Genomic DNA, 288,358 nt, shown 5'->3' on the forward strand with positions numbered 1-288,358 from the left:
TTGAGGAGCCACATGATGAGCCATATGCTAGTGTTGGTGAGATTTGTAATGATGTCAAGTTCGAGCCTATGTCAGAACATTATATGTCAGATCCTCGAGCACAATTAGAGAGAGTAAATACAGAGCCAGAGAGTACAATGACTGACGAGCCATTGCTAGAGTATGGAGAGATGTAGCATTCCATTGAGGATGCCTATTCCACGTTAGGACGTCAGCACAATGCAATTGTTGACTTCGTAGTAGATGTTCAGATTGAGAGGATTGTTGAGATTGAGAGCATAGTACCAACGGATGGCTTTATTATTTATGACTTTATAGAGGATGGTCGTGGATTGGTGCTGCCACAAGCTATCCTGCCAGTCTAAGAGGAATCCTTTGCTATCTTCGGAAATCTGCCGGTTCACAAATCCGGCAAAGGGGCGGAAAAATCTGGCATTCCTCACTTGCATTGCAGCTAAGAAAATGACAGATTCATGGGCAGTTTTAGGTGGCTTCGTTATGTCTGTGGAAAGGTGCAAGGGCCTTGGAGTTAGTGGGTTGTTGGGTTTGAAGTTAAGGAGAAGGGACGTCTAACAAGAGAAGGGAATTGGATCTAGGGTTACATCGTAATTCAGAAGGAAAAGAGGGGCTGTGTTAGGATCAATTTGGACGTTCGATGGCCAGAGGTATCTGGTCGCGAGGTTGCTGCTGCTATCTGGGTAGGGATCTATGGTCTTCGTTGCAGCCTTGGATCCTTCACTTTGATACAAATTTGATGCAGGCCAGGAAGAGAAAAGGAAGAAAGAAGATAAAAGAGAAGAGAAAATAAGTAGAAGAAGAAGAGAGAAGAAGAGGGAAGCAAGAAAATTAGGGTAGCAATATTATACCAGCAAAACTAAATGGAAATAAAATCCCAAAATGCCCCTACCGGGCCCACTGGTACAACCCTGCCTAGAGTAGGTCTGAAGCGGGTGCTTATAATCGTCATGCTGACCAAATCAAGACTATAATCGCTTATGAGATCGTTTCTTCATACCAGGGTGGATTTCAGTGCTATCTTGTCAAGTGGTGTCGACGAAGATTCATACGCTACTTGTCTTACAAAGGAGGAGCTTAGTCATTTGAACCCTGACTTCCTGGAGCATTATCACACTTCTCACTCTCCGGAAGAGAGTTCTTTTCAATCGGGAGGAGATGATTGGGATCATAGGCGCCTGCTTCATACCTACTCTAGGCAGGGTTGTACCAGTGGGCCCGGTAGGGGCATATTGGGCATTTTGTGTTTTCTTTTATGGTATTTGTGTTTTCTTTCAGTTGCCTATATAGGATAATGTATGGGACTTTTAGGGCAAGTTTGGCTACCATGATTTATTTTTTCTTGATAAACTAGTGTCTCGAGAGGGATAGGGCGGGTAAGTGGCTAACAATCAAGAAACAAAAATCAATAAACTAATGTCTCCAATTTGAGAAGTGGCTAAAAGTCAGGAACCAAAAAACTCTACTAAAAATAGGGAGATATTATATGATGAAGGGCCCTGGGAACACGTAAAGGTGGTATGATAAAGGTACCACCCTTGATATTTGATCCAACGGCAGCTCCTCAAAAAGTGAGCTGTTGTTGGATCAAATATGAAGGATGGAATGATTAGTACGTGTTCAGAAGGCCCTCATCATATAAATTCTCCAAAATAGGATCAACTTTTTCGTGATTTTTAGCCACTTCTCAATCGTGCCCCCTCAAATCTCTCTCCTCCTCCCACCTGCCCCACCCTCTCTCACCACTTGGAGACACTAATTTATCATGAAAATAACAAAATCCTGGCTGCCAGACATGACCTTTGTTAGTACTAGTGGAATAATATTGCTAGAGATTTCTCTTGCCTAATTTTCTTGCGTCCCTCTTCTTTCCTCTTCTTCTCCTTCTCTCTTATTCTTCTCCTCTTCTTCCCTTTTCTCTTCTTCTTTTTCTCTTCGTAGCCCGCATCAATAGGTAGAGTATTGTTAGCGGGCATCATTTAACTTGCATAGAAGTAAAACACCTTGGAAAAGCCCTTCCTGTCTAGGATGAACTGCCAGAACTGTATCACTTCCATGGAAGAAAAACCCTTCGAGAAACCATTGATCACATGTTGTGATATTCCGCATCAGTTCTGCGCATCCAAAAAGGATCGTGAGGTCAGCATTAACTAAAAATCCTCGGCTCCTGGGATGCACAGAAAGAAAATGATGCAATGCATTAATATGGCCGTTGGCAAGACAGTGGCAACCATGGAAAGGATTTGAATGATAGATATGCCTGAAAGAGACACAGGATATTACTCTCTCTACCTTTTCTTGTTATGTTTAATGTGTACATAAGCAATCACCATTAGCATATAGAAATTGATATCATTATAAAGAACAATGTGCAATTACAATTTAGGGTATTTAGAGAATTATTAGGAAAGGTTCTCAGAATGGGTATTAGTGCCTTTTAAGAATCACATTCAAATAAGAATTTTTTTTTTGATATTTTAAGTAGACAGTCTGCACTCTGCAGTTATCACAGCTTTACAAGATCAAGATGTGCAACCTTGATTCATCCGACAGTAAAATGGCTAGAAATGTCTAAAAAATGGAAACCACAATCAAGAACGAAGAAAAATACAGATATTAGCATTTATTCTCTGATAAGGACTAAGATGACTGTTAAGAAATATCAATGTTGGTATCGATCAGCAAACCATATAAGTGATGGTAAAGAGAATAGAGGACTTATCAAAATAAATCCTCCCTAAAGATAATATGCACTGCAAAAAACAGAACGCAGGTTAATTTCTTATTCAGTCATGTAAGAATTAAAAAATTGAAAGAGATACAAATAACTTTTAACATACACCAAGTTGGTAGGAAGAGCTCTGGTGACTCATCTGTTTCGTTTCAGTTCACATTAATTGTACCACTGCCATCCTTATTTATAGCTTTCCAACACTGTCTCATGAACACCTAAGTAATTAGAGTTTCAGGAGTTCATTCCCTCCCTGAGTTACCTTCCATACCAGTAGCGCCTTATGGTTAATAGCAAAACTTGTTACGCAGTTTTCTGACAGTATTATACTCGAAGATACAATTTGTACCTATGTTGACCATTTGAAAAAAATAAGTCCTACAGTTATGAAAACCCTGAAGTATATCTTCTTTATTGTGGCACAATATTTATCCATACCCATATGTCACACTCCTGTCGACACAGTATATGTCAGCCTCCGATCAGAACTTCCAAGTCAACAGTGATAATCCTGAAACAAAATTTCCCAGTTCTCTTGAAGCCCTCTGTCGGAGCCTCTCTTTCGTAGTGAACTGTATAAATATTTTAAACCTTTGTTTGATGCCGCAAGAATATCTAATGCTACCATGTCTAAAACCAATAAATCCTTTCATCACCAATAATCCTTGCAGGAGCATTGCCCACTTTCAAAATGATGGAACCGGTTTGAGTCTCTCAAGACTATATGCCGATCAGTGACATTAGAGACAAACTTCATGAACAAATGGCAGTCGCCACAGACACGTATGTTCTTTACAATCCTTATGGGCATTCCTTTAGGCTTGTTAATCAACCCAAATGCGAGAGCAAGCTTCTCACTGTGGTAACAGATAGACTCAACCTTCTCATTCTCCCCAACATCATGCAAAACAAAATTTGTGTCCGGAATAAAGCCCTCTTCTCTAAGCTTCACCATCAATCTACTCAATTCACCATAGATCTTAACGGTTTGTGGATGAGATCTATCATCAGAAACGAACTTGTAGACCTTGTTGTTTATTTCAATCGAACTATAAGCAGCGAATTTTCGTACCTTCCTATCCTTCATAAGGGATCTAATTGACGCCACATCCTCCCACCTTCTAGAAGCGGCATACATGTTAGACAACATGATGTAAGGTCCTGCATCAAGTGGGTCCAATTCGAAAAGATGCCTCGCGGCCAGCTCTCCATGTTCTATGTCATTATTCATTCTACAAACAGATAAAAGTGTTGACCAAACTAGGCCATTGGATACATCAGGCATGTATTTAACCAAATTTACGGCCTCATCCATATTCCCTGAACGACCAAGGAGATTGATCAAACATGAATAATGATCCCAAGTGGGTGTCATTCGATGCACTACGCTTATCGAATTAAAATATCTCTTCCCATCTTCAACCAAGCCAGCATGGCTACAAGCAGAAAGGACACCCACAAAGGTAATATTATCTGGTTGCAAGTTTTCCTTCAACATTCTTTTGTAAAGCTCTAGAGCATCTCTATCCAGTCCATTTTGTGCATAACCCATGATCATGGCATTCCATGAGACCACATTCCTAGCCTCCATTTTACTGAAAACATCCCAAGCATCCATAATTTCCCCACATTTAGAGTACATGTCAACAAGGGAACTCGAAACGAGCAAATCACCCTCAATTCCAATAACAATTGCTATCCCATGAACTGCTTTTCCGTGATCCAAAGATGCCAATCCGGCACACACACTAACCACACTTGACATAGTAAAACTATCCGGTCTGACACTCTCCGACAACATCTGACCAAACAACGCCAAAGCATCATTTTCTCTTCCATTCTGCGCATAACCCACAATCATTGTTGTCCAACTAATTCCATCTCTTTCTTTCATCTCTATGAAAATCCTTTGTGCTTCTTCCATCAATCCACTTTGAAAATAGGCACCAATCATACTAGACAACGTAACCAAATCCGACTCGAGACCCATTAACCTCATTTCATGAAACAAATCCAAACATTTTTCTGGCTGCCCATTTCTCAAATAACCCGCTATCATCGAATTCCAGGTAACCACATTTCTATTAAGCATTTGATCAAACAATTGTCGTGCTCGTTCAATCTCACCGCATTTTGCGTACATATCAATCAAAGCATTCCAAACAAACACATTTAATTTCAAATTACTAACAACAAGTTGTCCATGAATCTGCTCACCATGCCTCAAATCTAATAGTTGTGAACAAACATTCAAAATACTCACATGGGTGTACTCGGTCGGCTCAAATCCATCGACCCTCATTTGAACAAAAAACCCAAAAGCATTGTCAAAACAACCATTGGAGGCAAAGCAATCAATTATAGTATTATAAGAAACAGAATCTCTAACTGGCATTTGATTAAAGAGTGTTCTTGATTCCTCGACCAAACCCGATTTCGCATAGGCGGAGAGCATGGCATTCCATGAGAAAACATCTCGTTGGGGCATTTTGTCGAACAGTTGGCGGGCGTTAGAGGGATTTCTGCACTTGGCATAGAGATGTAAGAGGCGATTGTTGAGGAATGTGGTGTTGGGTTTGAAGGAGTGATGATCCATGTGGGATTGTAACCTCTTTCCTTGTTCGAAATCGTTGGTTCGGATGCATTCTGAGAGGAGATGAGAGTAGCCATTTGTGGTTGCAGAGCCTCGGGCATAGAGCAAATCAACGGCCTCTCGAAGCTTTTGCTTTGCTTTCATCTGATATCAGACTCTCTCTCTCTCCCTTTTACATTCATGCATACATTGCATGGTCCAATGACTAACTAAAAATACTGAAAATCTAAATGAGGGACATTTTGATAAATACTGGACTAAACGAGCTTACACCATATAAAAAGTTTAAAAACTCTTCAAGGGATATAACGAGTGATGAGAAATGAGATTTCGTAAGCCCATATAGTCCAGTATTTTGTCAACAAGTGTGGTATGACCCACACTCTGAGATGACCCAAATCCATTTGATGGGGACAGAGTAAATAGGTTGTGGCAGAAAAATCATTTCCATAGGATGATCCCAACCCTCCGATCTATAGAGGTTTCCATGATGTGCAGTACCTCTATAGATTGGAGGGCTACGATCATCTTATGGAAATGAATTTTTTTGGCACAACCTATTTATGTTGTGGCCCATCAAATCGACGGTTTGGATCAGCCTATGGTATAGGCCATATAATACTTTTAAAAAATATTGGACTCTACGGGCTTACACCATACAAAGTCTCTTCCTCGTGAGTTTTTATATGGCGTAACCCCGTATAGTTCAGTATTTTTCAAAAAGTAATGTACGACCTACACTCTAAGGTGATCGTAGCCCTCCGATCTATAGAGGTTTACATAATGTGTCTGTAGATCTATAGAGGTTTTTATACTGTGCCCTCCATTATATGGTGGCCGGCCGTGCATGCACGTGCAGTCCAAAGAACCAGTGGGACCCACAGTTTCTGCATGACCCAAACCGTTCATTTGTTGGGCCCTGATGTAGATAGGGAGCACCCAGAAAATCTTCTCCATAGGATGTTCCTAACCCTTCGATTTGTGGAAGTTTAAAATGGACGACGCAGTTTAAAAGCCACCATGGATGGTAGGGTTAGGATCACCCTACGGAGATGATTTTCTGGGCACACCCTATCTGCATATGCATCGGGGCCCAACAAGTGAACGGTTTAGACCACTCAAAAAATGTGGGCCCCACTGTTACCAGATTTTATAAGGCCACACACCATATAAAATCTCCATAAATATTTTTATAATGTTTTAAATAGTAGAGGCATGCATATGACACCCCCCACGTTCTCTTTCCCACAAGTTGTGGCTGGCTTCAATCTTCATCATAAATGTTAACATTCACTGAAAAGCAGCCAAGGTGATGTACTGTATGCCTTTGAATTCCTTGTGGAGCCTGAGTTGAAGAATTCGTAGATTCTTTTCATCGGAACTTCTAGCATGATTATGACTTAACCTATGATTAAGCATGTAGAAAGCATTTCTAACGTTTCTACAACATACAGTATCTCAGTGCACAAGTCTAACAAAGACTCAACCAAGGCACCAAGATTTACAACAAGTTGTAGCTCAATTCGATCACAATTAAACATTCCTCCTATCAATCTTCTCTTTTAGATGTTAACAGAAAGCAAGTGTTTCGAAATTTATGTTGTTGAATGATCGAGATTGAGATCTAATTTTCTTGCAATGCATTCCCAAATAACCAGGGTCCTTAATGCATTCGTCTTTTGTAGCTTCACATTCGAACAGCTCTTAATAAACCACCAACACCACCTTCAAAATCTTCATTTCCTTGCCTCTTCGGAGGAATCCCTTATAACTTGAATAGCCTCTTCCCATTCTCTGCAACCGCAGAGAAGTGCTCTTCTTTGAAGCTGGCTTAGAAAGGAAGTGGGGTTCTGGAAGGATTATAGGTTAATTAAATGCCCAATAAAAAAGGATAAATGATGATTTGTTAAAAATGAAAACAAATCTAGTATAAATTGCCCTATTAAGCGAAAAAAAGTGGTAATCTCGGTTACAAAAGATGAGGTTGACCAATAGGTGCACCCTGGAGCTGGTTTTTGTAACAGCGCCCTTCAGTTCCTTGACATTTGATCCCAAAGCAGCATCTTAGAAACTTTGCCGCTGTCAGATCAAATATCAAGGCTGGTCGTTCATCATAGAAATTCTCCCTCATTAAATGCCTTATAAATATAATTTCCCAATAGCTATTATATATATGGGAAATGATTTCAGCACTCCAATGTTTTGATAACGATGCGCTCCACATGTATGTCGTGTAGTATTTAAAGGGTTTTAAGATCTTTTTTAGAACGGTAATATTCCTCTAACAGCTCTTTTTTTTTAAAGATGGCATATTTTATTATAAAAGCATTGGGGACCATCAATAAAACTGGACCGGGCATACCCGACACCAGGGAAGGGAAACCTAACAAAACAAATTCAACTACGGTAACATTTTCCTTTTTTCCTTAACCATGCCATTGGCAGACTTTGCCTCGGGGCCCCATAAGCATCTCTCTATATCAGCAGTCCTTTTTACAAGCCAAAGTCCATTAATCTTGTTAGCATCCCTCTGACAGCTCTTTAAATACTAAACGACAAAAAATGGAGCGCAGAAATCATTTCCCTATATTTATCTTATAAATGTAAATTTCTCACAGGCTCACATTTTAGCAGATTTTGTCTTGTTCATTTAATTCATCTAAGGTGGCTGTTTTCCCCTGCAAAAGGGAGCCGCGAAATGGTTTTTCCATGAACTCGTGACTTAATACACAAAAACAGTGAAATTATATGACGAAATATAAAGGGCAGCACCCTGATTACGTACAGCTATGCCCCGGGCACCATATAAAAACTTAGTAACACCGAAATATCACTAACCATTTGTCATAAATCCCAAAACAAAGATATCCCAATCGTTCATTTGGAGTTCAAGTTACACACGCAGTACCATATTTTAATTTTCTTATTACTAACAAACCTCTTCGAATTTGCAACAACATGAGAGTTTTATTTGAAAATTTAGAAACGCATCAGTAATACAGTAAATTTTGGGCAATAAACCCATGAATCAAAGATATTAGGAAGATTTTATTTAGATTTTGTTTAGCTTAATATGAAAATATGAAGAGGAGAGTTTCCTGCATTTTGATTGGATAATTTGAGGATCAAACAGATCTTCAAGTAGTAGCTTCTATCAACAAAAATTATATTGATCTGATTCACATCTTCGTATCATTTTCTTCTCTATAAACGTTCAAAGGTTCCTAAAAATGGCTCTTCCCTAAATAATGTGGCATCAGAATAACTAAAGAGATACAAGATAGAAGGACGGCACTACAAAATCTTTAATCGAACACTCATGTTTCTAATAGGCGAAATGTTCAATTTCGCCAATGCAGTTCCTCTCAGAGGGTGAATGCAAATATACGAAACAACAATAACTGACCTGAGAAATTTGCATATGCGCAGATATTCTACTGCCATGGGTTATTCCTTCGCTTCCCACCCTTTTTTATACTGGTTGCCGAGCTTGCTTTTGAACTCTGATAAAAAGATAGTAGTTAGCATCAGATAATTCTCACAGTAAAGTGCATATTATGATAAAAGGATTAGGCCTTGTTTGTTTTGGATTTTGAGAACAGATTTTGAATCCAAAACTGATTACTGGACTCAACATTAAATGTAAATTTCAGTGTCGTAATCAGTTTTGGACTCACAATCGGTTCTCACAGTCAAAAACAAACTGGGGCTTACTAATCTGACATACCGATTTTGATTTTTTTGTCTTTCCTCTAACCCTGTTCTTTGAAGGTTTCAATTTATAAATACGCATCATCCAATGATGTGTTGTAAACACCTGAATAAATCACAAGATCGTAAAACAAAACGAAAAACAGAATGGCACGGTGAAATAATTCAGAAAAAACAAGTCTGCAACTTCTACAAGTAGCAGATAACTAAATTCCCAAAATATTAAAGACTTCCTATAAAAGTTGTTAAATTTCTAATGACCTAACCTCTTCAAAATGGGTTAGCTTGAAATGTTTCTTGCCTATCTCTGTCCTTCTTACTCTATCAAAGCCCTTGCCATCAGTCTCTACAAACCTAGAAGAAGAGAAAAAGGAAAATGTGAATCAAATTTAGTGAGGAGCTATGATGTAAATTTAAGAAATAAGTTCCAAGGAGATTTATTGGCAGACCTGTAATATGAGAGTTTGTACATGAGGCTATTCAGCATTGTTGGTGTGGCCTGAGAATCTATCCGGTATTGACCATCCCTCTGTTACCCAGCATTATGGTGAAGATAACAAAGATATGGTTAACTGCTAATTTCATATTCAGTATATAAAAAGTAAAATCGCAGCAAAGATAGAAGAGAGTAAAAAACATTTTCTTAGCTGGAAATAGAGTAGTTGGAACAGGAGATTGATTAACTCAGTGCTCAGAATATTAGAACTTAGCCAAGGTAAAACCAAGTCTAATTCGGGCAAGTCAATGATCGATGCAGCCATTTTTTCATTAACGTGGTTAAGTCAATAGAGTTTTTAATTGACTCGGTGCCAAACTCGGACTCGGATGATAACTCGGCCAAGGTGAAACTAGTATGACTCAAACGAGTGGATGATTAACCCGGCGTTTTTAACAATGGATTAATTGGTAAGGCAAAACCATACAAACAAACCACCAAGGTAAATGTACAAATATATGCATGCATGTAAACTACACACACAGCATCCACATGTAGGTTAAATGCCTGTTTATTACACAGTATGTTACCCATGTCATGGTCTGGCACATGGATATAATTAGTATAGTTGGTACCCTTAAAAGTAAAAGCCGTTAGACATCGGTAAGGTGTCCATTCTGGACCGTGTCTGTAGCAAGAACACATACACATACATAACATAGGTGACAGGCCAATGTGTATATGTATCAATGTAAGTGGGCATTGATGCTGTAAGATTGTAGATATGACTATATGAGTATATCCATGCAACATACGGGCACCATTGTCAATCAGATTTTGTTTTGAAATGGCAAAAAATTAGTTATCAGTCTCATGCTTAAATGTAATTGTAGAAGCATTTCTACAATTTCTAGAGGGAGATTATATAAAATGGCAGCTTTCTCTTTATTTTACACTTTTCTCATTGACTGCAAAAAATTCCCACCAAGCTATCAGCGGCCAATTGTAGAAGTTCAAAATAAAGGTTGTCAATATCAAAAGAATGGAGTGTAGATATCATTTCCCTCTTGAGAAAACAGTCAATTGGAATCAACAACTAAGCTGTGATTTTATTTTATTTTTAGAAATGATACAATTATGCTGTGATTATATCTAAAGTAATCATCAAACAATCTAGTCATTAAGATGAATCACAATTTTAATTATAATGACACTCCTTTATCACAACTTACGAGGTAATCGGGTTCCTTGATGTGAGGAAATACACCCCCTCCAATGCGAACCATCCACAAGAACTTATTGATATCATCACTTGGGTAGCCAACAAGGCCTGCACATCATAGAAATTTTGAATAACCATGAGTTCCTCTAACAGACATTTACAGTGACATGCTCACATGAAATACAAGGACATAAAAAAAAAAAAAAAAACCCACCCCCAAAGACTACAAGAACATATTTTACATCCAAGGAGTTGAAAATTTCCCATGCTGGTTTCTCAGGAGAAGACATGGCTGTACCAACGGTCGCAATGTGTGTGTTATTCCATGTATTATTATCAACTATGACGGTACGGTTAGCCATAGCTGTTGTTTGGTAACCATAATCCCACCAAGATGCAACCTGTAAAAATATTTGATTAGTTCGAAGTTCACTCTGGTAAAAGCTACATTAGCTAATCAGAAAACAGACAAATATAGTCTACAAGCTAAAATTCAGAGCTTCATTTTATAGGGTACAGACAAATAACACTGTAACCTATAAAGTTAATACCAAAATCTGCTCTAATTGACACAATCAGAAATCAAGATAAAATTGTGAAGATCAATGAACATGAATAAGAAAAGCTGAAAAGGACTGTCTTTTTTTTATCATTGGAGGTGGAAAAAATAAGAAAAACACTGAAAGTAAATTCCCCCAACAAGTACAAAAAGCATTGGTATCTCCCAAGCACTTTGGCACGGCTGGGTACATTGGGTGCAAGCTAAGGATAGTCAGGACAGTCTCTTTTATCATATGTGGTGGGGAAAATAAGAACAGCTCTGAAATTAAATTCTTCCAATCATCACAAAATGTATTTGGAATCTCCAAGCACTTTGGCACGGTTAGGGAATGTTGAGAGTTGGGACATTTGCATGTCTTTTGTAGAGTAATGAAAAGTATCAGAATATTCTTGCGAACATGCTAAGATCAAGTTTTGGGTACGTCTGTGCAAGGCACGATGAATTCTTAATTGAAGGCACATCAATTACAAAAACATAGTTGGTATCTAAAAGCACTTTGGCACTGCTAGGTAATGTTGGGAGTTGGGACATCTTGCATGTCTTTTGTAGAGTAATGTAAAGTATCTGAATATTTTTGCGAACATCTAAGATCAAGTTTTGGGTACATCAGTGCTAGGCACGATGAATTCTTAATTGAAGGCACATCAATATCATGGCAAACTTATTAGCTTTGCCAGGTACTTATAGAAAGGTTATGATGAAACAACGGAAGGTTATGATGAAATAAATGCAATAAACATTAAAATCTTCAAAAACTGGATGAGGTGGATCTCTTTGATTTAAGAAGTGGACACAAGAGTGCATCAAAATTGGCCATAGGGAGATCTTGTATTCGATGTACATGCAGGATTTAAGTTTTACCGGATTCAAGATAGTGAAATGGGAAACCAAGATCCTCAAGTTGAATTGTATCAGATTTCACGGCAGTTTGTTTGGGCACAACTTTTACACATCCATATTTTAAAATTTTGACACGAAGAAAAATGGAACTTATTCCGTAACAAAGCACAAAATTTTCTACGCCGAGGTTTTCTAAGGAAATAAGCTGGTGTCTTCTTTCATAGAGAAAAAAAAAACTTTTCCTTGCACCAAATTGAATTCCTGTTGTGATGCATTTAAGGATTAAGATGAAGAAATAGCAGAGATCATTCAGCTGGCAACTTGTATATGTGTTCCTTCCCTTGAGAATAAGAAACACACCATATACAAATGATAATAAAATAACAACACAGCTACACTACTAACCCCTGGTTTTAGGCAGAAATTGATCCATAAACAATCAAATTTGTGGAACAGAAACAAGAAATGGGTAAGGATAAAAAAATAAATTATAATCGATGCATTTCCAAATAAGAGCAAAAAAAAATAGAGGATGACTCACCTTATCATCCACCTCTGTATTATGTCGTAACCATGCATAAGCTTCTCGGAAATCATCAAAAACATGCAAGCCATCATGTGAATAAGATGTTAGAACGATAGAAGGGGCCGAATAAGCTTCTGCTGCTGCCCATACACAATGAACCTGAAAATAGAAATCACATTATTCAAAGACAATTTAAAAGCAATAAGTGAAAATGGGAAAATTAAATTGCAACATGATCCAAATTCCAAACAAACACGGAAATTAATATTAAACATGATTATCTATGACCTATGAGTACCAAGTTCATCACCATGTTACAAAAAGCACTTCTTCAACATGCTATTTGTTTTCTTTCGGAAAGAAGGCAAATTTTTTATAAAATAGAAAAGAGGGGAGGACTGGAGGAGTCCCAAGCATAACAGAAAATAAAAAGAACAAAACACGAACAGATCTAACTTAGGGAATCAGATAAATTTTCGATACAATCATATTCTCCCAAACCGCTCCACTTTTTGCAAAGTCATCAGCTGCACTATTATCTGATCTAGGGATATGGATAATACTAACCTCCATTCTTGAAAGAACATAACTGATTTGCAGAATCCGGTTCGCAAATCTACAAGGGCAGTTACTTTTTTCCAAGAGCCCATGAGATTACATTTGCAGAATCTCGGTCGATGAAATATGGGCACTCATGATATCCAAAATGATCTTTAATCCTTACTGTAATATCCCTTACTTAGTTTCCGTTAGAAAGAGTAGTTCCAACTAGACTGGAATATGTGATAAGAATGTCCCCAAATTCATTTCTTAGGATGCCCTACGATTCCAGCCAAACCTTGATAAGCTCTCAAACTTCCATCAAAGTTAAGCTTCACCGAATTGGAGGGAGGGGGATCCATCTGACTATCTTTTTTTTTTGAGTGACCAGATTTGTCCCAAGCCACTTAATATCATTTTCTAGGAGTATCTTAATCTGTAAAACAAAAAATAGGATCATGAGCTTTTACCCACCGATAGTTGATATAGTTTATTTTCCCATAAATTACTCTTGTATTGTGGTCCTTCCAAATTCCCCAAAAATCCCCATCCCCCGCCCCCCCCCCCCCCCCACACACACACACACACACAAAAAAAGGAAAAAAAACATAGGAGAATGGCCAACCAAATAGCTTGGGCAGTTCCACAGAGTATAAATAAATGCACAGAAGAATATGAATCCTTCCAGAAAATCACACATCTGCCCTTCATTCTGATTCTGAGTTTTTTACATTGCAGGATATCACAGGTATTAATGTTACATCACGTGCACTAAAGAAAAAAGCTGCAACAACGAGGGAGAATAGAAACTTTCCAAACCATGGACCTTGATCTGTGAGTAATGATGGACTGCTATAATAACTTAGAAAAAGGATTTAGCTGAATAGGTACGGTTAGATTCAAATAACAAGAATATTCTATTCTGTTTCAGTTGGTTCTGCAAGACAAACAACTGGTTCACTTATTCTACTAAGGTGAAGAATGAAGCTTCTTCCTCCTTCAAGTACCTGTGTTCCTCCTTCATGAATTGTCTGCAGAAATTCCAGACATTTTGATCCTATCCCGGTTCCATCTGACCATGTAACTAATCTTAGCATCTTTGTTAGAGGCCACCGCATAAAGATCAGCAGCAGAAATCTCCAGACAATCACTTCCCATTTACTCAGTCCAGAATGGGATCCCCTTCCCATATCCAACACTCTACCTAATCCCCTCATTAAACTTCTCCTGATCAAGGCCAAGCAGTATAACCTCGTCCGCTGCAAGGAGTGAGGGTATTCCATTGATTGTCATGTTCACCATAAGATGGATATCGTAGACATCCGTTGCGGGGCTGCACTCAGGGGGCCCGTAGGGATGTTTTTATTGTTCGTGGGGATATTTGGGGGATTATTTGCCATTATTAGGGTTATTTTAGTCTTTATCACTTCTTGCGGTTTATTGATTGTTAGGTGCCTATTAAGAGGCCAATTTACAGACTTTTTGTTACTTTTGATGATTATTGATTAATTTACAGCTTGATTGAGATTTCTCTTCTTCCGCTTCTAGTTATCCTCCTCCTCCTCCTCCTCCTCCTCTTCCTCTTCTTATTCTTCTTATTTTCTCTTCCAAGCCTACATCAACATAGCTAGCATATATGACTTTCCTCCAAAAGGCAGTTCTTTCCGGTGTTTAGAAACTCATTGACTCGACTCAGAACTCGCCCGAGTCAACTCCCTTTTACCTTGGCTGCGTTCCGCATTGCACAGCATCCGCATTCACATTTTGCCCTCCAGAGTCAATAAAAACTCCATTGACTCTCCCGAGTTATGACCGCGTCAACTGCGTCCTTGGCCGCGTCCGCACCAAGTCGACAAGGGTTTTTCTTGGCCGCGTTCCGCGTCACATCCGTGTTTTGAAACACTGGTTCTTTCTTCCCCATATCTCCAATGCCACTTTCCCAAAAGTCCCAATTTCTATCATATCAGATTGCCTAAGCCCATGCCACCTAAATTTTTAGGAAGGCTGACTTATTCCCAATTGATTAAGGGAAATGTTATCAGCACAACTGTATTTTGATGAGGGCACTCCTCGTTTTATTAAAAGTACGGTATGGGCCGCATCATAGGATGATCCAAACCGTTCATTAGATGAATCACAGCCTAAATAGGTTATGCCTCATAAATCATTTCCATAGGTTGATCCTAACCCTCCGATCTGAATGTTAGAGAGTTGATCCTAACCCTCTATAGATCGAAGGGTTAAGGATCAACCTATGGAAATAATTTTTGGGGCACAACCTATTTAGCCTGTGGCCCATCTAGTGGACGGTTTAGATCATCCTATGGTGCGGGCCATACCGTACTTTTAATAAAGTGAGGAGTGCCCTCATCAAAACACAGTAGTGCTGATAACATTTCCCTTGATTAAATGCTTGAATTTCTTGGGATCTACCTCGTGATCCCAAACGAAGTCTCTGAAAATTTTCAAATCTCTTGCAGTAGCAAATATGAATCTTAAAAATTGACATGAAATACATCCGAAAATTAGTCATGGCCGTCTTAATCAAAGTTATTCTACCTCCAAAAGAAATGAACCCTGTTCTTCCATGTGGCTCGTCTTCAATATTCGTAATCTTACCAGAAGCATTCAAAATGTGATACATTTTGAAATTTGAAATTCATCAGTCAGGAAAATTATTCAAATGGAAAACACTAAGGGGCTGTTTGGATACACGGATTTTAGAATCCAGGTTTTAGTTTGAAAACAGTGTAAAAGAGGGTTAATGATCTAGCTGTTGTATGCTGTGAGAACAGCATTTCTTGGATTTTAAGAATTCCAGGTTTTAGAAGTCTCTCCCCCATCCTGAGATTTCTAAAAACTGGAAATATGCGACGATCGCCTGTTCTCTTGCTGTCGGAAAGAAGGGCAAGAAATCAGAAAATGACGGCTTTCTTCTCTTGTCTCCCATCTACAATATCCAAACGGCCCCTAACTGTTCAATGTATGCGCTCACTAGCAACCAGCAAGTAAATTAAACAGAATGCATAGAGCACGAACATTTAACAACATATTTTCCACAGAAGGTCGAATTGAAGAAAACAACAAAATTGGTCAATGCTCTGCACCACAAGTAATAGAGGGCCTGCATCCGCATGGAACTCATGATCACTCAAATTGACTTTATTTGTCTACAACAGGGGCAGCGGAACCAATCCCTGTTTGCATCAACAATAGGGTCCGGTTGTGAATCACTCATTTTAGGAACACGCTGATTTGTTTTATTTTCATAGTTAGCTTGACTGCATATCTCTACAAGTAATGTTTCCACATAAGGGTTTTGTTTTAATAGACAAAATGCATAAATATTTACACAGGACTTGGACCAAGGTATCTACGACTATGTCATCTGCTAGAACCTTTGAATAAAAACTAGTGTAAAGGCCAGCACATCTAGGGTTTTGGTCAATGTCTTGTGGGCCCCCTACAACTACCCTCAGGGTTGGAGTTTGCATGAGATTTACCGTGTGTCCGAGGAATTCACCAAACTCATCAGCTACGCATGAAAGTGGGTAATAGGGTGACAATCTTGTGGGATGTTTGGTGGGTTGAATGGCCAGTGAAGGTTGTATTTCCTCGCCTCTATAATATAAACAAGGATAGGGGGGCACATGTATTGGATTTCTACATGGTTTAGGGTCGTGGTCACTTCTGCCACCTTTTTTTTATTGGGAGATGGAGGATGTGCACTGATTGTACAGGTTATTGGTAGCAACATACATTCTCTAGCAGGTTTGGATACGTGGGTATGAAAGGGGCCTTGATTGGGGCGCTCTCGTTAAACTCCTACTACTGCCTCTTTGGGAGTGGTGGTCCCTTGATGCCTTTTGCTATACAATGGAATTTCCATGCTGCCTGCCCGCAGCGGCGAGTGTGCTTACTTTTTGTTGGATTGTGTATCGTGATAAGATGTTACTTTTTGCCAGTGGGAAGCGAGTGGGAGAAGCGAAGCAGGAAACGAGGGGTTTAGAAAAGAGAAAATGCAGAAAGCAAGAAGCTCTAAAGAAAGTAAAGAGAAAATGAGTGCAAAGTGTCATTGAAAGTCAAAATGAGGCTTGTAAGAAGCTTCATTAGAACCGAACAAGAAATACATAGAAAGACTAGGATTGTAGTAAGTTAGGGAGGAATGGTTAACATCAGTAAGGATTGCAAGTAGAAAAGAAGACTCCGTGACTAGTTAAAATTACAAGTTTTAAGAATTTACAATTTCACATGTTTTATTCATATATATTGAATGTTAAAGTGCTTGGAAAAAGATCCGCATAATTTCCATTTGAAACTTTAAGTCAGTTTTCAAGTTGTAAATGCATTTTATTTTTTAAAATATGCTTCTTCAACATTATCAAAAGGAAGAAATATTCGTTTAGGAAGAAATATTCACCAAAATAAGAAGCATACTCTTAATTAAGAGGAAATGTGTGGGAAGCATGCTTCCCCTAAGTTTGGGAAGCAAGAAGAACCTAGCTTCCGAAGTGAGTTTTCCGGGGAAGCGAGCTTCCCATCCTACTAGGAAGTTCCAGTAACTATGGTTTGATCCAAGTGGCAGAGGTGGAGTCGGTGGATCATATCTTTGTTCCATTGCAGGTTTGCAACTCGGGCCTAACGTTTTATGCTTAGCCCACTTTAAGTCCCTAACTCTTCCATAGTTTCCTACAGAATCAGTGGCATCCTGGTCCATTTTCCTGGGGCATTCTAGGGGAAAGGTGTTGTGGGGTCTCTATCTTCCTACCACCGATTGAGTTATTTGGAAAGAAAAAGGAGGAACAAGAGGATGTCTTCGGGTTGTGGAGGTCGAGTAAGGGGACCTGAATGACTCATCCATTGGGCCTCTTTCTTGAGGTCTTGAGGTCCTTCTCGGGTATATTGCGTTCTGCTTTGACTTGTGTCATGCTTGGGATACCTATCGAGATACCTCTTATACCGTGGACACCCCAACCTCCGGGTTTCCCCCTCTTTCTCTTTCTCTGCCTGGATCCTTGAAGCTTAACTTCGACGAATCCAGTATTGGGAACCCCATCCCGGCTGGAGCTGGAGGCATCTTTGGTGTCCACAACAACATGGCTAGAGCAGTTTTTTCAGGCCATGATGGGATTATCTGATTCGAAAAAGGCAAAAGTTTTAGCTCTTTGAATTGGTGTTTGTGTCTTGTTTATGCTCCTTGTGCCCCTCATCATTGAAAGCGATTCTTTTAACAACATTACATGGTTGGAGGACCCCCGGAAAGCCCCTTGGCGATTCTTTGACATTATTGATGAGTTATTGGATAGATGAATCGATAAGTTAGTGTCTTTTCATCATGTGACACTCAGCGAATGACTTCGTTGATGAGATTGACACAGAGGGAGATTTCTCACCCTACTTTGGTTGTTTTGTACCTTTTTACTCCTTTCCATTGCCTTGATGTTCTCAGGTTCTTTTCGTTTGCTATATTTGTGATGAGTTTTTGGCGACACCTTGGACAACGATGTGGCAGATGTCCTGGACATAAGATAGGCTTAAGGAGAGCTCAAGCACCGCTCCCTTGCTTACATATCTGGCCATAACACAAACAGAAGCCCTCCATTTCCTTGTGGCCCAACACCTAAGGTTTCTAGAGGTTGTTCTTCATCGAACAACTCTGCAAGCATGAACCACTTAACTGTATTGTTACTCTTGCTCTCATCGGGATAAATCTGACCCCTTCCCCTGTTCCCACCTATGTATATAGGATATTTTAAGAAGTTAACGTCGTTCTTAGTAGCAGGGTCCAGAGAAAGAATGGGAAAGACGATTTCACTATATTTCTGACCAGGAACAGGACCTATCACAAGAATATTTTTTTTAGTGGGGCGATAACTCTGGAAAGACAGATTGCCTATCTTTTCTTTCATCTCAAAGATTTATTCTTCTCATCAAAGCCCCGCTAAGAGATCAATATATTAGGCTTGACACCATTAAAAGCCATCCAAACTCACCGGGTTGGGTCTACTTACTCATAGAACCTCCTGAAGGACATGTCCCCATTTCACCAGTCCAAGAACACCCCCCGCCCCCCCATCTTCACCCTTTTGGAGAGCATATGAAACTCGATCCCCCGGCCATCTCTGAGGCTCTAAAGGAAACCAACTGATGGAGCCCCGAGTTTACCCAAGTTTCTGACTTCTCTGCACAGCACTTCCTGCACATTCTCCACTGCAGCCTGCAACCAAAGTTCATAAACACAAACTGAGACCAAATCTAGTACCACAGCCGGTGTATCATCAGCTCTGTCAAGGCATCACTTTCAAACTTCGATTTCATTTGTACGAGCATTCTTCGCCTAGTCCTCTGTGCTGCTTCCTTGGCCCCACCAATGCCATTCAACCTCGTAAAAGTTCTTAATTAGCTCTAGAATTCTAATTTCCTCAATCCCATACCATTTCAAGTATCCAAACTACTCTGAGGGAAGTGAATTTTTGAGTTATCATGGAGATTTCTGAAAATCTTGTAAACATAACTGTTTCAAATGAATTTCTACAACTCGTCTATAAAATTATTGAATCATTGATTTAGGAACTGCATTGAGCAGTAAGAGAAAGATGCATATGAACAGCTTCCCATTGGGGACCGATAATGCTCAACATCAACAGAAACGGTATTGTATTATCTAGTAAAGGAGAAAAGATTAATTGGGTTTGTTTTGATGGCGTATTTTAAGATCATAGAGATTTTAGGGTATAGTAAAACCCGTCAGTAGAAGAAAAGAAAATATATACCAATAATGATAGTGTCACCAGGCCCATGTTGATTTATGCAAATAAAAGAAGAGAAATTTGACATACCACGTATAAGCCACCCAAGATGATTAGTAGAAGAATAGAAAGGACAGATGCCTCCAAAGGCAAAACCAGAAGCCTCTTCTCACGTTTTGACTTGATAGGAACCTTTTCTATATTTTCCTTTTCCTTCTTCCTGATCTTTTTCGAGGGTCGTTCCTTTGCACTGTGTACAGTTTTATCACCAGCAGAAGGTTTATCAGCCTTTGCGACATCATTTTGAAGTGTGGCGTTTCCAGAAGTGGTATCCCCTGCCTTAAAGGTCAAAACCATAACTAGAATGTTAATTTGGAAGCTAGGTAACAACTCATCGAATAATTGGAAGAGTTTGCACAAGTAATAAGAAAATAATCAAACAATCACTTACAGCAGAAAGAGGATTATCTAACATTCCAGACAGTTGAAATTTGACCGAACGTGTAAAAACATTGAATGCTTCGGAAAGTGCAATTCCAGACATAATGCATGCAGCCGGTGCTAATACAAGCATAAGGCGTACCTACAAAATTATCCAAGTACTATAAGGATAACAAGAGAGGACCATTCAAAAAAAAATGGATAACAAGAGAGGAGGTAGCAGGAGACAGAAAAATGAAGTTGGATTCCACAAATGTCCTTACCATGACTCCAGAAAAATATACCGATGTTACTATGTACAGTACCACAAAGGAACTCGCGTCAGAAAGGGGTAAAAAGCATGCCTGTCCAACAAGAATGTGCTGTTAATATATAAAAGGAAATATGTGACACTGCACAACTTTCAATGTTAAGAGGTTGTAGTCAATCGTTATAAAATTGACGAGTATCCAACCATCAGCATTTCACTCTAGTAAAAGAACTTAACTCTCTTATACAGCTGGAAGGTTAAATAGAAGTATGGTTCAATTGGGAAGGGAAAAAAAGTTCGATTAGGAACAAGTGATTGCTACTTACAATAATGCCAGCAGGAACCAAGAATGCCAAAACATTGATGTCCATAAAATAAGATGGCCAAGTAGGTGGTTGATGTTCACTAACGCTAGCAATTATGGGTATGTACTTGCTGGCATAAGTTCTGTCACAATTTCACAGGGTAGAAGGATCAAAACAGTATGGACCAAGTACAAGGTTAAAAAGACTGAATATTAATTTAACATTATCACTACATAGGTTTCACAAACCGATAAAGAAAATGAAAAGTTTAAGGGTAAGGGTAAGGGTAAGGAGCACAATATCTTCTACTTCTCTGCTAGTGGTTCAATTATTCATAGTCAACAATCCATTTGACAAGATAAATTGAATATGTAATGCATCTGCACAATTAAAAATTTTGGTGTCTAACATCTAAAATATAATAAACAAAAGCCTCAACAAAGGGCCTCTGATGTGAGAAACCTAGAGATACATGATAAGTATAAAAGTTTCGCAAAACAAAACCATGTATTATGCTACGGCATGGTCACCAATGAAGTGTAAGTATGTTGAGGGTTCCAAGCAATAAAGGAAAAAAAATCAAAAGAAGCGATATGTAAGTTACGTGTTTTACTAAATATTTAATATCTGGAATTGAGCTTCTAGCTCAATGGTCAAGGCTTTGGTCTTCGACCTAGAGGTCGGAAGTTCGATCCCAGCTTACCTACCAAAAAATATTCCATATCTACTGATTAATGAAATTGTTGCTGTTCAAAAAACAATTAATATTATCATTCAAAAAAAATTAATATTTATTGATAAAAAAAATATCAAATGATTCTGTTACCCCTCCTTTGTTTATAGAGTAAAATGTCGATATCATGAATAAAATACTGAGAGTACTAGAATCTCAAAAGGAAACGACATAACCATAGCTCCTAAATCTTAAAGATTCCTACACTCTAACATTTCAAAAAACAAAAGGTGAGCTAAATAATTACCAGAACTTACTATTTGGATGGGAAGCTAGCTTCCCCCGAACTCGCTTCAAAAGCTAAGTTGTTCTCACTACCCAAATTTAGGGGAAGCGCGCTTCCGATACACTTCCCACGTGTTTCCTCCTAATTGATTATTTCTTCCTAATAGAATATTTACTCCTTTTAATAATGCTGAGGATCTTATTTAAAATGAAAGTGTAATTAAATTTTGAAAACTCATCTTAAGATTCAAATGGAAATTGTGTGGAACTTTTTCCAAAAACTTAACATTAGATAAATATGAATAAAACACGTGAAACTGTAAATTCTTAAAACTAGTAATTCTGCTCAGTCATGAAGTCTTATTTTCTACTCGTAATCCTTACCTATATTAACCCGTCCCCCCTAACCTACTACAATTCTACTATTTTTTGTCATTGTTTGCTTCCAATGAGACTTATTATATGCTTCATGCTGACTTTCAATGACGCTTCCAACACACTCTGTCTTTATTTTATTTATTTTTTAAACATTTTGCTTCCCACTTTTTCTCTTTAGTAAACCCCTCGCTTCCCGCATCTCTTCTCGTACTTGCTTCCCACTCTGGCAACTATGGAGCTAACTCCCAGCATCATCAAACATCATCAAACCAGGATTCGTAAGTTCGTAACATCAAAATTCACAAGCTGATCAGCATAAGGGACGCCTCCTCTATGAATATGATTAAATCTGCAACCCACCATACTCAACACGTCAAAAATTTCTCTGAACAATTGTCTAAAAATCGAAAGATGAGCTACATAGGGGTGCAACTTGGGTCGGGCTCAACCCGAACCCGATGGGTTCAACCTGATTTTTTAGCAGGTTGGGTTGGGGAATGGTCGGGTCGGAAAATCGTAACTAGATAAAAAATCGGGTCGGACTAGGGTTGAGCTGCGCCCAACCCGACCCAGCGTGTAACCAGACATTCCTTTTTTTTCCAATTTTTAGTAATTTAATATTTATTTAAAATAAGGTTTCAATAGAAAACCTTAGAAACAAGAGCTTTCTTTACGCTTTACCATAGCCATTAAATGTATAGTCTATTCTCATTTATTAATGACAGCAGTGTTGTCTCTTCTCTCCTATTAATAATGACAGCACTCTATTTCCCACTTCCCATGCGTTGTCTTGTCTCTTCTCTCTATACTCATTAATGGCAATACCCTATTCCCCATGCTCTCTCTCTCACATTCAAAGTTTTCTCCGAATCTTCTTCCTTGCTTATCTATTTTCCATGGGCATTAGAAAACTAGAGTTCTTTGTTAGGTGCCTAGATGGGTCCCACTTAGGGTGGAATAAATTAATTAGATATTTTAGTGAATAATATCAGATGTTACCAGATCTAGTTATGTTAGATTAGGATAATCTTTATTTGGCTATTTCTATTCTTATCATAAGATCTTTCTAGATCTTTCTATGTTTATCATTTTCTATTTTGATCTGTAAGTGCTTTATATAAGCACATGCTATTGTTAATGAAATGAATGAAGAAATTATCTTAGAAATTGTCTCTTTGCACAAAGGAGGACTGATCCTTCCCTCGAAGTGAATCAAGAGGTCGATCTTCCCTCTAAGAAGATCAATCGCGTTACGAACCAATCCGGGTTCGTAACAATTGGTATCAGAGCGGTCGATCTTGCGCCATGGCTACGTCTTCGAAGTGTTGTGAATCCATGCGTGGAGATCTTCAGAAGATCAAAGCACTCGTTTGGGAAATGATGAAATGGCAACGACAATTTGTGGAAGGCTTGAACAAGATCGACATGCTGATCGAGAAGTCTTGCCCTATGAAAAAAAAAAAGATGAAAAAGGAAAAGAGGAGAAAAGAACGGAGAAAGAAAGGAGATAGAAAAAAAAACCAAAGAAACCACAAAAGAAAGTAGTCGTTGATTTTCAGCGCCGTCGAGCTCGTCGCCGAAAAGTCCGTCAATCATCTCGCCCCATCCGACGCCAGGGTAAAGATCCTCGCCCACAACCATTTGTGCATCACCATCTAAACCATTCCAAAAAGCGCAACGAAAGAGCTTTGACAAAAGGCCCGATGATAACAGTTTTAAAATGGAGCGTCATAAACTCTTGATGACGACATTCATAATGATGACTAATTACAAGACGAAGAGAGGAAGAAAGGGACACATGATTTCATTTTTCACCATCCAATTCATAATCTCCAACCTTGAGGACAAGGTTGATTTCAAGAGGAGTGCAACGATTGATCTTCCCTTTAAGAAGATCAATCGCGTTACGAACCGATCCAGGTTCGTAACAATTGGAATCAGAGCGGTCGATCTTGCGCCATGGCTACGTCTTCAGAGTGTTGCGAATCCATACGTGGAGATCTTCAGAAGATCAAAGCACTCGTTTGGGAAATGATGGAATGGCAACGACAATTTGTAGAAGGCTTGAACAAGATCGACATAGTGATCGAGAAGTCTTGCCCGATGAAAAAGAAAAGACGAAAAAGGAAAAGAGGAGAAAAGAACGGAGAAAGAAAAGAGATAGAAGAAACCACAAAATAAAGTCGTTGATTTTCAGCGTCGTCGAGTTCGTCGCCGAAAAATCCGTCAATCATCTCGGCCCGTCCGACGCCAAAGTAAAGATCCTCGCCCACAACCATCCGTGCATCACTATCTAAACCATTCCAAAAAAACGCAACGAAAGAGCTTTGATAAAAGGCCCGATGATAACAGTTTTAAAATGGAGCGTCATAAACTCTTGATGACGACATTCGTAATGATGACTAATTACAAGATGAAGAGAGGAAGAAAGGGACACATGATTTCATTTTTCACCATCCAATTCGTAATCTCCGACCTTGAGGACAAGGTTGATTTCAAGAGGGGTGGAATGATACATGCCTAGATGGGTTCCATTTAGAATGGAATAAATTACTTTTTATTTTAGAGAATAAGATCAGATTTTACTAGATCTGATATATTTAGTAGCTTGATAGATTAGGATACTAATTTAGATTAGTATAATTTTTATTTTGTAATTTTTATATTTATCATAAGATCTTTCTAGATCTTTCTATGTTTATCATTTTCTATTTTTATCTGTAAGTGCTTTATATAAGCACATGCTACTGCTAATGAAAGAATGAGAAATCTTATTAGAAATTGTGTCTTTTTGCACAAAAGAGGATTGATCATTCCCTCGAAGTGGCTCAAGAGGTTGATCTTCGCTCTAAGAAGATCAATTACGTTACGAACCGATTCGGGTTCGTAACATTCTTCTTCCTAGTTTACCAACTGGGTTGGAATGGTTTTGTAGATAAAGTTGGCCTTCTTCTATTTTCACTCCAAAACATCCAATAGCTGAAAGTTTCGAGTCTAGCTTATAGGTAAGGGTGCAAAACTTAAGGATGAAGATGATATGTGCAAATATGAAGGGATTCATTGGGAGAGTCCATCCAGATGCAATAGCAGAAACAAATGGCGATAAATGTAATGGTGCTCGGTGTTATTTTTTTCATTTTCTTAGTTTTTTCTGTTTTGATTTTTCTTTCTTTCACCATTTGCTTTTTACTATTGCAACTCAAGTCGGGTTCGGGTTGAGCAAAACTGATGCGGGTTGGGTTCGGGTTGGAGAAATGGACTCTCGAGTTGGGTTCGGGTTGGCCTCAACCCGACCCAAGTTGCACCCCTAGAGCTACATCCCCCTAAACCAAAGAATAGTATTAAGAGAGTTGCCTTCAATCAATAATTTAGAAACACTGATCAAAGGGATCAACCTGATTCGACTTCAAAGTGCATGGACCTCAACCTCCACTGCATAACAGTTCTCGGTTTACTGCAAGGGCTTGAAAAGGAAAAGAAACGAATAGAGAGCTTACTACTACCATCAAAATTCAACTTCAATAATCCAACATCTGGAGGAGCCTGTTCCAAGTAGGCTTAGGAGTGTTAGAATTGAGTTTGGAGGGTTAAGGAACCCTTATATAGAGCAAACCCAAAACTAGCCGTTATAGGCTTTCCAACGGTCATCTCGGATGACCTTCAGAAGACGTTCGGGAGCCCTAAGAAGGTGTTCGGGCACCCTAACAGTTTCCTTCGGGCACCCTAACAAACAGGACAAATAAAAACTGGTTTTTCGAGTATTTTTGCCGGCTCGTAAAATTCATATCTCATTCGTTTCTTATCAGATTTTGACGTTCTTGTACTCTTATGGAATTGTATGGAATTGGAAAGAATGAGATCTATCTAATAAAATGTTTTCAAAAATATATGAAAATCACTTGGACCAATTTTCAGAAGATTATGGTTAGTGGTCAACTAAGTATGCGACAATTTGATGCTTGTCTTTTTCCTATACTTAAGGGCTTTGTTCTGAGAGGTTTTCGTTATACTTTGTATTATTTGATATGTTATTAATGCTTCCAAGAAAGAAAAAAAACATCAGGTGACTAAGTGGGAGAAAGAACTTTGCACTAATATGAATCCAGTTAAATATAATATCTTGAGCATTTTTTAATGGAAATATCTTGAGCATTTTACTGAATAGCAATATCCAATCAACCATAATATCTTGAGCATTCACATTCGCACCATTTCTCCTTAGCAGCAGGCACAGAAACCTCAACAATAATCTAGCTAACAACTTTACCAATCGAGCTAATTTTACCATTAAATATCCTGATAATTTATAACCTTCCACATTATTAAGAAACCTGATGGAAGCAAGATTACCCATAAAAATTCAAGCCTATTATTGCCACGCTTTTTACACCATCATTTCGCTAGGGACAGGACCAACAAACAATTAGACTCATCCGAATTCACATTAAAAATGAAGATATTTCCATTACAAAATGCTCAAGATATTATATTTAACTGCTTTGGGGAAATAGATGACTAGATGAGTAGTAGTTTCTATAGATAAACCACGGGAGACAAAAACACTCTTGGAAAACTAATCCCCTTGATGTGTGAAGAAAAAGCTCCATACCCTAACCGCTTTGGGGAAATAGATGACTAGATGAGTAGTAGTTTCTATAGATAAACCACAGGAGACAAAAACACTCTTGGAAAACTAATCCCCTTGACGTGAGAACTTTGCCATTGAGGACAAAGTATAAGAAGGTCATCACTCTAGAGGACGCATGAGATATCCAAATGTTGAGGAAACATAAAAAGACTTCACAGCTAAGAATCCATTTTTTCTCTGGAATCCAAATTAACTCATCCTTGCAATTAGCTGGATAGAAAAAATGGTTGCTAATCCTCGTCGAGAGCCCCAAGAACTCATCTGCAATTCTAAGGGAGGCACCTTCCCGCAGGAACGGGTTACCATCCCTCAGAGTCAGTTTGGTTGTAGGTAGCTACCTCGTAGAGTAGTGGTGAATTAAAACTTAAGTATTCAACAGGGAGGAGACAAGCCAAGTAGTCTCCTTGTAACTACCTCATAGAGCAGTGGAAGTAGTATTGGGTTGTCAACTTCATAGAGTAATGGTAGGGGGTGTGTGTGTGTGTATATATATATATATATATATATATATATATATAGGGATTTGCTAGCGTCCATCACAGAAGGCATTTCGCGGATGGTCTGTTGCATCTGACAGCAGCCACCTCATGAATGGAGACAATCTGCTGAAAAATGTGCCTGTGTGGCTGCTGTCAGATGCAACAGACCATCCGCAAAATGCATTCTGCGATGGACACTAGCAAATCCCATTATATAGTGAAAAGTTTTTCTAGTCTGCCAACTAGAAACACTCTTCTAGTCCATCGGCCAAAAAAACAGCAGGGACCCACCTAGTTTGGGTGATAAAAACCATTCATTTGATGGGCCCTGACATAGACAGGGTGTGCCCCAAAAATCAGCTCCATAGGATCATCCCAACCCTACGATTTGTGGAGCTCACAATGGACAGCTCTAAACCTGCGCAAATCTGTCCATTTTTCAGCTCCACAAATCGAAGGGTTAGGATGATCCTATGGAGCTGATTTTTTGGGTACGCCCTATTTATGTCCGGGCATCTCAAATGAATGCTTTGGATCATCCAAACAATGTGGGCCCCATGTGTTTTCAGCCGACGGACTAGAAAGTGTTTCTAGTTGGCCGACTAGATAAGTTTATCTAGTCCGCCGCCTAGAAATAAGGTGGGCCCACGCTGTTTGGGTGATGTAAACCATTCATTTGATGGGCCCCGACATAGATACGGTGTTCCCAAAAAATCATCTCCATAGGATCATCCTAACCGTTCGATTTGTGGAGGTTAAAATGGACGAGTATAAACCTCCACAAATCTGTCCATTTTTCACCTCCACAAATCAAAGGGTTAGGATGATGATCCTATGGAGCTGATTTCTTGGGCACACCCTGACTATGTCAAGGCATATCAAATGAATGCTTCGGATCATCCAAACAATGTGGGCCCATTGTGTTTCTGGCCGGCCGACTAGAAACACCTCTCTCTCTCTCTCTCTCTCTCTCTCTCTCTCTCTCTCTCTCTCTCTCTATATATATATATATATATATATATATATATATATATATATTTATATATATATAGAGAGAGAGAGAGAGAGCATCAATCCCAACACTACTAGTAAAAAACCACCTTTTTTGCTTGGATTTTGCTAGTCGTTTGCTGGTATGTCCACATAGGAAAGACAAGAAGGAGACAAACCAAGTAGTCTCGATGTAGTTTGGAACTCTACATGCAACCAACGAGTATTTTCTAACATGGCAGACAAAAATGACACAAAACCCCTACAAAACACGGGATATTGAGCAACCAAACAGACCCTCCATGAACCAACTCCATCCACATAATCTGCAATTAAAGCTCTAGGATTGACCGCTCGACCGAAGAGGTATGGGAAGGATTTGGCGAACGAATCTCCACACCAATTATCCAGACATAAGAAAGCATAAGACAGGTTACAACACTTCATGAGAGGCGGGAAGAAAAAGTTTAGAAGACCATCTTCCAATTTCCCTTCAATGGAGACTCATCCTCCACCCATTCCCCAAGCCCAAATTTTAAGCATAGACCAGCTTTTTAATATTTTGAGTAGACAGTGCACCCTAGCCTAAAGCTCTTCATTATTGTTTCGAATTCTCTACCACTTAGCCAAAGGAGCATCATTTTGGGCTCTAATGATCTTGAGACCAAGACCACTCACACTCGTCTCCCAGTTAATCAAATGACCTTTCTTGACAAGGGAATCATTATCGCACAGAAAGTTACAAAATATCTTTCTTTTGTGTTGTTTTTAAAGGAAGCCGAATAGCAGGAAGTTGGCTTAGGGAGGGCGTAACAAGGTAGACGTAGGGGGGAACCTGTGGCTGGATTGAATCCTTCACGATTGAAATGTCCTATGGAAGAGGGCATGGTGTACTTGGACTTCTGTTACATATCGAGGGGGAGCTTTCGACACCCAGAGCCCCTCCCTCCATTTCGGGCTCTACTGTTCTAACACCAAGACCACCCACACCCGTCTCGCAGTGAATCAGATGAACTTTCTTGACAGAGAATCATCATTCAGAAAGTTGAAAAATATCATTTCGATTCTATTTGCTACAAGGGGAGGAATTCTTATCGTAATCCGGCTGCGAGTTGGGCGGGAACAGGCGGTCATTAAGACAAGTCAATCAAGGGCAAAGAAGTGGTCAACCTCTTCCTCATTTTTTGTTCAACTTCCTTGAATATAGCTCCTGTTGCTCTTCTCTGGCTAGGATGTCGCTTATATGGCCATCTATTCTTATGGTCAAGTTGGTGGTCCTTATCAGGTATCATCGTCCCGTGTGTCCGAGAGATCGCTAAGAGGCTCATGGATAGTTTGAAAAAGAACAACGCCTGTCTTCGCGGGTCATTCTCGAATGGTTAACCTTATCAACTTCGAAAGAAATGATCTGGGAGGAGAGGGAATAGACCTTGGACCTAAGGAAAGAGCCCTACCCTAGGCCTTACTCCTTCTCCATAAGGGAATCTTCCTTTCATCGGTGGTCGAATCTCAACAAGCAAGCCGGCTGCTCCCCCTCGTTGAGCAATGGGGTGAGGCGATGTAATCCCTGACCAACAGGAGTCGGGATAAGGTCAATCGGCGAGATAAGGCTATGCTTAACGTGGTCCCATAGAAACCATCACTTGAAACTAGTAGCTGCTGCTATTGATAAACCAACCCCTTAAATAGAGTAGCGCTCTATCTAATTGATCTTCTTGTTCGGCGACCCCTCCTCAATAATAGAAGGAAAGAAACACTCTGAAAATATAAGATAGAAACACCTAAAGTAAGGTAATATTCCCGGGCAAAGATAGGTACCTACATTCCCAAGAGTCGACTATTCTCTCCACAACTAGGTCCCAATCATGTTGGCTGAGATATTTGTCTCTAAGGGGAAGACCAAGGTATTTTATAGGGACAGAAGACGCATTGAATCCACATTAAAAATAGGATATTATATTTTATCAAGTGACCTATCTACCAGCTTTCCATTTTCAAGTGCCCTTTAAGTATAGTGAAGCGCATTGAGAAAATACAAAGAAAGTTCTTGTGGGGAGGCTCAGGAGACAAACGGGGTAGCCCATTCGATGTTTGCAAACCTTTGAAAGGAGGTGGTCTGGCAATCAGGAGAATCAAGGAAGTGAACTACTCTCTTTTGGGTAAATGGTTGTAGAGGTTTGGAGAAGAGCCATTACAACTGTGGGCAAAGTTGATAGAAAGCAAATATAGGGCGGAAATGGGTCATTAAGAGTCTAAAGATATATTCAGGAGACCGGGGGTATCTGTTTGGCGTGACATATTGCTCTTGAAACATCAATTTAATCAAGGTATCCGATTTAGAGTCTACACTGGACACAGAATTAGTTTTTAGAACGATATTTGGTGCTCTTACTCTTCCTTAAAGAATTTGTTTCCATGTTTGTATATTGTTGCTTCTCAAAAGGATGCTATGGTACAAGATCGTTTCAAAAGGAGTGAATACAAGGTGATCTGGGACTCTGGGTCCCTTCTTTTAGAAGGAACTTTTTTTACAAGGAGATTCCTGAGGTGCCGAGATTTTTTAAGTTGCTAGAGAGTTGTTATATCAGCCATGCAAGAGGGTATAAGAGGGTATGGATCTGGGATTCTTCTGGGTTATCTAGAAGGTCGGCCGTTGGTTCCCTGGAGACATAAAGGGAAGATTCTTTGTAATGTGTGTTTGTTAGCCACTTTGTGGGTCCTCTGGAGAGAAAGGAATGCAAGAGTTTTCGCTGGTGTTTCCAAATCTCTGCCTTCTCTTTTTATTAAAGTCATAGCCTTGACTATTGATTGGGCACAATGTCTTCTTTTCGTTTTATCTCTTCATACGCTCTTTGGAAGGGGTGGAAGGAAGTTTGTCTTAGTTTTGAAAGGCGGGAGATTTGGCATCCCCCTGGACAGGGAATGCTAAAATTAAACTTTGATGGCTCTAGTTTGGGAAATCCAAGCCCAGAGGGTATAGGGGGAGTCCTTAGAGATTCTGGAGGAGGGTTGTGTGGGCGTTTTCAGGGCCCATAGGGACTGCGGATGCAAGTGAAGCTGAAGTACTAGCTGCTCATCAGCAATAATAAGTTTGGCGAAGGAGGATCTAAATACGGTAATGGTTGAGGGCGACTCTCTTAATACCATACGGTGGCTAAGAGGCTCTCTTGTCCCGCCGTGGAGATTTGCACATTTATTTGATGAGATCATGGATAAAATGGGAGGTTCTTTGATCATTTTTCTCACATGTTAGAAGATTAGTAAATAGTGTGGCCGGTCCGTTGGCTAGGGAAAGAGTCGTCAAGCAAAGCTTGGAGTGGTTAGATTATTTACCCCCGTGATGTCTTTCCTTCTTTTTTTTCAGTCCATCTTTGTATATTCCTGTTCGCATGTACCTTCGGGGATGACTTTCTTGGTCATCTCTTTTTGAAATGAAATTTGCTACCATTCAAAAAAAATTATAGAAGTATAACACAAGAAAATAATTATTTAACAAAATGAATATAATATGAATGGAAAAATATATGTTTATTAAATTTTTTATAGTAATATAAAATAGTGATTATAAGATAATAGGCATCATGTTGACATTAGCAAGGCATCCACCCATGGTCGTCCAACTGCCAGGCTTCCTTGCCATTTTGAATTTAGAAATTTGTGGGGATTTTTGTTCAATTTTAAAGGATGTTTTAAAAGTTTTCTGCAAGAGATAAACTTGTGGGAGTTTTATTCCAAGAATTTAGTGTGTGTGTGTGTGTGTGTGTGTGTGGATGAAAATATAGAAGGACAGACGCATTTTCTTCTTTCTTGTTTTAGCTCTGAATTCAATGTTTCCCATCTTGTACGAACAGTAACAGGCAGTGTTTGAATGTTTTATTCTATTTCTCTGTGGATTTCTGCTTGAGTTAATATTTCATGTACAAACAGTAATAGGCACCATCCAAATATTTTCTTCTGTTCTCTGTGTTGATTTCTGCTGGAATTTTGTTTCCTCAATGCAACTACATCATGTCTTCCATTGTACTCAGTTCTGCATGACAACATCACTACTAGATGGTCATGAAAGAGAAGTTTTTCTCTTAAGAATGCCATGATTACGGTTATAAAGTCCTCTTATTTTTTGCTTTGAGATTCAACTTTTACAGGGACTGTCCACTATTTAAGAACAAATAAAATGCAGCTTTCCCTTTGGCAAGCAAAGCAAAAGTACATCAAATGTAGTAGTAGCTACTTACGGGTCAAGAAGACTCAAACTGCGACCACTCCATCCCTTCGTTGGGCTGGAAGCAACCAAAGCTATAAGTACAGCTACCACTGCACAACAGACTGCCCTGAAAAATGAAGCCACAAACATTACATTCAACATGAAAGGTTATATGACAAAAAGAGAATAATCTACAATCAAATATAATATATACGGCAAGGAAAACATTCTGGATTCTTCATTTATATTTTTTTTTTTTAAATAGTAGATCCTTTAGTTTTATTTACAGGACATTGGTAATTGGGATTTGCTAGGGTCCATCGCAAAAGGCATTTCGCAGAACATCTGTTGCATGTGAAAGCAGCCACGTAGGCTCACTTTTCAACAGATTTGTCATATTATTCATGAGGGGGCTGCTCTCTCATGCAACAGACGTTCTGGGAAATGCTTTTTGCGATGGCCCCTAGCAAATCCCTTGGTAATTTGGTACAATATCACTCCCTAATCTATTTTAGAACAACCTAATTCTTACCATCAAATTCTCAAGAATGGCAGTATCATAACAACTAGAATTTGCTGAAATCATTAACAGCATACAAGGCCAGCAGAAGGTGAGGAAAACATTTGATGGATCCTTTGTGTATTTTAATACTGGTCTTTAATTTTAGTTACAGGATATTGGTAATTTCAAATTTGGTATTTGGTACAATAGAACTCCCTAATCTCTTTTAGAACAACCTAATTCTTACCACCAAATTCTCAAGAACAACCAAATAATAAAAACTACAATTTACTTCTAGAGATGCCTTGCTGCTTACTGAAATCATCAACAGCATAGAAGGCCAGTAGAGCTTACATGCCAAGGGACACAACAAGTGTCATAGCCACTTTAAACATTTGTGGAGAAAGAATCCCTTTGATGTAATACACAAGAGCCACCACATGGATAATAATGAAAACCTGCAAATACATCAAATTAGTCATAGGAAAAAAAATGGTACAGACCAATATAAACCAAACGCATCTGGTGAAGAAAGTCCCTGAAAAGAATATTTTGTTTGCAAATTAGGCAAGACCAAGACTTAGTGTAAAGGTGTCAGCAATGTTACCAAATACTAATAGCATAACACCAAAGCCACTCTCGTGCATCCTCAAAGTGACACAAAAACACATAAAATATGCAAATAAAGGCACATAAGGCGATACATATCATGTACAGATAGATGCACGTAAGCGCAATAGGTACATGAAAATTTTCCTCTTAGCATTACCCTAAGGTGGCAGTTTGGGTCCAGCTAATACAGAGCATGTAACCCACCATACAACTGAAAGATTGCTTCTATATAAACCTGCTAAGGAGTATTTCATTCATATCATTTGAAAAGAAAAAGCTGACACTAACACACCCACCAATAATTGTCTGCTTAGGTTTGGACACAGGGACGGATCCAGGAAATTGCATCCGGGGGGGGGGCAAACAAAGATTGTTATATAATAATTAATAAATCTTTATAAAGTATTAAAAAGTAAAAGATAACACAAACAATAAATTTAACTGATTTCAATTAAAAAAATCAATTACAACTATTTTTTCAAGCCTAAGGAAAGTTTGCTCAACTCTCCTCAGCGAGTTTTCATGTTTTGAGAACTTTAAATCCAATAAACCAATTCATTACTAAAAAATCAGAGAGAGAGAGAGAGAGAATTTTAAAGTTATTCACACTTTGATAGTTAAAAAAAGATTGAAATGAGGGATGGAAAGGTTGAGAGATAAAGAGAGAAAGATTGAGAAAGAGGAGGATATAAACATACCTCGGCAGCTGAATGAAATCTCAGACTCAATCCGAACATGGAAGAAACAATAACCCCAAAAACCGTCTCGAGATTGAAGAAGATGGGAGAATGAAACCCTAATCGAAGTTCTTTCTCGAAATTAAGGGTTTTGCGCAAATAAAAAGGGGAGAATTCGTTTTTAAGTAAAACACGTTTTCAGTTTTGCAAAAAAAAAAAGGCAAGTGATAAATTAGAATTCGTTTTTAAGTAAAACACGTTTTCAGTTTTGCACAAAAAAAGGCAAGTGATAAATTAGCCCCCTGTTTTTACTTAGAACAGCCCTCTCTAGTGAATTTATGACTACTCTTTTACACTGCATGGGGCTGTCCCGTGTAAAAAAGGAGTGGATGTATCACACGCCAACAAAAAAGGCATGAATCGGTTTTTGTAAAAAGCAAAGATACGATTTAGCAAAAAAGTTGAAAGGGGCAACTTCCCCATTCAGTGCAAAATCAAGAAATTAAGATTTTTAGGAATTTAAACTAATATGAGAAAAAAAAATCAGATTTTTCGCTTGCCACACACCCCCCCCCCCCCCCCCCCCCCCCCCCCCCCCCCGAATCCGTCCATGTTTGGACATATCATATCAAATAAGAAAGAATCACTTGTGGAGCTCCATTGAGCTACTTGTGTAAGAAACATCGAGCACTTTAATTTTTATCAAGTCTAACAAGAGTTTTGAGCAAACTATGTTACTAAATAAACCATTTATCTTTCATCCATGATTTGAACCAACAATTCATTGGAAAAAACAGGAGAACGTGACCAGTTGAGCCACCGCCGGAATAATAGTTAACTCATACACCATAATGTATTAATGTCTATAAAAAATACAAAATGAAAAAAGAAAATTTTAAACTATTGATTTATTTATCCTTTTACTTGGACATAAATGTTGTAATAGTTTCTTTTTTGAATGATAAGCGCTTTATTAAGAAAGCAAAACACAGAGACGAGCCTCAATCGAGATGATCAAAGGCAGGATACAAGAGAAAACAAAAGCAAAGTTACATGCGGGAAAATGATCAAAAACAGATAACGAGCCTCTATCCACCAGCTACAAGCGATAGAATCCGCCTCATTTGTCGGACAGAGGATTCGGTTAAACGAAACCAAATGCCCTCCACAATATCCAAAATCTCCCTGTGAGGACCCAGAAATCTCCAAGAGTAGCCAAAGCCATCTGTAACCCACCTATTGATGTTACAGATCAACCAATGAACCAGTTCCAGATAGCAAGAACCATCAGAATCGACCACCACAATAATATACAGTCAAGGTTTTAAATTTCCACCGAAACCGACAAGAAATGACTGAAATGTTTTCGTTTCATCCCACCGAAACTGTAACTTGAATAATTGAAATGCATAAACCAAAATCATAAGTGTAATAGTGGTATACCATATCAGTATGTATTACATAATTATATTAATATGAATTGCAAGCTAAATATGGTGCATGTATTATATATAAATATTTTTATAAATTACATGTGAAATTTGGTACATATTAAATTATCAGACATGCACCACAATGCATGTCATTAGGTGTTCGATGTTTTAAAACCATTATGAATGGTTGTCTTGCTTATATTATGGTTTTTAAGTGTGTATTTGTGCTTGTTATAGCATTTCTTAAAGTTTCATCTTTAAATTCTATCATTTACATATGTTTCCATGATTGTACATGATTTCCTACCAAAACCAAGATGTTTTCATTTGCGTGGCGTCCGAAACTGAAACAGAAACCCAAATTTAAAATCAAGGATACAGTTAAACATGCATGACGAGACTAGTTCAATATTGCTCGTTTGCTTCTATATTTATTCACCATTTTTTGTACGATTTTATAGATTGAACTTTGAAATTAAAACTACGACAAAAAATGTAAATTTTTTAGTGGAAACATCTCTATATCTTAGGTGACCCATATCTACAAAAGCATATCCTTTTTGTACCAATATTCTAAACTTTGGGATTTAGAGAATCCTCATACCTGATCCCTAATCATATACCTGGGTGACATACCATATATTGTCAACTAAGTTAATGAACTTTTCATTATCTAATGACACCCAAACTCCAAACCACCTAATTTCTTCATAGACTCGAGCTTTAATGCAATTAAAATTTCCCATTTATCCATGGAAAGAAGTTATTACTCCTTGAAAATGATAAAAGACAGTGGTGGTTAGGCTCCTTCCTAATAGACACTTCTCAAGCCCCACTTGTGCCATGTTGCAGTGCTAGGATCCATTGATCGGACTAGAAACCCCAATTCCACCCAAATGTTGTTGTTGAGAAACACCTTGATCGGATGATCCTAGGCCCTTGATCCATCAAGAATTGTTTGGGGTCCCACCAAGACAAGCTAACTGTTGATTTTTGTAGTAATTTATCCTACACATTTGAAGTCTGTTCAGCATAGGACGAACACCATGTGGGTCATCTTATGATGTTCTACAAGATCAATAGTTTCGATTGGAGATACATGTCCCTGGGCGGGAACCAGAAATTATCGATAGCATTGATCCCAGCAGTGCATGTCGACCTAGTTGTTCTCATTACTTTTTATAGAGAATGGAGCTTTACAGTAAATATTCAGATTTCTACTCAAAAATGTGCTTTTTTTTTTTACAAAGATATAATACGAGCATTAATGATGACACCACAAAAGCAAAAAAGAAGAAAATAGCATTCCAATCTCCATGACATTAAATGCTTGCACAAGAGAGCTAAGTTTCAGAGATAATCTTATTTAATTATTTTGCTAACATGAAATTGAAAAAAAAATCCAAACAGACAAAAAACTGCAAATAATAAAAATTTCTTGAGTTAAAGATAGTAGTGGTGGAAGCATAGTAGCAACAGTGGTGGTAGAGGCAACACACAGAGGTCATAATGAGGCTAGGTAAAAGATTGCGATTCCGGAGAAAGAAACACATCTTGTATTATACAAACAATGGCCGAGATTGGTCATCTCAAATTATCTAACAGGAGAATAGTAAGAAGAAGGGAAGATAACAAAGGGTAAAAATGAAATATAAAATGACAAATGATATACTATATAACTGTAACATAATGTCCAGTTTGGATTAACCAACTCAGGCATTATTTGGGGTTAGTATGTGGCTTCCAAAAACTTAATTAAAAATATCTCATGCATCATCAATCCAAGGCCGATATCAATTGGAGAGAGATTATTTGAGAAATATACCAGTGAAAAAAGAAATAGTGAGAAGAAGCTCACGAAGATTCAGAAGATCTTGACCAATGGATTGTATTTTATGTTAAGAAGCTAAGTCCATGCCAAAAGGAAAAAAGAGGGGCGGCACAAGAATAAGTTTGAACTAGGGTGGAGTTCATGTAATACCCAGTAAAAATAACAGTTATTATGCATAAAAACTATTCACATGTTACTATTCCCCTCAGTTTTTCCTATAAATAGAGCAGCCAGGAAAAGAAAATGAAGAAAGAGAAATAAAAGGGAGGAGGAGAGGGAGAAGAAAAGGCTAGGATAATCACTTCTCCCTGATCGTTGTCATCTTCAAGGTCAAGCATCTTCAAATTCCCACTTTTTAGGTTTAATAAGGCAGGTGATAGCTAGACTCGACTGATATCTTTTCTCAATGAAAGTGACAAGGATATGCTTATATGTTCTTTTATTCAGATATTTCTTATCTGTTTTACTTCAAATATTCATTGTTTACATTTGGGAACTATCAAATCATATTTATTTCAAAATGATGAAATGTGTTTCATTCTGGAAAATGAAATGAAATGTTGGATTTCATATGCACGAAAAGTTTGAATGAAAATGAGAAATGAAAGAAATGGAAGAGGTAAATGTGCGATAGTCTCTCTCGTATGACGTGTTTGTACCTCTGAGCGGTCGGCTCACCCAGAAGCGGAAGCGGGCCAAGTCCAAAGCGGACAATACGAGGGTGAGGCGGATCGTTACAGGAAACTTCAAAAATAGAGATAGTTGGAAACTATTGGGCTTTAAATGGTTTGTTTTACTATCTGGTTATATTGTTTCTATAAAAAAAAATCCTACTAATATTAGTTTTAAATTCACATTATGTTCTATACAAAATACGGCATATTTTTATAAAACTGTCTCTTATTATTGATTTCAACTATGTGTTGAAGCTTCTATATACCTGCTCTCCTAGCCCACTTTTTCCCACCAGGATTTGAAAATTTGGATGCGGGAGTATTTGTCAATGAGGAACCTTAGTTATGAGAAGTGTGAAAGCAACTTGGGGAAATACGGAAATGATGAACCTAGTCAATCTCCTCAGATGTAAAAAGGTTTTAAATATGTCATACTTGGGATTTTTTGTAAATTTAGGATCTACTTTAACCTTCTGCTGTGTAATTATAGGAATAAATATGTTTTGTTGCCCATAGCGATCCGTGCAGTAAAAATCCGGGTCGTTACAGTTGGTATCAGAGCTGTATCTCCTCTAGTAGGGTGTGTTGGTCCCACACCGGAAGCGGAGAGAAAAAGTTCTTGGATTATTTGTGTAGATCCCCACCTTCCCTGTGTAGAGGCGTCTTCTATGGAAAAACAAAACCAGGATGGCTGCAGTCTAGAACCAGACAATATCAGAGCCACCAGATTTAGTCTGTGAGGAACCTAGTTGCACGAGTCTTGGGTATGTCTTAGGAAAGGGATTAGATAGATGAAACATTGACAATAGATCGAGCTTGAAAGATATCTAATCCTCCATGTGTTCGTCTTACAGATACAGAATGTAACCATTGCTTGTTGTTACGATTAGGGTAGAACCATTTTCTCCTGAGAGTAAAGAGAGGAATTTCGGGGACGAAATTCTTTTAAGGGAGGTAGAATGTAATACTCGGTAAAAATAACAATTATTATGCATAAAAACTATTCACATGTTACTATTCCTGTCAGTTTTTCCTATAAATAGAGCAGCCATGAAGAGAAAAGGAAGAAAGAGAAAGAAAAGGGAGGAGGAGAGGGAGAAGAAGGAAAAAGCTAGGAGAATCACTTCTCCCTGATCGTTGTCATCTTCAAGGTCAAGCATCTTCAAATTCCCACTTCTCAGGTTTGATAAGGTAGGTGATAGCTAGACTCGACTGGTAGCGATCCGTGCAGTAAAAATCCGGGTCATTACAGTTCATAAGTTAGGCAAAAGGTAATGAGTATTTATTTCTTTTCTTTTGAGAAAGATACCTTTATTATGAAACCGAGAAACAAAGGGAACATAGGGCCAAGGTAGCCCCTTTACAACAAAAAAATTAGAAACCGAGACGCAAAAGGAACAGTGGGCCAAGCTAGCCCCTTTATGAAAAAAAAACAACAATACAGAAGCTACTGAGTAATGCAGCACCGTGAAGAAAAATTGAAGAAAGGGGAGAAGAATAAACGAAAGGGGATAGAATTAGAAGAATAGGGGAAGAATAGACGAAAATAACCTGAAGAAGAGACGAAATTAGGGAGAAATAGAAGACGAATAGGAGAAGAGGAGAGAGGGAAGAATAGAAATCTGGGGGAGAAGCTCTTAATCAATTGTATTAATCCTCAAAGTTACAAAATAAACTGTAAAGAGTTGTATAGGCAAATAAACAACCTAAAAAATAGAAACCTAATAAAATAAGAATTCCTAAAAATAACATGGAAAATAAAATACTAGAAACTAATAACATAGAAATAAAAATATTAGAAACTAAATAATGCGGAAATAAATCCTAATATCTGCATCATTCTCCCCCGGTTGAAAAAGAACTCGCCCTCGAGTTCAAGTCCACCTGGGTCAAAGATGTAAACAATCCACTGAAGTAATAGAACGCGTAATCTGGTGGAAGCAATCATCGAAGAAGAGGAAATAAAGGGGCCATGTAGACTCATGCGAACAGAATCTGCGCTGGAGAAGTAAACTAGCTGGGAAGATCGTAGCGTACTCCTCCTGGATCCGTGGGATCGGCATAACAGCGATGGGCAGTACCAATCCATAACTAGCATCAACAAGGTCATCATCTACTGGTATCACATCGGGCGTAATGGAATCAACAACAAAGGCATCTGCTAGAATCGTATCCGGCATAGTGATATCAGACGGGCAATCCTCCTGATCAATCTGCGTAACAAACGCCTCTGTGTCAGCACAAATCTCGACAATCTGCTCAACCGGCTCAAAAATAGCGCAATCCTCAACAATATGCTCTCGAACATCCATTTCAAGTAATGGCTCAACAGTCAGGTCACTCGGCTCGGACTCGGGCAATGGATCAGCCTCAAGTGGATCTGCCACAATATCTGCCTCAGAAGAATGAAGCTGGCTCGCTGGATGCTCGGCAATCGGTGCAGCAGAAATCCCGGAATCGTCATGCCCAATGATGTCGACCTCAGAAAGCAACGGAGTCTCAGACTCTGGATCATCCATCTCAGATTCTAAATCTGAATCTGATGGAATCGAAGGCTCAACATCGATGATCTCATCAATACTAGCATCGGGCTCCGTAAGAATGTCATCAACAAGTGGTACAGGGGAAGTAATAAAGTGGCTCGACAAATCTGACGCTCGCATGCGACGCTCCAAATATTTGTGTCCTGCTTCAATTTCGGCTTCTCGTCCAGGACGGGCGGCGGCTTTTCGCTCACGGCAAGCTACCTCCTCGCGTTCTATCCTCTGCTCGTACTGATAAAGAGCTACTTTCGCATAGGCGTAAAGAAACTCCTCACGAACCTCCTCCCATCGACGGAATGGGGGTTCGCCTAAGCGACGACGCTTCGCCTCCAAGTGTTTCAAATAACCTTGAGCTTGTCCTCTCACAGTTTTTCTGAGGCGGTAGATGGGCGCTCTTCGGCCCTGACATTGGCGAGGTGAGGGATGTAGACTATGGACACGTCTAACCTTGGGCAGATATGGCCCAAGATAGAGCGTTCATCGAGTCTCCTTCCACCCAAATGTGTCTATCCGTGAAGTTGAGCAAATTTAATGCCATCTAAAAGGACTGCAACTTTCACTTAGTTGGAATCAACAACAGTAGGACCGGAGAATGAGAATATGAGAGTCCACATCATCTCTTGACACTCCTCTGATTCCAGCAGCCCATACAATCTGTCTCTACTTAATGAGTGTATCATACACAGAGTAAACCCACTGAGAGAAACAAGCCAAGCCCCAAAGGATGAAGGAGGTCTTGATGTCCAGTACCACTGATCCAAGATGAGACTCTTTGTGACTAAATACTCTACCAATACATCTTTCTAGATGTCCCAAATGATTGTGAGCAGAACAATGCGCTAAATATTATGTCCTTCCATCTCAAACTGACTAATATACCAGCTGCTAATAAGCTCATCCATCGAGTTAGGGAAGACCCAAGCCACCCCCAAAAATCTTCGGATAGCAAACTAGATCGTGTGGGCAAGGTTCAAATGGATAATTTTGGATCCTTCTGCTTCCCTACACAGAACACATCAATTTATCAACCTATTTTTTTTCTTTTTGAACATATCGCATGTGTTGATACTCTGTAAAATTGTTGTCTAGCAGAAAGTCGAAAATAGAGGAGGCGTTGGAGCCTTCAAGGCCCATGCACAAGGGAAGGGAGGGCACTTGTTGCCAGATAGATATCAAAGCAAGCAAGTCAAGAAGGCAACATTGGATCCCCAAACCCAGCACCCCCCATCTGCTTGGGAAGGAAACATAAAACTCTGCTAGATCCTCTCAAATAAATTCAAGAAGATTATCCATCATCTTTGAAAAATCTGTGTAAAGCTCAAGACCATTCCATTGCAGGATTAACCTACTTGATTCCATATACAACCAGCGAGGATTTCTTGGTTGCAATTTTGTGTAGGATTCGGTAAAGCAATGACAAATCAACGGAATTTCATCTATCCAGATGTCTTCCCAAAACCTGATTGTGGTTCCATTTTCAACGCTGAATCTGATGCCATCTAGAAATTTGTGCATAACCATGCAATGGATCACCAAGCCCCTGATCCCTTGCTGCTTCTCAACCAGCTAGAGCACAAATTATTGTTATGAATTTCACACTTGAAGCTAATGACCAACCTCCCTAACGCATTTGTTTCTTCACCATATCTCCATTGTCACTTACCAAGAAGATCTTGGTTCCTCCATTTGATGTTTCCAACATTGAACATACAAACCGCTTTCCAATTGATAAGATGCTTGATCTTCTTCAGTTCCTCCTTTCCATCCCATAGGAAGTCCTCTTCAACTTTTCTATTCTTTTGGCAATAGAGATAAAAACTTTAAAGCACTATTTAAAACTCCCCGAGTCAACATTGACTCGCCTGAGTTGACTCTATTTTACCTTGGTCGAGATGCTCATACAAGTCAGATTTTTTGCCTACCAGGTCAATAAAAACTCCTTTGACTTGCCCAAGTCAATGAGAAATTGACTTGGCAAGCATCGACTTGTCCGAGTTGAGTCTCTTTTAACTGGGTCGAGTTTCTCATCCAAGTCGGATTTTTTACCAGGCCAATAAAAACACCTTTGACTTGCCCAGGTCGATGAGAAATTGATCGGTGTCAATCATTGACTCACCCGAGTCGACTCCTTTCTACCTTTGGTCGAGTTTTCATCTCCAAGTTTTGAAACATTGCTTTAAAGATGAACATGTGGTAAATCGGTAATTTAGAAAATGCAGATGCTTCCACTAAAAGATATATACCTCACTTCCAAGAGGCTAGCTTCTTTTCGACTCTCTCAACCACCACAGTACAAAGTTTTTTGATGGCATATCAAACACAAGTGGAAGGCCAAGGTAAAGAACTGGTAGGGAATCCACAGTGCAGCCAAAGGTGCCAGCCAATTCTGAACATCTCCCAGCCTCTATTAATGCCAACCAAAGAAATTTTTTATGTTAATTAAGAGGCAAGACACTGCTTCAAGATTGTCCATATTTTTAGGAGATGCTCCATATTATTTCTAGGAAAGATAATCGAGTCATCATCATATTGGAGATGAGAGAGAGATGACACATGAGAGCTCATAACAACACCTTTGAACAGCTTGCAATCCTCCGTGCTACTCAGAAATTGGCTCAAAGTTTATAAAATAACCATAAAAAGAAGGCAGAGAGGGGATGAACTTAGAATTAAAAAAGATTAACAAAAACATCATTTTTTGGGCGACCATTTCCAAGGATTTCACAGCATATGAGGAACGTATATTCCTGTTGTAAACAATTGAAGTAGCAAAGTCATCAAGGGTGGTTTTGAAATAGAAACCACCACCCAAATGGATGCTTATAAATTAAAGTTGATTCCCCGGGTTAGGCAAGACGATAAAGGATTGAAGGAATCATTAGGGACCAAGTAGGAGAGTTTACTTTTAGTTCAATTTTTCAGTGTCATTGGGTATCATTAATTCCATTGAAGCAAAGGTTCTTTGAGCTATGATAAAATCTTTTGGCACTTCCTATTCCGTGATGTAATGATTGTCTTTTTTTTCGAATGGCTGATGTAATGATTGTCTTTATCATTTTTTCCAATTTTGTATGAGTAATGCTCTTGTTTTCATTAATAAAATTATTTGTTACTACTCAAGAGAAAAATAAATAAATGTGGATTCCTTACGGACATTTGATTGTAGTTCTGATTAATTCTAAAAACTTTCAGCAAAAGCGATCATTATTATGGTGTTTCCTTCTAATGATGTTTTTGAAGAATTGAATCCCTTGATTATCATAGTATATGTTCCTCTATAGTATGGACGGACTCTTTGATTCATCATTTGTAATCCATGAAACCCAAGAAACTTTGTCGAGCTCTTAGAAAGAAAAGTTGTATTGTTCTGAAAATTCTATAAACTTTGAAACATAGTTTCTATAAAAAAAAACATTTTTTTAAATGGCGTCGTGTTTCTATAAAAAAAAACTTTCATTGTGTTCACATTAATTACTTTTTTCAACTTAATGCAAGCATTTTATTTGTTAGTGTGCCATGGAGTATTACTTAGCATATAATGTTCTCACACCAAATGTAAAAATGATATTAATAATTAAAAGCGAAGATACCTTACTAAAAGCATGATTTTGTTGAGTATCTATTACATAACTTGAAATGTTGGACAGGCAACGGTTGTGACTTGTGAATATTGACTACAGATAATTGCAGTAAAATAGCATCAAAAAACTAATAGATAGACTATAGATAATCCCATGCATACTTTTAAATTTCCACAGAAACTAACATGAAACGGCTGAAATGTCTCTGTTTCTATCCCCACCGAAACGCATAAACTCAACTCAACTAAGCCTTTTTCCTAAGGGTGCAACTCAGGTCGGGTTTTCCAAAACCCTACCCTACCCGAGAATTATCCCGGTCGGGTCGGGTCTAATTTTTTACAGGAAAACCCGAGATTCCTAAACCCGACCCTACCCAAGATAGTTTCTCGGGTCGGGTCGAGTCGGGTTTTCATTTTTTTAGCGATAGTGACTAATTTTAAAGATTGTAGAAAAAAAAATCTTCACACCAAAAATTTCTAAATTTGTGTCATCAAGTGTATAACTTTAAGAAGAACACTATATTTTCACATAACAGACATGATCACCTCAATCAAAACAATTGTATCAATATATTGGAAAATAATTTTCTATGTTATTCAAGAGATATTTAAGATAGTCACAGTGCACCCATATGAGTCGGGTCGGGTTTCGGGTTTTTTTTCTTCTATTCAAGATTGAGTCAGGTTTTCCAATTTAAAACCAGACCCTAGCCAAGACCCATGATTTCTAAACCGACCCATGTTATTTTCAGGTCGGGTCGATGCGGGTCGGGTAAAACCTGACCCAAGTTGCAACCCTACTTTTTCCTAACGAAACGCATACCAAACCAAAATCATAAATGTATTACTGGTATATTATAAGTATACCAATATGTGTAACATAATTTTATTTATATAAATTGAATGTGAAACGTGGCGTATGTATAGACTATAGAGTATAAATATCCTCTGTCGCCGGGGAGCTCTTGGCGAGGAGACCGTAGGATAAGTTGCTAAAACAAACGAGAGGGGAGGATCGACCCGTTCAGTAGTTTTCCGAAGAAAGACTGTTGGCAGCAGGTCAGGTGGAGACATTTCTTTGGCCCCCTTCAAAAGAAATGCGGGTAGGGTAGAGCTCGGTAGAGGGTTCAAGAATAGGGTAGGTACTGAACTATCGGACATGCACAACAACACGTCATGATTTCGATGGGTGGGTTTTTTATGGTTTTATCTTTTATGAGTGTTTTTTTGCCTATTCTAACACTTCCCAAAGTTTCATCTTAAACTTCCACCATTTGCAAATGTTTCCATACGTTTCAGGTAATATTGGTAATCTGACCATCGGAGCATTGTTCGAGATGGGGGGTGGGGAGGGGATTGGGGGTTTGAAGAAAAACAAACACGAAGCTTCATTCCAAGTGTTCACTTCTTTTTCGCCAGCACTTCCCAAAGTTTCATCTTAAATTTCCTCCATTTGCAAATGTTTCCAAACGTTTCGGGTAATATTACATGAGACCCACCAGAATTTCCATCTGAAATTGACATGCTTCCATTTCCATCACAACCGAAACCAAACCTGAAACCTTGATTTTATGCAAGTCACACTACAAAAGTAATAGATAAATCCAGTTGACTACCTATTCAACTGGATTTATAGACAGATAAAATTTTCAGAAAAAAAAAAAAGGATAAAATTTTATGCATCAATGTTCGTTGATTTTTTCCATCAACTTTTGTCTTCTGCAATAAACTTCATAGTACCCTTTTGAAGTTTTCAGCATAACTATTCAAAAACTGGTAAAAAGACTCCAACCCAACAGAATTTCAAAGTCCATGCAAAGGCATAACTAGTGGAATCATGGACATATCTTCACTGATTTTTTTAGAACTTCTTTCTCAACTATCTACCCATTAACCTTTATATTTTGTTGTCAGGGCCAGACGGAATGCGAACCTTACATGATGCTCAAGAACAAGGTTTGAAAACTTACCGAGTTGACTAGTGACTATGCCTAATCAACTTGCAATGGCCATATGCCGAGTCAGCCCAATACAATGACTAGGTTTGTACATAGCTCGACTCTAACTAGGTTAACTTACCCAGGTCATGTCATTCATCCATAAATGTCATGCACTTTTTTTTGTTACATGAGATGAGTGGGTGTTTTAGCAATTTTTTCTTGCTACTCCTTAAAACCTCACCGATGTAACTCTAAACCGAATAATCACGAGGCAACTTTTGAATAAAATAAAAATATGACTATTTTCTCAAAGGAAATGATAATAAGGCATTTTTACATAAAGATGAAGCTAAAAACTTAACGACTCTAGAATCTAATGTAAATACTCAAAACTTAGAAGGATCTCCAAGTGTACATGCCTATATTATCTCAAAACTTAAATGCTTAATCTACATTTTATTATATTGCCATCGTACATAATATAGGCATTGTACATAATTTGGCATGTTGTAGGTTTTAAAATTATTTTATTTGATGGTAATTTTCTCAGTTTTATTTTCTATATTTCTTGTATTTGTATTTTATATTTCTGGTAATTTCATTTTTTTTTTAGTTTTAATTTGTGTAAAAGAAGAAACAATATGACCCATCCAAGTTGCCATGCCAAGCGCCCTGAGTAAAAAATGAACCATAAATGAGTCAATCTAAACTCATAAGTTTTTCAACCTTCCTCAAGAGATAGATATTTCTGTGTTTGATGTACCTTCCTAGAATAAGAAAAATGGGTGGTTCAAAGACCCATTACAGGGATCACTGATTCCATTGTGGAAGTATAAGGTTCTCCTTCATTTTGCATATTCTCAGAATTTGAACTTGCCTGTTAACCAATAATGTCACACTTAATGAAAGCCTGAGATCAGGTGTAGTGTGACAATTATTGTTGAATGTCTTAAGCCCCGCCCAGAATCTAAATGTGGTAACCTAGCTCATTACCACAATATGCACCTCCTAGAAATTAAGACTGTGAATCAAAAGTCATTAAGAAATGGGATATGCTCTTCACAATGAACGCATCAAAAAAAGATGCAAAAATGCAAAATGCATATTGTAATGATGCAAAATGCTCTGAGGTCATCACTGCATATCGTGATGACCTCAACACGATGCAAAATGCAAAATGCAAGATGATATTGGGAAATAAATGTTCTTTCCCAATATCAACAATGCATATCATAACCCTCATCCAGTTCTAGTATGGAATCTGAAATCAAGAAAGTTGTCTTTGACACTATATCAAGAATACATCCGTAAACATTGGCTTCGTACCCTAAAACGAATCCAGCAAGAGAGAAATATATTAAACCGTGAAATAGTAGAATATCAGGAATGTTCAATGGAGGTGACTGACCAAAAATGATGCAAAATGCTCTGAGGTCATCACTGCATTAAAACCCACGACAGGCACCAAGGCAGCCAACAAAGTTCCCAGGACAACCTGCGCTGACAAGGATAGATATTGAAGCAAACTCCTATGAAAAGAAATAGGACATTGCATATATTAACCCAGCAACATAAGATGTAGGGAATATAATGAAGCATATTGAAGCCACAATGTCTGGAATTATGCAACAAATTTTATAAGCTTCTCAAATGGTACAGATACTTACAAGAGGAGCATATGCAATGTACAGTCGAGAAGAATAACGACCAGTTACAATGCATAGAAGAACATGCATGGGAATAAGGTTAATGATGAAGGTATAGCCTCCCCAGGAGCAAACCTGAAAAGAAACACATCAACGACAAAAATAAGTATGAAAGGAACAAGGGAGAAATGGGAATCTCAGTGCCATCAAACTTACCATGTAAAAGTATGCCAGAGCATTTAAAGTAGCATAGAAGAGGGATCCTGTGTTTAGTGTCTGCACATAGTTCCAAATCATTACCAGATAATCAAATGAAAATAACACCATGCCACGTTAATTCATTTCCAGTACACCATAGTTCATGAGGAAAGATTTGAAAATAAAAAGGAAACAGTATACTAAAAAGCCTAGGGTTAGTATTCAAAAACAAAACAGAAAGAATAGAAGGCACTAGACTTTACACATCAGCCTCACTTTTATATAAAGATAGAATGTGAAGATCAAAGCAAATATTGCTACAGCTTCATTGTCATAGCTTCCTGCCACAGATCGTGATATATAGGATGGTACCTACACACAAACATAAGAAAGAGAGCGCATCAAATTTTAAATTGCGGTTATACTAAGGTGTTACGTAGAGAAATGTCAGGGGTGTCCGAAAGATAACTAAACACAGAATCACAGCATCAAAGAAACAAAGTAAATCAGCGTAGCACATGCAGGTAGAAATAATGCAACGAAAAATTACCAGTTCCTAATTGGCAGAACCCATCATATGGAGCCATGCAGAAGTGTTAGATCTGTTGAGAATACTCCTAGTTATGTTTTTTTATTTTTTATTTTAACTTTAATTTTTGAAGAAAGTTATGCATCTTTATGTTTTCATGTATGTAAGTTAAAATAATGTAGATAAATATAGGGAAAAGAACCAAAATACACAAACATGCATTTTTACTTTTCTTCATTCCTTTTGCTGTGTAAAGTCTGCCATTCTTAAAACTTGAACTTGTCCACGTGCAACGTATCCATAAAGTATTGTAACTGGGCATCCAAGACAATCAGGATAGGTGGGCCTCTAGGATGTCCAGAAAAGCCACGGGCCTTGTGTTTTAGGTCTTCAAAAGAGGATATGAGAGTTGGGTTGTAACATTACACGTTTACAGTTTGGTGGTTAGGCAAGGCAAGCAATCAATAGCAGTTGCATAAGAAAAGTGCATGACAAGAATACTGTGGGAATTATGAATACACTGAGACCAGGAATAACCAAATAGTTATACTTCTCACTATATCAACATTATAAGTGCTTGAAAAACAATGGTGGAATATAGATAAATTTACAAACCAAAGCTATATATATATATATATATATATATATAAGGATTTGCTAGGCAATTTCGCAAAAAGCCATTACGCAGCTCACTTTTTCAGGAGAGAACAGTCGCCCCAGACGAATTAATGAATAAGACAAAATCTGCTACTAGGCGGCTCACTTTTTCAGGAGAGAAAATCTGCTGCTAGGTGGCTTTTCTCTCCTGAAAAAGTGAGCCGCAAAACAGCTTTTTGCAAAATTGCCTATCAAACCCCATATTATATGTGTGTCTTTATGTATGTATGTATGTATGTATGTGTATATATGAGGAAATATCAGTCCAGGTCTGGATCACGAAAAGCTCCAAAAGATATACTCCATGGGTAAAGGATGCTGTTGCTGATTCCAATTATTTGTATATTTTTTATGGATAAATATGTGTGTGTGTGTGTGTGCGCGCGCGCGCGAGGGCGTGTGTGTGTATGCGCGCGCGCGCACGCACATGCACATGCATATATATATATATAAAGAGAGAGAGAGAGAGAGAGAGAGAGAGAGAGAGTAAACAATTCCTGAGGTAGAGCTACCTTATATGAGGTGGCGCTCACAAAACATAGGGGGCCCACTTTGTTTGGATGATCCAAAGCATTCATTTGATAGGCCCTCACATAGATAGGGTGCCCACAAAAAATCAGGTCCATAGGATCATCCTAACCCTTCCATTTATGGAGGTTTAGATTAATGGAGGTTTATACCCATCCATTTTAACCTCCACAAATGGAAGGGTTAGGATGATCCTACGAAGTTGATTTTTTGTGGGCACCCTATCTATGTGAGGGCCTATCAAATGAATGCTTTGGATCATCCAAACAAAGTGGGCCCCCTATGTTTTGTGAGGGCCACCTCAAGAACCCTTTTCTCATATATATATATATATATATATATATATATATATACATATTTTCCATCAAGAACCCCCACCCACAAATACAAAAGTGAGAATATAAAATTACCATTCCTAAGAGAGCTGCTGCAGTCAATCCAGCTCCTACACCCTTGACTTCCTGCAAGAAAAAACAATAGAAATATCACTGAAGATCATGCAAAATATGTAGGAGGTAAAATAATAACTGCAGCTCATTACATAGAATATAGAACACGTATACATTGGAGAGAAAATAAACCTTTGTCAAAAGGTATGTGGCCCAAGCAGCATAAGCTGAGAAAATTGGAGCCGTAAATACACAAACTGTTTCCACAGATAGTGGAATGTTAAGAGAGTTCAGTATCCTGCAAACAGTAAGTGCTCCAAAAGTTTAACTTTCACGAAGACTGACTGGAAAATGCAACAATGGAAATTTTACCAATCTATGAGCAGTAACGTAAAACTGTATGGGATTCAGGTAGCATAGACTGTGAAGAAAAAGAAAAAAAATACCATTCAAAAAAAAAAACCATGGAGAAAATCACCCATGAAATCTCCGAAAAAATCTACATGAATCTCAAATACCTACCGCCAAATGGAACCTGCTGTCAAGGTCAATCCAGGATAAACGGTTCCACCAATCACACGACCTAGAGGATACCTTGAGACATAAAGGTGAGCATATATTCAAATTTGTTTTCAAATTCATGCGTTACTATATAGATCAAGAAAAGAATTATATCTTTGTTTATGGTAAGCAAAAGAATAGGTAAAGAAGTTTTCAAGCCCACTTATAATAAACATTACCAGGTCCGGTCATCAAACCAATTCCAGAAGTCATATATTCCATTCTTGGTCAGATACTGAAACCAGTAAAACATTTAAGTCAGCAGCTATATAACATAAAGAAAAATCCAATCATGCAAAACCAAATGAAAAACAGATATCCAGAACTGCAGAACCATCATCATATACAGTTACTAAGCAAATGAATTACACAAACAAAGCTGTTGTGAAAAATGACACTGAAAAACTGCTATATGTTCTCAAAAGCAAAAGGCATGGTATACTAACGAAAGTTGGCAGTAAAAATAGTGCATGTGGCACGTTTATCTTTATCGAACATATAAACTCATAAAAAATATAGATGATTATGAATGCAAATATGCTGCTGGATATTTTACTATTTACACGCATTAGAGTGCTCCACCGAGGATACCTTTTTCAGGATAAAATCATGACGACCTTTAGATGGTACCCACAGTATTTCCATGACAGAGAGGTTGAGGATCTTGAGTTACGGCAATCCAAAAATGGGTTGCGCAATGGAGAGAGAAAATCGAGGGAAAAGGAAAAGAAAGAGAAAGGGTTGTGCGCACTGATGGGGTGGGACCGAGGGATGGAGAGGGGGGGATCGCTCACGAGGGAGTGAGAGATTTTAGTGATAAGGATTTACAGTATTGCTGGGAGAGATTATTTTAGGACTATAAGTCGCACATGGGACAAAGAGAGAGGTGTGTGGATGGCGTTGGAAGAGATGGAGGATATGCGTACGAGAGAGATGGGGAGGCAAGAACTCTTCTTCTTTCCTTCTTTCTTCTTTCCTTTTCAGGATCTTTGCTCTGGTACCACGTTAGATTGTGAGATAAGAGAAGAGAGGAAGAAGAAGAAGAGAGAGGGAGAAGAGAGGAAGAAGAAGAAGAGAGAGGGAGAAGATGAGGAGTCTCCACTTAGGAGTCCTCCCATGTAAATGATGTATATATAGGCCCAAATTAGGGCAACCTTGTACAAAGACTACAATACCCTCCACACATACACATAATACCTAAACTAACCTTACATACTCTTCGCCAATTATTATTATTATTATTTGGAGAGGCAAAAATACATCAAATTGCTTATTAGAATTTGTTTTAACTCACTACTCAACTCAACTACGCCTTGGTCCCAAACTAGTTGGGGGTCTTAACTCTCTATCCCTCAAAAAAAGAGAGAGTTTGTGACTTTGCAAATAGTGCATGTGGGACGTTTGCCTTTAGCGAACATATAAAATCATAAAATATATAGATGATTGCCAATCTGCAAACATGCTACTCGCAAGATTTTAAATTTCCATCGAAACCGACACAAAAGGGCCAAAATATTTCTGTTTCCAACCCCATCCGACGCGAAAGGGCCAAATATTGTTGTTTCCAACCCCATCCAAACGAAAACGACTGAAATACTTAAACCAAAATCGGAAATGCAATAGTGGTATACTATATTTGTATTTATTATATAATTTTATTTGTATGAATCTTATGCAAAATGCGATGCAAGTATTATGTATAAATGTTGATATGAATTACATGCGAAATTTGGTAGGTAGTAAATTATCAGACATGTACGACAGTCAAGGAAGCACGGGTACTCTCCTGGGGTCCCGTACCCCATACGTATCGGGTGCGGGTACGTTCGGGTACGCCCCAGGTGCGCACCCCTCATTTTTTTTAAAAAAAAAAACAATTTTTTTTGTTTTGGGTACGTCGTGGGTGCGCACCCACGCATGCCCGACACGTTAAGGTGGGTTTTAATTAAGAAGGGGGGTGTTTCAGCGACTTAAGGGGTGGCTTTATAACATATTGGGGGGGGGGGTGTTTAGAAAACAAATAAAAGGGGAAAAAACCCTCGATTCTCTCTTACCCAAATCGATTCTCTCTCCCTCTCTCAAAACCCTACTTTCCTAAACCTAAACCATCTTCTCCGGTGAGATCCCTCCACTCCAACGAGGTCTCTCCACTCCGGCGACATCCCTCCCCTCCGACGGCCATTAAAGATAACCCTCTCTCTCTCTCTCTCTGTGCCTCTATCTCTCTCTCGGCCTCTCTCTCTGGGTTTCTCTCTCTGTATCTCTTTCTCTCTCTGTTTTTTTTTTGGGATTTTGTCAATCGATTTTGAGTCCAAAACAGATTATTGGGCCCTGTTTGTTTTGGATTTTGAGAACAGATTGTGAATCCAAAGCAGATTTTTGGACTCACAATCTGTTGAATCTAATTTTGAGTCCAAGAATCAGCTTCGGACTCACAATCTATTCTCAAAATCCAAATCTGATTTTTGGGTGCAATACATGTTGGCTGTTGAGAGTCCAAAACTGATTTTTGGGTGCAATACATGTTGGCTGTTGAGAGTCCAAAACTGATTTTTGGGTGCAATACCTATTGGCTGTTGAGAGTCCAAAACTGATTTTTGGGTGAAATACCTGTTGGGCTGTTGAGAGTCCAAAACTGATTTTTGGGTGCAATACCTGTTGTCTGTTACTCTGTTGAGAGTCCAAAACTGATTTTTGGGTGCAATACCTATTGAGACTTGAGAGTCTAAAATTGCTTCATTATAAATTTATAATTGCATTGCATTGCATTGGATTGCCATTTGCCATTTGCCACTTGCCTTTTGAATTTACATGGGTATGTTTGGTTGTGTATACAATTGTTTAATTTACATGGGTATGTTTGGTTGTGTATACAAATTTACAATTGGTGTTGCCTTGTAACCTTGTTTGTTTCAATTTGTGTAATTGAGAATTAGAGTCCCTTGTTTTGTTGGGTTGCAACGTTGCGTACTAAAATTGTTTTTGTTGTTTAATAGATTTTAGAATGTCTTCATCCGGTGCTAGTGCCGCCCAAGCCGCACATACGTCTTCTACTGATGAAGATTTGTCGAAGCCTTTATGGAAGCATGTCTCTAGATATGATAAAGATCCTAATGGTGGAGGGAATATGAGGTGGCAATGCAATTTTGTAGTAAGAGCTTCAGTAGCTCCTACACAAGGGTTATGGCACACTTGTTGAAGATGGCGGGACAAGGAATCGGATCATGTCTTAAAGTGAAAGCAAGTGATCTACTTGCAATGCAAAGGTTTGAGGAAGAATGCAAAAAGCGTATGAAGCAAAATGCTCTCAATAGAATGCCATTGCCGCCATCATCGAGTCATGGATCATTGGGTTGCACTAGTATGTTTGTCTCTCCAAGTTTTGATTTAAAGAGGAGGAAGACAAGTGGTCCAAGTGGGAGTGAGAGTGCTATTGGAAAGGCATTCAATATGACGGCTCGCGATCAACTACATGCCGAGATTACTCGAATGCTTTACTCCGGTGGCTTGCCCTTTCACCTAGCAAGGAACCCATACTATGCTAGTTCCTACACTTTTGCCGCCAACAATGCACTTTCGGGTTATTTGCCTCCGGGGTACAACTTGCTTAGGAACTCTACTTCAAACAGAGAGGGCTAATATTGATAAGCTGTTGCAACCTATTAGAGACACGTGGAGGGAGAAAGGCGTGAGCATTGTTAGTAATGGATGGAGCGACTCACAGAGGAGGCCTCTCATTAACTTTATGGCGGTATCGGAAGGTAGACCTATGTTTCTTAAGGCGATAGATTGTTCGGGGAAGACAAAGGACAAGTATTTCATTGCTAACTTATTGAAGGAAGTCATTAATGAGGTTGGACATGATAAGGTTGTCCAGGTAGTTACCGATAATACTCCAAATTGCAAGGCAGCCAGACAACTTGTTGAAGCTCAATTTCCTTCCATATTTTGGACCCCGTGTGTGGTGCACACACTCAATCTTGCTTTGAAGAACATTTGTGCAGCAAAGAATGTGGAAGTAAATCAAATTGCCTATGGAGAATGTAGTTGGATCTCGGATATTGCGGGAGATGTCATGCTAGTGAAGAATTTCATCATGAATCATTCGATGAGATTGGCCATATTCAACGATTTTAATAGTTTGAAGTTGTTTTCCGTTGCCGATACTCGCTTTGCGAGTGTTATTGTGATGCTTAAGAGATTTAAACTCTTAAAGCAAGGTCTACAATCGATGGTGACTAGTGACAAATGGAATTGCTATCGAGAGGATGATGTAGGAAAAGCAAAGTTTGTGAAAGAGAAGGTGTTAGATGACATTTGGTGGGATTCTATCGATTACATACTCTCTTTTACATCTCATATGTATAACATGCTAAGAGAGTGTGACACAGATAAGCCTTGTCTTCATTTGGTTTATGATATGTGGGACACGATGATTGAGAAAGTGAAGACGGCAGTCTATAGGAAGGAAGGAAAGAGGAAAGAAGAAGAGTAGCTTTTATGAAGTGGTGCAAGAAATTCTTTTTTATCGTTGGAACAAGAGCAACACTTCGCTTCATTGCTTGGCTCATTCATTGAATCCAAGGTTAGGTGACTTCAAATTTTATTTAGATTAATAGTTATGTTCATTGTGAACTTTATTTCATACTTTTAATATGAAACTAAATTATTTTTTCTATTCTTGAAGGTATTAAGCGAAGAGTGGCTTAGTGCCAGTTCAAATCGTGTTCTTACACATAAGGATACAGAGATTTATGCAGAGAGGGTAAAGTGCCTCAAAAGGTACTTTTCCAATTCAGCAGATCACACGAAGGCTAATGTGGAGTTTGCCCACTTCTTTATGAAGTCTGGATTATTCAATGACGTTGATTCCATCAATGACCGAGCTACTTTAGAGCCGAATGATTGGTGGGCTGTTCACGGTACATGTGCTCCTATGCTTCAAAGCTTAGCTTTGAAGCTTCTTATGCAGCCTTCGTCTTCATCTTGTGACGAGAGGAATTGGAGCACTTACTCCTTTGTGCATTCTTTGAGAAGGAACAAGATAACTCCACAACGGGCTCAGGACTTGATTTTTGTTCATAGTAATCTTCGTCTTCTATCAAGACGATCTCCACAGTATGTACAGGGAGAGACGAAGATGTGGGACATAGGTGAAGATTCATTTGATTCTTTTGAGGATGTTGGGGTGCTTGAAGTTGCTAGCCTTTCACTCGATGAGCCGGATTTGGAGGCCGTTGTTTTTACCGATGATGTAGATGATGATATAGGAGATAAGGCGACGGACAATGTATCTAATGAATGATGCGATCGTAACATCTTGTACTTGAAGTTGGAACTTATGAAATATGGAGTAATATTAGATTTTGCTATTTTGGTGATGTTAATTGTAATTTGATTGTTCTTTAAAAAAAATTAATTTTTATAAATATATAATAAAATAATAAAAAATATTATTATATTCAGCGTACCCGAACGTACCCGCACCCGAGTTTTTTGGAAAATCACGTACCCGCGTACCCGTGTCATGCCGTACCCGCACTCCTTACCTGTACCGTGCTTCTTAGACGACAGTGCACGTCACTAGGTATTCAATGTTTTTAAACTATTATTGAGGGTTGTCTTGTTTATGTGATGGTTTCTAAGAGTGTTTTTTGCTTAATTCCAACCAAAATCTCTAAGTGAGTATTTATGCTTCAATTCTATCATTTGCATATGTTTACTTGATTTTGCAGGGTGTCCACCTAAATTGAAACGTTTCTGTTTCCATGGCAACAGAAACCGAAATTTAAAACCTTATTTAAAGGCATTTGAGTGCTTAATAGAACTTATTAGAGCTTACATCTCTGTCATGAATAGTATAGTAGCTTAATGGGCATGGATTTAGGCTTTTGTTACCTAGTTTAAATCTATCACTCTCTTTCTTTGCTTCTTATATCAAAGGTTAGAAAATTGCACCCACCTTCCTAGATTTCAGCTAAAAGCAACTCTAAGCAACATGTAAATGACCTTTACCCACTCTGGCAAAAGTGGCTTTAAGTTTAACAAAGACAAATAACATCTGAATCCTAGATCCCAAAAAACACCAATTAGAAATATAAAAAATTGAACTTTCAATAGGACTACATCGCTTTGATCATCAGGATGATCCAAAATCCATCAGTCGCGCAAAAGTAAAAAAGGTTTTTTTTTTTTTTTTTTTTTTTTGTGTGGCTGACAGGGGCGACGGCACTTGTAAGGGAAGGGGGGCAATTGCCCCCCTTAATTTTTTGGGAAAGAACAAATATACCTTTATTGGTGAATGTCACCGAATGCAGAAAACAGATGAAAAGGCGCCCCATTGGTGAATGTCACCGAATCCATTTATTGTTCTTTGACTTATACAAGTTATAAATGCACATTGGTCCCGTTCCACCAGTGGGGTTTGCAAGAGAATTTAACATTCCACTTTTTGACGAATGATAGGCTGAAGGGCGCCCTTGCAAAAACCAGCTCCAAGGGCGCCCCCATTGGTCCAATCTTAAGAAAGTGATCCACTTTCTCACTTTCTTAAGATTGGAGATCACTTTCTTAAGATTGAACCAATGGGGGCGCCCTTGTAGCTGGTTTTTGTATGCCGCACTTCATTCTATCATTCCTCACTTGAATATGTTTTGTTCTCCGGAACAAGATTGAAATATATAGCCAAGGGCATTTTAGCCAAAGTGATGTTTACGCCACTGGTGATGGAATATATAGAGGGTTTTTTTTGGAAACTATAATATTACTTTCATTTGTTTGGAGAAAAAAAATTACTATAATTTTTGCCCCCCTTGTGCAAAATTTCTGGCATCGCCCCTGGTGGCTGACATGAGCCTCATTTGGTTTTTTTCATTATTAATTTCATTCTTTCAAGTAAACTGAATCGCCGATTATCAGAAATCTAATAAATCAAACCCTAACTAGATGAAAGAATACTCATTGATTCACAACACATAAGTACATAACCGTTTTAATAGAAATGAAAGCTTAAGTCAATAGCAAAAGAATTAAAAACTGATCGAACAAAATAAAACCTGAGTGACTCTGTAATTGAAGTAAGGATCGAACTCGTGAATCACGCTTTCATACTTTATGACCTGAAAATCGATTTGTCATACAGTTAACTTGCAATCAAGACGAAATAACATACAAAACCAGCAATTTTCACAGAAGATCGTGAAGCGAGAATTATAAGAAGAGATCTAGGGTTTAGAAGAAGCAGAGAAAATCAAAAGACTTACAGAGAAAAGACGGATCGAGAAGGCGAGGACGCCGATGAGGAGGAGGATGAAGACGGAGAGAACGTTCCCCCATGCGTTTCTGAGAATCGATCCTTTGGTTTCTTCAGAATCCGCCATTGATGGCGAGAATGGAGCTCTGAGAAAGGAACAGAGAGAAAGACAGTGAAGAGGGCGGTCTTCGTCTAGGTCTTACGAAGACAACAATGAAGGAGACTTTCGTTTGTAGTGGATTTAGAAGTTAGGATCAAAGGTGAAATTCCTAAAAGCTCCCTGCTCTCTACAGAAGGGATCTGAATATCTGATTAAGGGAAGGGATATTCACACGACTATTTTACGTAACGGGACGATCTTAGTTGTCGCTTTGTGGCACTCCCACAAGATACGTACCGACCAGTTGGTTTTGAGTGGGGCCCACTATTTTAGCCTCATGCTTTGGAGATGGTAGCTGTTGTCTTCGTTCAAGCCACGAAATGCCTTTTGCTATTGACGCTAGCAATTTCCTTATTATTATTATTACTAGTTAGAGACCAAAAATTCCGCAATTAAAGAATAATCCGAACTCTAAATAGTACATCATGGCGTAAAACAGATCAAATTATTAGTAAATAAATAAAAATATCCATCACTATCTTGAATATAAACAACAAAACTCAGAGAGTTCACATGAAGTACATAAAAATAATAAAAAATAGTGAAACATAGAACATGAGATGAAATAAAAATCAAAATAAAAAGAAAATGCCCATTCATCTAGTAAAAAAAATCTAATGAACCTAATAAATAGAAAAGGAATGTTGACAAAAAAATTGCAATTAAAGAATAATCCTAACCCTAAATAGTACATCATGGCATAAAACAGATCAAACTATTAGTAAATAAATAAAAAAATCCACCAATATCTTGAATATAAACATCAAAACTAAGAGAGCTCACATGAAGTACATAAAAACAAGTAAAAAAATAGGAAACATAGAACAGGACATGAATTAAAAATCATTACCAATAGAAACAAAAAAAACTTGATAGAGTTCACACGAAGCACATAAAAACCAATCACAAACAATAGAAGCCCGTCTATCCTTATATCTCAATCATCAACCAAACCTTAAAAAGAAAAAACCAAAAGAAAACAAAGAACAAACCACCATAAAAAAAGGGGAGACATGGAATAGAAGAAGAAGTAGACCCACAAAAGATAAAACACATAGAGGATGTGGAGTAGATGAATGAATAGAGATCATTACCTTGCAAGGCAAAAGCTGTTGGCGTAGGAGAAAGTACCACTATTTAGAGAGGGAATTTAGGGCAGTCGAATAGAAGGTAGCGGGTAATAGAAGACGACCTTAAAATTTTATATGGTATGGAAGCAGGGAATGAAATGTTGTTGGAGTAATTAGTGAAAATGGGGAAGGGGAAGAGACGGAAGGATATGGATGCACGGGGCCAAAAAATAAATAATTTCCCAAAATTTTGCCAATATATGTAGGATATTGAGAGATAGAAACAATGTTGCTAAAATCATGGGATATATATTTTGCCCATTTACGTAGGCTATTGAGAGATAGAAACAATTTTGCTAAAACCATGGGATATGGGGAGATTTTATTTTGCTAAAATTATGGGACATAGTGAAGATTTTTTTCTCCAACAAATAGAAACAATTTTGCTGATATACGTAGGTGCTAAAAAATGGGATATGATGAGATTTTTTCTACAATCCAAATATAACAATTTTTTGTATATGGAATTATTGAGAGAGTTTTACGTTGTGGAGGAGGGGTGCCACGTGGCGCGACCACGTTTTCCAGGATTCCGTTTTACTATTATATTGTATGATTACAGCGCAGCCTGAGCAAGCTACTATAAACACACCATCTCTATATAGTTTGACTCATCCTACCCATTCATTCTATAGCAGCTCACACAGATAGGGTGTTCCTAACAAACCATTTCCATACCATAATCCAAACCATTCGATCTATAGGAGCCTAATTTCTAACCATCCATTTTAAACCTCCACAAATCATAACCATAACCATAACCATAACCATGATCATAGTCCTACCTATAACCTACAGAATGAATGGGTTGGATGAGTCAAACAACTATGGGAGATGGTGTATTTAGAGGGCAGCTCGAGTTGCGTGATACCAAACCTTTTCCCTTATTTATTATTATTATTATTATTATTATTAGAATAGTGTTCCTGCGCAGCTGCTCAGATTGCTTCAAAAACTCATGTGGCCCACATTTTTGGGGCGATCCAAAGCATTCATTTGAAAGGCGAAAGGCCCTTCCATGGATAGGGTGTGTACCAAAAATCAGCTCTATATGATCATCCTAACCCAATCAAAGGTGGAGGAGGAAATGGACAGACATTGTTTTCAACCATTTTTTCCCTCCACAAATGTCAGGGTTAGGATGATCCTAAAGGGCTCATTTTTTGTAAACACCCCCTTCCAAATGAATGCTTTGGATCACCCCCAAAATGTGGGGCCACATGAGTTTTTGAAGCAGCTGCTCAGATAAGCTAGTAGCTGCGCAGGAACACTTTTCTCTATTATTACTATTGTACTTTATAACTCATAAAAACTTATAAATATGCATCCCCTAATTTGTAAAATACATCTTCCCATGAGTTCTAAAATATTTCTTATGTTAACATATACCAAAATTGGTCCTTATTTACAAATAAGATTTTTTTTTAATAATAATGAAAATGGTTTATTAAGACCTCTTTGGAAGCCATTACATCATTTCTAGCACTATAACAACAATTATCTATGAATATTCATATTTAACTTCAAAACCATTTACATTTAGGATTATATGCAAATAATTTGAGAGGACCAAACCTTTTGTCTGAAAAAATGTGAGTCATCTCGAGATCACGATCAACCGATTTTTTAACCAACATGCAATTGTGCATATTTAAGAACTAATAAAAACTTAGCGAAAATCAATATTCTAGAATTCTTAAGGCCCTATTTGGATTGCAAGAAAATAATCTCTGATGGGAATTTTTTCCTATGAAAAAGTTTCCTTTCCACGATTTAGAAGAAAATGTCATGGTTATGGTTTATTTATAGAAATATCATCATAAATAGAAAGTCCTCTAGATAAAACATGAGCTGCTCTAGTTCAAGTTAGGGGTGGACATAGTTGGGTTATGGGGTATACTCAGAACTGAACCAATCCCTATATATTCCTAGAATTGGGAATCAGAACCGAACCACTGACCATTGGAACCAAACAGAGCCAGAACCGAACTTGATCGGTTCAGTTCGGTTCTGGGTTTCCCCAACCTTTTTTTTTTATTATTTCCATTTTTTGGATGAATTAATGGAATGCATGAGCTCAGTTATTTGTTAAGTTTAAAAGGCAAAGAAAAACTTTAAGTTTAAACGGCAAAGAAAAACGTTAAAGGGGGTGAATTTACCCTCAAGTAGTGAACGATTCTCACAGAAACCGTTGTGTGTATATGGGGGGTGTTGGGGGGGGGGGGGGGGGAGGGGGGGGGGGTATATCATCCCGTTCGGTTCGGTTCTCCAGGATCCCAAACCCAGAACCGAACCGAATTCCCACGGTTCCCAAACATAAGCTCTAGAAATCACAATTGTCACTTTTTATAGACTTACTGGTGGCTTTTCATGCCTAATCATTCTTCACCAGTGTGGGCTAAAATGAGGCTGTTAAATCGTGACCATTGGCTAGATTAAGACATCGATCCATCCCATACATTTAGTATGCCCAGTGGATAGCAATTGGTTGCCAATATGTGGTCCAGATTATTCCCAATTGTTGACCAGCTATCTAGATGATACCTGTTCATGATCTGCCTCTGTCAATCACAGTCTGATTGCATCAATGTGTGCAAAGTGCAAAAGTAAAATGCCACATGCGCCTCTATCGCCCTGCAACCCACTGTCCTACTCTATATTTCACCCAAGCTTCATTCTAGTCATGGATAGATACACTATGACTCGCGGTCTCATTCTTGTGTAGATGGTATGTTGCACCATCCTATGGCGCATCACACCTAATTGGCTTTTAATCGAGTTAAGAGCTAGGAGTGAGATGCTTTTATAAACTCCTGTCCTTCCAACACAACTTCATTGCGGGACTAAACATGAATTCTCTACCACTCTTTAACAAAATTAGTTTTTAAAACCCATTTTAAAGCAAGAGAAAAAGGGTTCCTGCTAACGTTAGCAGGTAAGCTAGCAGGTAAGCTTACCTGCTAACGTTAGTGTAAAACAAGGTGGGCCCACATTGTTGGGGGCATCCAAAGCATTCATTTGGAAGGCCCTTTCATGGATAGTGTGTCCATAAAAAGTCAGCTCCATTGGATCATCTTAGGGTGTCCATTTGTAGGGTGAAAAAATGGGCAGATTAGTGGAAAACAGTATCTGTCCATTTTCACCCCCACAAATGGACATCCTATGATGATCCAATGAAGCTGATTTTTGGTACACACCCCATCCATGATGGGGCCTTTCAAATGAATACTTAGGATCAACCCAACAATGTGGCCCACCCTTGTTTTATGCTAATGTTAGCAGCTAGGAACCCTTTCCTCTTAAAGCAAACCCTTTTTTTATTTAATTTGAAAAATATTTACCAACATAATCAAACTGAAATGTAGGAAATTCCCAAAAAATTCAAACTTTTCCTAAAATTAATGGGATCCAAATGGGGCATTTGCATCAAGTGTAGTAGAAGCGCACATTAAGATAGATAAAAATATGTGCTTCCACATGGAGGGAACTAGCCCCGTTAAATAAAAAATTAAATATTTGTCTAAATATATATATAATTTTTTATCCAAAGTCTTCTCACTTTGATAAATTATTATGAGATTCAATTGCCAAGCCTCAAAGTCATTTACCCTGGCTTGCATGTGTGCATTCGTGCATTATCGTGGACACAATGAACTCACACGTTCATGAACATTTCTAGCACTCCACCCTCTTTCAAGCAAAAGGAGATGGAAATGCAATCAACTTTAGGAAAAGACAAGAGGTGGAAATATCATGAAATGTAATAATGTAATTTCAGAGAATTAACATACCAAAAACCAAATAAAAGCAAATCCATCATTCTAATCTCGCCGGGATTCCGGCCACCGGAATCTGACACACTAAGTACATATTTATTTTAGGCAGAGAGAACATGGAGAGCCTAATAACAAGATTTCAAGCGTAGTGAAAGCCATTAAGAGAGTAAAAAGAGCAGAAATGGAGGGTGACATTGCAGAGCTTGGGAGGGGAGATGGCGAAGGAGCGTCCCAAGGGCGAGGAGGCGAATGCTGAGTCAGCACGTCGACGATCAATCTCTGGCCTTTCTTGCAGTGATTGGGGGCCCCACTTATGAAGTAGAATGGGCCAGGCCTATCAAGCTTGAAAATAGTTTTCCCATCATTGAAGGTTGTGATAGGATTGCTTGTATTGCAATGGTAGTAGCCACTTTTATCCACCACAAGAACAGTATCATTCTCCTTGTACTCGAAATCTGTAGAATTAAACAGAGATAGATGTATAGAAGACCCATATGTTAGAAATTTGCAAGAAAAGATATAAGGTCTAAGGTGGACTGAAAATTGATCCCAACTAAATATCCGACAAATTGATAGGCTTTTTAATCTTGGTTTTTTTGAATTGGAAGGGAGATGATCATGGTTTTAAATTTCGGGTCGGAACAGAAACCGAAATTTTCCTAAATTTGGAATTTCGCAAAATACCAAATTTCGGTAATTTTGGTCCGAAATTTCGATTTAATGTAATTTAAAAAAAAAAAAAAACTGTTACAAAATTTCGGCCGGAATTTTGGAATTTCGGTCAGAAATTTCAAAATTAATTAAATAATAAATTTTAATTATTACCGAAATTTCAGATTTCGGTGGGGTCCGAAATGCGTACCGAAACCAAAATTTAAAACCTTGGACATGATAAATGCAACCCCTTTTTTACTATCGTAAAACCACTGTGTAAGGGAATGTTTTGTAAAATAATGGGGCACAATTATCTTCACTATTAATGAATTATCTAGATAAGTAAGAAACCCATAAATTTTACATGTTAACAACAATCATCCAGCCCTAAACAACAAATTCAACAATGCCCAGAAGAAAAAGAAAATAAATATATAAAAGCAGAACATAATGATTCATCAAAATTTAAAATTTGTAAAAGTAAAATGATATTTCCATCCCTTTTTCACCATTTCCACCCCTCTTGTTTGTGTTTTCTTAAAATGGTTCCGTTTCCACCGGCTTATTTTTTGTCCTTTCCTGAAAATGAGATCACTGTGCAAGTGGGTGGAAATATCATTCCCTTTGTAAAAAATACTACTTTTTTTTTTTCAGAAATAATTTTTCTGGTGAGTTTTTATATGGTGGCCGACCGTCCAACAACAAGGCGGCCAGAGAGAGAAAAAACTCCCCCTCTTAATTTTTGATCCAGGTCAAACTCTCTTTTTTAACTTTTACCTTCAGAAAAAAGCAACAACCCATATTGCTAATAACTATTAAAAAAGAAGTGGAAGACTACAAAAATTAAAAGAAAATAAAATAAATCCATAAAAATGGGAAGTAAAGAACTGATCTCCTCTACTTACAAACTGAATCACCAACTTCAAATCTGATTTTGGCAGCCCATTCATTGTAAATTTCTGTATGGTTCTCAATGGGTTCTTTCCAACCTTCTGAATTCCCAACTTTGAATTCATTCGAAGCTCCAACGGCCATGTTCATGGAGGCAAGAAGAACGACCAAGATGCCCAAGAAAGGTACCATTTTCTTCATTTTTCTATCAGAAGGTTTGAGCAGAGGGTTTGAGAATGTTTGGATGATAAATGGCCCCAACCTTCTGATATATATCTTTTGTTTTGATATCAGAGGGGTTGAAGAATGAGAACCCATGCTGTTTTAAATGGGTAGTAAAAGGCGGTTTTAGTTAGTTAAGGTAGTTACCGGGTGAGCAATATGGAGAACGTGGGTAATTTTCAGTTGTGTGTGTTAGAGCCATTTGAAATTTGAAATTCTAAAGATTGAAAGTTAAAAAGAGAATGCAGGGGCTATAAATAACCCGTGGATTGTGTTGTGTCTTGTAGATTATCATATGATCTACGGCTAGGGTAGAAGATAATGCTTCATTAGGGTTACAATGAGGCGGGCCCACTTTCGCATAGTGGGTCCTACCTTAAGTTGATCTGAGCCGTCCATCTCAAAGAATTTGGTTTGGATTATCTATGGCGCAAAAATCAAACCATCCAATCGAATATTAGTGTCTAATAATGTGTAATTTTGTCATTGGAAGGTAAAAAAAACTAGACATGAGCAACGGTTCACATTCAAGGCAATAAGAACACATTATTGGATTATATGATTGCATGATTTTCATGGATTTTGGACAATATGGAATCCAAACCAAGGCCTATAAATGGGTGGTTCAGATCAATCTAAGGTGGGGTACACTAGTATCCCTCTATCTTGCAAATAGGTCCCACCACCCATGTTTTTGAGGTATCTTTAAGCCATTGATTCTTTGGACACTTCAATCTTGCCAATGAGATCTGCGGCCAAGACCGTGCTTCAAATTCTTGATAATGTAGCTCTTGACTTTGTTAAAACACTTGTGATGAGAAGGTGGTAAATCTTTTGGAGCTATACCACCCATTAACTACTAATTAGATGAGTGGGATTTGCTAGCGCCCATCGCATAGCGTCCATCGCAGATGGTCTGTCGCATGTCAGATGAGCCACCTCATGAATGAAGACAAAAACTGCTGTAAAGTGAGCCTGTGTGGCTGGTCTGACATGCAACAGACCATCTGTGATGGACGCTAGCAAATCCCTAGATAAGTATAAAGTGAAGAGAGGAATCTCATGATCAAATATGAGAGTGAACATATCCATTCTCTATATGGAAACACTTGCCCGGATTCAGAAGCGAAATCATATTCCGATTCCTATTTCGACTCTCCCTAAAAAAGAAAGGAGAAAAATAATTAAAATTAACATTTTAATTTAAAAATCTAATAAAAATTCCATTCAGTCTGGGTTAGAATCAGAATACTACCTCTTGGAGTGGGAAACAAAATTTGGCATTCCCCCTATTCCGTCCTAGTGTCGATTTCACCACTTGATTCTGTTCGTTTTTTTAACCAACCGCTAGAATTGTTGGAAATTGAATTAGATTCTGATTCCAGCAATCCAAACACACTCTAGCTGAGGCAGGAGGGGAAGAGAAAAGAGGGAAGGAACAGAGACAGAACGAGAAATCCCTAAGAATAATGAAAAAACACACTACTTCAAATTTGGGTTTTTATCCGTACAATATTTATTCATGGTTTCCAAAAATTCCACGGGGGCTCGTTTGGATGTGCGTAATATAAAGGTAGAAGGAAAGGAAAGCATATATTCCCTTTTCTTTACTTTCCCTTTTCTCTGGCTTTGAGAGGAAATTAAAACATTAAAAAATGACTTGAATTTGGAAAATTTATAGCCGGCAAGGATTGACATGTGAATAGTAAATGACAACCAAATAATGCTATGAAAAGGAAAAATATGTCATTTTGGTTTATTTTTTACAAATTTGGTGAACCAAACGGACCTGGGACTACATTTGATTTGCTAGAATAAAAATGGTGGACTCAGCATCATATTTCGGTTCTAGTGTTTGGTTCACATGTGGAGAAAATTGAAACCAAGGCGGAATTGATGAGGGAAAATGCCGGAATCTATTTTCTGCCCAAGAGAAGTTAGGGTTCACATGGTCGCCCCCCTTTTAACATGATTTGACGTCAAAAGGAATTAAAGTTGCCCATTGTTCACGTTATAAATGGGGCGAATGCATACTCCAGAGGGGGTGAAAATATCATCTCCCTTAAATTTTTAGTGGGATTTTTTTGTTGAAATAAGATGATTTCTTGTGGTCTCATTACATACATTTCATCAAGCTATCCCTAAGCTTCTAAATAAAAAACATTGAGGTCATGGGAAAATAACCCGGTAAAAACTAGATTTAACACTAATGTTGGATGAAATACAATTAACCCTAATGAGCGTTTATATAGAACACTCGATGAGATAAACATAGAAAGAGAACAGCATAATAAAAAAGAGTGATTAGCATAATTATATGGAGTGATAAAGATAGAAATCCTAATCTAAACCTATCTACCAAACCAAATATGGTTGCCTAAACTACAACCTAATATTGCCGTGGATATATAAATCACATTTTTTTTTTATGATCTGGATATATAAATCAAATATCTCTGAAGAATGCTGCCTGGCGTATTGTTCATCCAGTTCTCACATTGTAAATCAATTTGGTATCTATACCGATGGGTACTCTGTTCCTCACTGTACTATTTAGTGGTATGCAGTTCTTATACTTGACATGAACTTGGCGTTTGTATGGGTACTTTGTTTTGAAATGAACTTGGTGTGTATAAATATGGCTACTTTGTTCTTCACTGTACTACTGGTTAATGCTTCCAGTTTTTACATTTGAGATGAACTATGGGTACTTTATGTTTCTATGCGAAAAAGATGGCACTTTTCTGATTAATGAATGGATGGTCCTTTAGATGTTTTGTTTTTGGACTGGAGAATCTCTCTTGGTTAATTTTATATGATATAGTAGTAGCTGAACAAGGTCTTTGATTTTTTTAGTGTTTATTGCACCCTCTGATCATGTTTGTTTTTGTTATACACATATTGATAGCTTGCATCCAAGAAAGCTCAAATTTTCATGAGTCTGTTTTTCTGGTGCTGTGTTTGAGATTTTTTCTTTCTCTGGCCATATCTCTGTGTTTATGGCCATAGGAGCTGTGACTGGGAATTATTTGGAAGTATGGTTTTGATTCTCTCTTTACTGGTCTGAGATTGGTATTTTGCAACTATGGTAATCGGTGAATAAAGGATTTCTGCGAAACATGAACTACATTTCTTATCATTTGCCATCTCCAAGACACCTGGGGCCTCGTTGGATGCCATGAAAAATGATCTTTATTTGCAAATCTGATTGTTTTAATTTAGTATTTTCTCCAAATGGGGACATTAAGGGCTTTTTTTGGATGCAGTGACTTCCTTCTGCTGAAAATTCCAAATTCACTGATTCAAAAACCCTAGATTATAAAATATGCTTTTTGGCTGACGCCCTGTAATATCCAAGAATGTAGTTTTACGCTGATGAAACCTCGGATTTGAAAAACAGTAATTTTGTTTTAGTGTTATTTTACTTGTAATTTCAGTGACAAGTCAGTTAACCAAATGAGTTGGCAATTCCAATGACTGCTCTCAGTGTGTTTCATTACTACTCAATGCTCGAAGATGATTTTACCTTGAATTTTGATTAATTGCCCCCGTTAATTTCACCATTTCAATGATTACTAGATATATATTACATTCTTTAATCCATTAATGGAGTCATTTATGCATCTCAAACAGCTTTCTATTGATGAATTAGAAAAATGTTCTATTCCACCATTATTTGGATTGCAAGACATGGAAAGAGCATCAGGAAAGTTCATATACTTTTTTTGGGAGTTAATTGAGGAATGAAATAGGTCCATGTCCTAATTCATGCTTTTCCATTTCTCACATGCATTTCCTTCCAAATCTACTTGAGCTACAAAGAACATAGCCTAAAGTATTGGGCAGTGGAACAGGCAGAACAACCAAAAGTGGTGATGTCTATTTCCCATGTGGAGATAACATGCAAGTTCAGAAATTCCTAGCTCGAATAGATATTAGAGGTTGTGAAACAGTTCCATATGTTAAGAAAGAGTGGCTGGGATTTCCTTCAATCATACAATTAGAAGAGGGATTAAGTTACTCCACACACAAAACTCTAGATTCAATAAGGTGGATTCACACCATCTCAAGTAAATTATAAATTGGCATTCTATGAACCCAGAGACATATTCAACATGAAATGATAGAATTTCAAAAGCTTCCTCCAAATCAATGGAGCAAAAGGCAACCAGTTCAGTCTCAGAAATGAAACAATCAAAACAGAGCATGAGAACCTCAACTATCAATAAAAAAAACAAATGAAAAACCAAATTCAGTAATAGAACTAAAAAAAAATGAAATTGATGTAGGGGAAAGTCTGAGTTGAGTAAAAGAATGCCAATTCAAAATTAGATTGTATACGATGTAGGAGGTCTATCTCCAAGCTGAGTTATTATCAAGTTAAAATTAGAATTTCTAAGATGCCAGTTAGCAGGAGTTCGTTTAGAAGTTGTCATAGTTAAATTAGGATTCCTAAATTTGAAGCAAGTTAGAAGTTGTCTTTTTAATAAGGGCTGTATTTTCTTAAAAGTAGGAGATTGAGTTGGTTTCAAGAAGAGGAGCCTGGAGCTCTATAAATAATACATGTGTAGTCTGTGTATAGCATCTATCTTCCATTGAATAAATTTTCAGTCTTAAGTTTTCTCTTTTAATTTCCTTTTGGATTCAAGGTCTTTTTTTGTCCATCAAAGGGAGATGATGATCTCTCATCTTCTTCCCTACACATATATATTGTACAGGTTCAATTAATGGTGCAGGAATAGCAATATTTGTTTGTAGGATGAAAATGTGCTTTGGAACTTTTCTATCATATATTGTAAATGAACTTCAGTAATGATAAAGATATGCAGTTTTCTGGCCATTGGATTTTAGTGTGCTCTCCTATGTTGGTTTTCTGATGTTTTGGCAGGGTAGCCTGAGTTCTAGAACTAAGCATGTTATCTTTTGCTCAATTCCCTGACATTCCCACAGAAAAAACTGCTTTTGATCTTTTACAATGAACTCAGCTATGGAGGAAAGGATGAGTCAACGTATCCTAGAGTACAGTTTCAATGCTAAGGGCATGTTTGGCAATCATGAAAAAAATATTCCATGGAATATTAGTGGGGCTAGTTACGAGATATAGGCGGAAAGGGAGAGAATTGAGAGTGGGGGTGCAACTAGGGCTGGGTTGGATCGGGTTAAGGGCAACTCTAACCCAACCCAAGATAGCATAGAGTCGGGCTCACCATGGGCCAAACAGAAAAATACAATAACCCAACGAAAATAAGATAAATTAGAGGATGGAGGTCGGGTTGGGTTGCCAAGGCCTCAACCCTAACCCAACCCGAAATTAAATCAAGTCGGTTTTCCCAACCCTAACCCAACCTAACCTGAGGAAATGCCAACCCAACCCGAGCCAAAATCGGGTTGAACCCATCATGTTCCGGTTGTGCCCGATCCAAGTTGCACCCCTAATTGAGAGGGTAGGAGTGAGGGAAGCATGAAAAGACCCTGAAATACAGGAAAGAAAAAACCAATTTGAAATAGAGTAATTTTATCACTGATTTTGGGGATTTGTCATGCTCTCTCCATCTCAAGTCTCTCCCCCTCCCTCCTCAACTCCTCTTTCACAACTGACTGCACAAATATTCCCTGGAATAACATTTCATGTTTGCCAAACGCCCAAACATACCCATACATTTCATGGACCCGTTAGTGCCCTATTTCTGCTACATCTTAGTGCAAAATTTTTGCTACATAAGCAGGTAGGAAAAATATAGAAAAAGACAATGGAATGGCGTTTGAATCCCATGGAATCAAGACATGGGAGGTCTTTTTTATGTAACAATAAAGTGGAACAGATGCAGTTAGGATCTGAAAAAAAAAAAGAAATTAAAAAAAATATGAGAAAAATATTTGAAGTAGTTCAAATTCTCAACTCAAATTAAGCCTCTACTTCTCAAAAAAGAAAAAGAAAAAAAGAAGAGAAATATCATCCCCCATTTGAAGATATACTTGAACGAACTACAATTTTCTATTCCATCATCAGTTTCCAAAGTAAGTTGGCTCTGAAAATTTCAAAAGAGTTTCATGTTAATCTCTTGATGTTATAAAAACCCTAGAACTCAATTTTCTAATCTTTCCTAATACAAATACAAGAAGTGAGCCCACTTTCCTTTTCACAGTATTTCGGGCTAACTTTTTACTCTTGAGCCCACTTTCTATTTTTTATTTAATCTTTTATTAAAGAGGAAGTCTAAACTGAAGGCAGCCCTTGCAAAAAAGAGGTGAAAGGGCTCTCCTACTGGCTACACATCACCATCATGTTTGACTTTTCAGCCGTTATTAATGCATGATGGTGATGTGTAGCCAATAGGAGAGCCCTTTCACCTCTTCTTTGCAAGGGCTCCCTTCAGTCTAGAATTCCTCTTTATCAAATTTTTGTAGCATAAAAATGTAAAAAACACCCAAAAAGTGATTTTTTTCCTTAAAGCCCATAAGACTTTCCTCCCTAAATAAAATAAAGTTGAAAGTATACTATTAGGAAACCCAAACCGTTATCATCCTAACGTATACTATTAGGAAACATTGATTTTTTGTAAAAACCCATAACTTTCCTAAATAAAATCAAACGTGAAAGCCTGAAAAGAGACCCAAATAATACCAATTTAGTTTTTGAGAAGCCACTGTTGTTTCTAATTAGGAAACATACAGAGTCACCATTACTCTATTTATAGACCCAACTAGAACCAACAACATCAAATGAAAAAAAATGGAGAAAACTAAAACCAAGGAAGAGCTAGAAAGCATGGGAAAAGAGGTGAATTTCTTTAAGGAGATTCGATATCAGTTAGATAGGTAATTGAAAAACCTTTCTAATAATACCAAAAACACGCCAAACGGATGAAATTTGATGCCTAAAAAGTAGGCTACAAATAAAACGACGAAAATATAAAGTAAATAATAAAAAACAACTAAAAGAAGACGTCAACATAGAGTGGACGCCATGTGGCATGTGGCACGGCACATGTGATAAATGTAGCATGTGTGAATGTCCATCTCTCATGCAAAAATCAGTCATTCTCCTTCCCACGATTTTTTCTTTGCTTGTAAACTTTGAATCTCCTTTTACTTAATGGAGTAGAGTTCTTCCAAGCTGAGGATAAATTATGGGACTTATATTAAGCCTTTGAAGACCTATCAAGGAATGCCATGAGTACTTAATTCCAAGAATCCAATCCTAGTTTGGCATCATTATAACGATGTTGTTAACTTACCAACTTCTCCAAAAGCTTAAGCTGTTGGAGAAAGGCGTTATTTATCTTTTATACTTTAACACTCCCCCGCATGTGTGGCCCACTTGGCAAACACGTGGCACATGTGGTCCCACTTTGGGCCGACCATCGCATGTGGATTTTTGCTATCCGGGAGGTTTGAACTCGAGACCTTTGGCTCCGATACCATGTTAACTTACCAACTTCTCCAAAAGCTTAAGCTGTTGGAGAAAGGCGTTATTTATCTTTTATACTTTAACAGATGTGGGCCCAACTTGGGATGATGAATTATTGTTCTAAGAGTCTTAGTGGCAATAATTTGTCTAAATTAGTATTGCTGCTGGACTTAGCTCCTTTGAGTTTTCTTTCATTCTTTCTGTCAGGGGCATTTTTATAATTTCAATCAAAGTGATGTAAATAGTGGCATAAACAATAAAACCACATATAAGCTTATGCTTGGTTTAGTTTATTATAACTAAATAAAGATTTATGAAGCCATTGCTTATGCTAAGGTATCTAATTGCATCCCTAGGTGAGAATACATAATCCCAAGTGTGATTGGTAAGGTTTCTCTCTTCCTCATTTATTATTTTCTATACATAATTTTCTCTGTGCAAATATCATTTAAAAGCAACCATACACCCTCCTTATCCTCTTCTTATCTTTCCTTAAACCCTATTCAACACCCCCACTTACACCCATTCAGCCACGCTATTTTTCTCACATCCAAAAGTCGGTTAGCCTAAAAGACCCATCAAATAGTAAAAATGGATATTAACTTAAGTAGCTGCCCCTTCCCTTCGATGTTTCATACAACCCATGGGTGTCCCTTGTTCATACTTCATCTAGAAAACCAAACCCTAATTAAATCCTAATTGACAAACCTATTTTCTAGAAAAACTTCCAAACCAGAATTTCAAGTCCCCTTTTAAACCATTAATTCCTAACCAATGTTCTACAATTTCAGGTACTAGAAACCTTCCTTTATCAAACCCTAAACTTGCATTGGTTGCTTGTTTCTACTTGGTGGAGAAAATACTCGACTATAAGTGATAAACCTAAAGATCGTACATCACTAATGTTCAACGCTTAGAAACTTGACATTGAAAGCAGACTTCGCATTTGAGTGAGAGCACAGAACTCGGTCGAGTACTCAACCTAATTTTAAATGTGTTCTTGGTAGGTAAGCTGGGTTTTCCAGGATCCCTACCAGTTTATTAATAAATAAAAGAAAATAAACCAAATTTTACATGTTTAAAAAGCTGTGATTGAATTTTAGAGTTCCTAGTTCTACAAACACTCGTTCTATTTTTTTATTTTTTTTTCAGGTTATAAAGAAATACGAGTTATTCCAAAATTAGAGCCGACTTGGCAAGTTTCCAGGCATTCACCAAGTGTTAACGTTGAAAAGATTCATGTCCTTCATGTTGATATGACATGTCTCTCTGTATTGTATGCATTGGACATGGAACAGTTAGCACTTTAGATAATGAGTTTTGTCCAAATGGGTTCTCCCAGCTTTTACTGGCATTATGTATCAACTTTGTATCATCAATCACCGCAAGTAGAAAACCTTGGCCCCACTCACTATCAGATTTGAACTGGGATTGAATGAAACAGATTCTGATGGAATAAACGAAATTCAACTAACCTGTAAAAACATGTAGTCTTATTGGGAAGACGGTGCATTCTCCATGTTCACTGGGCTTCCTGTAGATAAAGAATGGAGGCACTCCTTGACAATCTCCTCTATCCTTCTCTTCATCAGTTTGTCCTTCACTCCTGCAAGCATGTTTTGGTAGAAAGCTTCAATTCGAGTGAGCTTCCCACGATCTGCCGACTCTATCATGTTTTCCCATTCCTTCTCAATATTAAATGTACCCCAATTCAGAAGAACCGCTGGCAAATCTCTCTCAGTAAAAGATTTTCCAAAAATCGAACCATGGAGTATGCTAGCATATCGTTCCATAAGAGCTAGCTTTGTTCGGAGAACCTCCATCTCCTCTAGGGCTAGAGATAACTTTTTCTCCATCATTTTTCCAAATTCATTATCTTTGACCTTCCCTTCCTTTCCAATTGTCACCTCATCAAAGTTATCGGCAAGAGGTGGCCACATTGCTATACAAGGCACAAAGCTGTCAGTTGTGCTACCTCCCCCGAGAACCCCGCTCCGTCCCCTACCCCAAGCCCAAAGCTTATATCCATCATTCGCAACAAGAACAGTATGTGCGGCCCCACACGCAACTTGTACTGGGTCTTCAAACTTAGGCCCATGAAGTTCGTTGCATAGAATCCTCAAAGGAGATAGGGCATCCCCAGAGTCTGTCCCACTAAAACTGGCATCTGGACATAACCCAAGACCCTTTTCCATCCCCCATGCCCACACATCCCCTGCTGCCGAAACAACACATGTGTGAAATAAGCCACAGTCGACTGAAATTAAGAATGCGTCTTGCGGCAATTCATTTACGGGTCCCGGAAGACATGTGCTCGTGGTAGTTCCATTTCCAAGCTGTCCATTATCCCCAAGACCAAATGTCCAGCACATAAATCCTTTCATCTCAGATTCTTTCATAGAGACATTAGATGAGCCTGTTTCACTGCCCATCTTCCTAGAAGTAAGGACTGCCGTATGAAAGGCCCCACATGCAATCTCATAAACTGCCCAAGGACATTCCTGGTTGAAGGTCTCCACGATTGAAGGGTAGAGTCTGCTTTCCTTGTCCCCGAGACCCAACTGGCCGTGGTTGTTATTACCCCATGAGTAGCATACAAGATTGTTTCCTGTAAGTGTCTCACCAGGACTAACTAGAGCCACTACATGCTCGTTTCCACATGCGACCTTTATGACGGTCTGACCATGGAACTCCCGAACAGGTAATGGAACAGAACTGCTAACAAGAGAGAATTCTCCGTCATTGGTGCTGCTCTGAGGAGGGCAGTTTCCCCACATCCAGAGGCCACCAAGGCTATCGATTGCGAGGGACATCATTCCTCCTGCTTTGACAGAAGAAACCTGCAATCAAAGTTCAAATCAGCTATTGCATCACTAATTAACTAAACAAGCATAAACATATAAAGAAAAAAGAACTCAAACATCTGAGTAACTGTGATTGCCATAGAATCCATGAAATGAACCTCATGACAAGTGGCAAGGTATTCTATGACATTTTAATTTCATCCAATATATACACGCAAACACATATAATGATATTTCCACCCTTATTTAGACATTCCACCACATGTAGTCTCTTTTTCTGTGATTTTTAGGAAATAACAAAAACATCCTTTACCTTTCACCTTGTTTCCTTCCTCTTCCTTGGCATAGCATATATAGAGAGAGAAAGAGAGGGATCATAGAGACGAAAGAGTTAGGCGGCTGTGTGGCCAACACTTTGTTGTTGGAAATGGCAAGACCACCACAGATCGGAGCGGCGATCGCATGTCAAGGCGACTTTTGTGACCGCACCGAAATTTGAAACAAGAAGGGGCGGAGGTGACGAGAATGGAGCGGGCATCGAGGGAGAGATGGTATACTCCACGTGAGCTGGTCACTTAAGCCTCTCAACATAGTAATATGATGTTGACAGCCAAAGGATATGCAACTTTGATGCCTCTGGAGGGAGGGTAAGTTGAAACTCATTAGAGGGCATATGAAGAATTTCAAACGGAATAGATTAAAAATGATGGTAGTATTCCGATGGAAATACGGATTGCAAAATCATAAAACCAGAGTTTCTCCAGTCCATGGAAAGGTTTCTGACCACACTTGATGGGTAAGGTAGAATTATACCTCAACAATTATCAGCAATAAAGTGAAATTGCCATGAGAATGACAGAAAGAGGAAGAATTTTGCTGAAAACTACAGGGAGGAATGTGGGAATGTATGCTTTCAAAGTTAAAATTGGGTATCTACCCATAACTAGGTAGGCCTGTTTCCGGCCAGGCATGTGAATGAAGAATGAAGAAAAAGGAAATACCTCGGGTTGTGACAGTTCTCGCACACTGGAAGTGTTGAATATTGTTGTGAAGACAGTTGAGCTCATGAATGATTCAACAGAATCCCAAGTTCTCAATTCCTATATTGGCCCGTGTCTCAAAAAGCAAATGTGGGCCTAAACACGGCCAAAGCAAATACTAGTTGACTCGGCATGATGCAGGGAGTAATCAAGTGATGTGTCAAAGTACTCAATTGACGCGGTCATATTCAGGAGTGTCAAAGGAGTTTGATTGATTTGGTAGGGCAAAACACGGACTTGGATAAGAACTTGGCCAAGGTAAAAGGAAGTCAATTTGATTGAGTTTAACAATTGACATGGGGAGTTTTGAAACAGTGATATTGGCATGTTCCAGTCATTTAAGAACCAAGCTTGCAAGTTTTAGTAAGGGGCCGTTTGGATACGTGGATTTTAGAATAATGGATTTCGTAAAATTGTAGATGGGAGACAAGAGAAGAAGGAGACCAGCCGTCATTTTCTGATTCCTCGCCCTTCTTTCCGGAAGCAAGAGAGCAGCAGATCATCCAATGTTTCCAGGTTTTAGAAATCTCAAGATGCGGGAGAGATTTCTAAAACTTGGATTTCTTACTTAAAATCCAAGAAATATCGTCACGGCAGAATGCGGCAGCTTGATCATGAACCCTCTTTTACACTGTTTTCAACCTAAAACCCGGTTTCTAAAATCCGCGTGTCCAAACGGCTGCTGCATGCTGCGCTGACGGCGTTTCTTGGATTTTAAGTGAGAAAACCAGGTTTTAGAAATCTCTCCCGCGTCCTGCGATTTCTAAGACCTGGAAAAATGGGATGATATGCTACTCTCACGCTGACGGAAAGAAGGGTAAGAAATCAGAAAACGACAGCTAGTCTCTTTCTACTCTCGTCTCCCATGTACAATTTTGAGGAAATCCAGGTTTCTAAAATCCGCGTATCCAAACGGCCCCTAAGTATTTTTGAAATTAAGTCTTGCGAAGAAGAACAATAATAAAATTGATCTGCAAGTACTGCGGGCTAACAGGGTTTTCAAAATTTGTCCTGTTTGGAGGAAGAGCTTCCAGCAAATGTTGGGCATCTACCTCCACAGACTAGCCAGACGAAACATCATGAGAGTAATAATTTTGGTTTTCCAGGTTATCTACTACATCTAAGACTTGTCGGTCATGCCGACTCTGCCCCTCCACATTGAGAAGGAAACAACGGCGGATGGCAGAGCAGTGGTTGCGATCCAAGAGATCAACAATTATAAAATGCAAGCAAGGCATCTGTCTCGAATATTCGAGATATAGTCCTGATCGCCTCTACCATCACCATTGTTGTCTTAGTCTCAGTAATCTTCTTCAATCCACATCGCAGAGATAATCACAGTTGTTGGTACCATAGCTCTCTCTCTCTCTCTCTCTCTCTCTCTCTCTCTCTCTCTCTCTCTCTGTATAATGATAAATGCTCCCCTTTTCATCACTTAAGACACCCAGCAGCAGCGTATCAATGACTGCAGAGGGGCTGATGTACTTCACGTCAGAAGGATTCAACGGATTTGACTGCCACGTACACTGCAGTTGGGTGTCCCAAGTGACAAAAAGGGGCGCATTTATCATTTCCCTACACACACACACACACACACGCACACGCACGCGCACGCGCGCACACACACACACACACGTGCTTGCAAGGAGCAAAGAACTGCTGTGAGAATGGCATTTCTGTCATTATTAATAAATCACGAGAAATAAGAAGAAAAGGGGTGGAACAACTACAAAAAGAGAGCGGAAATATCACTTCCCACACACACACACACACACACACTCACGCATACATATACTTATACGAGTGTGTGTGTCTTTGTGTATTGCAAGTTTTTATTGATTTCTCACTGTCTACAAATAATTGTCAAACAAATGGATACTAGCCGTTACTTTTTACACAAAACAACATGCTTACCTTCAATGGTGTTTTATTGATGGGATTAGACTCTTCCACAGAATCAGGAGACCCCAACTGAAGCAACTGCTCTATGAAACAAGGAACTGAAGAATTCCCTTCACTAAAACCAAGCTGCCCATCTGTATAACAGTTTTAAGGAAATAACTAGTATAACTAGATCAGCAGAACATTAATTTCCAATCTCAAGAGAAACCAATAATAAGTTTCTGATAGGATGGAGACGTATCAATAAATCCATAAAAGATAAGTTCATGTTGTAAAGGATACAGACATTGTAGCCCCATGACCAAACTGATCCATCATCTGCCATAGGTGAAGGGATAAAAATTAAAGGCAAGGAATAATTAGAAAATTCTTGAAAAAATCCTGAATAATTAAACAATTCTTGAAAAAAAGTCTTATAGCAATAACAAAAATTAAAAGAAGATTAGAAAAAAAAGAAAGATAAAAAGATGTGAACCCTAACCTTCCAATGCGAGGCTGTGGTAAGCACCGGCAGCAATCCCTACAAACTTAGGGTTTGTTCTTTCACAAATCTCTTCAGATAAACCCACTTTTTTCGACAAATCGAACCCGATTCGGACCGGAAAAAGTTCGTCGGACTCTTTTCCGGTACCGAGCCGACCGAAAGTCCCCCTTCCCCATGAATAAATCGAACCTTCTCCTGCAATTCAATGTTCAAACACCTCAAAATCTCAAACCCTAAAACAAAATTGAAAACCGATTTGTTTTTATTTTTATTTTTTATATTTCGTACCAGTTAGAGCAAGAGTATGAGCTTCTCCGGTGACGATTCTGATGATTTTTTGTGACAAGGTGCCGGAATCTGGGAGTTTTACGGCCAACATTTCGCCGGCGGGAGAATGGCGCCAGTAGGTTTTGGAAGAGAGAGTGAGGTGTCAGAAATTAGTTGTGTCTGAAATTGGGAGTTTTTTTAGTATATAGTTGAAGACAAAACGGGACTGATCTTCGCATGTACACTGATTAATATTGTATATACGAGATACATAAACCATGAGTTTTTTTAAGAAAGCGTTATTAGCACGACCATGTTTTGATATTTGTACTAACACATATTAGGGCAGTGATAAATCGACCCCCTATGTGTCTATCTCTCTCCTCTTCGGTCGATTTATCGTATTTTGATGTGGCCCATCTAATGGACAGTTTGGATCTTCCTATGGTGCTGGCCATACCGTACTTTTAGTAAAGTGAGAGGTGCCCTCATCAAAGTACAATAGTGCTGTTAACATTTCCCAATAATCTTTGGTTACTGATATTGACACTACCATAGTTTGATAAATGCACTAACTCACCTTGCCTTTTAACCAGCTGTCAAATGTTAGGGAAGTGATAATATTATTCCCCCTTTTGATTTAGGCGTGCAACTTGGGTCGGGTTGGTTCAGGTTGAGGCCAGCCCGACCCAACCCGAGGAACCTATTTTTCCAACCCAACCAACCCAACCCAACCCAAGTTCCATTCCGGCGGAGTTCAACCCGAGCTGGAAAAATTTCCTCAACCCAATCCGACCCTATTTCCAAATTGAATCGTGTTTAGACCATCAGAATATGTTGGCTCCACTTGTACTTCTGCTGCAGGTATTTTTCCTCAAAAAATGTGCACGGATGTCATATGATTCATCTAATTAAGACACTAATTAATCTAATATAGAAAGTCAGAAATTAGGTGCATAAATATAGATTAAACACTACCGAGAGTGCAAGTGGCATTCCCCAAAAGTCTTAACTATTAAAAGTCTAAAAGTAAAAGATTAAAAGTCTAAAACCGTAAATATTACTAAAATTTGAAGGAAAAAAAAAACTTAGCAGAAAGTGGTCGGGTTACAATTCGGGTTAGGTTCCCGACCCGATTTTCTATCAGGCTATAGATTTCCAATCCACAACCCAACCCATTCTGTAAAAATTCAACGCAACCCGTCCAAAAATCAGGTTGAGCCTGTTGGGTTTGGCTTGAACCCGACCCGAGTTGCCCCCTTGTTTTGATTACTTGGGACACCAACATCAAAGTGCGTGGCAATTAGCCCCATTGAATCCTTCTGACGTGAAGTACATGAGACCCTATGTAGTCAATGAAACACTACTGCTGGGTGTCCCAAGTAATCAAAAGGGGCGGATGTATCACTTCCAAAATGTTATTAGAATTAAAAAAAAAAAGCTCTCATAAGCAAATTAAGAAAGAAAAGACAAGTAAGCTTGTGAAATTATCAAAATAGAGTAGTGCCAATATTAGTATACTCATCTTTTCTTATTTAAAGAGCTATATGAGGTTATTACTGTTCCCAAAAAGCTACAAGGCAATTAAAAAAGAAAAGACAAGTGGCATTTGTGCAATTATTAAAACATGGTTGTGCTAATTGTTCGTGCAATTATTTAAACAGGATATCATTCTCCTTTTTATATGGTGTAAGCCCTATAGTCCATTATTATTCAAAACGTACTGTAGGGCTTACACCATAGGATGATCCAAACCTTCCATTTGATGGGGCCCAAAAATCATTTCCATAGGATGATCCCAACCCTCCGATCTATAGAGGTTACCATATTATGTAGTTCCATATTGACACAACTTATTTACACTGTGGCCCATCAAATGAACGGTTTGGATCATCCTATGATGTAAGCTGTACAGTACTTTTTAAAAAATACTGAACCATAAGGGCATACACCATATAAAGTTTTCAGAAACCACACTTCATAGTGGGCTCTGCAGCCTGCATTCCATCAAGTGTTGGATTTCTAGACGGAAAAAGTTCCGTGTAAGGATTTCCTAATCACCGTTGGATCTGATTGCACATTGGCAAAGACGTGGGTAGGCCCACATTGATCTCATCATCTAGATCAGATGGGCCCGCTTGATCAAGTGTTGTTAAAAAATCTCCCACGTACAGTTGTATGATAGTTATTGGCCACTATCATAGTGGGCCCTAACTAGATAGAGCGTAAATGCTTTTAAGACCATAATTATTTTGGAAATTGATATTTACACATTATTGGACTCTAAAATTGTGGGATTAACGAGAATTTAGGCCCATGGGAGATCCAAAGCTAGGCCTGTCAGATGGACGGTTTAGATTACTCAAAGGTGGGACCTGTTATGACATAGTAGGACCCACTAAAACCTATTTTGTTTGAGAAGTGTGTAATTTAAGTAGCTCACTGTAAACAAATGAGGCAGACCTAGCACTGACATTGGGCCTCACCTTTAGTTTATATGGATGCCCACAATCAAACAAACCAAAAATCCAAACAATTTGGTAATCAAATGTGGCCAGTTGCCTGTAATTCTGTAAATAGTGTTTGATCCCCAACATTAAACTACAAAAAACATAGTTTATTATATGTTAGGATTTTCGAGATCTAATGAGAGTTATACCAGATAGATGGTCTGGATCAAACATGGTAAACCCACTGAGTAAAAATGGGAGCGTTCTCAGAACGAAAAAACATAGCTAACAGGGAATGTAGTAATGCCTGCAAGAGCCCGAACATAACTTAGTAGAAAGCTATTGTAGCACATATTAAACCTGTGGCTTGGTATATATAATAAGATCAGAAAGAAAAGAAGCATCATTTCAAGCAAGTTTGACCTCGATTGTCTTGGGGGATTTGTTGGCTTCCAACTTATCAATTGTCACGGTGACCACCCCGTCCTTATAAGTAGCAGAGATCTCATCTGTATTCATATCTTCTGAAATGACGAATTTTCGAGACAAGTTGCCAATCCTCTCAGTGCTCACATACTCAACTCCTTTCTCCTCCTCCACCTTTTCTTGGTCGCCACTGACGAGCAATGCCTTGTGGTTGTCCACTAACTGGACCTTAATGTCGCTAAGTTTTAGACCAGGCATTTCAACGAAGAAAGCGTACGCGGTGGGGTATTCCTTCACATCTGTGCGGATAGACATGAGGGATGCTACTTGGTTCTTTGGAACAGCCGGAGGGGCTGTAAATTCAACTTCCACTACACATGTATCATTCACAATGTATCCTCTAACTGGGTCGTGAAGTTCAGCGAGAGTCATGAAGTCAGATAAGCCCCCATACCACACCTTAGCATCAAATTTGTGTTTGAAGCCTACATAAACCAGAAAGTAGTTGGAATAATCATAACCGATTCATAACTGTTCACAATATTCAAATATTAAAAAAAACCAACCTAAATCCCTAAATCGAGATTGAAATTTTCAATCAAAGGACATGTTTCGGTGTGCAATCTAGTGGATTGTGTGTGCTATTTGCTACCATGATCTAATTAGATTGCACATGGACACACACACACACAGGGTTAGAGTTTTGTGGAGAGAGAGCTAAGGTTAGGGTTTTGTCGAAAGAGAGAGCTCTGCGAGGAGTGGGAAAGAGCTCGTTCCGGCGAAATGGGGTAAATCTAATGTTGTCATTTCGAAAAAACATGAGGGTATTATTGAACCAATGTCAGAAATGCAGAAATGTTCGTCATCAAAAGCAGACAATCAGTTTTAATCAGTAGATAATCACCAATTTTGGTGATTATACCTGCAATGGTTTTTAGTTGCATTTGAATAATCACTTTTTAAAAAACAATCGCTTATTAATTGATTGTGAAATCGGATATAATTGACAATCGCTTGTCAATATTCCGAAACGAACACGGCCTTAATCTTTTATAATTAAACACACACACACACGCACAGAGAGAGAGACTACTTTTTACGGTAGACATGTTGTTGAGTTGATCGATCACAGAGAGGCTATATTTCAAATCTCGACTCCACCCATTGGGCAACCTCTCCTTATCAGCAACAACTAAGTACAAGGACAGTTGGTCTGGGGCGTTGTTTCCCTTAGGATAAATCTGCACTTTCCTATCCCAAAAGATGCAAGGATTAAAGATTAAACAAATCTAGAAAATCAGCCCTAAGTTCTCAAAAGATAAAAAAAACAGCAGTTATATTCCTCAGACTGCTTGGGAAATTAGTAAAAGTAGGAATAAGAGAGGATGGATCTATGTACCATTTACAGTCGCTGACAATAGAAATGTCTGAACTGTGACCACTGTTCAACTTAGAGAAGTTCTTGATCGTACACAAGACTTTCCCACTTAAAGCTTCTATCTGTGTCACTACAGAAAATAAAACGAGAAGTTCAATGATAATATTAAGAAAAATACTTTCTTCAACCCAAAGAAGTCCAGTATAATACCTGCCATCGATTCCCTCCAAATAAGCACCTTTGCAAAGCTCAGAATCAAAATCTCAAAACCTGAACAAGGCAAAATATATTCTAAAGAGGCTTTAAATAGAAAAAAATAACCTACACAGACCTTACGAAGAAAAAGTAAGAGTCTCTTGGTAGTATTGCCCCTACATTGGAACCCTCAAACATTTCTGATATCGGGGCATAATTCTCCCCACGGATGAAAACAAATTGTGACACTACAAAATCCAACCAAAGCTAATAAACCCTGCCAACTTGGGAACCAAAATTCCATAATAATTCTCCACAGAGTTCAAAACAATGTTACCTTTCAAATTCCAACAAAAGCTTGTACACCCTTCCAGCTTCCGTACCCAAATCACACTGTTCGCCACAGGTAAAAAAAAAAATACCCATTCAGTATTTAAGGAAAGAGTCGTACTCCAGCAAGACCTCAGATCAAAACCTTCATGAAGAGGGACCCTGTTTATAGTTACAATAATTCCACTATTGGTGGACTCCGCAATATGTAATAGTTGCATACCAGCAATTGGCGGACCACAGCTCATTAAGTGGACTCAGCCATCTGTGCCATGTTAGAACAAAATATTTATGCTAGATGCCACTAGAAATATGGTGAAATCATCTTTGCCATTCTTTCTAGGGACCCTGTTCGTACTAGAATAAAACTTGGCTCCAGACCGGTCTTGAGGAACTTTCCTCCAGACCCCTTGCTTATAGCATAATAGTGGGGGGTGTGGAAATATCAATTCGTTCTAAAAATAAAAAGTAGGCGTGGATTTGATATTTCCACCACCCCTGCTATTAGAGCGTCTGGAGGAACTTCCACCAGACTGGTCTGGAGCCAAATTTTGTTCGTTCGTACTACTTAGAAATCATCAATCGGCACACTCCATAGGATGATCCAAACCGTCCATTAGTAGGGCCACAATGGAAATGCATTTTGCCCCAAAAGTCATATTCATACGATGATCCTAACCCTCCAATCTATATAACTTTCCATAATGTGCTATAGATTGGAGGGTTAGGATCATCCAATGGAAATGATTTTGGGGGCACATCCTATTTACGTTGTGGCCCAACAAATGTGACGGTTTGGATCATCCTGTGGAGGGGGCCGTGCAGTACTTTTTGAAAAATACTGAACTACTTTAGTGCCATTCTAAAACACTAGTAAAAAGGCACGTGCACCGCACATGCGGCATCTTAATGAACTATTATGACTGCATATGAATTTAATAATAATTTTTAAGCAAAAAAGACAAGTTTATGGAGCTCACACAATTTTTCAAATGTATGATATAGAAAAAGCATAAGATATGAGGAGCCACAAAAGTGCAGTTGCAATCTCAAAAATACATGTATCAAAAGTGTGTATCACCTGTGTTCTAATAGAAACTATTGTTGAAACTACATATGTTGATGAAAAAAATGAAGTTTATATATGCTTAAGCTCATTACATAGACACCGTTTGACAATACATCATGCTGAATCCTTTGTTGAACATTGATTTCAGCAATTCCTCTCATTGGACTGAAAATTGGCCTCAACTTTGCATCACATGCATTTGCTATTTGAAGATTTGAAGGGGAGTTTTAAAGGACAAAGGGGGGTGATCCGATGTCATCTCTTGGGCATTTTGTCATAACCTGCCCTAGTTATTGGCTCACACAGTGGACAGAATTTTAGATGCATGTTTAATCTCAACTCTGTTCAGTCGATATAAAAACACGCACCGACCAAATTCAATAAGTAATAGAACCATCCAGCATAGACAGTAAATACCATAGAGTAGTTAAACCATTTCGTCCAAACAAATAAAGCACAGATCAAAGCTCCCTTGGGAGGGAAATAATTAAAATTCATAATCATATTGTCAACAAAACAGAATACAAGGCAAAAAAAGATATACATAGAAGAGATAAACACACAAAAGCAAGAAAAGTAAATATTAAAGTACTTATATTGGAACTACCATGTTTTGATAACTGCACAAATTCATCTTGTCTTTTTATTTAAACAGATGTCAAATGTTATTGCTCTTAAAAGCCAATTGAAAAGGAAATACAAGCTAATTTTGTGTAATTATTAAACACGGTGGTGCAAATATCACTACACAAAGATTATTGTTCTTTTATTCTATCAAAGGAATAAAATATTATAACAGAATTATAATAATATATAAAATATTTTTTATTATGTAATTAAGTACTTGAAAAGTAAAAAAATAAGTTGTTAATTTAAGAAGAAAACAATATTCTAGAATAATGAAAGGAAAAGCAACACCATTAAAAAAAATGAAATGAAAATCAAAATAATAAATATTTTGAAGAAATAAAAAAATTAATTGTTCTTTAAACATTCAATCCAGCATCACATAAAGGATTTTTAGCCCTACGTCGACTTGGCACTACAAGTCCAACAACCTCCTCATCAATCACGACATCATAAATTCTATCATCTACAAAGCAAGATGGCCACCAATTTAAATTCAGCATATGAAGAAAGGGAAGACAACCCCACCTCAAAGAAAAAAATAGCCTAACAATACCATTTTTATTCATCAAGGAAAAGGAAATTAAATCACCATTCTATCAAGATTTGATAGTTATTAATAAATTTGCATCTCATCTCACATGGAGCTTGAATCCTGAACATAAAGGTAATTTTTGACTCGGATGGAGATTTCTTAGCTAATAATAGGACTTTCTCCATAATCGAAAATATCGGCCCATTTGCAATAGGTTCAATTGATATTCGGATTAGGAGTACATTATGGCTTGCATCAATAAGATGAGTGAAACTACTATAATTATCTCTATTACTTGTGACCTTTCTCTCTAATTCTATCTTTCGTGATTGAGTCAAGCGAATAGTTAGATGCGTACTCTAATTGGATAGATATGCTTCTCGCGGTGAAACGACTTTCGCATTGCCAAAAGTCCATCTTTGCAGTCCATTATCTATTTTAGTTTCATACGTTTCTAGAAGCACACGAAGCGGATGTAGTCCAAGCCACAGGATGCCAAGATAAAACACTTTCTAAATGAATTTGGTCAAAGACTGCTAAGTTTGCTTATGGTGGAAATAACATCTAATACAGGAGTGGTTTTGAAAGAAATCACCAATTTTTTAAATATTCCCCATTATTAGCACCTGAAAACTACAAATTCCATTGGTCGCATTGGGTGCTTGTAATCACCAAATAACATATTGAAACAAATTACCATCTTTCATATTTGTCTTTCAATAATTTGGTGATGAGAAATATTTTAACAGTTTCATGCATACAATTATATTTTTCTCAATGTTTGTCACAGTAAAGAATCGTTTTCTTTGTCATCTTTTGTTGTTCATTATCAGCTTAGAACTTAATTATAGCTCCAGCACCAAAATTGATGGACACTTAATACATCAATTACTAAAATCAATGGATATGCACCAGCTTACTCTTTAATTTAGATTATTGCTCCTCTATTAAATCAATACTCTTATGACGAAAGATTTCATTCGACTACTTCAAATTCATATATTCTTAAAAGCCCCTCGAAATTATGGAATAGAGCAGCAACTAAGAACAATTAAAAAAACTTATAAAATCAAATAGTTTCTAAGAAAAATCATAGCCATGCCCTTTTTCATACCAGAATTGAAGTAATTCTCCACTGAGATATATATGTTACTGAAAATAAAATGTGGTCTGAATTCAAATTGAACACCCAGAATTTCATCAAAAAACATTGCATAGAAATTGGATTTTTTTTGCATATAAATGAAAGAACTCAACATAAGGAAGTAATTGGAACTCCTAGGAAAAATGAAGGACCTCGTGACAAACATGAGAAACCCACTAAGTCTTTTTATATAACGGAGGAAGGATAGCTGGAAAATCAGGACTTGCAGAACAAAGCTTCAACATAAGGAAGCTAATCAAAACTCCTTGCAAAATTCAAGGAACTCATAACAAACCCATTAAGCTACTTTATATATCAAATGAAGGATGATAGTTAAACGAACGATGTTTCTAGAAATTGAAGCCTCTAAAGTGTGAAGTCTGAACCAAGGCTACTGGTTGCAATGTTGTTCAGAGCTTCAAAGGGTTCATTGTATTGAGTTCCTGGAGGAAAAAATAGTAATATGAAATGCCATCTTACATTCATAATGTTCATTTCAATAGCTGCAGGCCTAAGTCTATACCAATTCATTTTCAAAATTGAGATACACTTTTGCAACAAAAGAAAGGAAGAAAGGTGATGATTTGCTTTTTCAGTGGCACTAAAAACTGCCATTTAAAAAAAAGTGGCAATAAAATCTGCATTGCTCATAACCATTTACAGAGTACAGTGCTCAATTCCTAAAAAGCTCTCACAAGTCAATTTAAAAAAAAAAAAATGACATGCTAGGTCTGTGCAATTATTAAATATGAGAAAAGCACCTCTACAGTATTGTCAATAAACCCATAAAAATAAGCTTCTTTTTGAAGAGATTCTCATCTCCAATCAAAACTCCAAATGGGGTTTCTCTCAATCTTATGCCACTAAAGCAAAGGATCCCTACACATATCCTTAACCCATGAACCCAACAGTGCCCTAGTAAAAAAGAAGGAAAAATTAAAATGAAATTCAATGTTTAACACAGAGGAACATCCTATGGGGCACAACCTATTTACGTTGTGGCCCAACAAATTAATGGTTTAGATTAGCTTATGAAGTTGCCACAACAAATGAACGGTTTTGATTAGCTTATGAAGTGAACAGTAGAGTACTTTTTGAAAAATATTGTACTATGTATGTGGCCACACACTTTTTTCTAGTTAGACGAGGGTATTTCGGTTATTTTTCATGATAGCTCATTTTAAGGTTTTTTTTTTATTTTATTTCATGAGATAAGGATATTTTGGGTATTTTCCAGTAGCAGGAGGAGGAGGAGAAGCTGAAGCTGGCGACTGAATAAGATGTTACTCTAGTAGTATGATTAGCAACCAAACTTCATCCTTACAAGATACAAACACTTAAAGAACTATCTGCCCTAATCAGTTATTTTCAACAGTTCAAAAAAACAGAACAAAATTAAAAAGATAATAAAAACAATTAGATGTTACTCTAGTACTTCAGATTGCTTGAAAATAGAAAGAACCTATATCCAAAACCTAAATAGAGAGAGAGAGAGAGAGGTACCCAGGTTCTTGATTCGTCCCCAACTCTTTCGCAAACTATCCCTCTGAGATGGCATCTTTATACTGGAGATGAAGAAACGCGATAACTTGAGAAATTGGAAATGAGAAGGGACACATTTATTAAAAAAAGGCAACCACCTTAAAACCTAAGCCAAAGCTTTGCTTAAGCAGAGAAGAGAAGCTCTTGCTTTTATGTGAAGCAAGAATGAGGGATTTTTTTAGCATGTGAAGCTCTTGCTTTTAACCTTTTGCTGAAAGGTGTACTGTTTTAGCGATCGGATGGAAGTTGAAGAAACATACATTTTAGGGGCCGTATGGATACGCGGATTTTAGAATCCCGGATTTCTTCAAAATTGTAGCTAAGAGAAAAGAGAAGAAGCGGACCAGCGGTCGTTTTTATTGACCTGGCACAAGCGACCCGTGCCCGCAGGTCGACCCGACCTACCCGCAAATTTGCGGGCACAGGTCTGAGTTTTAGTGACCCGTCAAAACTAACCCGCAGGTGACCCAACCCGCAAAAACACGGGTCGGGTCGGGTCAACCCGCGGCTCACTTGGCTTTTTTAAGGGTGGTGATTTTGTTATGCTAATCTAGTTAGATAGCTTTTTTTTCTAATGCAAAGGATGATGATTTTGTCATGCTAATTTATTTTTTAAGGATCTGATGCCTGAATAGGTTATGGCTAGCACCATAGGTTGATCCCAACCCTCCGATTTGAATGTTAGAGGGTTGATCACTTGATCCTAACCCTCTATAGATCGGAGGGTTAGGATCAACCTATTGAAATGATTTTTGGGGCAACATCTATTTAGCATGTGGGCCATCTAATGGACGGTTTGGATCATCCCACGGTGCTGGCCATACCGCCCTCATCAAAATCCAGTGATAACATTTCCCAAAATAAACAACTGTTTGAATTTGCGGGACCCGCGGGCCGCGCGGGTCACCTAAATTCTGACCCGCAAAAATGCGGGTCATTTCCTGACCCGACCCGTGTGACCCGCATCACGCACGGGTTGACCCGGCCCGACCCAAGTCTAGTTTTTTTACTTCTGGCCCTTCTCCCTGTCAGTCTTGCCCCTTCTCCCTGTCAGTCAGCAAGAGAGTAGCAGTTTTTTTACTTCTCGCCTTTCTCCCTGTCAGTCAGCAAGAGAGTAGCAGATCCTCCCATATTTCCTGGTTTTAGAAATCTAATGATGCAGGAGAGATTTTTAAAACATGATCCAAGAAACGTTGTCAGATCATGAACCCTCTTTTACACTGTTTTCAAACTACTTGGTTATGAACCCTCTTTTACACTGTTTTCAAACTAAAAACTTGGATTCTAAAATCGGCGTATCCAAACGGCCCCTTAAAAAGGAAATACCTAATATCATAGTCTTATTAAATAGGATAGGCAGAATACATATGGTATATAGATGGAATTTTTGGCAAAGGGTGAAAGAAAATAACTCAAGATTTTGCCTTTATATACAACAGTTACAAGTTAGATTGGGGCCATTTGTCGGCCCACTTTATTAGAGATTTTTCACAACTTACAGTCTGTCCTTATGTAGATCATCCTATGGAAATGATATCTGGGGCTCAACTTAAATTGTGGCTCGACGAATGAATGGTTTGAATCATCTTATGAAGTGGGCCACACAGTACTTTTTAAAATATACTGGACTGCACGTCCAGATCGATCTTGAGGGAACTCAGCCGTCTTTAAAAAGCTCAAATATTTTGTTGGCAAGCCACTATCATTTTACCCAACAAGAGCAATCGGAATCATGCATAAGGCCACGGATAGTGTGGGTCTCATCTTCACCAAGCAAGGGACAAATGCCCCACCTTTGGTTGATCAGAACCGTCTACTTAATATGCACTGATATGGACCTCCTATTGCCCAAAAAGTTAGTCTAAAGCTACACATCATCGGATGACCAAAAGCAAGGCTTATCAGATGAACAGTACTTGTAACACCACATAGTATCTTCAGGCCCTGTCCATTTTTGGATTTTGAGAATCGATTTTGAGTCCAAAACTGATTATAGGACTCAAAATTGCGTTTACTTTTGAGTCCAGTAACCACTTTTGAACTCAAAATCCAAAATGAACAGGTCCTTCGAATTTTAAGAATCAATTTTGAATCCAAAAACTGATTATTGGACTGAAATCGATTCACTCAAATTGTAGCCTGTATATGTTTGAAGAAGGAACGGAGAAAAACACAAGGCTAAAATCTCCATAAATCGGGGGCCAGTTCTCATGCCTTGACCCTGAAATTTCATGGAATCCTTCTTTAAGTTTTGATATTCAAGAAAAGCAGCAGCACACAATATAAAACGAACAATCCAACAACCTTTTAAAATGGGAAAATTTTGAATACTCACTCACCTTTACCATTCTGATTGGTAAGAGATATGAAAGTTGGAAACACATTTTCCCTTGCAAAGGGAAAGAAGAGGATTTCATTCATCAGCAGTTGTTGTATCATATCCCAAACATCAAATCCATGACTTTAGACACAACAGATTTGGCTGGGGATGCTATGGCCCCGGCCGAACGCCTGTTACTGTCACTGGTCTGCAGATAATGTGGGCGTGGAGAGGCATTAAGTGGGCCCGCTGCCATGCTCCCCCCGGATTGTTGAAGAGGCAGCGCCATGAATCCCTGATTGGTGCTGAGCTTTTCGTTCAGAAACTGGCGCTGAACTGGGTCTACAGGCTTCACGCCGACAATAAGAACCCCATTTATTTGCATTCCGTTCTTGCTAAGAGCTTTCTGTGCATCGAATCGGTGCTGCATAAAATAAAAATAACAATAATAAAATAACAACAAACATGCAGGAAATTTCATCTAAACTAGAGATGATATCTGTGTTTTTAAGCTAATTATCGAAGTGCTCGACCTAGTAATTTCTTATTTTATGATTACTTACCAGGTCATAGGCAGTGTCAGAATCAACAACATAAGATATATATATATATATATATATAGACACACACACACACACATGAGAAAACGGTTTCTACACACTACCTTTTTTTTTTTGAATGGTAGATAGTATTAATAATGGCAAAAGGAGACCGAGATGGTCAATACAGATAATACAAGATCGAAAAAGAAAACAAAAGAAATATCAAGGGGGGAGATAATCAAAACACTCAAAACTTTCTCTGGATACCCCATCTTTACCTAACTTATCCGCTACCCCATTTGCACTTCGCTTGACATGATAAGCAACTATTTGATATCCTCCAATATTATCCTGAATTTCATCAAAAAGAGCCGCCGATCTCTAAGGAAATGAATGAGTTCCATTAAACCACCTAATCACATTCTTTGAGTCTCCTTCTATATCCACCTTTTCCGATTCAACATTGCTTAGAAGTTTAATTCCATGGTGTATGGCCCGCACTTCCGCCTCATTTGCATCTGAGATACCTATTGGGCCCGAATATGGTTCCTTGGTCATCTCTTAATACACCCCCAAATATCTACACACTACCTTAAAATACAGTGGAGGCCCACATTGTTTGGGTGATCCAAACCATTCATTTGATTGGCCCACACTTAGCTAGGGTGTCGACAAAAAATCAGCTCCATAGGATCATCCTAACCCTTCCAACCGTGGAGGCAAAAAATGGACAGATTTGTGAAGGTTTATACACGTCCATTTTACCTCCACAAATCGTAGGGTTTGGATGATCCTATGGAGCTGATTTTTTGTGGACACCCTATCTATGTGAGGGCCAATCAAATGAATGGTTTGGATCACCCAAACAATATGCCCTCCACTGTATTTTAAGCTAGTGTGTAGAAGACTTATCTACACTTGTGTGTAGAAACCTCTCTCTCTCTCTCTCTCTCTCTCTCTCTCTCTCTCTCTCTCTATATATATATATATATATATATATACACACACACACACACATAGAGAGAGAGAGAGAGGAGGAGGAGGAGGGGCAGTGAGACTACTTTTGGGTTGTTAATACGGCACTCTAAACATGATTATGATTATTAAGCATATCTTGAGTTTTTTGCAATAATTACCACACTTTTTACAAATTTTGTTTAAATAAACTTAAGAAACTCAAAGTATGTGGGGATACTTTCCATTTATCAGGTAAAAAACCTAACCTAGGCCTTTCCAGGCCGATCAGCTATTAAAAAAATTCCAAGTAGCATGTTCAATAATCATTTTGAGTAAACCTTAAGGGCAAAGATAATCCATTTGCCTAAGTATGGGAATATCTAAAAGATTAGTTGATGCAGCACTGTGAAGAAAAATTGAGGAAAGGGGAGAGAAATGGACGAAAGGGGATAGAATTAGACGAGTAAGAGAAGAAGAGACGAAATTAGGGAGAAGAAGAAAAAGAATAGAGAAGAAAGACGAGATGAAGCATTGGGGGAGAAGAGAGGAAATTAGAGGGGAGAATCTCAATTCATTCAATTAATCAACAAAGTTACAAAATAAACTGTAAAGAGGCCTATATATAGGCAAATAAATAAACAACCTAAAAGATAGAAACCTACTAAAATAAGAATTCCTAAAAAAACATGGAAAATAAAATCCTAGAAACTAATAACATGGAAATAAAAATACTAGAAACTAAATAATGCGGAAATAAATCCTAATATCTGCATCATTCTCCCCCGCTTGAAAAGAACTCGCCCTCGAGTTCTAATTCGCATGGATCAAATACGTAGACGACACACTCAAGCAGCATGAGTCGCAATCTTTCGAGAACACTCCTGATGTGTAATGCTCGTAACTGTGAAAAGTGTCTGAAATGCCGACGGAGTGAGAGGGAAGAAATCGCCCATGTAGAACCATAAATGCGCAAACCTCTCCTAACAAGTAATGTAGCGGGGAAAATAGCAATGTACTCCTCCTTGATCGTTGGGATTGGCATAACAGCAATGGGCAGTACCAATCCATAACTAGCCTCCATAAGGTCATCATCTGCTGATATCGCATCTGGCGCAATGGAACCAACAATAAAGTCATCTGCTAGAATCATATCTGGCAGAGTAATATCAAGCGGATTCTCCTGATCAATCTGCGTAACATAACTATGCTCGGTCAACTCTGTCAAAGGAACAACCTCACATGGCTCTAACACAATATCTGCCGCTACTGTGGAAGTGTCAAGATCTCTCTCTAGATGCTCGGCAATCGGCCTCAGTAATCACTGGACTCTTTGGCTCTATATCGGACATCTCTGATTCATCTGCCATCATGGACTCAGTATCTGACATAATCATGGGCTCAACCTCTATAATGATCTCATCCACAATATCATCTGTTTGACCAATAGCATCATCTATGCCTGGCAGGTCAATCGTGTTAGCAAATTTCTTCGTTGCTTCAATTTCAGCTACTCGTGCATGGCGGGCTGCGATGTTTCGTTCAAAGCGAGCAAAGACTTCGGCTTCTTGTTCGTGGCGGGTTGCAGCTTCATGTTCGCGTACCAATTTCCTCTTATGCAAGTCACGCGCTATCCTTTCCAAGGTTGCCTGAAAGTCAGCTTCATGTGCAAGTAGAGCAACTTCTTCTCATCGAGTGGCTTCTTCACGCATCAATCTTTGTTTATATGCTGCTCGCTCGCGTTTCAATCTCTGTACATACTGATATGCATAATTTCTCATAAACTCAGAATGGATCTCCTCCCAGCGACTCAATGGAGGTGCCCTACAATTCGACGCGCCCTCACAATCTCTAGCCAGAAAAACTGGGCTTGTCGTAGTACAGTATCTCTGGCTCGAGAGATAATCTTGCGGTGATCATAGCAACATGACTCATGAGTCATGATATGCATCTAGAGCATAGATCCACTATAGACAAGCATCCTCATATTAGCGGTAGTGATGGTGTTCCAAATATCGATCGTCGTACCCATAAAAATGTGGAACATATGGCGAAGCCATTGAGATCGGTGTCAAAACTGAAATCAACCGTCCGATCTGTCTATCATGTCAAAAGGAACACAACGCCTGTCTCGAATCGCAAATCGGATGAGTTAAAGCTAATGATCGGAAGAAGGGGCGCGATCAACGGCTGAGATGGCTTCTGAAATTGTGCTGAAGACTGTTGGATGCGCTCTAAAAGTTGTCGCGAACAACTTTTGTGTTGAGGTCGAGGGCCAATTTTGAGCAGAAATGGCTCGAGTCAGGAGAAAGAAAATGAGATGGAGCAAGGAGAGAGAGAAACTCCCTTTTTCTGTTTTTTTTTCAATTTTTTTCTCTAATATTTGTTGGGGGTGCCTAAAGAAAAAAGAGGGGTTAAATCTAGTATCACTAATATGAGAGGGGGGGGGGGGGGGGGGGGGTGCCCAAAGGAAGAAGTGGACGGGGTAACTTAACAAATATGCTTTTTGTTTTCTTTTGCCACAGACGCACGTGACAGAAGCGTCACGTGAATAACTAATATGAAAAAAACAAGAGGGGGTGGCTAAGGGAGAAAGAGGGGTGCCAAAATTATTAGATAACTTACTTTATTCCCTTTTTTAATGCTAACTTCTTAGACAAGTCACCTCAAAATTAGTCTCATTAGATGCTCCTTTTGACCAAGAAGAAAATAGTAGCTGCTGCCCAGTTGCTTCCTCGAGGAGGAACTTTCCTTATCCCTTTGTATCCCAATAAGCTAACGTTTCAAGTAAGTTTAAAGGAGACTTACAGGCTAAGGAAACTTGCCTATGAAACCGGCTATGCCTTCTTTGGAAACCTGCTATGCAGGTTAGTAACTTGATATGCAGGTCATCTAAAGGATAAGGCAACTTCAAGCAAAGAAACTCTGAATTTCCTTGTTTCTCACAAAAACATGTGCCCGAGAGGAGAAAAACTCCGGTGAACACGGTGAAGGTCTCGGACCAGCTGGTGGAGGTCTCGGATCAGCAGGAAAGGGCTGGGCTGGTGGAGGTGAATGTCTGGGTATTTGGTGGTATTATTAGAGGCTGAAGCTACAGGGATTGTTTTGCATGCAAGGGAAGAAACAAGGGCTGGATGAAGGTGGGTTTGGGGGAAGAAACAGGGCTGTCTTTGCAAATACAGTGAAGGGTTTTGGGGACGGTGGGTTGTTTGGGCTGATGAGTTAGGAAGCTCTTGGGTGGGTTATGGAAGGTGTGTAACTGGCTGCAAAAAAGGGTTGGTTGGGGGCAAATTTCTGGGCAATTAGGGACTGTTAGGGACTGGTTTTGGTGAGGGTTTTAAGAACTGAATTTTGGGTGATATAGAGGTTGTCCTGTGATGAAGATGGGGTGACTAACAAGCTGAGTTATGCTGATGGGAGTGGGGACTGTTAATGGTGTCGGTTGGATAGGTGGAGGTGAAAGGACACCAAATTTAAGGGTTTTGTAGAAATTAGGAAGCAGAAGTGGGAGTCGCCTGGGGCAACAACAAAATTCTGATGATTTTTTTTTTTATAAGCAAAGGACAGCAATAAGGCCGAGAATGGAAATAGATGGATTTGGGAACTGATTCGTGGGTTGTGGCTGCGAGAAGAATTTGGGCCGTGATTTTCGCAGAAACAATTCTTGGAAGACTTGGATCTTTGGCTTTGATCGTCGGAAGAGATCTTGGATTTTTAGCTCTGATACCAAATTGATGCAGCACCGTGAAGAAAAATTGAGGAAAGGGGAGAGAAATAGACGAAAGGGGATAGAATTAGACGAGTAGGGGAAGAAGAGACGAAAATAACCTGAAGAAGAGACGAAATTAGGAAGAAGAAGAAGAAGAATAGAGGAGAAAGACGAGATGAAGACTTGGGGGAAAAGAAGAGAGGAAATTAGAGGGGAGAATCTCAATTCATTCAATTAATCATCAAAGTTACAAAATAAACTGTAAAGAGGCCTATATATAGGCAAATAAACAACCTAAAAGATAGAAACCTACTAAAATAAGAATTCCTAAAAATAACATAGAAAATAAAATCCTAGAAACTAATAACATGGAAATAAAAATACTAGAAACTAAATAATGCGGAAATAAATCCTAATATCTGCATCACTAGTGGAAAATAACATAACGGTCATAAAGATATTTGAATGTATAGTAACAGAATAGAATGGAACCTGATATAGAATATTAATCCAGTTACCATCTCTTGGACCTGGAACATGCTTCACCATTATGCCGCATTTTTCAAACTCGCGCAATACTAAGTTTGTATCTCCAGGGGAAAATCTGAAAGGAAAATGAACAATGATATTAATTTTAGAACAGAAACTGACCATATAAAACAAAAATCACACCCTTAGTTTGAGAAAATAGTTCAGTATGGCAGCAACATGTTCACAGTTTTAATATAACCAAATCATGCATCTGACGAAGCAATTTTGGTAAATAAAAAAAAAGAACTACATGCCCACATGATTCTACGGATTATTTGGCCTCAGTCCATTAATCGGCTGCACTTTAACAAATTTCCAGCCATGAATTTGCAATTTCAGATAACAAGCAGTGCCAGCCCCTAAAGTAACATTTCGTGCAGTGTTTTCAAAGGCATCTAAGATGTAAGTCTTGAGAGGAGGCATAGCTTTAATACCTCGAAACACGTGCCCTGATGCATAGTCCTATGAGGCATATGCCTAAAACCCCCGAGATGCATGAGGTTTATGCATCACAAGACCAACTAAAAGGGGAATTGTAACTTTGAAAAGCAATTTTTTCCTTTCTTTTTCTTGTTTCAACTTTAACCTTCTAGTTAGGTCATGTGTGTCTTTCTTTTTCTTGTTTCAACTTTAACCTTCTAGTTAGGTTGTGTGTGATGTAAGTCCTGAGAGGAGGCATAGCCTTAATGCCTCGAAAGTCGAAACACATGCCCTGATTCATAGTCCTATGAGGCATATGCCTAAAACCCCCGAGATGCATGTGGTTTATGCATCACAAGACCAACTAAAAGGGGAATTGTAACTTTGAAAAGCAATTTTTTCCTTTCTTTTTCTTGTTTCAACTTTAACCTTCTAGTTAGGTTGTGTGTGCCTTTCTTTTTCTTGTTTCAGCTTTAACCTTCTAGTTAGGTTGTTTCTTGTTTCAGCTTTAACCTTCTAGTTAGGTTGTGTGTGTGTGTGTGTGTGTGTCCTATGAGGCATATGCCTAAAACCCCCGAGATGCATGAGGTTTATGCATCACAAGACCAACTAAAAGGGGAACTGAAACTTTGAAAAGCAATTTTTTCCTTTCTTTTTCTTGTTTCAACTTTAACCTTCTAGTTAGGTTGTGTGTGTCTTTCTTTTTCTTGTTTCGGCTTTAACCTTCTAGTTAGGTTGTTAGGTTGTGTGTGTCTTTCTTTTTCTTGTTTCAGCTTTAACCTTCTAGTTAGGGTTTAGGATGACCGAGCTAGTTATCAGAGGAAGGGGGAAACAACTACATAGAGCCACACAAAAATGCAGCAGTGGACAAGATTTTTTTTTGAATGGCAAATGGAAAACCAAAAATTTAACTACTTTCCACATTGGAAAACTGGTTCTCATGGCTAAAGGTACCCTGCTAACACCTGCTCTAGCAAAGGAGTCCATGATGCATGGCATAGTAAACAAAAAGGAAAATCGAGAACAAACCAGTTGTAATTATGGCAGAACTTCTCAGAACTCTGAAATTTTCAGAGATTGCAACACATCATATGACTAAAGAGGAAAGCAGGCAGCAGAAAACAAAGGAGTTGTGGAATTCAAGCTATGAAAAAAGGATTTTATTGAAAAGTTTCATGTCTGCCTGGGCTCCCTAGCAGTCCATATTAATAAACAAGATCTGGGCTACTCATTGCCATTTCAACAAAAAAAAATCTGGGCTACTCATACCACTAGTCAAACTCAAATCTTACTCAAGCTTTTTTTTTTTATTGGTGAACTGGGATCGAACATGAGACCTCAAGATTGAGAAACAAATCCCCAACCATTGAGCTACAGTCCCAACCCCAAATCTTACTCAATCTGTGATTTAATATATACTAGGACTGAGATTTGGGGCACGTTTGGCTACCATGAATTATTTTTCATGACAAATCGATGTCTCCAAGTGGCGAGGGTGGTGACTGAAAATCAGGAAACTAGTGTCTCCAGGTGATGAGAAGTGGTTAAAAAAATCAGGAAACAAAAAACTCTACTCGAAAGAGGATCGACTTTTTCCTGATTTTTAGCCACTTCTCACGCTCATCTCAATCGTGCCCTCTCAAATCTCTCTCCTCCCACTGCCCTACACCTCTCTCACCACTTGAAGATGCCGATTTATCATCAAAAAAAAATTCCCTTTACGGTTCCTAATATAACAAAAAAACTAAAATCAAGGTTTCTGATTTTGTTTGTTTGTTTTAAACGATAATCAGGGTTTCTGAGTTCAAACTCAGAAAATACAGTGTTTTATACTTCAGAATGAATCATGGATTACTTCATACTTCATGAATCATAGACTGACCCAACTCTTAATATAACTTATGCCTTAATTCCACTTTGATTGCTTCTTTAATAATTTGTTCCAGCTCCAATAGTTCTTGAGTGTCCTTAGAATTTCAGCTCACATTGGTTATAATCTACTTTCTGGTTTGTGAAGGTTATAAGGCCAAACTAAATAGGGGCTCCACAAAACCACCTTAAATGTTTCAGAAAATTCAAGAAAAATCACTCCATAACAGTTATCTAGGAAAAAATTGGCAAGGTTTGGAATTTCTTGTGGGATCTAATCAGGTGGGGTCAAACCCGATAAGGTTACAGGTTTCAGTGATGTTGTGCTGGCATGAATGCACCCTTGGGAAAAAAAACCCTCCTGTCACACATAGGCCCTGAGAGTGTCATGGGTGTAGAATCATTTACACCTTGAATTAGCTTTCCAGCCAATATAGAAGTATAAACCTTTATACGGAGAACACGTCAATGATCTCCCTAATTGGATCTGCAAGCCTCCTGGAATACTAGTGACGTAACTTCATCCACCTATTGGCGTTTGCTGAATCTCCCTCCACAAAAACATGACTGTGGGGGGTAAAAGACAACAACAGCAATCCCTGTCTAAGGGCGAAAATTTAAGACTCAGTGTAATTCTTTAACTCAACAGGTCCAAGAAAAACCAAACAGACCAGCCCCTCATAAAGGCTGATGGTCGGTCAATTTATAACAAATAGATTTTGTTGGATAATATTCTTGACATGTTAGGACACCATCACGTGAAGATGCAACCAGACACTTACATACATTTGTCTCGTGGCACATTTTAGTGAATGAATAGGAATAGTTTTTACAAAAGAGAAGGCTGAATTTTGATATGAAAACAACTCATAATGCTAAGAATCTTTGTGAAACACACTTTCTATGTTTGCAATATTGTAGCATTGATAGGAAAATATCCACCATTAATGTGGAAAAGTTGACTACTATGATTGTATGTGATAAAAATCAAAATAAAAGCGCTCTGACACTTCTATTGCATGGTAAATTTTTCATGTTTGTTGTCGTCCGCATTTTCTTAATGTCCAAAGTGGTTTGTAATTCACAAATGATGTCATCTGAAATATCCATGAGTTTCAAATGTGTAAGGGCATCACACCACACCAACAAATATTTCAAGAGTTAAGCAAGCAACAAAAGTACATAGTAGGGAGAGTGTATACCTTCATGTTACAATGAGATGGAACTTCAAATATCTTGAGTGGTATGCCTGGAGGTTACAACGAGATGGAATTTCAAAAATCTTATGATAGAAGTTTTCTGAAGTGTGGGGATGCATTTCTTCTTCTAGTACTACATTATCCAAATTCCAAAGTAGGACCATCAAAATAAGTTTGACAGTGTCGAAATCATTACCATGTCAAAAAAAAAAAAAAAAGTGTCGAAGTCATTTGTAAATTTCTAAAAGCGTTTTATGATGTTACAATACTCTACAAGGCAAGCATCCTACTTGCAATATTTTTTTGCTAAAATTTTATTGATTTAATCTTCATTGCATTAGGCGGAAAAGTTTGAAAATTCTTTCAAGATATCCATTGTTGAAAATATGAGGATAAATTCAATAGACAATGGGTCAAAGCAACTTGCACTTGGAGATATTGGCACACTATTTTATTGGTTTTGGGTCTGAGGTTCAAAATGAAGATGATGGAGCACTATTTCCCCAAGATATGTGATGTTAAGGATGTTGAAATAGAACTAGGGAAAGTCCGTGAAGCTACTGGAAAGATTTACAAAGACATGAGAATTTCGTAGGTTGACTTCACATTCCAAGCAATCCACAATTATTATTGGTGTGAATGGATCTGTTTCTCCTTATAGCACTAGCCTAATTTGCAAAACAAAGTTCAAGTAACACAAAAAAAAACAGATTTGGAAACATTGTATAGGCAAGCCCATCTTCCCTATAAGTAAAGAATTTGAAATCTTGGAGCGGTGGATAATTAATGTGCCAAAGTATCCACACTTTCTATGATGAGTTGATGACCGATGATATATGTATGTACGTGTGTGTGTGAGTGTGAGTAATAGTAACATGCATCTTTGATTCAGGAAAAAAAGAACAAAATCCCATGATATATTGTGGATTTCAATTTTAATAGTAGCTTCAAAGTTGACACTTAGTATTGTGGGTAGTGTAGTGTATCGATATTGCATTTCCTTAGCTCCAGGCTCAAATTTGTGGGCAATATAGTTTGTAGAAGAGAATATAATATAAGGGCCTGTTTGGAAACCTCATATTTTGCATTTGGATTTGGAATTGAGTTTTGAAATTTGAATACAAAATGAATAGATCCGGCAGCTCATGTTGAGAGAGAGAGAGAGAAGGGGTACTTCCTATTGGAGGGAGAGAGGTTGAGGAGCAAAGAGGGTGAAGGAAACTGCCATATCTGTGGATTTCTAAATACTCATTTCCACAGCATATTTGGAAATCTGATTTTTTTCACTATCGGTCGCTGATTTGGAAATCAAAGAATTTGATCCGGATCCAAATCACAACACAAAAAGGGCTGCAAATGTGAGAAATCCAAATCAAAATCTCCTCAGCATCCAAACGGGCCCTAAATGAATTTGCAATTTTAAGTAGCTGATTTTGTTGTTCTAATTTATTGCATTTAAATTAACTTTTACCATTTATATGTGTATTAATCTTGACAGGTTGCATCGGTTCTGCAAACATTGGCAAAGATTAGATTTCCCACTCCCAATGCCAAATTTCCCCAAGATAGGTAAAGAACTAAAGATAAATGTTTCTTGACTTGTTAGTCTGTTTTGTATTTTTTTTTCATTTTAATCTAAATTTATAGAACCTTATTTCGTTTGGGTTATTTTATGATGGGGTAAAGCAGATCGATGATTGGTGCCTGCATTGTTGGTGCTGGACTGACTAGGCTTTCTGTTTATGGTTCGAATTTGTGTAATGGCCGATTGTTGTTAATTTGGGGAGTTCATCCATAGACTTAATAATGTTTGTGTTACGGTGTTAGTGGACACCGTGGAAGTCTTTGTTTGTCTTACTATTGTATGTATGTTGGACTTGGACCACTTGGTGGTAGTTCCTACGTCTGGAGTCTAGAATTAATGCGGTTTGCGTATTGGACTCATACAACTGGATGATGGTTTCTACTTCTAGACTTTTTTAATGGCTACTTCTAGACTTATTACTATTTGTGTGTGCGTTGTTTATTGTGGTATGATAAATTCATGTGATCGTGGCTTTTATATCAAATCTTAAAATTTAGTCTGCATAAGAGCAAATGCATAATGCTTTTTTTTATTGCATAGTGATTTACCCAGTTAATTATCTAGGTTTATGTAATAGAAGACTTTTTTATGAAAAGGAGAAAAGTTCAACAGATTATTGTTGGGGATTGATTGCCCAGGCAAAAGCGAAGGACTCTACGCTCTTACTCCACAGCAGACATTCTTCGTAACTGAAGGTCACCACCACCACAAAAAAAAAGAGTGGTTGAAACTCCACTTCGATTGCAGCGCCAAAGGAAAACCAGGCCCTGCAGGGATTGGAGGTTAGATTTGTGACTCTAATGGTTGCTCTTTGATGTCCTTCTTCGGGTCAATAGGGATTTGTTACTCTAACGAGGCAGAAGCTAGAGATCTTTTGTGGGGTCTAAGATGGTATGCAGAAGTCAGAACATCTTTCACTCCCCTTGATAGTGGAGGGAGACTCCTCCAACGTACTAGCATGGCCAGGCAACTCAGCTCCTTGTTCATGGAAGCTGTCCAGATTAATTGCAGAGAATATAGATTGTTGCAGGACGATTAATCAACATTTCTCTCACAAACTCCGTTCGGCAAATAAGGAGCAGACAATCTTGCCAAAGGTGGTCTGGACAAAATGGAAATGGAGGTGTCTGGTGTGTCAGGACTGCATATTTTGGGAACCTCAGATTGTAATCTCCCTCCAGCTTGGATGCAGATCTGTTTTGGCTCCGTTTCGGGTCCAACCCAAACTCAGATCCACTTCAGTCAGATCTTGGACAGCCCGAACCCGACTCAGATTGGGTACGGGCATGTTGGATGCTCTCTCTCTCTCTCTCTCTCTCTCTCTCTCTCTCTCTCTCTCTCTCTCTCTCTCTCTCTCTCTCTCTCTCTCTCTCTCTCTCTCTCTCACACACACACACACACAAAACACTATCGAAATGAGCACGGCCATCGCTGGATCCAACCCGAGCCTAGCCCGTTGCCACCCCTAACTTGTCAACTAAATAAATATCACAATGGTAACCCATGCATAGAAGCATAAACAAAATACACAAAACAGGTACCAACAAGGTAAACTAAAGAAAATCATTATTTGAATTAAAGGGGACAGGATCAGAGTAATGTATCTTAGAGCATACCCATAAACAGTAACCCACTCTTCCTCATCAAGATTATCCACAGGCAAGCTATTCCTCTCCAAATCTGGCCTCGCCACTTCCCTCGGGGGTGGAAGCATAATCAAAGCACCGGGTTGAACCACACCATCAACCGGTGAAGCACTCCCCCTCTCCGCAACCTTCGCAGGTGTCCCACTCTTCGCAGGCGTCCACAAGCTTGAAGGGCTCTGTTGCATTGGCACAGCATCAATTACAGGGTAAGACGTACTCGCCTCACCTCTGCTTTTCAAAGGCGAGAGAGAGTCCCTGCCTGGAGTTCTCATCTTCGACATGAATCCCGGTGATGTTGGATAGTCTCCGAGTCCGGATTCCGGCGAGAATTCCGCGCGGTCTTCCAAGGTGAAGATTGGGGGCGGCGGAGGATCCGTTCCCCCGATATTCTCCCGCCATAGAGCGGATACCGCCGCAGCCTGACCAGGGCTTATGAATTTTCCTCTATGAGTAGACACAGGAGTTGCTAGATCACGGAAAAATAATGACTGCCTTCCGGATTTGGGCGTTCTGTGTAATGTAGAACTCATTTTTTTCCTTCTATTTTTCAATAAAAATTGCACAGATCAGAGAACCGAAAAAAAACTAAGATATAAACCCTAGCAGGAAAAAAAAATGCAGAATTCAAGATTTTGTGGTGGAGATTGCTCGAATTCCAGTTATATATATATAGCGATTGCCTTCCGAATTTGGCAGTTCTGCTTTAGGTAAAACTTTTTTTTTCCCCTTCTATTTTCCAATTAAAAGTGTGCAAATCAGATAACAGAAGCAACAGAAAAAATAAAATATAAACCCTAGCAGGAAAAATATATAGAATTCGAGATCTGCTGATGGAGATTGCCCGAATTTCTGTAAACCAACTAAAAAGATAAACCCTAAATTTTTCAATAAAAAACGTACAAAACAGAAAACAGAAGCAACCAAAAAAAAAAAAAAAAAAAACATAAACCCTAGCAGGAAAAAGTTAAGAATTCAAGATCTGGCGATAAAGATTGCTCGAATTCCAGTAAACTAACTAACAAGATAAAACCCTAAAACAAAAAAGGATAAAAATAAAAAAAAAATACAAACTAGAGATAAAAAAATAGAGTTCAGGGAGATGAAGATTGCTTGAAAACCCTAGAACGATCGATTATAATATAACATGGTGAAATGAAGGTAAAAAATGATAGAATGAAAAAACCCTAACGATTTGCAGAGGGATGAAGATCAAAAGATATGTCTTCAAAATTACCTGGTCTTGCTATCCGAGCTCTCAACGATCTGCTCTAGGTCTAACAAAAAAAAGGTTATCAGAGATCTAACCCCTTTGATCTACCCAACAAAAAATATATATACGATCAGTTATAGGGTTTTGAATTTGAGGGTTTTTTTTTTCAAGTTCCCCCCCAAAACTATGGAAAATCTTTTTAAGGCGAAGGAAGGTCTACAAAACCCTAATTTCGGGCTTCGAATTTCAGCTCCAAACAAATTAGATCAAATTACCTATTTGCCCTCTGGTGGCAAGGGCTTTTGAATCCCCGGTGGTCCTTGTGGACTGTGGGTCATTTGACTCATTTGGGAAATGTCTAGGAATAGGGAGCTAGACATTACACCCGTATTGTGGACCAAACTAGTTAGACATTACACTCATATTGGGGGCCAAACTATGGCAGGGAGTTATTATTTTTCTTCTTTTTTTCTAATTTTTCTTATTTTCTAATTTTTTCCTCTAGATGAGGTGTTTTTTTATATTTTCCATTAGATAAGGGTACTTTGATAATTTCCTTTAGATAGGTGTATTTTAGGAGGAATGCTAAACTCACGGGAGCCCTCGGAGAAACCAGACACAAGGGCTTCTCTATTGTATCCACGTCACCTGCTTTTATGTTATCAATGCCGTTATAAATGAACTAAGGGTGACATGGATCATCCAATGGAGAAGCCCTTGTGTCCTATTTCTCCAAGAGCTCCTGTGAGCATGGTTTTAAATTTCGGTTCCAGCTAAAATTTGGGACTTATCCGAAATCAGTTGAAATATCGAAATTTGGTATTTGCTCTCGAAACGCCTGTTTTTTGGGACAAAATTTCGATCGATATTATTAAAATTTCGCCCTAAATTTCCGTAATTTTGTTTGAAATTCTTTAATGGAATAAAATATACCCTCGGGAGTAACTAGTGCTCGGTCTAGATTGGTGGCATTTGGGATGTCATTACCCGCTTGTTGTTGGTCACGGTACTGTTTGACGTGAGAGCACCACCCCTTGCAAGTCACCCTTGTGGTGGCGTTAAAACGAAACTCTTTTGGGCTTTCCGCCGCACCACGGCCTCTTGGTAAGGGTTGTTCACACATTTCGGCAATGGGAACCTTCAAGCCTTCATCACAAGGGTGGTTCACGCCGCACCACGGCCCTTGTGGTGGCGTTAAAACGAAACTCTGTTGGGCTTCCCGCCACACCACGGCCTCCTGGTAAGGGTTGTTCACACATTTCGACAATGGGAACCTCCAAGCCTTCATCACACTGCATAAGCCCAGCATATTCACGTAGTTGTACATCATGCCAATGTTCTTATCCAATCTTTCTCAAAAATAATCTTCAAAGGTCGCGATTTCTTCTTGAAATCTTGAGCTCTCATTTATTCCTCATTTTTTGACTGGCATTATGATCAAAACATGTATGAGTCATGCTCAATAAATCATCCTATTCTTTCCAATAGGGTTAGATTCATTATCTAAACCCTAATTATTTTTCACTAAATGCGACTCTATTTTCTTTCCAGGGGTATTTCCCTGTATTCATCAAAGTTTCGGATCATAGGGGCAGACCTAGTTCTCAACCCCTCATCGGTCCAAATTTGTAAAAATTATTGAAAATCATAAAAATCCAAATCTTTTATCGTGTTTCGATTCCCTGTCTCGTGTGTACGTGAATCATGGACCAGGGTATACTAGCCAAGTGGATCTAACATTTCTACTCTCCCGAGAACCGTGAGATGCTCGAGTGGCTTATCAATCCTAATGAGAACTTCTTCCCTTTATTGCCTTTCATCCAAGTAGATTGGAATCTGCTCATGGCATCTGCTAAGTTATAGGATCCAAGTATCATGTCTTTCGTTTCGGTATAGAGGAGATGTGTCATACTTTTGATGAGTTATGTACATTGTTGAGAATGTCACCTAACGGGCCTATGGTTACACCCGCACTCAGAGGAGGTTACCTAACACCCGTCAAGCCGTTATTTGTAGAGACTTCCATGACTCCATCACCTTTGTAATCTCATATGGTATCTTAATTGATCCCAGAGTGAGATCTCTATATTCTAACAGATCCTGATGGGGTTTTCATTTTAATTGAGTCTGGGAGTGGGATGGAATCAGCATCAATTTAGATACACATCCTTGCTTAGCTTAAGTGAGATCCTTCCGCAGTTCATCTCAATTTGATGCGAAGATGCCTTGATAGACATGTTTTTTGTTGATTCTCCCTTGATCAAACTCGTTTGCTCTAGATTCTCTCATCCAGTCTCTAACTTATATTGATTGGAGTCTTCTAGCCCTTGATTGTACTTTGCAGCTAGCATCGGCCCTTGGTCTCCCTTGATTGCCGCCTTCCCCTGGTCCTTGATTGTACTTGGCTCTTGGCATCGAACCCTTGTTGTCCCTTAATCACCTCCTTTGGGTAGGCCCTATGATAGATTAGATTGCTACTATTCAATCGTAGAGACTCCTAATTTTGTTTAAATGCACAGTTTAATGATAGATGCATTTGATATTTATGGACAATTTTGCCTGATTGTGTCATTTACTCATTTTTAAAGCATGTGACCCACTGTAGTACCATACCAAAACCCTTTTTTTATCTGGGTGGGTAAGCTAGGGTTTGGCGGGTCCCCTACCTGTCTATTAGATAGAGAGAAAGATGTTACATTCATGCGTGTATGAGAAATCTCCATGATGGGACCCATAGATGAACGGTTAGATCATGTTAGACCTTGTCTCTCACTTAGCTTTTTAAGAGAGAGAGCGAGGGAGCACTCACACACTGCAACAAAATGCTTGATTCATGGAAAAATCATCGTGGACGAGATAAGAACGTACTTCCAAATTCCTCTTTTAAGCTTTCTTTTCCTTCTTTATATTTTTTTTTCTCTATTTCGTTCCATCAAACTGAAAAGAAATTTGCTCTCCTTTTGGTTCTTGCTTTTTAATAAATCACCAGCAGGAGAGACAAGAACCATGGCTTGCACTCAGTTTAAGGCCAGAGAATTTCATACCAGGTCTTATAGTGGGTTTCCTTCTTGGGTTATTTATAGATTTATCTAGACCCCCTAAAAACAATATAAAGGGTAAGCCCATATCAAATTCGGGAAGGGAGCAACGGCTAGTTTCACATACCACTGATGAAGAACTTAAAATGGTATGTCAGTCTTTCTTTTTTTTTTTTTCTAATTCTTTACTCCAATTTTTAAAATTTTAGTACATACCCATGTGTCATGTCTGTCTGCATATGTATGTGGATGTTGTAGTGGAAGGATGAGTTTGATTTTTTTTATGTGAAGGAATGCGAACGGTGAAGGGTAAAATTCTGTTGCTATTTTCTGTTTTTTATTTATGGGTTTTTTAAGAATATGATTTTTTTTATGCCAAACAAAAAAATTGTACTTTTTGGCTGGATGTTTCTCAGGATTTGTTGTTGCAGTGTAGGTTTATACTTGGTTTTTGGTGGGGAGATATGGGTACACTAGTCAATTTTTTTCTAAAGTATATGATATTTTTCATGCCAAAAATTGTAATTCTTGGATCCATTTCAAAAAAAAAAATTGTAATTCTTGGATGGATGTTTCTAAGGGTTTGTTGTTACCATGTAGGGTTATACTTGGTTTTTGGTGGGGAGAAATGGGTAATTTGAAGGGGAAATTTTACAATGCAGGGTTATATTTGATTTTTTGTGGGGAGAAATGGGTAAATTTGAAGGGGAAATTCTTTCAGCAGTTATATATTTTTTTTCTTAAGTATATGATATTTTTTAGGCCATACAAAAAAATTGTACTCCTTGGCTGGATGTTTCTAAGGACTTTTTGCTGCAACGTAAGGTTATATTTGATTTTCGGTGGGGAGAATGGGTAGTTTAATGTCGAAATTTTTTCACTAGTTATATTGTTTTACTTTTTATTTTTATTTTATGAGGTCGTTGGATTGACAAGAACTGAAGTCAGATGCAACTTTTGCTGGTTCAATTTTGATTATCGTGTATTGAATATTTGTCTCATTGCCGAATCATGAACTGCCAATTGCAGGTTTTAGTTGTTAGACAAGATCTGAAGATGGGAGCAGGAAAAATCGCCTCTCAATGTGCTCGTAAGTTGGTTCATTTTTTCACATGGATGGGTGCATTTTACTCACATCATATATCCTGTTATCTCTTCCTTTTCTTCTACCTTGTTGGTGGCTTTTGGATTCTATTGAATTGTCTACCTCAGATACTCATTAGCTAGTCCTTCATTGAGACTACAGAGATTGATGCTCTTTATTAAAAAGTTTGTGGAACTTATAACTTGCTATTACCTTTGGTCGTTGAAGATTTTCAGGTCCAGACATGGAATTTTATATTAGTATTTGGACCCAAGTTGAGTCTTAGGAATTAATTTCATTATTCTCATTTTATGTTACTCTTCTGAAATTGCAGATGCGGCCACAGGCATCTATGCAGAAATGATGCAAAGGTAATCTTTGCTAATTGGCTAATGCAGTTCTCTAATTCATATTTTGGCATTTGTTTTGTTTGAAATGCATTTCGTGACTATATTCAAATGTGTAATTTTGTGACTGACTGGCTGTTAAGACTTATTGTTCTTAATTCCTAGTGAAACTCAGAGCATGCTGTATTCCATATGTACATCAATTCTTTTTACTGACTATGAATTATTGGGTTTTAGTTTGTAATTCAGACTAGTCGGTACGATTTCTATCTTCTTATGATGTCCTTTCAATACATTAAAATCCTCCTAAGTCCTACCAAATGATAAATGTAATAATCCACGGCACAGAGTTGTCAATGCTAGAGTTTCACTTGTTTTTGATATTGAAATTCAGACTAGTCGTTGAGAGCCTTAGCGCTACGGTAAGGTTGCTCCATTGTGACCTGGTGGTCACGGGTTCAAGTCACGGAAACAGCCTCTCTACAAAGCAGGGTTAAGGCTGCATACATCTAGCCCTCCCCAAACCCCGCAATGGTGGGAGCCTCGTGCACTGGGCCGCCTTTTTTTTTTTAATTCCAATAATATTGAGTGGATTTTTTGCTTGGAAGAATTTGAAGGTCTAAATCTAGTGGTTGGTTGATATTTTTGCATAAAGAAATGTCTATCACTTCCCCCAATCACTGAAACTGCTAGAAATAGGTTAAGATCCTTTTTAAAAGGAAGGATTTGCAACTCGGGTCGGGTTGGGTCGGGTTGAGGCCAACCCGACCCAACCCGAGGAACCCATTTTTCCAACCCAACCCGACCCAACCCGATTTCCAACCTGCCTGGGCTCAACCCGACCCAACCCGATTTGCAATTTATTCAACCCGACCCAACCTGACCCAACCCGATTTCCAATTCGGGTTGGGTCGGGTTGGGTCGGGTTGACCCACTAATCAAGTTTTCAGCAACTTGGTTCCTCAACCCAAGTCCAATATCTAAAACTGGGCCACTGAATTTCAAGAGAATAGAATCATTACGAGGATGGAGAAACAAGAAGGTCTACATCTAGTCCTAACAGGGCAAAAATAGCATAAAAAAACATGAAATTTCTGCTATTACTATTATTATAATATCTGTGGAAGAGAGAGCTTTGCATCTTACAAACCCTTTTCAGAAAAAGGAAAGGGGGATTAACAAAAAAGTTATACCAGATTTTGATTCTCGAAACAAAAAGAACCAAAAGTAAACAAAAAATGAAATTTCTGCTTGTTGCATAAACCCATTAAGAAATCAAAACCCTAGAAAAATTGTGTCCCTTGTCCACGGATCTTTAGATAAACCCTAACAAATAAACAAAACCCATAAAACAAGACATACCCAGCACAGAAATAAAGGAAAAAAAAAGGAAAAAACCAAACCCTCTTCCCAAATCACTGAACAAACGATAAAAAACTAGAAAAAAAACGAGAGAGAGAGAGAGAGAGAGAGAGAGAGAGAGAGAGAGAGAGAGATCTTACCTGCAAGGAGGGGAGAGCGTAGATGGAAGAAGGGAGAGGCGAGCCGGAGAGGGTTCGTCGATGGAGGAAGGGAGAGGCGAGCTGGAGAGCGTCGATGGAGGAAGGGAGAAATTATGGAAAGTTGGGAAAGACGCGTTTTTAGATAAATATAGAAATTAGAAGTTAGAAATATAAAATCCAAAAATTCAAAATTCAGTAATTCACGCGTTTTTGTCTTTTTGCCCTTTTCAGTTTTCGCTTTTTCTATATATATTATATTCGGAATACGGGAATAGTGGAAGAATTGTCGGGTTTCGGGTTGGGTCGGGTTGCCCGACACCCCAACCCGATTCCAATTCGGGTTGATTTTTCCCAACCCTAACCCAACCTAAATTGTGAAAACCTTGACCCGACCCAACCCAAATTCGGGTTGAACCCGACCCGAGTTGCACCCCTATTTGCAATGTTGGTATAGACCAACGAGCGGATTAGTAAACCAATCCATGAACTTTTCTTTCTTAGATAATGGCAACTTTTGCAAAGAGGAAGAGATACAAGGAGAAATAGAATACAAGACGATAAAATCTAAACTGCAGTAATGGTACGATTTCTCAAATTTCCAAGATGCCCTCCGACAGTGTCCTTTGCGCGGACAATGTCCTTTTCCCGGACAGTGTCCTTTGCAGGGGGATTCATTAACTCATTAGCCTTCAAAAATAGCAGTTGGATATCAACATTTGACAAAGGTCTAGGAACTCATAGTGAGTATCCTCTAATATCCATGGGATCATTACACCTGGCTTTACCATTTGATTACTTGTGTGAGTTGTCTTAATCATTAACATCACCAGAATTGCTAATTAACAACACAGACAGCCACCCTTATATATATACATAAGTATTCTCCATTCCTCGTAACTCTTCCTCAGCCATGCTTGGGCAGAATAATAGAGCAAATACAAATATTAGTAGCGTAGCAAAGCAAAAATGCGTTCCTCAATCACAAGCTCTAGTTATACTATATGTGATGCGTACGCATCCGTATTTTTTGTGTTTCTACAATAACATCCCATTCATATGGATGCCCGGTGCTACGTGTTGATGCAAATCAAAGCCTAGTCTACCTGGTAGCTGAACTTAATATAAGGCGATGGCGATTCAACCCTATTCACTTTCCAAATGCATGGGTACCATTCTAAGTTACAAATACCGTTTCGTTCGCCGTTTCATTTTGGCGTCCGGAACAGAGCGTTTCAGTGTTTCGTCTGTTTTGTTTGGTGTTCCGTTGGAAACTTTTCATTCCACTACGAAGGTTGATTTTTTTTTTAAGTTAAAAATATGAAAAACTTCAAAAAAAAAAAGAAAAAAAGAAAGAAAAGAAAAAAGAAATTGTTAAAAAGATATAAGAAACAATTAAATAAACCAAATATGTAAAAGATACGACATTTAGAAAATCAATATCAACTGAAATGCCTATATTGACCACTGTGTTGACAAGTGCCTGACAAGATGAAAATTTTTTAAAGACCAAATTATGAGAATTTTTACCGGGTTATTAGGATTTAATAATGTTTGGACATGATAGAATTTATGAATTTTTAAAATTGAAAAAATACCCCCTCGTTTGGAAGTTAAGATTTTGACATGACATTTTTTTTCTTTCGAAATTTATATTAGAACTGGAAAGTTGACTTTTTATCCTTTTAGGTTTGGGTCTTGAAACTATTTTTAATAGATCCAAACTGGGGGGTATTCCCTTATTTACATGTAAAGTCATTTGAGTAAATGGACATTTACTCAAATGACTTTACATGTAAATACCATTTACTTAAATGACTTTACATGTAAATACTAAGAATAAGAAAGAAGAAGAGAAGAGAACTAAGAAGAGGCAAGAAGAAGAGAAGAAGAGAAGAAGAAAAACAAAAAATGGGGTTTGTGCGATGAGCGGGGAATTTCGCTGTTTTGTCCAGAATTCCGGATTTCGTCCGAAATGGATGAAACAGGACGAAATTCAGAACGAAACGGAATATATATATATATATATATATATATATATATATATATATATGTGTGTGTGTGTGTGTGTGTGTGTGTGTGTGTGTGTGTGTGTGTGTGCATTCCATTCCGGATTTCATCCCGGAACGAAAAGTTTCGTCCATTTCGGACGAAACGAAACAGAATTGATAACTTAGGTACCATTATTGCCGGAGCAATTCAACTTAAAATGCTCTCCTTGGTTTCTATAGTTTTGATGAAGCGGGGGAGAGGTGAAAATTGAGAAAATGTTGAAATGGGTTCAATTTGACCATGACTAGAACATTGGGGTTGCAGTCATTATGAGTGTAGATTCACAATCACCTCCTATTTTGGGAATCCAATGATATGGATAGTAACAGTATGGATAGTACAATTTACATAACACGGATGTTTAAAGTTGAAAATGGGTAACTTTGTAGGAAACAAGGAGCTTATTTATCCTTTAGAACTACTTTGTATTGAAAATTCTTTCCTCCTAGAACCACTCAAGCTTGAAAGAGATTAGCTTGCTTTTAAGTGAACTGGTTGTTCAAAATTCAAATGTACATTGTGTGCATGTTCCCATGTCATGTTGAGGGAAAACTAACACTATATATTGGCACCCAAATTTGCTCTGTTTATATTCTATGAAAGATATGGGTTACTTTGATCAGTTTAGGGGAACCATCTTTTATTTGCATCATTGTACCTCTATACCTTCTTTCTTTCTGAAAGAGGATAATGAATGGAGTTAGAACGCACATGAAGGATCTTTTAATCTGTTTTTCTTGCAGCCAGCGATCACTTTTGAGACAATGGGAACAATGTGGGCAGCCTAAAATTGTTGTTACGTGCAAGAATCAACAAGAAATGTAAGTATGTTATCTTATTATCAGCATGGCTTATCAGAAATACCATTTTGTACACCAATGTAAATGGTGGCTATCATTGTTTTGAGGACTTCTCAATATTATTTTATGGGTTGATGCTTAATTTCTGTATTTCTGTTTGATTATTTCATTAGGAATAAATTGAAGGGAGCGGCAGAAAGCATTGGCCTTCCGACTTTTATCGTTGCTGATGCAGGGCGTACCCAGGTATTCTTTTGCTCTCAGAATACGATGGAAAATATGTGAAAGTGATTCAGATTTCATTTGACTCCTCTATGGTTGGTTTTGTTTGCTCTTGGAATTTTTTTTTGTTTTGAAAATGGCTCTTCGAGTATGTTTCTCAGCAATTAACATTCATACTCTATCATGGTGAGGCATGTTCTAGAAGCAAGGATTAAACCATCAGTATTTGACCATGTATTGGCCACGCAGAAACTTCTTGCATATCATGTTAGAGAACCAAAGACGAAAATAACCAATCATTTGTATTAACAAAAAGCCGGCACACTTTGTGAGATTAGGGCTTCCAGCTGCTCAAGACGTGACATCTGAGTCTTGACTAGCTCTTGGACTTGGAATAGAGGATCTGAATATCAGATAGGATTCAAAGTTGTTAACTTACCAACTTCTCCAAAAGCTTAAGTTGTTGGAGAAAGGCGTTATTTATCTTTTATACTTTAACACTCCCCCGCATGTGTGGCCCACGTGGCAAACACGTGGCACATGTGGTCCCACTTTGGGCCGACCATCGCATGTGGATTTTTGCTATTCGGGAGGTTTGAACTCGAGACCTTTGGCTCTGAGACCATGTTAACTTACCAACTTCTCCAAAAGCTTAAGCTATTGGAGAAAGGCGTTATTTATCTTTTATACTTTAACAAAAGTTAACTTTCTTAAACAATTGTTGTGAGACTGATGTCCTACGAGGACATTTTGTTAAGACACAACTATCGTTCTCGGGCGATAAATGATTAAAAATGGAAATATCGCTAAAATCTCATGATTATTCGTTTTATCAAATTATTGCTATAAAATCACAATATTTTAAAAATGTAGGATGTGTTTGTGACATAGAACCTAACTACATTGGATTTTCATATTTATCATTTCCCCAAGACATTGCTTGCTTTGAGGTCTTCTAGTTTTTAGTAGAAGTCAATTTGTAGCGAAGTCTGTTATCTCATGCTCTCCCTTTGACCTTTGTTGAAGCGGATGCTCAAGCTAGATAAGTACCAAAATTTCTCCAAAACAAAATGTGCATGCCAAAGAGATCTCAAAATAACAAATGTTCACTAAAATTTGCACTAATAAGAAAATCCTTAAGAAAAATTGTGTATTAATTGATGAGATTGCCAATACATAAGTGCTCGGAACCTAGCCTGAAAGGGAAATAGATTTCCCAATAAACAAGTACACTAAGACCAAGTTACCAACAATAGATGAGCAGTTCGACTTCAAAAGGAATACAAAAGGCTAAAAATGCATAAAATCTCTTCATTTTAGCCTTGAACACCCCAAACGGATAAAGCAAGCAAGCAAAGTAGTTTCTTGAATTTCCAAAACTTTCTAGAATTGTTATGGATATTTTTGTAATCTTTTGAGATTTTTTCTAAACTCCCAAAACCAATACTCAGAAATAACTATGCTTTAATATCAATCTAACTAGACCTACAGAACACATCTGAAATGTCGGAATAACAAAAATTCAAAAGAACATGTTGACAAACAGTTTGAATAAAGACCAGTGTGTCGGAGAGACAAATTGGTGTTAAAATATCACCATCCAATCGGTGGCAAACAATATTACAGCAGACCTAAGATATCCAAGCTAAGCCTACATAACGAGCCCAAGATCATGCAATTCTAGGAAGTATTGATGGAGATATAACTAAATTACCAACACGCTATTGATTGAGAATTAAAGAAATCATTTAGAAATCATACGATACCTTTAAAAACTCCTTTATGATAGATAATCATCGAGCAAGTGTTTTAGTGATGGGGACCATCCTTCACTAGTAAAAAAAATGAAGCTTAACTTGGTGATGGGGTCCATCATTAGTGTTAAAGTGCCCTTTTTAGCCTGAGGGCCATCGATGGACATTGGATATGATAAACGAGTGAAAAGACTTTTTGCTTTTGCAAAATCACGGAGAACTTCTATTCGAGTGATTTTGGTGTGATGCCTTGATCCAACCTAAGGTATGATGCTCTACGATCAAGTGATGTGATGCCATGGAACTGCTGTTCTTCTTTCTTCTTCTATCTAAGGTATTCATCATCTTTTTTCTACTTCTAACTCTTGTTGTAAACTTGAAATCCCTTCTGTTGCTGTGTTCTATCCAAAAGTTTTGGTGAAATGTTTTTTTTAGACTCAAAACGTTCCAGAGATTCATGTGATCTAATTTGGTCTTGAACCGTATGGTTGGATTTGATCAGTTTCAATCATCAGATTTATCAATTGAATTATCTTAATTCTAATAGACAGATTTGAGTGATTTTTATTATGGACTCAAGTGTTCGATATTGTATTTGATTTCAACGGGTAGATTTGAGTATATTTGTGAAAATACGTCAAAAGTCTAGATTGGCTGAATATTATTGGGGTTTCTCCTGGTTGAATTCCCCTCTCTGGTTTTGTATCATTTTTTATATCAGAGCTACATAAATTGGTTTTCTTCCCCTTTTGTCCTTAAATTAGGCACAGATTCAAGTGCCTTATGTGATAGAGGTGCATCTAGAGAGCCCCTTGATCTAGTGAAGGCATCAATGTTGAGGATCACAGCTCACAACTACCAAAAAAAATCCTAGAAGAAACTCCAAAGGTCCCTTTAATATGAGACGGATCATAACTCAATCATACCTCTTAACAAGCAATCACCTCTTAAAGCATCAGAGATTAAGAAAGCTGTTATTCTGCATTGACAAAGAATTTTCCAACCCTACAAGATTAGTGCTTCTAGGTGCTCAAAACACTGCATGTTGACCAACTCTTAGATAACAAATATAGAAAGGATATTCTACAAGCAATAAATGTGGGACAGATCTCTCGCTTACATAACCTAAACATCACAATGAATAATAAAACTGACTAAATTGGATTTACATCTTTAGCATCTCATACGGTAAGAAAAAAATTTGAAAAGAAGAAGAAGAAAAGACTGGTATAAAAATAATGACTGTGTATATAACTAATGTGCTCATATACCTATGATTGCATATAAAAATACAGTAGGTCAATAATACAGTAGGTCAATAAGAAAGATAGGTGCTAGTGTTACACATCTTCATTATAAAATTCGAGTACATTTGGCTGATACATATCATATCATCTCATATGATATTTTATGGTTAGAAGTGAATATTTGATGTCAATCTGGCTCTATATCAAATCGGCGCAAACCTCTAGGTTTTTTTTTGATGGGTAAGTTGGGGTTAGGCAAGACCCCTACCAGATATCATTGATAAAAAAGAAAGAAAAAAAAAAAAACAGCTAGGGGGGCTTAGAAGCCAACAGTCTCAATGGGATGCAAGGATCCCGTTGGGAACCAAAAGTACAAATAAGATACAAAAGAAGATTACAGCCTTGTGTAGGGGGCTCCATTTCGGTTTTCATCAATGATCTTGAGGAGGGATGGGGGGCCAAAGAGGGGTCAGTGAAGATCCCTTTGCAGGGGCAGCTTCTTTTGGAGAGAGTCCGCGGCTGAATTTGCTTCTCTCAATGTATGGGAGATTCTCCAACTGTGGAGGAGGAGGAGCTGATTTCTTATCTTGCACAACAGGGGTCTCTTTGTCCATGGCACAGTGGCAGTACCCTTAATAATATCAACAACGAAATTTGAATCAGATTCTATCCACAGTGATTGGATGCCCATGGCAATGGAGAGCTCCAATCCTTTAGCAACTGCATCGAATTCAAGCTCAAAGATTTCCTGCTTAGCTACATTTTCCGAGAACATTGCAAGGGACAGGCCATGAGAGCTACGGAGAAGGCCTCCGATCCCCCTACCTTCAGGCTCTAAGGAGGCGTCTGTGTTTAGCTCGAATTCCAGGTTATTTGGAGGGATCCAATAACAGATTCTTGGCTCATCTGTTTTTGGGGAGAGTTTGAAGTTGAAGTGCATTGCAACTTTTTGGTTCCTTTCAGAGGGAATGTCATAGAGATTCATTCCATTAATCTTGATGCTTGTTTCCATGAGGATGGATTTCTTGTGGGTGCTCGATGATTGGAAGATTCTTCGATTGCGCTCAGTTCAGAGATGATGGATTAGGGAGGTGAAACAATGCTTTAGGGTAGTTGCCACCTGACCTTTCCCCTTGCTGTGAAGTCTCACCCATTCTTCCTCTTCCAGTAGGGTGTGTCTCAGCCCTCTTCTATAACCAGCTCTCCCGAGAAGATTTTTTTCAAATCCAAGCCAAGTAACTACATCTAAAGAATAAATGTTCCACGGATTCAGGCTCAGATTTGCAAAGAGTACAGGTTGGGTCAATCATAATGCCATAAGACCTGATTCTGTCTTTTGTGGGGAGCTTGTTGTGCATGGCTTTCCATGCAGTGAAGGCGAAACGGGGAATGTGGCCTGGGTACCAAATGGTTGTCGGCCAAGGGGGCTTAGGAGAATTACTTCTAAGCGTTTCCCATCCACTTTTAGTGCTGTATGCTCCATCTGTGGCTGGTTTCCAAATGGGATGATTGCATTCGCCATCACTTAGAATAATCTTATTGAGTTCAGCCTTTTCATCTCTGAGGGATGGAATGTGGATCTGGGGTTCCAAATTCCATCCATACATATGTCAGAAAGGAGATTTAGAGAACTAAGGGAGTAATCTGAATGATTTCTGTGGAAGAGAGAGATCAGGGTCCCAGCTGGAAGCCATGGCTGATCCCAAAGATCAACTTCTTCTTCTTTCCCAATCTGATAGCAAATAAAAGGTTTTGCCAGTTCCCTTGCTTTGAAGATGTTTCTGATTCCCCAGGAAGGTTTTGACAGCATTGGGACGGTCCAAATGTTTTTCCTTTTGACGTATTTGTTTTGAACCCAGTTTGTCCACAATGATTTTTCCTTTTGAAGAAGGTGCCAGAGCAGCTTAACTTGCAGAGCCCTGCTAATATCTTCCAGGGTTCTGATGCCTGCACCCCCTTCACTTTTCGGCTTGCACATTTCAGACCAGCTGATTGAGTGAATTTTTTTGATGCAATCTGCCCCCCCCAAATGAAGTCTCTGAAAATTTTTTCATTTTGATTGAGGATACCTTTGGGGAGAGCAAAAGAGGAAGCCCAGTAAATATGGAATGATCTAAGGACTGATTTTACAAGCTCGATTCTTCCAGCTTGAGCTAAGTTCTTGCAGCACCATAGTTGCATTCTCTTTCTGATCTTCGATATGAGAGGAGTGCAGTCATTTGCAGAGAGCCTAGAAGAGATGAGTGGGAGGCCCAAGTAGGAGATTGGAAGCTTGCCTTCGTTTATTTGAAGCATATGAGAGATTCTTCTTTTTTGAGAAACACCCAGACCTGCAAAAAAGACTTCACTTTTGACCTTGTTCACTTCTAACCCAGTTGTCATAGAGAATTTATTCAGGCAGTCAAGCACTTCTGAGGCACAGGGAGTATTCCCATCTGCAAAAACCATTATATCATTAGCAAACATTAGATGGGTTATGGTGGTGCTACCTCTAGAAAAAAGGGGTAGTAATCCTTTTTTGATTCAGAGCTTCTTCAAAGAAGACAGATAACATCTCCATGGTGATGCAGAAGAGAAGAGGGGATACGGGATCTCCTTGTCTTAGGCCATTTGAGGAGGTGAAGTGACCTTGGGGTGAGCCATTGATAATGATAGAGAAAGATGGTTTGTTTATGCATTCAGAAATCCAACCTAACCACTTATCATCAAATCCTTGCTTCTCCATAAACTCCAGCAGAGCATTCCTATTCACATTGTCAAAAGCTTTTGCTAAATCCAACTTGAGACACATAGTTCTAGGGAATGAGTGGGTGTGAAACTTGTGAAGGAGATCATGTGAAAGAAGGATATTCTCCTGGATTAGCCTACCATGAATGAAAGCTGACTGAGTAGGGTGAATGAGGGAATCCATCACAGACTTTAATCTTGTTGCCAAAATTTTTGTTATAGTTTTATAAACAAAATTACAAAGAGAGATGGGGCGAAATTTTTCAGGGGTGGTGGCCTCAAGGCATTTTGGGATCAGGGCAATGAAGGTGGAGTTGATCTCAGAGAGCAAAGTGCCTTTAATGAAGAAGTTTTGGATAGCTTTGGTGAAGTCATGTTCTATGAGGTACCAAAAAGTTTGGAAGAAGGCTGCATTAAAACCATCGGGGCCTGGGGCCTTTTTCCTGTTTGCCTTGAACACCACCTCTCTAATCTCCTCTTTTGTGACTTGTTTTGACAGGGAGGAGGCTTGTTCAGCAGTTAGTCTTTTAATGGGGTTTGGAGGGGAGAGGCTTTGGGATTTACCATTGTTCAACACCCTATTGAAGTGGTTGAGAAAGATGTCAGCAATTTCTTGAGGTTTGAGGTTTGGGAATTATTAGGACCATTGATGGCAAGGATGCTATTTTGGTGTTGTCTGGATTTCATGGAGGTGTGGAAGACTTTGGTGTTGGAGTCAGCAAGTTGGAGCCATTGCACTCTAGATTTCTGCTTGTATAGGGATTCTTCAAGGGATGAGGCTATTATAAGGTCAGACCTGAGCTTGTCTTCAAGAGATATGAGAGCAGGGCTGAGAGGGTCAGATTTAAGATGGGTTTGGGTTTCAGATAGCTTGTTTCGAATAAGAGGGGTAGTGATGTCCACTCTTCCAAAGATGTCTTTGTTCCAAGCCTTCAAATGGGTTTTGACTTCCTTTAGTTTGCGACAGAGTTGGTACATTGGGTTGCCTTTGAATTTGAAGTTCCAAGCTCTTTCAACAATAGGAAAAAGTGACCTGTCCTCAATCCACATGTTCATGAATCTGAAGGGCTTTGAACCAGGGTTTTCCTGAGGGTGAATGGAAATGGAAAGGGGGCAATGGTCCGAGATGCTAGGGGGAAGGAATTCAGTGAAGGCTAGGGGGAATTGGTGAAGCCATAGCTCATTGACCAGGGATCTATCAAGCTTGGCTACCTTTCTATTAGCAGAGGATCTATTGTGCCAGGTCCAGTTTTGGCTGTTTGAACGAAGATCAGATAAGGAGCAGTTGGTGAGGCATTCATTGAATTCTTCCATCTTATTGAGGTGGTGGTTTGTGTTGCCAAGTCTCTCACTAGCATATCTGACCACATTAAAGTCCCCCACCAATAACCAAGGGAGAGTAATCCAGGTTCCAAGCTTTCCAAATTAGACCACAGGTCTCTACGGGAAATATAGTAGTTATGGGCGTAGACTGCAGTAAGGTTGAAACATTGATTTGTTTGAATGATCCGCACCTTTGAATGGACATATTGGCTGGTCTCTTCAAGAATATTGATGTCTACAGGGTTTGGGTTCCAGAGGATCCAAATTCTGCCCTTTATGACAACAGAATAGTTTCCATGAACTCTCCATCCTTCACAGATATGGGAAGCTTAGTCATTTAGCTTGTGAACCTTTGCTTTTGTTTCAATAATGCAGCATATTGGAGCCCGAGTCTTTCTGATGAGCTCTGCAATTTCTTTTCTCTTGTTGTTGGTACAGAGATCTCTGATATTCCAGGAATTAACAATCTTCATTAGGAATAATGGCGTGGGAAGGAGGGCTCATGGAGAGACTTTCAGAATGGCGAGGAGGAATCTTCTTCTAGTTAGCCAGATCAGGAGGTTGGGGGAGGGGTGGGCTCACAGGGGTTATTGAGGGAAGGTTCTGGCCCAAGAGAGAAGGGGAGGGGGTGCCACTTCTAGAGTGTTGTTCCGCCTGGGACTCAGGGCTTTTAATGGAGTTTTTCTTTTTTCCTTTTTTTCTGGATGATGGGGTAGAGGAGGTTGGGTTTGGATTTTCTGATGAAGGGGTGGGGGTGGATTTTGAGTGCAGGGTTGCTGGCAATGGTTGGGGATCAGATTGGGTAGTGGTTGGGGCGGCTTCAGATTGGGAATCAACAAAAGAGGTCAGGGAGATTTCCCGATTCTCAGATGGCTTTCCAAGACCTTGGAAACAAGGGAATTGGAGGGAGGGACATTCCGCATGGGACTCAGGGCTTTTAATGGAGTTTTTCTTTTTTTCCTTTTTTTTCTGGATGATGGGGTAGAGGAGGTTAGGTTTGGATTTTCTGATGCAGGGGTGGGGGTTGATTTTGAGGGCAGGGTTGCTGGCAAAGGTTGGGGATCAGATTGGGGAGTGGCTGGCGGCTTTAGATTGGGAACCAGCAAAAGAAGCTGGCTGGGGCCTGGGTTGGTGTTGGTTAGGGTAGGGTAAAGGATTGGCTTCCGAAGAAGAGAAGGTGGGGAGCGGGGCTTGAGTGGGCTGAGGAGGAATTTCTTCCTCTTCAAAATCTCCCAGCAGATCGAACACATTTGAGGTGGTGATTTCCCCCCCTACCGGGTTTATTTCCAGATCAGTCTCTGGAAGGAGCTTTTGAGCAAGAGCATAGATTTCAGCATTAGGACCTTTTACAATCCATTCTTGCTTTGGCTTAGGTTTTGGTCTTTGTTATTGGGAACACTTCTCAGTTGAGTGGCGGAATTCCTTGCAATATTGACATGCTTTGGGTCTCCAGTCGTATTCAACTTCTTGGGTTTCAATGCCTGAGGGAGTTTGAATGTGGATGGTCTCAGGGAGGTCATCATCTACTGATATCTCCACACATATCCTTGCAAAGGTTAATCTAGTACCTTCAACGGTTTGGGTATCCATGTAGAGAGGGCGCCTTATCAGGCTTGCAATCTTTCCCAGAGCAGTTGGGGTCCAGAATTTTAGGTGAAGACCGGGGAGTTTGATCCAGAGGGGGATGGAGGTTAACTTTGGCTTCTCTAGAGCACATTTTGGTGACCATTTTTGAATGATAAGGGTTCTTCCTCCATAAGTAGTTGGTGTTTCTAAGACCTTTGTACAATCTTCTTCATTGCTGAATCTGAAGAGGAAGAATCCTTTGGGAAGGGCCATGAGCTTGAAGTCTCCTTTTGGCATCCATTTTCTCATTAGATGCTCTTTCAGTGAAAGGTAGAAGGGGCGTCTACCAAGAAAATAACCCAGGAGGCAGTGGCTCCATTTGTTTGAGGCATTGTGGAAGTCTTCCTCAACTATATTTGCCCTTCTTGGGTTTAATCTGCTTCAATGGGAGTGTGGAAAGCAATTTTTGTGTCTACCACTAGAGGCTTTGGGAGGGTAAAGAGAGATTTCCAGGTAGGTCCTGGGAGGGTGGGGGAATCCGTATTTGGTTCTGTTGGGCTTTTATCTTGGTGAAGGGCAGGCCAGTGGGAATCTTTGGGGAGGTTTCTAAGTTGCAGGCTTGCAGCTGGGGAAGGGGAGTGAGGGGGAAAAGGGGCGGGGATTGGGTTGAGGGAGGGAGAAGGTTGATTTGGCGGTCGCCCATGTTGAATCACTGAATTAGATTCACCCAAGTGAGTGGACTCGGTCACCTGAGGAAAGAGGGGTTGGAGTTCAGAGTTTCCCTCTTCGAGGGAAAGGAAGTTGGAAAGGGAGGCTGGAGGAGGTGGAGTAAGATGATACCTGGAATCCGCATCAAGGGCTTTGAAGGGGATGGATTTTCTGTAGGGGTGTGTTGACACAGGATTTCGAAGAGGTTTAGAGGATTTTGGGGAGGATGAAGAGGCTCTTACAGGTTTGTCAAATATTTTGTGATTCCTACTTCCTCTTTTGTAGTGGGTGCCCGGATCGGAGATTGGGGATGATGAGAGAAGGGAAAAGGGGATAGGTTGGCAGGAGGTGGGTTGGGTTGCAAGGAGGTATTCCGAGGGCCAGTATTTTAGCAGGGGGATTCTACTAGGTTTTTGGGCATAAGATTCTTCTCCGATGGGCTTGGGAGGTTTTTTTTAGTGTCCATGCCGGAAGCCATGGATGGGGCGAGAAGTCCATCAGACGATTCATCCCTTCCAGCCGAAAGGTCAGGGTCCCTGATTCTGTATTTCGTCAAGGAGTCAACATGACGGAAAAAGCTTGCTTCAGGAGATGCTTGGGCAAGCCATATTCGCTCATCTTCCTCTACAGATCCTGATATTTTTCCTGGGTCAGGCGGCCTAGGTTCTCTTGTGAACAGTGACGAGATTTCTTGATTCATGGCGAACTCTCCTTCCCCTTACCTAGCCTACGGAAGTTGTCCTATTAGGGTTTGCAGATGAATTTCTGCTAATTTATGACCAATAGATAAGTTTTATCTCAACAACGTGCATTCCCAAATCAGGATAAACAGATTATAAATAATCAAATACAACAAGAATTTTTAAAGAAATGTGAAGCTTAAGAGTTCAACCATCAAAAAAACTAAATTCATTCAAACCATGACTAGTAGGGCTAATGCTCGAGTTCAGGGGCCATGATGAGTCCAACCCTAAGGGGCTTGGCAACAATGCACTCATGCACTTTGGACCAACCCTCACATGTTAGCTGAGATTAGAGTTGCCCTTAGTCACATTAACAAATATATTGGCCTTGAGGTTCCCGAAAAATCCATGATCCTTATGAATACATGCCTAGCCTATCCACTTGTGCAAGGTGAGGCGAGACAAGGCAAAAAGACAATGAAAAATGTCCTGCTAGTTCATCCATTAGAGACCCGTGGCTATTCGTTTGAACCCACCTCTTCTTTTTAAGAGCACTGCCACAAGACCGTCGGTAGGTGAGACGAGCAAGGTTCGTGGACTTCTAGCATAAAAATTACAAAATACCACCTTCAAATATTTTTAATGTGATGAACCGAGTCACAGGCTCTCTGATTGTCCCATAATCTGATTGTATATGTAGGACATTCAGTCCTCAGACTAAACGAGCAAACCAGTAAATGGTGAAGAGTGCTAAACATAAGGGGGTGAATGAAGAATCTCGTGAGGGCGAGCACGATGAAACCGTACTTGAGGGGATCATGTGGAGACATTTTGTGTGACCCAGTGCAGGGTAAATCGGTCCATTAAAAGCAAACTCCCAATGTGTCTTGTTGTGGCTCGGATCCGGACTGCTCGAATGGGTCTCACGGTCTAGCTGTGGCAGAGGGGTGGTCAGCTCAGTTGGATGACTTGTGCTCAAATAAGTCGGTTAGGAATGCTTAGAGTCGGAACTTTGGGGAAACCCCAGATACTTAAGTCAGAATGAGGCAACTGATAAGAGCTGAGCAAAGTTGGAAGAGCTTTGGAGTCCGAGGTGTTGGGCTCAGCTTGGCATACATGGGTTGTTGCATTCCCCTTGAATCGGAGTTGGGGTTTCCCTTTTATAGATGGAGGTTCTGGGAATCACTGGTCGGCGATGGGATGGGCGGCATGGTGTAGATCATTGGTATGGGTGTCGGTATGGGGCTCATATGGACCTCTGGGATTTACAGGTCGGCGACGTGATGGCCGACGTGATGTCATACGGCCTTTCGGGATATGCGATTAGGGAATCTATAGCCATACCGCTGTACGCCGGGATCTCCGAGCGTCAGCTGACCGAGGACTGGGATTTCCGCTGAGAACTTCTATTTGGCCTTGCCACATGGAAACCTCTCATTGAGGGATTGTGTGGGCCCCTCACCACGTGTCAGCACCCCATTGGTGCTTGGTTCTAACCCAACATGTCTCATCATTGTTATTATTGATAGATTCTCCGACCTGTCTATATTCTGTTCTGGAAGAGGCATTACTGACGCCAGCGCATTCATCCACTATATCGAGGAATTGAGATTGGCTAGAGAGCATGTGATTGGGTATTGAGGAAAACGAGGTGGCCAGTGATCAATTTCAGAGAGAGCACTTCTATATGACATGGGGGCTTTATTAACGACATTCTATCGATACTTTCGATTCTTGATTGGAGTTGATCATCATCGGTGCCTTGGAAATTTTCTAAAGCTTATTATCATCATTTCATCTCATTTTGGAGTTTACTCTACGGACGCTCAGACGACGGAGATTCATGCTGCTTTTGATTGGAGGTACCTTGTTCATTGCGAATTTGTTTTCTGATCGAGTGTTCGTGGTTGGATGCGGTGCAGCATTGCAACTTTGCGAGAATATGTTTCAATAAGCTGTCTATATGAGGGATGTTAATGTTATCCAAAAGCCTATGACCAGTCTTTTATGTTATTGTTATGATGAACCTGCTTTTTTTTTTCTTTAGAACTTATTTTAGGATTTTATCACAATTTAGTTAGCCTAAATGTGGGGGATGGTGGCATCAATTTGTAACACATTACCCATCCTTTCTCTTACTGTAGCTTTTCTCTCTCCCTCTTGGATACTGCCTGCAGCTAGATGACTTTGGCTGAGAAAGTAAACTGCAAACCCTAGATTTGAATCAATATCTTTGACAAAATGCAGTTCCAATGCATGAAATGATTTAAAAAAATGAGAATGAGTAACTGCATAAAGTGAACATAGGCTTTTAAATTTAAAATGGATTATGCAAAAAGCAATTTATCATTTAAAATTGAAACTGTGGATCTTAAATTGCTCATGCATATTAATTACAGAAATATAGGGTTGATGTTGGGAAGATCTTGCAGACAAATTAGATCTCTGACTGACATCTTTATCAATAAAAACCCTAAAGTATCTAATGATGCATTTCAAACTGCCAGTGATTTGGTCACACATAGATAAGAGATTCAATAAATGGTCCAGCCACAACTTTACAGACTTTGAGAGACCAAAACAGAAACATTCTAGATGAAGAAGCATTCAGGTCATGGCATATATCACGCTTAGGGTAAATCACCAAAACTCTCATTTACTATAGTTTATCAACAAGAAACCCCTAAAGGTCGCGCAAAGAAGCTAAAACAACAACAATAAATAAATAAATGAATGAATCACTATGGCTCGATAACCCTAAGGCAATTGGAGGGATTCGACAACAATCAATAAAAAAGCGAGAAATCTCCTCTTTGGCAAGTTCACCACTCAACTCGTTTGTTGAGTACTGTGCAAGCCAACTTCGTTGCGCGACATTAAAGACAAAAGAAAATTAAATGTACGCACAATGAAAGATGAAGACAAATTCTCCTAAGGGGATTTTTGTATTTCAAAGACTTCAATCAAGATATATAGGTACGATTCTCCGACAATAATCACTCTGAATTAAATTTTCAAAAAGAAAGAAAAATACCTATGATTACCAGCGACAATTTTATTTGAAGATTGATTTTGTTTTATTGTTGAGATTGAAGCTATTATCTTCCCAGTCATTATCAGTGAAGGTTTAGATGGTCTTATGGCCATTATATTATCCAGTCACTGTAATTCCACTAATGCCATAGAGGACGAAAGGCCAACAAGAAAAGTTGTAAAGCTCCGTTCAACGTGAGGACTGGAGGTCCATGGGTTATTGGAAATAGTGTTTATGGATTAACCATGACATGTTGACCAACCAATAGAACTCGGATGGTTTTGATTTTGGCGCTTTTATCACATCCTGTAATGAAGCAGAAAGATCGGGTATCTTAATGATGATCGTTAATGACGAACATGATGTACACCATGTCGAAAAAGGATGTCTGGTTATATCTTTGGCAAGGGATGAGGTATGATATGCCTTGATAATGATCGTAGATGACGAACAGGGGTGCACCCCGTGAGGATATTAATTCCCTTCAATGACACCCAATTATTCAAGTTTATATCAAAAGATTCAGGATAGATCATAGTTTTCTTTGAAATTTCTTGAGATGAAGATTAACAGATTGTAGTCATCACGAAAATCAATATATAAAAAGTGTATTTCAGAGTGAGGGGATATGTGTTGCAAATGGAGTTCATGAGGGTTTTTTTCCAGGTTTTCCGATGCCCTATGGTTGCAAAATCTGACTGACTAGGGTCGTCGGCCAGTTTCCAACGTTTATTGGGCCTTGAGGAAGTGTGGGACTCTGTTCAAGTACTTGATTCAGTGAAGTGATTTCCACAGTACATCTTGAGAAATTCAGATTGACTTTTTCACTATGCTGGAGTAAATTGCTATGGGAGTATCATTCAAAAAAAATAAAATAAAATTATGGGAGTACATCGGCGGTTTGAACTCAAATTCCGATTCTTTTGAAAAGGAGGGAATGATGCAAATTAAAAGGGATGACAGGCCCCTCAAGGCCTTCTCCCGCCTCTCTCCAGACATGCTCAAAAGAGAAAGAATATGGGATCTAAACAAACTCTTAGTACTGATCATACTTGCAACAGTAGAGGTTTCACCTATGGTTTGTCTGCAGAACAAGTTAGGGTTGGGGTATTACCATTTTGATTTATGGAGTATTATCATTATTTTCACTTAACCTTATTAAGGGTGTTAATATGGGCTTCAAAGAGCCCAAATTTTAGGCAGAACCTTACTATTTTTGTTCTGTTTGGGTTAGAATAGTTACTTATCTATGGTTTTAGAAGCTTATTTCATGCAGTTACAGACTTGTACTTCTGTAAGTGTTTTTTTTATAAGGGGAATGCCCCCGCATTTACGTTTTCCATGAGAATGGTTCACTACTTGAGGATAAATTCACCCCCTTTAACGTTTTTCCTTACCTTTGAAAGTTAACAGATAACGTTAAGAGAAGGGGGTGGGATAGCATTTCCCCTTTTCAATCCTTTTTTTCTTTCTCTTTTTGTGCTCATGAGACTTTTTTATTCTGTACATTTTGATGCATCACACTTTATGGTTCTCGGCTTCATTGTGACCACCATTTCCTCCTGTACCGTGGTCATCTAACCCTTTGATCATGCCATGATCGAAAAGGCAAAATAGATGTTTTTTTTTCCTATTACTTTGTCGTTCGATGGCTTAAGATATGCGATCATGGTAAAATCGGAGCCAATGAGTGGGACTAGTGGTTGCTCACCAGATCGATAAATCTGATCACCGTGACAGCATGAAGTGCCATGTGTACAGTTGTCCAAACCAGTTCAACCGAAAAATGGTAAGCTAATCAGTTATTTGTATAATTCTGGGGATGGATTGATAAATATTCTAGATAAATACTAGCATATAAGAGAGATGCTTTAACATATGTCATACTTGGAAAACAAAATAGACACCTCATGATTCGCTAATAGGCTAGGGGTGTTCCTTGGCTCGCTTCTACTTGGTATAGTGAAAATTGAGCATTCTTTTCCATACATGGTGACATTGGCAAGACTGATATGCCTACATTTAATTGATAACATTGATAGAAACATTAGCATTTCAGGGTCATATGGTCAGATACAGCTAACTGAGAAAAAAAGTACTCGCTTCCTGATTGGCGTCATTACAATGGGCCCCACCCACAAGGAACCAAAACAACTGATGTCATGTGGGTGGTTCCCGCTGTAATGATGCCTATCAGGAGTTGGTGATTTTATTTTCGCTGAGAACGTATAATTTTATAGCTCCTCTAGATTGTATCAATATAAATACAAATTTATACTGTAGAAATATTATAAAAGTACATATAAGTAAATACCTGAAAGAAGAGAGAGGTAACTTAAGAATTTGCCCGGCTGGGCATGTCAATGCATCTCCAACCCATGTATCCAAAGCGGAAAATTTAAAAAAAATGGAGGTTCCTTTGTTACGAAGGTTGCAAGCTTATTTTAGATGTCCAGTTACTAATTTCTACCATTTTGTTTGAAAATGAATGATTGTGGTTGTGCAGGTTATGGCCGGTTCAAGGACAGTTCTTGCCATTGGACCAGGTGTGACCCTTTCCAGTGCTACTTCTCTAAACATATAACATCATTTACTGTTAAAATATTTTGATTTTGCTTTCTTTTTGCTGTTAAATATGTTTTGAATTGCATGGATCTTGATTTAGAACATTGATTATCAAGTATGAAAATTTGTTCAGAACTGTCTCAGATAAGGTTATAATATTTGAATTTGTTTAAAACTCAACATAACGGTGTATAAGATATTGTTAGAAAGTGGTAGCGCAGTAAGCTTTCTTTGGTTTTGTGTTAATGTTCTTTTCATGCAAACAGCAAGGTTCACTTCCAGTTTCTCCACTAAATCAGATAGGATTTCTGAGTTCTGACCAACTGGAAGACTATTGCTTCGATACAACAGTGTAAATGAAATTCATATTGGGTAATTGAAACAAGAATTGAGTGATTTAAAATATTTCCTTAAGGGGGTCTTTGGATACATTTTTTTCTTTTGGTGAAAGGGTATTCCACGGAATTTTTATTCCACACTATTTGATAGGACAATCACAATGGGCCTATTCTCCCTTCACCTAAAACCCACTCTGTGGTCAAAACTCAATCTGTACATCATGTTACAGAATATTTGAATGAACTGCACATTGAGTATCATCTTTGATTCTATAAAAAAAGATCAATTCAACCATCAAGTCGGCCGATTTTAAGAAAAAAATTGAGTATTTCTCATTCACTCGGTCTAGATAATCTTCAGAATTGGAAGACCAATATCTGAATCAGCTGAGTTTTTGAACATTGTCAAAAATAGAATCATGTGCTAAGGTGTAAATTTTTTCAGCCTTTTGTTTTCTGATGACTTTTTATTATGCAAGACACTCTGGGTAAAACTCTCATTGTCGACACTCTCAAGCAGGTAGAAAGGCATCTGTGGATTCAATTACCGGGAAATTGCGCCTTCTTTGACTGGATGGCTTCTTTAAAATTGTATCCACCAATAAGGGTCAGTTGATTAAATCATTAAAAATAGTAGTTGAAAGTTGTAACATTTTCTGTATGCTTTCATATTAGAATTCCTCTTGTGAGGGGTTTTTTTTGTTTTCTTTCTCCCATCTTAGTCAATGATGGAAATTCTAGCACCAATCTGTAGATTAAAAATAGGGAAATGATATCAGCACATCTGTGTTTTGTTATTTGCACGTTCCTAGCTTGTCTTTTCTTTTTTAGTTGGCTGGTGAGAGCTTTTTGGGACCTGTAATAAGCTTTTGACAGCTCTATAAATACTAAAAGACAAGCTAGGACCGTGCAATTAAAAAAGCATGGTTGTACTGATATCATTTCCCTAAAAATATTGTGACAAATTTCGTCCAATAAAAGGTTTAGAGATCATAAATGTTGTAAGAAGGGTTGTTATATGGGGAACTTTGTTGATTATTGTAAACATATGAGTTAGTGTCTTAAAATGGTAAAGTACTGTATCGTGTTTTCAAGTTGCAATTGGATCATAGTCATACTGTTTCATATGGGAAATGTGGAATTTGACCCCCTCAAAAAAAGAAAGAAAGAAGGAATAATATAATATGAATATTGTTACAATGAATCCTAATAATGCAATTTTTATTTTGCAAAAGATTTCATGAGAAAATTAAAGACAATGTTGCAAGAAATGTAAAACATTTGGCATTCTCCCATTTCTTTGTACATGCCCATTTTTTGTTTTTTCCCCTCTATCAGCTTTGAAAGGTCTGAATATGAACTAATGTTCTTGGATTTATTGGTAAATTTTCAGAAGGAAGCTGAAAGGGGGTCCCTAATCTTTATATATAAGGGGATTCCTCTATGGTGGTGGAACTGCATGTACAATCCCATGAATCTTTGATGGTTTCAGCACTGTTCTTCAGAACAAGAAGGCTATGAAACTGGTCTCTCATTTCAACCTTCTTTTCCATTCCTTTAATTTAAGTAACAGGTGACATTCCCTGCAAAACATGTGTACAAAACCTGCATCATTAAAGCAAAGAAATCTTAGTTTCTCACTGAAAATTTAAATTAAAACTTGGCTTTCCTCAAGGAAAGGGGGATGGATTGCAATGCAACTAAGGCTGCGTTTGGCTGCCATTCTCAAGAGAGGCTTTTGGTGGTTTTGAGAGTGTGAACCAGTTGTAGGCTTGCAGGGGGTGAAATTATCAGTGACCTATATTATTGAGTATTAGTGTAAGTGTTCATTTTCCTAAGTATAAGTGAAGTGTTCATTTTCCTTTTTCAAGTAACAAATATACAAATAGGAGAACTATTTTTTTTTTCTTTTCAGGCATGTTGAACTAAAAAATTAAAATAATTTCCTAAGAAAGCAATGAAAAGGAAAAGGCATTTTAAGAAAATCCCTTCATGTGGTAAAATTCGTGTTTGCTTGGAACGAAAAAAGTAGAAAGAAAACTTTTTCCAAGTATTCATCCCTTTATTTTTTGGCAAAACATTAATTTTTGAAAGCTCACCCCTTATAAAAACAATCTCTATTAACCCATGTAGATACGTTGTCATTAGCTTAGGAGAGAGGGTAATTAACTTTTGAGGCAGGGACTAACAAAAACAATGCTAAATTGATAAAAAGACAAAAAGATCGTAGCCCTCCGATATATAGAGGGTCTGCATAATACCACTATAGATAGGAGGGTTGGGATCATCCTACGGAAATGATTTTTGGGGCACAACCTATTTACGTTTTGTGGCCCAGCAAATGGACGGTTTGGATCATCCTATGGGGTGGCCGGTATAGTACTTTTTGAAAAATACTGGGCCATACCGGCTTATACCATATAAAATCTCCACTGTAAATTGGTTGTGCCCAAGAAATTCATTTTCATAGGATGATCCTAACCCTCCAATCTATGGAGGGAGTGCAGGCTATTTAAACCTCTACAGATCGGAGGGTTGGGATCATGGTATGGAAATGGTTTTTGGGGAACAGCCTATTTACGTTGTGGCTTTACAAATGAGCGGTTTGGATCATCCTTGAATTGAGCCTTATAGTACTTTTTGAAAAAAAATATTGGACCATAAGGTCACTCACCATATAAAATCTCTATGTGCACAATATAAGAAGTTTCTTACAGTAAAAATGTGGTTTAGATTTACTTAGTTGAACCCTGAATGAGTATCCTTTGATTAAGGGTCCGAGCCCGAGGCCTTTTGATCAGAGTGTTAGGCCTAGGTGGTGTCCAATAAATCGAAGGGCACTCCGCTCTTCTTTGTATTGACCATCTCAGTCTTCTCTTTTCGATTAATAAAATTTGCTGCCATTCAAACAAAATCCTGATTTGTGTAGAATTTATCACAGACAAGGAAAATACCAGCATAATCTATTCATTCTTTAAGAGTGTGCAAGGAGGGGTCAAGTGTTAGATCAAAGTCAGTTCTGGAAGTTGAGGGTCTTTAAGATCCAATTAAATCCAAGTGCATTCTGGGTAATCAAAAGGTCTGATCTAGTATTTACAAGGTAGGATCAATCTTCTTAACCACAAACCTGTAATATGTGTTGGCTGATTACTAGTGACCAAAAATCATGGATGGGTCATCACCCAAAACTATTACCAATCAGAAACATCCGACTAATGGATTTTTAAATGTAGAAGCTGGACTTACTGACCATTCCTACTTTTATACACCCAATTTTAAGGAAATGGTTGAACAGTTATGAACATCAATTCAGTTTTTTCGACAATGGCCATCAACAGCACAACATTTGATCGGTCAACATTGATGAGTGTCTAAATGCATGTGTGAGAGCGAACAACAGTAAAATGTGGCATGTATCCTCTACATTAACCCCACAAATTATCATTTCCATAAAAAATGTACTCTTAAGTTTTTCTGTTTTTTGAGATTTCCAAGCATAATATCTTTCCACAGAAGTGAACAAAATTGCGTGCATCATCAATCATATATACACAAACAGACATTAGTTAGCTGTTCATAGAAAACAAAGAAAGAAGGAAAAAAGCAGCATCTAAATTGCTCCATGCTGCACCAATATAGTTACTACTTGCTGGCAGGTTAGAGTTCATGCATCTGGGAAATGACTTGTTGTGGATTTTAAGTAGAGAAGAAAACAAGAAGAAACATGCATCTCATCAATGCCGGGTGGTCATCCAATAGAAAGAGAACATTTGAAGGGGTATCTCTGCGTGGCTCTGGCACAAAAGTGAATGACTCGGAAATAAATGCTATGAATTGACATTGATTTTGTACAGTATAAAAAATGAAATACAATATTTTCTCTTGATTCACAGTGTACAACTATACAGTATCCAAAATTGGTACATAGTAATTCAGTGTATACACTTTTCTGTTCTCACTTCAAAAAATTCGAGGCAAAAATATGCAAAGTAGATCAGAGCTGCTCCATCAACCAGATTCCATTCGTTGCGAGCAAAAGGGGAGTGGTGACTGGGACTTCCATCTCCAAATGGATATATAGATTCTAACAGCAAAAGTTCCAAATCCCGAAATTCATCAGAAAAAATGTTGGTTCACTCAAAATGTAGACTCTGTGCAGAAGTTCACTCAAAATGCAGTTTCTGTTCTCCGCTATTATGCCAAAGTTCTCTTGTATTACAGATGCCTCAGCCCAACTCACCAAGTCCAATAAATTGGAGCCCATTAGTAGATCTCGCCTTCCTCTCTATCATCTTCTCCGTAAAGATCTTGATAGTCATCATCTTCTTCCATTTTCATGTATAACCCAAGTTGTTCCAATGGATTTCTTTCCTTAGGTTTAAACAATCCAAGATCGTTATGGGAAATGAAACAGTTCATCTCACCGGCCAACGAGCTGTGAATGGGCACATACTGAGCAATTCCAAGCATCTCAAGATCCTTGAGAAATTGGTTATCATCATAGACTGAAACGGTGTCTTCCAACTGCAAAGCATGGAACTTGTAATTAAGGGTCCCAAGATTTTAACATGTATAGCCAATGCCGAACTACACTTACCTTTTGCAGAGCCAGGCGTGCAGCTTCTCTCTCAAGTTCCCTTTTCGGCTTCATTTCTGTTGTCGCAGACATTGAGATTGTCTTTTACACCTGAAAGAATGCAACAATTAACTAAGCACCACAAGATTGTGATAACAACATCATATGAAGAGGAAATCCCAAACTATATATATTTACCTTCTGCAAAGCGAGGTGTGTAGCATTCATTTCAAGCTCCTTGTTCGCTTCAATTAAACATTCTTCTTTGACCAACTTCTGTCTATTCTTGGCCAATTTGGCCTTTTCTCGCAGTTGGGCCATTTCTAATGTCCATAATCATAAGGACACAATCAGTATAATACTTCTACCAAATAAGGACGATATAAAATATACAAACTAACATCGAAAATATCTTACCCTCCCTTTGTGGTTGTTCAAATTCCCCTAGCATGCAACTTTGTTTTCCATATTGCACGTTATATCGTATTTGAGTGTCTTTTCTTGAGCTTTAATAATCGTACCAACAGAACGGTTACGCAGAGAAGCCGCATGATTATGAATTCCTGGGGAAAGCCGGTGCATGGGAGCATTTGTACCTAGCAAGAGTTTGTAGCATGTAAGGAAAGCTCATACTGTAAAACTTCACATCCCCATTAATTTGGAAATTTAACAAGCAAAGAAGAATACTTGTTTAGCAGCCTTGAAAGTTTTTTCCAAAGGAATATCGGTTTGTCAAGTGGTGGGAGAGGAGCAAGGAGGGTGGGAGATGAAGAGAATTGAGAGGGCATGTGTGAGGAAAGGGTGATAAGTGGGTTGAGAAAAAGGGAAAAGAAAAACTCTATTCAAAATAGTTTTATTTTCCCCTATTTTTCTGCCACTTCGCATCATCTCCTCACTCATGCCCTCTCAATTCCCTATTTTTCTACCCCTCTCTCAACACTCGGTTAGCTAATATTGAATGAAAAATAATTTCATGGTTTCTAAACATGTGGAAAAAGAAAAGTCCTTACCATCATAATGGTCGTTGGTTACTCCAGACCTTGAAGTAGAGTGGCATTTATCATCAACCGAGTCATTAGGAAATCCTGCATAAGTAAATAAAATTGAATAGATTGCATATGATTGGTGGAGAATTCACCCAACTAATCTACCAAGTCCAAAAATATTTCTCTCCTCTTAAAAGTGAACCAAACTTACGTTTCTTGGAATTTACTTCAAAGCTGCAGCTTGGCTTCTTATAAGTAACTGAATGCAAACAAAATTTATTCTGTTACAGCAAAAGAATAAAAGAATTCAGATTGAAAACACTCTTGGAAAGCTAATCTGCAAATCATATGTTCAGTTCAATTAAATAACACTCCCTAAATGAACCGGATCCATACAACCCTTCGTGGTAGGCAGAACTAGTAACAACTGAATCTAGGAAGGTATTATCAATGTAAGAGAAAAGAGCCATTACATATCACCAAAAAACACTGACAGTGGCAAAAGAGAGAAAAATAAAGTCATATTAGGTTGATATGAAGTAATAGAATGTCTTGTCTAAGAGCCAACTGCACAATATCCTCTTTTTTTTTAATATGAGAAACTGATATATGCTTTTTGAAATTCAACAGTTGATACTCCAATAATATAGCAGATATAGAATAAATCAACAGTCTATAAGAATGTTATACTGAATAAATAAATAAATTTAAATCAAGTAGGCAAGACATGCTTTCACGAGCCACATCAAAATCCTTTGACAAATACATTAACTGAAAACAGCTTACTGGACAGGGCCTGAGCAACCAAAAAGACATCCAAGCCCATATTATTCCTATAATTTAGGGAACCCATAGCAATGTCATAGAACCATGAATAAGGGATACAAAATTCCCTGCATCAATATTGTCTTGAAATAGATATGTTGAATAGGTATGGGTGCCAATTTTAGGATCCAACATAGGTTTGCATAGCTACCTGTTACCAAGCTCTGGTAAGGTTGAAACCAAAATAAATTATGTCCTCGGCAGGCACGATGGTATCAATAAAAGGTGTTGGACACATGAGCTTTTATAGGTGGGTTGAAAAGAAATATATTTTGATGCCGGAACATGAGTATGTCGATTGCCGAGTAGGCAATGTGTAGCAGTTCTTGTTTTGATACGTAAAGAAACGGAGGGAATTTATCTGTTCGGATAGTGAAATCCTGGAAACTTCTTTCATTTTCTCAGTTTTAATGAATTCATCATCTGTTTTCCATGTAAATCCATTGCTGTATGTGTGTTCTTTTCAGTTCCGCAATTGGTACTCACTTCTTCATTTAGTAGAAATACATGATACAAAATAGAAAGAAATGAAAGAAATATGTTGGGAGAAACATGGAAGCACATTATGGATTACATTATCCTCAAGAAAAATGTCTCCGCATCTAAGATAGATCATCTAGGACAAATATCGCCCCATTTATTAGAATAAATGAGATCTTAGTGTTGGATCATCTCGTTGGTAGATTAGACAACTACGCTTGATGAGGTAACTAGGCTACATTAGGTAGCTAGGCTAGATAAGAATCACACCATAATTATCCTTTTTTTTTATGTTTATCCTTGTTAGTATCCTATATAAACACTCGTTAAGGTTCTTTGTAATCAACTAAGCATCATTAATAATTAATCTCTTCAACCTCTTTTTATATTAAGATAGTTGTACAGAAGAGAAAATCAAACAGAATAAAATCACATATTCATCTAGATTAACCATCCGCTACCAAATCAGTGCCTAAAATTATGAAGGAACACAAGCACAGATGATACAATTTCTCGCATGAGCATCCAATTATGTAACAAGAGTCTATTCTGCAACAACTAAAGAAAAAGAAAGCTGAACCTGGCCTCGGCAACTGTTTTAGCAGAAACTGACGTAGCTTTATTGGATTCTTTACGAAAAGAGCATATCATGTCCAACTCTGCAATTGAAATGCTCATAATTGAGTTTCAACACCATGATCACAAAATAATAATAATAGGCTCATGCAAGTTTTCCCTATAACAAAATAATCCTAAAAAAAGTTGAGTAAAAACACAAACAGATGACGAGAAATGTAGACACCACTTTGAACTCAATGTACTCTTATCGAGACCAAGGGCTTGGACAATTCATGATTGCATTTGATTAGTAAATTTTTAAAGTGTGTTTCTCTGAGATGAAGGACGTCAGGAGTAACCATTATGACAACTCTAATCAACAGCATTTGGGTGATGAGTTACATCTAAGGAATATAGATACAGCACTCAAAACAAGATTCAGGAAAGCCAAGAGAAGAAGAGTACCCACCACTAGATGGAGAATTGGAAGCCTGAGAAGAACCATTTGGACTCTTGCATTTGCCTGAAAAAAAGTAAAAGACATTACCACTAATTAGTAAACTATGGACAATTCATCATAAAAAATTGGAAACATGGATAGCATCACCCAAAAAAAAAAACGAAATGCTTACCTTCTACTCTCTTGGCAGTCACCAAATTAGGCATGTTAGCTTGAAACCCATGAGCAGGCTTCTCTTTCTTCACCACTTTAGCCTTGGAACTGCTAATTTTACTCAGACCCACATTGTATTCTCTGCATCCATGGTGACCAGATGGTTTTTCCGCCACTGTCATCTTGACATCAACCAACTTTGGCTCTAATGGCAACGGCGGAAGGGTTTCTTTCTTTCTGAATAAACGAGAACACTTCTTGTTGTTTGCATTATCAGAATCTCTAAAGTTGCAGCAATCTGACTGACCCATCAATCGTTTGTGAACAATTTTCCACCGCAATTCAAAAAATTTGCTGAGTGTTTCTGCCATGAAATAGACTTCATCTCCAGGTGAATTGTAAGTCATTGCGTTGGTGAAAGTGAGACGGACATCAGAAGCAAAAGTTAATGGATTCGAACAATAAGCACCTGATTCGAGCTTCTTCTTAATAGTCCCGAGATCCATGGGGTTCTTTATTATGTTCTTTAAAGGGGAGTTGAAAACCCACGCATACTTATGAGACATGAGATAATCTAGCAAATTTCCACAGAGTTTCATAGACAATGTAGTTAGCTTTTTTTGTTCCAAATCCTTTCTTTCTGAATTTGGTTTGTGCTTCTTGTTTGTAGTAGTGGGTTCAATATGGGATTGTGAATTTATGGGATCAGCCTTTCTCTTGTTGGATTTATGAGGAGGGTTTATATTATTGAGGTCTTGAAGGAGGGATTGGACCTTTTGAAGCTCAGCCTTGAGCAGATTGGATGTCTCCAAATGCTGTTGCTTTGACATGAAGGAAACACAGTATACCCTCAATGGGAAATCGAAGAATCCCTCTCACTTATCTATGTTCTCCCTTTTTTGGGGCTTCTTCTCCCTGCTTACTCAGAGTCTGAGAGAGTTTGAAATATAGGGTTTTGCAGCAAATTTGGAAATCTAGGGTTTTGAAGCAAATTTAGAAAGATATGGTTTTGAAGCAAATATGGAAATATAGGGTTTTGCAGGAAATTTGGAATATAGGGTTTTGCAGGAAATTTGAAAATCTAGGGTTTTGCAGGAAATTTGGAGTCTAGGGTTTTGCAGGAAATTTGTAGTCTAGGGTTTTGCAGGAAATTTGGAAATCTAGGGTTTTGCAGGAAATTTTGGGTTTGAAGCGGAAGAAGAGTGAGAGCGCGGAAAAGGAAAGAAGGTGAGAGTTTCCTATTCTTTGAATCCTTAAAACCGCGCCTCTTTCACAACGGTCATCACATAACCGCATACCCCTCTTTTTGATATCCGCACCTATTTCCTTTTTTCAAAAATGATGTGTGCTTAAAATCGATGGTAAAAGGAAGCATGTGTGTGAGATCAGGAGACCGTTGATCTTATTTTTCTCATTCTGAACAGAGCACAAGAATCAACGGCTTGGATTTTCTTACCTGAACCATAAATGGTTTAGTCTTGTTCGATCAAGGGCCTGGGCTCTTTTGATCAACTGCATTTGGCCGGACTTGTAGATCAACGGTTCTGATGAGATAAAAGAGGTATAAGTGGCGTCCAATAAGTTGTGTTATGAAGGAGCTGAAAGTAGATAAATATATGGTGCAAGCCCTTATAGTCCCGCATTTTTCAAGAAGTACTGTACGACCACATCATAGGATGATCCAAACCGTCCATGTGATGGAACACAACGGAAATAGGTTGTGCCCCAAAAATCATTTCCGTAGGATGATCCTAGCCCTCCGATCTATAGACGTTCCATAATATGCAGTTCCTCTATAGATCCGAGGGTTAGGATCATCCTATATAAATGATTTTTTGGGCACAACCTATTTACGTTGTGGTCATGACATGGACAGTTTATATCATCCTGTAGTGTGGTCGGTATAGTACTTTTTAAAAAATACGGGACTTTAAGGGCTTACACCTCAAGATGGCACTTGGGCCATGCCGGTCTACAGCCCGGCCAGCACGGCATGACATGGGCCGTAGTCGGCACGAAACGGCACGGCACGGCAAAATCAGTTAAAAGTGAGCCTATGTGGTTGTTGTCTTGGGCCGGCACGACATGGGCCGTGCCGTGCTTAAGTGGCAAACCACCTAGCCCTTGATTTTTGATCAAGGTCGGGCATCATATAAATTCTGTAAAACATTTACACTTGATACAGGGGAGAGTTGATGGCATTAGCATAAAAATTTGCGCTTGATATCAGGGTATCTTGTGGGGCGATGACGTTTTCACTCCCCCTGCATTATGAAAATATCATCTCCCATTTTTTTTATTTTTAGTAAGCTGGGATTGGGATTGAGCCACCTAACAACTTAACTCCAAAAATTTTACCATTGATATAGGGGTATTTTCGTCACTCCAAAAAATTTACCCCAATCCCTAAACTCCAAAAAATTTACCCTTGATATAGGGGTATTTTCGTCACCACAAAAAATTACCCTTTATATAAGTGCAGTTAATGGGCGTTAGTATGAAAATTTACCCTTGATATACTAGGGGGTATTTTCATCACTCCAAAACATTTACCCTTGATACAGGGGTACTTTCGTCCCTCAAACGTTTACATTACATATAAAACCCCAGCAAAACCCCTCTCTATTTTCTTACCAAGGCTTTTACATTGTTTCCTCTCATGGCTTCTCGATATCGATCAATCTCAAAACCTGCTCTCTCCCTTATCAAATCCTCCTTTAAGAAACCCAACACACCCATCTCCCCAATTCTCTTTCCTCGCCCCTCTCCATCCTTTTCAAGGTAATCTCTCTTCTCCAAACCCCCCTTTCCCCATTTCTATTCTATCATCCTCAAAAAACCCTAAACTTTTGTTCTTTTGATTTTACAGGTTACCTTCAGAAATGGGTTGTGTTCAGTCTCTCCTTCCCTTTCATAGCGCGGTTTCTTCGGCCCGATTGACGTCGTGCCTCGGCATCGATACTACGAGAGCTCTGTCTCAGGGTATGATCTGCCGTGCAAACCCTGGAGTCTGATGATCTCATTTTTGTTTTTTTGTTTGTGTAAGCATCTTTCTCTAATTTGAATGAATTTCTGGATTTATATTGTCTTTCTTGCTTTCTTTCTTTATTTTTCGCTATGTTGGGATGACAATGAATCATTAATAAAAGAGAAAGATTATACAAACTGACCCAGCAGCTGAGCTAAAAAGAAACAAAGAAATGGTTATAGGAATAAGCTTTGAATAGATGAATTGAGGACTCTTGGCAACCCCTTTAAACAACCTCTGTAGGGGATTTATTTATTAGAGGTTTGGGGAGAGGTTTCAGTTTGACCATGGCAGGCTTTCTCAATTTTTTTTACTATGGTACTATTGGGTTGGCCTTTTCTTTTTCTATTTCTTTTTTATTTTTCTTCTTCTTATATATATTTTTAGAGTTGGGTTATATTAGTTACATGTTAGAATGTGTTAATTAGAGGTTATGTTGTTTGGTCTTTGGTTTATTAATTTTTCCCATGCTTTTCCAGGTTTTGATTTCTATGTATGGGTTTGGGGGGGGGGGGGTCTCTAAACTGGCCGGGAAACTTTTTATTGATTGTGGTCACGGAATAGACTAATAGTCCTATATTCCTCATCTATCTGGGTATGGACGTATGGTAGTGGCATCCACATATTCATGTCAATGATATATTTTGGGCATAATCAAGGTTTAAAGTCTCAGAACTCTGAGACATATCTGACATGGTAAAATTCTAATTATTGCTGGTATGCAAGACAAGTCTGAGTACGTATGAGATTGTACAAAATGCTTAGAAAAATCAGACAATATATTAATAAATCATAATCCTTCAAAAGGCATGCTTTTATGTTAGTTTTTGACATGAAATGAACAAAAAATATTTAAAAAATTAAATATAAAAATCTAAAAATAGATCTCACACACTCGTGCGCGCACACACACGCTCGCACACACACACACACACACATATATATATATATATATATATATATATATATATATATATATACGTGAATCAATATGTATTTACCATGAAACAAATTCTTGAAATATGAAAAAACACTTAAACTCTAGAAGGATTAAAATAAAAAAAGATGCAGTAGAGCTAGAGCAGAAATGAAGATTTAGTTTGAAACACTATGAGAAGTGTAGATCTACATCCTACTTAGCTAGAAAGATTTCAATATTTTTAAATCATTATGGATAGTTTTCTTGCTTATTTGACGGTTTTTAAATGTGATGGTTTTCTTGCTTATCTAATATTTCCTAAAGTTTCATCTCAAATTTCTTCATTTGCATAGGTTTCCATAAGTTTCCGTGATTTTACAGGATTTTCACAGAAATTTCGAACTAAAACTGACACGTTTCCATTTTTGTTGCGACCGAAAAGAATGTTTGATGAATTGATCAGGGTAGGTAATCAAGTGACAAGGGTAGGGAATGATTAGGAAAGGATCGTAAGGGTGATGAGAAAGGTTCCGATGGGAAAATGTTTATAAGATGGGCTGCACCGCTGCAAAGTTAGTGATGATTAGATCCGTACCTAGGAGTTACGTTCCAGGCATCTTGCGTTGATCATCTGCTATAAAATGTGTCAGAGAGAGCGAAGAGAGAAAGCTAGAGTGAGGTAAAGAAGAGCTGATCAAGAAAAGGAGGGCTGATCAAGAAAGATCAAGATTAAAGAAATCAAGATCAAAGTAAAGAAGGAAGACTTGTTGTGAAGGACAAACATAATGCATTATTACTTAGGACAAGTGGCACACAAGGGAAGGCCAACAGAAATCGAACAGGTGAAAAAAAGATACGAAGTCGGTAGGAGTCTTGACGGTCTCAAGAGAAATTAATGATAGCTACAAAAAGGATCTTTGGAAATCTAGTAGGGATGAAGTTGGCCGGAGTTATAATAAAAGAAAACGCGTCAAATCAGCCCAGAAGCCGAAAAGTTTCTGTATAGGAAAAGCTTCCTCCATGCGAGGTGGCCTCAAACCCGAGGGTCATAATTGCTTCAAACCGATGATTCTTCAGGCTACTAAAGGCGGTCTATCCTTCTTTAAAAGAAAACTACAAGGTTGCTTAATAAGGGAGGAAAAGAGGAAAAAAACTTTGCCTCTGAGATCCAAAGAGTGATGGAAAACTTTGATAAGCGAAGCGACTCTTCCTCAACAGGAGAAGCTGATAGAGCGGATAGAAAAGGCAAAAGAAAAGTAGTATGGGAAGATGATGCAGTAGAAGAAAGCAAAAAAGTGCCCAAAGACAAGGAGAAGAGGACATATGAAGGTCCACCAACGCCCAGAGAGAGAGAGAGAGAGAGAGAGAGAGAGAGAGAGAGAGAGAGAGAGATGGAAGGAATTCAAAAAAGCTGCTAGAGAGAATGCAGAGGAGTTCTTCCGTTTGAAATGAAAGAGAGATGTTAAAGAAGCTTGTATCCCAGTTTACAATCTCTCGCACTTCAAAAAGGCCTTGGAAGAAGAGCGGAAGGAAAGGAGGCTGCACTGGGAGTCAGAATAGAAGGGTTCAAAACTGGGAAAGTAGCCTCTAGCGGATATTTCTGAGGTGGAATTCAAAACTTCCAAGGAATTGCTAGAGGTGGGTCGGAGTGGTAAGGTCAGATGTTGTCCTGACAAAGGAAAAGAGGAAAGTGAGAAGGATAAAATGGTAAATCTGGAGGAGATTAGGTTTTTCAGGCCAGGGAGGAAAGCTAATGCCTCTGACGAGGTTGATGAAATGCTAACCATAGGAGATGTTTTCGAGATAGGATTTGAAGAGGAATCAGTAGAGGAGGAGAAGAGGTTCTTGGAAATGGAGAAAAGAGATCCGAGTGAGAAAAAGGAAAACAGAAAAAGTAAGGGTCAAGGGAAGGGTGAGCCTATCGCTCCTAAGAAATAGAGAGTCCTTATCCCCTATGTAGATAGTTTTTGATTAGGGGCTTTTGAGTCTTTCCTATTCTTTTCTTTGATCGAGTCTGGGTCTTCAGGTAAAGCCTTTGGTATTAAAGTTAGGAGGAGGGTCCATCCGTAGCAGTTTGGGGCTTGGAGGGTTTTTGGGTAAGTTGGATCTATGGTTGGAAGAGTCTGTTGCTTTTAGGTTTCCATATGTAGTTAGGTTTTAAAAGAGAAAGGTTCATAGAGGTGGTTGTCGTTTCTTCACCAGAGTGTTTCGTAAATGGTGGTGTGTGTGGTCAGTATATTGTTTGTTGGTTTGAGATTAGAGGTTAGGTGGTTGTTTACTTTCTCAATTATGGTGTAATTTCCTTGGGCGTGATGCCTTTATTGTCTTTTCCACCGCAAAGGTTAAGGAGTAGGTTCAATGTGTGGATCATTTGTGGAAGCACAACATCTACTCCTTGTTCACATGGTGATCTCTTATGTTATCCAAGTGGGGAGTAGTAAATGAAGTAGATCCTCAATAGCTTGAGAGACCACGGTCTTCGCTTTGTGAGGCATATTTGCCTGGATGTTTTTGCATCTGTCTTTGTGATGGAAGTTTAGAGTTACTAGAGAAGGAGTGTGAAGTTTTGGATTGAAAAGCTGGTGGTCGATTCTTTTGTATGATCATAGTGGAGGACAGATCCGTACGGTGTTGAAAGGGGTTTCTTGTTTCACTTGGCGACAATGCAAGGTCTGTGGGGACGGCTTGGTGCAGGATGGGCGACCCAGACTTTTTTTTTAATCATCTGCTCTTACCTGCCGTGGCTCAGGAGCATGCTCCTGGCAAGACGTACTCGATACTATGTAATGCAAGTTGGGACCTCTGGTCCCCAATGTACCTTTCACAGCATCAATGAAAATATTTGTCATCTTTCAAAAGAAAGAAACGATCAAGATTAGGAAGAGAAAAGAAGATCAAAATCCAGAAAAGATCAATATCTAGTAAAGATCAAGAAAAGAAAGGGGATCAAGGAGGAAACTCTAGATCTGCTTGTGCTTATTGGACCACAAGATCTAGGGTTTTTCCTCTTGTTATGCACAGTGTTTAAAAACTCCTTGACATGACAAGGAACTCGCCTGAGTCGACAAGGATATTTCTTGGCCGTGTTCGGCGTCGCACACATCCGCGTTCCGCGTTTTGCCCTATAGAGTCAATAAAAACTCCCTTGACTCTCCTGAGTAATGACCGCGTCAACTGCGTTCTTGGCCGTGTCCGCGCCTAGTTGACAAGGATTTTTCTTGTCCGCGTTCTGTGTCACATCCGCGTTTTTAAACACTGGTTATGCATAGAAAACCTACCTAGTTCTTTGTGTTTCCCTTCTTGGATTGCTATTGAAGTGATTCCTTTTCAGTGTTAAATCAAGGAGGAAATGAGACCTAAATGGTTGGGTGCTGTTTTGTGCAAGAAAGTTAAGTGTTGCTGACTAGTGTGTAGGATTTCTATGAAGTTTGTGTATTCCTTTTCGGTGTTAAATCAAGGAGGAAATGCATTTAAGAGAGTGTGTGACTTCATGCTATTCATGTGCCTTGGATAGTGCCTTCATGCTCTTCGTGTGGCTTGAATAGTGCCTCAATGGTGTTCGTGTGTCTTGAGTGATCTATTTGTTGCTGTGTTTGTGATTAGTAGATTGCGGTCCTGTTCGTGGATTATAAAGTTTTTGCCATGTTTATGTTTGCATTGCCCAATATTATGTGATCTCCTTGCAGACTTATTAGTGTAGATTTACTTACTACTCTACTAGTTGTTACCTTTTTTTTGAATTCGAATGATTCTTGTCTTCCTTGTGTGATCTACGTATTGCCTTTCGTTTGAAGACTGGGATCATTTGTTGCCCTGTTTACCAGTTATAACTTATAACCATGAATGAAATTAATCATAGCCTTCTCAACAATATGGAGTTGGCAGTGATGCAACTCTCTTATGTGATGTTGAATGGACCCGGTAGTACTGTATTTCATAGGAAAATTAAGATTTTTGAATGAAAAATGTCTCGACGAATCAGACAATAGATACAAATACTGATTATAAGAGAATTTTCAGATCATGACTTGATTGTGGAATAGTATGGAACCACAAGTCATCTTCAAAGTGATGTTTTCTGACACAAATAAAGAAGCTTGGGGCACTGCCACAGAGACATAATCATTTGTATTGAGACATAAATCATTTGATGAAAATATATCTCGTGTTGACTGACTTTTTGAGAATATTTCCATGTTGCATCAAGGGAATGTTATAGTACCTTAAGTGGTATGTGGGAAGAGCTGAATGTGTATCAGCCCTTGTTCAGTGATTTAGAATTGCTTAAGAGAGGAGTTAGGAGGGGCCAAGTTTCTCTTAGGTCTCAACCCTTAGTATCACTTAGTTCGTCTACAGGTTTTGGCTAGTAATGAGCTTCCTTCTCTTACTGACTTTACTCTTGACTTCAACGTTGCATCAGTCTCCAGTGGTAGAGTGGTAATGTTGGTGATAGATTTGTCCTGAAAACTTTAGCATGTAGAGGAGAGTGTCAGATGTTGAGGCAGTCCTATGATAGAGGTCATGATTTAGGGAGAGGGTATGGAGCCAAGGAGTGCATTCATTATTTTCCTAATAACCATAATTTGATTAAGGGTTGGGATAAGTTTAGCAGCCCTGCATGGCCCAATCTCGTTTATTATACAATAGAGGGTGTCGATCTGCCACCAATTAGTTTTTTCAAAATCAGACACAGAGTTTTAGCAGTGATCCAGTATTGCTTTCACGAGATGAGTATGAGAAGCTCGTGAATACCTCTCCGTAGTCTAGTATTACTTTCACATGTAGTACTATGGCCAACTCTGGTAATTTTGCATTTCTTGTTTCACAGAAGTCATCTCCCTTAATCATCAATTTGGGAACATCTGATCGTATGTCAGTTGAGTCTTTATATTTTCCTGATTTGATAAGTCTATTCTTACTCGTCTGGTGTACTTGTTGATGGTTCTATATCCACTGTGTCTAGTAAAGCTACTTTTTGTTCCACCTCTTCCCTTTCATTATCTTTAGTTATTATGTTCCGAGTTTCCTTTTGAGTTGTTATATGTAAGTAAACTAACCAAATTCTTTTAACCTTTTGTAACTTTTTATCATTTTCTGTTTTTTAGGATATAAAGAAAAAGAGGACGGTTGAATGAAACTGCAACCATTCAAAAAAAAAAAGAAAGAAAGAAAAAGAGGACGATCGGTGGGGGACTCGAGTAAAAAAACCTCTATTTTTTGGACTGCTAGATACTTTTTCTACTTCATTCTGATATTTTGTATCCAACTAGAATAAAGTGCTTCTCTGGTCAAGGGTGCTTTGTGACATCTGTAATGGTTTTTCAAGAATTCCATTGTTATGGTTGATGAAAGAAATATTTGGAATCCCGTCCATTTTTAAGTCGTTCTATAAAGTATTTCAGAAATAGTTAGGTAGAAATCTTTGTGTGTTACATTCTGATAAAGCTAAGGAGTATTTATGACAAGAGTTCCAACACCTTTGACTGCATGTTACTTGATTAGTAGTATGCCAACTTCAATCGTGGAAGACAAATCTCCTCATTCCGACCACTATCTTATTTTCTGTTCATCCCCGTCTATTTGGTTGTGTTTATTTTGTTATCTCCTTAGGTCCAGGTGTTGATAAGTTAAAACTCTTGTGCTATTAATTGTGTTTTTCTACAATATTCTCGAACTCAAAAGGGGTATCTTTTCCATCATCATGATCTCAAAAGAGTTGTGTGTACTGATATTGCTCTCTTTGAGAATACTTCATATTTTCTGAGGAAGCATCTAATCTTATAAATAATTTTTTCGTGTTTCTCAGAATGTAACATATCAATTTTTCTCATGTTCATCCTCTAGTGGTAACTCCGTAGTCTTCTTCTTCATTACCTTGTGAAATTGTTTCCTCTGGTACGTCTAATGTATCTCATGAGCAGCCCATACAGGTTTACACGAGAATGAGACTAAAGGAAATAGCAAATGCCATGACTCAAGTTGACCAAAATACATGCATTTACAGTGTTCAAATCTGGTCGGTTCTGTTTCTGCAGATCCTAGATCTACATCCTATATGCATTTTGCATTGTTTCTTCTATATCTTTGCCTAAGTCGTGTTAGGAAGCCTTTTTTCATGATGAATGGAAACGAGCTATGGATGAGGATATGATTGATCTAATACAAAACAGTTTGTAGGGGCTTACTGATTTGATTCACCAGGGAAAATATGCGGGCTGCTGTAGATGGGTGGGTCTGTGCGGTCAAGTATCTCCTTTAGGGTTAGGTTGCAAGGCTAAAAGCTAGGTTAGTTGCCAAAAGATGTACTCAGATCTTGAGCATTGACTTTTTTGATACTTTTTCTTTTGATTCTAAACTTAATTCTTTTTTTGTGGTTATCTCTATTGATGCTAAGATGTGTTGGATATTGTGGCTACTACGGATGACTTGAGTCCATGCCTTTAAATTTCCACCGAAACTGACAATAAACGACCAGAATGTTTTTGTTTTCATCCCCACCAAACCGATACCGAAATGGAAATGCATACAGAAACTAAAATTGAAAGGGCATCAGTGGTATACTATATCAGTATATTTCACATAATTATATTTCTATGGGGGAATTGCTAGCATCCATCGCAAAAGGCTTTTCGCGGCTGGTCTGTCGCACGTCAGGCCAGCCACCTCGTGAATGAAGACAACAGCTTTTGTCTCCATTCACAAGGTGGCTGGTCTGAAGTGCGACAGACTAGCCGCGAAATGCCTTTTACGATGGACCTTAGCAAATCCCTTTTTATGGATTGTGAATTGCATGTGAAATGTGGTGTATGTATTATGTATGAATATTTATATGAATTTTATGGCACCTTTGTTATGTAATAAATTATCAAACATGCGTGGCAGCACATTTCACTAAGTGTTTGATATTATTATGGATGATTGTCTTGTTCTTGTGATGTTTTCTAAGTGTGTATTTGTGTTTATTCTAGTATTTTTTGGAGTTTCATCTTAAAATTCAACTGTTTGCATATGTCTCCCCATATGTTGCCGTGATTTTACAAGATTTCCAGTGAAATTCTCAACTGAAATCGAAATGTTTCTGTTTCTGTGGTGACCGAAATCGAAACTGAAATTTAAAACCTTGCTTGAGTCTTCTAAGGTATTTTTTGGTATTGAGGTAGCTAGATTTTTGTTTGTATTTGTCTATCACAAAGTATGCACCATATTTATTGACAGAGAATGGTTAGGTACTAAACTAGTTGATACCCCTTTGGATCCAAATACTAAGTTGTTACGGGATCAAGAGAGTTCTTTGATGATCTGCGTAGATAAGAAGCTTATCTATTTGAATATAACTCACCCTGACATTGCTTTTGTACTGTGGTAAGTCAGTTCATGCACTTACCCAGAGTTAGCCATTAGCAAAAACCTAGACATATCGTACAATACCTTTTCCATCAAAATGGACACGAAATGGTCGAAATATTTCTGTTTCCATCCCCACCGAAACAATACCAAAACCGAAATGCATATCAAAACCAAATCATAAGTATCTTACTTTAAAGTTATATGACTGAAAACTGTTACATCTGGAGATAGTTTTAAGGTTGTGAGACCAATGGAGATGTATTGTGGTTGTGGCAACCATGAGGCTAATCATATAGAAAGTAATTTAGTATTTCACGAGAGGATTAAGCATATTGAAGTAGAATCACCATATTTGTGAAAAGATCTTAATTTAAACAGATTTCCACTATATGTAAAGTCCAAGGATCAGTTTGCCGCCATCTTCTACCAAAGCAATTGAGTGTAATTAGTTTCAGAGAATCTGTTGGACATGGGAGATACTCCATCGTTTGGGGGGTGTTGAAGCTTATTTACTTTATTCTGTTTAGTATAGGTGTTATTATTACAAAGGAGATTAACCCTTTTATATTTATTAATTTATGAGTGGCATCAATGTAGTTTTGTCACTAGCGAATTTAGTTACACAAGAGAGAAAGTTGCGATGGGAGATACTCCATCGTTTGGGGGGTGTTGAAGCTTATTTACTTTATTCTGTTTAGTATAGGTGTTATTATTACAAAGGAGATTAACCCTTTTATATTTATTAATTTATGAGTGGCATCAATGTAGTTTTGTCACTAGCGAATTTAGTAACACGAGAGAAAGTTGCGATGTGGACTCAACTCCAACACCCACAACTTTTCTCTCCATCATTTCATAAATTTTTCTCCCTCTGTTTTCATCCCTAAGTTACATATTTTTAATTCTTATTTTATTTAAGGAAAACGATAAGAGGATGCAAAAATAGGACGCCCTCCCTAAATGGCCAATGTATCTCGGCCATGTGTCCAGTTTTTGCTTTAATGAGTTCACTTGGCTGCTCGTTAAAGCGACTGAGACATGTGTCCCCAAAAAATGGTCGGTACATGGTTCTGGTGGTTTTTTTTTTTTTTTTTTTTTTGGTGGGGGGGGGGGGGGGGGACTTTTTGTATAACCAGGGTCAATGTCTCTACCGGTCCATGTCCATGCTGGAGAACCTTTGTTTTAGAGGAACACGCTCTGCAATATTCTGTTACTTGTCTAGGAAGCAGATTTTGTTTGAATTTGTAGACAGAAATTTGAAATGACAAATTACCATTCAAAAAAAATAATTTGGAATGACATATCAACAGTGGAATGTGTTGAAGTGAGAGACAGGACGTGTCCATTATCTGTGGGTTCCCACCCAGTACTTTGTGATTGACACTACATACCCAATCTCTTTCCGTCATAAACCTACTTCATATGAACTTGGTGATATTTTCTTGCATCTTTGAAGCTTCTTTGGAAGCTAGTGGCCCAATAGAGGTAGGCAACTTGGTCACTTAATTGAGGTTTGGTTAGATCATCAGCTCACGGGGTAGGTTCTTTATATAAGCCATCATAGATTTGAAGATTCACCCCTTTGAAGAGAGCCCTTCTGCTGCAAAATTTCCTGCTTATGTTGAGTAAAATTATAACTGTGAACAAGTCACCTCATTAGATAAATGGGGCATTATGATATGAAAAATGATGAATATACTTGTATTTTTTGTATTTTTTTTACCGCAGGATTTATTTTCCGGATTGAACTTTGGGGAATTTGATCTTCAGTATGATGTCAGCAAATTGAAACGACATGTTGTAGAACTAGGTTTTGCATTTCTAAGAATGTATGTGTATTTGAACATGTGCCTTAGTTACCAGTTGCAACATTAATTGGGAATGGAAGTGACGAAAATGACGAAAGTAATCTATTTTATGGCGTGAAGCTTGAAAATTGCGAAATTCTGAAGTGGGAGTGGCTCCCTTCCACCCAATTAAAACACTTGCGCAGCTATTGGTAGTGACTATATGACTGGTGACGCTAATGGTAGTGACATTGACTGGTGTTGTGCACATTGTCTTGTACCTGTGAATGGTGCATGCCAATAAAGTCCAATGGTGTGATATTCTTTTTTTTTCTCCCTAATAATGTAATTGTACTTCATGGAGCTTGTTGAAGTGAAGACCAGAAAACAGTAGCACTAGAAAGGTTGTAGAAATTTTACTCATTCTTTTTTAGTTATTATTTAATAAATGCTAACCTCCATCTGCAGATTGGTATAATTGAAGTAAATACTTTTATTTCGTGAATTCATGTATTATAGATATTTTTTTTTTGAAAATTAATGTATTATAGATATGTACACTGAAGTTTTCTTACCATTCATTCGGCTTATGAATGTTATTTTATTTTCACCATGACTACTGATATTTTCTTCTAATAATTGTTCACTAGAGTTGGGCCTCTGTGTACCGCGATGAAAGCTCAAAGTTGATAGCCAACCAGACTGTTCATTTTACTTTTTGCTGAAATTACATGCCCAATCATTCCATAACGAAATAATGTAACGTATGACATTTGATTTTGGGTTTCAGCAATCTTTTCTTAATCTGTTTCCATATAGAGTGGATTTTGTTAGTCTCGAGGCAGTGTTTTGAAATAGTAAAATTTCAATGGGTTTAATGTTATACCTGATTGAAGGATTGCATCACTATTGATTCTAACTTCAATTTTCAAGCCATTTGGTTTTGTGATTCTTCTATGACCTTTCATTGCATTCTACAAGTTGTTTGATGTTTCTTTGCTCTTTAATCTGCTATAATTAAAATTTTAAAACTTTAGCCCCTTTTAGTGATGAATCTGCTCATATGTTTAGCAGTAGCGCATGATATCTCACCATATTTCCTTTAGAGTCTCGAGAGCATATTTGATCAAAGCAATCAACACATTTGTTTATTTTTTTTGATGAGTAACAGTTTTATTGATAGGAGGTTCGAGCTTCAAACTTATTTGCTCTCTCTCTCTCTCTAGGAAATTAAAACAAAAGAGCAAGAATCACTTCAAGGATATCTTCATGCCTCCATGGAACCAATGCCTCTTACGTACTCACATATTTGGTGACTTAAACCAAAGTCGGCTTTGTTAAGAAAAAGACTAGAGAAAATGTCAGAAGTATTAGGCCATCCAAGAATCCGACCTTCTGCCCGACTACACTTTCTCAGTTCAGTTAGACCTTTGTATGCAAACTATCACCTTGCCCCCAATTGTTTGTTATCAAACCACTGGACCTCAAAGGACCCGGGTTTACTGAATAAGTTTTACCATCTAAGTACAGTGAGAGTCAGCTTTGGATGGTAAACTTATTTGATAGAAGCAATCTAAGTACAGTGAAAGGGGACAAGGCTTCCCACTAGATACAAATCACTATAGCAACACCTACAGCATCGGCAATAAAACCCAATTAGAAACCACTCCTCATTGATGATCATACCTTTATTGTCTCTCTCTCCACTCCCTCCCTCAGCCATCTGATCAGCAGAATCGTTTGCTGACAGCCTCATGTGCGAAAATTCCGGGTGTATCATTTGGCAAATATGACGGATTTCTGAAATTATATTTGCTTAGATTTCATGGTTCCGACACCCTGTTGCTACTCTATGCCATGACGTCGGTTGAATCCCCTTCGATAATCAATGTAGTGTGCGGTGTGCGGTGTGCGGTGTGCCTACCCATAACAAACTATTTCAAGCCCAAAAAGGGGACTCTGGCTTCTGCCTCATTAGATTCGCACTCCCTGGGTAGCCCAGAAAATGAAAATAGAGTGTGCCCCGTATTATCGCAAAATACTCCACCATTTCGAGCTTGGCCCAGATTACTTTTGAACTTCAATCAAAATTGAACTTATCCACCCAGTCACCAAGGAGTTGCCTTTATCTTTGCCTCGCTTTCCCAAATGATCGTCCTCCAGTTCTTTAGGATATGTCCCACGGAGTATGCTAGTAAGGTGAAGTCATTCTTGCCCCAAGAGATGAGATTGATTCTAATTTTTGTTTTTATCAAAATCAATCTCTTCTTTTTCTTTAACGATTCAGTTGGTCCTTTCTCTCCAAATGTGCCATATCAAGGCGTACTGTACGACCTGCCATAGAATCCACCCTAGGTTTCAAAACGGGCCATTATTCCAATGTAAAATTGTGTTCTTGATGGATCTATGGAAGACCCAATACATATCGAAGTTTTTGGTGATAGACATCCATAATCTGAAAGAGAAAGAGCAATGTAGTAGCATATGATCCAACGTTTCTTCCTCTTCCTTGTAGAAGATGCATCTGTTGGCAAGTAAAATCTCTCTCTGCACCCTTCTCTTTGGTAGGTATTCTGTATCCTGAACATCTCTCTTATGAGAAGACCATGAATCTCCGGCTTCTGTTATGCCTGCTCAAAGTTGAACGAACTTTCTTTAAGCAAAGATGCCCTCCAAAATTGACTTCTCATGCCCTTCTCCTCACCTGGCCGTCCTTCGAGCCACAACCCACGAGCCCACAGAGCTTCCCGGAGAAAATCACTTGACAGGCATTTCGTTGAAAGCTCGCAGCTAGTGTCTAATAGCTCCCAAATGATGTCATTTTTCTGGTGGTGTTTCTTTTGGAGGATCCCATTTTCAAGCTTTACAGGTTGTCTTATGGGCAAAAAAACAATTATAATTATTGTTTTGGAGGTCATTTTCAAGCTTTACAGGGTGACCTGTGGGCAAAAAACAATTATAATTGTTGTTTTGGAGATTAAAAAGGGCTTAGTAGGGGTTTATTATGTGAAATTTTCTAAAGAGACTTGGCTGCTAGGGACTGTTTTTTGTTTTTTTTTGCCCCAAATGCGCCACGGGTCTGTTGATTTGAAGAACCCTTGATCTTTAAAACCTCATTTAAGGTGCTACCAAAAGTATCTGAAAGAATTGATTTTTTGTGGCTTGCCTTACCATTATCCGGCCAATTGCCCTTACATCTATTGAAAGTTGCAAGGAACACACCTGTGGTAGAGAACCACCTAAGAGTCGAGTCCTCCCTTGGGTAAATGGCTAAAAATGAAGGATAAAGAGTAACTAGTTCATTGGTCAAAGGAGTTAGGACCTCTGGGGTCACATACACATTTCATTTTCGAATGGTGAGATGGGAAATTTCCATCAAATCATGTCTAGATGTAATCGGAAAAATGGTATCATGCAATCGAGACGGCCTATACCTTTAGGAGCAAGTTAATTTGGGCAGAGTGCCCCAATTAAACCATTGATGCTCCAAATTTAATGGGAGAATATGCAACTAACCACTCTTCTGATAGAGAATGCATGATCAATCCAAGAGAGAGCATGTCAACCGTCCATATGTGTTCAGAAAGATTAGATTGTACAAAGATGAGCCCCACTGGCCCTCCGATCGACATGATGATGTGATCAATGGCTCTAAGAGCATACAACCTACGCTTAGAGCCCCTACCCCACCTTGGAGCCTCTAACCTACCATTGCTTTTCTCTAGTTTATAAAAATGGCACTTGTATTTCAAGTATCATAGCCCATTCAATGAGTGCTACAGGTCCTAAATATCTGTCTTTGCCTATCCCACACCCTCTCCATATCTAAATGCTAGGCCATTATTGAATTGCATATACAATTGGGGTGTCTTCTCCACAAGTCTTTTACCTAGCTCATATTGGGGATAAATTCTTGACCATGGAAGTTGTTGCCTCCCCGCATGCCAAGATGCACCAATAAAGAATTCAAGCATGATAAGGTGTACTGTGTGAACAAGCAAGCATTCTATCTTTGAGTCATCATTGGAAGTAAGAAATTAGACCCCTAAGCAATGATGAGGGCTAATCTTATTTCATCTAACAACATCCCATTGATTTAATGGCCAGGAATGCCCTTAAATAATTGGAGGAGAGTGTGTCGCTCACAATGAGCCACTTTGCTCCTAAACAAATGCGAGGTCCATATTTTTCCACTCACAAGCATTCACTCCCTCCCCCCTCCTACACCCTTAGGGTCTGTTTGGATGCAGTTTAAATCAGGGGATAGTTGTTTTTAGGGAGGAGATAGGAATTGGAAATCCCTGGAACTTACCTGGGGTTCCACTATTTGTTTATGGGTAAAGTGGATAATAAGAATCAAAGGACAAGAAAGAGTAAAACATATTTGTAAATGACATTCTCATTTCCTTGTCCCCTTTACAATTTGCTACAGTAGCGTGGTTCATCTTCTTCTGTGTTTGGTGGTGCGAAGAGTTATCTTCCAGCGGCGGAAGGGGTGCCAGAAGGGGCTGAGCGGAGGAAAGGGATTGGGCAAAAGGGGTGGCGGAACTAGGCAGCTGGGCTGGAGCACCTAGACAGCAGGGTTGGGTAGGACCAGGCAGCGGCGTAGGGTGGAAGGGGCTGAGACAGATTGTGTCGGGCGGAAGACAGGACTGGGTGGTGGGAGGGAGGGAGCCCACGGTTTACCTGTGAATTAGCTCAGTTTTCAAAGAGTTTCACGGGGATGCGGCAGGGATTCCACATCAGCCAACAGACCCCTGACCAGCCAGGGAAAATACCGGCTAAAATGGCAACCCACGAGAGTAAAACTTGACGTGGCACCCCTAAATCTCAAGAATTTACCAATGGTGGGCATCCAAACAGACCCTTAGGTACTCCTTAAGTCCTTAACCCCCCCAGTTATCTGATTTCGACACTCCTAACCTAGAACTACACCATGGGAGGGAAAATTTAATTTCGACTGGGGCGGAAACAGAATACCACCTCTTGGGAGGGAAACAGATTTGAACATTTTCCCATCTATTCTACTCTGGTTTCAATTTTTTTATTCCATTTATTTATTTGAACCAAAAGTTGGAATCGGAATAGGACGCCGATTCTAGTGCCTTATTCTGACAATCAAAACAGTCCCTTAGTATTAATTCAAAATGTGTTTAATAAATTTATTTGAATGAGAAATTATCAGATGGTTTTGCACACAATGTTGCTATGGCTTTATATGAGCACCAGCTGATGATGGCTAAGTTAGTAACTTCAAGACCGCACAATTCTGGAACTTTAGAATTGGAAGAGAGGGCCATTGGACTTGAAGGTGGACATGGAGTTGATGAAATTGGTCGACCAACGTCTAAATCCATGATCATCAATATGTTGCGATGGTATTATTGGTAGTGGTGACAGTAGATATCCTTGAGGAAGTAAGGGGATTCCTTGAGTCTCTTAGGAAGGCTGATCAAGCTTGGAAGCTTTCTCGGATTGAAAATCACCAATTTAATCTTAACCAATCCAATTCTTCCTCAATATTTTTAAATCCTTTGCCTCTTCCATACAAGTATTTATAAGGTTTCAATAAATTATACTTATGCCCAACTTTAGACGAGATGTCAAATAGTTGAATCACACTATCAATATAGGTTTTAATCATCTCAAGTCAATTTCTTCTAGAAAATGGCAATAGCTTGTTTGACCCTTGGGATGTATGTGAGAGCTGCCACTATAGCTTATTTTCTTTTGAAATTCAATTGAATATTTGGTGTTGAAATCTAGTAAACCCGTTAGTTTAAGTATCAATCAATGTAGTTTTCCTTCTACGTTACCCGACATTTTTGATCTAGAGGAGTGAAGCTTCTTTCATTTTGGTTGGTCAGTAACTACAAATCATAACTATTGATTGGTGAGAATCGCGGCTTGATTTTCTCTATAAGATCAACGGTCTTGATTTTCCAAACATTCCCCCGGTACCCTAAAAACATCCTAAGAGTGACTTTGCTCCTCTTTGGCTCCCTAAAACAACCTAGGGGTGCAACACGGGTTGGGTTTGGGTTCGGGTTGACTTTTCCCAACCCGGGTAGAGTTCGGGTCGGGTTTATGTTGAGGGTTTGGCAACCCCACCCGAGTGAAACCCGACATTTTTTATGATTTTTTAATTTTTTTAAGCTTAAAAATTCGGGTCGTGTTCGGGTTGGAAAAAAAAAGGGTTCCTAAGTATAGTCGGGTTGAACCTCGTCAGGTCGGAAATCAGTTCGGGTTGGAAAAATGGGTTCCTCGGGTCGAGTCGGGTTGGACCCAACCCGACCCGAGTTGCACCCCTACTAAAAACAAATGGAAAATAGCAATGGTGCAACCCGCCACCATTGAAATCAAGAACACAGCTCCAGAGATGGAGACCCACCACATGCATACATGCATGAACGAGGCCAAGAGAGTCTCGTGGGTCATGTCACGTTCTCCATTACATATAAAATACAGCTTGCCATAGAGAGTAACATGTGACCACACCGCCTACTATTCATTAAAGAATGAAAATATAATATAATAATACAAAGGTGAAGGGATATTACACAAAGAAATAGACATATGTGGATTAGCGATGTCTGGGATCGCGCGGACACCGTATCAATCAATATCAATATCACCCATATGACTCTGCCCCAACTCCCTGCGTACGTTAGCCATCACCAGCCCCACCACACACTTAAACTCCACTTTCTATATTTGGTGCTTCGCTGAAAACCAAGCAAATGGAATTCCGTCTCCGGTACGGACATATATAGTTATACTTCGATAGACTCACTCAACACACACCCAAGTGAAGAACCTCGTTTTCAAATCTATACATCCTACTTCGGTGTATGCACGATAATAAATAGTTAACGGTGTGTGCACTCTAATTTATTGGGGTGTGAATTAATGGACACGAAAGGTCCCATGGATCGGAAGTTAATGGACAGGATTTAGACACAACTGCTGATTCTAAACTATGTCCCATTGGAACCATATCCTAAGGTTCAAAATTATTCAGACCCCATGTAGGGCAGTGCTTAGAGAGAGAGAGAGAGAGAGAGGACAAAGAGAGATATGGGAGTCGATTTATCAGTGTCTTACACTTAATATTCTGGGAAATGATATCAACACAACCACCTTTTGTTAATGGGTTTTGTTAATATTTTGGGAAATGATATCAACACAACCACTTTTTGTTACTGGGTTTTGTTAATATTCTGGGAAATGATATCAACACAACCACTTTTTGTTACTGGGTTTGTTAATATTTTTGGAAATGATATCAACAGAACCACTTTTTGTTAGGGCTGCAACTCGAGCCGGGTTTTACCCGACCCGCATCGACTCTACCCGAAAATAGCCTGGGTTGGGTTCAGGTTTCATGGGTTTCGGGTCAAGCCGGGTTGAGCATTCAAAAGCCCGCATGAATCTCGGGTCGAGCCGGGTTTGAAGGGGCCCGACCCGACCCGATCCGAGTTACATAAGTTATAGTATGTACATTTTTTTCTATTGTTAGTTAAAAGTTAAAAGTGAAAACCCACGCACCCAATGTTATTGTATGTGAGTGTAATTTCTGCTTCTATGAGTTGAGTTGATTCAAGTGTTTGATTCAGCACTGTTTGATTGTAATTACAACATTGTTTGATTGTAATTACAACATTGTTTGATTCAAGTGTAATGTGAGTGTAATTTATGCTTCTATTAGTTGAGTTGCCTTGCTAAACAAGAATTTTCCTTAAAAAATTGCGTCAACGTGAAAAAACCCGACCCGAGTTGCAGCCCTACCTTTTGTTACTGGGTTTTGTTAATATTTTGGGAAATGATATCAACACAACCACTTTTTGTTATTGGGTTTTATTGTGTTGTTTTATTTGCACAGACTTGGCTTGTTTTTGCTTTTTTATTTTTATTATTAGGCATGTGAGAGCTTTTTGGGAACTATAATAACCTTCTGACAGCTCTCTAAATACTAGAGGACAAGATGTTTAATGCAAATAGCAAAATATGGTTGTGCTGATATCATTTCCCTATATTTTGGTCAATGTTTGTAAATTTACTAGGGGCATTTTTGTAAGTGTGATCACTATTTGTGAAGGATAGGTCAATCTCACTAAAAACCATGTTTTTAATCTCAGCCCTTCACACAAAAGTGAAAGGTTGGTTTCTGAGATTGTGAGTGCCAAACCAAAATTACATTTAAATGTTAGTCCAATAATCAGTTTAGCAATCACAATCGGTTCCCATAATATTAAACGAACAGGGACTAAACCAAACAGGCCTAAGAGTGACAGAGACGAATCAATTGATTTGTTTCATTTACGTATGATGATTCTCTCTTTTCTTTTTACTTTCCTCTCCTAAGCCTAAGCACTAAGTCTGAATCCAAATGGATCATGACCGAGACTCCGAGTAATTAAATTCAGAAAACCGCTCCAAAAAAGATCCGACCACTATAAGGAATTTAAACAGGAGTTTTTATCGATAAGGGTAGAGAGAGAAAAAACTCTCCCTCTTGATTTTTGACCCAGGTGAAACTCCCTTTTTTGACTTTCCCCTTGATTTATGTAAAGGGCGGCCACCGTATAATTTCTCTTTAAACAGATCGTGGCCGTAGATCCTCATATGAAGCGGATCTATTGAAACCCATACAAATTTATCTGTTCTCAGGATCATTTACTTTGCTCGATATCGAAGTGGGACCCACCCATTAAGATAAATGATTTACATTACATACAGTCTCCGTATATCAATACTTATATTCAGTGATTGTAAGGGAAAGAAAACAGTATTTTGTCAAAGAGGGAAAGTCTTCAAGCTCAAAAAAACAGAGAGAAATTTAGAGTGGGTTTGAAATGTCGGTGGAAATTCAAATTTCAAATCTCGAACGAAAAGTTAATTAATTCATGCAATCATCGTTTTAAATTTCGGTTTCGGTACCAATTTCGGACCCCACTCAGGCCGAAATTTGGTATTTCAATTCAAAATTTCAGACTGAATTTCCGAAATTTTGTAGCAATTTTGTTTTTTTTTTTAAAAAGACACAAAATCGAAATTTCGGACCGAAATGGCGAAATCTGAAATTTCAGAAAATTTTGGCTTCGGTCCGCATCCAAATGGCCTAAATTTAAAACCATGCATGCAATTAACATATACTCATCAAAGAAAGAAGAAAAAAGAAAAAAGCAATTAAATTCCCTAAATTTGGTTGCATAGATTGCCAAATTCGGCAAAAAAAAGAAGAACATAGAAGAACATTAGCATACTAAAACTAACATTTCTCCTCTCCTAAGAGAGAAGAAAACCTAATTATCCAAAACAGTTAGGGCAAAAAAACAAAAAAACTTACACAGAGAACAGGAATTCTAAATTCTGCAACTAAACCTCAGCTTTCTCAGATTAGCTGCCGGAATTCCGTTCCGGCGTGGTGGATCAAATAATCATCTCCGGCGAGGTTAAAAGCGGAATTCGAATGTAAAAACTGAGGGATCTGATTCTCAGATATCTGCATTTCCTTTTGCCGACGAAGCTCAAGAACTTTCCGGTGAGAATTCGAGTGCTTCGTAAGCATAAAAGTCGGACTCGCCGCCGGCCGATATTCCGGCACGAGTCTACCGGACTTGAATCGGACTCCACAGGCATTACACAGAGTTTTCGGTCCCATTGGACCTGTCCGCCACTGAGGCGTCTTGTCCGTCGCACAATGCAGGCATTTCCGGCCGTCGGAGACCGTCGGAAATGTCTCTTTCTTCTTTGATTTTCCGATCTTTTTGCCGGAATTTGACACGTCAGATTCTGATGATGAGGTTGTTGGAGATAAAACGAGTACTCTTGATGACCAGTTGCAAGGAGCTGCACGTGATCGCTTGCTCCTTGCTTTGCCGGGAACTGAAATTTCTGGCCGGAAAATTGGATTATTCCGGCCGTTTTCGCCGGGGAATTCTTCGGATTCTAAGATTTTGTCTGTTCGCGCTTTCATTCCTGAAATTAGTTGTAATTTCTGCAAATCTTCGTTTGAAAAGGATTCTTCTACGAAATTCGATAGCCATTCCAGCTCTGCTAAATCATCGTACTGAAGAAAAAAAATTCAAATCAGTGATTTTTTTATTTTTAATTTCAATTGTTTTATGTTTTGGTAACATTTAATAGAAAATTATGTTCATCTCATTAGGTTTTAGCCGTTTCTTTTTCTTTTTCTTATTTTTTTTCTAATCTACCGCGTTTAATCCACTGAAAACTGAAGTGAATTCAAATCATTTTTTAATAAATTCTTCCTTAATTTTTCGGAACATTAAAATTTAAGAGTAAATTTCACATTCGCAGGAAAATTTACAAATTTTTTAAAGAAGATACACGCATTTCACAAAGGAGCGAGAAATATCTTCTACACATTTTCAAAAATTTAAGTAAAAATTTCCTTAATTTTTCGGTAGATTGATTGAGAAATCATTAAATTTTCATATTACATTAAGAAAATTAAAAAAACATTTTAAAAAGATACATGAATTTCAAAAAGGAGCCAAAAATCTAATACTAATCAACGGAAAATTCCGGCAATAGGCAGGGCATTACAGGAACACAGAGCTCGCCGGAGATTTGACCGTCGGCGAAATTACGGCAGGCGATATCACCGGAGAAATGCGGTTCAGATCTTGAAAAGGAGGAGTTACAGCTATCAACAACGGTAACGGTGGAAGACTCTGTGGAATTTCCTGCACCGGCATCAAAAGTTCCATCGGCGATGATTTCTTCTTCGTTAGAGAAATCGAGAAGGTCATCGATTATGAAATTCTCGCCTTGTTTCTGCTCTGAGTTTCTTTTTTCCGGCGGGAATTGAGAGTTTCCGGCACGGTAAAAGCCGTCCTGGAAGAATTCCGGTGATTCCATAGGTTTTTTTTTTTGAGACAAAGTTAGGGTTTGTTTTCTCTGTTTCTTTTGAGAGAGAGAGAGAGAGAGAGAGAGAGAGTAGGGTTTAATCGTGTCTGAAGTTGACAACACGACACAACTAAAATGGAGAATTTTAGGAGTAAAAAAAAGCGAAAGGGGTGAAAATAAAAAACAGGAAACAGAGCATCTTTTACCTGCCACGAACAAGAGGAACTAATTGAATGGTGTAGGGTGATTTTAAATGCCCCTTAGGTTACCTGAAAACTACGATAATACCCTTTATTAGTCTTTATCTCAATTGTTGTGGAATTACGGAAGCACCCTCGAGAACTTCTGGCTTTCTAGTTTTGTTTTAATCATTGATGTGAAAAGCCTTGCTCTAATAATTTGAATTCAAAATTAGAATGATATGAAAATGACACCCATTACACTCTTTCTATAATTTTTCTAGATGTGGGCCCATCGTATGTGTTTTGATCTGGACTGTTGATCTTGTGATCAATTTTGAATCAGACCGTCCATCTGAGTGCCCCGAGTGAATCCTCATGGGACTGAAAAGAAAAGTGTTTATTGTTTTGAGTCGGATTTTTATAATATTACTAATATACCCTTGGTGAATAAACATAATAAATAGACAAAAGGAAAATATGAATGATATATTCTAGTACATTGGCGCCCTCCATTCAGCTCTAGGGTGTTTCACCGATTTTTATGGCTACGCCTCGATCAAATTGGGAATAATTTCGGACCTTACGATATGTATCCAATGGACAATGTTCGAATCCAACGGCCGTGCTCAAATCCTATCCCTTAATGTTCAGATCCTCTGGATCTATCGGACAGTGTAAATTATTCCGCCAATATTGCTTCTCATTTTTTCTTTAGGATATCTTTTTTCTATTAATTTAAGTGCCTAATACTTTGAGAAAGATTTAAAAAAAAAAAAAAAAAAAAAACTAGTCATTGAAGGGTACTTTCGTCAATTCAAAGGACAATTTCTGTAGATTTTGAAGGTGGGACACTTTGTAGGAGTGATGGGTAGAGATGTAATTCCCTGAAATACGTTAATTAAAGAATTAGGGGATTAATTAAAATTAGGAGGAAATTAAGTGTTGAATTCAACTCCTTAAGAACCGATCTTGCAGGTTTTGTCGCTGAGACCCAGTGCATTAGCGTCCAAGTTTACAGCCGGATTCCTCTACTTTATTTTTTTTTTCCCTCGGGATTTGCGTTTTTTTTTTTTTTTACTTTCAATTTTGTTTTAAAAATTATTTTCCGTTTATCCTCTAAGCACCTTTAAGCACGACGGTGACAGCTCAATTCAATCCGTTTCAACGGTCTCGATCATGCCACGTGTTACCGTTCAGAAAACCGTTGTCAGTTCGTTTTTCACTTTTTACCCGGTGCCCGAACTGCCACGTCATCCTCGTAAAGTTCCCTGCCACGTCGGAAAAGGAATTCCGATTCATCTGGGGAAACAAGTCCACCGTTGGATCGCACATCTTCCACGTGGCGTGCATCCGTCAATCCACGTAGAAAAAAGGTGGTTATGGTAAATTCGCTCCCTCTGTAGGATAATTCGCTCCACTTAACGTCAAAAAACGTTGAAGCATGCCCGAATAACAGAGGTGCGAATTGTCCTAAGGGGGAGCGAATTTATCATCGCTCTTTTATTTTTTTCACTTTATGATTAAAAGGAAAGATTGCAAAAGGAGTGGAGGTTGCTTGGCGTGAGGGGTTTATTTTTACCAGAGTTTTCATCTTTTTGGGAATTGCTAGCGTCCATCGCAAAAGGGGTGTCTGTCGCACATCAGACCGCCCACCTCGTCAATGAAAGACAACAACTTTTGTCTCCATTCACGAGGTGGCTGATCTGACGTGCAACAGACCAGCCGCGAAAAACCCTTTTGTGATGGAGCTTAGCAAATCCCCATCTTTCTATGATTTTTACAATAATTTTATATTTTCTTCTTCTTTCTTTTTTTTTATTTAATTTCCTTTGGTTAGCACGTGATAGAAAGCCTTGCTTGTGTCAGCGTCCATGTGAGAGTCCTCCGCTCGTGTTAAAAGCCAAAACTATCGGTGGTCAATGCCACGTGCCACACTTTCCTTGATGCTTCCCCATACTTCGCACGTTCTTGTCCGAGTCGCGTCTCACGTGGGGGCATGAGATGACATTATCCCTATATGTATCGCCAGTGAAAGGACGAAAGTACCCTTATCTTTACTTAGACACCGGTGATGACACTGGGTGACAATAGCACTTTTGAAAGAGGCTATTTTAGTCTTTTCATTCTAATTTTCACCTGAATTCCTGATTTCATGTTCAGTTGATTGACTTGGTTTTTGCCCTAATTTCTGGTTTTTCATAGGGGTAATAAAGTCATTGACTTGATAAAGTGAGGAGTGAGATTATCAAAACAAGAAAGAGAATATACATTTTCCCAGAATTTAAAAAAAAGCTGGTTATATTGTAAGCTTTTAAGCTTTTTAGTTTTGTTAGTTTTATTAAACAGTGCTCCTGTCACTAAAAAGCAATCAACAGCTCATAAGAGAAGTTTAAAACAAAGAGAAGAGTGTCAATATCAAAACAAAAGTATCATCTGCCTTTTTTTTTAGGGATAAATAGCAACCCCTTGTAGTGTAAAAAAGTAAGTCAAATAGACGAGAGGGACCTGGCCCAGGGAAGAAAAGCGGGGTGGAAAATATTTCACCCCGCTTGTCTTGATACATGCGAGCTCCTAGCTTGTCGTTTAGTATTTAACTGGCTTGTAAGTAGGGGTGTAAACGGATCGAATTCGAATCGGATATGGCTATATCTGAATTTGATTACAATATACACTATCCGAATTCGGATTTGACGGATATTTAATATCTATTACCGAATTCGTATCCGTCGGATATTTTTCGAATTCGGATATTATCCGTATCCGTTTATCCTGTAAATTCGAACATTTTATTGCAGCACTTTATCATTCTTCTCATTCTTATTCCTCGAATAAATTTTCCAAACTCTAAAACCATACCTCTACCTTCTCTTCACAAAATTAACTCTCAAACCCTAAAATATATGAGATTCTCTTCTTCCTTTTAAAACAAAGGCAGAGAGAGAGAGAGAGAGAGAGAGAGAGAGAGAGAGAGAGAGAGAGAGAGGCGGTGGGGATGGATGATGGTAGTGGTAGTGGTCTTTAGGTTTTTTCTTTTTTTATGTATATGATGGAATGAGTTTGGGCTATTTTGAACAGTGGGAGTGGGAGTGCTGATTGTGGAAGATGAAGAGAAATGGGGATTGAGATGATGATTGGGTTAGAGATGGAGGTGACTGGCGGTGGCTGTGAGAAGGTGGAGAGGGGCGGCAGTGGATTTTGGTGGGATTGGAGGCACCAAGGAATGCCGAAGATGGTGTCTCAGCCTCCTCATTTCTCTTGCTTCTCCTTGCAAACCTTAGAAGTCCCATCTTTTAATTGCATTTTGGGTTTTTATATAACCCTAAGTTGAAAAATTGATCTGAGCCGTCCATTTACCATCAATAACTATGGCCTTTTTGCTCTATAATTCTCTAGAAACTATGCCATCTTCTTTCAATCACCATCATCCATTTGTCTTTTTCATCATACAGCTCACATTTGTTGCTTCATAAATAAGCCATGTCAAACTCCAAGAATGCTCTTAAAATGAGAGATTACTTCCTTTCCTACCCAAAACACTTTTTGTTTTTGTTTTTTTCTAAAAAGAAAATTTACTTTTCTTTTAGAAACAAAAGATAGTGTGTCATTACTAAAAATAAATATTAATGATATTATTAATAATAAATAAAAAGAATTTACTTCTCAGATTCGGATGTTAAACGGATCAGATATACCATTTACCAGATTCGCATCCGCTAAGAGCCGGATATCTCATAAACGGATTCGGATAATATCCGCTTGAAACGGATCCGGATAATATTCGCTTTAAACAAATTCGGATGCGGACGGTAATCGAATTTTCGAATATTCATTTACACCCCTACTTGTAAGTTACTATTGGGAATCATAATAACCTTATTACAGCTCTTCAAATGCTAAAAGACAAGCTAGGTGCGCGCATGTATCAAGACATGTTTGTGCTGAAATCATTTCCCTAAAAATTTTACGTTCTTGTGTAACATTTTCCTGTTCTCTCCATGTTTACAATGTCTAAAGGGATGGGGGTATAGTTGGGAGGGGGGGTGTTCTCTCCCTTATCATTTGCAACCTATATTTGGATTACCATAGTTTATTGCTAATCCTCTTTTAACTAAGAATGGCGGACCGTTAGGTGTGGTGTCACTTTGCTCCCAAAAGAGAAAGAAAGTTGTGCGTCCGTTGCACCGACAATATTAGGTATGCATGCAACGGCTCATTAGAATTTTCACAACGTATCGTGAGATGATGGAGCAATTTAGGTAAGCAGCTCCACCGTGGGGGGTAACCTTCGGTTTCATGGTGGGCGTTTTCGTATCCTTGTCATTGTAAGAGCAATGCGGCATGTCCGGAGGATCAACACAATGACAATTGGTAGACACACCAGATATTTGCACTACCATGTTTTGATAAATAGATGAACTCAGCCTTGTCTTTTATTATTTAACTAGCTATCAAAAGCTATTACAATTCCCAGTAACCTAAATTAAGAGGGGGGGGGGGGGGGGAATGTCGAGCAAAGATAGGAATAAATTTCGGGTTTCCTGTAAAAGATGATAGGATGATAGCAACTGATGTCCTTTCATATGTAGAAAAGGGTATATTTAGCTAAACTTAGATATCATGTCAAGACGATGAGACAGGTGGGTGACTCCAAGGTTTTAAATTTCGGCCTAAATCCGAAATTTGAGAAATTTGAGATTTCGGTCAAGACCGAAACTGAAACCTTCAAAATCTGAAATCGGATAAATGTACCAAATTTTGGTAATTTCACCGAAATTTTGGAAAAAATATTAATTTTTTAATCCTTTACCAAATTTCAGCCCAAAAAACAGACATTTTGAGGCCCTTTACAAAATTTCAGCCGAAATTTCGGTTTCGGCGAGGACAGAAATATACCCCGAAACTGAAATTTAAAACCTTGGGTGACTCTGTGAGTCCTTGGTTTCGTTAATTTCCACACCCGCAACCCGGGATACAGACTCGGACTAGGAGTTCGTTCTAATGACCCGGTGAGTTATGAGTTTTTCTTTGTGACCCGGCGAGTCATGAGTTTTCTTTGTTGATATGCCCGGTTCAGGTCACTGCCCTCCATTTACGCCACTGAATCAAAACGTCGAGAACAGCTACTTTTCCACGACAAAAGAATCTAATTGGCTGATATTTGCACTACCAATTTTGATATTGAGACAAACTCTTTCCCATTTTAATTGGCTGATCAGAGCTTTTTGGGAATTCTAATACCTTTTGTCAGCTTGTTATTAGATAATAAAAGACTAGGTGAGTTTGTCTGATTGTTAAAACATGGTAGTGTGGGAATATCCTAAACAATATGTCTCTTACTATCGTTTTCCATTGAAAAGATAGTATACCATGTTAGTTCCCTGCAACTTTTCAGTGGATGCATCTAATGTATTTTTGTCTTTTAGTTAGGAACACTGAGCCTCTAATCTTCCTTTTAAAACAGTGGTTTCCAAAACCCCAACTCGGATTGTTGACTCAGACAAGACCGAGTTAACACAAATGACCCAGTGAGTTGACTATTCTTTGTTAAAACCAATAAATAAATAAAGACGTTGTTTCACCTTGCATCACCTAGAAATCAGCCTTTCATTTTTCTGAGAAGGGCTGAGATTAATAAACTCAACACAACATATGCCTTTTAATAACAATTCTACACAGTGAAGTGAAAGACTGATTTCAGTACCATTGCTTGTTTTGGATTTTGAGAATCGATTGTGAGTCTAAAACTGATTATTGGAATCAGATTTTAAGTCCAAAACGACACACAATCGATTTTCACGAGCAAAGGGCCTTTTCGTTTAAGATTATGAAAAGTCCAAAACAAATTATTGGACTCAAAATTACCTTTAATTTTGAGTACAATAATTAGTTTGGACTCACAATCGGTTGTAATAATACAAACAGGGCCTAAAATAAATTGGGTTTAAACGAAATTTGAGTCCAATAATCAATTTTGGACTCACAATTAGTTCTCAAAATCCAATGCAAATAGACTCTTAAATAAAGAAATAGTGAAAATGGAAAAGATTGTTTAGAAATGTTTTTCTGCCAAAAATGTTTTTCCTACAATCAAAATAGGGCCCAAAAATGGATAAGTGGATGTCACATGAATAGGTCTGATAGGAGGTTTATTAGTTTGTTGTATGGGCATTTCGATTTCGTTCTCGAGAAGAAAATCAACTCAATTTCCTCTTCACGCTGCTCTTCTTTGCTACCAAACCATTCTAAAAGCCTAATTTTTTTTTCCTACTCGGCCGATTCAAAATATTTCGGTTGACCGATTTGTTTATTGAATTCTTAGAAGAGTCGCCGTTTTAACCTTTTTATAGAAAAAAGATGAAAAAAAAAAAATTCCCCCTAGGAGGTGAATTTGGAGTAGGGCTGGCAATTTCACCCGGCAAAGCGGGGATCTGCGCCGCCCCGCCCCACTTGGGGAGGGGATTCCCCTATTTGAGCGGGGAAGGGGAAGGGGAAGGGGATTTAAAAAATTCCCCGGTGCGAGGACGGGGAGGGGAAGGGGAAGGGGTTGGACCCGCCCCACGCCACATTAATGCCATTTTTTTGTATTTTTTAAGTGTTTTTTTTGGGAAAACTACTAGAAACCCCTTGGATCGAAACATATATACAAGATTCCCCAAAAATTTTCATAATTACCATTAGTACAGTTTTGTCCCTAAAATAGCATTTTATATTTTCTTTTACCCATAACCCATTGGGCATTGGCCCTCATTTTATTAGTATATTACCAGAAATCCCTAAAATCTCTCCATCGAACCATCAGTGAAAGACAACATTAAATGCTTTGAAAATCTCAAATAAAGGCAACATCTCTCTTATGAGTGATGAGATTTTATATGGTGTATGCTCGTATAGTCCATTATTTTTCAAAAAGTAATATATGGGCTATGCCATAGGATGATCCAAACTGCAGTGGGGAGGGGATGGGGAATAGATATTCCCTGTGGCGAGGGGAGGGGGATTCCCCACCATCCCCGCAGTGGGGAGGGGAAGGGGAGGGGGGAAATTCCCCGTAGAGGGGAAGGGGTAGGGGACCCCAACATCCGGCCCCGACCCGCTCCATTGCCAGCCCTAATTTGGAGGTGCTGTTATTATGAGGAAAAAGTTTTCCAAACTTTACATATGAGAATTAGGCCATGTCTGGTTGGCGGGGTTGTTTTTTTCGTGATAAATTGGTGCCTCCAAGTGGTGAGAGAGGGGGGCAGTGCAAGAAGGAGAGTGATTTGAGAGGGCAGGATTGAGATGAGCCTAAGAAGTGGCTAAAAATCAAGAAAAAGTTGATCCTATTTTGAGTAGAGTTTTTTGTTTTCTGATTTTTTGGTACTTCTCGTCTTTTGGAGATGCTAGTTTCCTGTTTTTTATTTCCTCATTTTTAGTCACTTCACCCTAATCTCCACTTGGAGACACTGATTTATCATAAAATTTTTTTTACGCTAGTCAGATGTGCCCTTAAGTTCATAAAAAATTGCCACTTGGAGGGTAGTTTGATTTCTTCTAAAAACAAATAACCATGAATCCAATCTGCGTAAAACCAACAATTGTTAGAAACAAACGATGAGAATGGAACTTCCTAAACAACCATTGCCAACTTTATTTAGCTCTAATCTCTTACTAAATTTTCCGGAGACCAATTTTTAGGAACTGAAGCATCATTGGTAAAACTCTTTCATTTGATCAATTGGAAGAAAGTCTTTCATATGATGGGGTCAAGCCTCTAACTTAATTGGTTAAGGATTTGTTTTTCAACCTTGAGGTCGGAGGTTCAATCCCTGCTTACCTATCAAAAATCTACTTCTGAAGGGATTTGCTAGGCAATTTTGCGGCTCACTTTTGCATGAGAGAACAACTATCCCGGACGAATTAAATGAAAATAGGAATGTCCCTTAAAGTCATTTCAACCACTATTTCCCTCTTGATTTGCATTTTACACATGAAGGTGATATGTCTGCCCCCCTTTTTACTTAGTGTATTTTTGAATTCAATTTCAAACTATAGGGCGATGTCCCAAGTGAGAATAGGGGGCGGATATATCATTTCACTCTTACTTTACGTTTTACACAAGGAAGTGATATATTCACCCCCGTCTTACTCGGGACAACCCCTCTAGTCTATTTATGGATTCTCTTATACACTATAAGGTGCTGTCCCAAGTAAAAATAGGGGTGAATATATCATTTTACTCTCTCTCTCTCTCTCATCTCATCTCCACTCTCTGCTCTCTGCTCTCTCTCTCCTCTCTCTATCCCTGTCTCATCGCTCCTCTCTCTCTTTCTCTCTCTCTCTCTCTCTCTCTCTCTCTCTCTCTCATCTCTCTGCTATTTAGACACTATGAACGGCCATTAGACCCTCTAATCACTATGAACCAATAATTACACCCTCTGAACCTCTACGAACCACTATTAGAACCTTTGAACCAAAATTTAGACACTGTTAGACACTATTAGACACTCTGAACCACTCTCTATACTTATGAACTACTATTAGACCCTCTGTGAGAGAGAGAGAGATGATATATTCACCCCCTATTTTTACTTGGGACAACACCTTATAGTGTATAATAGAATTCATAAATACACTAGAAGGGGCTGTCCCGAGTAAAAAGGGGGGCGGATATATCACTTCCCTGTGTAAAACATAAAGTAAAAGTGAAGTGATATATCCATCCCCTATTTTCACTTGGGACAACCCTTATAGTGTAAAAGTGAATTCATAAATACACTAGAGGGGGCTGTCCTAAGTAAAAAAGGGAGCAAATATATTACTTTCGCGTGTAAAATATAAAGCAAAAGGGCAATAGTGGTTCAAATGACTTTAAGGGGCATTTATGTCCTCAGTGGCAAAAAGTAGTCAACATCAACATTCTTTGATCGTTTAGAAACACCCCCTCATATTGTTCATTTCAGTGATAAAGTCCATTTTGTAGGTCATTTTCCCATGAAAATATACAAGATCTGCCAAAAGGTGAGCATGGGTGGTTCTCTACTGCAAAAGTGAGCCGTGAAATGGCTATATGCAAAATTGGGTAGCAAATCCCACTTTCAATAGGGATTTGCTAAGGTCCATAGCTAGCAAATCCCTATTAAAAGTGGGTGGTCTGACATGCCACAAACAACCCACGAAATGCCTTTTGCGATGGATGCTAGCAATTCAAAAGCACCTTGCTGATGTGAACTTGTTGAGTTTTTACTCTAGAGATGAATGCCCCAACTCCTCAACTATGTGCAAAACAAGCTAACTACTTTAAAGTTGAGCCTTTGCCTTAATGGTGATTGCCTATGCAACTCCATGAGAAGAATATCTAGGGTTTCAGAGTCTGGGTTTTGATTGATGGTCATGAATGAGGTGTATGTTGGGACATGGGGAACTACGATCTATAGAAGACTTCTTCTAATGCCCGGTCAATCTTCATAAAAATTTCAAGGATCATAAGGTTAGAATTGTAAATTTATCAGCATCGACACTTAAAAGTCTTTTATTAGTATTTGCATGGTTGTTTTGGCGTCAACTCATGGATTCTGGATTGTGGCGTCAATTCAACCCGTTTTTATGCTAGAAGCTCAACCCGAATTCCTAAAAATTAACCCAAGTTGCACCCCTACTCATCCTTAGTATTGTAATTTTTAGTTTTTTAATATAGAAATCCCCATGAACCTTACATATTGTAAAAACCATGGTTTAAAATTTCGGTTTCGGCAACCGTTTTGAACATTCGGAAAACCGAAATTCCAAAATTTCGGTCGAAATTTGGTACTCCCGTTCGAAATTCCGGACAGAAATTTCGAAATTTCAGACTTAAATTACTGAAATTTCGGACCGAAATTTGGTAAATGGCGAAATTAAATATTTCGCCGAATACCGGTTTCGGTCCCCACCGGATTTCGGTCGAAATTTAAAACCATGGTAAAAACACCCTCTTAAGCATACAGAAACTATAACTAAACCAGTGTGTTTTATATTCTTTTGTCTTTTGTCTTCTGTCTTTTGAGCTTTACGTAGAAACAAGTGGCTAAATTAGTTAAAATTCCTCACCCTAGTAGGATATTGTTCCAATACAGGAGACTTCTTAAAGCCCCAATTTTTAGGCTACTGATATCAACACGACCATGTTTTGATAATAATATGAACTTAACTTGTTTTACATGTTTTAAAAAGCTGTCAATCAATGGCAATTACGGGTCTGTTCCGGCCTTTTCTCTCTCTTCCTATTTTTCTTCAGCTAAAATGATGCAGAATAATGAGATTATTTGAATTAAGCTTGGGTTTGGAACCAAAAACCTTAATAAGAGCAGCATAGGTATCCCTGCCACAAGCTATACCCACTACCCACTACAACCAACATACTCCTTATTAAAACTAATTAGACTTTGACCAAAACACCTATTTGTTCTTAGGCCCAGTTTTATTTGCAGGATTTTTTTCTAAAAGGTTAGGAAAGAAAAAACTTTTCCAACTTTTTCATTGTTTGATTACACATGAAAGAAAATAATTTATTTTGAGTCCAAAACAGATTATTGCGTTTGATTTTAAATCCAATTATCAGTTTTGGACTCAAAATCAATTATTGTAAAATTAGGAGAAGATTTCACTAGTTCTGGGATGATTTACATTAAGCACAAGGAGTGCTTTTATAGAACACTCAAATGATAAACATAGCAAGAGGATAAGATAATTATGGAAATACATTATCCTAATCTAATTCACTTGCCTAATCTAACCCAGCCAACCAATATAGCCTAATCAAATCAAATCTTCTAATCTCAGAATATCTGATCTTGATTTGATTTCATTCTCTAATAATTATCAAAATTCAAAACAAACCGGGCCTAAATAAGCTCTAACCATATCCTTTCCATCTCTAATGCCCTGTTCGTTTAGGATTATGACAACCGATTGCCACCCCCAATCTAATTATTGGACTCAGTATTACATTAATTTTTAGTCCAATAACGGATTGGCGGATGACAATCGGTTGCCACAATCTCAAACGAACAGGCCTAAATTATGGAAAGGAAAATTTTTCTCTCTAAGAATTGTGAGAAATATTTTTCTTGCAATCGGAGGGCCCCAATAGCTGTGAGAATCATACCTCCATCTATTTTTCCTTACAAACAGTAGTCCTCTTTTGTTCTTAAACGTACTCATTTCACAGTCTTTTCCTTTTGACTTTCTTAAACCGAAAGATATCTATATTTACTCACAATCCCATCCAATTTCTCCAAAACTCAAATCATTTCGCAGCATCTCAACCACAATCTCACCATCTTGTCGGAATCTGACCACTCCGTACTGAGATTTTTCCATAAACTGGCCGAAATCATCACGACCCATTTGCAATCTGGAACCCAATTACTTGAATTGATTCAAGTTCATGCCGAAATGATGCAATCCCACTTGATAAAAGCACACAAGTTCATTTCATTGGAATTCCCTCTGCTAGATGCCTAGAAGTATAACCAAGCCCATTTCATTAGAACTCCCTCATGAAATTTTAAGGCTCGCCTCCCTTTCCATGCTGCTTCCTCTCTAGAACATCCAAATGTCGCTCAACGGAATCTCGCCAGATTCTTATATGTTCAGACCCGGATAGAACTCACCCTTAAAAGCTAGCCTTTAAGGGGTGGGTGGCCAAGTCCTTATAAGCCCATCCACATCTAGTTCACTTTTCCGATGTGGGAACTTTGCTTTTGCGTGGAACCCCAAACATTACATGATCCCAATCGTCTTGAAGGCCATCTATCATGCTTTTGCAATCAACGGAAGGTATATAGGTTGATTCTTGAGAAGAGAGGCTTTTCATTCCTCGACGGATTTTGAATCAGGCCCAACACCCTTTTTTATTGTGGTTATCAAGGAAAGCCTTAGATCCCAATAAGCAAATGCCAAAATATGAAATGAAGAAGTACGAATCCACTCACGTCTTTTTATGTCCCACCCATGGGAGGGCTGGTAGCTTATGACTTTTATCGGTTGAAGGCGCATGCTAGTCGACCCTCTAAAGATCAATGCAATATATTTCGCTTTAGTCAAGTATGCAGAACAGTTTGCTGAAAAGATGCGATTTATGTGTTTATGGAGCTAAGGAATTGTGGGTTGGAGCCAGATCACATGACCATGGTTAGTGCAGCTTCTGCCTTGGGAAGCTTAAAGGACTTGAGCTTGGCTCTTCAAGTACATAAATGCATCTTCAAAGCAAAAACCTTAGACAAATCTGAGACTTTGATGTCTAATTCGCTTATAGACATGTATGTAAAGTGCAAAGTGCGGTGAGATGGACATCGCGTCTAAAGTGTTTGTAGGGATGGAAGAATACAATCTTCCAAATGCCTATGCAAAGTTGAAAATTACAGAAACAGATGGGGGAATTTTCCGAACATTATACTCCCATTTTTCATTCCCCAAACCAAAAAATAAACTCAGAAGCACTGCCGAGAAGGGTTAAAAGGTAACAACTTCAATTTGACCCAGATGGTGAAACTTGGGGAGATTGGTTTATTTTTGTTTTATATTGCTGATAAATTGAAATGAGAAACTTGTAGCTTTGATTCATCCAAGGCATTGGTCAAATGATCCAAAATCGCGGTTGGATACTGCATAATTTAGTGGCACTTATACCACTTGATCTGGAATTTCACATATAGTGCAACGGCCCCGATCACCTCCAAGGTTGTTCTCAAGCCGTGCAATAGAATCGAGCCCAACCAAGACTACAACCATAGGGTTTTCTTCACATGCCGGTTGAGAAAAAAAAAAACATTGACATTGAGTACAATGCATTCAGCAAGCCAAATATGGCAAAGATAGGTTGTGCGCCAAAAATAGGTTTTCTGCAGATCTAAACCGTCCATTAGATGGCCACAGCCTAAATAGGTTGTGCCCCATAAATCATTTCCATTGGATGATCATAACCCTCCGATCTGAATGTTTGAGGGTTGATCCTAACCCCCTATAGACGGTTTGGATCAACCTATGGAAATAATTTTTGGGGCACAACCAATTTAGACTGTGGCCCATCTAATGGATGGTTTGGATCATCCTATGGTGCGGGCCATACCTTACTTTTAATAAAGTGAGGAGTGCCCTCATCAAAATACAGTAGTGCTGATAACATTTCCCTACATATATTATTATTAATCAATAGAAAATACCAAACCCCATGGGAACTAGAGCCCCAGTTTACATTAAAATTCTAATGAGAAAAAAAAACCCAAATCTGAACTTATCTCGGGGCTCCGTTTGGTTGCACAATTTCTTGGGTTCACTGGGTGTGTTAATTTGCTTTAGGGTACCATATCATCTACCAGTAGTGTTTGGTTGCATATTTTCATTCAAACTACTGGGAGACTACTTGCCTTGTCTAGCCATTGTCTTCTCTATCCCTTGTCTGCCTATGTGGCATGACTTTTCTCACCTAGCTAACTACTTAAAAAAAGAGAAAAAAGGTTTTGCTAGTATAGTCTTTGCATTTGGACTCTTCTCTCTCTCTCTCTCTCTCTCTCTCTATTGTTAATGACACTCCAACTGTCCTCTTATTTTGATAATGACTCCGTACTTACCTTCGTAGTCGAACACTACTTTTCACTATACGAGGATACTATTTCATTGCTGTTTGTTACACATGTTGAATACTTCAATTCTAATTCACAACCTCTCTACAAGGCAACTGCGTGCAACCAAACAGACTCTCCAATGTTTGGAATCTCATAGAGATGTGTCTTATGTGGAGTGCTATAGGTAACCGCCACCTCACATATATTGGAATCCCAAAAATGTGAAGTCTCCTTGCTGCAACTCCTTTACGAAATTGAATATCCTAGTCCAAATTACTTACCAAGCATTCTATGGACAGTAGTCCATTTATGCAACAACATTCAGCTACCAATCCATCCAATTCATCCATATAGAGGATTTCTTATCAACCCCTCCAACCAAGTATGCCTTTGGACTAGAATCCACCTAAGTTAGAATTGCTTAGAGCAGACAATTCTTCCAAAGTGCCAAAAACACGCCACATTATTGAGGCTAAAACAGCACTTAGCACCTATGGTTGCTACCACATATTGGCAAGGCAACTGCAGCAAGAAAGATATCAGATTTGTGAAGATGACAAAGTTTAGGTGAAAATATGTCCTACCATACAGATGTTTCCCTTTTTGTTTTGAAACAAAAATACTGAAAAATATCTCTCTTTTAACTGTTTGTACTAATTTCTTTATCAAGCTCAAAGTACAGAGTGCAATTTACACAATAAACTGGACACACAAAATGCAATCAGGTTTTGCACCCAAAGTGACCAAATAGGTATTGAAACTAGGAAAGTTATTCTGCACAAAATATATCGTGGGTACAATGAGATGGAGGTGGTTTGTGATTCCAATATTTGCTTGGTGTATAGACCTAATTCATGGGGCTCCACTACCTCCTTAAATGATGACTCGCATAATACTTCTGTCTAAGTTTGGTTAAGTGATAGTAGATAGCATGTACACTGAATATGTGGAGCATACTCCATGCCAAGATCATTTCCCCACATAATTGTTTTGTTTTCAAAGGTTAGATAGTTGCAAAGATTTAGGGCCTCTTTGGAGACCTCTAAGGTTTACTTGCATATAATCTTACTAGTAAGACATCCCTTGCGATGCATGGGCAAACAAAAGAAAAATTAAATGATTTGTTAAAACATGCAGTAAAACTGTTTTAGAAAAAGAGTACATTACTTAATGGGAGATACATGCCTTTTCCAACAGTCAGTAAGGTACCTAAACTCAAAGAATAAGGGAGAGAGAGAGAGAGAGAGAGAGAGAGAGAGAGAGAGAGAGAGAGAGAGAGAGAGAGAGAGAGAGAGAGAGAGAGAGATGTAGTAGGTAGCAAAGTATTAGTATAACCAATTGCAACTGTACCAGAAATTGATTTACTGTTTTAATCTCAGACAAGAAAAATCAGGTGAAATTAATAAGGAATAGAGGTTAAATTAAGAAATGGAAGCTGTCTTTTGATCACAGTAGACATCTACTGTTGAAGATAAAATTTCGTACTAAGTTGGAAGGCTATAAAAGAGTTTGTAATGCTTAAAACTGAAAGATTATTCAGGTAATAGATGAGTGGATATTAGTATGATCGCATAAACATAGTACATAGCTTCAATTTGCAATTTCTATATAGTAAGAAATAGGAAATTGCAAGCACACGATGACCACCTACAAATTTGTTGACAGAGAAATCAATAGTCTTTATTCAGTACAGAGCTTCAATTTGGAATTTCTATACAGTAAGAAATTATAAATGCTAAATAGATGACCACCACCAACATTATTTCCATTTCGACATTGGCCATTGATGTGGAATTGTGGACACATCAAGTATATGGTACTGATATTGCAATAACAAAGTAGTAATCTTGTGGTAACTTGATAGACACATTTGCCATGATTTGAATTGAATAAATCAATTCATCATAGATATAAATGGGTTTCTTTTTTGAATGGTGAACATGGGCAACATTGTGTAGGGTAAATAAGAAATGCATTGGAATCAGCAAAAGCAATAAATGAGTAAAGCAGACACATCAAATGTATTATAGTTGTATTGTCCAGAGAAGAGTTGAATGCTTTTTATTTTTAAATGGTTAAGACTTTCTAACTTCTAATGAAAGCTCGAGAATGGATCTCTAGTTTCTGCAAATAGGAAAGGGCTGGAGAGGAGAGTTACAAATGCATTTTTTCTAAGGTGTAGAAATTCATGTACTGAGAAAGAATGAGTAAGGATAATTATAATTGAAATATATGGATATAATAACATGGAAGATTCGGATTATTGGACAACCAGCCCACCAATCTCCTTCTCCAACTGAGAAGCATTCTTGATTGGGAACTGAATCGTGTCCAACCCATTTGGTCAATCTACACATCTTCAGAATTGGGGGCTCCATGAAAAAACCAGACTTGTGATCACTTGGCCTAAGAGTAATATTCCAGGCTCCAGTAGCAACATCTTCTCATGATGAATTCCCAAAAACCCAATTTAAAATATCAAACGAAATTCTACTGATGAAATTTGTCCTTGGTGATGCAACCTTGAACATAATTCTCCAACTAAATTTCGCAACTCTATGGTTGTAGACATGCAACCTAGTTTGGACTGCATAATAGCGTAAAAAATCCCATCAAATACATGGTCCAGTCATGCTTATGCTTAACAATATGAGGCCCTTAAGCATCAAGTATTTGAACCCCAAACCCTCTAAACCCCTTCTTGGATTTGGTAGTTCAAATAACATTTTGGGAAATATTCCATGTTACAAACGTTGTTAATTAGATAAAAATATATCTACTCAAGAAAAGCATGAAAAAAATTCATGTCAACTACAGCTTGTATGACATGCCAAAACTACCTACTTATGTACTTATCTTGAAAAGTAGATGTTCAAAAGATAAAAAAATAAAAACAAAGAAGCATAAGTACACGAAGAAACCAAAAAAAAATAACAATTACACGGTGATGCTACTGTGCCAAAGAGCACAGGAAATGCAAGGATTTCCTACCCGCGCCTTACTGGGGCGGAGGCACCTATAGCATGAGGGGGGCCATGGCCCCCAATGACTTGCAAAATCCCTTTTTATATTGCATGGATGTACATGCATGCTTAGGTAGTTTAGTGGCCACGGCCCCCCAAAGACCAATGCAGCCAAGTGTAACTTAGTTACCCCCCCCCCCCCCCAAGTGTAAATTCTTGGCTGCGCCCCTGGCGCCTTATCCAATAAAAAGTTACCTTTACATAATACCAATTAATACTTTCGATAAGGGTCACTTTTGGGGTCCACTTTCATCTTGGGTGTAATTTGTGTGTAACATGTAATCTAACTTTAATCTCCTCCGATTGAAATTTTTTTCTTCAATATGATATATGGACACAGTGACCTCAAAACTACAATATGCACTTTTTGCAGTCGATTATGCACGGGAATTTGTTTCCACATTCAATAAGCAGAAACAGCCAAGTGTTTCAAGGAATTGAGACCATTTAGCAGTAATATCTTGCAGTTGTGGATGATTTTGAAACCCTAAAAGCAGAAGCAAAAGATACCATGTAAGTATGCCATTCCAAAAAAAGATAGCATTAAGTATATGGATTTGAACCCCATATGCAGGAGGAATGGGTGGTAATTTTGAACCACTGAGACTGAATTAACTGACCATTTCGGATGGTTTGGGTGATGATATTAAATTCATTGCCGTCTCCGACACTTTGTGTCTATGTCGACACACGACACTTGTGTCCATGTTTACAAATCATAGGTTGGGATTTTCAGCTTTGAGAAAACCATTTCGCAAAGTAGTTGGCATGGTCCAATGTATATATCTTATAGACAGAATTTTTTAACACATGCAAATGTTTGTACTCTTATATATGGAAGTATAGAATTACGTAGGAGATGTAACTGAAAGTGAGACGAAAAAATTACAACAAAGTTAAAGCTGATGAAAAGAAGACATTGGATGAAAAACTCCATCAATAGACCTGTTAAAAGTTCTAAAGCATCTATATTTTCCTATGTTGCATGGATTCTTTGCCACCCTATGCCGAATCTGAGTCGACACGTCCCTGCACCTGAATTGGACTTGGATTCACGTGGGACACACTCGTATTCTTGTCGTAGCTGTGTCCCGAACGAGTTCTCTTTTTCAGGCGAATCTGAGTCATTATTGTCTCTTTTCAAATGCGAATCCTATATATTTTTCCTTTAAGTGTGTTTTCTTCTTAACTTTTTTTATAGGAAAGCACAAGCCGTGCTCTTTTAATAAAAAACCCTAGCGCCTCGACTCCCTTCCTCTTTCTTCGACTCTCATAATAAAAACTCTAACGCCTCTACATACATATATCTGTATAGATTTAAATTTATTATTTAAATTTTTAAAATTTTATTTTATTTAGAAATTACCGAATCCGAATCCTAATTTTTGGGGTTTGCCGAATCTAACACCTCGAATCCGTGTCGGATCCCGACACACAAATCTGAATCCATGCAACATCTGCATTTTTCATTCCGAAATAAAGTAAAAGAAAGGGAAATGATAGATCCACCCCTTTTCATCACATGGGACACCCAACTGCAGTGTACGTGGCAATCAAATCCGTTGAATCCTTCTTACGTGAAGTACAACAGCTCCTGAACAGTCATTGATACACTGCTATTGGGTGTCCCAAGTGATGAAAAGGGGCGCATTTATCATTTCCCTAAAAGAAAATCAGATAGTGATAGCTCGGTAAATATTAATTTCATGAATTTATACTAAGCCAACAGAAATGCGTTCAGGATGTAAACATGATTTGGTCGATTTCACAACTTTCATTGATGTCATCACTCTCTTTGACATCTCAACGAAACTCTCGTAATATTTTCCCTTCCCCTTTTCATTCCCACTTTTACCTGCCACCGTCGGATAAGTGAATTAAAGAACACAAACACATAAAACGAAACAACGGCATGAATTAGAAGTGAACAGAAATCCATGAGATCACAATTTCGGAGGTCTGATCACCAGTAAAAAAAAAAAAACTTTAAAGTGAAATGAATGAAGTGGCATGCACAAATTACATTGAAATAAGAAGTGAACAAACATACATGAGATAGAATTCCCAAAAAAATTACATTCAAACTAGAACTGAACAAACATATATGAAATAGAATTCCCAAATTACCTTACATACTAAAAACAATGTCCAAAGTGCTTTTGGCATGAAAATTCCATGTATGAATGGTCAACTCTACTCAGCACAATCCTAAACTGAGTAGTGGGTCTAGTAGCAATTCATCTTCAATAGATGTGGGACTAAATTTACGAAGGCAAATGTATGCGTTTCAATGCTGTGCAAAATCTTCTCTATTCTAAGATTAGAAGGTCTTCATCTAGCATGGGTCCAAAGCCATGACAGTAGTAGGTTAGACAGAGAGAGAGAGAGAGAGAGAGGCTAGGTTTTGGATGTACAAATTTCAGGGATGTTTCTTACAAGAATCTTCAAGAAATTTAAAATAGACATCAGTAATGAAGAAGTAATGAAGAAGTAATGAATTTTCAACCTCAATTTGGGTTGTGGTCAAAAAAGGGAAAAGCAAACGCAAACAGTGAAATGACTACAACTGAAGCTAGAAGCTTAAGTTCAATGGAGACACAGATTATGCGTCGTCAAGAACGTGTTGATTCTGTCGGAGCAAAGCTCGATGAACTCACAGCTTCTCACTATCAACACTCGCTGTCTCCCTAGCCTTAATTTTTATTATAATCATCATGGTTGATTTGAGAGACTTAAGAATTTTATTTTATTAATGGATCTTCTGATCCACAACTTTGAAACTTACATATTTTGATCTTGGTAGGTGGATTAATATCACTTTCTATTTCCACCTTTTTGGTGATTCCAATCTGATCCGCAAAAACACCATGGGCTGGGTTTAGGAATCTCAGGTTCTTAAAAAAATAAACCAACCCAACCCAACCCGACCCGACCTGACCCGAGATAGCTTCTTGTAGGGTAGGGTTCTAAAAACCCGACCTGGCCCGAGTTGCAACTCTAACGATCTGAAGGAAAATTAGAGCCGGTGAGAGTGCAGGTGGGGGAGAAGTAGATGAAAGTCATGATTTTTGTTAGGGTTGCAACTTGGTTATGGTTTTACCTGACCCACATCAATCCGACCCGAAAAAACCATAGGCCGGGTTTAGAAATCTCAGATTTTTTTAAAAATAAACTGACCTGACCTGAGATAGCTTCTAGGGTAGGGTAGGGTTCTAGAAAACCCGACTTGGCCTGAGTTGCAATGCTAATGTGAAGTCCAAGGTATCTGAAGGAAAATTAAGGCCGGTGAAAGTGCAGGTGGGGACCACTTTTTCAATAATCCACGCTTCCCGTTTTTATGCCTTTCATTTTAGACTTTTGGTTTTTAACTTTTTATACGTTGAATTTGTTGGGTATGATGATATTGAAATTGAACTTGTATGCTGATGAATATTGTCTATCTTGGTATGATCATGTTGTGAATATTTTATTCCTATGGATGCCAAGTTGAGTTATTATTATTTTAAACAGTGAAAAATATGCTAAAACTATAGTTCCATTTGGGAAATTGAGGATGTTTAAATCAGTTTATTTGAATCAGCACGATTAAATCACTTTTTTTTTTCATTTTTTTTGCATAGAGATAAGTATGACAATGTGAAAAAAAAACCGACCCAACCCGAGAAACAATCTCGGGTAGGGTTGGGTTTACGAATCATGGGTTTTGCAAACAGAAACCTGACCCGACCCAACCGAGATAGTCCCGAACCAATCTGAGATAGTTTCTCAGGTCAGGTAGGGTTCTAGAAAACCCAACCCAAGTTGCAACCCTAATTTTTGCTCATGACCTATATCTTTGGAATTATATATTATGAGATGTAATACTTCCGAGGGGGGGGGTGTGGGGTGTGGAGCTACAGATTTTTAACGTGAAGCCATTTATCTTTTAAATTCTTATTATCTGCAATACTTATACTGCTCATGACATTCTCTGAATTTAATATCTATTTAAGCTGAACACAAGGGGATTTAATAATGTTCAAATTAACCCTTCATGGGAGCTCTTACCTCGAAAATCAAATTGTATTTGTCATCATAAAAAATAGAGAGATTGTTAGCCAAGGGTTCAACAAATACTCACAAAACCTGTGTTTTGATGATCAACAAACCAAATTTGACTTTCTATATTATATTGTTGGACTAATGCTTTTAATGTGCAAAGTGAATCTGTCTAAATCCACAGCAATGGTCATAGCTATCTCATTGTATATCAAGCTCAAAGGTCCAAAGCAAGAAGTCAAAGAAGGTGCTAACTACCGAGACATTGGATGCAGAGCCGAAGCCCGTATCAAACTTGAAGACATTTTGAAGCTAAGGCAAGATCCAAGAAGAATTGATTGTAAATCACCAAGTTCTTGTGAGCTTCATCTTATATTGTTGATGACGCTAGGACCCATGTTTTTTTTTTATATGTGGGCAGTGGCCGGTGGACTGTTGTGTCCCTTCAAAAAGATAGTTTAAGAAGGCCCATGGTGGAGTAGAGGAGGTTATGGAGGAAAGAAGAGCTCCATAATAGAGATGAATTTTTTAGAGAGGGCTCGTCCACATTGTAAATTCTTCTATGGAAAGAAAAATTATATGGTGGACGGCCGTGCATGCACTTGCAGCCCAATAAAACAGAGGGGCACCCATTATTTGGGTGATCCAAACCGTTCATTTTTTGGGCCATGATGTAGATACGTTGTTCCCAAAAAATCTTCCCCATAGGATGATCCTAACCCTCTGATTGGTGGAAATTTAAATTGGATGGCACTTTATAGCAACCTCCGGGGATCAAATCCTATGGAGAGGATTTTCCAGGCACACGCCTCGATCTATGTCATGGCCAAACAAATGAATGGTTTGGATCACCCAAAAAATGTGGGCCCCACTTTTTTATTTTTAAGGCTGACATTAGACATTAAAAAACAGTGTCTTTGGGAGAGAAAACGAAGGAAATTAATGAGGTGGCCACGTAAGCTGCTGGAAATCCTCGTCGTTTCTCATTTATACAAAAATTTAAAATAAAAAAATGAAAGAACAAAACTGAAATGGGAAAATATAATGTGTCAACAATAAACAAGCATTTATCTATCTCATTTTCTGCTTCAAGTGCGTCAACTGAATGGACCCTACATTCTTTCTTAACATGACTTTTTTTTATATGAGAAGCTGGGGTTAGGCTGACCCTGACCAGATATATTAATAATAAGAGGAATTATAGACTAAAAGGAGCCCTAGCCAAAAAAGAGAGGTGAAAGGGCTCTCCTATTGCTACACATCACCATCATGCATGTATAATGGGTGAAAACTCAGACATGATGGTGATGTATAGTCAATTGGGGAGCACTTTCATCTCTTTTTTGCAAGGGTTTCCTTCAGTTTAGACTTACTCTAATAATAAAAGAGGAAATACAAGGAATACCAAAGGCAACCCTTTCGCCAAGGAGAAGGGGATACAAAATACTAGGGCTGCAACTCGGGTCGGGTTTTGGAGAACCCAACCCTACCCGAGAAATATCTCGGGTCAGGTCGGGTTTTTTTTCGGAAAACCCACGATTCCCAAACCCGGCCCTACCCATGATAAATCTCGGGTAGGGTCGGGTTTTTTCACGTTGACGCAATTTTTAAGGAAAATTCTTGTTTGGCAAGGCAACTCAACTCATAGAAGCAAAAATTACACTCACATTACACTTGAATCAAACAATGATGTAATTACACTCACATTACACTTGAATCAAACAATGATGTAATCAAACAATGTTGTAATTACAATCAAACAATGCTGAATCAAACACTTGAATCAACTCAACTCATAGAAGCAGAAATTACACTCACATACAATAACAGTGGGTGCGTGGGTTTTCACTTTTAACTTTTAACTAACAATAGAAAAAAATCTACATACTATAACTTATGTAACTCGGGTCGGGTCGGGCCCCTTCAAACCCGGCTCGACCCGAGATTAATGCAGGCTTTTGAATGCTCAACCCGGCTCGACTCAAAACCCATGAAACCTGAACCTAGCCCAGGCTATTTTCAGGTCGGGTCGATGCGGGTCGGGTAAAACCCGGCTCGAGTTGCAGCCCTACAAAATACACAAACTAGAGACTCAACAGAGCAACAAAAGATCAACAAACAAACCAGATCATGGACTACTCAAAATAACAACTAAAAACAAAGAGAGACATCATCCCACAAAATAGAAAAGGCAAGTTCCCTCCATTAGCCTAATTTAGGAGGCTTTGAAAGGGAGGGCAAATACACGTGGGACAAATCTTGAGATGCAACAAGATTTGTCGAAATCATGTTTTGGCCGCTCGTTGATGCTCCTAAGAACTCTCCTTTTGCTGATTTAATTCCAAAAGGATTGCTCTCATCAGAGTTGGGATCTCTCTGAACTGATCTCCCGTCAACTGAGGATTTAACTGGTTTTCCAAACTTGTTCAGAGGAGGCAGGGACATGGTTGTTCTCACAATCATCTGATCCATGGCTAAAATCATCACAATATTGGCATGCTTTGGGTTTACAGTCGTAGACCACCTTTTGCGCAATCTCACCCGATCAGGTCTTGAGATTGATAGAGTCTCGGAGGCGCTGATTTGCACTTACTAGGACACAGAATCTACAGAATCTAGCAAAGTTGAGTCTAGATGACTCTGCTGTGTATGCTTGTCCATATAGAGTGGTTTTCCAAACAAGCTTGCTATACGGCTCAACAGTGATCAGGGGGCCAAAATTTTAGATGAAGACCCGGAAGGCGAATCCTTTTGGGAAAATGTGCTCCATGGGAACTTGTGCCATGTCGGTGTAATTGGGAAAATGTTTTCCTTTTGGGGCCGTTTGGATACATGGAATTTAGAATCCTGGATGTCCTAAAAAACTCGGATGCAAGAAAAGAGAAAAAGGAGGCCGTCCGTAGTTTTCTGATTTCTCGCCCTTCTTTCTGTCGACTGAGAGAGTCGGGGTTTTAGAAATCTCAGGATATGAGAGATATTTCTAAAACATGGATTTCTTACTTGAAATCCAGGATAATGGACTGTAAAATCCAGAATTTTACACCACTTTCAAACTAAAACCTGGATTCTTTGGGATTTTTTTCAATGAAAAATGAATTATTGGATGTTTGGTATGATAATTTTCTATGTAAATCTTTTTCAACACAAAATTTTCCTCACAAGAGTCCAAATTATAGCTCATTGATCGCTATCCAACCCATGTCTAACTTGTGCGGTTCGGATCCGTCAAAGAAACGGACCCCCAACAAAAATTGAACGATCACCTGAGCTCAATCACCATCTACATTAGGAAATTTTTGACGCTGTTGATAATTAGGATAACTTGACACGTGTACGGTGATTATTGTTCGCCAAAAATTCTGAAAAAGGTCCCGCGTGTCTTTCTTCATCTAGAGACAAAATGAACGGAGCAGATCACGTATCCGACACGGCGCAGAACACATGTTGGAAGAAAAGGACCCCGAATATTTGGCTCATTGAATTTTGCTCGATAGGGTCTGCCACGTCATGATCCAGCTCAGCAGTTCCTTTATTTTCTCGCCTTAGTGGGCCCTACCCACTGACACTTCCACTATCTCCAATCGGCGTGCCCTAAGATCCGTAGGCTAATGCATGCATATAAACCGCATAAAAAAAAATACATGCATTCATGCCTCATGCCTCATGCCTCATGCCAACACGATCAAAATGCACTTTTCTTAAGAAACTGACCAAAATGACGTGTCTCTCTTGAAATGACCAAAATAGCACCTTCTAAGGATGAATTCACCCCGTTTTCAAAATGGACCGTAAAGCCCACGCCATAGGATGATCCAAACAGCCCATTTGATAGGCCCCAACGTAAATAGGTTGTCCTGAAAATCATTTCCATAGGATGATCCCAATTGTCCGATATATAGAACTTTCCATAATGTGAGTCCCTCTTTAGATGGGGGGAGGGGGGGTTTAGAATTATTCTATGGCAATGATTTATGATTTTTTGTGCACAACCTATTTACATATGGCCCGTCAAAGGTGCGGTTTGGATCATTCTATGGTGTGGGCTGTACAATCCATTTAGAAAAATACAGGGTGAATTTATCCTAGAAGGGGGTGAATTTTTCACTACCCGAAAAGAAACCAAATTAAATGGGGTTGGTCATTTTCGTGTTTGGCGCTACTTTTTCTAAAACAGAAACCAATGGACGCACGGACTTGCATGGATGGGTGCAGGGCGGAGGTACATGTAGCATATGGGGGGTTCCCCTGTTGAGTTGGGCCAAACTCCTTGATAGGCTCAACTCAATTGGGCCTAGCCTTATGTATAATCTGCCCCCCTTACGTATAAGTCCTGGCTCTGCCACCGGATGGGTGGGACAAATTGATTCTATGAGTGTTCGCAAGACATTGTATATTATAAATCAACGAACAAAAAAGGGGACTGGGCTAGGCAAGTCAATTCATGACTTAGGCCAAGTTTAGCTACCATGAATTTGTTTTTTCTTGGAATATTGGCTTACCCAATGGCGAGGGACGTGGGAGAAGGATAGATAATAGAGGAAATTAGTGAGGATATAGGATAATAAAAGCCTAAGAAATCAGGAAACAAAAACTGTTCTCATAATATGATGGATATTTTCTTAATTTTTAGCCACTTCTAAGACAATACCCCTCTCTCACCACTTGGAGACAGTAATTTATCATAAAAAAGACTAAGGATCACACTCCCAGTTTAATAGCAAATCAGCAAATCTGTGCATGTGCTTCGTGCTTTGATAAAACATGAAAAGACTAAGAAGAACATAGGTGGTTAGTCGCGTTGGACTTTTGGGAACTGCAAGGGATTTGAGGAGCAACACATTATTCGCACACAACTTCTAGCTTCCACTTCGAAAACCGAGTGAGTTGGGAGGTCTAAGGTTTATTTATAAGGGTGTCAATTTTTGGCTCGGGCTCCGAAGCTCGCTCGAATCCTTAACGAGCCGAGCTGAGCCGGCTCGTTAAGCTTAACGAGCCGAGCCCGAGTTAGGCCAGGCTCGGCTCGGCTCGTTAAGAATTTAATATATTTATATATATATATATATATATATATATATATATATATATATATATATATTAATATATACATTAAAAGGGTTGTCCATGGAGTGAAAGGGGGGGGGGGGGGCAAAATATGTCACTTCATTTTTGGAACCCCATTTGTTACTAGGACCACCCCCCATAGTGTAAAAAAAGTAGTCAAATTACACTAGTAGGGCTGTCCAGGGAAGATGAGGGGTGTGAACATAATATAACCCGAGCTCGGTAAGGCTCGCGAGCCTGGCCGAGCCTGGCCAAGCTCGGCTCGGCTCGTTTACACCCCTATTTATTTAGCATATATCATGAAAAATGACCAAAGTGGCATTCTCAAATAGAAAATAACCATGTTGCCCTCATCTCATGGAAAATAAAAAATAACAACGAAAAAATATTAAAAAAAAAGGAAAATCCTAAAAAAAAAACTCCTATGTCATAGAAAATAACCAAAATATTCTTATTCAATCGAAAATGATGAAAGAGGAAAAATAGAAAAAATTCTAAATTTTCTTAAGAACCTGAAGTACCCATATTTTGTTGAAAATGACTAAAATGTCCTTATCCCATGGAAAATACCCAAAATACCTCTTTCTAATGGACAAATAAGAAATATTAAAATTTTCAAAATGAAAAATTCATAAAATGAGAAAAAAATTCTAAACCACTCCTATGCCAATAAAATGACCAAAATAACCTTATCTCAAGAAAAATGAGAGAATAAAAAATCCTAAAAAAAATCATGTCATGAAAAATGACATAAATTACCTTATTAAATAGAAAGCAATAAATCCTAAAATGCCCTTATGTCACAGAAAATAACCAAAATGCTCATATCTTCAATGCTAATCTTGATTAATTGAATATTAGGCCCAAATTGAATGTTCGACCCATTTTAGTGTGGCCCACAATATCTATTTATTTTGATGCACAATTAGGACCCACAAACTCCCTATGGTAATAGTGAAAATTATAATTTAATTTTTTTAGGACTTTGCAATCCCTCATTTCTTCACGACTAATGTAAAATTTCAAAGCCCCGATCACTCTCAAATCCCTAGTAAAGTCCATGCTTGAGGACTCTCATATACATTCCCAGAGCGACCTACAATCCCTTGGAATTCCCTATAGTGACCCATTGTCAAGGAAGTCTCCAGAGGATTTCTAAGCCTACTTTGATGGAAATTGAAAATACATAAAAGTAATCTTTCACATGAAAGCACTCTTTCAAAAGAAGAAGAAGAAGAAGAAGAAGTGTCTTTTGAATAACCAAAGCACAATTTCACAAAATGAAAGTGTCTTTTGAATAATGAAAACATCATTTCATAGAACAAGTGTCTTTTGAACAAATTATATTTTTATAATTTTAAAAAAATTAAAATATATTGATTGTGATGATTGAGGTCCGACTATGAAGGGAGCTTGATATCGTCGATGGTTTGGAGGGTGCAAGGTGGCCCTTGGAGGCTAGCGGCTGGTGAAATCTTTTAATCCCCCAACAAGCCCTCTTAGTAAGTCGATAGTGAGAATTTTTGGTCGGGATCAGTATTGCCATGGACATAGCCTCTCTCTTAGTAAGTCGATAATGAGAATTTTTGGTCGGGATCAGTATTGTCATGGACATAGCCTCTTCTCGAACATAGTCGAGGTTGGGTCGTCTGTTTGAAATAAATGACCTTTACTACGAATTTGGGGCAAGCAATATACCGCTGATGCTGTTGACGATCTCATAGAGGAGGAAGTAGTAATCATGGTCGAGAGGGCATGACATGATCTCTCAATTAAATTTTCGGGTCATGGTGAAATGGGGGGACTCAATTCTTGATGATTATCCAAAAGAAGATAAGATGAGGAGCAGCGAAACATAGCCTGTGTGAGAGAGAGATTAATTTTTGCTAGTTGTGAAGTCAAATCAATGATAAGGGCGAGAGTGACAAACGGCTTGGCGAAGAAACAGACAAGATATATTAAATTCATCTAAACCATATGCCTTTACATGCAATTTTTATCACGTACTCTACCTACATTTGATTACTTGTAACCCTAGAGCCACAAATGTTAAATTCTTTTACATCCTTAGGACATACACTGCACCAATCTAATTGTGTGACGCTAATGTTGTAAGTTGAATCGTCACCCTAGTACGAAACAACTTATCTTCTCTCATAGACTGTATTAAAATATTTCCTCTTGGAACATGCTGGGTTTTTTGCCAAAGAAAAACTCACTAAAATTACGAAGCAAATAAATATGTGGATAAAAGAAACCAAACCAACAAGAGAGCAATCACAAGAGAACACTGATATTTACGTGGAAAACCCTCCAATGAATAGGGAAAACCCACGGGGTGAATCCGACGAAATATCTCCACTAATCAAATAAGTAATACAACGTCTCTCTCTAAAGTTTCACTCAAAACTTGAGTAACTACAAGAAACAAGAGAGATAAAAGGGTTATCTCGTTGCGAACAACAAAACTCACTTTCTCACAAAAAATATCCACTTCGATCTTCAAGTCGAAGAAACCTAAATCCCCGCGAAATCTCCGTGCAACGATAGAATTCAACGGCGGGGTGAAAATCTCCAAGAAGAAATGCTCCAAAAGAGCCCTAGATTTTGTCCCTTACAAAATTCCTAAAAGAAAGCACACAAGAAACCCTAAGTTTCTTCTTCTTCTTCTCTTTCTCTTCTCTCTCTCTTTTCCTTTTGTTCTTTCTATCCTCCAACCTCTTTTTCACGTTTTTTTTATTTCCGTTTTCACAAATGGCACACACACACCACCGACTTTCTCCTCTTCCATTTTCAATAACGGTCTATTCAGTTGGGCCGCGGAAATGAAAACGGAAAGGAAAATGGGTACATTTTCCTCGGAAACGCACTAAAATGGACGTTTTGTTGCTTGGATACTGAAAGCGCGAGGAAAGCGCTAGTCTGACGTGGAATCATTATAATCCAATGTGGCATGGCCATTTCCACGACTCCAAATCCGTGAGAATAGCTCGGATTCGCGTTATTTTTCCCAATAGAAACAGAAGTTGTCGAAAAAAAAGAACTGTGGTTCTTCTTCGACGTCCACTCTCGTCATCTCCACTCCCGTCGTCTCCACTCTCTCGGAGCAGCAAAAGGTGAGTACTCTCTTTCTCTCCCCCTCTCTATTTCTCTGCCTTTTTTTAAATTACAAATAAAGAGCTTTTTGAAGAACAGAGTAATGGAAATGCAGGGATTGAACTTTGATTTTTTTTCTCCCTCTTTCTCTCTCTACCTCTCTCTTTCTCTGTCATTTTATCATTTTTTGTAAGATTAAAGTGCCATTCAACTCTTATTTTCATTTTTTAGGGTTCGTATTTTAGGGTTTCATTGAATCTATTTCTCTTTCTTTTATTTTTGCAAAAACCTCCAATCTGGTTTTGACTTGTTGGAGTTAGGTTTTCATTGTTTTGATTTTTTTTTAGGGTTTCTGGTTTTCATTGTTGGAGTTAGGGTTTCAGGTTTTGCCGAAACCCCCAATCTCTTTCTCTGCCATTGTTTTGATTTTTTTTTTTAGATTGGGGTTTCTGTTGTACTTTTGGGTTCAGATTTAGCTTTATTCAAAGTTCTTAATTATGATTTAGGGGTTTATATGATGGTTCAAATTTAGGTGCTTTGATCTCTAGTCTTTGGGGCTTCGAATTGTCTATATTTTGAACTAGCTTCTAATGGCATTTTCTCTTGGGCTATGGGTTTTGTTACAAGGTTTTGAAAGTAGGAGATGATACTTGTAGCTTTTTTCATTTATTTTTGCACATTCCTGCTGTTTCTTTTCCTTTCCCTGGCAACTGAATGCGCACTCCTACTACTTTCTTAGCAGTTTCTTTTCCTTTCCGTTTCCTTCTGCCACGTCATTTCCTTCTTTTTTTTCCGTTTCCTTCGCGCAACTGAACTTATCCTAATAAGTAAGTGGGTGTGGGGTCTACATGGGCTGGACCCACAACAGAATAGACATAAATTGGACATTCAGAATCTAGAAGTGATTCTATCTGTTGAGATTGTGAGCATATTTACAACCATCTTACTGTGCTCACTATCATATTTCTAATACATCAACCATTTCATTCCGCATGAGATTTTAGGAACTAAAAAAAGGATTGATTTTTTGCACTTGACGCACAAGGAGGGGTAGTTTGTAATTTTTGGGAAAAAAGCTAAAAAAACAGGTGGAAGTTGCTGTGAGAGTAGACCTGGCAAAAGCGACCCGTGCCCGCAGGTCGACCCGACCCACCTGCAAATTTGCGGGCATGGGTCTAAGTTTTAGTGACCCGTCAAAACTAACCCGCGGGTGACCCAACCCGCAAAAACACCGGGTCGGGTCGGGTCGGGTCAACCCGCAGGCACCCGCATTTTTACCTTATTTTTTAATTTTTTTTTGAGAATGTTATTAGCACAGCAGCACTACTGTTTTTTATGAGGGAACTCCTCACTTTATAAAAAGTACGGTATGGCCCGCACCATAGGATTATCCAAACCATCCATTAGATGGGCCATAGCCTAAATAGGTTATGCCCCAAAATTATTTCCATTGGTTGATTCTAACCCTCCGATCTATAGAGGGTTAGGATCAACCCTCTAACATTCAGATTGGAGGGTTAGGATCATCCTATGGAAATGATTTTTGGAGCATAACCTATTTAGGCTATGGCCCATCTAACGGACGGTTTGGATCATCCTATGGTGTGGGCCATACCATACTTTTAATAAAGTGAGAGTGCGCTCATAAGAAACAGTAGTGTTGATAACATTTCCTTCTGTTTTTATTTTATAAGAATTTGCTACCAAACTTCTCCTATGGCAACTTCTCGGCATGTGGCCATTGTGGTGCAAAGATACGCACATATGGCAAATGCTCACATATGGCAAATGTTGCTAGCAAACAAAAAAAAGTAATCATTACACAAAAAAAGTAAAATAGCTAAATTATAAAGTTTTAAATGAAAAAATACCTAGAAATGGTTATAAAGTTGTAAAATTAATAAAAAAATACCAATAAAATATAGAAAGTCATGATAATTACGAAAAAAACAGATGCGGTCAAACCCGCGGGTTGACTCGGCCCACCCGCGGGCCGCGCGGGTCACCTAAATTCTGACCCGCAAAAATACGGGTCATTTCCTCACCCGCACCCGCATCACCCGCGGGTTGACCCGGCCCGACGCACCCGTTTGCCAGGTCTATGTGAGAGTATGAAAAGGCTATTTGTTCGTTATTCAACAAAAAAATACAAGGGGGTGAAAAAATTCACCCCGTTTTGACCTTTTCTCCCACAGGCCACAACTTTCAGTGTAAAAGTAGAATAATAAATACATTATAGAGTGGGTTGGCCCGGGGAAGGAAAGGGGGGAGAGCTAAAGAAGGTCCTAATCAGAAAATGTTAACCTTTCATTTTATATGATTGGGCCCACCTACCGAGCCTATCCGGCCTACTGGCATGGAAGGAGTCATTTGTCATTACAGCAAAACTTGAGGGATATTTTTGTCTAAAAATTGTTATTTTACAAGACAGTAAGAGTCGTTGGGGTTGACGAGGAGATCTCGAAATCCTAGGAGAATGTCTTTTGGGCGGGAACTCTGACACGCCAAAAGCGACCCACGGTGGGCCCCATTCTAAATGTAAATTCTGAAAAAAGTGAGCGAAGCCTTCACGCTTGCAGTATTTTATTGACATTTTGGTTGTAAGGGAGGCGCGACCCTCTCTTTTGTCGCTGTTTTCCACTACATTCGGCCGCCTGTCGCCAACTCTACCACCCTTGTTCCACCCTTGTTCTTGCTTTATAGAAATTGTAGAAATTAAAACACTTTGAAAGCGGTATTCTGTGTGGAAGATAAAATCGCCAGTGAAGTGACCTCCGAGAATTTTGATTTGCCTAGCTAGAATTACCTCCGAAAATTATGTAGTAGTGTTTGGTTGCGCGGAAAATAATGAGAGAGTAGGATAATAAGTATGGGTGTCATTACTAATATATGGAGACAGGGGAGAGGGGGAAAAGAGAGATAGAGAGCATCATTCCCTAGAAAATTCAACCATAATTCTTTTCTTTTGGAATAATGGGACAAACAATCGTTATATGAGAGAAATCCAAGGGAATCAATGGGAGTCCAATGCATTTTTGCAACCAAACGTGGAATGGCATGCCAAATCCAAACCAAATTCCGACGACTGCTGAGCTTTTGTGTAACCAAACGAAGCATTAGTGAAGTGGCTAGAATGAATGATGCCCCTATTTATTTTTATTTTTTTCTTTTCTCAAAACGAATTCACGTTTTACTAGCAAATGTTCATTGTAGAAAATGGGGGTCTTACAAGAGGAAGTGATGGAGGGTGCTAAGAATTTAGATTGATTGACACGGTCGCAAGACTCTGCAAAAGAAGAAATGATACAAGGCTGTCAATGTATTTTGATTCAAGCGTAAGCTTATGTAAATGGATGATAAAAGATAAAAATCTGATAGAAATTCAATGCGTGGGTTTGAATGAGCTTCATAGACTTGGAAAGCACTTGAATAAGAAGTCAACCAGAGGAGACAAGGAATGGGTTCATGTGGAGTAATAGAATTAATTACCTCGGAGAATAGTGATAAGTAGTGTTTGGTGGCGTAGTAGGAGAACAAGGGTGTGATTACCAATAAAGAGAGTGAAGAGAGAAGGAAGTGAGAAAAAAAAAAAGCACAACCCCCAAAATTTTCAACCAAAATTCTTCCTGTTTTGTAGAATTTGATTTGAAAGTTAGAACGAGGAGACAAGTGGCATCTAAACAGCTAGAAATGCAATAATGACCTAGGAAACATGCCAAGGAGTCTCCTTTAGAATTCAATGCAATATTGGCAACCAAACTAGCTATGCTGTGACATTTGAAATTCCTTCAAAATCCCAGTGGAAAGAAGTTTGTGCATCATTTGTGGCTATGAGTGGTTTGTTACTAATTGCTTCCCTATATCATGTTCTGATATTAAGGCCCCCTATGTTTTCGATTTTGAGGATCAATTTCTAGCCCCAAGAACTAAAATTAATTTTATGTGCAATAATCAGTGATTTCGCTTATGTTTGACCACTTTGAGAGTCTTCACCTAAGTTTAAGGGACTTAAGTTCGTACAGTCAGACATACACCACTTGAGATTGGGTATGATCTCTGGTTATAAAATTAGAAGGGGTGGGTCAGGCACTGAGTCCTCATAACCTTACAGTCAGTTTTTGCCTCACATAATGATTAGTATTAAATATATTTTATATGATTATGAAATGACTCTCTTCAATGCATGTGAAATGTTCTCAATGATATGAGGTTAAGGAAAATAATCTAATGAAATCCTGAGAATAAATACACAGAAAAATGATTCTAGAAGGATATAGCCTTGTGAGGGGGTGATTGACCTACTCTCAAAGCAATAACTTTCGAGAATGATAATTTAGATCATAGTTTTTTAAATCTCAGATTTTGATTCGAATTCTTCAAAATTTTCTGAAAACTTTTCCTATATCTATGAAAATATGAAAGGAAGACTGTCATCTAAAGAAATCAACTTTATATTCTATATTCAATAATCAAATTTGAGAAATTTGAAACATACAAAAGAGAAAAAAGGAATAATTTACCTTGCTTTGTAGGAATGGAAGCTCCGAGGCTATAACTCCTCTTCTCCAATAACACTCCAGCTCTTCGGGCTCTTAAGTGATGTTATTTAAGTGCCTTCTTCTGGAGGATGCACATCATAGAAGCCTTTTAGAACTTGGATGGAAGTATTACTCACTCTAATCCGAAGTTTTAAATCAATGGCTTTGATGAATTTCTGAAAATGGGTTTTTTTGAAGTTGATAATAAAGAGCGAGAGCATGCATTCCAAGTCTTTCTTCTATACATGTTAAGTTTATCCTACCGAATTGAAGAAAACCCAATATTAATACAAGAGATTTGGATCAAATTGGAGGTGAATTAAGAGTCTCCAGTCTTGTATTTCTGCTAAAAAAGTGATTGCCCCGGAAAAAGGTCAATCGCTTCACTTCGACAGCGATCACTCTTTGTAGAAGTGGACACCCAAATGGGTATTTGGATGTCCACTTTGAATTAAAAAATTGAGACTTTAGAAAGTACTTTGAAATGCCATCCTTGAAAGCTTCGCATCTATTTTAAAAGCATGAATTACTTTATGAGATGACCACTCCCATCCTTCAGTCTGTATGGACATTCACTAATTCTCGTGGGCCATATGATATTTGTATTCATTATGTAGGGAATCTAACCAAGTAGAACTCGCCCCTAAAAGCTAGCTGCTAGAGGGAGGGTGCCCATTCCCATATAACCCATCCACATCCATTTCACAAGTCTGATGTAGGACTATTGCTTTTGCATGGAACCCTCAACATGTTAGAAGGGTCGTATAACCCTCGGGCAAAATCGCTATGCGCAGCGGAATCTAATCGCATAGTATAATAATAAATTTTTAATTTCGCACCTTAGCCCAGGATTTCTAGGAACTAGATTATATTTTGGTGATAAAATAAATAAATAAAATCATACCTTTGAAGAAGTTACCACGAAGAAGATCGTCTGCTTGATCTACTCTCCGAATCGTCACGAACAAACTTTTATTCGCGAACGCCGTAAGTTGATCCGATGGGATCCGTTGATTGTGCACAAGAAATAGAACAACATTTATTCTACTTTTTGTAAACTGATCCAAATCAGTTCTTTGGGTGGGAAATCCGATAGTAGAGGATGGAGCTTTAATGGTAATAAACTAGAAGTAATGGATAGGGAGAAAGTTAGAGACTTTTCACTTATGGGAGGGTTTTCCAAAAGCAATTTTTCTCCGGTAAAAAACAAACGTCCACCCATGTAGGGATTTTATAGAAATCCAATTCTACTATGTTTTATCATAAAATCTCTCAAATAAGATTTATCAAAAATTGTGTGCAACTTTTCCAACTTTCAAAAATACAAAGTCCAATAATTATTGGACGTTTTTCCAACTTTTCCCTTATAACCCAGCCCCATCCCCATCACTTTATCGATGTGGGACTATTGCTTTTGCGTGGAAATCCAACAATCTCCCCCCTCCACGCGGAAGCAACTTGGACCATCTCGCCCCTCCATGCGGCGGCTACGTGGAACCACGAGATCTTCTCCGAGGGAATTCCACTGTGCTCGGAGGCATACCGGGGTTACCGAGATCTTCCCGGGAGTTACCACGCCCCAGCTCTGATACCATTTGAAGGGAATCTAACCGGGTAGAACTCGCTCCTAAAAGCTAGCTGTTAGAGGGAGGGTGCACATTCCCTTATAACCCATCCACATCCATTTCATAAGTCCGATGTGGGACTATTGCTCCTGCGTGGAACTCCAACACATTAGGATATTCTAGTCTCAAGGTGTCTACTAAAGTTGAAGTTACGCATGAATAAAATAAAGTATTTATAGAGTTGTTCCAACTAGCGAAACTACTAAAACCATTTATTGTGAAATGGGTTGCCCAAAAAAATCGACTGATATCACAAGAATCTTAACTTGTGCTTGGACAACAACTGAACGGGGATCCATGGTTTCGATAGAAAATAAACCAATTTTCCAACCGTTTTTCATGACAAGTGTGCTAACTGAATGATTCCTTTTGCTTCGTTTGGTTGCCAATAAATTATTTATCCTAGGAGCTTTTTAATCCCAACAGTGAAGTCAATGGGATTTGCTAGGTTTTTTTTTCCCTGCAATTCCTAAAATTCGCGCCAAAATTTAGGGGTGTCATTACCAAATATGGGAAGGGATGAGAGAGAGGGAAAAGAGAGAAAGAGAGAGGACATCATTCCCTAGGAAAGAAAAAGAGGGGACAAGGAGTCCATATCATACTTATAAGCAATCATTACAAGAGTGGGATTAAAAAAATTCTAGTGCTAAAAAGCAACCAAACATGGGATAGGACGAAAATTTTACTAAAAACTTCCTAGGTTTTAAATTTTACTGGCAACCAAACAGACCAAGAATATAAGCATTTATAGTGTGAGAAAGAAGAACAATCACATCACGTGATTTTTATACGTACAAATCTTCAATTTTATGCTTCAGACCCACTTTTGCCTTGTGATCATATCTATTGATCCTATTGACATCTATAAGCCCCTGTTAAGTGCTACTAAGAAGACCTTAATCGGATGATCTTACTCCTTTAATCTATCAAGCACTCTATGTGGTTGCAGGTATTTACCTCGTAAATTATTGGTTTAAGTAGTCAATAGGGAGGAGACGAGCATTGGATTTGCCTTGAACTAAACTTGTAAAATAGTGCAAGTAGTGTTTGGTTGCCAACCCCGTAGAGTAGCGGTAGGGGTAACATTACCAATATCGAGAGGAAAAGAGAGAAAAAGCATCATTCGCAAAAAAAAAAAATCCAACGAAATTCCACTTTTTTGTGGGATTTGACTTGGATATTATTGGCAAGGCTCTAAATTTCAGTTTCGGTCCCCATGGAAATTTAGAAATTTCGGGCAAAATCAGATGAAACCAAATAATTTATATTTTATCTCGTCCTAAAATTTAGGCCGGAAATATTGAAATTTCGCCGAAAACTATCAAAATTTCGCTCGAAAATTTGAAAAAATATCAAAAAAATGATAAAATTCCAGGGGATTTTAGGATGTTCCTGAAATTCCAGGAAAAGCAAAATTTCGATCGAAATTTTGTAAGGTTTCGGATATACCAAATTTCGGATCAAAACTTGGGATTTCGGTCTAAATGTAAAACCTTCATTATTGGGAGGTTAAAAGGCAGGCATGAAAGGATAATTGAATTTCAATGTCATACTGACAACTAAACAAGGAGTTTTGTTGACGTGCCACCCAAAAGCCAAGCAAAATCCCTAATCCATCCCGATGTTTGTGCAAAAAAAACAGGGTTCACAAGAAAAAGCTAAACCGTAGATTTATGTAGCCCAGCCCTTTATAAATCAAGACCCTGTGGATTGTGACCTGATGTTCCACTAAATCAACGGTTTTGATTTCATTTCCCTTTTGCCGAAAGCTCATGTATGCATGTCATAAGTCATGAGTCTTATGTACATGTATGGTAAGACTATGATGATGATGATGATGTGACGAAGTGATGATTTAATAATAAAAAATAAAAGGCAGAAATCGAGGCGCATGCAAAGCCCTCATAATTCTGTCCTCTCTCTCCCTCACGCAACCCCCACGCCATCCTTTTTCCATCTACGCATGAAAAACAATACCCTAATCTAAATGCCTCTGCATTTCACCCTATTTACGTGCACGCCCTCAATTTTTGACTCTCCCTGCTTCATCATAATGACTAAAATACCCCCGTCTAAATGCAGAAAATTCTTATCATATCATCACAATACCGCAGTCTACTTTTTAACTATTTTTAGTAAAAAAAAAAAGGTTTCTGTTAAATGAAACTTGCAACTGAGGGTATTTTCGTCTCAACAGTTTATTGCATAAAATCTTAGCGCGTTTTTAAACAGTACAGAGCTACAGAGGAAGAAGAAGAAGAAGAAGAAGTGCTTTGGCTTCTGTCTGAAATTAGGGTTTTTGGTGGACATTTTGACTCTAATCTTTACTTTTTTCTGAGAATTCGAAGAGCGATTCGAGTTGCAGAGATTCTCCATGTCAAAAGTCTTATCTTGAATCGAGAGTTTTTTCCTAATAGGAAGAAGATCTGTGCATTGTTTTACGCCTCGATTCGTCCGCTCTCGTGTTATTCTTCTTCACGAGAACCTCGATTTTGTCACTTCGAAACCCTAAGATGTTTCAGAGGCTTGGGACGATATGTTAAAATCACTCATAAAACCACAAAAAGTCTAAGATCGCTCGTACGGATTCACTTTCCTTGTTATTTTGAGGTATATAGGCGAGGTTTTGTGTAGGAATAGCTTGTACGAAGAACTTTGGGAAATGATGTTCTTTTTCTTCGGTTAAAAGAGGCAAAACATGGATTTTTCGTCTTTGATCAGAGGAATAGCCTTGGATCTTGAGAGATCTGTGGTGCGGAGCTTTAATTATCGAGAGATCAGTGCAAGGAAGGCGTTTTTAGGCTTTGTTTTGAGGTTTTGAAAGGAATCGGAGGATCGCGACTCGTCTGTGACTGAGAAAGAAGAACAACGAAAGAAAAGCTTCAAATCTCGATATCTTTTACTTTATTCTGCACCTTCATCCCTCTTCGTTTCTCTTAGAAATAGAACTTTTGAATATTTTTCGACGTTGTTTGGGGATAAAGTTCGAAACGAGTCGCCAATTCTGTAGTTTCAGGCCTGCGATCCTCAGTTTGCTATAGATAAACTAAAAAGAAGGCGTGAAATCTTCAAATATTTCGGATAAAATTCTCTCCGATTTGGTTTTCTATCTAAAAGAGGAGAATAAAAGTGGATTTCAGGTTTTTTACAGATTGTCCTTGTCTCTGCTGCTCTTTCCATTGAAAAAAAAAAGAGAAAAATGTGCTTAGACTTTTGAAAGGAATCATCTTTTTTTTTTCTTCTCTAATTCTCTCGGTGTTTAGAGGATAAATGAAGTAAAAACCGAGGACTTAGTTCGGAATATCTGGCCATCATCCATATTTTATTTAACTTCGGATCAAGAAATCTCGGATTTTTATTCCTATCTGGCTGTCTGAAGCTTCACACTCCAAATCTAGGGCTTCAAAAGCTTTATTTTGATCTTAACGAGCGAAAAAATGAGAATTTTCATCTGTTTCAAGCTGAGATTGTGAATCTCCAAGAAAAAGCTTCGGTGATATTTATCATTTGAGATAAAGCTTGTATAGTGTTCTGGACTCGAAGAAAAAGCGTTTTATTTGAGCATTTGCCTGGTGAGGTTTGAGTTTATTCGATCTGGAAGGTATGATGGCTATAACTTCATGCAAGGAGGTGAAACCTGGAATGGATCCAGGCAAGTATGTCCGTTACACGCCCGAGCAGGTTGAAGCTCTCGAAAGGGTTTACCACGAATGCCCGAAACCTAGCTCGATTCGCCGGCAGCAGCTTATCAGGGAATGCCCAATTCTCTCCAATATTGAGCCCAAGCAGATAAAAGTCTGGTTTCAGAACAGAAGGTATCCCAAAATCAGTAACTTTTTACTCTCTTTAGTTTCTTGTTTGTGTGTGTTAATGTTATTTAACGCAGAGTATTCTATTTCCATTTGAGGAATTAGACCCGGCGTTTGGATAAATGGATTTTATAATCTAGGATTGTTTACAAGCTAGAATCTAGATTTTTTATGTTAAAATATCGATTTTACAAGATTGAGTGGTAACACACCTTATTTACACATTTAAAATCCAGGTTTGAGCTTAAAAACTCTAGGTTTTAGCTGGTAAACATGAGGATTTTACAGTCCTGGATTATAAAATCCATTTATCCAAACGCCTCCTTTGAGACTTGGATATCAAGATTCCTGCCATTGTCATGCAGTGATATTATTATTGCAATAAGATCAAAGCCCTTCCTCTCCTTTACCATTCATCTTAAATCAGCTTTGTAATCATTTTCAGTGGTTATCAGAGCAGAGCTTAATCCTGTCGACTATTTTTTGAAACAATTTCTTGTTTTATTTGTTGTTCAGATGCAGAGAGAAGCAGCGGAAAGAGGCGTCACGCCTCCAGGCTGTAAACAGGAAGCTGACAGCTATGAACAAGCTTTTAATGGAGGAGAATGATAGGTTGCAGAAACAGGTGTCTCAATTGGTATATGAGAATGGCTATTTTCGCCAACACACTCAAAATGTAAGTGAATTGCTATTATTTTGTTTCTTTTTTATTTTTGTTTCCTTTTTCTCTTTAATTTTGAATCGTGATCACTGAGTTGGTTTCGCCTTGCAGACGACACTAGCTACCACTGATACGAGCTGTGAGTCGGTGGTGACTAGTGGTCAGCACCACTTGACGCCTCAGCATCCGCCTAGGGATGCTAGTCCTGCAGGGTAAATGAGAATATTCTTGTTGGGTCTTTTTTTCTTTTTTCAGTTTTCGCGTAATTGTTTGAAAAACTTACAGTTTTGTTGAATTTGTTGCTAGACTTTTGTCCATTGCAGAGGAGACTTTAACAGAGTTTCTATCGAAGGCGACTGGAACTGCTGTGGAGTGGGTCCAAATGCCTGGGATGAAGGTTACCCATCTCTGTTTCTTGACTGCTTAATCAATATACTTTGACACTTGGGTTTTTATTTTAAAATAAGAACAAAGGAAAGATAGGGACAGAAACCCTTTTTTTTTTAATATTCATATACCAAAAAAACTTTGACTTGACTCTTCAATCACATTCTGTAATGGTAATCCCCTGTTTCTTGAACAAAAGAAACGTAAGAAGGAAAATGTGATTCCTTTTTTTATTCTTAAATTTCTTTTTTAGATGGAATTATGTGAAGTTAATTTGATTACTTTGACTGGTCCACACCTTTCTAAAATTATTCTTTTCCTGCATTTTCTAGCCTGGTCCGGATTCCTTTGGAATCGTTGCAATTTCTCATGGTTGCACTGGTGTGGCAGCACGAGCTTGTGGCCTAGTAGGTCTAGAACCTACAAAGGTGAGTTTGTTTTGGTACTCTCTCTTCCAGTTTGATATTGTCAGGACTAATGGACAAGTTTCTTTCAGGTCGCAGAAATCCTCAAAGATCGAACTTCGTGGTACCGCGATTGCCGATCTGTGGATGTTATAAATGTGCTGCCCACTGGTAATGGTGGAACCATCGAGCTGCTCTACATGCAGGTAGGTACTAATTAGTGTTTGTGTGGTTACTTGTGGAACACTTTGCATTAGTTTATCAGACAACTTTGGCAATTGGTTGTAGCTTTATGCCCCCACAACGCTCGCACCAGCTCGTGACTTCTGGTTGTTGCGCTACACTTCGGTCTTGGAAGATGGTAGCCTTGTGGTATGTAACTCGGTGAATCTTTTTTGTGCTATTGGAGAATGGACAATTTCGCTTTCGTGATCTCACTTTTGTAGCTTTTATTGGAACTGCCCTGATGGTATTGTGTTTAATTCAAAATGCTTAGGTCTGTGAAAGATCGCTTAGCAACACTCAGAGTGGTCCGAACATGCCACCTGTGCAGCATTTTGTGAGAGCAGAAATGCTGCCAAGCGGGTACCTGATAAGGCCCTGCGAAGGGGGTGGGTCAATAATACACATTGTTGATCATATGGATTTGGAGGTATATAAGTTTTATTGGTTTCTTATTTAACATTGCTCAATAAGTTAAATAATGATTACATATCCCACCGACCAATATTTACTAAGTTTAGCTGCTGGTGCCATAAACCAGCAATGGAGTGTGCCTGAAGTGCTACGCCCACTATATGAATCATCAACAGCGCTTGCTCAAAAGACAACAATGGCGGTTAGTACCATGTCTTCCGTGTTCTCTCTGCCTCAAAAGTAGATTTATCTCATAATTTGTCTGAAGCAGCACCCTACCACCTTTGGCCATCGACAAAACACAAAAAACAAGTGTTCTTTAAGAAAAATCCATTCTTTTTGCAAGAAAATGTTGATCCATAAGAGGGGAGATGATAGGTGGGAAAGGGGAACTGAAAACTCATTTCCAACTCTGTTTATGCTTCTGGGTGTCCAGGCTCTACGCCAGCTAAGGCAAATTGCACAAGAGGTTTCCAATCCCACCATCACCGGCTGGGGTAGACGACCTGCAGCTTTACGAGGACTTAGCCAGAGGCTGAGCAGGTGAGTATTATTTAGTATTTCATGAATTCTTTTTTGATATACTCCTGGCTTTTCTATTTTCGGCACCCTAATGGATGAAAACTTGCAGGGGTTTCAATGAAGCACTCAATGGCTTTACTGATGAGGGATGGTCCATGATGGGAAATGATGGTATCGATGATGTTACTATCCTTGTAAACTCGACACCTGGCAAGCTGATGGGTCTAAATTTTGCGATTGCGAATGGGTTTCCAGCTTTAAGCAATGCCATCCTGTGTGCCAAGGCATCCATGCTTTTACAGGTTCGATATTTTTATCGCTGAATGCAGTCAGAGAAAAAAAATGCTTTTACAATTTGGATATTGGAATCATTAAATATTGCTGGATGCAGCCCCAGAAAAAACAATGCATAAAGAAACTTTAACAAACCTCAATTTTTTAAGCTAGTTTGTTATCTTGGTGATGCGGACTGCTTTAGAACAATTACCACTGAAAGAGACAAAAATGAGCTAATTTCATCTAGTTATGGGGCATTTCAAACTATGTACTGGGGTGTTCTATCATTTGAAAATGAATTTTCTTCTTTGGAAATAGGGAACTTTTGCAAATTACTAGATGAAATTACCCATTACAGAAGTTCCAGGTCAAAATAACTGCATCTTCATTAACTTCAAATCATACACTAGAGAGGCTTTGAAGATGATGTCAGTCCCCTTGCAATTATATATGCAGTATAAGTATTTTCATAATCTTTTGTGAGTCATTTTAGGCCAAAAGGTAATCAATAACAGAGGTTCAGTGACAATTTATTGCATATCAAGATGGTTATGCTCATGGTTTTAAAGCATCGGCCGATAACGGGATGCATCACCCGATGTGGAAATACATCTTTAAATTCTTCAGTTTCCTATGAAAATGTTCCGTTTTAAAGTTCTGGTAAGGTTTCCCTTTCTTTTTCTATTAAATTTCATTTCTCATAATGCCTTGTTCGTATTTTACAGAATGTGCCGCCAGCAGTGCTCCTCAGATTCCTGCGGGAGCACCGATCAGAATGGGCAGATAGTAACATTGACGCTTACTCAGCTGCAGCCGTTAAAGCTGGTCCCTGTGGTTTGCCAGGGTCCCGCATTGGAGGCTTCGGGGGTCAGGTCATACTTCCACTGGCTCACACAATTGAGCGTGAAGAGGTCAGGGTCTTTCTCTTTCTCAGTTTCTTGTCACTAACATAACTGACATAAATTTTGTTGAAATTGCACCAATTTCAAACTCCTGCCTTTAAGTGCGCCACACGATCCCTTCCACCACTAGATAGGGAAGTAATTGGTTCATCATAGACAAAGATGCAGTTATGGTAACAATGTCATGGATATTAACGTCTAAGTTACCGTCACCAACATTATTATATGTTGTAATCTAATTTTTATCCTAATTACTTATTCAGCAATTTCATCTTCTTAGTCTTTGTTAGGCTTGATATACTTCTCTCTTTCCTGAACAGTCCTTGGAGGTAATCAAGTTGGAAAACATTGGCCATGGGCAGGAGGATACCATTATGCCTAGAGACATGTTTCTCTTGCAGGTAAGTAATTGCTATATTATGCTTAGTTAGCGTCAGAGTCTTCTAAAATTGTTAGTTTGGAAATCTAATTGAGTATTTGATCAAGGCTCTGGAATTTTCTTTGGTAGACATGAAAAAACTTGATTGACAACCTGAGACTTAATGGGCTATAGAAAAACAAAACTAGGGAACGAGTTCTCAAGAAACTCTAAAAAAAAAAGGAAAGAAAAGAAAAACAGACTAAACAAGCTTTTTAAACTTTAAAATTTTGATTGAGGATGCTTGCAAATTTCCAATTTGCCCTGGAGACAGTCCTTCACTGATTCTGAGTCAACCTTTGAATTTTATGCATTGTTACACTTACGTCTTTAATTAATATCAGAAATGAATAAAAAATATATTTGAATTTTGTTCTAAACAAATATTACTCTTTTTATTGCTTATTTTTTAGTAGCTAAGAGGATTGAACACGATAAATGCAAGACCTCAAGGTTGTTGTCTTTTTATTTGTCCACATATCATGTGGTGAAATTTTGTTTGAACTATTCTTATGTTGGGAACAAAGACAAGAGATGATTTTTTGTCTTGATGTAGGGGAAGGACGGTTGATGAATGTCGTAATTTATATATTTTTTGGTTTATACTTTCAACAACTGAATGTGATCAAACACTAGATGTTTCTTCAACCAACCTATTTCAATTACTTGATATTGGTACCATTCAAAAAAAAAATTACTTGATTTGGTAAAAGGACAAATGTCTATCCATGCCTTAAATTTCTGGATTTTTTTCAGCTCTGTAGTGGAGTGGATGAGAATGCTGTTGGGACTTGCGCGGAACTTGTTTTTGCCCCCATTGATGCATCTTTTGCGGATGATGCACCATTGCTACCTTCTGGTTTTCGCATCATTCCTCTCGACTCTGGAGTGGTAAGTACATTATCGTTAATGGAAAGTTTATCTTAATAATGTTGGTGTAGATAAGTAAATGTACAAATTTCTTTTGTTGTGTTAAGCAATTCTCCAAGAAATCACATGATTCGAGTAATTTCTCTTTTCTGTCCCCTTATGGAGTTTGTTTTTACTATACTGTCAAATTAATGCAGGATGCCTCCAGTCCGAATCGTACTCTAGATCTTGCCTCTGCTCTTGAGATTGGGCCCACTGGGAATAGAGTATCTGGTCATTATTCTGGTAATTGTGGCAGTATGAGATCTGTGATGACAATCGCATTTCAATTTGCATTTGAGAATCACCTCCAAGAAAATGTCGCATCCATGGCTCGACAATATGTCCGCAGCATTATTTCATCTGTTCAAAGGGTTGCTGTGGCACTTTCACCCTCTCGTCTCAGTTCTCATGGTGGTCTCCGGCCACCACCGGGCACACCTGAAGCACTCACACTTGCTCGTTGGATCTGTCACAGCTACAGGTATGCTGTGTTAAAATCCTCACTTTACATATATATTCTGGAGTCTACCATCTCTGAATGGGCTCGTTTTTGTTGTGGTATTATAAAGCATGTGGTACCAAACTACCAATATAATATACAAAGCAAATCAATATGTAACAAAATGGCAATGTCCTACAAGTAACTTTTTTTGCCATTTCTAGGAAGGAAAGGCATATTTGGTCTCATTCTAGAAAATATGTAGAAAATTAGGCATTGCTTTGAGATTTGTTTGTTGAGAAATAATTAGGCTTATTTTCACTCTTGCATCCTATGTAGTCTTCAATCTTCACCTTGAAGAATGAAGATAAAGTATTAAATGGTCGTTGCTGAAAACGTCAAATATGTAAAGAGGACACTTGTGTCTTTTGAAGAGTTGTTGTGTCAAATACACAATCAAGGCTGTATATAGAATCCCAGCCCTGGTCCCAGTATAGCAGTTTCACCTAAATACAAAAACCCTGTGATTTATACATGACAAAATATCCCTATTTTGTGCTTCAAGGGCTATTTTCACCCAGCTTAAACTGTTGGAAACTTTCAAACCTAAAAAGGGCGTCATGGACAATCAATCCAGAGATTTCAGACACCTATATGGATGAGTAGAATTGGAAGTAGGAATGTATTTCAAAGAACCCTTTGTTTTCATATTTATACCAAGTATTTAGTTTTGTCTCATGCATATGCACACATAATTATGACCGTGCCTTCCGGATTGGAGATTGGAGAGGAGAGTCACCGCTTGTTAATCGGGCATGTTTACTGATACCTCTGTGATTCCTTTTTTTCCCCTGAAATGAACCTTGGTGATTCTATAAGCTCAGCATAACCCATCTGACATTATATCACAACTGATACTAGTATCAGATATTGCGTGAATGCTTCTTTCTGTCGGATTGACTATAATGTGATCTATTTGAAATTTCTACTCTTCCACTTATATTTTTTGTGGTACTATATGGCATATGATGTCCAAGTATATGTCCTGTACGATTGACTATAATGCTTATTAATCTATTTGAATTTTCTACTCTTCCACTTATATTTTGTGTAGTACATGGTACATGATATCCATATCTGTGTCCTAGATTTTCTGCTATCAAATAGGAGAAATTGAATCTTCTATGATTACTGTAACATAATTCTCCACTGCATAATCGTTGGAGCACTAGCTAATGTTGGAACATCTAGTGGCAAAACAAGGAAACTCACTCGAGAAAACGCTGGGATGGGTAATCATATATACAGGTTATGTAGATATAAATTTTTGTTTGTTTTTCCAGGTGTCACTTGGGTATGGAGCTACTTAAGTCTGGTAGTGAAGGCAGTGAATCTGTTCTCAAAACGCTCTGGCATCACTCAGATGCTATAATGTGCTGCTCCTTAAAGGTTTGGACTTTGCTATTTCCACTCTATTTTCATGTTCAGGACTTTTAGGAGAGCAATGGAATTTTCATTTTACTTGATGCCAAGTGCACTAGTGTCCCATTCTGAACTACATTTTCAATTCTTTTTATATATAATGTATGCATTCATGTCCAGTAACTACATATGCTTGCCTTTTGTGGGATAATGGTTTAATAGATTTTCATATATAAATTTCAAAGACTTCTTAACCTCGTTTCATTTATAATTTGTATAGGCATTGCCAGTTTTCACCTTTGCGAATCAGGCAGGCCTTGACATGCTTGAGACGACATTGGTTGCCCTGCAAGACATAACTCTTGAGAAGATATTTGATGATCATGGATGGAAGACTCTCTACACTGAGTTCCCACAGATAATGCAACAGGTCCGTCATCTTCCCTTCAGAATTAAACACATTATGTAAAAAACGGATGATAAAATGGATAATGACTGAGGTGACCCTTAAGTTTCAAACATTTATAAAAATCCGCCCAGAAAAAGCGATGAAGATCGCCTTTAAAGATCTACTCTGTTTTGTAGTTTGTTTGTTTTTTTTTTTCCATTTCAAATGATAGCATTCTTGAGTAGGCTGGGATTTCAAAAAAGAAGCAGCACAGAATTTATTCATATATTTTTAATTATTTACAGGAAACTCAAATTGTGTTCACTATTTAAAAGTAGGGTTATTACTGCCATCTGATCAAAGATCAGACAGCTCTGAAAACGATATCAATATCATATTAGTATGGTGATCTTAGAAACCAATTGCGATGCTCCGGAAAAGATCTAAATATCAGAGTGACAATTACTTAGATATGTTCGTCATAGGTCAGGTGTTACTAGTACAATTTAAGATGCATTTGTATAACGTCCTTTTTCGATTGGGTATGGCTGTGACCATTCCAAAGAAGCATTCACTCTACGCATGCGCCACTTGGCTGGTGGAGATATAGCTCAGTTTGTAGAGCTTTCCTACCATTGGGCCGTTACAATTATGGGTTGGTTGTCTAGTTGTGCATGTGGTAACGAGAGTATGTTGTTCCTGAAATGTTGGCTCACTTTTTTCAATCTCACTGTTCTTACCTTTCTTCTGAAAGGTAGTGATAAAATACCAACAACAGTAGTTTTTCTTTTTGATAGGCATAACAACAGTAGTTTTTCTATGGATAACTCTGTTGCTGTTCAATCAGATGGTGATAGGGTTTATCGGTAACAGACTTTTGCAATGGGTATTCAGCATCAGAGCATAGATCCGTTTCTATATTTAGTTTTACTGTACTAGGAATTCTCCGAGATTGTTGATTTACTTGTTGTGCAGCTGTTGAAATTTCAGAGTTATGTTTCCCCTCACTTTTACTCTTTAGTAGGGATATTTACTTGTCTTTGATTTTTTCATTGCAGGGATTTGCATGTCTTCAAGGAGGTATCTGCGTTTCGAGCATGGGCAGGCCCATCTCATATGAGAGAGCGGTGGCCTGGAAGGTGTTGAATGAAGAAGACATTGCACACTGCATTGCCTTCATGTTCGTCAATTGGTCTTTTGTCTGAAACACCTTACCAAAACAAACAACAATACTAGAAGACCTAAACTCCTTTAGTTCCTTGTGTCCTTTTGAACTGGAGAACTTGGAATTGCTGCCTTTCTTTCGAAATCAAGCACACTTCTCTTCTCTTTTTGGGTTGAAATATAAGGGTGTTTTTCATCTTCACTTGTGCTTCTATGGTTGTTGACTTTTTATGCTTCTGCTGTATGCAATTTGTGTGTAGGTGTAGCCCTTATGGCCCTAAAATGTCCTCAGCAATAGTGGTTTTGAGGACACTAGACCTGGCTCCTCTGGCCCATTTATTGGATTTAATCCTGCCTGATCAGAGGATTTTTAGACATTGAATGTGCATTGCTAGCCATTTTACCTCTGAAAAAAGACCTTTTGCAGACATTGGCAGAGGAAGGTTAGGACCATCCAATTAATGCAGATTTTGATGAATGTTTGCTTCCTTTTTTTAGCTCACCTGCAATATTTACTGATTTGGTGAGAATGATGTTTTGGTGGGCTGTACAAAAAACACCCTAAAACTAGTAGTGGTTTCAGGCTCTCAAGATGGCTACTACATTATAGGCCAACAGCCATTAAATGCTTCTGTGCTAGACTTATACAGTGACATCCAGAAGAAAAAGTTTGGTTGAAGCTCGTTTCTTCTGGCGTTTATGCCGATACTGTCAGTATTTGCTTTTGGTGGATCTTTTCGGGCAGTGGTTTAAATGGCCGACTTTTGTGCAAGATTTAGTCATAATGAACTTGTACAGGCGTATCTCTGTTCATGTCATCATCTTAGGCCGTGATTCGATATTGCAGTAATGAAGCTGCCCACGGCGCATGTGATTTTGGAATTTACTTTAAAGGGAAGTACGGGGTATGTTAGGATTGCCGGAATCAGGATTCTGGTTTGGCTGGCATAATACTAACACCTCTTGGGCTGGGAATAGATGGCCGTAAATTCTCCCATCTGCTCGACCCTTTTTGCCCATCTATGCTGTAAGCCTGTAACCAAGTATTGGAATGAGGAGGAATCAGAACAGGGTGCTAATTTCAATGATAGGCCATCCAAAAATTGGAGGCTTAAAATAGTCGGATGGGGTATTTTCTGTGCATGACCCATCAAAAGCACATAAATAATTTGGATTATTGAACAAGTTGGTCACTCGTTTTCCTAGGAAAGGAAAAGAAAATATTTCTCGGGAATCTGACGTGGCATTATGAAAAGAAATCCAGGGAATCTGTGTAGGAAAAAGTTTTCCTAGACTGTTCACTTGTGTTGGAAAAGGTTTCTAGGGAAACTGCTTGCCCTTCTTTTTGCACTAATTTTTCAGGGAAACAAAATCCGTGTGTTTTTGGTCGGAAATGAAATCCATAAGGATGGGAAAATGAGCTTTTCCATGTCATTTTTTGCTTTTATGCAAATATTCCACATGTGTAATTCTATTTTCCCTGGAAAGCAAGTGAATACCAGAATTCTATCTTATCAAGGTTTTGTCGGAGAAAAAATAAGCTGTTTTTCAGGGATTTGCTTTCTAGGGAACACAAGTGAACAGAGCCTTTGTGAAATGATCTTCTCCTTCATCATATAACAAACTCAAATTTTTTATAGCTATTGTCATTTCAAAATTATTTTTAAAACAAATTATCTTAGAAAATGGGAGGTTTTTGCAAGAGGTTGGGAAACTTAAAATTTTGTCTATTGTCATTTCAAGATTATTTTTAAAACAAATTATCTTAGAAAATGGGAGGTTTTTGCAAGAGGTTGGGAAACTTAAAATTTTGTCCCAGTCTTACGTAGCATTAGTGTACTTTACACTTCGCATGTATGCATGGTCATGGGGTTAAGCTCCTTATTTTTTTACGGTGCAACCTAGGTCAGCGATCATGATTGGAATTAATGCGGTTTGGATTACAACCAAACGAGGACCCCAATCGTTGGGAATAATATGGATCGTTGATTCCTGACTAAATTGTCATACAGCTGCCCAATTTCGATCTTGGCCGCAAATTTGTCAATAGGCACGTTCTAGTAGCGATCTGAACTGTAAAATCGCGATCAGATGTGATCTGAACCAATAGTGACAGTCTGCAATGACCAGTGTGATCGAGTGGTTCACATCCACTCAATCACCAATAGTTATTTGAAAGCAAGGTTTTAAATCTCAGTTTCGGTTTCGGTTTCGGTCATGACCGAAACGTTGGTACGAAATTTCGGACGAAATCTTGTAAAAATTTCACCGAAATCTTGTAAAAATTTCACCGAAATTTTGTACTTCACCGAAACGTTTCACTAAAATTTCCGAAATTTCACCGAAATTTTACCGAAATGAAACGTTTCGGCCGAAATTTCCGAAACGTTTCGGTGAAGTTTGGTAGTTTTCCGACTCACTGTGAATTTCGTTTTGTTTTCCACCGAAACTGAAATATTTCGGCCGAAACGTTTCGTTTCGGCCGAAATTTAAAACCATGTTTGAAAGCCAGAAACCTTCCAATGGGAATAATAACAAACTACAAGTATTTCTATATAAATTCTACACATTCTATCTCCATTTTATGATTTTCCTCTCTATTCTTTTGTTTCTTATAAAAACAGATATCAGTGTCTTGACATGCAAAATCTTAGGCCACGTTTGGATACCAACTAGGTTTAGATTTGGATTTAGTTGATATTTTGAACTATCTGATCCTTAAATTCCAAATCAGCTACAGTGCAAAAAATTCTGATTTTCAGATCTGCTCTGCGTGACATTATTTGGAAATCAATATTTGTGGCAACTTCCTTCACCATCGCTGCTCCTCGACATTGCTGTCGCAGCAGCGAGACATCCCTCCCTCCCTCCCTCTCTCTCTCTCTCTCTCTCTCTCTCTCTCTCTTAAAACATGATCATGAAGATGATTGATGTGTTTTGTATCCAAAACTCAAATCCAAATCAAAATACAAATGCATGAGGTATCCAAAAGGGCCCTTAAGGTATTCGGGTCTTTATTTCATTTGTAAATAACATAAAAGGCATCGGTAGTCAGTGCTTCACTGTAATAGACCTGGCAAGAAGTGACATGGACCCGCGGGTCGACCCGGCCCACCCGTATTTTCCGGGTCTGGGTCACTCATTTGTGACCATTTGAAAACGACCCACGGGTCCACCTGGTCGGTAAAAACTGGGCCGGTCCGGTTGGACCCCCGGGTGCCCATAGAGAAGTGAAACAACATTTTATGTTGGCCTTTTAGCGTAGTTTTCGTATTTTCAGGCATTTTTTTGGTAGTTTTTTCCATAATTTTTCTATAGAAGCAATATCTTTGTGTATTAATTTTTCTCCAAAACTTATTTTTGCTAGCCACCTTTGCAGAAATGTACTTCTCCTATCCTTTGCAGTTTGCACCACGTCAATGAATAAGATAAATATGAAAATAGTCAATATAAATGGCTATCATCACATGATTACATGCAATTGCAAAGGATGGGCGCGAAGTAGCCTTTGCTGAATGTGTCTAGCAAATTCCTATAAAAACAACAAAAATCTTTAAAAAATAGAAAAAAACAAAAGTTCATTAAAAAAAAAAAAGGTGACCCGCGGGTCCATCCGGGCCTGTACGCGTGGGGTCCGGGTCCACACTTAGTGACCCGTAAATCTTCTGACCCGTTTTTTACCCAGACCTGTACGGGTCGGGTCAAACCCGGCCCGGCCCACCCGTTTGCCAGGTCTACACTGTATATTGGAATAATTTGTCAATTGGTGGGCCCGAATATTATCTTAAGCAAACAAACTGAAGTAATATGCCGTTTAAGTATTCATCATATTCTTCCACCCAAGTAATTACCTTCAATAATTCAACAATCTTATGAAAATATTTCAGAAATCTTCATAGGACTATCTCCCATTCGACAAATTTGTCAAGATTTCGTCAAAGTTTGAATGAATGCTTTGATGATAGTAGTTTTAAGTGATGGAAAAAGAAGGTACTCAAAAGATCATCCGTTGTGACAGGCATATCAAGGTAGGCTGTGGCTTGAATAGAGAAAGAAGTTAAGAGGGATCGGTCCTAATAGTCTTTGTGATTCTCGACGAGCAAGGAAGCCCATATAGTTTACAACTACTATATGAACAATCCATTCCCGTTTGATCCAGGTGCACAAACATCAACCGCTAAGGCCCCCTTTCCAATCTAGGGTTAGCATCAATAATCAGTTTGTTTTCTCTCCTATGATATACGTGAGTCTCAGTTGGAAGGTGCTTTGTGTCGCAACCATTTGGGTGGCAACTCGGGTCGATTTTCCGGAATTCGGGTTGATCTTTTACCATAAAATTGGGTCGGGTTCGGTTTGATTCCAATTCAAATTTTTTTTTTTTTTTTTTTTCTGGCAAAAGCTCGACCCGACCCAATCCGACCCAAGTTGCAACTCCAGTTCAAGCCCTTTTACTTACTCCCAAAAAAGCTTTTCTAGTCTCCATGAGATTGAAATTAGATATGATTATTTGCAGGTAACCATTTAAGGGGATTTGCTAGGGAGTTTTGCATAAAGGCATTTCGCGGCCGGCTTTTGCATGACAGAGCAGCCACCTGGCCGGCTCATTTTTCAGCAGATTTTGTCTTATTCGGGGAAAGTCCCTAACAAATCTTCCATTATAATAGTTAAAACTTTTTTACTAAATGCTTCTAAAGAGGCGTTAATCGCCCATTCTGCAAATAAGATCGAATTAAGTTCAAATCTTATTTACATATATGACTGCTAAACAAATAGGCCCTTAGCGAAGAGGCCCTTTATAGGACTAGCTGACTGCTTAACAAACAAAACACAATATAACATAGTTCTATAAAACTAATTTTCCAAATTCTAGTAGCTAGATTCACTGATTTTTCGGGCTATTGATCTGGATACCAATCCTCGGAACGCAGCTGCTACTTCTAGCAATCTTTGAAGCAGACATGCTCTTAGAATTCCTGTGTTGGAAACTGATCTTCATAGCGTCTCTCAATGACCTAGCTAGAGAGAGCTTTGGGTTGAGTCTAGTAGTTTTGTTGAATTTCTTGCAAAAGACCGTGTGTGATTCCACAGCTTTTTCCATGGCTATCCATGGAGCTTTATTCAAGTGTTCTTTCACAGCTTCCGAGCAGAGCCCACAAACCCATTTACCAGAATAGGTATCCTTGATATGGCCAATGTAAGCTGGAGTGCAATCCTCACAAAGCCCACAACACTCACATTCGGCCCTTTCAACTCCAGTCACTTTGTTAATATGCTTTAAATCCTTCGAAAATTTTTCCATTTCCATCGAGACATCGGAGACGGCCCTTCTCAGAGCCTGAAAATCTTGCGTGCTTATTTCAAAAGGAGGAGGAGGAGGAGGAGGAGGAGGGGGAGGCATTGCCATGGTTGAAAAGAATAGTGTTTCAAAACGAGGCAGAAGAAAATCCTAGTCAACTCAACACGACGCGGTGGAGTACTCGGCTGACACGGCTGTATACTGGGTTTACGCGGTCATAATTCATTACATGGGAGAGTCAAAAGGAGTTTTTATTTAGTTTGTAGGGCAAAATGTGAAACGCGGCCAAAGTAAAAGGGAGTCGACTCGAGGGAGTCCTCCAAAGAGGTTAGTTCCTTATTCCTGTGATTTTTTTTGGATACCGTGGTGTCTTGAGAAGTTCTTCAAACGAATAAGGAAATGCATGCTTTTATAGAGCTGTAAAGTTAAAGGGAGATTAGATGTGGAAAGTGAAACATTACGTCCGTGAGGTGTTGAAAGAAATCAATTAAACAATAGAAAGTTTGGGTTTAAAAAACAAGTTCCCTTGCAAAGAAAACCGATCTGTTATTTTTAATGGATTAGTCGCTTTAGGCCATTAATGTGCAAATTGCATGAGTGGGGATGTAGTTTTGCAACTAGAACTCAAGAGGAAGACAGTTCGTTAGGAGTGTGTATAAAGATAAGAAGGCATGCAATATCCACCTCTTAGAAGCATCACTTGTGACAAGTGTCACGGGCCTTCACTTTTTACTCGTGGACAAGCCCATGAGAGGCCTAACATACCGTATGTTAAGGCCATCCTTTTCCAGTAAAGGCATTGAAGGCCCCACAAGCCTAACACCTCAGGTCTGGCAACACTCCACTCACAAGTCCTCTGACGGCGCTCAAGTTGCATGGCCGCATCAACCGATGGTTCGTAGGACTGTAGCACAAGTATGCCCATCTTGCTTAGATAGCTTAAACCCACCAACCAACGAGGCGATGACTTGACCACATCCCTATCGACAAAAGCCGAAGGTTCGGTCATCTAAGGTGCAAGCTTGCATGGTCTTGCAAGGGTGGCTGAAACCTCCCTAGCTCGAACTCATTGAATGCCCAACTGGCCTACACACAGGATGTGAAACGATGCTAATGATGCACCACTAGAAAGCCTCAACACTAGCCATCATCCTCAACCAAAGAAGCTGGAGCAACCCTATGGGTAACTCGCAGTGCACACCCAAAGCTTCCTTAGAGTACCCACGAGCTGCCAGGCAATTCCCTACTGTGCCTCGTGCATAAATCAAGTCACCGCATGGCTCTCCAGCCGACTCCAAGGTTCTGACCCATAACCTGCAGGGCCAATGGGGATGAAGCAACCATGGTTTCAAATTTCGGTTTCGGGAAGCATTGCGGTCCTCACCAAAACCGAAATCCGACGAAATCAAATAAATAAAATAATATTTTATTATTTTATTTCATACAATATTTCGACCGAAATTACCGAAATTTCATAAAAGTATTAAATAAATAGTGTTTTTTGGGTGAAATTCCTTAAATTTCAGCCGAAATTTCGGGCAAAAAGAAATTTCAAAATTTCGGTCAAAATTTTGTACCGTTTTGCGCAGGGGCGGGGCCAGGATTTTACATTTTGGGGGCGGACTAATTTACACTTTGCCTGCTTTGGTCTTGGGGGGGCGCTTACTATTACCGGTGTTAAAAAACACCGGTAAATGTGCTTTTTTATTTTATTTTAGCGGCATTCTTGAATGCCGGTAAAACCCCTTCTCGGATTTCAGTCGAAATTTAAAACCATGGAAGCAACTATTCGTGCTCCTCTGAGATCTTGCCATGTGCCTTCAACTCCCTTGAACTTTTCGTCTTAGCTCACACACTACTCTCATCCTTGGGCCAAGTATGGCTCTCAGGGGCGACGGCACTTGACAGGAAAGGGGGACAATTGCCCCCCTTAATTTTTTGGAAAAAAAAAACCTTTATTTTTTAATATTTTTTATACTTACCCCCTTTTAAAAAAAATATGCTCCTCTTTCCAATCATCCCTAAGATAGAAACTAAGTTAAAATTTTTAATTTTACCATTTTTATATCCCTTCCTTGTGCAAAATTTACTATAATTTTAAGACAAGAAAATTACTATAATTGTTGCCCCCTTTGTGCAAAATTTCTGGCATCGCCCCCTGATGGCTCTCCCTAGAACCAAGCCCTTGCGCCTATCACAGGAAGACAACCGGTTTCCCATGGCACAAGTCATGAACTGCAATTAATATCATGATTGTTTCTTTAGCCTTTTGAATCATACTAAAATGTAGCGGACTAAAATCCACCCATGTTTTGATGATTGGAAGAATCACCCTTTTTTTTTTAGACTTCTATGGTTAGCTGTTAAGAGCTTTTTGGAAATTGTAATAATCTTTCACATAACTAGTTAAAAAAATGGAGAACAAAGGGATTTGTCCCATTATAAAAACAGGATCATGTGCAGGGGCGATGGCACTTGAAAGGTAAGGGGGACAATTGTTAGAAAATGATTTGCAAATCTGTAATTTAGGATTCGAGAATACCTTATAACAAATTAACCCTTTTACTTGAGAAGACAGAAATCAATAGTAACTATTCTGCAAGAATCAATTGTAATAAAATACAGAAATAGTTAGACCAGTTATCGAGTTGAGGCACGAAGGATCTTCACTGTCCTTAAGGCAAATCTCGCCCTCACTATGACGAATCAGTGGTGCAGATGGACGTCTCGGCGTATGCCTCCAGGATACAACAACTTTTGCTCTAGGGGTGTGCACTCGCGCAGCCTGGATGCCTAAGAATTCGCTTATATGTACCAAAAGCCTTGATCAGAAAGCTTGGGGGAAAAAGATCAGAAAACCAGAGAAGAAGAAGAATCCGTCAAGGATATCTTTTTGTTTTATCTAAAACTGATTTTATAGAAAAGCAATTGACATGTTAGGGTGAAACGTCGCACTCTTTTAGTGCGTGAGAGACGTTTCTCAAACGGTCACTAAACCACGATTAAGGAATCTAAAACGGTAAAAAGAGTTAAAACAAAATAAACTCTTGAACCATTAAAAGAAAAGGAGAAAAAATAAATAATAGAAAAAAGAAAAATCCTTCGTCCCACGCACGCGGCAGGCCGAGCCGCGCCGCGCCGGGCCGGGCGGCGCGCGTGTGTGGTAAGATCAAAAGCCCGTCGAACCCAAGTGGGCAATCCGTGCGCGTAGGATCCCCATGACCTCTTGCTCATTCACAAGGCTAATTGAGTGAAAGTATATATATGGCCACTCTCATCCTCTTACACTTCCTATCTAGGACTAAAGTTTTCTCATGACTTTAGTCCTTTTGGAGGGAAGCCCATGTAATTTGAATGAGAAGCCCAAAAACATACATATAATGACTAAAAACACCCCATTGTAAGTTTGAACTACAAAAGGACTTTTTCACATAAAAAATCTACAACAATTACCCCCCTTAATTTTTTAATATTTTTTATACTTACCCATTTTTTAAAAAATATGCCCCCCTTTCCAATCATCCCTAAGATAGAAAATAAGTTTAAAATTTTAATGTTACCATTTTTATATCCCTTCCTTGTACAAAATTTACTATAATTTTTGCCCCCTTGTGCAAAATTTCAGATAGAAATTTTTTTCTATCTTAATTTCAAGATAGAAAAAAAATTACTATTATTTTTGCCCCCCTTGTGCAAAATTTCTGGCATCGCCCCTGATCATGTGGATATAATTCCCCAAATTTTATTAGAAAGAAAAAAGATTTTATATTTTTAACCATAGTAAGTTAGGATTTGTACACAATGATAGCTGGATGTATTTAACCCTACATGTGGGAATCTACTACAATAAGCTGGGATGAAAAGAAGAGAGTTTTTTGATTTTTTTGAAAATTACATGAGAATTATATATCACATTTTTTGACTTTTTTTAACAAATGCACCCATTCAACTCATATAATTTCAATCCTACCCCCTCATTTATGCTTTTAACAAAGGCACCCATTAAATCATATAATTTCAATCCTACCCCCTCCTTTATGCTTTTAACAAAGGCACCCATTAAAGCCATATAATTTCAATCTTACCACCCTCCTTTATGGTTTTTTAATAAAAAATCTATAGGGTGATCTTAACCATCCGATTTAAGAGGAATTATGGAAACAGCTATAGATTGGAGGGCTAGGATCAGCCTATGGAAATGATTTTTGGGGCACAACCTATTTATGTTGTGTTCCATCACATGGACGGTTTGGATCAACCTATGACGTGGTCCGTACAATTCTTTGTCGGACCGTGGATTGCACGGGTTTTTTACTAGTACCTAATATTCTGTTAAATGGGTTAGTATAGATGTCTCATTTTCCGAACCTAGACTGACAATAGACTACCACGATGAATACTCCAATGATGAATATTCCACTGTGTTTAAGCTCTTAAATGCACGGACACGAATCCTTTGTAGGCATGAAAAGTGGGGGACACCTACATTACCAAGACTACTCACCAAACCACACTACACACTAGGGCTGCAACTCGGGCCGGGTTTTACCCGACCCGCATCGACCCGACCCGAAAATAGCCTGGGTTGGGTTCAGGTTTCATGGGTTTCGGGTTGAGCCGGGTTTGAAGGGGCCCGACCCGACCCGACCCGAGTTACATAAGTTATAGTATGTACATTTTTTTTCTATTGTTAGTTAAAAGTTAAAAGTGAAAACCCACGCACCCACTGTTATTGCGTGTGAGTGTATTTCTGCTTCTATGAGTTGAGTTGATTCAAGTGTTTGATTCAGCATTGTTTGATTGTAATTACAACATTGTTTGATTACAGCATTGTTTGATTCAAGTGTAATGTGAGTGTAATTACATCATTGTTTGATTCAAGTGTAATTTGAGTGTAATCTCTGCTTCTATGAGTTGAGTTGCTTTGCCAAACAAGAATTTTCCTTAAAAAATTGCGTCAACGTGAAAAAACCTACCCGACCCGAGATTTATCATGGGTAGGGCCGGGTTTGGGAATCGTGAGTTTTCTGGAAAAAAATCCGACCCGACCCGACCCGAGATATTTCTCGGGTAGGGTTGGGTTCTCCAAAACCCGACCCGCCCGACCCGAGTTGCAGCCCTACTACACACCATTCAAAACCCCATAAAATCTCGAAATTTCAAGAAATCCCATCACCCAGCTCATAAAATGTCTTAGCCCTAATGAGTCGCAACACATGCAGTCGTAGTTGATCCTAAGGAGTCACAACTGTCACGACACATGTGACACAAGGGTCGCAACTCCCGCAGGGGTACGATCATACAAATTGAACCTGATCACAAATTACTCCATTTTTAGTCCCACATTGAAATTTAAAGAGGCAACACTGACGTTTTCATTACTATAAGAGGCTTTAAGCAGAAACTGCTTGCCCACCTTTTTTCATTAGTTTTCCCGAGAAAGCAAATCCGACCAAAATAGTGGGATTTGGTTTCCCACACTTGTGAGAAAAGAGACATTTCCACATCATTTTTGGCAATTTCCATGTCATTATTTGACATTTTCCACCCCGGCTTGTTGCTTTCTAAGGAAAGCAAGTGAACACTAGAATTCTGTCTTGTCAAGGAAAAAAGAGGCTGTTTTCTAGGGATTTGCTTTCCCGGGAATGCAAGTGAACAGAGCCTAAAGGAAATCATATAAGAAAAGAAATCCTATGTCATGAAAAATAGTAAACATCCTATGTCATGGAAAAAAATCCTATGTCATGGAAAATTGGATCCACAACTTTGTTTATTTGGATTCAACAAATGACCCACAAACTTATTGGGATAATAGTAAAAATTGAAATGTAAGATCTTTTAGGACTTTACAGTCTACTATTTTTAGCGGGACCCACAACATTTAGGGGCTGTTTTAGAATCCAGGTTTTAGTTTGAAAGGCATGGCAAGTGCTCTGAATTCTTAGTTTGGCTTCTCTTTAGAATCCTCGACTTTAAGTAAGAAATCCAGGTTTTAGAAATCTCTCCCACATCCTGATATGTCTAATCCTCGAAACACGGGATGATCTCCTACTCTCTCACTTCGACGGAAAGAAGGGCAAGAAATCAGAAAACAACGGACGGTCTCATTCTTCTCTCGCCTCCCATCCGAACCTTACTGGTTTAACTCGATTTTAGCTCAAGTTGAGTTGGCCCTCACTCGGTGTAGGTTGGATATGGGTTGGGAAAAGTGAATCAAATATAATTCCTGGTTGGGTCAGGGATTGATGTCATGGCCAACCCAACCCGACACGAACAAATCCTTGTCCCCATAGTTTATTACACCATAATTTTTAGGGGTGTGCATTATTCGGGTAAAACCGAATAACAGAATCGACCGAACCGAAATTGTTATTTTCGGTTCGGTTTCGGTTACGGTTTCGGTTAGTTCCAACAAAAATTTCGGTTAACCCGAAAACCGAACTTTGTGTTCGTTTATCACCATATTTACCATTTTACCTCTTCTTTTTACTTGGGAGTTGGGACAAGTGGACAACCCACAACCATATTTACCTCTTTTTTTTACTTGGGACAACCCACAACACAATTGAGCAAAGAGTCGTGACAAACTAGTCTGGTGTGGCCGGAGTAAAAGAAGGGGGTGAATAAAGAAAATTGTTTGGCCTTTCCCTTTCCACCCTAAAATAATATAATATTATAATGTTATCTAGTTGGTCCCCTAAGGCAGTGTCTCCCATTCCTCCCAACACAAGTAATGGGAAAAGACCTGACATGAAGTCCTGCAGACGAAGCTTCAGGTTTCCGGTGAGTCAAACTTGTATTTCTTACCCAAATCAGTCATTTGCAACCTATTTCCCCCACATCTACTCCCATTTTAAAATCCAAAATTTTACACTCATATAATTCGGTTATAACCGAACTAACCGAACAACCGAATTCATTTTTCGGTTTCGGTTCAAGTTCGGGTATCAAATAATTTGGTTCGGTTTCGGTTTTCTTTTTTCAGTAACCGAAACTGAACCAAATTATTTGATTCGGTTCAGGTTGGGCCGGGTTAATTAGGGTGTGGTAATGCTACCTCGGGTGGGTTAACCTCAACCGGGGGGATTACAATTTTTTACTTTAAATGACATTTGATCCATAAAAACAAGCATATAGCTCTTATTCTCAAGCAAAATCCAAACAGTAAGTAAAAAAGGTTACCAACATCAAGTAAACGCAAAGAAGAGACTAATGACTACCTTGTATAACTTCTTCCATCCTCTTTGCCATGGTTTGTAGATTAAACTCTAAAAAAGAGAGAAAGGTCTCTTGATTCCAATCTTTTACCGGATCCATGACAAAAGACCACTCGATCTGACATCCATGTTCCGAATCTGGCACCACCTTTATCGTCCCCACGTACGACCGGATCCCCACATTATTCTGAGTGATCTCATAGGTATAAGTCCGTCCGATAGGATCAAACGATACTAACTTTTCGTTGGCCCATCGGACGGTTTTATCATCGGAGGATGGATCGGGGACCGGGACGCAGTACCTAATGCAACCAGGTTGACCGGAGATACCTTCAACTTTACGACATATGGCGATGCCGGAGAACCATTTTTCTAAGCTGAAGAAATCTTGTAGGAGGCCGCAAATTTGATCAGCTGATGAACCCGTGAGCTTGGCAATCGTCTTGCCTTCCAACTTGGGCTCTTGCTCCATGAGAGAGAGAGAGAGAGAGAGAGAGAGTTATATAGAGTTTTTTGTGTGTTCTTGAAGTTTTTAAAACTTCCCGTCAGGGAGTTATATAGAGCTTTTTGTGTGTTCTTGAAGTGTTTTAAAGCTTGCCCTTGTCGTCTCGAGTAAAAGAAAATGGTATCCCAAGTAAAAGAAAAGTGCAAATAATTATTTAACTTTTCTTGGGCAGTGTGCATCATTTCTAATTTTCTATGCATGTAAACAGGGATACAACCTCTCTTTTTGTAATTTTTTTTAACACAAACCCACCTTCTCTTATTATGTAATCATTTGGCTATTTAGAGCTTCTTGAAAATTGTAATAGCTTTTGACAGCTAGTTAAATAATAAAAGACAAGTTGAGCCTGTCTCATTATTAAATAATGATAGTGTGAATAACATAGCCAAAGTATCAACTATTAATAGCTAAACAATTAATATCTAGGAAAATGATATTAGCACAGCCCTAATTTTTTATATTTTCACTAACTCTTCTTGTCTTTTAGAATTTAAAAAATTAATGGGCTCCCACATGGGCACATGATCTTTAACATTCATTTGGTGTTCTCTACTTGGTTTGGATTTTTGTATTTTATTCATTTAAAAATTACGACTCATTTGACTTGACCGTGTCAACCGCATTATTGGCCGCATCCGCGCCGAGTCGACAAGGATTTTCTTTGGCTGCATTCCGTGTCACATCCGTATTTTTAAACACTTTTCCATCTAATAAAAAGAGCGGAAACCAGTTTTGCGACCAAAAAAAAAAAGGATTGCCAAAATCCGTAAACGGGAGCAAAAAAGACAAGTGAGGAGTACTTAGTAGACTATGACCAACATAAAGGCATCCAGAAAATGACCAAAATACTCTTCGAGGACCATACTATATGCATGGTGTAAAATTAGACCTGGCAAAAAGTGACCCGGACCCGCGGGTCCACCCGGCCCGCACGTAAATTTACGGGTCCGGGTCACCTGTTGGTGACCCGTTAGAAATTGACCCGCGGGTCCACCCGACCCGTCAAAAGTGGGCCGGGTCGGGTGGACCCGCGGGTGCCCGCGGGTGCCCGTAAAAAAGTGCAAAAGACGGTTTTTTTACTTTTTTCCGTAGTTTTCTCGGTAATTGTCATATTTTATATGTAATTTTTTTACTTTTGACCTTTTTACGGTAATTTTTCATTTCAAACTTAGAAATTCTGAGAATATTTCAAAAATCCGTAATGATTACTTCTCTTTATTCTTTTGTTGCTAGCAACCTTTGCCCCAGACCGTACTTCACCCAATCTTTGCAGCAAAGGAGGGGCTACAAGCCGAAAAATAGCCCAGGAGAAGGTGGCTAGCAAATCCCTAAATAAAAAAAAAACTCTTAAAAAATACGTCAAAAATCCGGGTGACCCGCGGGTCGACCCGGCCCGTACGGGGCCGGGTGCGGGTCCAATGTCAATGACCCGTAGAATTTTCCGGGTCACTTTGACCCGGCCCGTTTGACCCGGACCCGTACGGGCCGGGTCAAATCCGTCCCGGCCCGCCCGTTTGCCAGGTCTATGTAAAATGGTGGATAGAGATAGTGGGTCCCACCCACTATGGTGCGTCCCACCATAATGCATAGGTTTGGGTAGAGATAGTGGATCCCACCCATTACTAACATTAGGGGTCAAACGGTGGGCCTCATCATATCTATGGGTTTGGATGGAGATGGTGGCCCCACCCCATCAAAACATGCGGTGTAAAATGGTAAGCCCCACCCCATCAAAACATGAGATGCAAAATGGCGGGTCCCACCCTAATGCAAGAGTTTGAGAGGGTGGGGGCTGCTACATCAAAACAGGAGGTGTGAAATGGTGGGCCCCACCCATGCTAGGAATAGTTATAAAATGTTAGGCCTAGCCCACGTACCCTAGTATGTGGTATAAAATAGTGGGCCCCACCATATGCTTGGGTCTGGCGGAGATGATGGAGCCATCAAGTCAAGTTTAAAATGGTGGCCCCCAACCACGCTATGCTTGGGCGTCAAATGGTGGGCATCACCCCATCAAAACATATCAAAACATGAGGTGTAAAATGATGGGCCTCATCAATGCTATTTGTGAGATATAAAACCAAATTTATGCATGGTACAAAATGATGGGCCCTACACTATCAAAACATGAGGTGTAAAATGGTGGGGCCCACCCTAATACATAGGTTTGGATAGAGATGGTGGGCCTCACAATGTTAATAACATTAGGGGTAAAATGGTGGGCTCCACCTATGCATAGGTAAGAGTAAAGATACTGGCCCCACACACCAAAACTTGGCATGGCCACGCATAAAAAAAACATGACGTGTAAAATGTTGGCCCAACCCATCAATAACATGAGTTGTAAAATGGTAGACCCCACCCTATGCATGGGTTTCGATGGAGATGGTGGGTCAACCATCTCAAAACACCGTAAGGTGTAAAATGGTGGATCCCACCTATGCTAGACATGGTTATAAAATGTTGGGCCCCACACCATCATAGCATGAGGTGTAAAATAGTGGGCCCCACCCTTCCTAGGTCAAAAGTGTTAGACTTCACCCTATCAAAACATAACAATCAAATATGAGGTATAAAGAAAAGGTTTACCAATAAAAATATGGGTTTTGTTAATGAGTGGGGGCACTCGTTAAGGTGCATTGAAAATGTAAATCTATACATTGTTTGAGAAAAAAGACTCAAAAGCCATGTAAAACACTTAATCCCTGTGTAAATTCATTGTAGATTTACATTTTCAATGCACCTTGACCGTTAACAAAACCCTAAAAATATTTCTTGGAAAGAAAGCGAACGACAATGGAAAGAAACATATATGCTTATTGCTTTATATATATATAATAGGAGGAATGCTAGATTCAGAGGCGCCCCTGCAAAATAAGGGGCAAAGGCGCCTTTATCGGTCAGATGCCATTAAAGAAAGTTATGATTGCAATTTTCTGTGCCATATTTAATGGTATTCGACCAATGGAGGTGCCCTTTGCCATCTAGCATTCCTCATATTATACACAGATAGATTACTTAGCGACCTCCTGTAGCTGGATTCCACCAAAGTCTTGCCATCCAGTAAATACAGTATAGAAAGAAAGTCAAAAGGCAAAATATTATCCATCGATCCGGAATGAGTGGAGAATCAGAGAAACTCTGTTGGCTTTTATAGCAGGGTTTTGCTAACAAGTGCCCTTACGTTAAGGGGCACAATTAATTGCTCTTGGGAACATGAAGAGTTTTTTTTAGGAAAAATTGTTAAAAAAATGCAAAGTTTAGGTGATATTGTCGAGTAAGGGTACATTTTTTTTCTTTTTTGTGAAAGAAAGGTTGTCAGTACTGTTAGAAACTTCCTACGACAAGAATACCCTCCATTCCCTTTAAACGTACACCTTTTTGCTCATTTCCCCATGCACTTCACCTACCCTTTCACCTTTTCCCTCCACCTTTTTATCCTCTTCTTCTCCAAACGTGAGAAACTCAATCAAAACTCATGGAAGCTTGCCATAGCCACATGTTGTGAGCTCCATTTCCTTTGGCTTTTGAAAAAAAACTCCATTGGTTATCTTGAGTTTCCTTCGAGTGCTCCGGTAGGTCCATTCTTCTCAAGTTGGTTAGGTTTTAGATGTTGTTTTCATGTTTATTTTTTGTGATTTGGTTTATTCTCATCCTCTCTATAGTGGTGAATTTGTTTGGTTAGATGTATGTTTTGACCTCTCTCTCTCTCTCTCAATGATTCAATGGTTGAGTGGTTGAAGGGTTGTAAAATTCTAAATGGTTCAATGGTTGTAAACCCATTATCCAACCTATTATCAAAATGGTTGTCATCATCCGTGGAAGAATGGAGATTTTGGTTCAATCCATAAGTTCTAAAAGGGCTGTAAAGTTCTAAATGGTTCGATCAGAACCATTTTGTAGACCTCGGAACTACAAATTAGTGGTTCCAAGAGTGTAAATAAAGTTTCATGCATTGTAAAAGCCATCAAAGGTACTCATACTCAGTATGTATACAATCAGAACCATTATCTAGACATCGGAACCACAATTTAATGGTTCGAAGAGTGTAAATAGTGGTTCAAAGAGTGTAAGTTATGGTTCCAAGAGTATAAATAGAGTTTCATGCATTGTAAAAGTCATCATACGTACTCATACTCAGTATGTATACAATCGGAACCATTATCTGGACCTCGGAACCACAATTTAGTGGTTCCAAGAGTGTAAATAGTGATTCCAAGAGTGTAAGTTATGGTTCCAAGAGTCCAAGTAGTGATTGGTACATTGTCATAGTATTTTAGTGGCTGTAAAAGTGATCATGACTGTATCATTGGTGTTTTAAACATATTGGAACTATTATGTAGGCCTCGGAACCACAATTTAGTGGTTCCGAGATGTTACATAGTGGTTCCAAGACTTTAAATTATGGTTCCAAGAGTCCAAGTAGTGGTTGGTACATTGTAATACTATTTTAATGGTTGCAAAAGTGATCAGGACTGTATCATTGATGTTTTAAACATATTGGAACCATTACGTAGGCCTCGGAACCATAATTTAGTGGTTCCGAGGAGGTTAAATAGTGGTTCCAAGACTGTAAATTATGGTTCCAAAGTGGTTGTTACATTTTAATACTATTTTATTGGTTGTTAAAGTGGTCATGACTGTATCATTGTCGTTTTAAACGTCTTGGAACCATTAGGTAGGCCTCAGAACCACAATTTAGTGGTTCCGAGAGGTTACATAATGGTTCCAAGAGTGTAAATTATGGTTCCAAGAGTGAATGCGGTGGTTCCTACATTGTAATAGTGATCATGAGTGTATCATTGTTGTCTTAAACATCTTGGAACCATTATGTATGTCTCGGAACCATAATTTACCGGTTCCAAGGGGTTAAATAGTGGTTCCATGAGTGTAAAATATGGTTTGAAGAGTGCAAGTAGTGATTCCTACATTGTTGGTTTTTCTGTACAAAGTGGCATTGATTTTGGGACCCTTGTTACTGCAACTGATACTTACTCACCCGGAATTGGTAGAAATTAAACATTGTTGTAGCCACTATTTGGCCGAAAGTGTACATTTTTTGAAACCACAATTTTGATTTCGGCATCATTTAATTGTTATTGGATACACCCTGTTCATATTGGAACCACTGTTTCTGAATTTGGAACCATTTCTTACTAATCCATCCTAACTTCCAGTGGAACCCTTCTTATGAACTACCTGTGATATGGGAGGCCAGCGGACTGTTAACAACTTCCATACTGGAACCACTATTTGGAACTCAATCGGAACTCTGCAACTTTCTTTGGAAGCGCTACTCGGAAGTCCGAACCAAGATTCGGATTTCCTACTGGAGTCCAGTAGATTGGGCATTCGACTAGACTCTAGTCCAAAGTCCAAAACTTTGTTCGGAAGTCCGAACCAAGCTTCGAATTTTCGAGTGGAGTCCAGTAGATTGGGCATTCTACTGGACTCCAGTCGGAAGTCTGAAACTTTGTTCGGAAGTCCGAACCAATCTTCGGATTTTCGACTGGAGTGGAACAACTATATTTGACTTCGGAACTACTCTTACCATAGTGGAACAACTTTTTGGACGTGGGAACCATCTCTATCGATATTGGAACCACTACTCTCGGAAGTCCGAATAATGTTTCGGAACCCCGAATGAATTCCAATAGTTTTGGCTTCACACCTGAGTGTAATCTGGAGTCCGAATCAATCAATCGGAAGTCCGTAGGAACATTCAGACTCCCGATTGAGTTCCAGTAGAATTGGCAAGAATCTGCGTTGTAATCGGGAATCTGAATGTTTCCTACCCCCTTATTTTTTAAAACTACAACGAGTTCAAAGATCTAAAAGACCTAGATTTTCTATGGTGCGATCTAATTAACGTACATGAAGTCCAATATTTTTTGAAAGGTATAGTGAGACCCGCTTCAAAGGATGATCCAAGCTGTTCATTTGTTAGGCCAAAATGTTGATAGTCTACACACCACATATCATCTCCATAGGATATAATGATGCTAACCTTCCGATCTATCGAGGTTTCTAATATGTACAGTTGTTGTACAAAAGGGAGGGTTAGGATCATTCTGTGGAGATGATTGGTGGAGGACATCCTATTTACGTCGCGGCCCAACAAATGAACGATTTCAAGGTTTCTATATAATGTACAGTCCTTGTACAAAATTGAGGGTTAGGATCTTCATGTGGAGATATACGGGTACATCCTATATTTGTCATGGTCCAATAAATGAACGGTTTGGATCATCTTTGAAGTGAGACTCACTGTTTGCAGCATATAAAATTCCTGCAGAGAGAGAGAGAGAAGGTTTTTAAAAGACAAGGGTATTTTTGTCATTTTTCGTCCTTGACAGTACCTGACAGCCCCTCTGTCATTATTTTGAAATGTCTACCTGTGGACCCCGATCCGAGGGCGGTGAGGGAACGAGTCCCTAACACCCTCTCGATCTCCACAATGTGAAGGAGAGTTCTACCAAGGAACTCTCGAAACTGCTGCCACCCTCACAGCATAGCATGAGTGGCGATATAAAAAGAAAGAGATACATCCTGATCCGGAGCCAGGGCTCGAAACCAAGATATAACTAAAAATAACTCAGAGTCGCCATCCATGGATACACCATGGAACCAAAATAAATGCTCTGTCTGCAACGGATAACCAGAGATACAAAAGGTCCGTGCCTGATTACGAATGGGGAAGGTCCGAAGAGCACCCCCAATTCGTCCGAGTGCGAACACTTGGTCTCTTATGCCATTTATTATTAACCTCGAAGAGTTTCGAGCGAAAATCATATGAAATGTGAACAATCCTCAGGAGTCGTCTACCTAAACATGCATTTCCTGAGGATAAAGTAATAAGCATACACATAACAAAATGAAGGATGTGCCACCTAAGCATAGCTAGGTTATGAGTGACATACCTAACTGGTGTCTAAGTTCTGGTGAACAAACATATACATGCTACAGCTAAAGGTATAGGATCAGTACAAGAAAGTAAGAGAACATAACAAAACACACAACATAACAAAACATAAGACTCTAAACGATTTAGCCCGAGTCCTTGGATGGTCTGATGTTCATCCAAAGAAGCCTACGTATCCCCGCCTCCACGAGAATCAAGGCAACGTAGTTCTTCGCGCCTATTCTAAGCTATGATGCCTAAGATACCTAGACCTCTATCTTAGACTCGATCTAAAAGACCGGACTAGTTATTAAAGCTTCTTGAACGATTATTTAAATTCCATTGGATTGTAGATTTTAGGACACCCTATATGCCCTAACTAAATGCAGGTTAGCCCTAAGCTAATGCAGGTGGTTCCTACAACCTATGTGTAACTAGGCTGTGCGCCCTAAGAAAAATAATAGGATTGCTACCGCATCTTAGACCTAGTCATCAGTCGGCGATGTGAATCGCCAACTGACCGGACGGAGGCGCTTCTAGCTAGGACAAACTCCTAACTCTAACACAAACACACAACAAGCACACAACAAAAGACAAACTCCTAACTTTAAAACTCTCTATCTAGGACAAACTCCTAACTCTAGAGGAAGATCTTTGGAAAACAAGGTTTTCAAAGGTTTTTGAAAGATTTTCAAAGTTTATTTACAAAAGTTTGGCTGGACTTGGGATAAAGATCCCAAGCTGCACTACGTACCTCGTGAGAGGGGATCAAGCCAACGTAGTTCGAAACGAACTTCCTAACTACACTAACAAAAACTTAACTTCTCTAAATGATTTAAGGGTTTTAATATTTTTCAAATGTTTTTGATATTTTTTAAAGTTTTCAAATGTTTTTGAGTTTCAAATTTCTAATGTTTTTGGATTTTAAAGCTCTTTCAATGCTCTGAATTTGTAAATATTTTCAATCTTAAAGGGAACACGCAAGTAACACCACAAACTAGGGCAAAGCCCTAAAGCTAAAGGGGAAACCCCGAACAAGCAACCAGCGTCTCAAAGAGACGAACCACAACACGTAAAGAAGTGCCCCAAGAAAAGAGAAAACAATCTAAGATCCCAAGCAGGGAAGGCTCTATAAGACTGAGTTAGTCTCTAATGGAAAAACTCCTAACTAATAACACTAGGGAGGGAGTACAAATGAGTCAGAGACTCTCTAATAACACTACAAAGTCAAAGACTCGCTCTAAAAGAGGAGGCCATTTTAACACGAGGCTAGGTAAGCCTCCTAAAGGGAAAACTCTCTATATGAGACAAGGCTTGTCTCCGAGACACAAATGACGTAAGCAAGGGTTCTGATGAGACTGGGCAAGTCTCCTATATACAAATGAGGGGTATGCTACTTGGACTAAGCAAGTCCCCTAAGGATGGGCTTGGGCTAGCGCCTTCATCGTCCGCTGAAATGAGAGCCCAAAACACATTCAGTTAGGAATACAGGTGAATGTCTCAAGGAAATGACATCCTCACAGCAATGAGAAAAATTAGATTCCTCACACTCTTCATGCTAGTAGCATATTATTATCCATTTAACAAGATTTTTGCAACCTAATTACAAGGGATATATATAGATAATACATGCACCTATACCCTCGACATGGGATAATGAAGAACCATCTAATTTGCCTCGCTTAGCATACCTCATTTTCCAATCAATAGGTGAAGACAGCCAATTAATTCAACAGATAAACAACCATCTATCATATGACAGAATACCAACCTGAAATCAAATGAATCGTCTATTTATACCCTCGACATGGGGCAACGAAACGAGATCAAATAAGGCATACAATCAAACCCTCGACACGGGGTCTCCTGTGAAATCAAATGGTACTCGTACCCAAGACATGGAGTAGAGTAACCATCTGATTCCCTACATCAAATAAGCATCCATAACTCCACCATCCATTTTCAACAGAAATTAAACCCCAGGTTAGATTCAAGAACCAAGTTAAAACCAAATCCCTGGGTCAAACACCATCCATGTACAGATTCACAGACCAACACTATTCTAAATGATATATGCCATCCAATATTCACAGATATAACAGGAATGAGAAATTACCTGGAATCTTGATGAAAACACATGAAAATTATATGATTTCTGAAAGTTGCTTTGATTTGCTACTTCCTCTTCTTCTCCAATGCTCTCTGAAAATTGGCAGGCCAGAATCAATGGATTTTGCCGTGAGTTGCCATATCCAATGGTGGTGCTGGAAAAAATGGAGCCGATTGTGCTATTGGTCGACGATCGCCAGGTTGAGCGGGTTGTTGGATTTGACGAGAGATCACCGGAGATCGTGGTGGTGATTTGAGCTTGATCTTATTCCTCCTTTCTCCCACACCCCAAAGAGTTGCAGACCTCTTCCTTGAGGGATTTTGCTTTTTGAAATCGGATCCAAGAGGATTTTCTATACAATTTCAAGGGGTAGGCTTGGGGTTTTGTGAAGTCTGTGAGGAATGATCAAAAGGGCTTCTAAGAGTAATGAGGGTTTTCTTTTTGAGATGGGTTTGAGGGAACTGGTAATGAAAAAAAACTGGGTTGAGAATAGGTTGAACTGAGAATAGGAGATGGATGGTGGAGCTCGGTTGGGTTGGGGTTAAGAAAAATGGGTTTGGGTCTTGGGTTTTAAAAAAGAGGAGAAAAATGTAGAAGAAGAAGGAGATGGTGGTGTTGATTTGGTCGGAGCTCCGATGGGATTGCCGGAGATGGAGGTTATGGTCGGTGCGGGTGTGAAGGTGCTGACCAGGTGAAGGAAAAAGAAGGAGGGAAGATGATGGTTTGGGTCGGATTTAATGGAGGTCGGAGGGAGATGGCTGAGATTTGGGGCGAGGAAAATGGGTTTGGATATTAGGGATGAAAGCAGAGGAGATGGGTTTCAATGGAGGTGAGAGATTGAGGAGGTAAAAATGAGATGGGTTTTAGAGAGATGGTGGTGGGATTTGGCCGGAGCTCCGGCGGAAATGGAATCAGAGAGGATGGAATCGGTGGCTCTGGTGGTGGATTTGGGGATAAGGATTAGGGATTTGTGAAGAATGAGGTGGAGATGATGGTTTGAGAAGAGGGTGGTGGCTGATGGAGGAGATGGTGGTGTTAATAGTGGAAATGGAGGAAATATGTAGGGAAATGGGTTTTGAAGTGGGTTTGGGTGGCTGAAAATGGTGGTGATGATGTGGGGAAAATGAAAAGGGTGATGGTGATGGAAAAATGGAGGTGGTGGTCAACTCTCGAAGGCAGACAGAGATGATGATGGTCGGAGGAGGGAGATGGCCGGCCGGAGTTGCTGAGGAGACGGGTTAGGATTTAAAGATGAGGTGGTGAGGGTGGAGGTCGATGGAGTTGGGTTGCAGAAATGGGATGGAGGCGGAGATGAGGTGGCTGGGAGAGGGGGTTTGATGGGTAGGGGTTTCGAGGTGGAGGTGGCCGGCCGGAGTTGCAGAGAAATGGGGGATGCGGCTGGAGGTAGTGAAGAAGAGGAAGAAGAAGAAGGAGAAGATGGTCGGAGGGAGCGATGGTGGCAGCAATAGTGGGATTTGCCGGAGGCGCGGTCGGAGATAGCAGCTCTCCTCTCCCTCTCTGCTCTCTCTTGCGGCTACCCACCCAATCCGGTCCCCTCTTTTCTTTTTTCTTGCTGATGAAGAAAAATCCCCCTCAAGCCCTAATTCGGTGGGGAATAAGTAGGAAATGATATACTCAACCCCCCTTTTCCCCAGGTACAGCCCCTTTAAGTGTATCATGACTACTTTTTTGCATTATAGAGAGGGTGGTCTAGGTAAGAAGAAAGGGATATTAATTAGGAAAAGTAACAAAGCTTGTATCTTTTTCTTCCCTAGACAGCCCACTCTGGTGATGTATTCTACCCCCTCTTTTTCTCTGAACAGCCCACTTACAGGTATATTTGAGACTACTTTTTACCTTGCAAAAAGGGGGGGCTCGGGTAGGAATTGGGATAACATTTGGATGTTGTTTTTGCTGCACAAAGGGTTGGTAATGACACTCCCTTGTTAGATATATCACTCCCCTTTACAAATAACCTCACAAAGCCTTGTTTTGATACTTGCGTAAACTTGACCCATTTTATTCGAAATTTCGCAGACACCTTATTGAGGTTTTAAACTACGCTAGGGCAAAAATTTGAAATGCTAATTCCATCATTTAGAGGAAAATTATTCTAACCAAGATGTTTAAGGGTTAATTGGGGTTCGGTCAAAATGGGGTGTCTACACTGCCCTTCATTCACAATTTAACAAAAACTTTGCATTTTTTAAATAATTTTCTCTCTCTTTTTTTATGTAAATTCGTATTCCCAATGGGAATTAAATTCCCCTTAACGAGTGCCCGAGATGGCATTTATTTGCAACGTTAACACTGATAGAAGATAGGAGGGTGCTTTTGTCATTATCATTTGTTTACTTTATTTCAATCAAATTCCGTTTCCCATGAAAGTGTTTTCCTAGAAAGAAAGAAACAGAAGGCCCTACACTTTTTAAACCTAAATGTGCCCCGTGAATGTGATTGAGTCCGTTGATTTGTTCTCGAACGTTAAATCAGGGTATATGGGATGATCTTAGCACCTTAATCTATCAAACCTTTTTCAGATTTCTGCCTTGAAAAGTTAGGTACTTGACTATAATTTTATGGGATTTGCTAGTGATAATCGCATAAGGCATTTTGCGGTTGGGCTGTTGCTTGTGAGAAACAGGCTCAGATTTTTTCTTATTCATTTATTTCATCTAAGGTGGCTGCTCTCACATGCAACAGCCAAATCCTTATTGCAAAAGAGGGAAGTCGTGGTATTTATTTCACTCAAGATTGGGCCCCTATGTTAGGTGAGGGGTTGCTTTCGATACCACTCATCTCGAGAGTGACTACAAGGAAAAAAGGAAATGATATATTCGTCCGTCTTTTTTACTTGGGCCTCTATGTTAGGTCAGGTTTACTTTGAAGTGCTGATTTCTGCAATTGGAAGACTAGCCTATAATAATGACTATTGAATTGTTGGCCAGCAATATTTTTAGTGTTTTGGTGGCGCTAGTTAAGGTGCATTGAAAAGAAAATATACACATATCTTGATAATAAAGTCTCAAGATGTGTGTAGGTATGTAGGGCTGCAACTCGGATCGGGTGGGTCGGGTTTTGGAGAACCCAACCCTACCCGAGAAATATCTCGGGTCGGGTCGGGTCGGGTTTTTTTTCGGAAAACCCACGATTCCCAAACCCGACCCTACCCATGATAAATCTCGGGTCGGTTCGGGTCGGGTCGGGTTTTTTCACGTTGACGCAAATTTTTAAGGAAAATTCTTGTTTGGCAAGGCAACTCAACTCATAGAAGCAGAAATTACACTCACATTACACTTGAATCAAACAATGATGTAATTACACTCACATCACACTTGAATCAAACAATGTTGTAATCAAACAATGTTGTAATTACAATCAAACAATGCTGAATCAAACACTTGAATCAACTCAACTCATAGAAGCAGAAATTACACTCACATACAGTAACAGTGGGTACGTGGGTTTTCACTTTTAACTTTGGGATAATTACATTTACACCCCCTCTAGTTTCTGACACATCCACTTCCACCCCTATAGTTTAAAACGTGACAAATACACCCCTGTAGTTTCAATTTGTTTAAGGTTTACCCCCTCAGCTGAAGGTTCGTCCATAGATTGAAGGGTTAGGATGATCTGATGGAGCTGATTTTTTGGGCACACCATATCTATGTCAAGACCCATCAAATGAACGCTTTGGATCATCCAAATAATGTGGGCCCCTACCCGAATCCAAACACTACCAAAAAATCATCCAAATAATGTGGGCCCACATTGTTTGGATGATCCAAAGCGTTCATTTGATGGGTCTTGACATAGTTAGGGTGTGCCCAAAAAATCAGCTCCATCGAATCATCCTAACCCTTCAATCTATGGACGAACCTTCCGCTGAGGGGGCCTACCTTAAACAAATTGAAACTACAAGGGTGTATTTGTCACGTTTTAAACTATAGGAGTGGAAGTGGATGTGTCAGAAACTAGAGGGGGTGTAAATGTAATTATCCCTTTAACTTTTAACTAACAATAGAAAAAAATATACATACTATAACTTATGTAACTCGGGTCGGGTCGGGTCGGGCCCCTTCAAACCCGGCTCGACCCGAGATTCATGCGGGCTTTTGAATGCTGAACCCGGCTCGACCCGAAACCCATGAAACCTGAACCCGACCCAGGCTATTTTCGGGTCGGGTCGATGCGGGTCGGGTTTTACCCGGCTCGAGTTGCAGCCCTATAGGTATGAAAGGATAGACACCTAGATTTTAAAATCACTGAATCTATAAAAAAGTGATTTGCTAGGGAGCATCTCAAAAGGCATTTCACGGAACGGTTGTTGCATGAAAGTGCAGCCACATAGGCTCGCATGGGTGTGGAACCCTGGTGTACCCCTGAGGATGAAGAAAACCCTTCATGAAAGATCTCGGTAACTACGGTGTGCATTCGAGGCTGGTGAAATTCTCTCTGAGAAGATCTCGTTGTTTTTTATTATTATTAGTAATCGGGGTTAGGCAGACCCCAAGACCAGAGAACAGAGAAAAGAAAAGAAAAAGATATTACAATCTATAATAGAGGGTTCCTTCATCATCCTCTTTGACATAGTCATAAAGAGGATGAGGGAGGGACACCTCTTGAATACAAGAACCTTTTAAAGGGCAATCAGCTTTTGAAAGAAAATCAGCAGGTTGATTTGCTTCCCTCCAGATGTAAGACACCTTCCAAGAAGCGAATTTTAAGATAGTGTTCTTCAGGTGAGCTAATGGTAGTCTTTTCTTCCACGGGCATGGGACAGAGCCTTCGATTACATTCACTGCCAATAGAGAGTCCGACTCAATCCAAAGGCGATCAATATCAAGGGAGGAGGCCAGGGAGGCTCCATGACAAATCGCTTCAAGCTCTAATTCCTGGATGCTCATTTGAATCTTGTCCTGGGAATACATGGCTAGAACTGAACTATCATTGGTACGCAAAAGACCCCAATGGAGGCTGATGAGCTTGCCAAAGACGCATCACAGTTTAGCTTGACACATCCAGGTTCTGGATGGACCCATTTACAACTTTTGGTGGGTTTCTGGGACCTGAACAGGGGTAAATCGAAGGCCTTCGAAAAAGCCAGATCTCTGCTACCGGTTTGGCTATCTAATCTAATAAATATACATCTGCTTCTGATAGTGTAGAGGATATTTCTCAGGATTACTTGCTTGTGAGAATTGTCTGCTCCGTGTAACCTATTATTTCTTTCCTGTCATATGAGATAAATTGAGGAAGTAAATGCTATACGGATAGCGGCAGGCTGTTGATTTGAACCAGGAAAAGTAGTTCTCATCCATTCTTCTTCCTCCATAAGCTTTCTTTTTGGTTTCCTTCTAATATTGAATCGCCATAGTACAGATCTCCAGATCCAGGCCGAATACGAACACTGAAAGAATAAATGATCAATATTTTCAGATGCAGCCGAGCATAATGGGCATCTGATCTCCCTATTTTGGCCCAGAAAAATCAGCATGTCCTTAGTACTGAGTTTTTGGTGAAGGGCTAACCAGGCTGTAAAGCTCATATTGGGGATGTGACCTTTGAACCATACAAAGGAAGCCCAAGCTATTTTTGAATGATGCTATCTGATGCCATTACAAGCGCTTTTCAGTGAAAAAGACCCATCAATGGTATCTTTCCATATTGCTTCATCTTCAGCACTTGAGATAACCAAAGCCTTCTCAAGTATTAGGTTGATGGAGGGAAGCCTTTGTAGCCCGATCGGGTCCCAGATTCCTTCCCGGAGAACTTGATGGACAGAAGTTTGAGGACGAATCGCATTTAGATATTATCCATCAGGAGGATATCGTTCTACAATAGGCCCATCCGGGTGCCAAGGCTGAGTCCAGAAATCAATACCTTTTCCTTCTCTAATGATATAGCATATGGATTTCTTAGCTTCTTCTCGACAATTAAAAATTGTTCTTGCTCCCCACGACATTTTGCTAGGCTTTTTTATGATCCAGAAGTTCCTCTTCCTTACATATTTGAGATGAAACCAGGAGACCCAGAGGGAGTTCTTCTTCTTGATAATGCTCCAAATCTGTTTCATGTCAGCTGCCTTGTTCAGGTCCTTTAGCTTTCGTAACCCTAGACCTCCTTCGGCCTTTGGGGTGCAAATTGTATCCCAAGCAATAGGGTGATAGGATTTCTGAAGAGAGGGGCCTGCCCAAATGAAATCCCTGAATATTTTTTCTATTTTGTCCAAAATGCCAGCTGGAAGGTGAAAAGAAGCCGCCCAGTAAGGATGAAAAGAATTTAGAATGGACTTGGTGAGTTCCACCCTTCCAGCCCTAGACAGTAGCCTGTTGGACCAAGATGCAATTCTCTTGTGGATCTTGCTTATGAGTGGAGAACAGTTTGCTGCTGAGAGCCTTGATGTTATGAGAGGGAGGCCCAAATATTTTATGGGAAGGTTTCCTTGAGGAATGCTAAGAGTGTCTTTGATGGCCCCTGTGGACCCCGATCCGAGAGCGGCGAGTGAGGGAACGAGTCCCTAACACCCTCTGGATCATCCACGTGAATGGAGAGCTCTACCAAGGAACTCTCAAAATGGATGCCACCCTCATAGCATAGCACGAGTGGCGATATAAAAAGAAAGAGATATGTCTTGATCCGGAGCCAAGGCTCGAAACCGAGACATACCTAAAATAAACTCAGAGTCACCATCCATGGATATGCCATGAAACCCTAAAATCAAATCCTCTGTGCAATGGATAACCAGAAATATATATATGGGTTCGTGCTTGGTTACGAATGGAGAAGGTCTGAGAGCACCCCCAATTCGTCCGAGTGCAAGCACTTGGTCTCTTATGCCATTTTCATTAACTCCAGAGAAGTTTGGGTAAAAATCATGTGAAATGGGAACAATCCTCGGGAGTCGTCTACCTAAGCATGCATTTCCTGAGGATAAAGATAATAAGCACACATAAAATAAAATGAAAGATGTGTCACCTAAGCATAGCTAGGTTATGAGTGACATGCCTAATGGGTGTCTAAGTTCTGATGTGCAAACACATGCAAGCTATAGCTAAAGGTATAGGATCAGTACAAGAAAGTAAGAAAACACATAAAAAAATTACAACAACTACACAACAAATCCTAAGACTCTAAATGATTAGCCCGAGTCTTCGGATGGTCTGGTCTTCATCCAAAGAAGCCTACGTATCCCCGCCTCCGCAAGAATCAGAGCCACGTAGTTCTTCGCGCCTATTCTAAACTATGATGCCTAAGACACCTAGACCTCTATCCTAGACTCGATCTAAAAGACCGGACCAGTTATTAAAGTTTCTTGTACGATTATTTAAATTCCAGTGAATTATGATATTTAGGACACCCTATATGCCCTAACTAAATGCAGGTTAGCCCTAAGCTAATGCAGGTGATTCCTATAACCTATGTGTAACTAAGCTGTATTTTCTAAAGAAAACCAAGGGTGGACTAGCGTATCCTATTCTAGTCATCACTCGGCGATGTGGATCGTCGACTGACCGGACGGAGGCGCTCCTATAACTCTAGGACAGACCCCTAACTCTAAAACAAGTACACAACAAACAATCAATCAAACAACCTATCAAAAGAAAATCCTAACTCTAAAACTCTCTATCTAGGAGAAACTCCTAACTCTAGAGGAAGATCTTTTGAAAATAAGGTTTTAAAGGTTTTTGAAGAAAGTTTAAAATATTATTTATAAAAAGTTTGGCTGGACTTGGGATATAAATCTCAAGCTGCACTACGTACCTCGTGTAAGAGGATCAAGCCAACGTAGTTCGAAACGAACTCTCCTAATTACTACTTCTAAAATGCTTAACACTTTAGATTTTTTAAAGATTTTTAAATGTTTTTTATGTTTTAAATTTCTAATATTTTTTTAAAAAATATTCAATGTTTTTTGGGTTTTAAAGCTTTTTAATTATTTTTAAAGTTTAAAGAATTCTTACCCTTTTGGTCAAAGACCTAAGGGAAAATACAAACCAAAACCCTAGGGCCAAATCCTAGGGCTAACAGGGGAAACCCCTAAACCAGGTAAGCTAACTAATGCCAAAGACGAGAGAATGATCTAAGATCACAAATAAGAAAAGCTCTAATGAGACTGTGCTAGTCTCTAACAAAGAAGAACGACGACAACACTAAGGAGAAATTCCCAACTAATAACACTATCAAAAGCGAAGATAAATGAGTCAAAGACTCTCTAATAATACCAACAAAAGAACGAATGAGTCAAAGACTCTCTAATAATACTCCTAAAAGGACAAATGAGCGAGAGACTCTCTAATAACACTATCTAAAAGGCGAATGAGTCAAAGACTCTCTAATCACTTCAAAAAAAACAAAAGAGTCAAAGACTCGCTCCAGAAGGAGGGGGAGACTCTAACATGAGGCTGGATAAGCCTCCTAAAGAAGAAACTCTCTAAACGAGACCAGGCCTGTCTCCAAATACGGTCTCTATAAATGAGGCGGGGCATGCCTCCATGCACGAAGGCGGGCTCCAAGCAACCCTATCATCGTCCTTGCAATGAATAGGCAAGGCAACTAATAGATCGAGTTAGTCTTCAACTAGCAAGGGTACAAGTAGGGGAGGTTCTAAGCAATGAGGCTGAGCAAGCCTCCTATGAGCTAACTCTCTACAAAGGCATACTCCCTAAGGGTAGATTCTAAACAAGGCATGCCTCCAGAGGAGCAGTGCCTAACGAGACAAAGTATATCTCCTAGCAGGGGTCTAATTTCTATTGGTGTCTAAAGGACTAGTAAAGTCTACTATACAAAGAGAGGGGAACACTACTTGGACTAAGCAAGTCCCCTGAGGCTGGGCTTGCTCTATAGAGACACAAATTGTCTCTCTAAAGGGGAGGCTCCGACTATCTCCATCATTGCCCCTGCAATGAACGGGACTACTAATATCTAAAGGCGTCTAAAAGACTAGGCAAGTATACTATGCTAAGAGGGGAAAGCTACTCGGACTAGCAAGCCATTATGTAAAGGATTGAATTAGCAAACATGTGAAATGACTACTCGGTTCGTACATATTACTCTCAAAAGTTGAATAATTCTTTCCTTAAACAGCTTCAAATCTAGCTAGATAATTTGTAATATCTACAAAATCAGACACAAATTTTCTAACAATCCAAAACACTATTCTGTACTGCTTGAAAGAGCCTCAATAATTTTCAGCCATAAAGAGAAAAACAACTCTTTGAAACAATTGAAATATCATCCATTTGAATGCATTTCGATCAACAGAAATCACTTATACATGTGAAACTAATTGAGGAAGCCTCATAACATTTTTTTCCTTTCTTTCTTTTGAGAAAACGATCAATCAACAGAGACAATAATACCCTGAACATTTCTTTGACCAAAGCCTTGCTTAATTATGCCATAGATAAAAAAATCATAATTTACAAATGCAGCCATAAGAAAATGACATCTTCCACATATGAAAATATGAAAAGAACAAGTGAAGATCAATCAGTTTCCAAATGATCGGCCTTAAGCTAATCCAAATCAATTCAAAGAAACAAAAGTGAGAAGCATAGAACTATATTTATATACTTTATTACCCTACCGCCTAGTCCTAACGACTATGTAAATTGATTTGATGTCAGCTAGACTACAACTCCATGTAACATGCAACAAAACAAACATCTCTGAGTGAATTTCACAAATGCTGGTACCAAGCAACTATTCAACCCTATATGGACTTTCAGATGTGCAAGGTTGAAGATAACAGTTCCAACATTCATTAACCACATTCACATATAAACTTATCCTTGAATTATTTTACTGCAAAGACAAGGATAAACTTAAGAATTCAGTGTTAATTCACTTTACAGATACCAGAGCATATAAACCAGGTTATGTAAACTCTAAAATATGCAAACATTAAAATCAAGTGAGAGAACAAATTTTTTAACCTCAATTTAATAAATTTGAAATCGAATTTTCGGATCAGGTTCATTACATTACATATGATATTAATCAATACTTCATGGATCTTGGAATGTAATGAATTGAAATGAAATCCTAATCTCACAAAAAAAAAAAAAAACATATGCCACATGTAGAACAAAAGAAGGGCAGACGACGATTAATCAATTTCTAGATAACCTTTGCAAAAATTTGAATCAATCCAAGGAACAAACAAAGAAGAATAAACTCTTTCATGAATAAAAGGAAACTAGAGGATCAAGGAATTAAAATAAAATACGCTCACCCCTTTTTTCTTTTTTTCTTTTTTTTTTACAGATCCGAGCAGAATTGCTTGAAAGAAAATGTAAAATGCCCTACGAACTCATCTGATATATCAGATCTGAGAATATTTGAAAGAGGGAAGGAAGATGAAATGAAGTCAAAGCTTGGATCGGAGCTGAGGAGGAAAAGGCCAGAATCCAGCAAGATCTTAGCCGGAGGAGACGAGAAAATCTGAAACCCTAGCTTTCCCTCTCTATTTCTCTCAAAAAATCTCTTAATGAAAGATGAGATCTCTCTATTCTCACCTAGATCTCTTAATTTCTTTATACATCTCCTTGAATTTTCAAACGAAAATAGAAATTAGGGTTTAGAAATTGTAAAAAAAAAACTAAGAAAATACAGATCTGATGAAGAAGAATGAAGTTTCTAGAGAGGGATCTAGGGTTTTAAGTTTTTAAAATAAGATTTCAAAGGTGAAATCCAAAAACTTAGAAAAAGAAGAGGATCTGCGATGGAATTGACGGAGATTTGACCGGATTCCGGTCAGATCCAGACGAAATTTTGCCGGAAAACACGAATTGATCGGAGAAAGAAAAGAAAAACTCAGGTTTCTCTCTCTCTCTCTCAGATCTTTCAACTAAGGTTTTAAACAAGAACAAGAGTAGAACAAAATCGCTTAGTAAAAATATCTGACATGAGAAGAAGAATTTCACCGGAAAATGATTGGAGATCCGCCGGAATATGACCGGAGCTTTGGGAGAAGATGATCGGAATAGGGGTTGCGGGAGATTTTTTTCTTTCTCTCTCAGCTATTTCTTTATAAGCCTCAGGAACTCTCCCAAGATCTTAGATCTGTGACTTTCTCTTAAGCTTCAAGATGAGAAATCCTCAGATCTGAGATCCAAAATACAATCGGAGCTCCGACGAGCTCAGCCAGAGAAGAAGATCCGGAAATCCATTTTTCCGATCTCTCTCTCCCTCTCTCTCTCTCTCTCTCTCAACTTTGGATCGGAAGTAGGATTTCCGGCGAACGGTCAGAGAGAAACAATCGGTGGAAGCAAAACCTAAACCTCTCTGCTCTCACTCTCTCTCTGTTTTTCCAAATTTCTACGAGAAAATGAACAGTGCTCTTCTCTTTTCTTCCTTTAATTCTTTTTTATATATAAACAAAGGCCGAGATATTGGCACAACCACCTGATTGGCACGCGGAAATTGATGAGGCGCGCCCGCCATTTTTGTCCTATTCGGCTTGGGCGCGCCCATCACAGGATGATTCACCCCCCTTCTCGCATGGATACCCCCTTCTGTAGATAATTTACCCCCCTTATACGCTCATACTACACCTCTTTATACCACTCGTCCTATTTGCCATTTCTTGGCAGATTTTGGCGAAACTTTACGGGGACCTCGGTGGGACCATAAGATGCTTCAGGATTCAATTTGGGATCCCAACTCACTGATTTGATGAGGCTTCGCACTAGTGACGCGAACTCGGGTTCGGTCAAAATGGGGTGTCTACAGCCCCCTTATATCTGGAATCACCTTCAGAGAAGAAAACCTCACTCTTGTTTAAATTTACTTCTAGACCCGAGCACTTCATGAATCGGTTGAAACAATCATTGATACCCTTTGCCGAGAGAACAAAAGCTTCAGCAAATAAAAGTACATCATCTGCAAAAAGTAGATGGGTGATGGATAAACTTCCTTTAGATAAGGGAGTGATAATCTGATTGAAGGAGGCAGCTTCATCAATAATGACTGATAGCATTTCCATACAAACACAAAATAAAAGAGGAGACAAGGTTTCCATACAAACACATTTAGAAGAACCGAAAAAGAAGCAGTTTCAATGCATTGCTCGATCCACTTGCACCACGTTTGATTGAAACCTATCTTTCTCATGAACTGAATAAGAGTTTGGTGATTGACATTATCAAAAGCTTTTTTTATATCCATTTTAAGGCACATGACCGAGTTTTTTTATTTTAGATGAAAATTGTGAACCAGGTCCTGAGCCAGGAGGATATTGTCTTGAATGCTTCGGTTCTTAATAAAAGCGGATTGATGGGGGCTAATTATGTCATCCATTACTCCTTTGAGCCTAGAAGCAAGAATCTTGGTGATAATTTTGTAAAGGTAGTTGCAGAGGGATATCAGGCGAAACATATCTGGGGAGGACGCTTCATGGGACTTTGAAATTAAGGAGATGAACGTTGAATTCAGACCATATGGCATTTTCCCACTTCTGAAAAATAAGAGATAGCATCAGAAACTTCGTCTCCTATCAGGTACCAGAAAGTCTTGTAAAAATTTATGTTAAAACCATCATGCCCAGGGACCTTGCTGCCTTTTGTGCAACGAATGTTCTCTTCAATTTCTTCCCGAGTGACATGCCTGGATAGATTTGCAGCTTGAGCTGAAGAGAGGGTTCTATTCGGATTAGGGGTGGTGGAATCAGAATCTGTTCTCCGCTTGTTTAGGAGGTTTTCATAATATTGAATCAGGGTGGCTTTGATGGTATCTGGTTTGTGGAAATGGTACCTTCAAAATTGGCCAGAGCATGGATTCCATTATAATTTCTTCTTGATTTCATGGCTGAATGGAAGAATGACGAGTTTGAATCACCAAGATTCAGCCAGTTTATCCTAGCCTTTTGCCTGAACATCGATTCCTCTCTATTTGCTATCTGAATGTAGTTTTCTGCGGCCTTTTTCTCTTCAGTTCTTACCTCCAGATTTTTTGGATCTTCTTTCAGTCTAGATTGGATGCTATCAAGAGTCTTTTTGGCCAGTGGTAGTTGAATATCCACCCTCTCAAAGACATCAGAGTTCCAAATTTTGATACACCTTTTGACTTCTTTCAGCTTTTTTGTTACCTTGAATAATGGATTCCCCTTACATTTTATAGCCCAAGCCTTTTCCACCACTTCGTACAAAGAGAGGTCTTCTAGCCACATATCGTGAAATTTGAAAGGTTTGCTCCCATGAACATTAGCTTCCAAGGATTGAATGATGATGGGACAATGATCAGATAACCCCGGATTTTTGAAATTTGCTAATGAGTGGGGGTAGCAGCGAAGCCATTCTTCATTTACCAAGGCACGATCCAACTTCCTGAGCTTCAAATTTTCTGGGGAAGATTTGTTTGACCAGGAAAAGGTGTGCCCCAGGGCCTTAAGATCCGAGAGGTAACAATCATAAATACATGAATTGAATTCTCTGATATCTTCTTGAATCGGACCGGCCCCTCCATATCTTTCATCACAGAATCTGACAATATTAAAGTCACCCATGACCAGCCATGGTTTATTGATAGTTGGGGCAATAGTTCTAAGGTCATCCTAGAGATGCCTTCTGTCAATTCCGGAGTTCTTAGCATAAACGATGGTAATGGAGATCTTGATGCCTGAATGAATGTATTCGATGTCTCCATGAATATACTGAAGGGAATCATTATGAGCTGTGAAATTTACCAGGGCTGAATTCCACATAATCCAGATGCGACCTCTATCAGTATGATGGTAGTTTGCATACCTAGACCAACCATCTGCAATTTCAGATGAGTATTCTTCAAAATTATCTTCAGATGCTTTGGTTTCCAAGAGGCCGATGAATGGAAGTTTTTCATCGATCATGAGGCTTTTGATATCCTTTCTTCTTCTCCTCGAACAGATTCCTCTGACATTCCAGCATCCTACCTTAATCATTGAGAATGGTTGATGATTTGGGGGGCATTCTGAGATGCAGGCAGCTGGTTCTGTGGGTCAGTGATATTGACTTCCAATTTCTGATCTTCAGCAAGAGTTCTTTGTGTTGAGAAAATTCCAGGGGACCAGTTCTTTCACAGATTTTTGAATTTTAGCTTATCTTTCAACTCAGTCTCTTCTTCGACTTTACATCAACTTCTTCCCCAGAGTCTTCCCCCTCTTCTTCACTACTTATAGTCTCATCTTCCTCATCATCTTCAGCTTGGATAGTGAAGTTACTTTCGCCTTCTGTAGGATCCAGGGGCTCCTCAATTTCACCTTCCTCTGATTGCAACACTGAGAAAGGATTGTGGGTGGCTATAGCTTTAGGAGAACAGGTTTTTTTCTAGGATATCAGAAAGGACGGGCTTTGCATGAATTTCAGGTGCAAACAATAAGGGAGAAGAGGCCTACCTTTGAGTAGATTTTTGGATGGGCCTCCACTCTTTTTTCTCTTCGACATCCTTTTTAGGCTTAGATGCTTGTGTAGGATAGGATGTGGGGATATGGCTGAAAGTCTTACACAAGGGACAGGAAAGAGGCTTCCAATCATACTCAATAGGTTGAATGGTGAAATCAAAAGAAGTTTGAATGGGGATGGAGTTTGGTAGATGAGTTCCAGCTTCCACTTCTACACATATTCTTGCATAACTGAGTCTGGTTTCTTCAGCTGTTTGACTATCCATGAATAGAGGAGTTCCTATGCCACTGGCAATTTTGCTTAGGATTCTGGGAGTCCAGAATTTGAGGTGAAGGCCTGGCAATCTGATCCAAATAGGGATGGATTTGAGATTTTCTTTTCCAATTGGCATGTCTTTTGCCCATTTCCTTAGGATCAAAGGTCTTCCTCCATAGGAGTGGGATGGTGCTTCAAGAACTTGAGAGCAGTCTTCGGGATTTGAGAATTTAAATAGAAAAAATCCATCACTCATGGCATAAAGCTGCAAATTTCCTTTCAAACTCCATTTTCGTGCTAAATGATCTCTCAGGGCAAGGAAGTAAGGCCTTCTTCCTAAGAAGTAGCCTACAAGACAACTCTCCCATTTCGATTCAGCTTCTTCAATTTCCTGGTCCTCAACTTCTATGACAATCTTTCCTTCTTCATTTTTGGAGGGGGGGAGAGGAGTTTAAGGTTAATGGGTTTGCTGGTCTGAGCCTAGAGAAGAGAGAGTTCCATGGCTTAATTTGAGCAGGATTTTCCTTGTTTGGGATGGGGCAATTTTCAGAGGGAGGATTTGAAATTTGAATTGAGGTTTCCCGCCCAGATTGTGAGGCTTTAATCAGGTCAGTTCCTAAAACTTTACCAAATGCATCTAAAGAGAGGGGGGTCCACTATTTTCATGAGAGGGCCCAAAATTTTCACAAGGTGGTTTTGGCAGGCTTTTGGGACTAGCTTGGAGCCTTGTCAGGATTGATATTCTATTATCCGGTCCCAATAGAGTTTCCTGGTTATTACCTAAAGGTACTAACTCAAGGGATGGGTTCACCGGATTTGGTCGCCTGAGGTTTGGGGAGGGAGAAGGCAATTCTGCCTCACCAGAAGAAAATACTAGGAATTGGTCAATAGTAGGAGCAGAAGGGGGGAGAAATTCGATGGCATTTTCGGGGTCTCTTTCTGGGGATGGAAGAAGAGCTGGTTTCAGAAGTTTTTTCTTTTTCCACGATGAAGATTCACCAGGTTTCGAGCTTTTCCCAACGACTGGAGGTGTTCTTTTATCAAATATCTTATGGGTTTTGGTTCCGTTTTTTAAATGGGTACTCGGGTCATATCCCAGTTCAGGTTCATCTGGGGAGGAGAACAGAAATTTGGTTTTGGGGGGCTTTGACGGGGAATAATATTCTTCAATCTCTCGAGCTGCTCGGATAGAGTGGGAATCTTGAGGGGGGACCTTTTGCTTGAGGGAGTCAAGATGCGAGAAGAAGTTTGGATTTGGGCTATTTTGCATCGGCCAACCTCCTTCGGAATCCTTCTCAACAACAGGCTTTAGCTTGCCAGGATCAGGGGGCTCCATCTGACGGATGGATAGGAGAGGTGATGCAAAAAAATCGAGTTCCACGGATTTAGGAGGAGCTGTAAGCTTGCCAAGATCTCGTTGTTCCCACATTGCCACCGTGTGTAAGGCGAGATTATCCATGTTGCTTCCTGTGGAGAGGGAGATTATTGGGGTTTCCACACAATAGCAAAAGATCGAAAAGTAAATGGATATGGATGGGCTTATAAGGGCTTGGGCACCCTCCCCTTAACGGCTAGCTTTTAAGGGTGTGTTCTACCCCGGTCCCAACATTTCCTAGCGGATGATCTATCCGCCAGTATAAGCTTTGTAAACAGTCTTTTAGGGAGCCGAAAGTTGGGTGCCACCAATTCAGCGGGGAAATAATGGCCGGCAGTTTATCTTATTTTTGCGGCAGTCATGACCGCTGGCTAAATGTTAATTTCTTGTAGTGGTCGTTGGGCTAGCCCATGTGAGGTTTTTATCGTTCCTTTTTTATTCTTTTGTGGACTCTAGAAGTTTAAAAAAAGGGAAGTGATATATGTAGCTTTTTTTTAACTTGGGACCGCTACCTATGGTGTATCTTTGACTGCAGAGGGGCTGATATACATGATGTGAGAAGGATTCAAGGGGCCTGTTGTTGAGATTGCCTTGATTTTCTCATGCAACGTTTCCCTCTTCTAGGAAACTTCTTGGTCTTCTAAAATAGAAGTCTTCTATCTATCTGGGGAGATTTTATATGGTGTAAAGCGTTACAATGTACCACCGTTGATATTTGGTCCAACTTTTCGAGAAGCTGCTATTTGTGACTCTTCTTGTTTTACCTCCACCATACCAAGACTTTATTTCAATGGTGGTACCTCCACCGTACCAAGACCTTATTGTTGTAAAGCCTTACACCATATAATTTCTCCTATTTGGAACTCTTCTTTATTGCTTGTGTTGCGGAAAGTTGCCTTGTTTCCCAAGCCACTTTCTTTGTAGTGGGAAACGTAATAAGGAAACTTGATGTTTTGGATTTCCTCCGAAAGGAAATACACACGCACAAGACAGTGTATCAATCGTGTGTGCAAAATGGCAAGAGCGAGTTTCTCTTTGCGGAACAACAAGAGGTGGGAGGCTCTTCGGTGTGTCGGCTGCCCAAGAGAGGCTAGAGAAAGAGAAAAAGAGAGAAGGTAAGAGAGAGAAAAGGGAGAGGAAGAAGAGAAGTGGTTTTCTTCCTCGGGGTTTCTTCTTGGGTCTTTTCTTGGGTTCTCTTGGGGTTTTCTCTCGGGTTATCTCTTGTGTACAGTCTTGAGTTTGAGGAGCGAGGAAAGGGTTGCGGGTTTGTGATTAATCCATTGTAATCCTTGTATATTGTTTTCTCATGGTGGAATATCGTGTTTCTCGCCCGTGGTAGGCTTTGCTGAACCAAGTAAAATCTTGGTGTTCATCTTGTGGCTTGTTTGTTTATTTTATCTTTTTCATTTAATTTGTGCACGATCGGATCGGATTCCCCGGCGGATTTTCTCAACAGCTTGGAATACATATTGTTAATGAAATAGAAAGAGAAGTACTGCGTATGACTTTGTGAGCAAGAGAAAAGTGTGTACGGCTTGGAAGGAAAAAAAAAAGAAAGTTTGGCAGTATTACAGGATTGAAGATAGTGGGTTCCCGGCTCTCTTGTCAAGGGTAGAGAAGATAATACAAAGGTTGAAGGGATTTTAGATCTCTTGGTTGAAGAAGCCATCGATCTGGAGCGCTTTGAAGCTTGGATCCTAGATGGTGTAGTAGGCGTAGACATGGTTCGGGTTGGTTCGGTTCTAGGGTATCCTCGGAACCGAACCAATCCCTATCAGTTCTCAATATTGGGAACCAGAACCAGAACCATGGAACCAGGGGCGGAGCAACATGTAGCGTAAGGTGGGGCAGCTGCCCCCTTGAGTTGGGTAAAAAGGTCTTTTAAGAAGGGCATTTTTGGAACTAAGGTCCCTGTAACTTTTCAATTATTTTAGAAGGGGGCAAAGGTGTTTTAAGAAGGGCCTTTTTGGAACTAAACATATGCATGACTACTTTATGTCATCTTTTTAGAAATCTCCTGTAAGTAGCCCTTTGTCCAAGAAGAAACCCTTGTTATTTGGTCAAAATTGAAACTGTGCTACTCAATGGTTTTAAAAATGTGGGTTTTTAAGGTCTTTGAAAACAGCTATGCTTTTTTTATAGCAGCACCAATGTAAACAGGTTCATTATTGGTGTGCTGATTTTGATAACAGCACTCCACTTTTGCTAAATTCAACACACCTAGTTTTTGCTAGTGACACCTTGTTATTCTATCCAATTTGAAGAACTAATGTTTTTATCGTCAGTCAAGCTTGGTTCATTCTGATTGTAAGTCTTGTAGAATTTTAAGTCCTTTACCAGTTTTGCAAGTTGTGATTGTGTCGTACATTCTTAAGGCTTCGTTTCTTTTAACGTAAAATGTTTTAGTGTAAAAATGGGTGTAAAATTTGTTTTTGCACCAATTTTATGTCAAGAGAAACGGAGCATAAGCAAAAAATGAGCTTGAAACCTAAGATATTTGACATCTTCTACATGGAAACTGTAATTGAGCTGCACAAATTTGATGAGTTGTTTGCCCCTCTTGGGGCAAATTCCTGGCTCCGCCGCTGCATGGAACCGAACCAAACCGACCCGATCTTGGTTCAGTTCGGTTCTGGGTTTACCCAAGTAATATTTATTTTTTTATTTTTTCGCTGAATATTATTTCTAATGCTAGTATGTAGAAAACAAGGATCAAAGCATGGAGCTTTGATACCACTTGTTGAATATCAAAGATCACAGCAAGAATCTAAAACCAAAAAGAAAAATCTCACAAAAGACAAAAAAATAGTAAAGAAGGTATGGAAGGAGAGAGATTTCACTTTTGAACTTTCTTCACAACTGTCTGCAAAAATAATGTCTCTGCTTTTTGTTAAACTCTCTCTTCTCTACATAATACATCTCTGACTCAGAGAAACAAGAAAAGCCTATTCTAATTAAAACTCTATTCAAAGTAAGTCACCCACAAAATCACCAATCCTAATCTAACAAAACCACTCAAATGAGAAACAAATCTAACTCAAACAAGTCTCCTAATCAAACTAGGATTCTAACCCTACTAACCACATCCGGTTTTTTTTTTTTACTAGCCCATGTTGGCCCGCACGTGCCGTGCCGGCCCCTCCGGCACTGTGGAGACGAGTCAGCGATGACTCTCAACACATCAGACATTTTAAGTTTTTATCACCCAACTTTCTACTCCCAAAGATCGTTCTAACCACGATCCAACCACAACACCCACGATCACTCCACCCAATCGCAACAATCGCTTCGATCGACCTGAGCTCTGATACCACTTGTTGAGAAAATTCGCAAGGCAAATCCGATCCGATCATGCACAAATTAACGAAAAAGTAAAATCAACACAAACAAGCCACAAGATGAATACGAAGATTTTATGTGGTTCGGCCAAGCATGCATCCACGGGCAAGAAACACGATATTCCACTATGAGAAAAACAATATACGAAGATTACAGTGGATGAGACCTAAAAACCACAAACCGCAACAATTTCCTTGCTTCTCAAACTCAAGACCGTTCCCAAGAGAACCCCGAGAAGAACCAACAAGAGAATACCCAAGAAAAACCCCAACTTTCTCCTTCTCTCTTTTTCTCTCTCCCTTCTCTTTCTTGTTTCCACCTTCTTGTGCAACCGACACACACAAGAGATCCTCTCACGTTCTCACACACGTCTCTTTATGTCCAAGAAAGCCTTTTACTTAAAGTTTTCTAAAAACACACTTTCCTTGTTTCGATTCCTACCTTCCCACTGACTTCCATAAGCCCATGGGAAACAAGGCAACTATCCTAGCACATCGGACTGTCTGGATCCATGGACATATATTCCTACTAAGGCCGGATTAGGTCAGGTTGATGCCGACCCTAGCCTAATCCAAGGTACCAATTACCTTCACCCTTGCTGCTCCTCGGCCTTGTTGCTGCAGCCAAGGTTTTAAATTTCGGTTTAGGGGATAGTTTCAGACCTACTCGAAATCCTGAAATTTTGGCCGAAATTCGGTAAAGACACGAAATTTCAAATTTTTGGGCCAAAATTACCGAAAATCTAGGAAAGGAATAAAAAATTAATATTTTTTTTTCAAATTTTTCCGAAATTGATGAAATCCAGATTAAAAAAACAAGAGGTATCCAAACGTAGCCTAAATGACATTTGATTCATAAAACAAGCATATAGCGCTCTTATTCTCATGCAAAATCCAAACAGTAAATAAAGGATACGGAAATCAAGTAAACTAGAAGAAGAAACTAATGAGTGGCTTGAATAACTTCTTCCATCCTCTTTGCCATGGCCTGCAGATTAAAGTCTAAAAAAGAGAGAAAGGTAACTTGATCCCAACCTTTTACCGGATCCATGATAATAGACCACTCGATCTGAGATCCATGATCCGAATCTAGCACCACCTTCATCATCCCGACATAAGTCCGGATCCCAGAGTTATTTTCAAGGATCTCATATGTATAAGCCCTTCCAATCGGATCACATGATATTAACCTTTCGTTGGCCCATCGGGCTGTATCACCACCATCGGACGTTGGATCTGAAGTTGTTTGGCAGTATCTAATAGAATCGGAGACATTTTCGACTTTGCGACATATGGGGATGCCTGGAAACCATTTTGCTAAGCTGAAGAAATCTTGTAGGAGTCCCCACGTTTGATCTGCTGATGACTCTTTCAGCTTTGCAATGACCTTGCCTTCCCACTTGGCCTCTTGCTCCATGTCTGTGAGAGAGAGAGAGAGAGAGAGAGAGAGAGAGAGAGAGTAGTGAGATGCCTTTTGGAAAGTTGTAGGTCCATCCGTTGATTTCAGTCATTACCAGCTCATTAGTAGGAGTTTAGGACACAGGAAAGAAAATGGGAAATGATATACTCACCCCATTTTTTACTTGGGACAGCCCTATATAGTGTGTTCAATTGCTGATTTCTGCAGTTGGAAGACTAGCCGGCAATATTGACTGTTGAATTGTTAGTCAGCAATATTTTAAAGAACGTTCACGTTCAGGGATCAAACTAAAAATACTACTTCCCTGTTTTCCCTTTTCAATCTCACCACCACATATTTTATAAATATCAAACATATTCATAGATTCCCTTGTTATTTTAATCACTATAACTCCACCCAAAATCAATCTTATTTTAATCAAAGAGAAGTTTCGTTGCACCCGTTCGCAATGTTGGAAAAGTGTTTCAAATTATATTGTACAAATGTAATTTTGAAAAATTAATTTTGTTAGAAATGTGTTTCAAATTGTATTCTTGAAAATTAAATTTGTGACTTTTCATATTCGTTGGAACTCCAAAAATCATGGCTTAGATAAATGAATGAGTTAGACTAATGAATCTATTTAATGGTTCACATTGCAGACACCCCATTTTGACGGGACCCTAATTTACCAAAATTAAATAAATTTTCGAAACCCGAACTTATGAATCGACCCAAGTCGCACCCCAACCCATGTCTTGGTTCAAGTTGAGCATAACATAAAGAAATGCAGCAGGAGAATGGAAGATCCAAGCAAAGGAGTGTTCATATCATCTCACCAATCAGCTATGGCAGAAAAAGGTAACCTAATGGTTGAATGGTATTTCCTTTGCTTATCCAGAAAGGGGAGTGCTTCATCGTAATAGGGGTGGTCCAGTAAGCATTTGGGGGTCGAATTTATCATTCCCCTTATAAAAAAGACGACAAATTAGGGTTTGAAGGGAGGAGATTTCTGCAGCCGCAAGGGAGAAAAGGGAGAGAGAGGAAGGAGCAGGAGGACCGGCCACCACCTCCACCATTCTCCTCCAATACCGCCACCATCTTCCATATCCACCACCACCAACCACCTCCTACCACATCTCCTTAAACCCTATCCCCTGTTTTGCCCCCTTTCCACCTCTAACCCATCTCAAACCCCATTCTCCCTCCCTAGCAGCCACCACCAACCACCTCCTCTATCTTACCCCTTTCACACTTCACAGCCACCTCCACCGTCGCCAGCATCTCCACCTTCAACTACCTCAGCCATTACCTTCATCTCAAACCTTCTTCTCCGATCCACCACCACCATTATCATCTTCCATTTCTACTCCCCACCACCTCCGACCACTATCTCCGACCAGAACCCGTCCCCAACCACATCACCACCGCACCCAAAACCCATCTACAACCACCAAAACCCTCTCCTTAAACCCCATCTTCTCCGACCGTCCTTGCCGGAATCCGGCCTCAAACCCACCTCCACCGCCGCCACCACCAACCACCATTAAATCCGGCCAACCTCCACTCTCACCATTTTCACCCCTAACCACCATCTTTATTAAACCCATTTCATCTCTTTTCTCAGCCACCATCTTTACATCCATTAAAACCCCTCCCCATCTCCTCCACCGAGCCACCATTTTCATAAAACCCATTTCATTTTTTATCCCACCATCACAGCCACCATCAAAACCCATATTCTACGATTCAACCCCATTTCCATTACCACTCTTTTCAAGCCATTCCCAGATTTTTTAAACCCAAACCCACTTGGATTTTCTCTCTTCAACCATCAGCCCGATCCAATAATCCGACCGTTGCCATGATGAATCTAACTCTCGAGATCAAGGCTGCACTCAATTCTGCTTCCGTCAACTCCAATCCATTGTTGTCTTTCTCATGAAGAATCACGCCTATACCCACTGTGAGTTAGGTTATTTCTTCAATTATGTGTCTCCTGTTCTTGGCTTTATGGAATTCTTATTTGCATGATATTGATCTTATAATGTTGCTGCGATTTTTGTTCGTTCTGTGTTGGATTCCCATGGTTAGATGCCTTTGTTTTCCCTTCACCATTTTGTCTTGATTGTGTTGACTGATGAATACATATTTGATTTTTCTTCAACAGTTCCACTTCTAACTGTATATCAATGGTGAATTAGTCATATGGTTTCAAATTTCATCCTTCTAGTTTGACAATATTTCTAACATGCCTAAGCATGATAGAGCACTTAAATTTAGTGGTAGCATGTCCAGTTATTATCATTGCCACATGGAATTTTATTGTGATAATACACCATTTTATGTCAGGATAGCAAATGTATCTTGCGCTTCTCAAACTAGATTTCTTGGTGAGCTTTTAATTCAGATTCTTAGTACATTCTTCAGGGATTCCCATCTGACCTTGGGGCTTCATTCGATTTTGGGAGCGGTTATGATGTCTTGACCTAGAAAAACAGGGCTGTAATTTCAAGATCTAGCATTGGGTCATATATATGTGCTATCAATCTAAGCTTTGAATTCGTATTACCATCAGCATGAGCTCTTTGAACCCAAGCCAAAATTAGATCTGATTAGACACTTGGTGATGTATAGAAACTTAGCATTGGATGTTTATACCCTGTTTCACTCCATAACAGCCCCTGTATTACCCTCATTTCAGCCCCTGTTTCACCCCATAACAGCCCCTGTATTACCCCAAAACAGCCCCTGTTATTACCCTCATTTCAGCCCCTATTTCACCCCATAACGGCCCCTGTATTACCCCATAACAGCCCTGTTATTACCCTCATTTCAGCTCCCTGTTTTGCATAAGTCCGGCCCATAGTTCAGTCATGATTCAATCCATGTTTGATATAATGCAAGGACAGTTCACTCTTTTGTTGTTTAGTCCATGTTCTCTGCTATGGAATCAGCTCAGTTACTTGTAATTCAGCCTTTGAAATCAGTCTCTGTTTAGCATAAAATTCAGTTCATAGAGATTGTATATGTACATCATGTACAAGTAAAAGTATCACTAAATCTATGTACAGGTGTGTCAATACAGTGAATGTATGTGGATGTGCACTTGTTTGCAGGCATGTAAGTGTGAGTTTACGACTGTGTTTGAATGAGGATGTATGTGAGAAGATATATATGCGCATGTCTATAAATAGATGTATGTGTCTCTGAATGTGTATGTGTATGTGTTCTCCTAGGTATAGTGATCCTTAGTTCTGAATTTTCCATTTTTCGATCTCAAATGCTCAAAACTTTCAAAAACAAACATCTCAATCTTGTAGATTCGTCGAGCCGGTCAGTTCGACATATGGCAGCCCAAATTTGGCCAAAAGACGAGAGTTATGCCCATTTAAAGTTTTCAGTTCACGACGCTGTTTTTGTTCAAGTTTTTAGAAATTATCGTGTCGAGTTACTTTTGGGCTGCTCCTGGCCGGAACTGTTCAAAACTGTCAACTGGAAAAGTGTTCGTTATAATATTTCCTAAAACTGTCTTTTTGAGCAAACTTTTTCATAAAGGCCTTTTAATATGTCAAATAGTACTTACAAGCTTCAGTTTTTCTGAAAAAAACTGTCATTTCTGCAACAGCAGCTTGTTGGCCATTTTTAGGCTATTTTAGGTCTGTTTCGTCCAAATCCGTAAAAGGTAAAAATGTTCTTCACAATATTTTCTATTACTTTGTCCTTGAGAGAAGTTTTCCAGAAGTGATATTTTGAGTGTCAAAACTGAGCCCGAACTTTCAGTAAAAACACTAATATGTCTTTTAATGGCGATGGATCGGAATTGGCTATTTTCCGGCCACTTCTGGCCAGATCCAAACGAAATAGTCAACTAAGAGAATGTCATTCATGCTGATATCTACAATTTTAATTAGTAGAGTTTTTGATGGGTTTGATATTTGAGGGTTCCAAAAGTCAGTGCAAAATTGCATTTTTCACACTACATGTCATAATTGGCTATTTCTTGAAAATCATAGACAACTTGAGTTCTATTCAATTTCAATTATTGTTTTAGATGTTTTGAGCTTGGTAGCAAGTTTCAAATCATATATTGATCAATTTTCATGATTTACTTTGTATTTTAGAGCTTTACTAGTGAAAATTGCATGTTGTGTAAAGTGCTTTCAATTTTTATTTTTATTTTAATGTTAAATGAATGGAACCCGTGCTGTATGTCGACCTAGACATCTAAACTCCTAGGATCACTTCCAAATCATGTCCAGACCTTCTAAGTTCCATGAGTCCTCTTTTAGGAGACATGCGTAGTCTCATTAAGGTGTTTCTCTCTTGGGGACAAGCCCTGTTGTTTAGAGCCTATCCTCAGGGAGGTTACCTTGATTTTGATAGATAGTGTACCCATAGGAGGCATGCCTTGCCTCATTTATAGAGTCATTCTCTAGGTTGTACACCAACTTGTACCCCCTACTAGTTGGAGACCGACTTGGTCCGTTAATTGCCCAATCCCCTACTTTATTATTGCAAGGGCGATGATAGGGATACTTTGAGCCCTCCTTTGTATATAGGAGACTTGCCCAGTCTCATCAGAACCCTTGTTTACGTCATTTGTGTCTCAGAAACAAGCATTGTCTCATATAGAGAGTTTCCCCTTTAGGAGGCTTACCTAGCCTCATGTTAGAGTGGCCTCCTCTTTTAAAGCGAGTCTTTAACTTGGTAGTGTTATTAGAGAGTCTCTGACTCATTTGTACTCCCTCCCTAGTGTTATTAGTTATGAGTTTTTCCATTAGAGACTAACTCAGTCATATAGAGCCTTCCCTGCTTGAGATCTTAGATTCGTTTTCTCTGTTCTTGGGACACTTCTTTACATGTCATGGTTCGTCTCTATGAGACACTTGTTGTTTGTTCGGGGTTTCTCCTTTGGCTTTAGGGCTTTGCCCTAGTTTGTGGTGTTACTTGCGTGTTCCCTTTAAGATTGAAAACATTTAAAGGTTCAGAGCATTGGAAAAGCTTTAAAATCCAAAAATATTAGAAATTTGAAACTCAAAAATATTTGAAAATTTTAAAACATAAAAATTTTTGAAAAACATTAAAAAAACCTTAAATCAGCTAAAGCGTTGAGTTTTATAGCGTATTAGGAGAGTTTGTTTCGAACTACGTTGGCTTGATCCTCTTCCACGAGGTAAGTAGTGCAGCTTGGGATCTTCATCCCAAGTCCAGCCAAACTTTGTAAATAAATGCTTTAACATTTTTTCTTCAAAACCTTATTTTCAATAAGATCTTTCTCTAGAGTTAGGAGTTTGTCCTAGATAGAGAGTTTTAGAGTTAGGAGTACGTCTTTGATTTGTTGTGTGCTTGTTTATGTTTGTTTTAGAGTTAGGGGTTTGTCCTAGAGTTATATAAGCGCCTCCGTCTGGTCAGTGGGCGATTACATCGCCGACTGATGACTAGAATAGGATGCATTAGTCAACCCTTTATTTTCCTTAGGAAATACAGCCTAGTTACACATAGGTTGTAGGAACCACCTGCATTAGCTTAGGGCTAATCTACATTTAGTTAGGGCATATAGGGTATCCTAAAATCCACAATTCACTGGAATTTAAAAATAATCGTACAAGAAACTTTTAATAACTGGTCCGGTCTTTTAGATCGAGTCTAGGATAGAGGTCTAGATGTCTTAGGCATCATAGCTTAGAATAGGTGCGAAGAACTACGTTGCCTTGATTCTCGTGAAGGCGGGGATACGTAGGCTTCTTTGGATGAACATCAGACCATCCAAGGACTCGGGCTAAATCGTTTAGAGTCTTAGGATTTGTTGTTTTGTAATGTTGTGTGTTTTGCTATGTTTCTTACTTTCATGCGCAGACCTTTTACCTTTAGCTGTAGCATTCATGTGTTTGCCCACCAGAACTTAGACACCCATTAGGCGTGTCACATATAACCTAGCGATGTTTAGGTGACACACTTCTTTCATTTATGTTGTGTATGCTTATTATTTCATCCCCGAGTCATGCATGATTAGTTAGACATCTACTCGGGATATTTGTTCCCATTTCACATGATTTTCGCCTAAAACTCTTCGAGGTTAATAATAAATGGCATAAGAGACCTGTAGACACCTCATTTTGACCGTGCCCTAAACCCTTCCAATTTTATGCAAAACCCCATCAAACCAATGCTTTAGGACTCCAAATTTCTCCCCAAGGTAAGTTAGGGTCCCAGCTAGGTCCCCGCAAAATTTCGTCAAAATCCGAGTACGTTTGCCTAGCGAACGAGCAGAGAAAGGACCGTAGTGTAAACCAGAAAAGGGGGGTGAATTATCCTGGAACGGTGCAGAGCAGATTTCGAATAAGACACGATTGGATGGTGCGCCCATCAATTTTCCCGCCAATAGTGCGCCCATCAATATTGGTAGTGCCAATATCACCACCCTGTTTTTATAAAATAAAAAAATAAAAAAAATCCATTTTTTAGAGAGAGAGGAGAATCGTCGGTTTTCTTTTGCATATATAAATATATATATATATATATATATATATATATATATATAATATAAAAAAAACCATCATCATTGTCCCCCCTTTTTCTCTTTTCTTGAGCCCGCACCTCCCATTTGACGAAAAAAAAAAAAAACAAAAAACCATCATCACTGTCCCCCCTCCCTTTCCTTTTTTTCTTCATTTCCCCCTCATTTTCTTCACCTACCACCCCTCTTTCGTCAAACCAGAATAATATAAAAAAAAAAACCATTGGAGGAGCTCTAGTGGTCTCGAACCCTCTGCAGACCGAGAAGAGGAAGGAGCCACCTCCACCTTCTCTCGAACCCTCTGGAGACCCAAACCAAAAGAGCCACCTCCACCTTCTCTCGAACCCTCTGCAGACCACCTTCTCCGGCATCCTCTCAGCCAACCACCGGAGCTCCACCGGCATCCCCATCTCCTCCACCCCACCTCCAGCGGGCCCCACATCAGCGGGCCCCACACAAGCACGACTCTGTCAACACCTTCCTGGATCTCTTGTGGTGTAAGTTCATTTTTTTTTATTTTTTAATTATTCATTCTTTGCACTACACGGGTCCCACAGCGGGTCCCACATCAGTAGGTCCTACAGCGGGTCCCATATCAGTGGGTCCCACAGCGGGTCCCACATCAGCGGGTCCCACAGCGGGTCCCACATCCGCGGGTCCCACATCAGTGGGTCCCACATCCGCGGGTCCCACAAGCGGGTCCCACATCAGCGGGTCCCACAGCGGGTCCCACATCAGTAGGTCCCACAGCGGGTCCCACAGCGGGTCCCACAACAGCGGGTCCCACAGCGGGTCCCACAGCGGGTCCCACATCAATGGGTCCCACATCGGCGGGTCCCACAGCAGGTCACACATCAGCGGGTCCCACAGCGGGTCCCACAACAGCGGGTCCTACTATGAATAGTAGTTTTGAATAGTACTTATAAATAGTAATTATGAATAGTAGTTTTGAATAGTACTTATAAATAGTAATTATGAATAGTAGTTTTGAATAGTACCTATAAATAGTAATTATGAATAGTATTTTTGAATAGTAATCTTGTATAGTAATTATAAATAGTAATTATAACAGTCTTCAGCACAGGAGTCAGTCCTTCAGTCAGTCCAGGAATTTTTCCTGTCATCATAGGGGTTAGGATTCTGTCCATCCTCCCATCAAGTTGTGATCTTTACCCGCTCCTGCAAGGTATAGGATGCTGTCCAACCCTTGCCGAGTTATTTTCCTGTTCGTTCCCCCGCAAAGTATAGGATGATGTCCAACCTTTGCGGGATTCCAGAAGTCTCCCTACCCTTATGATGATAGGATTTTATTCTCTGGTGTCAAAAAACAATAAAAACATTTCAAAAATACTTGAAAACAACAAAAACATTCCAAAAAACACTTGAAAATTCAAAAACATCTCAAAAACAATTCAAAATCCAAAAACATTTTAAAAATCAAAATTTCAAAAAATCTTGAGTCATGTGCAGAGTAGTTAGGAATTCTGGTCCGAACTACGTTGGCTTGATCCCTTTCAACAGGGTACGTAGTGCAGCTTGGGGTTCACATCCCAGGTCCAGCCAAACCTTTAAAAATAAACATTTCAAATATTCCCAAAAATACAAAAAACTTCAAAACTTCCATAAGCTTTCAAACCTTTAAAAATAAACATTTTCAAAAATCCAGAAAAATACAAAAATCTCCAAACCTTTAAAAAATAAACATTTCAAATATTTCCAAAAATACAATGAATGGCCATCCTGGTCCGAGTCAAGTATTGCATTAGAGTCTAGGGTTTGTCGTGTCGGGTCGTGTGTCGAGTCGTGTTGTGTTGTGTGTTTTGCTGTGTTTTCTTATTTTTATGTACAGATCCTATACCTTTAGCTGTAACATGCATGTGCTTGTCCACCAGAACTTAGACACCAATTAGGCATGGCACTCATAACCTAGCTATTCTTAGGCGACATATCTTTCATTTCTTTTGTGTGTGCTTCTTATTCATCTCCGAGACATGCATGATTAGCTAGACGTTATCTCGGAGATATTCGTTCCCATTTCGCATGATTTTCGCCCAAAACTCTTCAAAATTAATAATAAATGGCATAAGAGACCAGGTGCTAGCACTTGGGCGAATTGGGGGCGCCTAATCCCTTCCCCATTCGTCATCAGGCACGAACCCTATTTTATATCTCTGGTTATCCGTTGCAACAGAGCACAGCATGGGATCCAGGGCCCACTTCCTTGGATGGCGACTCTTCTCTGTTTAAGGTACGCCTCGAATCTGGGCTAGTCCCCGAATCGAGAGGTATCTCACTTTACATCGCCGCTCATGCTGTGAGGGGCACTCTTTCGAGAGTTCCTTGGTGGGGCTCTCCTTCACGTGGACGATCTAGAGAGACTCGCGCGGGGGCCCGTCCTCCACGCCCGTCCCGGATCGGGGTCCACAGACTGGCGACTCTGCTGGGGATTTCTTGAAACATTGCCTAACTCTGTAAAAATGCCATTGTTACTAATTTTGAGGAAATTTGGGCCAAAATCGAGTTAAATGGGAACTTTATCGTTAGAAATCCAGGGGCACCAAGTAGGCGCGTAAATAAAACAAGGGATTCACACATCGCACATCATACATTGTCATATTCTTTATTTCTTTCATCATTTTCATTATTGGCCTCAGGGAATAGATATGACGCGTACCAGATGGGAACCGTTGTATCTATTTCCGAGCTATGCGCCGGAGCTGCAGCCGTAGACACTGGGTGTGCTGGTGTTCTACAGCAGCCGATGAGCAATGAACATACTTTGTATAATGCTGGGTGTGCTGGCGTTATACATCAAGGGTATGGTCATAAGCATAGTACCCTGCAGAAATGCCCGGGCCCTACTTTTATTTCATTATATTATGTATATATATTAGTTTCTCCCTTTAGAACCAAAATTAGGGAACCCTTGCTAGGACACTATATATATGTACTCATATAGGACGAACATGTGCGACCAGCATATGTAAGCCTAGGATAGAAGTCAGCCTACCCATGTAGTGTAGAAGGGTAAGTCACACCGTGGTTACCCGCCGCGTTATCTAGTACACTCACAGACACTTCTGGGTCAAGATTTTCTTGGCTGCGCTAGATTAGACTAGGGTTGGTGCCCCTGGTTAGGATGTATATATATGTATATATTTATTATTAGATTAGGGCTTGCTTCTTAGTTAGGTTTCCTTCTAATCTAATCAATTTTTCCCCATCTATCCATTCTGTGGATTATCATCAGATTCTTGGCTCTTTTAGTCATGATCTGTTTTCCGTAAGCCTGATCATTTGATCGATCCTGATCAGATCACTCCGCATGTCGATTATGAGTCTATCTTGCCATCATCATTACCGGAGTGTGTGTTCTTGCTGAGAGCCCTGCTTTATCTTGACCATGACGGCATACTCTTCATGTTTAGTTGCTGAGACCCTCCTAGTATAGCCGTCATGCTGCCGATTTTCTTTCAGATACCTTGGGTTTGGTCATTATCCTTTAGACTTGCTCACAAACTCTATGTGCTTATCTTACCACATTTCCTTGCATAGATGTTATGCTGCCGGATTTTATCCATGGGAGGATATACTCGTATCATCTTTTGTCTCAGCTTGTATATGGGATTTTCATTTGATTGCCCTATATTGAACTCTAGTGTTTGTCGATTCCATGGCGAGAGTCTGACCTTATTGACCTCACTCATTTGCAGTACCTATTTCTATTCAACCCACACCAGAACCTATGGCTGAATCTGGAAATACTCTGGCCGAGATGAATGAGTTGATGAAGTCTATGCTCCAACAGATGAATAGTATGAGTGAGGAGATAGTCCGTCTGAAAAGTGATAGAGGTTCTGCTTCTGAAGAACATGTACCCCGGCAAATTCCACTTATACCTCCCCCACCTCCTACAATGGCCAGGCTTGCTGTTTTGAATGTCGAAGACGATGTCGAGGATGAGCAGTATGCAGAAGATAATTGTCTCCCTCATCTGGAGAGAGCCAATGAGGGCAGAGCGATAACAGATAGGTTGGATAAGCTAACCCGAGAAATGGAAAGCATGAAGTTCCAAGGCCCTAAGAAGTTGAGCATGTCCGACTTCATGATAGTCCCGGGAGTTGTTCTTCCTCCTAAGTTCACAGTACCTGATCTTGACAAGTATGATGGGACGGGATGCCCCACCAGTCATCTGAAATCTGTCATTCCTCTTCTACAGCAACATGGACTTTCTCCAGAGCAGATTGCCCTCGTATTCCCTCGATCTCTAGTCAGAACTGCAAAGAAATGGTTTTTGAGTCTGAAGTCTGAAGAGATCCGAACCTTAGAAGACATTGCTAACAAGTTTGTGGATCAATTTTCCATGGAGGAAGGGATAGAGGTAACCAAAAGGGATCTGAAAATGTTGAAACAGGGGCATAATGAAACTTTCACTTCCTTCATCCGAAGATGGAGGAGAAAAGCTGCTCAGATGACCCACAGATTGTCCGATGAAGATCAGATTAAAATTGTGGTGAAAAATCTGTCTCCACCGTATTACCATCATATGGCTATCCAATACTTTCTCGATTTCAACTATCTCATCAAGACGGGAATCCAAGTAGAGGATGCACTGGCTAAAGGCCTAAAGACAAGGACCTCAACTGATGTTAGAGACGGAAAGAGGACTATGGTAGCAGCTGAAGAAGTCAGTAATGTGGAGACCTCCCGTCAACCTTTCAAGAAGGTGGCTCAGAAAGAAATAAGCCTATTCAGAAACCAGGTAAAGAGATTCCTCCATTGCCGAAGAATTTTGAAAAAGCTTTGAGAGGATTGGTCGAAGTGGGTAAACTTGAACTTCCTGAACCTTCTCCTCCTCCAAATCCTCTTCCTAGCAACTTTTATGAACGAGACTTCTGTGAGTATCATCGAGTTCATGGACATTCAACCAACAGTTGCCAAGCCTTGAAGCATAAGATCCTAAAACTTATCAAGGATGGTAAGGTAGTTGTTGGAGAACCCGGGGCTACCAAAAAACCAGTGCAAAGATCAGTTAGCCCTTTACCGATGGTAGGAGCTATCTCTACAGATGAACCATTATTGGATCCTGCATCCCTTATTCGTCCTATCTCAGAAATGCCACCTGTTCCATCAAACTTTCGACCAATGGAGGAATCTTTTGAAAGGTCGGCCCTCATCCGAATGGAAAACTGGATGGTTAAACTCTTTGGTCAGATGTCCATGTTAACTGAAGAAGTGAAGGAGATGAAAACTCAGATACGATATCTGTCTACCGGATGTGATTCAGCTCCTAAGCAGTTTGCCGATATGGGTACTATGACAGAAGAAACATCAGTTCAGAGTTTAATTCTTGACAGATATGTTGATTTGCATAGTGGGACGAAGCCTGTATTTGTTCCCAGTGAAGTTCAGAATGTTGAACCCTATCGTCAACCTTTTAAGAAGCCAATCATAGCAGTGGAAGAGAGGATGGGTCAGAGACTGAGGAGGGAATGTGCTCAGCTACCATGTTCTCAGGAAGTTATCATGAAGAAATGGGTCAGCGAAGGTCGTTTGACACTTTTAGATCCGAAGCTTATTCCTAACCCACTCCCCAAGCACTGGAGAAGAGATCAGTATTGCGAGTACCATAGAGGTATTGGTCATACAACAGAAAAGTGCCTGGCATTGAAACACAAAATTCAGGACGAGATAGATGAAGACTCTTCCCTTCTTCCTGAACTCTGTGCTTTCATGAATTATGCACCGGTTAGACCTATTCAACCCTTCAACGGTTCCACCACCTCTGTTTATGCTGCATCAAAGCAGAGGGATGCATCAAAAGGGAAAGAAAAAATGTCAGAATGTGAGCCTCCGAAGAATGTCAGGGCAGAGAGCATGATGCCACCAGCAGGTTTTCAGGGGCAGTTTGGGCCAGGTCGACAGAACTACATGGGACCACCTCTTCCGAGATTCCTATACCAGGACCGAAACCACTAGCCGACAACATCATGGAGAAAGACGTGTACTTCTGAACTTCAGTGCCTAGTCCTTGTCCGCGTCCAAGTGTCGTGTTTCAAGTGAGGTGTTCCAAATGTCATGTTTCAAGATTTAACTTCTATCGAGTGTATACCAACTCTTGTGTTGAAGGTTGGTGAGTCATAGTGTCAATGTCAAAAAAAAAAAAAAGAAGAAGGGGGTGTCCTGTTTGTCAGTCTTTTTCATTTAGAGTCGGTGTTTTATTTTCTGTCAAGTCTGATGAAGAGCCCACTGAGGCGTGTTGAGAACTATTGATGTACTTGAAAGTTTTCAATTCAATAAAGTTTGATTTCAATATCTTCAATGTTTTATGATTCACTCTTGGATCTAATGTTTAAAATAACTAAAGACACCCTCCTCGGACGAGGATGCCGATGAAATTCTCCTCGTGATTTGAAAGATAATCAAACGAGAGGAAGAGCGTCGAGCAAAGCCACTTGCAGATGAAATCGATACCGTGGATAGTGGTATCGAAATCCGAAACTCGGGAAGTAAGGATTGGCAAAATCTCCCGAAGAGCGCAAAGAATCGATAAACCTATTTAGAGGGTTCAAAGAAGTGTTGCTTGGTCCTATGAGGATAAACCAGAAGCGTGCCTTGGCATCGTTCAATGTGAGTCACCCTCGGCTTCAGACAGGTCAAAAAAGCAAAAAAATTCAAATGAAGAATACCAAACATCAAATGCAGTGAATGAAAAATTGAGAGAAGACTTTCAGACAACAAAGTCATGAGCATAGAGCATGAACCCCAAAAAGAATACTTGGGCTATACATTGCGATGGAATTTCAAGTTAAAGCATTCCAGGCGTAGGGGCATTCCCCACATCCAAGCAAAAAAATAAAAATCAGAATGAACAAAGAAAAATAAGATAGAATCCAGAGAAGAAAGGAGAAGGGAGCATGCCCCACGTCAACTCCTCAAGAACGTCAGAATCGCAGGAAGCAGAGTCGATAAATGGATTGAAAATTTCAAAATCATCTTCAGCATTCATAGAAGACCCAGAGCCGTAGAATCCCGAATATCAGTGCGAGATCCCAAAGAAAAAGTGGGAATTCAATCAGTCTAGCTTGCACAGTGCAGATGAAGTCTTGCCAGGAAATGCCGCCAGACTCCTCAAAAAAAAAAGAGAAAGGAAAAAAGTTCAAAGCCATTGAACCTTAGCCATTCAAGAAGCTTGTATGCCAAAACATCAGAAGGCCATCCTTGGACGCCTGAGCCTTAAACGCCAAAAATCCCAAGTTCAAAAAAAAATCCTTTTGCGAACACCTTCGAGCCTCAACAAAATCTAACATTCTTTTCAAACACCCGCAAATTAGGGGCATTTCGGCCCGAACTACGTCTGACCTGATCCCCAACTCTTCGGGGGTACGTAGGCAACCTGATCAATTCAGGTTCGGTCAACCTTTGGGATAAAAATCAAATTATTCCCTTTCAACCTTTGGGATAAAAGTCAAATTATTCCCTTTCAACCTTTGGGATAAAAGTCAAATTATTCCCTTTCAACCTTTGAGCTTAAAAGCCAAATCATTCTGTTCCAAACCTCAGCGAACCACTCGAACCTGATCCTCCATTGTTGGGGTACTTAGGCAACCTGGCCAATCCAAGTCTAGTCGAAACTTTGAAATCCAAAAGAAATATCCAACCGTTTTGAACCCCAGCCCACCTAGAAAGTCCTTCTGGTGAACAAGCAGAGGTTCAAAGTCAAAAAAAAAAAACGATGGAGTCTGAAGACCCGTTAGGCTGAAAACCCGAGAGGGCGGTCTAGGCAAAATTTAGGGTCATTCACCCGCTAAGTTGACAACTGAAAAGTCAGCTTAGGCAAAAGTTAGGGTATCGAGCCCGCTGGATTGAAAACCCGAAAGGGCGAACCAGGCAAAAGTTAGGGCAAGCGGTCCGTCAGATTGAAAACCTGAAAAGGCAATCTGGTCAATGGCAATGACTTCCAGCAAAAAGTGAATCATTGAGGTGGAGAAACAGTCTTCAACCAGGGTAAAATCTCGGAGTCCAAGTAGTGCCAGCAAGCTTACTTTAACATTCCTCTAAACTGAGGGCATCGAAACCGAGCAATCCAAAAGGGATAATAACCATGACATAAACACCGAAAAAGGAGAGTTGTGCATCTTGACACGGTCTTCGAAATACTCTAAGAGTGGCTAAGCCATACCCTTAAAAAATGACACATCAGATCCAAGAGTGAGTCAAAAGCGAGTCGAGTCCTTGGAACAATGAGAATCTTCTTTGATTGAGTCCTTGGAAATCTGTTCCTCCTTCATATTTGTGTTCCCTCTCCTTGCGAAGTCCAAACTGTCAGATGCTGGAAGAATGGGAGCGTGTCATCCAAAATGCGAAGAAAATTCAGAGTAAATCCTGGTTTAGGTATCAGAAGGGGCGGGAGACATCTTGTTCAAACCTACCAGAGACCTTAAGCCTCCAAAAGTGAGCAATGCGAAAGAAGGGATTTTCAGACTCAGCCATCATGGTTATTGTCCTATTCTCTCCATACAAAAGAACTTTGCATCCTTGAGCCTTCATGAAATGAAGCATCTTTTCTTCAACCATCATTGTCCTGCCTCCTTAAAACTCCTGTCATGGAAACACAATATACTAGGGGCATCTTTTATGACTTGCGTCATAAAAGATATCAAGCACAAAAGGCAATCAGTGCCAATGTCTTCAGTAAGTTGAGATAAGAGATGTACGAGTATATCTCGAGCCAAACTTCAAACTTCTCAGACAAGTGCACTCTCTGAAAGGTTAACTTCCCCAGAAAATCAATTTCCTCAGTGGAGTCTAGAATTTGCTCGCGCAGCCTTCAATCCCCGGCAAAATTCAGTTCTCTCAGAAAAAATGGTCAATACTCAAAACCTCAGCAAGTTACCTGTGTCTGGTTCTCAACAGAGATCGCACACTCCTAACGTTCTCGGCAAGAGACGATCAATCTTGTAATGGACTCGATCACAATCTCGATTTCTTGAATCAAAATTGTTCCTTCTTGAGTTTCGTGTTCTTGGTTCCTAGAGTGGTTTGATCATGATGATTGTCTAATTATACCGCTTTGTTGATCTGCCTAGATGCTGTCTTCTCAGATCCCAATTTAGGTTTGATCATGATAACTGTCTAATCATTCCGCCGTGTTGATCTGTCAAGATGCTATCTTCCCAGATCCCAATTTAGGTTTGATCATGATAACTGTCTAATCATTCCGCTTTGTTGATCTGCCTAGATGCTGTCTTCTCAGATCCCAATTTAGGTTTGATCATGATAACTGTCTAATCATTCCGCCGTGTTGATCTGTCAAGATGCTATCTTCCCAGATCCCAATTTAGGTTTGATCATGATAACTGTCTAATCATTCCGCCGTGGTGATCTGTCAAGATGCTATCTTCCCAGATCCCAATTTAGGTTTGATCATGATAACTGTCTAATCATTCCGCCGTGTTGATCTGTCAAGATGCTATCTTCCCAGATCCCAATTTAGGTTTGATCATGATAGCTGTCTAATCATTCCGCCGTGTTGATCTGTCAAGATGCTATCTTCCCAGATCCCAATTTAGGTTTGATCATGATAACTGTCTAATCATTCCGCCATGTTGATCTGTCAAGATGCTATCTTCCCAGATCCCAATTTCGGTTTGATCATGATAACTGTCTAATCATTCCGCCATGTTGATCTGTCAAGATGCTATCTTCCCAGATCCCAATTTAGGTTTGATCATGATAACTGTCTAATCATTCCGCCGTGTTGATCTGTCAAGATGCTATCTTCCCAGATCCCAATTTAGGTTTGATCATGATAACTGTCTAATCATTCCGCCCTGTTGATCTGTCAAGATGCTATCTTCCCAGATCCCAATTTAGGTTTGATCATGATAACTGTCTAATCATTCCGCCCTGATCATCTGCCAAGATGCTATCTTCTCAGATCCCAATTCAGGTTTGCATATCTTCGACCTTTCGGTTCATTCGCACCCAGGTCAATCCTTGAGTTTTGACTCATTCGCAGTCTCGCTCATATCCTCGACCTTTCGGTTCATTCGCAACCAGGTCATAGGTTTGATCATGATAACTGTCTAATCATTCCGCCCTGTTCATCTGCCAAGATGCTATCTTCTCAGATCCCAATTCAGGTTTGCATATCTTCGACCTTTCGGTTCATTCGCACCCAGGTCAATCCTTTGAGTTTTGACTCATTCGCAGTCTCGCTCATATCCTCGACCTTTCGGTTCATTCGCAACCAGGTCATAGGTTTGATCATGATAACTGTCTAATCATTCCGCCCTGTTCATCTGCCAAGATGCTATCTTCTCAGATCCCAATTCAGGTTTGCTTATCTTCGACCTTTCGGTTCATTCGCAGCCAGGTCAATCCTTTGAGTCTTGACTCATTCGCAGTCTCGCTCATATCCTCGACCTTTCGGTTCATTCGCAACCAGGTCATAGGTTTGATCATGATAACTGTCTAATCATTCCGCCCTGTTCATCTGCCAAGATGCTATCTTCTCAGATCCCAATTCAGGTTTGCATATCTTCGACCTTTCGGTTCATTCGCAACCAGGTCAATCCTTTGAGTTTTGACTCATTCGCAGTCTAGCTCGTATTTTCGACCTTTTGGTTCATTCGCAACCAAGTCAAAATCTTAGGCTTCCAACTCATTCGCAGTCAGGTCTATTTTCTAAACTCTTGACTCATTCGCAGTCAAATTAATCTCTTTGACTTCAGTTCGTTCGCAACCAAGTCATCATTCCGGCCTTTTTGGTTCATTCGCAATCGAGTCCAAATCTTAGACTCTTCGGCACGTTCGCTGCCAAAGTTCTCGCTGATTTCTTGATTCATTCGCAATCAAGATAATCTCCCGGACTTCGACTCCTTCGCAGTCGAGTCAATCTTTCAATTCTTAACTCATTCACAGCTAAAACCAAATTCCAGCCTTTTGGTTCATTCGCAACCAAGCTAAAATCTTAGACTCTTCGGCTCATTCGCTGCCGAGTTTCTTGCTGATTTCTTGATTCATTCGCAATCAAGCTAATCTCCCTGACTCTGACTCATTCGCAGTCGAGTCAATCCCTCACTTTATAGTTCATTCGCAACTAGGCCAGTATCCCTGATTTTGGCTCCTTTGCAGTCAAGTCAACCCTTCGCTTTTCGGTTCGCTCGCAACCAAGCAAATTTTGACCTTCCGACTCATTCGCAGTCAAGTCAATTCTCGGCTTCTGGTTCAATCGCTACCAAACCAATATCTTTCCCGGCTCTCTCGCAGCCAAATCAATCCTTTAAAGTTTTGCAAGAGAGGCTATCTCATCCATATATCCACTATTGAGTTACGAGTTTAAGAGAGGCTATCTCACCAGCGTTTGTGGAGTCAGAGTCCGGTGAAAGGCTATTTCACCATGTTATCTTTGTGAGTATCATTTTCAAAAATCCAAAAAAAAAAAAAAACAAAAAACAAAAAATCCAAAATTAAAAAAAAAAAAAAAAAAAAAAAAAAAAAAAAACCCTCTGATTTTGGGCCAGTCAAAATGTGTTGTCTGTTCAGCTTTGACATTCGCGCGACAAGCACGCTCTGCCAAAGAGGGGCATCTGTAGACACCTCATTTTGACCGTGCCCTAAACCCTTCCAATTTTATGCAAAACCCCATCAAACCAATGCTTTAGGACTCCAAATTTCTCCCCAAGGTAAGTTAGGGTCCCAGCTAGGTTCCCGCAAAATTTCGTCAAAATCCGAGTACGTTTGCCTAGCGAACGAGCAGAGAAAGGACCGTAGTGTAAACCAGAAAAGGGGGGTGAATTATCCTGGAACGGTGCAGAGCAGATTTCGAATAAGACACGATTGGATGGTGCGCCCATCAATTTTCCCGCCAATAGTGCGCCCATCAATATTGGTAGTGCCAATATCACCACCCTGTTTTTATAAAATAAAAAAATAAAAAAAATCCATTTTTTAGAGAGAGAGGAGAATCGTCGGTTTTCTTTTGCATATATAAATATATATATATATATATATATATATATAATATAAAAAAAAACCATCATCATTGTCCCCCCTTTTTCTCTTTTCTTGAGCCCGCACCTCCCATTTGACGAAAAAAAAAAAAAACAAAAAACCATCATCACTGTCCCCCCTCCCTTTCCTTTTTTTCTTCATTTCCCCCTCATTTTCTTCACCTACCACCCCTCTTTCGTCAAACCAGAATAATATAAAAAAAAAAACCATTGGAGGAGCTCTAGTGGTCTCGAACCCTCTGCAGACCGAGAAGAGGAAGGAGCCACCTCCACCTTCTCTCGAACCCTCTGGAGACCCAAACCAAAAGAGCCACCTCCACCTTCTCTCGAACCCTCTGCAGACCACCTTCTCCGGCATCCTCTCAGCCAACCACCGGAGCTCCACCGGCATCCCCATCTCCTCCACCCCACCTCCCGCGGGCCCCACATCAGCGGGCCCCACACAAGCACGACTCTGTCAACACCTTCCTGGATCTCTTGTGGTGTAAGTTCATTTTTTTTTATTTTTTAATTATTCATTCTTTGCACTACACGGGTCCCACGGCGGGTCCCACATCAGTAGGTCCTACAGCGGGTCCCATATCAGTGGGTCCCACATCAGCGGGTCCCACATCCGCGGGTCCCACATCAGTGGGTCCCACAGCGGGTCCCACATCCGCGGGTCCCGCAGCGGGTCCCACAAGCGGGTCCCACAGCGGGTCCCACATCAGCGGGTCCCACAGCGGGTCCCACATCAGCGGGTCCCACAGCGGGTCCCACAGCGGGTCCCACATCAGTAGGTCCCACAGCGGGTCCCACAACAGCGGGTCCCACAGCGGGTCCCACAACAGCGGGTCCCACAGCGGGTCCCACATCAGTGGGTCCCACAGCGGGTCCCACATCAATGGGTCCCACATCGGCGGGTCCCACAGCAGGTCACACATCAGCGGGTCCCACAACAGCGGGTCCCACATCAGCGGGTCCTACTATGAATAGTAGTTTTGAATAGTACTTATAAATAGTAATTATGAATAGTAGTTTTGAATAGTACTTATAAATAGTAATTATGAATAGTAGTTTTGAATAGTACCTATAAATAGTAATTATGAATAGTATTTTTGAATAGTAATCTTGTATAGTAATTATAAATAGTAATTATAACAGTCTTCAGCACAGGAGTCAGTCCTTCAGTCAGTCCAGGAATTTTTCCTGTCATCATAGGGGTTAGGATTCTGTCCATCCTCCCATCAAGTTGTGATCTTTACCCGCTCCTGCAAGGTATAGGATGCTGTCCAACCCTTGCCGAGTTATTTTCCTGTTCGTTCCCCCGCAAAGTATAGGATGATGTCCAACCTTTGCGGGATTCCAGAAGTCTCCCTACCCTTATGATGATAGGATTTTATTCTCTGGTGTCAAAAAACAATAAAAACATTTCAAAAATACTTGAAAACAACAAAAACATTCCAAAAAACACTTGAAAATTCAAAAACATCTCAAAAACAATTCAAAATCCAAAAACATTTTAAAAATCAAAATTTCAAAAAATCTTGAGTCATGTGCAGAGTAGTTAGGAATTCTGGTCCGAACTACGTTGGCTTGATCCCTTTCAACAGGGTACGTAGTGCAGCTTGGGGTTCACATCCCAGGTCCAGCCAAACCTTTAAAAATAAACATTTCAAATATTCCCAAAAATACAAAAAACTTCAAAACTTCCATAAGCTTTCAAACCTTTAAAAATAAACATTTTCAAAAATCCAGAAAAATACAAAAATCTCCAAACCTTTAAAAAATAAACATTTCAAATATTTCCAAAAATACAATGAATGGCCATCCTGGTCCGAGTCAAGTATTGCATTAGAGTCTAGGGTTTGTCGTGTCGGGTCGTGTGTCGAGTCGTGTTGTGTTGTGTGTTTTGCTGTGTTTTCTTATTTTTATGTACAGATCCTATACCTTTAGCTGTAACATGCATGTGCTTGTCCACCAGAACTTAGACACCAATTAGGCATGGCACTCATAACCTAGCTATTCTTAGGCGACATATCTTTCATTTCTTTTGTGTGTGCTTCTTATTCATCTCCGAGACATGCATGATTAGCTAGACGTTATCTCGGAGATATTCGTTCCCATTTCGCATGATTTTCGCCCAAAACTCTTCAAAATTAATAATAAATGGCATAAGAGACCAGGTGCTAGCACTTGGGCGAATTGGGGGCGCCTAATCCCTTCCCCATTCGTCATCAGGCACGAACCCTATTTTATATCTCTGGTTATCCGTTGCAACAGAGCACAGCATGGGATCCAGGGCCCACTTCCTTGGATGGCGACTCTTCTTTGTTTAAGGTACGCCTCGAATCTGGGCTAGTCCCCGAATCGAGAGGTATCTCACTTTACATCGCCGCTCATGCTGTGAGGGGCACTCTTTCGAGAGTTCCTTGGTGGGGCTCTCCTTCACGTGGACGATCTAGAGAGACTCGCGCGGGGGCCCGTCCTCCACGCCCGTCCCGGATCGGGGTCCACAAGACCAAGTGCTTGCACTCAGACAAATTGGGGGTGCTCTTCGGACCTTCCCCATTCGTAATCAGGCACGGACCTTTTATATCTCTGGTTATCCGTTGCAGACAGAGCATTTATATTGGTTCCATGGTGTATCCATGGATGGCGACTCTGAGTTATTTTCAGGTACATCTTGGTTTCGAGCCCTGGCTCCGGATCAGGATGTATCTCATTCGTTTTGTATCGCTACTCATGCTATGCTGTGAGAGTGACACCTATTTTGAGAGTTCCTTGGTAGAGCTCTCCTTCACATGTGGAGATCTTTGAGGGTTGCAGGGGGGAACCTCGCGTCCCTCGCCGCACTCGTCCTCTCAGATCGGGGTCCACACACATTAATAGATTCATGATGTCTATGACTGTGTGAGCAACTCTTCATATTCCATGAACCTTTGGATTACACATTAATGATTACTCTTGGATTTGAGTGCTCTCATTAGTGGTGACTCTAGATTTTAGAAGTTTCAATAAACATGATGATTAATGCATGACTCTAGGATTAAATATTCATGCATGACTTTTGGAATTCTATGATTTCATGAATAGTCACATTGCATGGGTATGTTTCTTCAAGGAACCTATATCTTTTCAAGGAATCAAATGGTTTTAGAAGAGAATGAAAAATACAATCATTCCATAGAGTTTATTTTTCAAAGAGAAAAATCATTTAAACAAAAACTTGTTTCACTTGTTTGATTGATCGGAAGTGGATACACGATCCATTGAAGAGAAGTGCAACTCCCTTGGATGTACAGGGAATCTGAGCTTGGTTGAATCCCGAAGATAGTGCTGCCATAGTTGTCTTCCGTTTGCAAGTGGGAGAGGCTTCAACTATCTTCAAGAAGCGTTTACGCACCTCTAAGTCTTGGTTCTTTCTTGATATTTTCGGGTAATATCTTATTTCATTTTGTGCATTTGTTCCAATGAATTGAAGATAGTTTAACTCTCATTGCTTCTAATGGAGTTAATAAGATTGTTCACCAGCAAGGGATCCACCTCATATTCAAACAGCTGCTCGTTGAGGAAGCGAACATTTTTCTGCAAAGCCTCGTTCTCCCGCTTCAAGTCCTCGATTTCTTTACCCATCTTCAAGACACGGCCACGCAGTTCCGTTCCTTGGTGATAGGCTCAGGAGAAAAAGGACCACTCCCTGGCGACACGGGATTGAGACGACTTGTCTTCCTTAGGCAAGGAGGAAAGGCGAAGGGGGGGAAGCCCGAAGAAGGGCCCGAGTCCCTCCTAGCCTTCTTCCGAGTAGCAACGGGGTCCTCCTCCGGATCAGAAGACAAGTTGGGGTCACTCGACGATTCCTGGGGAAGACAGGCCTTGCCCCTGACTTGCGAAGGAGAACCAGACATGTTGTTGAAGAAGGAACGAAAGAACGCCCACTACAAAAAAAAGGGAGGACGGAGAGCCACAACAAAGCGCCAGGGTAATTTTCCTTTTTAAACTCTAGAAAGGAATCCTGGTGCCTCAAAACAAGGCAATCCAGCTAACGACACCACCGCTTCCCGGGGACGGCCGCCGGATAAAACGGCACGTCTTCTCGTACTTTGGGGCCCCCATAAATGCCCTCATCATGACGTCCCTCAAACGAAATCTTACTCCCTTGGCCCATCTAAATGGACCAAAGGAGTAAGGGGGAGTTATGATGGGACACAAATACGGCGTCGCTCTCAGATATCGCCACGTGTCGTCCATGCACAAGAAGAGCCTAACCATCATGAAGAAAGGTGTTGGAAAACGGCAAAGACCGCACAATCATGACACGTGTCACCCTCTCACCGTCCAGGCCTCATCATCACAAGTTATGGAAGGAAATATCCGGAAAAGCCACGCTCGCCGGCGGAGCAGGGGGATGGCCCAATCCTGCAAAGGAAGGTTTTCTCTCCATAATGATGAAAAGGACCGCTCACCTCCCTTTAAAAGGAAGGAAAAGGAAGAAGAGAGGGGATCCACGTTTTTTAAAAGACTTCCCCCATTCTCAGCTCTGCAAAAACAATCGGAAAAAGAGCCGAGGCAACAACAGAGGTGACTAGGAACTCAATCCTACTCTCCCTGCTAGTCCCCTCCGACCCACTCATTCACACACCCAGAAAAGAACCCGCGTTTTGGTCCTGGTAACCCTGATCAAACCTCTTCCTCTTCTCGCTGTCCTTTATATTGATTGGTCGAAGGATCTGACTTGGGTGTCGAAGTGGTCGTCCGGGACCCACCCCGGACCCCCTGACCCCCTTTGTTTGTGATTGCAGATCCCGCGGAGGCCCTCTACCGACCGCGCGATCGTAGACCCGGATTCAGACGCCATCACAAGTCGGCTCAGTCTCAACTCAGGGAGTCGATCAAGTAGGAAGTTCATTAAGCTTTTTCAATTTTCTCACTCAATCAGCAACAAAAGGAGTCTCCTAAACTAAAACTATTGTTTCAAACCAAAAATATTATAATCTAATTATTTTGGAAACTTCATCTTTCTATTTTAGCAGAAAGTTTTTCTTTATATTAATGGTTTAGCAGAAAGTTTTTAAGAAAATATTTCCCACTGTCTACTTTTTTGCAGGCAATTTAAGCATCTAGAGGCAAAGAGTTACACCTAAAAAATCGTTTCTAAAGCTCGTCTTCCACAATTGCAGTAAAAATCAAACTAACCGCAGATCATTAAACATAAATCTCTGAATCAAAGATCTTCACTCTTGACTAAGATACAACGTGTTGCAAGTCAATCCTCATCAATTGAGTGTGTTACATAGAGAATTCAAGGCTTTGTCAAGGGTTGATTTTAAGCAAAGACACATGAAATTCAAACAGAAGAAAAAAAAACCACCTCCAAACCGATCGATCTATAATGCTAATCTCACAATTCCATTTCTTACACATAATTTAAAACTATAAACCTTTCAAGGATACATTTTGGGAAATGTTATCAGCACTACTGTATTTTGATGAGGGCACTCCTCACTTTATTAAAAGTACGGTATGCCCGCACCATAGGATGATTCAAACTGCCCATTAGATGGGCCACAGCCTAAATAGGTTGTGCCCCAAAAATCATTTCCATAGGCTGATCCTAACCCTCCGATCTGAATGTTTGAGGGTTGATCCTAACCCTCTATAGATCAGAGGGTTAGAGTCAGCCTATGGAAATAATTTTCGGAGCACCACCTGTTTAGGCTATGGCCCATCTAATGTAAGGTTTGGATCATACTATGGTGAGGGTTGTACCGTACTTTTAATAAAGTGAGGAGTGCCCACATCAAAATACAGTAGTGCTGATAACATTTCCTATTTAGTTTCACATATGTATGGCATACGATTAAAAACACCAAAATGCCCTCTTCTTCTTATCTAAGTTTTCCCCTTTTTTCATCTCCACCACCGTTGAAGTTCACTGCAACTCAGAAGAGGAAGAAGAAGATAAGTAAAAGGAAGGAGAGGAAGATGAAGAAAAAGAGGAAGAGAAAGAGGTAGAAGGAAAAACAAGAATTGGCATCGTAAAAGGTGGGAATGCAACGGAAAAAATTGAAAAGAAAAGGAAGGAGAAGGTAAAAGAAGAATCGAAAAGAAAAATATAGAAGCCGAGATCAACTCGGTAAAAGTTGGGGTCAACTCGGAAAAAGTTAGAAACTTTTTTGTGTCAACCCCAACTTTTAACGTGTTGACCCAAACTTTTTCTAAGCCAACCCCAAATTTTACCGAGTCAATTCGATTTTTTTGCAGATTTGATCTGATTTTGGCTGATTTGACCACATTTTATGTCTTTTTTTGCCGATTTGACTCTTTTTTTACGAATTCTTCTTTTTTCATTCTTCATCTTTTCTATTTCCAGTGTCTTTTTTTGATGCGGCGAGTCTTCTTTTCCCTTTTTTTCCACATCTTTCTCTTCTCCTCTGTCTCTTCAAACGAGTTGTAGCGATGATTCACAATGGTGGCTGAAAAACTTTTAAAAAATAGAGAAGAAGAAGATGGCATTTTGGTCTTTTTTAATCGTACGACGTGAGACGTGAAATCAAATAAAACACCATTGACCTTGTGGGAACTCCAACAACTTAAGCTGTTGGAAAAGGCGTTATTTATTCTTTATACTTTAACACAGGCTGGTGGTACTGCCAATATCACTAGCCTTTTCTAGAAAATTGAAACACAGGCTTGTCAATCCGTAAATTGCCAAGCCGACTGGATAACACAATTTCATAGCTCCCAGTCTCATCCAAAATACAAACACAATTATACATCTCTATCGTCATGCAAAATCCAAACAGAAGTAAAAGCTACATACATAACGAGAACGCAAAGCAGAAACTAATGACTCCCATGTATAACTTCTTCCATCCTCTTTGCCATGGCTTGCAAATTAAACTCTAAAAAAGAGAGAAAGGCCACTTGATCCCAACCTTCCGCTGGATCCATGACGACATTCCACATGATCTCAGATCCATGATCAGAATCTGACACCACCTTCATCATCCCGAGGTACGACCCCGGCTCAATCCCTGTGTTATTCTCCTCTAACCCATACGAATAGGCCCGTCCGATCGGATCAAATGATATCAACTTTTCGTTGGCCCATCGGACAGTATCGCCACCGGAGGTTGGATCTAAAGCGGTTTCGCAGTATCTAACGATATCGGAGACACCTTCCACTTTCCGACATACGGGGATGCCTGGAAACCATTTTGCTAAGCTGAAGAAATCTTGTAAGAGTCCCCAAACTTGATCTGCTGATGACTCTTTCACCTTGGCAATAGCCTTGAATTCCCACTTTGGCTCTTGCTCCATGAGGAAAGGAGGGATGAGAGAGAGCTAGAGAGAGTCTAGGGACTTATATAGAGATTTTGGTGGATGGATAGACAATTTTACTACAAGAAAGTTGGTCTTACACGACAACATATACTTTTCTAGAAGCGTGTATGGAAGTAGATGTGGGGTCGGTATAGCTTTTATTGGTGTAAGGAAGTAGTTGTGGTGTCCGTTACCAAAATAGCGCGCTTATATTTGTAGATATTTGATACAGATATAAAGGGCAGTGCCTCTTAGGCTCTTACTAGAGCATGCCCGATCGGGCACTATAATAAAATATGGTGGGGCCGGTAGGTATAGCCTTATACTAAAAATTGGCTTTTACCGGCGTTCCTGACCCCTACTAACTATGATCATTACATGTCCTAATTACCTCAGGTATATTTTTCAGTTCTTATAAAAAGGAAAGTAACTTTTTTTTAGAGAAAACGGTTCTTACACACGTGTAGATAAGTTATCTACACACTAGCTTAAAATACAGTGGGGGCCACATTATTTGGGTGATCCAAACCATTCATTTGTAAGGCCCTCGCATGGATAGGGTGTCCACAAAAAATCAGATCCATAGGACCATCCTAACCATTCGAACTGTGGAGACAAAAAATGGACTAATTTGTGAAGGTTTAAAGACATCCATTTTACCTCCACAAATTGTAGGGTTAGGATGATCCTATGGGTCTGATTTTTTGTAGACACCCTATCTATGTGAGGGCCTTTAAAATGGATTGCTTGGATCACCCAAACAATGTGGGTCCCCACTGTATTTTAAGCTAGTGTATAGAACTCTCTACACATATGTGAAGATATGCGGGTACATCCTATATTTGTCATTGTTCAATAAATGAACGGTTTGGATCATCCTTTGAAGTGAGACCCACTCTTTCCAGCATTTAAAATTCCTGCAAACATAAGGTTTTTAAAAGACAAGGGTATTTTTGTCATTTCCCGTCTCTGACAGTACCTGATAGCCTCTGTCATTTTTTTAATAATTTTCTCTTCTTTTTTTTTATGTAAATTCGTATTCCCAATTGGAATTAAATTCCCCTTAACGAGTGCCCGAGATGGCATTATCTGCAAAGTCAACACTGATAGAAGATAGAAGGGTACTTCTGTCATTATCATTTGTTGACTTTATTTCAATCAAATTCCGTTTCCCATGAAAGTGTTTTCCTAGAAAGAAAGAAACAGAAGGCCGTACACTTTTTAAACCTAAATGTGCCCCGTGGATGTGATTGAGTCCGTTGATTTCTTCTCGAACGTTAAATCAGGGTAGATGGGATGATCTTAGCACCTTAATCTATCAAACCTTTTTCAGATTTCTGCCTTGAAAAGTTAGGTAGTGACTATTATTTTATGGGATTTGCTAGTGATAATCGCAGAAGGCATTTTGCGGTTGGGCTGTTGCTTGTGAGAACAGCCGTACAGGCTCAGATTTTATCTTGGGACAGCCCCATATAGTGTGTTCAGTTGCTGATTTCTGCAGTTGGAAGACTAGCCAGCAATATTGACTGTTGAATTGTTAGTCAGCAATATTTTAAAGAACGTTCACGTTCAGGGATCAAACTTAAAATACTACTTCCCTGTTTCCCCTTTTCAATCTCACCACCGCATATTTTATAAATATCAAACATATTCATAGATTCCCTTGTTATTTTAATCACTATAACTCCACCCAAAATCAATCTTATTTTAATCAAAGAGAAGTTTCGTTGCACCCGTTCGCAATGTTGGAAAAGTGTTTCAAATTATATTGTACAAATATAATTTTGAAAAATTAATTTTGTTAGAAATGTGTTTCAAATTGTATTCTTGAAAATTAAATTTGTGACTTTTCATATTCGTTAGAACTCCAAAAATCATGGCTTAGATAAATGAATGAGTTAGACTAATTAATCTATTTAATAGTTTACATTAATAGATTCATGATGTCTATGACTGTGTGAGCAACTCTTCATATTCCATGAACCTTTGGATTGCACATTAACGATGACTCTTGGATTTGAGTGCTCTCATTAGTGGTGACTCTAGATTTTAGAAGTTTCAATAAACATGGAGATTAATGCATGACTCTAGGATTAAATATTCATGCATGACTTTTGGAATTCTATGATTTCATGAATAGTCACATTGAATGTGTATGTTTCTTCAAGGAACCTATATCTTTTCAAAGAATCAAATGATTTTAGAAGAGAATGAAAAATACAATCCTTCCATAGAGTTTATTTTTCAAAGAGAAAAATCATTTAAACAAAAACGTGTTTCACTTGTTTGATTGATCGGAAGTGGATACACGATCCATTGAAGAGAAGTGCAACTCCCTTGGATGTACAGGGAATCTGAGCTTGGTTGAATCCCGAAGATAATGCTGCCATAGTTGTCTTCCGTTTGCACGTGGGAGAGGGTTCAACTATCTTCAAGAAGCGTTTACGCGCCTCTAAGTCTTAGTTCTTTCTTGATATTTTCGGGTAATATCTTATTTCATTTTGTGCATTTGTTCCAATGAATTGAAGATAGTTTAACTCTCATTGCTTCTAATGGAGTTAATAAGATTGTTCACCAGAATTTTGAGACTTTTGATGGAAAGAACTTTCAGAAATGGCAGACTAAGATGGAGTTCTTCCTTCGTCAACTTCAAAGGGCTTATGTGTTAACTCAACCATGTCCTGCAAGTCAGACCATGGGATCATCATATGATCAAGCCAACGAAATCAATGATCAGATTGCTAAATGGAATGATGATGACTATTTTTACAAGAATCACATCCTTAGTGGGATGTCTAATTCATTCTTTGATCAATACTCCAAAAATTACATGACTGACAAAGATTTATGGGACATGCTGAAATCAGTTTACCAAGCGGAGGAAGCTAGTTCAAAGAAATTTCTGGTTTTAAATTACATGGAGTTCAAAATTATTGATGATAAGGATGTCTCTATTCAAGTTCGTGAGTTTCAATTAATTGCTAATAATATTATTTCTGGAGGCATGGCGCTTGATGAGAATTTTCATGTGGGGGCTATTGTGCTAAACTTCTACCATCTTGGAAGGAATACCGCAACAAATTGAAGCCCAAGAAAGAAGATCTCACTCTTGACCAGCTTATGCAACATTTACACATCGAGGAGGAAACTAGAAAACGTGACAAGGAGACCGTGAAGGAACTGATAATTAAAGCAAATGTTGTTCTTGACAAGGAGAAGAAGAAAGATTCTGGAAAGAATAATTCAGGAAAATTTCTGAAACCAAAGGATGCGAGGAACTTCAAGCCTTCTAGCTCTAATCCTTTAGTCAAGAACAAGGAGTGTTACAACTGTCATAAGATTGGTCACTTTGCCAAAGATTGTCGCAAGCTTAAGTATGGAAAGGATAAGAAGAAAGAGAAGACCCAAATGATCTCGTCGAAATGGTGACTGAAAACTTTATGGTGGGAAATGAAATTGAATGATGGGTTGACACTAGTGCATCTAGGCATATTGCAGGAGATAAAACCCTCTTCAAACATTACGAACTAGTGGGGGATGGCATTTTGCTGTACATGGGCAACTCTTCATCCGCCAAGGCAATTGGCAAGGGCACTGTTGAACTAAAATTCACTTCTAGAAAAGTTATCACTTTGAAGGATGTGTTGCATGTTCCCAACATCCGCAAGAATCGTGTCTCTGGAGCACTTCTGTCTAAGCATGGATTTAAGATGGTCTTTGAAGCTGATAAATTCATTTTATCAAAGAATGGTATGTTTGTAGGTAAGTGCTATTCTATAAATGGTATGTTTAAGCTAAGTATTGAGAATGAAATTATTTCTGCTTATATTGCTGAGTCTTTTGATTTATTGCATCACATATTAGGTCACGTGAACTATAACTCAATTGCTCGCATGGTTAGTGAAGGGGTTATAAGTAATTGTGATAGAAATCATGATAATCAATGTGTGATATGTAGCAAGTGCAAGATCACAAAGAAACCCTTCAAATCTGTTGAAAGAACCACTACTCTCCTTGAATTAGTTCACACTGATATTTGTGAAATGGACTTCATTTCACGAGATAGAAAACGCTATTTCATAACCTTCATTGATGATCATTCTAAATATTGAAATCCCAAAGGGCAACACACAAGAGGGGGTGAATTGAGTGTTTTAAAAATTTTCTACTTACAAAGCTAGGACTTATGAAATTAACTTAGTTAGTTCTAACTCTTGTTCAAGATTATATTCAAATAGAAAATGGAAAGAGATTACTAATCACACCACAAGAGAGCGGAGAGGAAGTAAGGAGACTACACGGCGATTTTATAGTGGTTCGATCACAACTTGACCTACTCCACTACCCAAGCACTTGGTCTTTCCTTGAGATTTTCTCCACTACGGTGAGACTCTTCAACGCTGCCTCACAAAGCGTTTACAAACGATCACCTTCTCCACAAGGGGACACACCCTTGTTTACAATCTGCATCTGACGACGTTCTTCTTCGTTGCACCACCGCTTTGAAGAAAGAAACTCCTCTTTGCAACTCCAAATACAATAAAGAAAATTAAAAATAGGAAATGAAAAGCTCTCAAGCCTCTTTAAGGCATATACAACTCTCAAGCTCACAATATTCTCCCAATGATTGAAACTAAATTTTTGGGGAGATCCTCTTAGCAAGAAATGAATGCGAGTTTAAATGCACAAGAGGTTTGAAGAATGATCCTTTTGATTTCAAAGATTGAAGCTCTAGGGTTGAAAGATAAATGCTCAAAAGGTGTAAAATGAAGTCTTTGATAGTGTTTAAATAACCCTAGTTCATTTGGAACCCTTCAAGGGCAAAACCGTAATAAAACTAGGTAGGTGCACCTACCCACTGCAGGCTCCAACGGCTCTTTCACCGAACCAATGCGGTCGACCGGGTCACGGCGGTCACCCGCCCTTATCGGGTACCCTTTTTAATTTAGACCGTCGTGATCGCCCGGGGCATCCGCGGTCGCCCACTGAGGGCAATCTATTTGAACAATTTTGGCTCGAAAAATAAGGCGCGGTCGACTGGGTCATCGCAGTCGACCGTGAGGGTTGCTGTCGTCTTCCGAGACCAACCTGGATGTTTTCTGGATTTTCAGAAAGTCGACCGGCCCGCTAAAATTCAAGATGTCCTAGATTTCCAGGTACCATCCCGCGGTCTCCCGGCATAGCCCGGTCGACCGGCCCTACTTTAGAAAACTATTTTAAAATATTTTGTGCAAGGGACTTTGGGCCTTGGTCTTTGGGCTTTAAAAATGTGTTTTCAAATACATTAATGCACTTAGAAAAATAGTTTAAAGATTATTTGAAAACATGCAAACACTAAATGCCAAGAGGACTCCTATGCATTCTAAAAATATGACCCTTGAGTCTTCTTGATCTTCAATCTTCTTGGGTGCTTGCACGAGCTTCCCCTTGTCTTGAGATAGTCTTCAAATACGTTTTTGCGCTTGTGGTTCCCTTGATTCTTCGATACACCATACGGCTTGAAGGATGACCACCAAGACTTGACTTTCTCCAAAACTAGCCCTTGTTCTTCTAGCTTCAAGTGTTGACATGAATGAAACCTGTCTAAATCACAACACTAGAGAAGCCATTAGCAAACTACCATCAATTTGGGTTTGTTGATCATCAAAACAAGAGAGGGATGTACCCTTGGGCTTACAAATATGCCTATGTATATCCTTTAAAATCAAAAGATGAAACTTTTGAAAAGTTTAAAGCATATAAAGCAGAAGTTGAGAATAAGCTGAATTTGAAAATTAAGACCATTCGTTCAGACAGAAGAGGTGAGTACATGAAAGGTGAATTTCATGAGCTTTGTGAAAGAGATGGAATTGTGTGACAATTAACTGCATCTTATACTCCTCAACAAAATGGTGTAGCTGAAAGAAATAATAGAATTCTGATTGAGATGATTAACTGTATGTTAACTAGTTCTGGACTAACTAAAAATTTGTGGGTAGAAGCCTTATTTTTTGTTTGTCATGTTTTGAATAGGATCTATAAAAGAAGATCAATCAGACATTGTATGAGCTGTGGAATGGTAGAAAACTAAATATCTCTTATTTCAGAGTTTGGGGATGTTTAGCTCATGTGAGGTTACCAGATAAGGATACTCGAAAGCTCGGCTATAGATGAATTGATCGTACTTTTATTGGTTATTCTGCAACCAGTAAAGCTTATAGATTTCTGAATCTAGAAACTCCGTCTCCTCACATTATTGTTGAATCAGTGCATGCAAATTTCTTTGAGAATGTGTTTCCAAAGAAGGACAGAAAAGTTGAAGCTGGTTTTTCAACTAAACTGAAGAGAAATGCTGTTGAATCACCAGAAAGGGTTATACCTAGACGAAGTTCAAGGGTTGTTACTCCTAAAACATTTGGACCTGATTTGCACTCTCATGGTGGACAAGGATCCAAATAATATGCTGAAGCTATGCCTTCTAATGACGCTCTTTTCTGGCGTGAAGCTATTGATGATGAAATGCATTCAATCATGTCTAACAACACTTGGATTTTGGTAGATCCTACAACAGGTTGTAAGCCTATTGGTTGCAAGTGGATTCTCAAAAGGAAATTCAAAACTGATGGCTCGTTGGACAAGTTTGAGGCCAGATTGGTTGCTAAAGCGTACAAGCAAAACAAAGACTAAGATCCTAGATGAATCAAGAAACATATTCACTAGGCAGTGGTTCAAGTCCAAAAGACACCATTGTTGATGTACATGATTGTGCCGATCAAAACTAAATTTGAAACAAGTGGGGGTTTGTTGGAAAAGTATTTCAAATTATATTTTACAAATGTACTTTTCGAAAATTAATTTTGTTAGAAATGTGTTTCAAATTGTATTCTTGAAAATTAAATTTGTGACTTTTCATATTCGTTGGAACTCCAAAAATCATGGCTTGGATAAATGAATGAGTTAGACTAATTAATCTATTTAATGGTTCACATTAATAGATTCATGGTGTCTATAACTGTGTGAGCAACTCTTCATTTTCCATGAACCTTTGGATTACACATTAATGATGACTCTTGGATTTGAGTGCTCTCATTAGTGGTGACTCTAGATTTTAGAAGTTTCAATAAACGTGGAGATTAATGCATGACTCTTTGATTAATTATTCCTGCATGACTTTTGGAATTCTATGATTCCATGAATAGTCACATTGAATGGGTATGTTTCTTTAAGGAACCTTTATCTTTTCAAGGAATCAAATGGTTTTAGAAGAGTATGAAAAATACAACCATTCCATAGAGTTTATTTTTCAAAGAGAAAAATCATTTAAACAAAAACTTGTTTCACTTGTTTTATCGTTCGAAAGTTGATACGCGATCCATTGAAGAGAAGTGCAACTCTCTTGGATGAACAAGGAATTTGGGCATGGTTGAATCCCGAAGATAATGATGCCATAGTTGTCTTCCGTTTGCACGTGGGAGAGGCTTCAACTATCTTCAAGAAGCATTTACGCCCTTCTAAATCTTGGTTCTTTCTTCATATTTTCGGGTAATATCTTATTTCATTTTGTGCATTTGTTCCAACACACAATGCCTCTTCTCTCTTCTTGGAAAACAAATAACAAATGGTCCTTTCCCACAAGAGTCTCGTTGTCCTTCGTTTTTCCGCAAGACAAGTTTTCAACTACACTTGTTTTTATACAATGAATGTCATCATTAGACAAAGGAACCGAGGACATGGATCAATTATCGGAGCCACGTTCACAAAAAAGGCACTAAAGGGGCTCGAATCTCCATAAAACACAATTAATACATTTGGTCTTCCACTATTTTCTTTATTTTCTAGATGGGATTCTGTTTTCAAAGTGTTTTCCTTAGACAAATATACAAAGTACAATCCCTATATATTAGGAAATGTTATCAGCACTACTGTATTTTGATGATCACACTTGTCACTTTATTAAAAGTACGGCATGGCCCCCGCACCATTAGAGAGTCGTCAGCCTGTGGATCCTGATCCCGTGGAAAGTGAGGGACGAGCCCCCAACAGCCTCTAAGATCTCCACATGTGAATGAGAGCTCTACCAAGGAACTCTCGAAAGAATGCCTCCACAGCATGAGTGGCAATGTATATGGGCCACAGCCTAAATAGGTTGTGCCACAAAAATCATTTCTCCAATCTGAATGTCAGAGGGTTGATCCTAACCCTCTATAGATCAGAGGGTTAGGATCAACCTATCGAAATAATTTTTTTGGGTACAACCTATTTAGGCTGTGGCCCATCTAATGGACGGTTTAATAAAGTGAGGAGTGCAATCATCAAAATACAGTAGTGTTATAACATTTCCCTATATTCTATTTTTGTCGATTCACCTTAATTTTATCTCAACATACATATCAGATTCACATTTGTCTCGATCTTCAACTATTCGTGCGGGATTTGTCATCAGATATCCGGTCGAAAAATCACAGGGATTGGGGAAGAACTAAACCCTTCTCATTTATTAATTTATTAATTTACATTATTATTCTTTATTTTCTTATAGTTTCTTTAATCTTATCTGTTTGAATCAAGCATTTATCATTCTAGAAATATGTTATTTTGCAATTGATTTTATCTATGAATCAAACCACTTTCATATGGTTATCATTGCAACCAGGGCGGAGCCAGGAATTTGTTCCAAGGCAGGCAGAGAATGGTTGTATGTTGGGGCCACATTTTTACACTTCATGTTTTTGATAGGTGGGGCCCACCATCTCCCTCGATCCCATGCATTATGTGGAGCCCACAATTTACACCTCATATTTTGATATAGCGGAGCCCACTATTTACATCGCATGTTCTGATGGGTGGGTCCGCTATTTTACACTCATGCATAGTATGGCCCAAGAAGGCCACTGATTTAAGAAATTCCAAACCCCCTAAACTAGGATTGCTTCTACTTTGAAATTCCTAACAATTCCTGAGATTTTATACGTTGCACCCTCGTGAAGTCTAATAATTTTCAAAAGGCTGTTCATTTGTTTGGTTACAAAACAGAGAAATTATATGGTGCAAGGGCTTACAACAATAAGGCCTTTGTACTGTGGAAGTACCACCCTTGACATTTGTTCCAACATCAAAAAGCTCAAAAAGTGAGCTGCTGTTGTTGGATCAAATATGAGGGTACGGGATTGTTATAAGCCCTTACACCATAAAATCTCTACAAAACAAATAGGCACCGCATAAATCATCCCAAGCACGCCACGGCCCGTGGCGCTCCCATCAAGCTACGGTGCAGAAGCCCCCTTTCTATATAAACCCCCACGGTCAAAGATACGAGGATCGGTTCCTTCTGGCCATTGCCCCATCTCCAACCTTAAACTACCAGATAAGCTCCTACTTACTTATTGTCTCTGTTACTTGGCTTTCCTTGTGATACCGATTTCTGACTTGAGCATCGGAGTGGAGGTGTGGATGGTGGTTTCTTTTTTGAGTGCATGACATCACAGGTTGGAGCTCTACCAGCCCTTGGATCAAGGAACCAGATTTCAGCATCATCACCACCTATGCTATGCATGAGAGAGTATATCGTCGGGGGTGGGGATGGTGGTTTCAAAATTTAATTGGGAGAGAGAGAGAGAGATGGTACTGCCAATATCACTAGCCTTTTCTAGAAAATAAGACAATTTTATATTCTCTTTTGAATCACAGGCTTGTCAATCCGTGAATTGCCAAGCTGACTGGATAACACAATTTCATAGCTCCCAGTCTCATCCAAAATACAAACACAATTATACATTTCTTATCGTCATGCAAAATCCAAACAGAAGTAAATAAAGCTACATACATAACGAAAACGCAAAGAAGAAACTAATGACTCCCATGTATAACTTCTTCCATCCTCTTTGCCATGGCTTGCAAATTAAACTCTAAAAAAGAGAGAAAGGCCACTTGATCCCAACCTTCCACTGGATCCATGACGACATTCCACATGATCTCAGATCCATGATCAGAATCTGACACCACCTTCATCATCCCGAGGTACGACCCCGGCTCAATCCCTGTGTTATTCTCCTCTAACCCATATGAATAGGCCCGTCCGATCGGATCAAATGATATCAACTTTTCGTTGGCCCATCGGACAGTATCGCCACCGGAGGTTGGATCTAAAGCGGTTTCACAGTATCTAACGATATCGGAGACACCTTCCACTTTCCGACATACGGGGATGCCTGGAAACCATTTTGCTAAGCTGAAGAAATCTTGTAGGAGTCCCCAAACTTGATCTGCTGATGACTCTTTCACCTTGGCAATGGCCTTGAATTCCCACTTTGGCTCTTGCTCCATGACGAAAGGAGGGATGAGAGAGAGCTAGAGAGAGTAGGGACTTATATAGAGATTTTGGTGCGTGGATAGACAATTTTACTACAAGAAAGTTGGTCTTACACGACAACGTATACTTTTCTAGAAGCGTGTATGGAAGTAGATGTGGGGTCGGTATAGCTTTTACTGGTGTAAGGAAGTAGTTGTGGTGTCCGTTACCAAAATAGCGCCCTTATATTTGTAGATATTTGATACAAATGTGAAGGGCAGTGCCTCTTAGGCTCTTACTAGAGCATGCCCGATCGGGCACTATAATAAAATATGGTGGGGCCGGTAGGTATAGCCTTATACTAAAAATTGGCTTTTACCGGCGTTCCTGACCCCTACTGAACTATGATCATTACAGGTTATAATTACCTCAGGTATATTTTTCAGTTCT

The 288,358-nt window shown here is 39.2% G+C and overlaps 13 protein-coding genes, 2 long non-coding RNA genes and 1 pseudogene across 29 annotated transcripts; 4 read left to right on the forward strand and 12 right to left on the reverse strand.

Annotated features, from left to right (window-relative positions):
- Window positions 1-2,567: 2,567 nt before the first annotated feature.
- On the reverse strand, window positions 2,568-5,659 carry LOC143845438 (pentatricopeptide repeat-containing protein At2g03880, mitochondrial pseudogene; annotated as a pseudogene). Of its 2 annotated transcripts, XR_013234412.1 has the most exons (2): window positions 2,856-5,659; window positions 2,568-2,768 (listed from the first exon to the last, which is right to left on the reverse strand). The product of XR_013234412.1 is annotated as a pentatricopeptide repeat-containing protein At2g03880, mitochondrial pseudogene, transcript variant X2 (transcript). The 2 variants fall into 2 exon arrangements; XR_013234411.1 differs by lacking the exon at window positions 2,568-2,768 and having other exon boundaries at window positions 2,770-5,659.
- Window positions 5,660-8,413: 2,754 nt separating this feature from the next.
- STT3A (staurosporin and temperature sensitive 3-like A) lies at window positions 8,414-58,399 on the reverse strand. Its single transcript, XM_077353796.1, has 23 exons — window positions 58,141-58,399; window positions 57,934-57,996; window positions 51,058-51,113; window positions 50,840-50,911; window positions 50,510-50,615; window positions 50,339-50,389; window positions 48,491-48,586; window positions 48,233-48,292; window positions 48,038-48,151; window positions 47,779-47,865; window positions 33,435-33,538; window positions 32,610-32,705; window positions 20,943-21,063; window positions 20,630-20,710; window positions 20,377-20,508; window positions 20,016-20,264; window positions 12,652-12,795; window positions 10,923-11,109; window positions 10,719-10,816; window positions 9,500-9,579; window positions 9,317-9,404; window positions 9,067-9,156; window positions 8,414-8,842 (listed from the first exon to the last, which is right to left on the reverse strand). Exons 1-23 carry the CDS (start codon window positions 58,255-58,257, stop codon window positions 8,774-8,776), a joined length of 2,361 nt encoding a protein of 786 aa, XP_077209911.1. The 5' UTR covers window positions 58,258-58,399; the 3' UTR covers window positions 8,414-8,773.
- A 4,893-nt stretch (window positions 58,400-63,292) lies between these two features.
- Window positions 63,293-64,933, reverse strand: LOC143891862 (early nodulin-like protein 7). Its single transcript, XM_077396366.1, has 2 exons — window positions 64,756-64,933; window positions 63,293-63,651 (listed from the first exon to the last, which is right to left on the reverse strand). Exons 1-2 carry the CDS (start codon window positions 64,931-64,933, stop codon window positions 63,293-63,295), a joined length of 537 nt encoding a protein of 178 aa, XP_077252481.1.
- Window positions 63,522-79,086, reverse strand: LOC143846101 (Regulator of chromosome condensation (RCC1) family protein). 2 transcript variants are annotated; one of them, XM_077354517.1, is made up of 6 exons: window positions 78,893-79,086; window positions 78,602-78,799; window positions 78,403-78,438; window positions 78,133-78,254; window positions 73,850-75,214; window positions 63,522-63,651 (listed from the first exon to the last, which is right to left on the reverse strand). In XM_077354517.1, the coding sequence occupies exons 1-5, from the start codon at window positions 78,981-78,983 to the stop codon at window positions 73,868-73,870; spliced, it is 1,794 nt and encodes a 597-aa protein (XP_077210632.1). In that variant the 5' UTR covers window positions 78,984-79,086; the 3' UTR covers window positions 63,522-63,651; window positions 73,850-73,867. The 2 variants fall into 2 exon arrangements, with proteins under 2 accessions (XP_077210632.1, XP_077210631.1); XM_077354516.1 differs by lacking the exon at window positions 63,522-63,651 and having other exon boundaries at window positions 73,596-75,214.
- A 2,381-nt stretch (window positions 79,087-81,467) lies between these two features.
- On the reverse strand, window positions 81,468-88,884 carry LOC143846239 (17.1 kDa class II heat shock protein-like). 4 transcript variants are annotated; one of them, XM_077354668.1, is made up of 7 exons: window positions 88,828-88,884; window positions 88,529-88,590; window positions 83,658-83,713; window positions 83,336-83,395; window positions 83,147-83,255; window positions 82,826-82,998; window positions 81,468-82,232 (listed from the first exon to the last, which is right to left on the reverse strand). In XM_077354668.1, exons 4-7 carry the CDS (start codon window positions 83,340-83,342, stop codon window positions 81,730-81,732), a joined length of 792 nt encoding a protein of 263 aa, XP_077210783.1. In that variant the 5' UTR covers window positions 83,343-83,395; window positions 83,658-83,713; window positions 88,529-88,590; window positions 88,828-88,884; the 3' UTR covers window positions 81,468-81,729. The 4 variants fall into 4 exon arrangements, with proteins under 4 accessions (XP_077210783.1, XP_077210782.1, XP_077210785.1 ...); XM_077354667.1 differs by lacking the exon at window positions 88,828-88,884 and adding an exon at window positions 88,666-88,821; XM_077354670.1 differs by lacking the exon at window positions 88,828-88,884 and having other exon boundaries at window positions 82,826-82,988; window positions 88,529-88,821.
- A 1,846-nt stretch (window positions 88,885-90,730) lies between these two features.
- LOC143846670 (mitotic phosphoprotein N' end (MPPN) family protein) lies at window positions 90,731-104,811 on the reverse strand. Its single transcript, XM_077355166.1, has 4 exons — window positions 104,577-104,811; window positions 103,313-103,882; window positions 96,585-96,696; window positions 90,731-91,311 (listed from the first exon to the last, which is right to left on the reverse strand). The coding sequence occupies exons 2-4, from the start codon at window positions 103,870-103,872 to the stop codon at window positions 91,003-91,005; spliced, it is 981 nt and encodes a 326-aa protein (XP_077211281.1). The 5' UTR covers window positions 103,873-103,882; window positions 104,577-104,811; the 3' UTR covers window positions 90,731-91,002.
- A 2,449-nt stretch (window positions 104,812-107,260) lies between these two features.
- LOC143845453 (Peptidyl-tRNA hydrolase II (PTH2) family protein) lies at window positions 107,261-131,340 on the forward strand. 4 transcript variants are annotated; one of them, XM_077353805.1, is made up of 9 exons: window positions 107,261-107,416; window positions 107,542-107,739; window positions 108,620-108,680; window positions 109,009-109,045; window positions 113,316-113,393; window positions 113,546-113,618; window positions 129,143-129,182; window positions 130,060-130,146; window positions 130,933-131,340. In XM_077353805.1, the coding sequence occupies exons 1-8, from the start codon at window positions 107,375-107,377 to the stop codon at window positions 130,107-130,109; spliced, it is 579 nt and encodes a 192-aa protein (XP_077209920.1). In that variant the 5' UTR covers window positions 107,261-107,374; the 3' UTR covers window positions 130,110-130,146; window positions 130,933-131,340. The 4 variants fall into 4 exon arrangements, with proteins under 4 accessions (XP_077209920.1, XP_077209922.1, XP_077209919.1 ...); XM_077353807.1 differs by lacking the exon at window positions 130,060-130,146; XM_077353804.1 differs by lacking the exon at window positions 130,933-131,340 and having other exon boundaries at window positions 130,060-130,239.
- Window positions 131,341-133,986: 2,646 nt separating this feature from the next.
- LOC143846414 (uncharacterized) lies at window positions 133,987-134,439 on the reverse strand. The gene is made up of 3 exons (XR_013234762.1): window positions 134,314-134,439; window positions 134,137-134,226; window positions 133,987-134,063 (listed from the first exon to the last, which is right to left on the reverse strand). It is a non-coding gene; the product is annotated as an uncharacterized LOC143846414 (long non-coding RNA).
- A 5,763-nt stretch (window positions 134,440-140,202) lies between these two features.
- LOC143845683 (protein NONRESPONDING TO OXYLIPINS 2, mitochondrial) lies at window positions 140,203-151,618 on the forward strand. 6 transcript variants are annotated; one of them, XR_013234491.1, is made up of 4 exons: window positions 140,203-140,358; window positions 140,447-140,618; window positions 146,630-146,722; window positions 151,309-151,618. XR_013234491.1 is itself a non-coding variant. In XM_077354084.1 (3 exons), the coding sequence occupies exons 1-2, from the start codon at window positions 140,237-140,239 to the stop codon at window positions 140,589-140,591; spliced, it is 267 nt and encodes an 88-aa protein (XP_077210199.1). In that variant the 5' UTR covers window positions 140,203-140,236; the 3' UTR covers window positions 140,592-140,618; window positions 151,309-151,618. The 6 variants fall into 6 exon arrangements, 2 of the variants coding, with proteins under 2 accessions (XP_077210199.1, XP_077210198.1); XR_013234492.1 differs by having other exon boundaries at window positions 146,630-146,709; XR_013234494.1 differs by having other exon boundaries at window positions 140,447-140,559.
- An 8,211-nt stretch (window positions 151,619-159,829) lies between these two features.
- On the reverse strand, window positions 159,830-161,640 carry LOC143845539 (GATA transcription factor 12-like). The gene is made up of 2 exons (XM_077353917.1): window positions 161,231-161,640; window positions 159,830-160,730 (listed from the first exon to the last, which is right to left on the reverse strand). Exons 1-2 carry the CDS (start codon window positions 161,543-161,545, stop codon window positions 160,053-160,055), a joined length of 993 nt encoding a protein of 330 aa, XP_077210032.1. The 5' UTR covers window positions 161,546-161,640; the 3' UTR covers window positions 159,830-160,052.
- Window positions 161,641-198,890: 37,250 nt separating this feature from the next.
- On the forward strand, window positions 198,891-209,214 carry LOC143845456 (homeobox-leucine zipper protein ATHB-15-like). Its single transcript, XM_077353810.1, has 18 exons — window positions 198,891-200,494; window positions 201,005-201,164; window positions 201,261-201,361; window positions 201,456-201,546; window positions 201,869-201,964; window positions 202,033-202,146; window positions 202,229-202,312; window positions 202,437-202,592; window positions 202,704-202,778; window positions 203,013-203,119; window positions 203,208-203,400; window positions 204,100-204,285; window positions 204,597-204,677; window positions 205,451-205,585; window positions 205,762-206,087; window positions 207,389-207,494; window positions 207,748-207,897; window positions 208,914-209,214. The coding sequence occupies exons 1-18, from the start codon at window positions 200,283-200,285 to the stop codon at window positions 209,058-209,060; spliced, it is 2,520 nt and encodes an 839-aa protein (XP_077209925.1). The 5' UTR covers window positions 198,891-200,282; the 3' UTR covers window positions 209,061-209,214.
- A 4,684-nt stretch (window positions 209,215-213,898) lies between these two features.
- LOC143891863 (uncharacterized) lies at window positions 213,899-214,423 on the reverse strand. Its single transcript, XM_077396367.1, has one exon. It carries the CDS (start codon window positions 214,421-214,423, stop codon window positions 213,899-213,901), a length of 525 nt encoding a protein of 174 aa, XP_077252482.1.
- A 19,551-nt stretch (window positions 214,424-233,974) lies between these two features.
- LOC143845576 (uncharacterized) lies at window positions 233,975-236,348 on the forward strand. The gene is made up of 2 exons (XR_013234478.1): window positions 233,975-234,088; window positions 235,283-236,348. It is a non-coding gene; the product is annotated as an uncharacterized LOC143845576 (long non-coding RNA).
- A 7,418-nt stretch (window positions 236,349-243,766) lies between these two features.
- Window positions 243,767-244,972, reverse strand: LOC143891864 (uncharacterized). The gene is made up of 2 exons (XM_077396368.1): window positions 244,617-244,972; window positions 243,767-244,535 (listed from the first exon to the last, which is right to left on the reverse strand). The coding sequence occupies exons 1-2, from the start codon at window positions 244,970-244,972 to the stop codon at window positions 243,767-243,769; spliced, it is 1,125 nt and encodes a 374-aa protein (XP_077252483.1).
- A 31,917-nt stretch (window positions 244,973-276,889) lies between these two features.
- LOC143845692 (uncharacterized) lies at window positions 276,890-277,658 on the reverse strand. Its single transcript, XM_077354098.1, has one exon. The coding sequence runs from the start codon at window positions 277,636-277,638 to the stop codon at window positions 277,162-277,164; it is 477 nt and encodes a 158-aa protein (XP_077210213.1). The 5' UTR covers window positions 277,639-277,658; the 3' UTR covers window positions 276,890-277,161.
- Window positions 277,659-287,466: 9,808 nt separating this feature from the next.
- Window positions 287,467-287,943, reverse strand: LOC143891865 (uncharacterized). The gene has a single exon (XM_077396370.1). The coding sequence runs from the start codon at window positions 287,941-287,943 to the stop codon at window positions 287,467-287,469; it is 477 nt and encodes a 158-aa protein (XP_077252485.1).
- Between the last annotated feature and the right edge of the window lie 415 nt (window positions 287,944-288,358).

The sequence above is a fragment of the Tasmannia lanceolata genome, unplaced genomic scaffold (genome assembly GCF_043159265.1).
Source record: "Tasmannia lanceolata isolate RefF3 unplaced genomic scaffold, GAP_Taslan_0.1 ptg000015l, whole genome shotgun sequence".
Taxonomy (NCBI): Eukaryota; Viridiplantae; Streptophyta; class Magnoliopsida; order Canellales; family Winteraceae; genus Tasmannia; species Tasmannia lanceolata.

Coding starts and splice junctions, on each gene's coding strand:
- STT3A (XM_077353796.1), bottom strand. CDS start 58,257: ATGGCGGATTCTGAAGAAACCAAAGGATCGATTCTCAGAAACGCATGG. Junction 48,587..50,338: donor CAGCAGCTCTCTTAGGAATG/GTAATTTTATAT, acceptor GTTTGTGTGTAG/GTACCATCCTATATATCACG. Junction 33,539..47,778: donor AGCATTTTGCATCATTTTTG/GTCAGTCACCTC, acceptor ATGTATTTGCAG/GTTTTCATTATTATCCATGT.
- LOC143891862 (XM_077396366.1), bottom strand. CDS start 64,933: ATGGTACCTTTCTTGGGCATCTTGGTCGTTCTTCTTGCCTCCATGAAC. Junction 63,652..64,755: donor TGAAGTTGGTGATTCAGTTT/GTAAGTAGAGGA, acceptor TTAATTCTACAG/ATTTCGAGTACAAGGAGAAT.
- LOC143846101 (XM_077354517.1), bottom strand. CDS start 78,983: ATGTTGGCCGTAAAACTCCCAGATTCCGGCACCTTGTCACAAAAAATC. Junction 78,439..78,601: donor CCACAGCCTCGCATTGGAAG/GTTAGGGTTCAC, acceptor CACCTATGGCAG/ATGATGGATCAGTTTGGTCA. Junction 78,255..78,402: donor GTCATGGGGCTACAATGTCT/GTATCCTTTACA, acceptor ACTGTTATACAG/ATGGGCAGCTTGGTTTTAGT.
- LOC143846239 (XM_077354668.1), bottom strand. Junction 82,999..83,146: donor ATTGTCAGCGACTGTAAATG/GTACATAGATCC, acceptor CTTTTGGGATAG/GAAAGTGCAGATTTATCCTA. Junction 82,233..82,825: donor AAAAAGTAGTCTCTCTCTCT/GTGCGTGTGTGT, acceptor TGGTTTATGTAG/GCTTCAAACACAAATTTGAT.
- LOC143846670 (XM_077355166.1), bottom strand. CDS start 103,872: ATGAGTTCTACATTACACAGAACGCCCAAATCCGGAAGGCAGTCATTA. Junction 96,697..103,312: donor GAGTGGGTTACTGTTTATGG/GTATGCTCTAAG, acceptor TTTTCCTTTCAG/ATTTTCCCCTGGAGATACAA. Junction 91,312..96,584: donor GGATTAATATTCTATATCAG/GTTCCATTCTAT, acceptor TATTTTATGCAG/CACCGATTCGATGCACAGAA.
- LOC143845453 (XM_077353805.1), top strand. CDS start 107,375: ATGCTTGATTCATGGAAAAATCATCGTGGACGAGATAAGAAC. Junction 107,740..108,619: donor CTGATGAAGAACTTAAAATG/GTATGTCAGTCT, acceptor TGCCAATTGCAG/GTTTTAGTTGTTAGACAAGA. Junction 129,183..130,059: donor AGTTCTTGCCATTGGACCAG/GTGTGACCCTTT, acceptor ACTCTCAAGCAG/GTAGAAAGGCATCTGTGGAT.
- LOC143845683 (XM_077354083.1), top strand. CDS start 140,237: ATGGCTTCTCGATATCGATCAATCTCAAAACCTGCTCTCTCCCTTATC. Junction 140,359..140,446: donor CCCTCTCCATCCTTTTCAAG/GTAATCTCTCTT, acceptor TTGATTTTACAG/GTTACCTTCAGAAATGGGTT. Junction 140,560..150,599: donor TACGAGAGCTCTGTCTCAGG/GTATGATCTGCC, acceptor TTTTTACCGCAG/GATTTATTTTCCGGATTGAA.
- LOC143845539 (XM_077353917.1), bottom strand. CDS start 161,545: ATGGAATCACCGGAATTCTTCCAGGACGGCTTTTACCGTGCCGGAAAC. Junction 160,731..161,230: donor CCGGCGAGCTCTGTGTTCCT/GTAATGCCCTGC, acceptor TTTTTTCTTCAG/TACGATGATTTAGCAGAGCT.
- LOC143845456 (XM_077353810.1), top strand. CDS start 200,283: ATGATGGCTATAACTTCATGCAAGGAGGTGAAACCTGGAATGGATCCA. Junction 200,495..201,004: donor GTCTGGTTTCAGAACAGAAG/GTATCCCAAAAT, acceptor TTTGTTGTTCAG/ATGCAGAGAGAAGCAGCGGA. Junction 205,586..205,761: donor TTCCTCTCGACTCTGGAGTG/GTAAGTACATTA, acceptor AAATTAATGCAG/GATGCCTCCAGTCCGAATCG.
- LOC143891863 (XM_077396367.1), bottom strand. CDS start 214,423: ATGGCAATGCCTCCCCCTCCTCCTCCTCCTCCTCCTCCTCCTTTTGAA.
- LOC143891864 (XM_077396368.1), bottom strand. CDS start 244,972: ATGATTAAGGTAGGATGCTGGAATGTCAGAGGAATCTGTTCGAGGAGA. Junction 244,536..244,616: donor AACTCCGGAATTGACAGAAG/GCATCTCTAGGA, acceptor TAATATTGTCAG/ATTCTGTGATGAAAGATATG.
- LOC143845692 (XM_077354098.1), bottom strand. CDS start 277,638: ATGGAGCAAGAGCCAAAGTGGGAATTCAAGGCTATTGCCAAGGTGAAA.
- LOC143891865 (XM_077396370.1), bottom strand. CDS start 287,943: ATGGAGCAAGAGCCAAAGTGGGAATTCAAGGCCATTGCCAAGGTGAAA.